The sequence below is a fragment of the Pezoporus flaviventris genome, unplaced genomic scaffold (assembly GCF_033815535.1).
Source record: "Pezoporus flaviventris isolate CSIRO_AGI_PZ_B2104156 unplaced genomic scaffold, CSIRO_AGI_Pfla_v1 ptg000013l, whole genome shotgun sequence".
In the NCBI taxonomy this organism is placed as follows: Eukaryota; Metazoa; Chordata; class Aves; order Psittaciformes; family Psittacidae; genus Pezoporus; species Pezoporus flaviventris.
The window spans coordinates 40,622,790-40,911,147 of NW_026892561.1; the positions used below are offsets into that span (position 1 = coordinate 40,622,790).

Genomic DNA, 288,358 nt, shown 5'->3' on the forward strand with positions numbered 1-288,358 from the left:
AAATTTTGGATGCATGCATTTAACTGAATGGAATGAATGGTCCATTTGCAGAAATTTGTGATAAATATTTCAATATAGAATATAATTTGTGATAAATTTAAGTAGGACTGTTATAAAATGTGAATAATATTATTTTTGTTATCTATAAAATAACTTGAGCCAAACAGTAGTTTTTAATTCCATCAAAATCCCAAATTATGATATGGTAAACAGTTGTTCTTCAGTAGAGACAAAAGCATGTGAGCATAACAGAGGCCAAATAGTGTCAGCTTCTGAAGAATTTAAAAGATTTCATGATCTGTGCCAAAAGCCATGGAATATAATGGAAACTTGCCAACACTTTCAATTAGTCAGCCCTTAGCCACAGTCACTGTGGAGGGCACAGCTAGTGCCTATCTCCACTGTACTGTCTGCCTAGTGTGTGGTGTACCTACTTTTCTGGCTAGTCAAGAGCCATTATTATTGCAGTGATACAAAAAAAGACTGTATTCTTGTTTGACAGTCAGAGGAAGGGTGAGGTAAGTGGGGAGATACTTGTTTATTAAACAAGAAACCAAACCAAAACAACCCAAATGAATCATTATATTTTTAAAAGTGCACTGAAAGTGTTTCCTATTGAACCCTATCTTTCATAAGTGCCAATTTTAATCTTAAATTAGACCCACTCAAACACTGAACATATGTAAGTCAATATTAGAGCATTTAGTTTGTCCTGTGGTTTGAAAAGCACATGACACAAGGCAACATTAACATCTTTCATTAAAGATCTGGTGATGCCACAGTTTTATCATGAAGATGCAGCTCAGAAATGACAATAATTCAGCAGAAGCCCCTGCAGACTGCCATTACAAGCCTTCTCCATCAAAGTGCTTTGCATTTGCCAAAGACAAAAGTCCAAAAGTCAAACTGTTGCCCTACCTCAACACAGTGCTGCACTGGCAATTTATAATTTCTTTCCAGGTGCAGTTGGACTATAATAAATTATAGCTCTTCTGAGTTAGGCAAATCTTTGTAATAAAAACAGAGTTTCATGTTCAATCAAGAGTGGCCACTGTTTAGACTGGTCTCTTCATGCAGACCTGACATCGGCTGATAATATTTTCTAGTTCTCCTGCTTTCAAAGTCTGTGGCAGAGGTTTCCTAAATTAAAGAAAAGAAACATTTACTTAAAAAAAAAAAAACAACCCCAAGTGAACAATCAAAAAGCAACCGAACACCAAAACACCAACAAACAAAAAACCAAATAAGGAGAGATGATGAAACGTGGGATAGAGAATTCTTGACAACACTGAAATCCTTGCCTCACTTAACGCATCTTCGTGTTACAGAATGACTCAGAACCTGACAAAGAGGGATGTCTAAACTGAGGGAAATTAGTAGCGGAACCCCTACATGTTTTGCAGACAGTTATTATCTCCTTGGACACTTGCAGCATGGATGCGATGCATGTGGATGCAGCAAAATACAGTTTACCTGAACATTCTTCTTGGATTTAACGATGCCAACCAGAAACTGTAGGAATTTGTATAGTAGTTGCACGTCCCCCTGCCATGGCACTCTATGAATGGAATGGCTCTAAATTCTTCCAAACAAGATCCAGGAGATGCCAATGCTTGGCCAGAAGCTTCTGAGCCGGCACTTGTGTACTGTAACCACCAACACATTTTTTATGAGATCTGGTCTGTCAGATTTTAGTAAACTGCAGGTAAAAAAAAAAATCTCTTTCTAAAACATACCATATGTTCTGCGGTATATCTTGGACAAAACAAAATGAACACAGATTAATTTTATTAAACTTATAATGAAGCACAGAAGCTTTATGAAAATTCAAGCAGTTATGGCATTTCCTAAGTGCCTGCAAAGACCTTTCTCTGCTCCGTGAAAAGGCATGATACTAACCAGTACAAAGACTAGAATTTATCTGGCTTCTGTCCACTTGAGTACTAAAGTAAGCCAAATGCCCTGTTTTGAGTGTGTTCACCTTTTTGGTTGCATTGATTACTTCTCCAAACCCTAAAAGCAAAGACGGCATTTTCCTTCTTTGATCACAGAATCATAGAATAGTTAGGGTTGGAAAGGACCTTAAAATTGTCTAGTTCCAACCCCCTGTGCCATGGGCAGGGACACCTCCCACTAAATCATATCACCCAAGGCTCTGTCCAGCCTGGCCCTGAATACTGCCAGGGATGGAGCATTCACAACTTGCCTGGGCAACACAATTCCAGTGCCTCACCATGCTTACAGTAAAGAACTTCTTCCTTATATCCAGTCTAAACTTCCCCTGTGTAAATTTTGACCTGTTACCCCTTGTCCTGTCACTACAGTCCCTAATGAAGAGTCCCTCCCCAGCATCCCTATAGGCCCCCTTCAGATACTGGAAGGCTGCTATGAGGTCTCCACACAGCTTTCTCTTCTCCAGGCTGAACAGCCCCAACTTCCTCAGCCTGTCTTCATATGGGAGGTGCTCCAGTCCCCTGATCATCCTCGTGGCCCTCCTCTGGACTTGTTCCAACAGTTCCATGTCCTTTTTATGTTGAGGGTACCAGAACTGCACACAATACTCCAGGTGAGGTCTCACGAGAACAGAGTAGAGGGATCATGCTCTGCTAGTCATGCTCCTTTTGATGCAGCCCAGGATATGGTTGGCTTTCTGGGCTGCAAGCGCACACTGCTGGCTCATGTTAAGTTTCTCATTGACCAACACCCCCAAGGCCTTCTCCTCAGGGCTGCTCTTTGATGTTGGTCAATGCTTGTAGAAATAGCTCTAAAATAATTTACAACAGTAGAAAATTGGCTAGAAAATAACATTTAGGTTTGCTGATACTGGAAAGAAGCAAATTATTTTAACCAGATGCTGTAAAAATTCTCTCATTTTTTTCGAAGTTTACTATTATTACTACTTAGGGCCAAATCCCAGGAGAGACAACACTTTTCACACTAGACCTGAAAGGACTTTAAAGCAGAAAGCAGGAGGGTTTAATTCTCTCTTTTACTCTCATTTGCTGGCAGGCATGGATAACAAAGATGAAGTGCTACATTCCCTACTATAGATACACCCTTATTCCCATAATGAGTTCTCAGTTTGCAGTCACATTATGAACTTTCTTCACTTGTATCTTGTTGTGGCACCAAAATTGCTGAGGTGGTTTTTCAAAACAGCATTCTGTATTTGTTTTCATTTTAGCTTTCTGTGGAGTTCATCCCCAAGATATGATTTATAAAAGAATGGCCTGGCATGGAAATGTGTCAGTTATTTCTGTGTATTTGTGTTTAGGACGAGTTTGACCACTCCACTTCCTTAACCCCTTTCTTAGATTTCAGCATGACCATGCAGTTACTTTTGTTAGACTAAAATCCTGTGGTTCTCTTTTCATCTTTTTCCCTTTTTTCTCCTGCCACCTATTTTCGAGGTCAGATTAGAATAGATTTTCATATGTTTCTGGCACTGAATAAGAGCTAATAAAATGATTCTCTACTTGGCAAAGGAAAAAAAAATCCAACCAACCAATTATTAAGAAGCAAATGAGGTGTGAGAAGATGAAAATGGCAATGAAAGCAAGATGAGGTAAAATTAATAATTCAAGTTTTTCTATCCTTACCATAACAAAAGAAAAACCCTTCCAGAGAGATACCCAGCCTTCTGGACATGCAGGAACTACAGTTGTTTGGCTGTGAACTGCTATTACCATTGCAGCTCCTTCACAGACAACACACCTGCAAGAAGAAAGGCACATGCATTCAGTGCAGATATGAGGGAAGACATGAAAGCAGACAAAAATTGTATCTTCTAGGATAGTAGCTACCTAATGGCAGGGCTTAGTATAAATGTTGCAACTCACAGATTTTCCTGTTCAGTAAACAGATAAGTAAATTGAAGGCAATCCAAATACTGTGCTTTGCAATTGCTTTACAGTCTCTACTATTAACACCAGACAAAAACTTGTAGAAAATGGGAATTAGTCCCACAACATTTGAGCTTCCCGATTTTGCCTTTACTGAAGTAACAAGCTAAATTTACCTTCTTCTTGTGCTCACTACTATAGGTTACTACAGTTTAGATCAAAGTTCTGTACCTTTGTTTGCTAAGATCAGAAAAAATAATCTTTATTTCCTAGAAAAACTACTAGATTGCAACAACTGGGTAGGGCAGGCTAGAAGACAGAGTCCAAAGCTTGCCTTCCCATGTTTGATTTTGGTACACTTGGTCTTTCATGCTTTTAGAGCTTTTCCTCTTGAGATGCTCTTCATCCTTCTTAGCTGTTCTAAAGCAACTAAAAAGAGACACATTTGCACAAGGGTATTTCATTTCAGAGAACCTTCAGCCCCAATTTACAATGCTCTTCACCAATTACAGTAAACATGACACATAACTGAAGGCAGAACATGATTCATACTGCATTCTAAATAATGAAACTGTCTTTATTTCATTTTAGTCTTCCTCCAATTACAACAATAGATTTTGACAAAAATCATCACTATCAGTAGGCTTGTGTGCCATCTTCTCAAGTCAGCTATGCATATTAATCCCTGTGGCAGACCCTAGCTTTACTTTAATCTAACCTTTCTTAGAGTACCACTGAATGCGTGACATAATCAGGTGAGTAATCAAAAATCAAGTGGTTAAAAACAGCGCTTGTATTGGCTGAGATGGGCAGGCTTGCCTAAGATTTGCCATTCAGAACAGTTTATGATGTCTCTGTGGTTACAAGCCAGAACAGCTAAAATTCTTCCACTCTTACCTGCTTATATGGGGCTCTAGTGCCCTGCCAGAAATTGGTGCCATGTCTACTGGCATTACTGTTGCAGTTGAGAGCCAGTATGAGTAGTCATTGCGAGAAGCAAAACTGCAAACATCATTGGTGTTACAGAATAAGAATGGCATGGTGGTAAATCTCTGCAAGCAGCTACCAGCTGTTCCTGAAAGACAAAAGAGGAGTGTTTTGTGACAGGTAGGATATTACATTTAGTGCAGCGAACAGAAGACACATGTGATGGTATACAGTCTACAGTGAGAAATAAAACTGTTGGTAACTATAAAGAGAGAAGTGTCTGTATAGTGGAATTATCTGAAAGCAAAATGTTTATGGTATATATAAAAAATAAAGGCTAAGAACAAAATATGTTAAAACAATAATATATTCTTGAACAGTATTGGTCCTTGATGCAGTAACAGGGATTCGGCTGCTTAAACAAAAGCTTCTGGTGCTGTTTTTGACACCCTAAAGCATCCCATTTGGTCTCCAAAAAGGCAAGATTCTCTCTGAGACCTCGTGTGATTACTGTCAGACCCGTGCAGATGTTGTGAACATTTATACTAGACATCTGTCCATAAGTAACTGAATTCCTCCTCAGAAATATCTAGGGACAGCAAAAAGGGAATATAGGAGTGCAGGAAAGAATGTTGTATTTCAAGCCATGATCCCTGAATTGACTCAGAGCAGCGGACCACTCTGGAGACTGATGGTTGAAACCAGTGTGCAACTCGGACACTTAGTGTGAGTTTGGTTGCATGACAACTTAGCATGATGGGACTCTAAAGAACATGATCTGAAACTTTTTACCAATACAGTACCAAGATCTTGTCCGTGTGCTCGTTCATTTCCTTGTACAAAAAGCAGTGAATAACCAACATAGAGCTGCGATGTCCCATGTGGGCATGAAGGAATCCTTGTTGATTGACTATGCCGGGTAAAGATAAAACCTCTTCTTGTTGGACCAGCAATGATAGTACCTGGTGATCCAGGTAACCCCTGTAGACCTGGAAAGCCAACCAGTCCAGGCTGTCCTGTGAAGGGGAAAGAAATAAGACTACAAATATTATAATTTTATTTGAAATTTTAGTTCATTTGAATTATTGGAACTACTTGAAAACTAACAAAAAATTATCAGTAAGAAGACACAACTTGTAAATTGGTCATATTTATTGCTAGATGTATTAACTCTGTCAGACCTAGTTCGGGTAGCTTTACATTGCATAGCTTCATCAAATAGCAACATATTTTAAAGAACCATGGCCATTTTTAGAAAAAAAAATTGTATAAACATTTTATGGTGACTAAATATTTAATTGTATTTTGATGTCAATAAAAGGCACACTGACACCTAGGGATTTCAGATGGATAAATAAATATGATTAATTAGAGAGGAGCACAGTTAAAGCATATTTTTTTAAATTACTATTCCAGTTGTGGACATGCGTCTGTTAAAAGCTAAGAATGTGCTTGCATGTGCTTGTGGCCCTAAAGTGACTGTAAATGTTACAGAATCTCAATACATCAAAAAGAAAGGATTTACAGAAATCAGGAATACAGTTTATCTGTAAATTCAGGAGCAGCAGTCAAACACAGATGTCTGCCTTCCTGTACCTCTTTCTCCTGGAAATCCCCTGTCTCCTTTTGGACCAGGCAGTCCTGGTTGACCTGGATGACCAAATCTTCCTGGTAGACCTTTTACTCCTTTAGGTCCTAATTGTAATCAAGAAAAAAAACAGGATCATATAGCCTTAGATATTCTAGATTGTAATAACTGTTAATGAATAAAGTTAAAATCCTCATGTAAATGTAGCTGTGTTAGAATAAAAACAGCATGAATTTGCTAAGTTTTGAGACTGTAGCATTACTGTCACTATATTTTCTATCAGAAAGATTACAAGGAAATATTGACTGTATTTCAGAAAAATAGTATTCTCATAAGAAATGTTTTCAGAAACCAAAGCAAACAGCTTTTTCTTTTAGCATGTGTCATGCAATATAGGTATTTAAACGATACAGTAACAGGCCATAATTGTAGAATCATAGACTCATAGAATGGTTAAGAGTTGGAAGAGACCTTAAAGGTCACCCAGGTTCACTCCCCCTGCCATGGGCAATTCCACTAGACCAGGTTGTACAAAGCTGAGTCCAGCCTGGCCTTGAACATTGCCAGGGATTTGGCAGCCACGGCTTCTCTGGACAGCCTGTTACAGTGCCTCACCATCCTCACAGTAAAGAACTTCTATCTTAATTTACCCTCTTTCAATTTAAAACCATTACCTGTTGTCCTGTCCCTATACTGAACTTGTGCAAAGTCCCTTTCCAGCTTTCTTTAGGTACTGGAAGGATGCTATAAGGTCTCCCCAGAGCCTCCTCCTCTCCTGGCTGATCAAGCCCAACTCTCTCAGTCTTCCTTCATAGGAGAGGTTCTCCAGCCCTCTTATCTTTGTGGCCCTCCTCTCGACTCACTCCAATAGGTTCATATTATATGGACCATGGTTTGTGATTCTATAAACATTGCAGCTTCTCTGTAAAACAATTTTAAGGCAAGTATAAAAGAGCAATTCTTTAGTGCCTGCTTTGTTATGCTAGAGGCAACTGTCATTCTGGATTGGGGCATGCCTTCTGGTAAGCCTGCTTCCTGGAGGAGTTCCTTTCCTGTGGTGGAAAGCTGTGGTGGCCAGGCACCCACTGCATATTCCCCTCATCCTACCTTCACTTTGCTTTCCCATTCCTCACATCCATGGCAGGCTTCACTTCCAGTGCCAGTGAAGAAGTAGCCAGCTTCTGCTTTCCCTTTTCCCATCCCCAGAGTATGGTGGACACAATAACTTTGTAGCACATCTAGAGTACTTCTATTATGCATGGTAATTTCCCCGTGCATAATGGCATCCTGAGCATGTTTCTGGTTGTATTAAAATGGTGAAAGTTTTGATCCAAGTTTACTTTTTATTCCATTACTTTGCTTAGGCTCATGTTGAGGGAGAAACTTACTCGCTGACTGCGAGGTTGGAGGGCAGATGGAAAGGACAGATTATAAATACAAGGTTGTTAACAAGGTACAAAGCTGTTTTTAAATATGGAGAGGTATTTTTAAAGATGCATCCGTTTCCTATGCAGAAGCGTGTTTTCCCACCAACCCAAACTGTTCCACTAAGCAGCACAAATGTGTACAGAGATAAAAGTATAAACCACCTGGAAGTCCAGGAATCCCTTGAATTCCTTGGTCACCTAGTGTTCCTGGTATTCCTGGCAGTCCAGGAGGACCCTTGCTTCCTGGGATGGAGAATATTTTCCCAGGGACTCCAGGTGAACCTAGCAACAAAAACATAATGAAGAGCTTTGCTTTGTATTAAAAGAAAGCAAACAATCTACAAAACAAATCAACCTAAGTCAGCTGGTATTAGAATGAGAATGATTGGTTACCATGCTGGCCCTTTGGTCCCCTTGGCCCTTCTGCACCTTGTGGTCCAGGGGGTCCCCGATTACCCTTTTCTCCTAAAAAGGAAGATTGAAGATATGTCTGTTCATTTAAGATGTCGAAATCACTGCCGAAGTTTCAGACTCTTATTAAGGAGTCCTGCATGATCCATTCAAACTTCCCAAAGAGTAACACAGCCTGTAGACTCATTTGAAATGCGGAAGTGGACTTCTACATCTCTGTCATTACTGTAGAATTTATAGTCCAAGTGCACTCAGTTTATAAGATGTTTCCTAGTCTATATAATGGCTGGTTCCACAAACCTGACTTAAAATCTCAACTTTAGACTATGCCCCTTTTATCTTAGGTGTTTTTGTCACTGAGTTTGCAGGTCAAGTGTTGCCTTCAGTGATGCTGTGCAGTTCAACTTCTTTTAAGTCCTACTGTCAGTTATGCTGATGGCTGTTAGGAGGGTCATATAGTTTTGCAAGTGTTGGAAGCTTAATAAGCATTTCTTTTCGTTGTGCAAAACATGAGGTTACATTCAGATTTTTTCAGATCACTATTTCTGTCATCAAGCATTTTGACTGACTATGACATTAAATTAGAACTTTTTGCTTAAGAAAAGCATAATTACTGTCTGTACGGTGACTTCTCAGATTACAACAAATTTAAAATACACAATAATTAACATTGAGCACAAAGCAGTAGGCTAAGCAGGTAATGACAATTCTTTGTCTCTGTAAATCGTGCAATTGAAAAATGAGAATACTGGAGCGATGTAGACCTGTATTAGATTTAAATCACTGGAAAAAAACTAAATTAAAAGGAATTTTAGCCACCTACTGATCCAAATGTCAGGAATACGGAATTAATGAAGCCAATACATTTAACAGTTCATTTCCTGATAAACTGGTAAATTAAATTGTAATTGGGACTATTCTTATGGCAAACAGAGGACCCAGTGCTCTGTGTTCTAATTATGATTAAATGCTCTTGAGTTCTATAGCTAGGAGGTTGCCAAAAGCATCTAGCAGAGGTATGGCATTTCTAATTAGCAGAGTCAGTCCCAAAGTCCTTATACATTACTAGTCACTAAGGACAAACTTGTTTTGACTTTGCCTGGAATGGAGGCTATTGCAGTTTCAGCCCTTTCTCACTTAACATCAGTTTGGATATACCCATAGCATCTAACACAAAAAAAAATGCTCTCATAGTGAACGCTTTCTCTTATAGCTGACCTATACCCTGCTGTTGATGCAGCAAACTCTAGGATGAGGTACTGTAACACAAATACTATTATAACACAACATGTAAACAATTTTTTTTTAGGACTCAGAAGTGTATGTAGAGAGTATGCATATACCTTTTACACCTGGGAATCCAAGGAATCCTGGGGCCCCTCTAGCGCCAGGATAACCTGATCGACCTTCTATTCCCTGAAAATCAGATAACGCCAATAATAAACAAGAAGCAGACTCTGCAGGCTATGATATATGTTTTGTTCAGAATATTCAAAGTATTATGTTCACAGAATATGCTACAACTAGAATTATCTGCTTCATTTGTGAGCATGTTATAAATAATAATTTAATTGTTAATATTACTCTGTAATACAGAATGGCTAGGGAAATATCATGCCAGAAATTCATGATAATTTCCTTCTGGTCCGCTTAACTCCATATAAACTACTTTTCATAACCATTTTAATATCTTTCAGCTATCACAAAGGGTTTGGGGGAGGATGAGGGGTTTTTTTTTGTTTGTTTTGGTTTATTGTTTGTTTGGTGGTGTTTATTTTAGATTGCCCTGGGTGTTATTTTCATGGTAAGAACAAATTAACAATGGACTAAGAAATAAGCAATATTCCTTTCACTGACTTTTGGACCTGGAGGACCAATGTCACCAGCTGGGCCTGTTGGCCCTGGTATGCCATCTGCGCCTCTAACTCCTTTGCTTCCTTTCATGCTGAGAGTAGAAAGACCAGGAGGCCCTGGAAAACCAGGAGCACCTGTACAGAAACATCAGAGTAAGTAAAGACTACTGCCAACAGCAACAGCATTTCACATACATTACATACAATGCAGTACAACACTCAACAACTGTATAATGGCACTCATGTTTACCACCTCAGTGATTACCAAGGGAATATACCCATTAAGAAAAAAAAAACAAAAAAAGGCCACTCATTTTTCCCAGCCTGCTAATTTAATCTGAAATCAGAGCTGAGTTCTTGCAGTACTCTATAGCAGTACCGCTTTTGGAGTAACCTGCAGTTGTAGTTATGCCTGTAATCATTGAATCACAGAGTCATTTAGGTTGCAAGAGACCTTTAAGATTATCGTGTCCAGCCATAAACCTAACACTGCCAAGTCTACCACTAAGTGCCATATTCACTTTTTGGATCTCAGCTGCCCTACAGACTACATGGACAGAAAGCAAAATAATGAAAATCGAGTGGACTGCAAAGCTTGGTGTTATTTTCATTTACATCACACTGCATAGACCATCATGGTGTTTCCAATGATAACACTACGTTAATTGGTAAAGAAACTGCATATTTAATTATGAATTTCTCTCGAGGAAAGACCCCCTTCCACCTTAAGTTCTGGACAGGCTGAATTCTACTTGCAATTATCAGTATATCATCTCAGATAAATAAGGGGTTATAACAACACACCTGGTCTTCCATTTGCACCAGCAATACCTCTGTTCCCTTTCTGACCGGTAATTGCCATGCCTGTTGAGCCTTGAAATCCAGGTAACCCCACTAAGCCAGGTGGTCCAACAGGTCCTTGGTCACCCTGATGACCTTTCATACCTGGTGGCCCAGGAAAACCAGGCAGTCCCATGTCCCCTTTGATTCCTGCAAAGAGTAAGTATTACATTTGGTGAGAGGTGTCAAGATGATCTGACAACATACAATATTTACTGTACTGCAAAGGTGGGAATTCAGCCTTTGGTTTTAATATGGAGAAGTCCTCAAAGCCACCTTGCTACTGTAAGGCAAAATGGTTGTGAGAAGACAGGACTCACAGCAAGATAGTACACACCACTCTTTTTTCTCAAAAAAAACCCCTCCATTTCAGAAATTGCTCATACAAGAGAATAAACTTGGGAGGAAGGTAAAAAGACCACAGCAGGGAATATTTCTTGATGTATAAGTAGAAGAAATGCTTCTTTGAACATCAGAACTGGCAAATCCTTTTAAACTACACTTCAATTAAAAGCATCAATGTGAGTACCACAAAATAAGAGACTACCTTAAAAGGATATTTTTGTAAGGCTGATCTTCAAGTGCAAAATCTATATATGGAGGATATGAAGATTTATTCTTTTTTAAGTAAAGCAAATCACTGCAATTCAACTAGTACTAGAAATATATGCAAAACCTAAAAAATGGGAAGAGTCCCCTCAACTTTCATCAATATAAAAAGCAAGATGAACAAATTTAAATTGCAGTTGATGCAGCTTTCTTATAGTATGCTTAACATTCAGCAGCATCATCTGTTTTCATTAGGACATCCTCTGTTAATCAAATTATATTTCAAAATAAAATTTCAAAAGCTCTAGAATGTTTTACATTCACAAAACCATAGAAGTTTGCTTCTTCATTTCCCTTTTATAATAGTCTTAACTTTTATATATAACACCAAATATAACCAAATATAACACCCAATCATTGATCAGAAGCACAGAATTACTCTTTGTTTTCTCTGACACTCTTAGTGCCATTCCAAGCATCCAAAAGCAGGAGGTAGCTTAAAGATGATGATGATGATGATGATTCTGGTATGTAAAAATTAAGATTTTGCTTTCTGCAAAGATAACTTACCTCTCCGACCAGGAATACCTCGAAGGCCAGGGATTCCTCTCCCTGGTGCTCCTATAAAATATTAGGTCACATTATGCTCAAAGTCCTGAATAATTGTTAGAAAACATCATCGTTATCTAATATTTTACACATTTCTTCAGAATTCACTGCATCAAGATGTAGATTTTAGTTATAGATAAAATATAATTTAAATTATTATTTCCATTTCTTCTATACAGAAATAGAAATTAAATTTGTTTTTCTTCATAGTAGAAACTCTTCAGTCAATCACATTTGAAGTACATTCTGCAATAATAAGTTTTGTCTATTTTCAGAGGAAAAAAAAGAAGAAAAATCTGCATTTGAGTTAGTTACTAAGAAAAATAGAAGAAATGTAAATACTAAAAAAAAGAAAATACGTTAACAGTGATTACTTCACACATACTGTGTACTATGCCTGCCTCCTCAGTACCCTCTTTATACTAATATGGAATTATTATCACTGTAAAATATGAAAACACTTTCTGTCGGGATTCAGTGGAGGACTAAATCTATCTGTAGACATTGATGACATCAGGAGTGACATTTAAATGACGGAATGAAAGGGTTTACAATCCAAAGGCTAGGTCATGGAAACCTTCACCATTCATGCAAGTAAACACTGTGATGCCTTTTATGTTATTTCCATGTAAGAGAGGAGACTCCTTTAAAAGCATTTTGGTTCTTTTCTTTCAGATTAAACATGTAAGTACTATTAACAGCAATACTTTGGCTCTTGCAGACATTAACATTATTAGGTGACGTTATGACAAATCGCATAATAGAGCAGTGACATATGCATTTGGGTTGTTGACAGCATATAAAAGTTCCTAGGAAAAAACCTGTGAATTATGTGAAAGTGAAAACCCTTCTACTTATAAACTTATCTGTGGCTCCACAGAAGCTCCATATTAATCCTTCTCAATTAATTCATGTCAGTTTAACTAGGGAAAAAAACAACTGTAAACCAGAATGAAAGTATTTCACTGGTGTTACCTGGTTCTCCCTTTACTCCTGGGGGACCAGGCATACCATCCTGACCTTGATTACCTCTTTCACCTACAGGTCCATTTTTTCCAGGCTCTCCAATGGCACCTGTGAATTACAATGGACCACAATATCATTTTCACTACTATTATTTTGCATTTCAAAGGGAGAAGATATGAGTCCCCTTTATTAAGATTTAGTTAGTTCAGCTACTTCAGATAGATATAACTGTGTTGGTATTTAAACATTTGTAAAGAGTAGCACATAATTTTTATTGAACTCACTAGACTTAAATGGATTTAATACCCCCGCTATTTTCACAGGCAATGGCTTTGTCTTTCAAAGACATTTTAGGACTCTTCCTTTGACTTAACCCACCCTAACTGGAATCCGTAGAGGCAGTGTGGTTTCTCTCCCAGGCTTTATTACAAATTCAAGTTTTTCTAAACAGGGAGTAGATTCTGATCTTTGCTAACTCTGTTGGTAAGTCAGTGCAAGTTCACTGAAGGCTACAAAACCACAATATTGTAATTCTGATTCAGATCTCCAAATGTAAGAGCATCCAATGTTCTTTTTGAAGACAATGACTGGCGCTCACTTTATTAAAATCTGCAGTGCATAACTGTTGCATTTTACACACTCCCCTTTAGGTACATTTTGAATAGTTTAAACTTTTCTGTTGCTTTAACAAGCAACTATAACTCTGTCCCCTCCTTCCATTTCATTTTGTTCTCCTCATCTAGCTACATCTTATTTTAACGTTCCTTCCTTACAATTGTGTGGAGATCACATCTTGAGACCACCTGATTAAAAAAAATAAATAAGTAGAAAAGAAGGTGAAGTTTATAGTAGTGAAATAAAATTAAAACCTGTTGCCTCAGCTGAACTCGTAACATTGAAAACTGTCTGCTGAAGACCTTCACTGCAACCAGAGAAGGTAAACAAAGCCTTGAACTAACATAAACAGAGACTGCAACTGCATCAGTTACATTCTAAAAAGCTCAAAAGAACATCAACTGCCTCGTTCCAAAGAAAATAAAAAAAACAGGGGCAGTGATCTGGGAGAGATGCACTACACCATACCTGGAGGGCCTCTAATACCCTGTTGGCCTGGGCGGCCCTGCTGTCCTTTAACACCAGTATTTCCAGGAGGGCCAAGCTTTCCTGTAGGAAGAGTGTGGGAGAGGAGAAAAAGGCATTATCACTAGATCCAGATTCAGTCTGAGAATTTTGCTATCATTTATGCTTCAGACTGCTGCAAAAGATCTCTAGCTGATGTAAGGCAGTATGGCTGCACTGACTACAAAGGAGCTCTTAAAGTTTATAGCAGTTGAATATAAATATGCCAAAGCATAGGCACTTTGTGTAGCTTACTGACAAATTATCTTCTTTTAAAGGTATGTTAACATCTCACCAGCCCGCCAAAACAAAACATACCTGGGATTCCTGCACCTCCAGTTTCCCCTCTGGTCCCATGTGGTCCTGGTATTCCTTTATGTCCTGGATGACCTTGGGATCCTTTTTCCCCTTTGCTGCCCAAAACTCCTGGGGGCCCTGGATTTCCCTGGGAAATAGCAGTTGCACACAAACAGGTGAAGAATCATATTACATTAAATACATTAGATTCCATATTTGAACAATAGAAAAAATCACATGTAATTTTACAGGTTAACTATGTGTAATCATAGTTCACTATGATTTTCAGACAAAAATCAAAGTAGACTAACATGAAGTCTTGTCATAATACCACTGATCTTTTAAACATAGCTAGAAGATCTTTAACCTGTACAAACCAGCTTCAGTCTTGAGATGTTTTCGCTGGCACACAGACTTCCCTTCAATTTTATTTTAACAGCTCCTCTTTGATCCAAATATGCATTCCTTATATGATATGCAGCTATACAAAATACTGAATTGCATATTTTTCCTTAATTCCTACTGATTTTCATGACAGTAACATTGTCCTACCCAGTTAATACAGAAAATAAACAGCTAATTTAGACAGATTACAGGAGTTATAGTTTAGTTTACAACCTCAGCAATGTACTTTAGATAAATTCATATGTAAAATGACTCCTAGTTGTTAACCAGAATATGTGGAGTAAAACTGTAATCAGTTGACCTAAAAAATATTGTTTATTTCTTAGCAATATATATTGGTAAGAAGAAAAAAACCAATTCATCTTAGTAATGATATTACTAGTCTGTCAAAACCCAATAGTACAATTTTAGATTACAAAACTTTTGTATTTGCTAAGATTATGTTTTTTTATACTTTTTAATGTACAAGTATTCCTACTGCTGACCGTTTAAGTGCAAGTCCTTGTTCTTGCTGGATTAGCAGCTTTTACGTAAGCAAAGTTATTTGTAAACATGGACCGCCTTGCAAACATGAAATTCTTGCACCAAGAAAAAAATGAAATATAACAAACTCAAAAAATTTCTCACAAGTAATGACACAATAGAATTTTCATATTTCTTATCACTAACAAATCATCTACTTCTGCAAGTTCTGCAGCTCTTGCTTACATGTTCTTGTGTTGCTATAGTCAAAGACTCTGCTTATTGCCTAATATGACAGTATTTCCATTGCCTTTATACCTTTGGACCAGGTTCTCCTGGAGGCCCAGCAGATGGGTACCCAGGATCTCCTTTGTCACCTGTAAAGCCATCACAGCCTGGTGGACCAGGGTCTCCTGATGGTCCTGGAAAGCCTGGAGATCCTTTCTGTCCTTTTGCACCTGGAAAAATAGATACTGATACCATTCTTAAAAGGATCATAACTGCATACCTCATCTTGTGTTTAGTGAACTACTGCTTATATATTCAAATATTAATTCTTCATTAAAGTAATTTACATAGCCAGGGATTTTATTTCTAAACACATTTAAAAGAGGTTCTTACATGTAATAATATATACATTAAGGTAGTTATATTTCATTTACAGAGAGGGGCAGGTGCACTCTGCAAGTCAAGCAAATGCTGGGGTGGTAAGATTATAGGTACTGCAAAGAATAAACCCCAAGGTTGTGTAGTGCTTTTACAGTAACTGCTCAGATCTTTGCAAATGCTTCTATACAGCTCTATGAATTTGCAATAGGGCTTGACAGAAAATGACCTGGAAATCCCATGTCCCCTTTGTTTCCTGGTCCACCTGGGATTCCTGGTTCTCCAGTAACCCCTGGAAGACCCATAAATCCTTTGACACCTGCAAGATGAAGAAAAAAGTGTCATCTACACGTTTGCTTCAGACAGTGGCTGGCTGGCAGAGCTTTCATGAATACAGAATCCTGTACTGCACGCCTTGTGATATTATTTCATAAATCAACATGCAGCCTCTTGCCCCCTGACACAGATAAAATTATCATTATTGTTGTCAAAAAGTCAAGGAAATAACAAGCATCTTATGTATCGACACTAAAATTAAGGTTTGTGACCACAGCACTTAGGGGCAGCAACAAAAACATACTTTTGCAAATTTTAATCAAGATCATGAACTTGTATTTACAGAGTGGACCCTCCTTTCATTGAACCCCTGGGTTCAGTCTGGTTCCTGCGCATGTCAGAAGCACATTATTATATTATGAATCACATTACTCATTATGCACGTCTCATGACTAGTATATTCATGAGCTTTTTCTTATATGGCTTAGGCACCTTTCCCCCCACTCACTTATCTTTAGCTTAATTTAGCTAAATTAGCTTTCAGTTTAATGACTGCAAGATCTAGTTGCATTTGGAATGTCCAGATGTATAAATTCCAGCGTAATAGCCATGCTTGAACATTTAGGCAGGTAAGGTGTTATTCATTATTCCATTAAAAGTTAGGGACTAGTGGAGCATTTTTCCTGTGCTGGCTACATTGCAATCACTGCAAAGGATATTAATGACAGAGTATAGCAGTAATGTTATAAGGTTGTATAGCATGGATAATTGCAATTGTGAAAAGAGCCATTTAGATTACAAGTTTAAATTACTCCTGTTACTATTTTTATGTATTATAGTATAATATGATTTTCGAGGAATAGGTTATCTCAAAGAATCAAAAATACAGAATACAGAGAAATAAAAATGTTTTATTAGCATTAATTTGAGAGATGCACTGTCTCTCAAGGACCAACATGTATCATTATGTGTGCGGTTATGGGAATGGCAGAGAAAACCTTAGTCATAACTTAGGTAGTTTTATAATTTATGCAGGTACTTTTTAAACCTGCCTTTCACTGAACATCTGGTGATGTTCAAAATAAAGTTCTGGTAACTTTCAAAATATAAGCCCAACATCCAGGCTTTGAAAATGGAAATAAAATCCACTCAAAATTAAAAAAAAAAAAAAGCTTCTAAAATATTTTTGTAACTGTAATATTCCTATTTTAGAATTCTTACTTTTCTTTGCAATATTGGGCAGTTCAACTTCACTTTTATAAATACCAATTTTTATTCACTGGTCTTATCAGCTTTTAGAGTTTGAAGTCTTCATTATTCAGGATTTAATACTGTTTTCTATTTCTCATCCCCAAAAATGGTCTATATTTGGAACAAAACAAAGAATTATTTGGTGGTAGCTGCTATGACTTTCGAATAGCAGCTTTTGAAATTGCTGGTTTAGAATTCTCAGAAAAGTTTCAAAGTTAATACAGAGAATGTAGTGCTGCTGCTGGAGCCGAGTTAAGTTCTAAGCACTGAGGTAATATTATCTTTACTGTCCATGTGATATTGTTAATTTTCAATATACATATTCCATACCTGGTAGACCAGGTATTCCTTCAGATCCATCAAGACCTGGGGGACCCTGCACACCAGCATCTCCTTTTTCTCCTTTTAGACCCATTCTTCCATGAACTCCTAAAACAAAGTTTCATTTTAAAAAATACTACATAACATCTTAGACTACAAAGTTTTATAAAATTTATAAAATTTATAAAATTTAAAGTATAACTCTTAGAGCTAATTAGGTGGAGCATAGGATTTTCACTCTGTGAATACACATAAGCAAGAAACAAGCTCACAGTTAATGCCTCTGTATTTTTCATATGGAGACAAAAGGAAGTTTTCTGAAAGGTTACATAAGAAAATGTGTACACAAAAGACCAGACAACATTAGTTTAGCATGTACAACTCATAGACAATATATATTAGTATTGCAGACAATATTTTGCAATATTGTAAAAAATATTCTTCTGGCAATTAAGTATTTCTGAGCATACTCAACTTCTTTGAAATCCAGCATCTAGTTGGTAAGCACACCCATTTCTGTGCTCATGGGCTACTAAATGTATAAACACTTGAATGCATAGTGTATGTATATAAGCCTTCTAGTACTACTGACATATTATTACTGGTTTAACATTACAATAGTAGGTTTTCAAGGAATATGGATTTGTTGAAGTGAAAATATATATTCAGTGTATTATTGAACTATCCCATAAATAAAAAGGCAGTTACAGTGTTCAGTAATACTAATTTCAAAGCCAGGCGAATACTCTCAGCAGTACAGTCAGTTTCTTCCATGTTATAGAGTTCATAGAATCATAGAATCAGAATGGTTAGGCTTGGAAAGGACCTTAAGGACCTGCCACAGGCAGGGATCACCTCCCACTAAACCTGTAGCTGTGCCTGGGATTGCTCCGACCCAGATATAGGACCTTGCACTTCTCATGGTTAAAATTCATGAGGTTGGCATCAGCCCACCTCACAAGCATGTCAAGGTCCCTCTGGATGGCATTCCTTCCCTACAGCGTATCAACCAAACCACACAGCTTGGTGTCATCAGCAAACTTGCTGAGGGCGCACTCAATCCCACTGTCCGTGTCAGTGACGAAGATGTTAAACAAGACCAGTCCCAACACTGATCCCTGAGGGACACCACTCGTTACTGTTCTCCAGCTGCACATTGAGCCATTGACCACAACTCTTTGTGTGTGGCCATCCAGCCAGTTCTTTATCCACCGAGTGGTCCATCCATCAAATTGATGTCTCTCCAATTTAGAGACAAGGTTGTCATGCAGGACAGTGTCGAATGCTTTGTGCAAGTCCAGGTAGATGACATCAACTGATCTACCCCTGTCCATCAGGTTTATGGCCCCATCATAGAAGGCCACCAAATTGGTCAGGCAGGATTTCCCCTTAGTGAAGCCATGCTGGCTGTCACCAAGCACCTTGTTGATTTTCATGTGCCTTAGCATGCCTTCCAGGAGAATCTGCTCCAAGATTTTGCCAGGCACAGAGGTGAGACTGACTGGTCTGTAATTCCCCGGGTCATCCATTTTCCCCTTCTTGAAAATGGGGGTTATATTTCCCTTTTTCCAGTCATCGGGAACTTCACTTGACTGCTATGATTTTTCAAATATGATGGCCAGCGGCTTCCCAACTTCATTCACCAGCTCCTTCAGGATGCGTGGATGGATTTCATCAGGACCCATGGACTTGTGCACGTTCAGGTTTTTAAGATGGTCTCGAACCAGATCCTCTCCTACAGTGGGCCCAAGGTCTTCATTCTCACAGTCCCTGCATCTGCCTTCCAAGACTTGGGTGGTGTGGTCAGAGCTTTTGCCAGTGAGGACCGAGGCAAAGAAGTCATTCAGAACCTAATGGAACTGTAACATAGGTGACAACCCTAATTAGTTTTGAATTACAGATCAATGAATGTGTACCTTTTAAACCTCGTTCTCCTTTATTCCCAATATTAACCAAGGTCTCAGATGGTCCAGGAAAACCTTTATCACCTTGTTCGCCTTTTGCTCCAAGAAATCCTTTTCTTCCCTTTAGTCCTGGGAAGCCAGAAGAACCTACAAGAAAATATAATTAAATTTTCTAAAGAAACCTAGCTGGATGCTAGCATAAGTGAAGCAATGAAACTCCTGTCTTCAAGGGCAGCTACATATGCAAATATACATCCCCACTGTACATTCTAATTACTCCAGTGATTGGTGTCATTGAGAAGCCTAAACAAGCTTATTAATTACTCCAATCATCAATAAAATAAATACGACCACAGATTATGGCAAGAAACAGTAATTATTTCTTATACTGAATATATGTATAATCTTATATCTGTTGAATATATAATACTGATATTAGATGAATGGGATGCAAAAAAAATAAAGCAAAAAAGCTCTCTGCTCTTTATTTATCAGATTACCAGCCACTTTTACACATACCAAAGAAATAGAAAAGGTGGCAATTCAAAACTGCTGAAAAAATTAAATAATGTAGTAATTCAGCCTGCAGACTGCATATATACAGAAGCCAAAGACTTACCAAGACTCAAAGAAATTCTAGGATGACACGTGTACTCAAGCACGAAACCATACATCAAGAAGAATCACAAGACTAACTTTAGCATGGAAGTTTCTATAATCTAAATAATAATGAAGGCAAATGCTAAGGCCACTTGCCTCTAATACCCGGGTTGCCTGGTCTTCCAATAATGCCAGGGGGTCCAGGAATTCCTAATAGGCCCATTATACCTGGCTCTCCCCTTGAGCCTGTGGAATTGAAGCAACAGCAACATATTTGCTAGTATTTGATCAGTAAAACAGAACATTACTTCAGAAAACTACACATCTGCCTATCATTTAAATATTTAATTGCTTATATTTTCTTATATATATTGATCTCTGAAGCATGCTGTCCAAGCCAGCTTTCCAGTCGTTAACCACATGAACAGCATTTATACACACAGTAAACTCCAGACTACCTTAGATTAGTAGCTGCAACAGCTTCTATCAATGAATGGAATAACTGTTAGGGAGGACAATATATCTGAGATACCCACACAGGGATGGGAGATCTGTTATGGGTTGTATGGGAAAGACATTCCTTTCTGGCTCAGGAGTTGAAGACCAGCTAGGACGTGACAACTCCCCTCAAATGACATCAGGAGTGTCTGCTTGCATGACTGAGTCAAGTGGTGCATGTTTATCATTTAGTTTATAGCTTTATAAAAAATTATGTACCATCTCCTTCCTACAGAATAATGAAGGATTTGATACTAATGAAGAATCTGTGAGAGATAGGGAGCATTACATAATAGATTTTATTCTACAAATCAAATCTGAACACATATCTGAAAAACAGACAAACAAACCAACCAACCAATCCCTACAGGAATTAACTGCATTATTTAAAGTTAGCTCTAATTAAGGTGACAGAGTTTGATCTGACTTAACTCTGTCAGCCTCAAGATCTGAACTTTCTTTTTAAGAAAAAAAAGACAGCATTAACAAGCTATTTGTTTGAAAATGGATGCTGAGAAAGAACTAAATACCCTTCCATTATGCTGGGGAGTTGCTTTGAATGTCAATCATTTAATTTCCTACTGCAAGGACATTATTGTACAACAACCAGTGTAAGGTACCCATCTATTCTCAGAAGACCTACAGAAAAATCAGTACTGTGTCATAACAGCTTCAAGATATGCTCGTCATTTAAGGAATGATGATTTGTTTTATAGATAGATCTTAATATATACGAAAGCTGTTGATGGAAAAATATGTTGGCATATTCATTTTGGAAAAGCATGACAGACATTTTTGCAGAGACTGAATTTCTATGTCAAAACGTACTTGGGAAATCCTTACCTGGCACACCAGAGATTCCTGGCCTTCCAGACTGTCCCTTGGGGCCAGGTAATCCTGTATTTCCATGAAGACCTATTAATCCAGGTTCCCCAGGCAGTCCGTAGATTCCTGGGATACTCAAGCCAGGAGGACCTGGTTTTCCTTTGGAGCCTTGCGAACCTCTTCCTCCTAGGAAAAACGAGTGATGGTGTAGTATGGTACAACTGTCTGAAAACTAAGCCTTCACCTCTATCTTGCCATCATAAGCATGAAACTCTTGTTGAACTCCGTATGTTTGAAGGCTAAACATTAGATCTGTAAGACAACATACATGTTCAGGAAATATAGGAGAGTTGTGGGTTGTTTGGGCTTTCTTAAAGGGCTGTTTTCTTCCCATCTGAGGGAAGCACATCTCTTATGGGCTCACGTTTTTTCACATACTATCCTATAACCAATATCTAGGAACAGCTTCAGCTCCCTCAGGCTATTGGAAAGCAGAAACAAACCCCAGACCCACCCAGGTGAATTGCACAGTTGATTCAGAAGGTCCTACCTTGTGGGCCTGTAGCTCCCCGGCCACCTGGCAAACCTGGCAGGCCAATAAGACATTCAGCAGGTTTCCCTGGAAAACCTGGATCTCCAGGAACTCCAGGTGAGCCACGCTCTCCTAAAAGAGAGGAAATTGGATTCACAATCATTTAACTAGAAGTTTCAGACTTTGAGTGAGCATTGTTTTACTTGGTTTCCCTTTCCTTAAACAACTTGCTGTGCTCCTTGAGCTTGTTTGACAACAGTACCTCTTAGGCCATCATCACCATCATGTCCGGCACGCCCTGGTAGGCCTGGAAGTCCTGGAAATCCAGCATCACCTTTTAAGCCAGGAATGCCATGACTTCCTGGTGAACCCAGTCTACCTGGCTCTCCAGGAATAACCATGCCTGGGTCACCCTGCAACACAGAGAGAAATCCACTATGTTTTGCATGTCTGCCAAAATATTTCTCCACTGTGTGATCAGTTAACTTCTTTTATTAGGGTAATTTTCACCATTCCCTGGGGATCTTCCACATTATAACTTTTAATAGCTCCAGTTCAGGAGACTGCTGGATGTTCCTTATAGACCAGCTGCAGGTTCCATACCAGAGTAATTCCTCTAGACAGCTATTGAACTCTGACTCCAAACTCTAAGAAATTGCTACTAAGCAATGCAAGATACTTTTCTCCATTTGGCCTTTACTGCATTGTTGATGCTTGCTGTAGCTGTGAAAAGCTTTGGATCTATATCTGAAAATTTGGCTTAAGTTTGTGGAAACATAACTTTTCCTTTATTTTTATATGATAGTCATATTTTTATCAAAGCATTTATTTAAATAATCAAGGTCAACACCCAGATCTGTCTCAGAATACTCAAAGTCAGTTACTGGTATTTTTTTAATCATTCTTCTGACCATTGTTTTCAATGAAGACTGTTTTTATTGCAAATGTCCCATGTCTATTCCCTGAATCAAAAGTTTGAATTAGTTTATTTGGCTGACTAATCTGCTGGTTGCTTTGAGTACCAGCAAATCAGTATGTCCATAAAGCAGGTCACTAGAGCTGAGCTTATGCCTGTCAGTGATGATACACTTGGACCACAAAGGCCACTCCATATCCAGCTGTTCTGTGACATCAAATACAGATTAAATAATAATTAAAAAAACATAAAATCCACAACCTCAAACCACACACTTCGCCATGTCAAATGACATTTGAGGATGCACACAAAAAAGAAATGCCATATCTTCAAAACACTTAGGTGCTACCATTTTTTTTTCAAATTTGAATCCTGATTACACAGTAGTCAATAATCCTATGTTTACATATGCCATCAGTAGAGTAGCTTCGGTTAATCAGCGAGAGTGGCTGCAGTATTACTTCCAACCTACTTCCTTTATGTTTCAATTCAGTGGAGCACTTAAATTAAATGCATGCATAATTGTCACCTCCATCAATTATGTGCTTAATTGCAATTTCTGAATAGCCATCTTTTCAGAAGCTATGGCGTTGCTTTTTTCTGTGAGGAATGTAATATTCTCCTAAAAACTGAGTACCGAAGCATCCCCAACACTTGGACCTCTGAAGTCCAGTATCTGAATTTAAAATTTTGGCTTGAGCCCCGTTTTATATAAAGAATTTAATTTCATAGCTTGTGCGTCACTGGTCAAGAAACATAAAAGCTCCTGTATTCCTTACACTTAATTTATTTGCTCAGTGTCACATTTAATGAATGGGACCTATGGAAAAGTCTGTACTATGTTTCTAACCAAACCTTTTCTCCTTGTTGTCCTAGGTTTCCAGCTCGGCCTGTATCTCCAATCTTTCCTTCACAACCCGGTGACCCTTTGCCTCCTGCAAGTCCTTTATCTCCTGCAAAAGGAATTAAATGGCAGTACAGATGCTGTAGTTATCACCTTATTTTACAAATGGATATTCGTATGGATGCAGTTACAAGCCTCTTACACTAAAGTAGCTGACATGAGCTGAGGACAGCATCCTGATTTCAGAGTTGATATGACACACTGCATCTTGTTCTTTACGTACTCACTCAACATTGACTATAACACTTGGTTACTTGTTTCAAATCAGTTATGTAGGATTTTTTTAAGTGAAGCTGTTCTGATGTCAGTTCCCTACTGTTTTCTTTAACAAGCAGCTTGTAGTAGTGTCAGCATCAGAGCTTTTTTTTTTTTTCCCCGTTCTTTTCTTCCCCCATCCTGACAGGATTCTGAGAATTTTTTAATACTACTGATGTCCAAAGAGGGGTATGACTTTGCATGAGAAATGGCCAAACTCTCAGCATTATAAATGCTTTCTGCTACCTGCACATTAGAGCAGGTATTGCATTGTACAGAACCAAAATTAAAGAACAGAAACAGCTCTTTGTAACACATATCCAGGTAAAGAGAATCCACGTGAAGTAAGTTGGCCCTCAGATGAGCTGCACCTGTTTGGGCTGTATTCCAGGAAACATCGATGTCTTAAAATATTTTCCTCCTGCCAGCTTTGATACTTGATTCTCTGAAATACTTTGAAATATTTCAAACTTCCAATTTATAAGCTTCAAAGCAGTAAATCGCAAGAGGGCTAAAAACACTTGTCTGTCTGACTAATAATTATTGAATTTTAGTTTATTTAAATGTTGATTGCTTTTAATGTGGACTAAAACCAAAAGTAAATGTTTCCCATTTTTGCCTTTTGTTTTTTGTTTTTTTTTTTTACCTTTTGGACCTGGGTTTCCTGGAAACCCAAGTCCTGGGAAGCCTGTGTCACCTGTTGGCCCTGGATGTCCTGGATCACCTGGCTGACCTCTTGCTCCAGCCTTACCTGTACAAAAAAAGTAAGTGAACTGTAATGTACCTTACCACAGAACATCAGCTTGTAAGATTAGGTGGTTTATAGTTTATCGTTATCAATTAGGATACCACTCTAGATTGTATTAGAACTTAGACACTAGTTCTCCTCCACAGCAAGTTTTTACAGTTAAAATGCTAATTGTGTTCACAGTATCAAAGCAGGGATGAGTGGGTGAGTTAAGTTTTTATGCAATCTGACCAAATTCCAGACTTCTAAGAACAACTACTTGCAAATACAAATTTTCCACTTGTTGAGAAGATACAAACACATATTACAGGGGTAAGGCTTGGAAAAGAAACCACTGTAAGAACAGAAGCTACCATAAAGCTGCCAAGAATTTTTCTTGTGCTATCCATGGCAGCTTTAAGGACTATTGTTCTACAAAATCAAAACAAAGATGCTTTATGGTTAGCCTGAATGTCAGTTAGTGTCCTTCAGTGCATTAAAAAACTTCTGCAAAATCTAAAATCATCAGCAAACAATAAAATCTCACCTAGAAGCCAAGCCCAAAACCCACCCCAAAAAGGAAACTCACATTCTTAACATCATAGAGCAATGGTTAGCAACAGTCACGTCAAAAAGGAAGCAGGAAACTTCATACAGCTACTTTTTTGATTGTGCCCATGCAAAGCATGAGAAGGAGCAAGGGGTTCAGGACAATTAAAAGTACTTTAACCTAATTTTGTTCATTCTGTTTTGAAGGTTGCAGCAGTCCCAGCATATTTTAGGATATACTTTTGTCAAAATTATGCCAAAGGTGTCCTTCTGGATACACAAGCTGCAGCATATGCTCCAGATGTTTCTGGTTCCTGGAGGAACCAAGTCATAGCATAGGACTTCTTGGAATCTCTACCATACTGCACACCAGGGACATAGCCCTGTGTGCCCTTCCTATTCACATCCATCTCCCTTAGTTTTCTTGAAAGGGAATGTTACAACTAATTTCATAGTTTCTGTAACCCATAACTCCTTTTAATAGTTATTTCAAAGTAACACTAACAGTTTTATCTGGCCAGAGCAGGGAAACAAATCCCCATCAGATTATCTCTGAGTTTTAGTGTATTAGGTGCATATGTACTTACCAGGCACTCCTGGGGGTCCAGGTAAACCACCTGGTCCCTGAGGTCCTGGCAGCCCAGGTAATGGTGCTATCCTAGTAGCCTCTCCTTTCAGACCTTCAGCAAATATATAATCAAGATTACAAGATTTATAGTTTGGCAGTATGAAATCTTTAACATTCAAAATTATTAGCGATCAATCTACTTGGTTAAAATGCAGACATCTTAAGTTTTCGTATTTCTGAAACTCCAACAGATTTCTAAAAGCCTCCAGATCCTGGCTTCATAAAGCAAAAGAATTCTATTGACACCAAGCCCATCTGCTTCCTTATCAGCCCTCCTGCAGTCTAGTGGAGACCCAGAAGAGGCAGCACAAAGTCAGCAGGAAAAAGATGCAATTGAGAAATGCTTAATCTGCACATCCATTTCTTAAAGATTTAACGGGTATTCTCTTGGAGAAAACTTGATTATACCTGCCATCCAACTTTGAGTTCTTTCAGATTATGCTTGCCTATAAATACATACACTGGTATGTTTTCAGCGGTCAATGTTTTCAGCGGTCAAAAATGATCAAGTCCTTCATATTTCCCCTGATGACTCAGCTCACACAAGTGATGACTGGATGCATATTTAAAGACTTTTTTATTTTTTCATGATGAGGACAGTCAAGCACCAGAAGAGGTTACACAGAGATGATGTACTGTATTTGTCCTTGGAGGCTTTCAAGGCTCAACCGGATAATGCCTTGAGTAACTTGGTCTCACAGCTGACACTGCTCCTAGCAGAAATTTGGACTGAAGACCTCATAAGGGTCCCTTCCAACCTCAATTGTGTTATGACCCTCGGACTTTCACTATTATCTTGAGTATGACCAAACTTGGAACAACACTATGGAAATCTCATAGCAAGGAAAAGCTTCCCATGTTTCACTGTTTTTGACTTCATCACTGTCTGAAATTTCAATCAAGTACCCTGTAACATAGGTAAAACATGGTAATATAGGAAGTTACAAACCAGCTTCTCCAGGTAATCCAGGTGGACCAGGTATTCCTTTAGAGCCTTTGAAACCTCTTATTCCTTGTGGTCCATATCCTGGCAGTCCAGGAAACCCCATCTCTCCAGGAAGCCCAGGGCTGCCAGGCAATCCAGGTAGTCCTCTGTCTCCTTTTGAACCAGCCAGTCCCTATTAATGATTACACATGTGTGTATACCAAGCGCTACATGGTTTCTACACCAGCTTTCATAACAAAATGCCGATTCTCTGACTATAATCTTGTATTACTTTAGTAACAGAGTGGATCTGCTAACTAAAGAGGAATTTTTCCTCTGATTTACTTGTGATTAAAAGGATATAAATTTTAATATCAAAGGTTAAAAATAGATGGTTAGTAAGAGGGAAATAGTACAAATAAATAAAGCAGCTTGATTTTGCAGTCACTGTGGCATTATAGCATTATACACTTCTTAAAACAAGTCTGGTAAAAAACCCAAACAAAACAAAAACCAACAAAACAAACAGCACCTCAGCTCTGATCCTCTTTGAATACTGTGGAGTCAGGTTTAGAGACAGTTATATCTGAATCACTTTAACAGTTTTTCAGCCAACACACACAACAATAATTGCTAGGTTTTGTTTCTGCTGAACAAAAAGCTCTGCCCTAACTCTTTTTATGGTCAGCCCTCCTAGCTTTTGTGGTTTCTTCCAGCCCTGACTCAAGATTAACTCCTACAGACTGAACAGGAGCTATTTGAAATATCATCTCCTTTTAAGCATTATAAGCAGTCAGGAAAACTGGTTTGGTTTTTTATTTTGGGGGTTTTTTGGTTGGTGTTTTTTTTTTGCCCCCCCCCTCCTTTTTTTTTTTTTTTTTTGCTTATTCTTTTGTTTATCTTATTCATCACAGGAATCCAAGATAATGCTCCAATGTAAATATCCAGGCTGACACCACAAAAGACTGCTGAGGTTTGTCAGCAACATGTACCTATAATAGCCTCATCTTTCTCTGATAATGTAAGACTATTTACTCTCATTCTTTCATACATGTTGGTTCTGCATATTGGTTGCTATAGTTGAGCATAGTACTCCTAAGTCAGGTAAAGGATTTTCACTTAAAGTATCTGAACAGATAAAACAGGCTGTTGTACAAGATATAAATACTGATTTAGGCTTTCATGAATTCTGTATTAATTGTAAACAGTGCATACCCACCTCTTCACCTTTGGAACCTTTTGATCCTTTAGAGCCAGGTCTTCCCACAAATCCACTTGAACCTTTTCTTCCTTTGTCTCCCCTGGGCCCTGGATCTCCTCGCTCACCTTTTGGCCCTTCTGGATACACGTATCCAGGCTCACCTTTTGATCCTTTATATCCTTGATGTCCCTTAAAACCTGGAGGTCCCTGCAACAGTAATCAAAAGATTTTCAGTGCTAGACATGTCAGCTGTTTTCAAGCTCTTTCTTTTTTTTCTTTATTAAATACTTAAGAGTAATTTTCTTAATCTTCATCTTATTCACTGTAATGGCACACTTCAATATACAAGTTTTTTAGTGTTTTTTCTTTCCCTCCTGCCTTAACTCATGATTATCATTCCATTTATGCTATTATAAGCAGAAATAATGCAGGATCATTTAATGGATCAGACTGTTATCTACCTTGTAGTGTTTTGGTGGCAGTACAAGAAAATACCTTAAAATCACAGAATCACACAATATTTTGGGTTCGAAGGGACCTCTGGAGATCATCTAGTCTAACTCTCCTGCAGGTTTACTTACAGCAGGTTGAACAGGATGGTGTCCAGGTGGGTTTTGAGTATCTCCAGGGAAGGAGACACCACAAACTCTTTGGGAAGCCTGTCCCAGTGCTCTGCCACACTCAAAAGAAAGAAGTGCTTCCTCATATTCAGATGGATCTTCCTGTGTTTTAGTTTGTGCCCACTGCCCCTTATTCTGTTGCTGGGTACCACTGAAAAGAGTCTGGCCTCATCCTTTTGACACGCACCTGTAAGATACTTGTATGCATTGAGAAGATTCCCTCTCAGTCTGTCTCTTCTCCAGGCTAAACAGGCCCAGCTCTCTCAGCCTCCAGAGATTTCTGCTACACAGTATCTCCCCAGGCAATTAGGTGACTATAATTGCCATAGTTGGCTCTATTCATAGTTAACTTCTCCTCTCCCTGCTTTCTCCCTTAGAGGGTTACCCTCATGGGTACTCTGTTCCAGCCAAAACCAGTCCAAGCTGAAAGCACACTAGGCTTTAGGGATCTTGGGCTCATGAACTCCTGGAAGCCTTCTGGAAAAGCCTGTTAACAGACTCATTCTGCACCTGTACAGCAACCACCACAATGAATACACAATTGTGCATGACATTTTTTTATTAGACAGCACCAACTATAATTTCCCATAAATAATTGCTACTACAGGCACAAGTCAGAACAACCAAATGGTATGTCTGTGACAGCAGCTGTCAGCCTTCCCTCTTCATAATGTTTCCCCAGAGGGAATGTCCTTTGCAGCCCTGAAGAAGGTATTATGAGAAGCAAGTTTCTCTGTACCGCTGGAACTTTAGCAAATCCTGAGTATGCTGGGAACAAGGTAAGTAAGAAGTCTGATGAAGATCACAGCATACAAAACTCTATATGTTTTACAGCCACTGCCATGATCACAGAATTACGTAGATGAACTGAAGCAAACTGCCCATACCAGGCAGAAGCACAGATTAATCACAAAGGTATTTACCTCCCTCACTGCCTGGGCTGTACTTCTTGCTGCACTGAGCAAAACAGGTTCATATAAAGCTAGGTCAGCCATACTTCATAGTAGAGATCTCCCTAGGTCTCCTATGCAGACACATCCATTGCTAAAGAACTCAAACTATTGAGATCACTCAGTATGACAATGCAAGTAAAACCAGCCATGAGGTTTCTCTGAAATAATTCTTATGGGATCTGACAAATAACCCAAAAAACCAAAGCCTTACTTGAGCTCCTGGAAACCCTGGTGCTCCTGGAGAACCTGGAGAACCTTTTGGACCTGTTGTTCCTTCTCTACCTGCAAAAGAGACAGCATATTTTATGAAGAAAAATGAAAAAAAAGGACATGGATCTTGACAAGCTCTGATAATCACACACAGCATTGAATGATTTTACTTGTTACATCTACTGCTCCATCATAGACTGACCTGGCTCTACGCTCTAGGCTCTAAGCCCATTAGCATTTTGACTTCACCTCTTTTAGGGCTTGTGCTCCCATTGGTGGATGGAGCTGCATCAGGCTCCCACACTCATCACAACGTCAGGGCTAGTTTAAGTACTGAAAGCTGTGAACATGCCCATACTGGTTCTTATTCTAAAAGCAAAATCACTGGCCTTTTCTACTATCCTGCTAGGAAAAGCAAGATAATTACCAGGAATGCCATCTTGGCCACGTGGCCCAGGAGAACCGCGAAGACCAGGAATTCCCGGAATATAGCTGCAATCAGTACACACGTGAGCTTCATCACCTAAAACAAAATTAATTCATTAGTTGTTCCACACCAGTCATGCCCAAGCTTAATTAATGTGTTACATAGTTTGTTACAGAGGATGGCTGACACTTTTTGGCCAGAGAGCAATAGAATCATAGCCTTAATTTTGTTGGAAGATCAATTCCAACACATTACAAAATTACCTGTGGTCAGACAGTGAATCAGAACTTATTACAGTAAATTGAAAATGAAGGAACATCCCTTGATTTTTTAGTGAACCATTTGGATACAGTCACTCCACTGATAAGACAGATTCTATCAAAAGATGACAGGGGACAAAGGCTTCAGATTAACATGGCTCCATAACAGCCTGGGTGACTTCAATGACTAGCAAGTGGAAAAGAGATTCGGCAGCTTCTGTAGTGAAATGTGCAGAAGGAACCTGCTCTCAGAGAACAACTGCTAGTGTTGAACTTACCAACAGGAGAATAAAATAACCCTACCAATCTGTAATAACTGTTTCTACAGTTATTACAGATCTACATCCTGCTGCAGTGCTGTACAGTTGGTGTGCAGCACTGGCACATGCACTGCTCTTTCACCCGCTGTTTACTGTAAGGGAAGGAAGACATTTGCTATCCCTAATGAATTTTGTTAAATCTCTAAACTCACCAAATGGCTTAAGAGGCAAATGAAATTCAAAATTTCATGAGGATCCACAAAGATTGCACCATCTACTTGTGAGCAGCAGCATCCTGGAACTGACCTTTCATGCCAATATCTCCTGGAGGTCCCGGAGGTCCTGTACACCCTGGTTCTCCAGGAAGTCCTGGTAGGCCTGTTCTAAATGTTACCCTACCTGTTAATGAAATGAGCACAGCAACATTGTATCAGCAGATTATTCACACAATTCTCTTGTTGCAAAGAGAGAAAAAAGTTGCAGGGATGAGCTGGAGGCTGTACTCTGATCCTTATGGGTCCCTTCCAACTTGAGACATTCTGATTCATTTAAAAGAGAGAACTACCTGAACAGATCCAAACCACTTGTAACTAGACGTACTTGAGGATAAATATGGTAATATTGAAATAAGTCTCAGCAGACTGTTGGATCAATTTGCCTAGCCTTTAAAAAGCATAGGCCCTTCTGGGAAAGTATTCGCAGTTTACCTGAATCAACAGAAATATAATTCTGTCTTTTATCATGAATAGGGCTAATTTATTATTGCTGTTGATGTATCTTTGACAGAATTATTCTGCTGTATTTACTATTACTGTGGAAAAACAGAGCATGCATCAAGCTCTTCCTAAGGTAATACATTTGTGAGACATACTTTTCAGAGTGAGAAGCGCTACATTGGTACTGGTTCAGAAAAACTTGTTTTGGCGATCCCCCATTTAAAAGAAACATGATGCTATTGTTAGCCCTAGATAAAGACACATTCCTAGTTAATACAGTTTCTAGAAGTTTTACAAATGGCTACTGCTTTATTTTCATGCTGCCAGAACTTCAAACCTGCCCTAAGGGCCACTAAGACCTATGGATCGTGCAAGTGATCTCTCTAGCTTTCAAATTAGCCCCTTCTGAATTTAGTCTTATATATTTAGTACAACTTTTGGAAGAATTAAATAACGGATTTTCTCTCATTAGTCTTTCCTGGTTTAAAGTAGCACATTTTAGAGTCGCAGTTACACAAAAAAGGTGAGAAACTTTTATTTTGAGAAGACCTTGTATCTTCCCCACAGACTCTCATTAGCAATGGAGCACAGATATTCACTACATATGTGTGTTCATGAATATCCTAAAACAAAACTTCCAAAAAGAAATTATGTTCAACCGTATTACTCAAATATACTCTGTAAGTAATGTATTTATATAATCTCATACATTAGTTATTGAGTTGACTCTGGATTTGTTCTTATTATATATAACGTCACCTGGTTCTCCTGGAGGACCTGGTAATCCAACAGAACCAGGTCTACCAGTCATACCAGGTAGTCCTGGAGGGCCTACAATACACAAGCCAGTTTGTCCTTTCTCTCCTTTTGCTCCTTTTGGCCCAGGAAAACCTGGGGGACCTCTCAGACCAGGTCTTGACACACCTAGCAAAAGAGGAAAAAATACAGAAGAAATGGAATTTCAAAACAAAGTAAGTACTCGATAGGATGAGCAAGAGACAAACATACTGACTTCATCCCACAAAACTTTTTTATCTTGTAATGTATTAATCATAATGAGAATGTAAAAAAAAATTAAAAATCTTTAACCCCTCTTTAAATACCTGTCCCATCAAAGCTTTTGTGTGACAACTTTTTACCACTTAAAAGATATGTTTAAAGTCCTCTGAAATTAAGATTTCACTAAGCTGATTCAGTATAACAGGCAGAATAATGTATTTTATTGTTGGCACTGGATCATGACACATACCTGGTCTACCAGCATCTCCAGGAGGACCCTGTGGCCCTGCAAAAGCAATGTATTTAAAACTTGAGTTAAACCACTCTATACTCTGCAAAGTCACTACTCAGTAATATTGACTGCAAACTTTGGGCTTCTGCATTTTGAGCTTATTTTATCTTTTAAGAATTCAGTTTTACCCATGTAGGCATCTACTACTTACCTAACTGTTGCAATACTGACAATTCTTGCTGAAATCTGGCAAGATATGGATGTTTAAAACAGGTACGAATAGGATCCAACATATTTGTCTTCGGTGAAGATACACTCAAATTACTTCAGAACAACTTAGAAGCCTACAAACTTGCTTCTTTTTGCCACTATTATTTGCTCTACTAAATATATTACCTCTTAGCAATGTATGAATACCTTTTCCAAGCTTAACTTCCCTGTTGCCATCCCTTGGAAGTATGAAAATATATTTATAACAGCAAAGTGTATTCACTGAATGCAACACAGTCACTTGGATACCTAAATATTAATGAAGTTAGAACATCAAAACATGAAAGGCAAGGACTTGCTGGATGGGTATAAGATACAGCCTACAAGATGCTGCCTCAGAGTTCAGCCTGCAAATCCTTGTTATACTGTGGTACAGCTCAAATAACAAATCAGTACATTTTCATTTTACATCATGGCCAAAATACAAACTTGCAGATCACTATTTTGGAAAAGGCAATAAAAATGGCATAAGATAAACTATGGAAGAAGAGAAAAAAATAGTGCATTACATTTAACAGGAAACATACAGCCCTGATGGTCATTAGAGAGGATGTCAGTGAGCTTAGTGATCAACTCAATTATTTGTGCAAAGAAATGTGCTAACTTCATTATTTTTAAGAGGAAATACAGCCATAAATCAAAGCCTCAGGACACTTCTCAATTCTGCAATTTGATGGGAGTAATTTGGAAATACTCTTGTAAAGGCAGAAGCAGGTTGTTAGGTGCTCAAAAACCTAACCTGCAACAAGCACTTTGAATGGAGAGCTCTTGCTAAAAGATTCTGGGTTTGATGTCCCACTCACCAGGCATGCCACGTTGACCTTTTGGTCCTGGAGGTCCAGGGAGTCCTTCATCTCCTTTTTCACCAACCACACTATCATAATATTCAGTCTTAAGAGAAAAATGTTAAGAAAAGAAATAGTAAGAATGAAGAGAGAAGCACAGTACCTCATTGTGACCATTCCATCTAGTTAGAACAATGTTATGATCTCATCATTCAGGTGTTATGACACCACAAAACCTTCCTAATCGCATGTTAATTACAAGCAGCCAGAAATGAAATCATAATTGTTACACACAGATAAATGCCAAGAGACCTGTACAAATAGGGATTTCAGCTGAATTCCTCAACTCCCAAAGAACTGCTTATAAATGCAATTATACAGGCAAGGTTTAAGTTGGAAACTCAGTCATGAATATTACAGTAGCATGAAACAGAAAATACTCTTGAAGGAAACCTCTAAGAATCACTTAGTCTATTCCATTGGCTCAAAGCATCGTCAGTTATATCCATAACACCCTTTTAAATAATCATACATGAAAACTGATAAAAATCAGCTACTTAAATCACATGTGCATTAAACATTAATTCCTATAAAAAGTAACGCTTAGTTTATTGAAGTTTAATTTTACGATGTTTCAAAGTCTGTACAAATGACAGGCAAAATCTAAAAGCAATTGGCTGTAACTATTTTTCTTGTAACTACAAATTTTTGTTCTTTTCTAGATTATTTTGCATGGGCACCATTACTGGCAAATCAGCATTATAATAATTCTTGTGCCTTGATATGTAAACATCACACAGAAATTTAAAATGACTACTAATGCACAAATTTTAAAATTAATAAAAAACTACTTAAAAATAAAAATTTTTACTTTGTTCCTATAGAGTACTAAAAAATCATTGCTTTTCAAAAAATCAATACCACAAATGATACAGCTGTTTACTGTATCATTTATTTTGAACAATTTGGGCAGAAGGTTTCCTTTTGGTGTGCCTGGGGCCTTTAAGAAAGCCACTAGTGAGATAGTATGACTGGACAGAGAAATTTTACTCATAGTATGTCTTGCTTTCTTTAAAAAGTCTCCTTAGGATTTTAAAATTAACACCTCCTATTTTGGAGCTGATCAGAGATTGGTTTAAAAATTAACTCCTGTGAATTTCTGCAAATGTTCTGTGACTGTTCAATCTCCTGGCAAAACTGCTGGAACTGACTGAGGTCTAAATGAGGCCCAGTCATACATCCAGCTCCACACGAAGGAAGATGCCATCTCTGTGAGACTCCTTGTGACATCAGTATTTTAAGAAAGCCATGGCTCAGTTGGAGCATCATGGAACATCTGTTATTGCCTCTTACAGTCAGTTTGGCTTATTCTTTTTCTAATAGTTTAGAAAAAGTATATTATTAAGATAATTTACACTTACTCGACCACAAGCTCCAGGTGGACCAGTGTTTCCTTTCCTCCCCTTCATGAGAGAACAGAGAGGTTTTTTTTTAATAAAAAAACAACACATGGCATTTGGTACCCACTGCTACTTCAGTACATTGCTCATAACATTAAAGAAGAACGGCTCCTGACAGTCCTTCACTACCCCCCGTCTGTTCCTTGCACAACTATTCAGCCACATACACCAAAAACTCAGCAGGCATAGATGGACACTAGTTCAAACACATGATCTATTTCAGCTGATCTATACCCCATTCCATGAAAACATTACTTGTCATCTGTTAGGTAAAGAATAACATATTGTATACACAGTGATAAGAAAACCTGATATAATAATCTCAAAACACACGTTATTTTCATTCTCAAAAACAACAATAAAACCATTAGATGATACCTTAGCTCCTTGCCTGCCAGCCAGTCCTTGTTTGCCCTGTTCACCATTTTGTCCCTGCAGGTGACAGTACACAATTTCATGAGGATTACTCTTTTAGCACTGTCATCAGTAAGATATAAAATGGAAAGCTTTAATCTTTCATGGTGATAGCAAGGTGAATGTGGCTTGCTCAGGGAAAGAAATCTCAGGGGAAGACTCAGTTTGGGGTACAGTTCCATTGTCTGTAGGAAATACTGCAGGTCCCTTCTCTAAACCTGCCTTTGTAACAGCACACTCCACCAATCCCAGGGTAGAGCTGCTGCAGACAGCACATGTATAGGAGGCTTTGGTTTGTTCTCCTTCTGCAAACTATTTCTAAAAGGGGAGAAATGGAACACAATGAGAGACTTGCATTCAGCAACTCCCTCTCCCAGAACGTGGTCAGTCTGCATGATGGTGGTGATCTCAAGAGGTGTCAGCAAGACTAGGTGGGAAAATAGTGCACACTGCTGCTAAGGCTTTCTGTAAACATATACATGCAAGGTCTTATGCAGTTGAATGCACTAATAGTATAGTTGAAATAGGAACAGAGCATGACTTTTGTCATGTCTTTGTCATGACAGAAAGTTTTTTGTTAGCTGATGCAGTAGACCTTTGTGGTCTCTCATTCCACGTTCTTTTTCAGACTGGAATGTGTTTAGACTGCCTGTGAAGGTCATGAAGAAGATGATGCCTCAGTACGATATACGTAAAATGTGCTATTCTGATAATAAAAATTTTGATAAGATATTTGTAAGGTCACTGTGACCCTAATGATGTTGTTAAAGTGGAAGTGAATATTAAAGACTGGACATTTAACCAATTGAATACAGTATTCCAAATACATTTGAACAACTTTTGCTTTTAAATTAGTACACAAATGAGATAATTTTGGTTATAAATTGCACATTTATGATGACAAGATGGTAGTTTTAATTTCTATCAGTCATCTAATTTCAGGCCAAGGCAGCTGTGACTCTGACAGAATATCTTTGTTTCTAGTGATTAAAAACTATTCATTTTGCTGCTAGATTTATGCTGAAGTGAAAGTATAAGCCTTTTGCAAAAATTTCAATTTGACTAAACAGAATGAAAGTCAGTAAAATTAATTTGTCATAACTTGGACTGTGTCTCATACTCATTAGGTAGCAGCAAGCAATAGGTCTTTTTATTTAACACAGAAGAGACACCTATGAACTGAGCCTCTCTCTCTTGCATACATCTCTGACAACATGGTATGTCCAAACACCAGCTGTGTAAAAGGAAATGTTTCACAGTGTATGCAAATCAACATTTTCAAACGGGAAAAAGCTATGACAGGAAGATATGACCATGATAAATAGATGACTATTAGAAAACTTTTAAAAGCTTTTCTTCTTTACCGGTAAGCCAGGTGGACCTGGAGCACCATCTTTTCCTGGTATACCCTACAACGGAAAAACATAACAAAAAGTAAAAATAAACTAAGATCCTAAGAGGGGTTATTGTATTCAAAGAGTATAACAACTAAATGTTGTGCAGGTAGCTGTATTTTAGGTCTTTACAGATTTTGAAATGCTATTAAGATTATTCTAAAAATATTATTTCTAATCATAATTGATGCTCTTAAAACTCATATTATCATATAATATCCCCCTGGATATTTCTTTTCCTGTGGAGGGTTAGTTGAGGCAGACACTTCACTAGCACAAAGTGCCAGGCAAGTGCAGAAAGCTTGGTGCAAAATCAGGTCCTTGCAGAAGCAAGACAAATGATAATACAGGAGCTAGCAGCCCTTCTAATAGTAAGCAAAGAAAGACACTAAAAGGAAATTGTTCTCTTGCAGGAAATGGGTTTAAGAGGTGACTTGAAGAGAAATTATTTATTGAAAAAGAATAGGGAGCACACTTCAAAGGGATTGGAAGGAGGGCAGTAGATGGAAAAGTGAAAACAGGAGGCAGCATGCCAGAGGTAACTCCAGTTTCCTATGGCACTCAGCACATCAGACAGCCTTCCACTGAGGTCCTGGTATCTAGTGTGGCAACAATACATGTCAAGCAATACACAACAATAACAAAAAAAAAAAAAAAAAAAAAGAAGACAAACGGAAGGGAGAGAAGGGGGAAAAATGGGGAGAGAAACAGAATGAAATGTAAACCTAATTATGAATATGGATACCCTGCTTGCCACCTTGAAGGCAGAAGTGAGGAAAAGCCGATCCATTAAAATCCACAGGAGGAAGGCAGTGATAACATAAAAGGGGGGTGGAAGATTACAATCTCAGAACAGCAGGGGAAAGTAAGTCTTTAGAAATTTTTTTTGCACAGAATAAATCAATGAAACTTTATTTTTGAAATAATGACCTGACCATGAATTATAATGTAAACCTCACGAAAAAACAGCAATACTCAAAAGATGGCAGACCTTATAAAACATGATACTCTTTTATAAGAGAAGAAGGGGAGCTGGAATGATGTGACCAGTTTCCAAACTTCCTTGCAAAAATAATGTTTTCTCCTAGAATATAAAATCTGCATCGTTTGATATATTGTTCTCACTGATGTAATTTCAATAGCAAAGGAAACATTTTGTTTTCATTTTAGAGTAACCAGTCAGTCAATATCTTAACACAATTTGTGTTTTCTTAGCATTCTTCAAGATCAGTAGGCAGAAGAGTGCTCTACTATTTCCTCCACAAAGGAGGAAGGGAGAGGTCAACTAAGAGTTCTAAAAAACACTGCATGACAGGACTGGGCTTATGCAAGAAGAAGACATAAGAAACACAGAAGATGGAGGAAGAATACCATACATTGGTTAGCAATAACTTTTATTACTGTACACCAGTAACTCAAATCAAAATTAAAATTTTCATAATGTATAGGAATAATAAAAATAACAATCAAGTTAGCATAATCATTGCTATAGTACCATGCAATTGAAAAAAGAGCAATCTAAAGGTAGCACTGGTCTGTCTTGCTACCTTTCCTTGCAAAATAAATTTATTGCAACCACAAGAAGTACGGGAAAAGTTTCAAAATATGCATGTTTGGACTGAATGAAATATTTCATTTGAAAATTAATTTTCTTACTATTGCTATCAAAATGCATCTGGTATTAAAGTGCTTTGTTCTGAAAATGTTACAAGAAAAATGTAATTTATTTGGGTATTTTAGGGTTCTTCCCTAATTAAATATTATTGAACTGTTATAAATTCATTTAATTTTAGTTACTAAGAACTTGCATCTTTCATTGGTTAGTCTTTATCTGAAACTTTGAAAGCCATTTGAATGTGAAATGGTAATTTTCTATTTAATTCCCTTCAAAATGTAGATATACTCCAATAAATTATCTCTTAATGTATATGCTTTTTAAGATAAACATATGATTTTTTTCTCATATTATACCCTTAAGAGAATAATTCCCTTATAACAACTTTCTTCACATCCCCACATACTTGCTGGTTGAGCATGCTAATTTAACTCTACTGCTTTAAGTAAACCCAGTGGTTTTAATTCTCTTCTATGAATACTCTGGCACTATAAAGCCAGTCCATGTTCAAAGACCACTTTTTTTTTTTTTTTTTTAAATTAAGTTTCAACAGTAGAAACTTTACAGCAAAACAAATAGAAGTGCATCCACCATCACCTGACCTTTACTTCATGTACTCATGGTATGTGAACCTGTAAGAAGAGTGATTTGACTTTCAGCTCTCTGGTCAGGTTTACTGGATGAAAGAGCTTTTGAGTGCAAAACTGCTCTTCAGAAAAGACTAACATATGTATTCAATTGTTTATACATACCTGTATTCCGGGTTCTCCTCGGTCACCCTTTTCACTTTGAGAGTCACCAACTGGCCCCTGTAATAAAACCATACTCAAGATACATACATATTGAGACTCACCTTTTCTAAATTAAATGTATCTTTTATAATTTTGTTATCTTTAAAAAATAGTCTAAAAATTAAGTACAGTTAGAATGTTATTAATTTATATTCTATTCTAGAATAGAACATCTGAACATCTGGATTTACTTCTGGTCACTTACTGTAAACCCCATTGGCCCTGGAAGTCCTCTTGATCCTTTATCTCCTTTCTCTCCTTTCAAGTCCTATTACACAGAAAGTAAAATTTTAATATGGTCTCTTGGATCTTTTAACACTCAAGTTTTAAAAATAGGAAATCCTTATGTTACCATCAAACTTCTTTAAGCAGAGATGGTTCTACTTAAATTACTAAGAAACAGAATCTTCATATCAGCACTTCTGCCGAAATCTACAATGCTTGAAAAAGAAACTGGCTCTACAGATATGTCTGAACATGGCAAGTTCAAAATAATCTACTTCTGGTTGCATGCAGAGGGACTGGAGTAAGTATTCCCACAGATGGAAACAAATTCCAAGTGAAAAATATACACCTCAGTTGCTTCACTGAAGCTAGTTACCTACAATATGTAAATGCAGTTGTTACCCACGCAATCCTTGCCACTGTGGGCTCAGGATTAAATTACCCTACTGTGTAGTACTATTATGTATTGGGCCACATCCTAAGGTCACTGTAAAGTCAAAGTTCATAGACTGCCTAGTTATTACCTGGTTAGACTCATGGCCCAAACTATATATGTAAGAGGTTTTTGAACCTTAACACTGAGTGACTCTGAAGAAACCACCATTCCCCCATGATAAACTTCTACAACTGTGATGGGGAAGTACTCCAAGTGGTTTTGATTTTATTTAAACAGAGAACAGTTGCTCTGTCTAAAAGTTGAACCTTGCTTCTGCAATCATTCTCTGCCCTCCTCAATACAGTCTTGATGCAAAATTAACTTTTTATTTTAGCACATAATGGAGAGAGAATTTTGATAACTCCATGGATTAGATGCAAATTAAATAAGGAAAACAGTAAATAAGATGTTGTAGACTTGTTCTGTTAATATGTGAAGACTTAAAACTGTATGAACTACTGCTGTTTAAGTTCTATATAAGGACAAAATGCAAGAATTTTAATTCACAAAACAATAACTAAAATGCAAGCTTAATCAGAGTATTTCCTTTCTCCAGTTCTCACTGTTTTTCCAACTCTTTCCGTGATTATTCATGTTGCAGTAAAACCAATGAGAAAAACTATGAAATGTACATGAACTTACACGCTTTTGTGAAACTCTGGTAGCTCAATGTCCTGATATTTTCAGTGGCAAGGCCCAGAGGTCAAAGCATCTGTGGCTCTGATAGCCATTCCAAAAATGTGTGTTGATTTGGTAAGGCTGAGAGTGGTTTACCTTTTGTGTATCCAGAGATCCACAGCAAGTGTGTTACTAATAAGCTGAGTTGGCTGTACAGACATACTCTAATAAGAGCACGGTATCTAACTGAACAAGTCTGAGAAATGTCAGGATGGGTAAAAGAAAATGCTATTGGAACAATGAAGATGAAAAAGTGCTCTCAAAGTACAACCTAGTAAGATGGCTTATCTGAATGTAATGTTTAATAATTTTACTACCGTCATGTTGTCTGGTCCACTTAATGTCACAATAACAGTTCCTGGGGGTCCAGGGGGTCCAGTTAAACCAATGTCACCCTTGAAAGAAAAATAGAGCAATTAAAACAGTGGTTTTTTATTGTTTCAAATTACTATCACTATACTTTTGAATTTATGATAATTTTTCTGTCATTACACTTTGCTGTTAACACAGGTAACATTTCTATTTCCTTGCTATTTATCTTCCAATAAAAAAAGACATATGGGAGATTTAAGACTACTACAAAAACATTGTCCTAGCTGGGAAATATAAAAATGCATATGTTGATTTCTGTTAAAGTATCTAGAATTAGCTTGAATTTTTAATACTCTGTTTAAATGTCACACAATCATTTTAACTCTATATAAAATAAAATTATCTCCTTAATTAAAGCTTTTGTCTCAAACTGACTAAGTCAAACAATAAAATACGTTAACTGCCTTAGATGACATGCTCAAAACTAAAGTCTGTGAACTACAGGGAGATGACTAACAGTCCTGACTGATACAATTACATTCCATATGTGCTTAACTGAAAACATTAATATTGAAGTACACTTTTTCATTAAGGATCTTTTAGAACAGGGAAAGTCCTAAATGTGGTCTTTCCTGTGGAGCTCAACAAAACCACATCTATAATTCCCAGTGATTTTAAGCCAGTTGCATGTCTTTGCATGCAACTGCAGAGTAACACTAAAGAATGCATCACTCTTTCATAAGAAAGCCACATGCTCCATGTTCACCTGAGCTAATCCTGATGAATAATCAATTCTATTTACAGAAATTTTCCCAGGAAACTTCTAGCACATGCCCAGTAGTAATTACAAAGTTATAAACAATCCCACTGTCAGATAGTGTTGTTTCTGTTCACAGCTGAATCTGTGCAGACCAGCTAGCGTGCGAGATGCATCAAGGTCTTGAAAGGACCTTTAGACAGATTACACTGGTTCTCCAGCTGCAGCCGAAGTCCAGAGAGTCAATATATGTATTCGCAGTCATTTCTAGCTTAACATCAATTATATGGGATACAAGTAAGAATATGGATGACAAGTCATCCAATTTCTATTCAGAATGTGGGTTTTCTAGCAGCATAAAGGGTGGCACCAAAAAGATGTTGGACATAAGAAGCTGTGAGTCTAAGATGCTATGTATTTACCAATGTTTACATGCTTAGATAAGCATTTAGGAACACTGTGCAAATAATATCTAAATGGATTTAATGCTATTTGTTAGTAAATATTAACTACTGGCTCCTCTTGGGTTTCTACTGTTCTATCAGGAAGTTTATATCATTGGCTCTTGCATGAAAACAGTTTGTCCTTAGGTATGAATGGCCATGTTTCCATGTTCCAATAAAAGACTTCACATATACACTGAAAATTTTTATCTCACAGTACTTACTCTCCCCAAACACTTCACCATAGTATATCAGAAAAAGCAGAAAACAGAAACAAAACTTAAAAAAGATGTAGGCATTTTATACAATTACCTTTCTTCCTTTGGCTCCTATTACTTTCAGTCCCATAAGACCCTGTAAAAAAAAAAACAAATGTTATGATTTTTTTAGATTTTAAAAACACCTATAAAATGAGTTAATTGGTGTTACACATAATAGAAAGTTTTCATTTTTATTACCAATCTCAGACTACCTTAGGTCCAGGAGGTCCTGCTTTCCCTGGCATACCCTATAAAAAAGGAAAAAAAGAATTACAATCTTCAGCACCAATGTAGGTGGTTTTTAAGTATCCAATTTTTGTGTGAGTTACATCACTAGTTTTATTTTTTGATCTTTATAGCCACAATTTGTTGTGACAGAATGTCTGGACAGCCTATTTGCAAATATATACATCTCTCTCACAGTTACACACATTAGTACTTAAACTGACCTTATGGGTAATTTTTTATAAATTAAAATTTATGTCTACATGGACATGGATTCTTCTGAAAATGCAGAAATTATCATGGATAAAATGAATCAAAAGAAACTGGGGAAAAAAGAACCGTAACAAACCCCGGATATGTTCAGAGGGATATGGATTTTGCATGCATGTCTCTAGATCTCAAACATGTCTGTGAGAGTCCAGTACTTTTATCTGTGTAATTCCACAGATTCCTGGGAAGATCAAAGGTTAAAGTAACAGGTAAGACAAATTCATACTCACTGGAGCTCCTGGAGGGCCCTGTGGTCCGATTTCTCCTGGATATCCTTGAGCACCCTGGGCACCCTGCATGTTAAAAGAAGAGACTAAATCTCCTGGCAAGATGATGAGCAAAACACAGTGATAAATTCAATGAACTGAGTAACAAACAGAGGAACAGCACTCTCTCTGGATTTCCTTTCCATGTCTCAGGATAACACAGAAATATAATTTCTTTTCACTGCTTCATTGGTTTGCATATGTTTTGAAACATGAGAAAACTGCTCTAAAAACTACTCAAGTGAGCACATACGTCCTATTTAATTGTGGATATTCTCATGGTCCATGTAGTCCTATTGCTAGCTCTAACAAGCTTTTAATTTTTCAAATATTCTATGCAATAAGATCTATACCTCAAAGCTTCATTTTCAAAGAAATTGTTAATTTTTTATTTTCCTTCATTTTTCTATATTTTCCTTTATTTTTCTACTGTCCTCTAATTATTTTACAACAGTCAAGAGAAATGTCTGCTCTTCCTTCTCCCATTGATCTCAGTTTTTTAATATGGATCATACAGTCCTTTCTAGTACTCTGTAAGCTGAGCTGCTCTAAATCTTACTTCATGGGGAATTTTACAGTTGAACTAGATGGTTGTTGTAGATCCCTTTCAACTGACCTATTCTATATGTAGGAGTAAACCCCTAAATTTATGACCATTTTGTCTTCATTTCTGAAGTATGGTTGTTTGTTTGAAACCTGACTTTCCCATCTTGCTTCACTGACACATAATGGACACTATTGCTTCTGATGGCAAAATTGAGTACTATTGTCTTGGTGTACTCTGGTTTGTAAAGTCAGCAGGAAGAATTTGAATACATAGTATTAATTGGATTATATAAAGTTAAAATTTATCTTTAAGACACAGAATTATTTTCTGGTTTATCAATTAGTGAAATAATTGTAAAAAAAAATACTGTATCTGTATAAAATATGCAATACATTTAAATTACATGTAATATCCAAAACCTAACATACACACATTATGTATAATGTGTTTTAAATATTTATATATATACATGCATACATATATTTTCACATGCAGATATATATCTCTCACAGTCTGAATTAAACCTGAATTACCTGAAGTCCAGGCATTCCTGGCAATCCAGGATCACCTTTTGCATCATACACTTGGTTATATCCATCTGCAGGGCATCCCTGGACAATTAGATAATAAGGAAGATTCAAAGTTATGCGGTAGAACTTTGTAATGGAATAGATCTTCTAATGCAACTAGTATGGATAAAGCACCCAAACTTTTTGCTTGTTTATTCTTGATGGTAAACCTTCTGTTTCCCATGAATGGAGATATTAAGAACTCTTCCATCAGTGAACATAGACACAAATTGTTAATCACCAATAAATATTTCACATTATATGGTGTAAATAACTGACCTTCTCTCCTTTGATGCCAGCAACACCCTAGAGAGAAGAACAATTATATTAGTAAAACAGAGAAGTAAAAGAGACAGTGGTGAAAAGACACATGAATATTCTCTAAGCTCACTGATCCTAAACTGATTTATTTTCATGGATGTTGTATACAGCCAGATACATGTTTAATGTACCAGACTTCAATTTAAGAAGAAAGGGCATATTGTTGAAAAATAGTCTTGTCTCACAGTAACAACTCTACAAGTGAAGGCGGAGCAGTTTTGAAGCCTGACCTTAATAAAAAAATAAATAAAAATCAGGAGAGCTGGTAAAGATAACGTTTAGAAGTCATTAGATTTGAAGTCTCTGGAACTTGAGAGACAGCATTCCTTTTCTATTTGTTTAGAAGCTTTAAAAACTTCTTTTAAAGACACATTTCTACAGAGAAAAACCAAATCTAGCGTTAAAGCGAAGTACCCAGAAAGAGAGGTTCTGCGTTTAATTCCTGGTTCTTAATTGACTGAATTGGGCCATATCCTCAGATATTTAGGCATGAACTGAAACTGCAATCTATTAAATGCATATTGGACAGCCTTAGAGATCTGAGTAATCCGGTAAATTTTCATGAGCGTCCCTTGAGACACTAAAGAGCGAATCTGCATGCACTTATTAACTAAGAAGTTGAGGCCCAACATGCAGTCAATAAAACATTACTTTTAACTTCAGCTTCTTTACCACAGTTTTCATATCAGTAGAATGGGGATACCTATACATTTCAACTGTTGTGAATACCAGCTAATGTGAGGCTTTACACTCCCTCAGTGAATATCTTTATGTGGTGAAAATGTACACAAACAATTTCACAAACACCTACTGGAACACCTGGAGCACCTCTTCTACCTGGAAGACCTGGAAAACCTTGATCGCCCTGAAAGTAGTAACAGTGACTGTTAATGCATATTAGTGTTTATTATGTGGTCTGGTTTTAGCAAATGTGATTACAAAAGAAGTTTCTTATGTTACCATACTAAAATTGTGAGTTGCATTACCACCATATTTGCTAGAATTGGCACAGCTTCACTGTATGGGTCCTGATACCTATCCTAGACAGTAGGATTTATTACCTAGGTCAGATCAGTTTACTGTTTCACTAGAAAGATATGATTTTCTGTTGTAGGCATTCTTCTGACTCCCTCTTTCAGAATGCTGGAAGCATTTGTCATAGAGCAAAGAAAAACCAGTAAATCTGTAACTTAACATTAAGCCTTTTCTTTTAATTGCTTTCAGGATTTATAAATTATCAACTGCAAGCTAGATACTGATGAAATAAAATTAATGAACGATTTATCTCTTCTCTAACACATTTCAACAGAAGGACAGGTGGGACAAAGCTGATTAGGTCTTCTGGATTTAATGAAAAAGCTTTTATCTGTCAAAATATCAAACATTATTCTTAACTTTTTAGAAAAAAACATTAACATGCATTATTTAATTTAATATAATTTGTCTTACACAAAAAGGCTACATTTTTCTTCCTTTGGCCTCGTGAGTCAAATTTTTCCCAGCGATAAAGTCACAAACCATAACAAATCAAACCTTTTGTATATCAGGGTTAAAAATCAGAATGCTTTTCGGCTGTTCCCAAGCATAGTCAAACACAATCTCCATGACATTTAGCTTGGTTTGTACCTTTGTGCCATTGCATCCTGGAACACCTGAATGCCCAGGAGGTCCAACACTACCCGGTTTACCCTAAAAAGAAGTGCAAAATTGATACAAGTTCTGGTTTTGTACATCCACATTACCTTACAACAACACTGAAGGAGTTTATTGCGGAGCAGTGTTTCACAAAACCTGAGAGACTACAATGTGTTCTTAAATTATTACAAGGAGTAAGAATTAATGATGCTAAGATTTTTATCTCTAGGCTAATTGACAGAGAAAATGCTGATGTTAAGACTAGAGTGAGCATGCTGGGCTTAGGAAAACTGTACTAAAGACTGTAATAAGAGAGAAATAGTTAAATCAGTTTAATTTTTACTTACTGGAAGGCCTGGGGGACCTGAAAATCCAGGTATTCCTGGGACTCCCTAATGACATAAAAACAGAATAATAATATTACAAATATTAAGCAAAAGCTCATGATGCAATTTTTCTTTTGATTGCATTCATAAGAACAATGAATGCAAGTATGATTCTATCAAAAGATCATTATTTCCTTACCCCTCTGATGGTGACCCAAGTAGAATGGTAGCTTATGCACTGTTAACATAGATTGGTTTTGCCGACAGCAAAAAAAAACCAAAACAAATCTTCAGGGAATTCTGGTCTGTCTTTTTCATAACACACCCCACTACTAAATACATACAATTTGAACCTTGTCCATAAGATGCAGCAAAAAAAAGCAAAAGTTCTAAAAAATAGATAATGCATGTGCATACTGTATGTCGTAAATGTTAAAAATACTTTAAAATTATATGTAATGTTTTGGTTTTATTTTTTGCAAATTATTGAACCAAGATGGCATTTAGCATGATGTTTAATACAAACTAGTTTGTTTAAAATATACTTACTCGTATACCTTTGGGTCCAACTAAGCCTGTGAGCCCTGGAGAACCCTAGATCACAAATGGAAAACAATGTGTTTTAATACAATTGAGAAAAAAGCACGTACATGTCAACTGGTCGTGTGACATTTTTAATACCAACACATGCACGCAAAACTATATAAATAAGTGATTTGCCTATTACAGACAAGCATTTAATACAACTTGCATAAATCATGGCATCTTCCCCTCCCATTCAGTGTGTACAGGGAATATATCATAGAATCATAGAATGGTTTGAGTTGGAAGGGACCTTAAAGATTATACAGTTCCAACCCTCCTGCCGTGCACCTGGACACCTTCCACTCAGTCACGCTGCTCAAAGCCTCATCCAACCTGGCCTTGAACACTGCCAGGGATGGGCAACCTGTTCCAGTGCCTCACCACCCTCGTAATAAAAGAAAGATATATGATATATCTCACCATAGGCAAAAAAAAAACGAACAGGGTATGTTGAGAAAGCATATACGTATGTTATGTATCTATCCAAACTGTGAGACCTGGAAGTGCTCCCCTGTGAGGAAATAGATGGAAGGCTCCCACATATGAGTGATATCCATGTAATGATCAGGTATATGCATGTAACAGCCACTCTCACCAGTACTGTTTTGGATGGAAAGAAAAGCCAAGAGCAGGCTGAAAAGGGGCTAAGCAGGATGAGAGAGCAAGGCTGAAAGAAGGCATCAAGCATGACACAGCACAGTCTAGACAGAACCTGCTAGAATTGTTTCAAGCTTTACTGATAATGAGAATTTTTTCTCAGAATGAAAATGGGGAATGTACAGAACTGCATGGACTCTGAAAGAGGTTTTGGTTTAGTTTTGTTTCTTAAAACAGAATTCTCTAGCCAGTCATGGCTCACTATGCAGCACAGTAGTTTATCTGTCTCTCTCTCATACACTTACCTTTGGTCCCTGTGGCCCTGGAGGCCCTTCTGGACCAGGAAAGCCTCTATGACCAGGTGGACCTGGAATACCAGGATAGCCTTTCTCACCCTGTAAATATTAAGAGAATGAAATTCTTAAAATATCAATGAATTCTCCTTTTGATACCTTATTTCTAAGGCATTCATTACTTTCAGTAACTCTTAACTTTGACATACCTGTCTGCTACTGTGGCAGATACATTAGCCTTGCCCATACTGACCTGTTTTTGTGGCCCTGCCTCTGTGGTATAAGTATGGTTGAAGATATCAGAACACAACAGTACTCAAGATTTTGCAGAGTACAGAAGTTAATTGCCAACATGAAAAGTTTAAGAAAGCATCTGATACATACTCCTTGTTAGTATTTTGTGTTTAGTCACTACAAGCAACACAAATCGAAATCCACCACAGCAGCCTACTTTGTAGCTGGCAAACTTAATGTCTGCTTCTGTACAGGAAGGTCAGTTCCAAATCATCGTGTAAAGAAAACACAGAAGATTAAAGCTACGCAATATAATACAGCAGGCTAAGTTACAGTGGAAAGGGTGTTTCAAGTTTTTTGGTTAAATATAACAAAAATGCAAGTCATATTTTGGTTAAAATAAAGTGCTTCAAGCCTGGAAACTCACAGAAAAGGTGTTTCAGCCCTTTAGATAGCAGCAATTTAGTATGCTCAATTTTACACCAGTGAAAAGCGGCCTATCCATAACCTTTTACATCACAACATGACAAGGAAGAGAAAGCATGGGGTTATCAATTCTCAGAGTCAATTTTCTTATTGCTTTATCAGAGGAGAGTTATACAAAAAAAAATTTGCTGTGCAGAAGTTCTGGTATCTTATTATTCAATATACAAGGTAGGATCCTAAAGAAGTCCCAGGAAGCCAAATACCTCGGCTTGTCCTATCACCAATTCTTGCCCTTCAAAATCCCACAAACTGACCAGACCTTATATAGCTTCCGAATTATTGAAAAAAAAAAATTATAATCACAGACTATTTTAACAGAAATCAAAATAAGAATTGCATCGTAAAGTGTCTGTGAGATCTGTATCCTAAACCGGCATAGGTTTTTTTTTGTAACAAATCGTTTATTTCGTTCACCAGCATCCCGGGAAAGGCAAATAAGGATGATGTTATACCAAGACGTGCCACTGGAGGGGGTGTGGTACTAACTCACAGAAAAAAGAAAGTCTATGATGCTCCTCCACTGAACTTGCTACCCCCTCACTGACCAAGCCATGGGCTGCTCTCAAGATACAGAGCAGCACTGCGCTCTCCTGACAGTTTCATTCCCCTTCATACAGTACAGGCAATTTTATCCACAGATTCTTCTTGAGAGATCAACAAGATCAGAGGATTCTTGGGTTGGAAAGTTTCTTAACATCAAACAGTTATCAAAGCACACTGATTAATGAAGTTGTCCTGACTTTCCAATGCTGCCTGAAAAACATCAGTGTAAACAATGATTAACTCTTACCTACTAATTTCTCAGTTGCTTTAACATGGAACTGATTAAGCTGGCAAGCTGTTCTATCCGATGCCTGCACATGTAACTTTCCTTCAGGAGCTGGAAAAGGGTGTGCAGGGGGTGGGGAGAGATGGACAAGGCCCAAAGATGGAAAGAGGGAAGCACTGAACATGACACTCTTGATGGTATTATAAAGTTTCTAACAGCAGAGCTGCTGCCAGGGTAATGGTATCTGTGGGCATTTGTTAGGAGCTTGTGAAAGGGACCTAGTGCTTCAGGCAGCTGTTCTTGTATTGGTGTTCAAATGTCATGCAATGCTGTAAACAGAGTAATGCATTTAAAAAAAATAATCTAAGAGTCTTCTTAGATAAACAGAAAATAATAATCTAAAAAAATTAAAAAAAAAATCTAAAAAAAATAATCTAAAAGTCTTCTTAGATAAACAGTGTCCACAGAGTTATTTTAACAGAATTTTGTGAGGTAGTGTATTCCTTTTACGATTTTCTCTATACTCTCAACAGAGTATCATCACACATTATCTTACTATGTCAAAACAACTATGTGTTAGCAATTCCCAGAATTAAGCTAATGTTAAAAGAGGAAAAATGTTTTTGTTCTTACCTTATTACCTTTCATGCTATCACAAAAGCAGGGACTTTTACCTTTGCATACACAGCTCTGAAAAACAAAAAAGGCAAGCTTTATAATAAAATTGGTTTTCTCATTGTATTGTTTGGTGTGGGGCAACTGAGATCTCAGTGGCTTTAGTAAGGTAATTATTTCACAGATAATAAAACTTGAGACAAAAATGTTCTCAACAGTGGAAAAGAGCTCATTATTCCTCTGTGCTATCTTTTGAGACAGGTAAGAGCACTAATTTAATTTTGTAGTTGGGGTGAAGGCCAAGAAGCCATGCTTAACACCACCAAGGTTATAGTATCAGTATGAAGTGAAGAATTCAAGAGTTTCGGCTCACAGCACTAAAAGCTGGTGATTCTTAAAAAAAAATAGTAACAAACAAATATACTGATATTGGTTTCTATTACAATTATATTCTTTATATTTTAATCTATTAACCAATAATTTTCTGACTTTTTGCAGCCATGTTCACTTCCTGACCCTGGCTCATGATACCTAATACTATTACAAAGGACCCTCAATATTGTTGGTTCTTAATTCTGGAGGTTTCCTGAGCCAAGCTGTGTGACAGTTGGTGCCCTCATACACGATGTCTCCATTTGGGCAGCAAGTCCTGGGATGTAACTGCTACCAGCATGTCTGTGTCTTCAGGTGAGGCTGGAGTTCAAAGCCTTCCTTGGAGGGCTGAGTGTTGAACTGTAGCATTCAAACCTCTCTGAGCCTCTACTGATGGAATATGGCATGGCTATATAGGAGCAACTACAATTTGGAAAATTCAAAAATTAATCAAGTATGAAGAGATTCAGTTTTTTATTGTTCACACCTAAGTGAAAAAAACAAACTAACCACCCAGACAAGGATAGTCAGTATGTAACTGGATTGACATGATGACTAAATTAGCTGTCTCATGCACTAGGTAGTGGTGGTAGCAGGTTGCTCAGCAGAGCTGCAAAGCGTATGTGAGATCCTGGGTGAACACGGAAACACTTAACCCTTCTGTGCCCTGTCCCAGCTACGGCTATCATGCACTCAATACCTGTGCTAGCCCAGTCTGTCTGGGATAACTCTGCGAAGGACTTCTCTATCCAATGTCAGTGGCATATTCTATTTCAGTGGAGTGGAAGAGAAGAAAAATAATCCATTGTTAACATAAGTATTATACATACTAAAATATAATTGGTTATCTAAGCCATGCATTTCATAGAAATGTGGAGTCAACTGCATTTATTGTCCTTCCTTGTACACTTAAGTTCTTTGGTTTTTAAGTTCCTGCTGAATGACTTTTTCAATTGTACTGCTGTAGAAAGACAGTTTTTTTTCAGTTTATCCTCCATCTTAGTACATATGTTTAACACAATGCCCATATACTGTGTTATAGTTAAAGACAATAAGAAAAGGACAACTAACATGTATTGATTATGAAGGTATTTTTCTAAATTGCATAAAATTCACAAAAGAAGAACTGTATTTTTTCTTACAAGAGTAAAGCTTTTAAGATGGTATGATATGAAATTTATACATAGATCTTGAAGACAGAATTAATTAACCCCTACAGCTGGTCATAATACAACAGCAGCACTGTTCCAAATTTATAACTTTTCTAGTGGTGTTCTCAAAAAACAGAAAACAAAAGACAGAAGAAAAAAAAAAGTTTTCCATTACATTTTAAAATTATAAAGTCGTATTGTCATTCAAGTTAAATTTGCCTGTAGCAATATGTTCAGGTAAACAATTTAAAGAATTTTCTTCCCACAAGCTAGGATCAATTTCTTCTATTATTATCTTCCAAAACTGAGGTATGTGGTATCAGCTAGCTGCCTTCATTTCTCAAACAATTCATGGTGTTCATCTCTTTCCTTTAACTACACAAGGAAACTTGACATCCTAGTTTGGAACAAGTCATCCAGTCTCCTTAGGTGCCTCTTTAGGATGGATGAAAGATACTGCAAGTATTTGCTGTTCTATATGGACTAGACAACTACTGACAGTAACTGTCTGTCCGTTAGGTGGCTGAAGTTAGGTGAGATGATGCCACCTATTCATTTAAAAATAGATGCGGGGGCATTCCTCAAGTGAACAGCTGTTTAAACATTAATTTACAAAATAAAACAGAAATTAGAATCAGTTGCCCTTGAAAAATAAATCCTGCAACAAATGATTGTGTCTGCCTTTGTTCTGTGGACAGATCAATAGTTGATTACTTGATGTTTCAAGCTAGACTTTTAAAGAGTTGCAAACATTAAATACTTAATTCTTTAGCATATTTAAAGAAGACACTTTCTTCCCCTGATCTGACATCTAGAATTCAAGTGGAAAACAAAGGTGTCATGTAAAACAGAACCACATGACCATGCTACCTTTACTATTATTTTAATCAATATGATTATACCACCAGAGACACAAGAATAAGCACTAGGGCAGAACTAACAACAAACAGTATTCCGATTTCTTCTTGGTAAGGTCAATCAGTTTGGCACTGGATAATCTAAATTTGCCAAGTTACATGGCAGAGACCTTAAGCCTTTAAGCATAAATACCAGAAGATAAAATTACATATATCTCAAAATATATTTGGAATAGTCTAAAAGATAATAAATTTTCTTCTTCCCTATTGAATAAGGGTACCTTCAATCCCAAATAGGTGACACAGATATTGGTACATGTCTGCTAGGCAGTATAAAAATGGTAACTGTTCAGTGTTCAGTATTCCAAGGAAGGCTGTAGACACAGTATGCAACAAAAGTAGTCTTAAATTGCAGGTACCATGTTTTCCTGCTGTACAGGGGTGGTGTTTCAAGCTACTGCATTCTCAATGCTACTGCATTTCAGTTTGCATCTGAAAACTGCAAAGTAACTACAAGACCCATGAAACCCTTTTACATGTCAACTCCCAAAGCAAAGACTTAGCTTGCAGATTAAGCAGGCACGTATCTGAGTCCAGGGAAGGTATTGTTTACTGAGGCAAAAAATGCTTACAGTATTCCAGATTCTCTGAATTTCTCCAGTATAACTGAGAGCATATCCTGGCTGACCATCGAGAGCTTTCCTGAGAAACAGCCATAGCTGTCTTGTCATCTTCCTAGTACCAATTATTTACCATTATAATTCTACAGACCTTTGTTGAGTTGCACCTTATTCCTACCTGTAAAAGCAAAGCTAGATGCTGATTCTTTACAGTATTTGTACATGAAGCACAGTTTTCAGGACATGTAGAAGAAATCACCAAATGAAGTGACTCTTCTGTAACAGGTATAATCTGCAGAAGACTTGATATGTGCAGATACAGAAGAAATTTTCTTTTGCAATAAAAGATAATCCAGGTGAAGTTAAATGCATGAACATGAAGAAACTTCTGATGCTACACAACTAATCAAGGTTATTTAGCTACTTAAAGAAAAAGAGCCTTTGCTCTGCAAGAAGTCAGAATGCTTTGAATGTGTTTAATTGGCCATTGGTAAGCTTTCAGAACAATTTAGGTCTTTTTGTGTACGCCTATGACTTTAAACTAAAGTGAAAAGACTAAATATGATTTTACATTACACAGTCAGCTGGATAATACTAAACGTTTTGGCATATGACTTCTACATATGATTAGATTATGCCTTTAATAAAGAAGCTTTGCACCTAAATAAATAAATAAATAAATCATTGCTCACACTACTGGATGTTTCCACATCACTGCAAGATGCCTGTGGCTCCTTTATCAAAGGATTATAACAAAACAATAGTACACTGCCAGGTTATAAGATAAGGAAATTGAATATTAGTTATTATGGCTTATTCGAGATCCTCATAATAACATATACATAAGTAAATGCATTAATTTACTGCATACTTTTCAGTGTTGCGATTTTTATAATAATCACCTACATTCATTTCAAATATTTAGATATGATAGATGGCACTAGATTCTTGATCTAAAAATCAAAGCCAAAGCATAAAGCAATATCATTCATTACATGATTAACAAATTAAGTCACCAATGAAACAAATTTTAAAAAAAAACACCAAACAACAGTTTCATGGAGTAACTTCAAGGAGCTCTTTTCAGAAGTGTTTTAAGAGACAGTAATAGTATCATACGTTCTTTAAATAATTACAGCTGTACATGCTGAACCACATTTACTGCTGTGGTTAATGTTTTGTTCAGTAGGTGCGACCTTATCTATAACACTGAATTGCCCTTCTTACACTATGGGATTGCGTTAAAAGAGCTCTGTCCTCTTCCTGCCCCAACTGACTTATGCATCTGCTTAACAAGTGTTACAGTCCCCTCCTTCACTGAATCCATCAAAGAAATGACAAAGAAAGAAGGAAGAAATAACATACTAGAGACTATACTGTCATCTATTCAAAGCTTAATGTAGATTCAGCATGGCACTGCTACTCATACCATTGCAGTCATGGCAATTTCATGTGGAGTATCAGAAAGAATCTTACACAGCTCACAGCATTTTGCCAATACAGCTGGTTATATGGAGGATATCAGAGAATGTATTTAGGGATGTTAGCAAAGGTGAATATGTCAAAGAATTAATGTAAAGAAAAAAAGAAAAACAATGGTAGTCATTTCTATCAATAGCACAGGCTTTGAGTCACATCACTCATATTTTGGGGCAACACAGTCATATTGGTAATGGTTTAAAGGCAGGTTGATGGGGAACAAACTAAATGAGCCAGTGAGGGTGATGAGACAATATTTTTCCATGGATCTCTTTTTGGAATGACATATATGATGATGGAACAGTCAAAAGTATTTGTTTGCTTTTCCAGATACAGCCAATATCAGAGTAGGTCAGCTATGATTTCAAAATACAGATTTGTATTAAAAATACTGCACACAGGACAGAGAAGCAGAAGTGTTGCTGCAGGCAACAGATACTGTATTCTTTAAGTGTGTTTCAGATGAAGACCACACAGCATGAGTAATAAAGACATTCAGATGAAAGCTGAGATGAAATTAAATGTATTCTGTAGGACTACAGTAATCTGGCTGCAGTGGGGCTTAATTTTACACTTTTGGCCTAATTGGTCTTTAATTTCATGGGTGAGCTCCACTGATTCTGGAGGTATATCCAGGTTAACATAAATGAAAGATGACTGTGCAATGTAAGGAATTTTAAGATGAATTAAAAACAGTGCAAGTGATATCCATTAATTACTCTGGATGGTAAAAATAGCCCAGGTGTCTTCTCTCAAGTGGGTGGGGAGGCTGTCACTTTCATTCACTGGTGATTCTAACAGATGATCAGGCTCATTTTTTCAAATGCAAGCCTGATTTTTCATTTAAACTTGTTTTTCATTAGCATCTCACCTATCCTGCCAGCTAGGTCTTTATCTTCTAACTTCGAGGACCACTAAATTAGAACTCCATCAAAACATGGAATAAGACTTATTGGGTAAGATTTATTTTTGTATTTCTGTATGATGCCACTTTAGGGGGGTTTTTCCTATCTTTCTGCTCATTGAAGGTGTCCTGAGCAGCCTACAAATATGCAAGTCATTACAGTGCTCCTTTCTAAGTGGAAGTAAATTATCAGCTAATTGCAAATTTCCTCTAATTTCTCTTAAATTCCAATACTTATGAAAAATTATGTATCAGTGAGCCAGCTCCTTTAAGAGTCTTGATTATGGATCTTCAAGGGCTGCTGACACACTAAGATTTCTGAATTCTTCCTGAGCTGTGTCAGTGGAGGATAATCACTTTACACATTCCAGCTGCGTCTATAAACCACAACTGAGCACATAGAATAATACTGCTCACATAGTTGATGTTAATATAATGACTAAAATGACAAAGGGCTCATTTCTCTAATGTTCTCTACTACATGATTTGCATTATGTCTAATAAAAGTGCGGGTAAAGTATCATGAATACAGCATGTGGAAAGTTTTGCTTTAATGTTTATCTACACTATAGACTTGCATTGACATAGGCATGCTGCATAGAAGTGTGAAATGCTGCACTTTTCCGGACACTGTGGTGTTAGCTAAAGCACCTTCTAGCTTGGACAAAGTTATGTTTTTGAAAACTTACCCTAAACTGCTCATCTCAGAGGGTATGAGAGCAGAGCTGTATAGAAAAAAGTTCCTACTGTGGAAAAGGCATATAAGGAAAATCTTTTTCGGAGTGTGATGCACCTGTATTAGGATACTTAGCTAGACTAGGACAGTCAGTAATTCTATCTAGACACGGTCAGTAGATACGTGACCCTGGCAGCATATTCCTCATGTTGTACAACTGTAAATCACCATGTAGCATACAAGACACTGGAGAATGAAGTCCCCTCACTCCAAAACACTGCTATCAAAACAAAATACCAGTCTCACAATTGCAATCTGTATACTACAAGCTTTTCATGCATTCTAAGCATCAAACATGAATTCATTAAAATTATCAAAGACCACGAAGAACTTTGTGTTTTTTCAGTGACTGCTGGACCAGTAAAACAAAACCAAATTATTAAGCCTTCAATAAGTATAGACAACATAGAACAGAAATAGGAGATGATGTGATGAAGGAAAATATGTCAGTTCCCAAACCCCGAAATATTGTGTAGTCACTTGTGAACTGGAAGGCAGCCAGACATTCCTACCTCAGAAGACTCCCGTTAACAGCCACGTGTGCTATTGGAATTCACAGCATTTTGCCTACCAGCTGAATACCTAGCTCTTGACAAAAATTATTTCATTTTGACTTTCTATTATAAACAAATACCTCTTTAAGTAATGAACAACTTGGTCAATAATGTCTAATGTAGGGTGACTAGATCTCAAAGGACACAGTGGAAGGCAACTGTTACGCTACAGACAGTGGTGTTGTTGAAAAAGCTCCATTAAACACTTGTAATGGGAACCTTGCTTAGGGAATAGCTACTGAATCAATATTCCTCCTTGGTGACATAGGCCTTACATTACTGGCTATGTGCTGCTTTCAGTGTGAGGTGCAGAAGAGAAGTCCTAAGTACTTCTGATCATAGGGAAAAAAATTCGTAACACTTCACAAAAGCAGTATTTTGTATCTAACTTACAGCTACACAATTTGTGATCACACAATGTGCACACACAACATGCGTCTATGTGAACTTCATGAGAATTTCCTTACTTTATATCCCTAATTTTAAACTGTCAGAACATCTTTTGGAAGTATTTGCAAACCAACTATGGTAAATGACTGGTATGGAGAAACAGAAGCAGCTGCTGCAGATTAACATTTAATCAACTTTCTATTATTCCAAGGGAATATGTGAATGAAAACCCCATTTCTCTTCAGAGACTGAAACTGGTTTGAAAATATCTGAAGTTTTAAAGAAAAAACATGCTCAGTAAGTTGGTATAATAACAATTTTGTAGTGTTAGAAAAATCTCTCCATTATAACTATTTATATTTATCACAATAAAAAACCTAACATAAACCTTTAGTAAAACACTCTAACTCAGAGGAAAAAAAAAATAAGAGAATTTCTGCTATCTCTTGCCTATGTTCAAACGGAATAAATTATGTCCTAAACCCAACCCCAAACCCCCATAAACAACAAAAATAACCCAACCAAACTACCCCCCAATACAAAATCAAAACACACCACCCTACAGTTCCTTTTGTTATGTTGTATATAACAATACAATACAACACAACAATATTTGTATATTTACTTTACAGTATATCTTTCTTGCTGTGAATGAGCCTGTTTATATGCAAGTTCCAAGAAACTACCATAACAGCTGTTCATACTGTTCTCACGAATGCTCACCGTTCTGTCATCATGCTCACAGTTCCACAACTTCCATAGTGCCAACCATATTCTTCCCCAAGCAGGTAGAGTATAATTAATTACATGGACCTTCTCCCTTCTCTCCAACTCACTGACAAAGATTTAGGAAGTGAGAGAATTGCAGGCCTTAACAATCTTCACTTTGCCTGCATGTTATCATCACTGTGTTAATATAAAACAGGTAAAATGTTGTAATTCAGGAAAAAATCTAACACCTTTATTTTTCCCAAACTCAAATTGTTTGTGAGCTCTGTAGTGCTGACCACTAAGGCCTGTGTTGTAGAAGCTCCCTAAAATTACTTAATGTCTATGTAAGAAGTACTGGCATGTTGTAAGCAGATCTGGAAAACTCTAAATTGAGGCTCTCAATTAAATCTCTGTTTTCAGGGGATTTTAAATTGCATTTGATCTATAAAGGGAAAATACAGAATTACCCCCTCTTTTAAAGACAGAGAATGATGTTTTTCTAAACCACAGAAAATTTTGACACATATTTAAAATGACCGATATCTTGCTCTACAAACAATCTCACTAGGGTGGAAGTCACTGTGCTGAGGACTATCAGAAACTGGACCAAACTGTTCATGATATAATAAGATGGGTAATATCTCAAAAGGCAGACCCATAAACCCCATCCTTGTGGGTTTCTTCTCCTGACCGTGAACAGGACATGGTGCCAATAGAAAAAAAATGTTTCCCTTTTTCACAAGGAAAAACAATAAATAATAGATTAGGTAATTCAGGCCACAGAATTTTGTGTAGCTAACTCGAAAGGGTGTTTAATCAGCTTATTCATCCGTGTTCTTCCTTCCTAACAGGCAGTCATCTTAAAAGAGCAATCTAATAACAAAGAATACACATCATTTAGGTAGTGAATATTTGCTAACCTACTATAATATAATTAGCATTACATCACACAGATGTATTTGGTCCCAACTGTTGAGTGTGGGAATGGTATTCACTATAATTGTTGTCTCCTCAGGCCTGTGTATTTGTATGTTCATAAAATTCCTGGTGTGCATCTTCTGTTAAGTGGTGCAAACAGCACTGAAAGCAATAGGAGCTTGTTCAGAGAAAGCTTATTGCATATGCTTTGATTTCTCTTTTTTGAAAGGTGATTTCACAGATTAAAAAAAAAAAAAAGGAAAAAAGAAAGGTTACTTTTCCTTGCAGCTTCCTCCAAAATGATTTGTGGAAAAATGTAGCATAAAGTTGTAGTTAAAAAGCCTTCACTGAACTAGGCCAAATGGAAAGCCTGTAAATTTGAGACTTGTATGCTATCACAAAACTACTAAGTTAAAAAAAAAAACACAAACTATAAACAATGAAAATATAATTAAAAACATACCAGGTATGGCAAAAGGGAACTTTTTAAGTGTGTGTATGACAGACTGGGGCTCTAAACAGTTAAGAAGAAAAAAGCCTTTTTGTATTTGACCTTCCTCCTAGGCTCCTGTAACCCATGCCAACGTACTGAGCCTTCTAGTATTACTTTGTTAGGCAGTAGGGTGAGAATGTGACAGTAAAACAGATGACCGGATATCCCATGCTAGTTGCACTTAATAGCAAAGTATTTTGTTTCAAATGCATGTTATGGTAAATCAGCTCTAGGTATTGCAGAACAGATCTAGCACAGATCTAGAAATAAAATGCTGTTATATAGATATGAAATGCAAGGCAATGAAGAAAGAACCAATGTCTGCCTGTCTGCTTTGATTATTTTAATATTATTCAGCCAGCAAAATAACTTGTATTAGAGAGCTTTGCTTAGATGTGTACTTACCTTTTAGATATGTTAGAAAAAGGATATACATAAATTGCTAGCTGTTCTACAGGTGTTTCCTAAAATAAGCTAAGGAGGCTCATCTCCTTTCAGCTGTATGATGCACCATACACATAAGCATACTTAACATTTTTTGGCCATCAGAGAAAGCCTCCACGTGGTATGAAAGAGCAGAACTCCATAAATTTTGATGCACAAATATTAGGGCAACTCTGCTTCTTTATGTTAACCCTCTTGGCCCAGTAGGAAAAGCATTGCTCTGCAGCACTCTGACATTGGCCTGTTTCTCTGTGGAGATGATGGAGGAATTACGACTAATTATAGAGGCAATCAAGATCAGAAAAGCCCAGTATAAATTGGGCCCAATTATCAGAGTAACACCCCCACTAACTTCAGAGCTGGGATCATATTAACCAAATCAAAGAGAGTACTTCACAAAGGACTTGTTTTTCTAACACACTCAGTGAACTCTCTTTTGTACATTCAGGTGCACATCTTCTCTTAGCTGCCTCATGTGGCAAAGAACCTGGACGCTTCCAAAGGCCAGCAGAGAAGGAACATTCTCACTGTGACTCACCTGTGTTCCTCCAATATTTTGATTCCTAGCTAAACAAAGTGATTCAGCCTAGATTCCGTTCTTACCAGCCTTGGAGATGGTCATGGCTAAGCTACAGCACTGCCATTTTTCCTTACAGAGCTAGGTATTAAGATCTGTTTGTGACAAAGTATAGTTTGCTTTTAGTTAGGAAAACAATCCTGCATGAAGAAGAAAAGACTAGTTTGTAAATATTTGCATGCAAATTCTAACATTTGTAAAATATGAAATTAATTGGAAAACATGAACATTTGCCTCTAGTCACCATGAGAAGGAGGATTTCCAAAAAAGATATTTCCAAGTTTTATAGCCACAAAGTTTGCTACCTCTACTCCTCTGCCAGCAGAACAAGATGAAAATATGAAAAAGTAATGATGGAAGCAACTAGAGGATAGAGAGCACTTAATTTTATCCTGTGTATACAATATTGCAATTGTACTACAATGCAAATTGAAATATGGTAGTTACAGGAGGTTCAGCTTACTTGCAATCAAGTAATCCTGCTCAAGTAGAAACTCTCTTTTATCCTGTTCTGAACACCTGCTAACACAACGCCATCATAAAAATGATCAATGCCACTAAGAAGTAGTATTGATTCAGCAAACATGAACTTGAAGAAGGTATTTTTCTTATTAGTGTCCTTTGAAACAGCAGATTTCAGGGAATATTTTTAGATTAGTGTTTAATTTCAAGACATACAAGAAGTACATGGATGGTATCACAAGACAGCACACACTCAGGAGAATTAATTGGATTGTATGTGTGCATCAAGACAGTACCAGTTCTAGGTACTGTTAAACAAAATGAAACAATGAGAAAGCAAACCATTTCATTCTTTTTCTGAAAGAATAATAAAAAAATATGATGAATGAAAAGGATCTTATTCCCTGCAGAAACATCTTGATATTTTTTAAATTATGATTCTTCTTCTAAAGTATTTAAATGAACAGTGGAAAAATCCAAAGAATTATAACATCAGTATCTGGAGTGAAGGAATACATCAAGCAAGCTGTAAAGCCTTTGACATGGGAAGATGCTACTTCTGCTGAGTTTTCAGAAGATGTGATTAGAGCATGCCAGTGGCCAAGAATGCAGATAATAATACTCCCTAGCAGGTGCCAGAAAGTTCAGCCTCCTAAGGGCAGAGAAGTTTGGTTCTCTGTGAATGGCTGTGAGGACCAAAATTTCTTGCATAAACAGCAGAAGGCACAAATTCATAATTTTCTTTCTTCAAAAATAAACTACTTTTTAAAAGACATATACTTAAAACTTTTCTATGAGAAAACATTTGTTAATTTAGGCAAACAGCAAAACATTACTTGCTGGTCAGATATAAACTCATTTTCATATGAAAGTCCATTCTTTGCAATGCACAGTCCAGCCAAGATGCAATGATTTATTCATCAATCATTTCACATAAATTATCATTACCCACTAATATTTAATTAGTTTAGATAAACTGAGAAAAATCTGCTAGACTCTTTTGAAAATAACAGCATTTTTATAGGAGAATAGAATTACGCCATTTAAATTTTAAACTGGATAATCTGTTGCAAATCTAGTTTAAACTAATCTCAGACAACATCTGAGATCTGCTGAATTTTCAGAGCACCACTGAATTGATTCATTATGTTCAAACTCTGCCTAAACAGCAAGATTTCTGTAGAAGACACCTGCTACCATCACAAATCCTGTCTTTAAGACCCAAGTGTAAAGGAGGATCTAGTAGTGACAATGCTCTAGAAAACTGGTATCTTGGAGCTTTGTGATTTTTCCTAAGCAGAAAGCCTGCTAATAAAATACAGTACATGAGTCTGCTCTAGAAATCCTATTGAAGTTGCTAAAAAGGTGGTGGGTGGCATGGTCTAGTGTGAAGCATCCCTGCCCATGGCAGGGGTGTTGGAACTAAATTATGTTAAGGTCCTTTCCAACCCTAACTGTTCTATGATTCTATGATTCTAAATGCTTTATTGGGCCATACATGGGGTCTTACTTGTCAATATTCCTCCTTTTCCCTTCCTTTGCAAATGAAAACATGAAACAGGATGACAAGATCAAGAGAGACAGACTAGAGGCTTAGAAAAAGTGTGTGTGTGTTGTGGGAGGGTAGGCATTCCTGGTGCACAGCCTGTGCTTGAGAAGCATATATGATGATGTGCAACATCAGGGGCAATGGATGGGGAGGTAACAGCAGAGGAGGAGTGAAATAAAGAACAGCAGAATGGGTAGAAGAGAGGCAGATCTTGAGTTCATTTATCTTCCACATCTTGCTTTAGAGTAAGGATCAGATTTAGTCAGGCTGAAACAACTCTGCAGAAAATACGTACTTTGCAAATAGATCTGTTTCCTCTGTTCTACATAAGAACCATGAGGTATTTTAATTCCATTACAAATAAAACAAGTAGATCTTTGTTAAATGACCAAACTTGACTGCAAGTTAGAGTGCCATGAAAGAAAACATGTTTGGTGAGGCGCTTATACTGCTTCTAGATGCTTAACCCGAAATGGGTGTGTGAAGGAGCTGTAATACTCGAGAAGAAACATTATTATTAATTAGTCTGCTTCAGAGTATTACAGCAGAATGTGTCTCTATTTTAGGGATAACAAAGTAGGCGGTCAGATTTTGTCCTTATAAAGGTCAACTGCGAAATGTTTTGATACACAGTAAAGGATTTTCATGTACTGGGTTAGAGCTTTACACACACATGCAAGGAGAAAGTAACACTGTTGACCATTACTGGAGAAACAGAACTTGAAATTGACTGAAACTGAAAGTTTCCCGTGTTTGATGTCTGTCCAAAATTTACTGAAAGTGGCAGTTTTCTGCGTGGTTACTGTCAGAAATGTTGAGAGCTACACTGACCCATTCACCCGCACAACTGACTGCTCTTTTCCCAGTTCGGAATGTACAATCTAAACGTTATAACCAGACAGAGGAGACAGGAACGGCAGAGACTACAGTACGATCTAGAAGTATTTATCTACCAAACGGTGATGCACGCTCATCATTAAACCTGAAAGACAAACTTTTTTTTGCAATAAGGTCCAGACGGTTAAGTGATGCTCTGGCGGTCTGTTTATCTCAGACACCACCCACACACAGCACCGCTATGTCCTTGCCGTCCGCGCACACCGCCTCCCGCGGAGAGACGCGCTGCCCTCGGGTCAGGCATCCGCGGCGGCTTTTCCCGCCGGCGGCGGGGCTGAGCCCTGCTCCCCTCACTGGAGCCCTTCGCTGGCAGCACGCGGTGCTTCTCCCTCGCACCTGAGACCTGCGGCGGCGAAGCGCCCGGTCCGGGGGCCACCCCTTCTCATCCCCGCCTGGCAGCGGAGCAGGGGTAACGGGACCTCACCGCTGGGCGAGCGCACCGCGCAGCGCCCGATTGCCATGTACCTGAGGAGGGTGAGGCACATAATTTTAAACAGAAGGAATTCACCTTTTCTTTCTCGTAAGCTGCCAACGCCGGAATGCAGTGCACTGGCAGAAGAGGGAGACTCGCTAGGCCCCGCTCTGTCCCAGCTGACTGCAGTAGCCGCGGGGCACCCCTCCACTCCGGGACACCCCGCCAGCGCCTCAGCCCCGCCGCCCCGCGTTCACTCACCTCAGCTGCCGCGGCGCGGCCCAGCCAGAGCAGGGCAAGTAGCAGCAGAAGCGGCGGCGCCAGGTGGCCGGGGCAGTCCCCGCCGGCCATCCCGCGCCCAGCGCTGCCTGCGCGGCGTTCCGCGGAGCACGGCCAGGGGCGCTGGGACTCTGCCCCCCGCCCGCCCGCGGCTTTTGGCCTGGGGGCTGCTGCTTCGCACCCTCCTCGGTGCTCCCAGCGACCTGGGGTGGGGACAGAGGCTGGGGATGGCCGGGGCGGGGCCGGCTGGGCCACCCCTCTCCTCCCCTCTCGTCTTCTCTCCTGTCCTGAACTCTTGGCTCTGTGCGTCTTTTTCCTTGGGCAACACCGGCAAGCCGCTGTCCGTCCGTCCGTCCGTCCTCAGTGGGTGTGAAGTGAGAGAGGAGCCGGGGGCTTTCCCGCCTGGGAGCTGAGGTGAGCGCTGCGGAGGGGCAGCCCCGGGCGGCGGTACCTGGCGCTCATGACAGGCCGTCCTCGCCTGGCCTCGGCGCCTGCCGGGGCCGGGCAGCTCGCTGAGGGGCCAGCCCCGTCCCAGGACAGCTGGAGGTGTCCCAGGTTACTAGGCTGTCTCCGTCTTGCACTTGCTTCTGCTGCGTCGCCGTGACCGTGAAGGCGCAGGTAGTGGGCGCCATCCGAGAGACCGCGGGGCTGCGCGGTGGGAGCTGGGACCCGTCCGGGCCAGCCACGGACACCGGCCAAGACAGGGCACGGCCTGTGCCCGCCCGAACCGGGGTCATCTGCAGCTCCCCGGCGGGAGAAGTGGTCGGTTAAACCGGGGAGGGACCGAGGCGGCACCAGGGAAAGGCGGCGGCATCCAGGGCCCTCAGCGCCATCCCGCCTCTGCCCGGGGCGAGCCCGGGCACTGACAAGAGTGTTTTCTTTTAAGCAGCGCTCTCCATCAAGTTTTTCTTGATGAGACTGCAGAGACCAAGAAGTCCCAGAAGGGACAAAGTGCTGTCCACTACATAAATGTAAATCAGTGAGAAATGTTTCTGCCCGGGCTTTTCGCATAGTTTAGCATGATATAAAAGTTTTGTGAATGAAAGTGTGATTTGCAAATTGTTGGCAGTATGTAAAGTTTAGGACATTTATGTTACTGACAAAAGCACTGCATGGTCAAGGTAACACCGCACCAAATAAAGAGCTGTTCTGAGATGGTGCAAACTTAAAAAGTATGTTGGCCAGTCTGGCCACAGTGATCTTACCTTATCTGCAGCGTTTGTGAGTGCTGGACAGGAAATCCTACGTTACAGGTTTATATTAAGCACTAGAAGCAATACAGAAAAAACAACAATATACAATAATATATGTATAGAAATCTATCCAGGACTACTCATGTGGTACAGACCTAAAGCCTTTAGTGGGTATAACGCTAACCACAGAACTTTGTAAAACAGCTTGTCTTACAGACATGAGAGTAGTGCTGGATCTCTACTAGTTTAGTACTAGCAACAGGAACACATCTCTGGAAGAGCAGAGCAATATGTTCAGTATCAAAGATCCTGTACATCATCACAGATGTTATCACCTTGTCTCTAAAATCTCAAGTATAAGTGAGAGAAAGCTGGGGTAGACAGCAATGTACAAAAGGTGGAAAATATCCCGTTTTCAAGCCAGATTGATGGTGAGCATATAGAATAGTGTCTTAGGGTTACTGCTCAACAGATGGATTTTATTTGTCAGGTTCCTAAACCTGTTGACTATAACAGTGCTACATTTTTTTACACAGGAATACTGTAATGAGGACAAAAATGAGGTCTGCAGTTGTTGTATAAGCCGTAACACCTATAAATTACAAGTACCTAAATCCACCTCTGAAATTTAACATTAGAAGAACTGGAGATAGACAGAAGGTAGCAGACACTCATTTATACAAAAGTGAAAACAAAAGGTGCAGGCTTCTATGAGAAAAGGTCAGAGGAAGCAAGACTACAGTGGAAGAAAGTGGTCAGTCCTCAGAAATAATTCAAATTTAGATGCTGAATTAACAATGAGTCTCAATAAAGAAGACAGAACTTAAAAGGAGAGCTCTTGAATACTAGGCAAAAAAAAAATATTGGAAGAAAGCAGGCAGACCACTGTTAGGAGACAGAATGAATTAGTGAATGAACAGTTAGTGAATGGACTACTGCTGTAATAGAAATATATTGAGTCAGTTTCAAATGGTGAAAACTCTGTACAGAAATTTCAAAATAAAAAGAAGCCATCAAGCTCGAAACAAATACCAGAAAATGCTAACAAGGGGGATGACACAGAAAGACACATCTTCTAAAGGAAGACCTCTTTGAGCCCAGTTTTATCCTAGTGCCACCTGTTTCATTGACCTTGAGCAGCTGGCTGCTATGTAGTACAGCCCAACCTGATAGTAGTTACGTGTTTTACAGTTAAGAAACAGCAAGTAATGTTGCATTATGAGACAATCACTTAAAAGCATATATGCCTTTAATGTGAGTTTCTAGGACAGATACATGACTTCACAGCATAGAGGTAGAATAAAAGTATGATCAGCCACTGATATTCTCTCTCCTGCTCGTTATTACCATAACTGATGGCATCCATCCAAAAAAAGTCTATGAAACCTTGATGCAGACTGTGTTGCTGATACTGTTGCAGTCTGTAGTGCCTTCAGAGAGCTACAAACTTTAGAGAGATGGTCTTACTTGACACACCAGCTGGCAAGGCAGGCTTCTGTCAAAAAGTGTACCTGCAGCTGCCTGTAGAGGTACTTTAAAAAAAGAAGAAAATTCCAAACAATCCCCCCAGAAACAAACAAAACCAAAACCAAATAAAACCAAACAAAAATTCCCACCCAAACCTAACCAACCACCTATAACAAAACAAAACAAAACAAAAAAAAAAAAACACAGAAAAGCCCCCAACACACCCCAAACAAACAAACAAAACCCAACCAAAAAACCACAAAAGAACAAAAAAACCCAAAACCAAAAGAAACCATTAGTGCATGAACAACAGAGAGTTCAACCTTAATACTAGAAAACAGTTGAAAGCTGCAACAAATTGAAGTCCAGGGTTTGTTTTTTTTTTCACTATTTGCTATTTAATGATTTTAGCTTTAATTTTGTTTCCTCAGTACTGTATGGGAAAACAAGGATAACTGTTTTCTGTTTTTATAAATAGGTAATACTTTTATGGGAAACATTAGAGTTCTATGAATTTAATAAAAAGTGCAAAATTTCATAGGACACTGTAAAAGAAAAAAATATGGCTTAAGGAAAAGGATGAAAAGAGTATGGAATATGTCCATCATGTATGAGGCAGCAGTCCTGTGGAAAACAATATATATATTCTTGTAACGAAACTGACTATCCTAATCATATGCATAAAAGAACTACATTAAAATTGAGTACACAACCCTATTTTTTATTACTGAACTGAATTCTTGACTTTGCAACTTCAGTGGCCTTGTTAAACATGATGTTGGTTTCTTTAGATGAACTGAGAATATAGTTGGGTCTGCTCTATTCTTTTTTTTTTTCAACTTGATAACTGCAGCTGTGTCTCTGCCTCAGACTATGGCTCATGTCCTGTAGTCTTATCAGAATCCCTAAGAATGAAATTGTCTTCCTTCATGTCTAGAAACTAAACATCTAGGTTATGTTATATTGCCAGCTTTTACCCCTCTGGCTTTGGAAGATTTTATGAGCTGAGGTTTGGTGGTGTTTGTCTATTCCTTTTATTCCTTTGGTGGTATTGAGTGTGTTATTATTTTATTATTGGGAGTATTAGGGTTTTTTCCTTCTTTTCCCTTATTCTCTCTTTTTCTTTTTTTTTTTTTTTTTTACAGATGGGGAACTAGGGCACAGAAAGAGACTAAGAATTTGGCAGACTATGGAGTACTGTACAGTACATGCGGGGTGTGATCTTGCAGTATGAATTGGCTGCCCTGAGGGTATTTATTTGTTAGTACACAGTAGCTTACAAAGTCTCTCCTTCAGACTGCAGGGTAAGAATATCCTCTGCATACATATAGAAGTCACTACTATTTCTAGATTAGTTCTGGTTAGAAATATGCTACACTGTCTAAATAACAGAAAACAAGACAGTAATGTTTCAGGAACTGTTCACTCGTTTGCTTTACAAAGAAAAGATAGCTGGTTTTTGAACAGCTATCAGAGAGCAGGGAGGTCACGTCTTTGCTCCCTTCTCAGTAACTGATAGTCTTTGCTTACTCAGGAAAGTAAAGAAAGTTCTTCTTCAAAGAAGAACTTCTCCAAAGAAAACGAACCCCTGTCAGTTCACTCTAGTTAGTGTTCAGTCTCCTCAAAATTAACCTCCCCACATCTGGGGAAAAAAATAAAATCCTGTGATAATCTGTGCTAGCCTGGGAAAAGCCTCTTAAGCCCTCAGTTTGAAATAACCATTGTGAATCATTTGCCAGATATGCCTTATTCCAAAGGATTACACCTTTTTTCTATTTGGGAGATGTAAAAGTTTGCACAGGAGCAGGCCATTCCTCTGGATTTGTGAAGCTTTGAGCTTACACAAGGTTTTGTGCACCACGTTTCCTCACAAAACTCCATATATGCTATTAGACCTAAGTCAGAGGTCACAGATGCACTGTGTAGTTAATTTATGTATGCGAAATTCGATTGGCTGGGATTGTAGAGGCCTCTGGTCAGTCTTACACTTAGGGCTTCCAGCTTTCTAAATCCTGGCAAAAGCTGTTGAAAAATGTTCTAAAAATAAAGCTAATAATTTCTAGGTAACATTTCCAAGGATTGTCATCTATCCGTGCATATGGATAGAAATCTTGAGCTGAAAATACAAATGGCTTCATTCTGCATTCAGAGTAGTCCTCCTTTCCTCAGATGTACACATAGACACTTGTCCAGCCCAGTTTGCAGAAGATACTTCTAAGTATCTAATAATGCAAGACACAATTTGTTGATTATTTCAAACACCGAATGAAGACTATCTTTTTTCTAGGCTGAAATCTTGTACCCTTTTATGTTTCTCTGTACTTTCATATATAGTTCCCTTGAAATAATTGGATTGCTGATAAAATGTGGCCTGAATAGGAGTTATATAATGTGTGCCAATGTAGAGCTGTGCTGTGTGACATATTTAAATGGTTAAGACATATTTTAGTTATATTAAGTATTCATGTTTGTACATCAGATGTTTATTTTAATATAAACAGGTTCAGAGGAGAAAACAACAGTATGGAACAGTGTTTATAGACCATACACAAACAGAAGGAAAGAGAAGACCTGTTAAAAAAAAAAATCAAAGAAAGAAAAGTGCTGCACATACAGATCCTCAATCAGCGTGAATGGCATTAACAAAGGATTCATTTGAATGGATTAAGTGGCTTTTCACAGCTGCCTGGTGAGTTTTACAGGTCACTAAATTTTTTAACTAGTCACTGAGATATATTCTTAGCTATCAATTTAGCAGTAGCAAGAAATAAACGGTTAAATAGTTTGTAGCCTGTCATAAATTTGATAAACCTATATGATAATTTATTGTATTTGCTTATGATTGTTGTTCTGTAAGTTTACACCGTTTAAATTTCAAGTCTTACACTATTTAATTAGGAACAAAGAGGAACTAAGATTGAGGCTGTTTTAAGAGGAAAGATATTCCTATGTTCTAGTGCTGAATGTATTTAGAGAAGAAAAACAATGACCAACTCAAACCTGAATGCCTGTCCCACAATAATTTTGAGGAAGAGGGACAATTATTAAAAGGCATGAAGAAAACTTTTAGAGACTGTGATGGAAATGACTGGTAGCAGCTGTGGCAGGAGCTCTTTGTAGAGGAAAATGATCCTTAGGTATAGATTACGGTCACTGCTGCCCAGAATTTTGAGTGTGGTGTGTGGGATCTTCTCGATAATGTCTTCCAGGAAATACCAATTATTTTCCTTCTTCAAGCACTGGGGTCTTGAGGAATGTGAAATTATGCTTTTCTAGCTGGGAACCTGGCCCAGAAAATTTACTTTGTTGAACCTGACACCCTCACTGCTCGGCAGTCTTCTATTGTGCTAATATGCCTGAGCTCTCTCCAGTATCTTTTTCATGTTCATTTGGTTTGTGCAAGGCCAGGCTGCTTGTTAGTCAGGTGTTCCCTGAAGTAGCAGCCTTCAATCCCAGCCCTCTCTCCAAGGTTGCTGCTTTTGTTTTCTTCTTCATTATTTGTTAATGTCTTACCTCTGAGAGTATTGTGTTGGTTTGAGTATTTGGGCAATGTCTATATAGCTTCAGGAGGCAGGGGTTTTGAAGTGACAGAGAACAACCTGGCAAACTTATGCCTGCCGTCTGTGACTGGAAAAAAGGGAGATTGCGGTGCCGCGCATCAAGAACAGCATCATCAAATTTCCATTTCAGTTGTGCAAGGGCTTCATGAGAACTTTGCATTTTCTTAAATGAAAAATAACTCACACCTGGCCAACGTTGACATGAGAAAATATATTTACAGAGACTGCCTGAAAAAATGGCCTTAAATGGGTAACAATAAAAGAACAAACCTATGCTATTTCCTGCTACCTGATTTAAGTGTTCCTGTGAAGTTAAATCCTCTCTACACAAACTTGTTTGATGATTAAAGGCTGAATCACTGGGATGCACAAGATTCCCCCACCATTTAGTATTGTAACTGATCATCTGGCAATCTTCCATTGTTTAATCAGTCTTTTGTTTCTCATTTAGCGAGAGACAGTATGAGCTTCTGTCGTCAGTTCTGCAATTATTTTGATAAATATTTTTTTCTGTAAAATTTGTGTATTCGAAAAAAGTAGCTGACAACATAGGTTTAAGAAGTGTATAGAGTAAATGTACATAAATTGATAAGTTAAATTTGTCAGTATTGAATTTATCAACATATATAGGTTATATAATTTGTAGTTTGAATCTATGAACAATTAATAATCAGGGAGAGTAATCGTGGGTTTGCTGGCACAGTTCTCCATGCTCCAAAGACTTGATCATGTGAATAACAAATCAAAACCAGAGGTTGATCTCAATAGGACTTTGGAAAAGTTACTAAATGCTTCAGTATTTGCAGGGTTGGAGTAATTTTGATACAGGCTTCACTATAGCTTGGAGAATAACACACAGTAGTCTATACGTTATTGCCGTATATAATATATCGTTTCATATAATGAGTGACACCTTAGTTCTCATTAATAATAATGTTTGTATGAATATTAATTAATAATAATGCTTATTTCCTGTATTGCTGCAGAGACCTGGGGCTACCTTTTTGTTTTAACTTAGCTTATTTATTTTTATTTTTGCATGTAGAAATAATAAAAGACATGATTTCAACTTTATAACCCATCACTTGCAATGGTTGGCATGGAGCTTGGCTTCCCCAGCAGCTGCTCTGGAATCATGGGACTATTTTGAGTACTGCTTTGCTCTCTGCCTTTTCTCACTCTATCTCTGAGAAAAAAAAAACAGCACCAGCTAATTCATTTTGGGGCAGATGCAGGTCATCTCTGTCACTGCTCAATCTTCGCCCCATGGTGTCCATGGAGAAATTTTTCTGTAATGGTTCCTCTAGCCATTCTTAATTGTGGGATTAGAAGTAGGTTATCAGGGGGAAGTTACAAGAGCTTTTACATAGTCTTATTCATGCCTATCTGTTTGTATTTAGTCTTTGTTCACAAATACAAAAAGACAAATACACAGCATGTTCTGACCGTTCCCTCATGGTGCATACCCCTTATAAATATATTCTTTTAACTATATAATCCCAACCCCAAATAGGATTTAATTATGTGTACACAGTTCTCACTTTTTAGAGGCAACATTCTTGTGAACTTTGGAGGTTGCAAAATTAGTTTTAATTTAGCTTATTCCTTCTTTTAAATCAGGTGGCTGCTAGTTGTTTTTTCAGTACAAGAGATTGATGGGGTAAGTGACATTCATATTTACTTTAAACAGGTGATCAATAGGATCATATGGTTCAGATAAGTAGTACTATATACATCAAGATGATGTATAGTTCTGTGGCAAAACTGTGACATTTCTTTCAGTGTTTCTGCAGTTCTAACTTTCTGTTTCACTTGCTAAGATTAACTATTTTATAATTTTCTCCTTTGGTTCTTCCAGATTCTAACTTTAGCATCTTTAAATACTTTGGGAAGCTGCACTTAAAAAACCCCTCTCTTGTACACTGAATCTGTCTCCTTTCTCACAAAGTTCCCTTCAGTGGCTCTGCATTATAGCATATATCAAACTGTAGCTTTCAAGCCCTTTTCTGTACATTAGCCTCGATCTTAAACTGGCTTCCTGATGTAAATTCCCATCTCTCTAAAGCCAAAACTTCAGATAATATAGCCTCAATATCTACTTTATTTTTCTCTCTGTACTGTTCTCCATACTAACCTTATATTTGCAATACCCTCAGTGGAACTTCTTTCAAGTCCATCCTCTTCGTTTCTTTCAAGTATTTAAAAGCTATTTTTTGTCATTTCCCCCCAAAGTAATTCCTTTTTAGTTAACTGTTGAAAATGGAATGAATGTGTTCAATTAGAACAAAGGGTAACAGCTTACATGTTATTATAAACTTGCATTCCACTGACATTCCAGTGGAGGCAAGTTTTCAGTAACTACGTGAGAGACTAGCGTGGAGTAGATAAGTAATTTCATCAGAAATCCAGTCTGTGAGAAAGGCTATCACACCCTCTGGTTCAGAGCTTTGGGAATACCAGGTATTCTTAAAATATTATAGATAGAAAGAACAGAATTTTTGCTCCTTATCTTATATTTGTCAGTGTTTTCTCCTTGAAAAACTGAAGCATTAACCTATAGTGTTCCGCTGGCTATTAAAACCAGTAACAAAACAATGTTGACCTTGATAAAAATTTGATCCACCCTGAGCAAATAATTTCAGGTTGTCACTGTTGACCTCTTTACCTAAATTATTCTTAAATCTTTTAAGTCATCCTTTTTTGAAATTACTTTAATAGTTTAGAAAATTTTGCTGAAAATAATGTCACTTTGTGGACATTCCAACCGTCCACTCACCATGAATTTATAAATGCATATGGTGTATATAATTGGTATATGTTTAATACTACACTTTGGGAAATAGAAAATAATAATAAAATCATATTCACTTACCACACAATAAAACTAATTAATTCACATCTTGGTGTGGTTTTGTGTCTCCTTGAATATGCTTTTCCCCCCCCATAGCAATTTGATGAAACAAAGTAGTTGTTTCTTTGCTATTAAGAGGACAAGGACAGAAAGTTTTAATATAAGAAATAAGTAAGTTAGTGGTAGGCAATGCATAATTACAGCATGCACATGCTTCTCTTTTCATTTAACAGACAAGAATTAGATACAGGGCTTTATTGCTAAGTGGGCTTGTGGCTCTTCAACCTGTTTTGCCTTTTATCATCTAATTGTTGCTAAACAGTCTCCTACCCTAATGTGGTGTGTTACATGTTTCATGTTATTACAAATTAAATTCTGATTCTGTTAAATTTTTTTCCAGATGTAGCCTGTTTCTTTAGTTGTCTTTAGATGTAATATTTGCATTACTTAACATAACTTGCAGGTAATATGTTTCACTTTGTACAGCAACAGTAGTAAGCTTTTGCTTATGGCCTCTACTTTGCCAGCATGTTTCTGCTGATGAGAGATCCAAGAAGTTTGGGATTTTACTACATTTTAAATGTAGTATTGATGTGTGTATTTTATGAAGCAAACATTGGGAAAGGTTCAGATGTGTCAAGCTGAAGATCCACACAATACTCTGATGTTTGCTGCTATGCAAAGTTTCTTTATCAGAAGGAAGTCGCCCTGTGGGTATGCAAGGGTAGCCAAGTATTTTGGCTTCAAAATCATCTAATTGAATATTATGACCAGTTGACAATATTTGATGAAGTGATTGTTGTCTGTTGCTTATTGGTAAATCCATACACTTTTAATTTTTAGGGAGGATATGCATATATTGACCCATGTGGGGGACAGGATTGTTCAGTTTGTCGGTGCTTTCCAGAAAAAGGATCAAGAGTAAGTGATGCTTAGAACTAATGCTAATTACTGTTGTAAATACTTTGTACATTGCTGCTCTTTAAAATCAATATGGTTGACACAAATCAATAAATTAATATTCAGGCATAAATAAGTCTTAATATAGCAAACTATTATAATTCACTTACTGGTATGATGTACTGCTATAGTCAAAAGAATTTAAGATGTTAAACAAGTTTGTAAATGAGGTTTGTAATATTCATGTTGCCTTTCTTGTGTTAGGTGTCCTTTGAGATCAATCTAGTACTTAGACAAAGGTTATTCTGAATATATTTTAAGTTTAGAAATCTATGCTAATCTACTAAGAGGTTGGCTAAAAGAGAATGTCTATGCCATTTACTAGTGTTATGACAATTTAGGTGTTTCATATTCTGGAAAAGCTTGCAGACCTTTTATTTTACTAGCTTAATACACCAAGTATAAAAAAAAAATCTGTATTATCTTTGCCTTTTAAAGAATCATAAAATATTGAGTGAAGCCAAGGCATTTCCATATTATGCACTAAAATTAGTAACTCTGTATGTTGCTATTTGTTAAATGAAATTATGGTCCAGTGCTAACTATTTTATCCTGGCTGTTGTTTCTCAAAATGCATATATATATATATATATATATAATCATAGAATCCTAGAATCATATATATAGTGGTAGCAAACAATTTAACTATTATCTGAGTAGATGCATGCCCTGAACACCTGAAAAACTGTAGGTTAGTGTTGGAATTTGTTTTCTTTCAAAGTACTACTGTTAAAGATTACGGTTAGAAATCTTGACCATGGTGGATAAAGTTTTGAAAGAGCTGAATGCCCCATTTGTTTGTGTACAACCTGAGTCACCACAAAAACAAGACACACCTTTTCTTTCCTGTGCTTCTGCAGTTGGCTGCATGCTTTGCTGTGTCATGATCACTGCCCTGGTGTCCTCGGATCCTATCCTAATCCTCTGGGATTATGGGTATATTAAAGACCCCCATTGCTGTAGGATTTTCATAATAGGGGCCTAGGATGTGTCTATCTCTGTAACACTGTGTTAACAAAAGGGCATCCCAGGAAAAGTATTTTGACTAGCAGCACTGCAGTGTCTCGCAGCAGTACTGAACAGACTGTTTTGGATACAAAAACCTGATCTAAAATGCCATTTAAAAACAACTGACATTGAAACTAGAAGAAATTTCCCGGATTCTGGTTCTCTCTCAGTAGCTTGGAAATTTTGAATTACATGCCCCTGATCAGTCAATAATAAATACTCACTGCTCTTTCCTAAGGTGTCCTCCTCACCACAGATAAACTGAACTATGATGTTTGCATTTGCAGATAGTTTTCTAAATTCCAAGGATATGGACCTAAGTAAGTGCCAAATAGAAGCGTAATAAATATTTCAAAATAAATTCAATGTCATTAAGAAAATGTAAGTCTGAGAATTTCTTGAAATAGCTCTGAAATAAGTATGCACACTGATGGATAAAGTCTCTCCAACCTAATATGAATTTATGTTTCATGCAATCATTTCTGTTAAACAGTATGCAAGAAATAGAAGTACTTATCAGACCCTACATGAAATATGGCTTACCTAAACACCACTTTAGATTGTTGCAAATATTTTCTATACTAATATATGGTGATGAATTAGTTCTATAGGATCACTTTATCTTTTTTTCTGTTGTTCTGCAACCCTGTTGATTTCTAAACTTTGCTGTGTTCTGCCTTTACATTCTGACACAGTGACTTTTCTTTCCTTGCTTTTGTGGAGACTACCCATTACAAAATAAAAGATTTGTTTATCTTATTGTTAGCTTCCTAGAATGCAAACCAGCTGCTTTATCGCCTTTGCTGTCTGAATCCTGCTCTTGGGCTGGTTCCTCAGAGTTTTGCATCTTCCTCAATTCTGTCTTTGAAGTGCAAGAAATAAATTATCATTGAAAGCCTCTGGCATTGTACAGTATGCAGGCCTAAAATTTCAGAAGTGTACAGTTTATGAAATAATCCTTCTTTGTAAAGAAGTTGTGATAAGACCAATATTATATGTTCGGTTGCAGAGCACTGTAATTTTTCCCTTTTCACTATTTAGAACAACTCTGTCAAAATTAAGGATGAGCTGCTCCCCTCAGCAAACATTTGCTGAAAGCACAAAACATTCTAGAAACTTCATGTACTTGCTGGCAAAAGGTGATGGAACATTAATCACACCCAGACAGGCTGGAGGGCCAACGTTATAGCAGCCCTGAAGGTTAACAAGTCTTTATTCAGCTCTGTTAAGCCAACTGCAGTACCAGGGGCTTTTGCAGAGGCTGAATGAGAAATGGAGTGTCTGAGTGAGCTACATCAGAATCTGAATTAAGTTGTTTTGATATACACAGACCAGTCCACCTTAATTTTTTTGTTTGTTTATCTTTTAATCTTTTATACCACAGAGAATTAGATGTAAGGTATTCCCTTCATGATCTTCCACTGAACATAGCCGTCTAAAACTTACAGGGGAACAAGGGCAAATTGTCTCATTATTGTACTTCTGAGGTATTATCTGTGTTAGAAATATGCAAGGTCAGACCTATTATGAATTGATTAAACATGTTCTTCAGACTCTTTCAAGAACTGAAACTAAATCCTTCATTAGACTAGCTGGAACATGACCATTCGCCTGTTAGCCAAATACTTCCAAATAGAGTTCCAGTTTCAATGGAAAGTTTCTGTTAACTTTTGTCTTCCCTAAAAAGTGCACTGAGGGAAAAGCTATTTAGCAAAGTACGTTATTTGTAATACACCTGTTGGAATGCATAGGAAGTACATTATGTGTAATACACCTGTTGGAATGCATAGGAATTACAATCCATAGGAAAGATGATTGTTGTCTCATGATGTAGACCTTGTGCTACACAGATGTCATAGGTCCAACTTAAAAGTAATAGCTTAACATTTGAATAAAAACCTGAGCAGTTTGTTTCACACATTGCTAATTTTCACTTCCCTGTATCCTTCTCCACACACTAATGAAAAGGAGATTTTTAGGGAAGTCAGAATATCTATCTGCTGATAAAACAGCAGTTGTACAGTATCAAAGTTAAGGTGTGACCATCTGATAAGGGTTTCACTTTGTCAGCAGACTGGGAGGAAAATATTGTTGCCAGTTTCATTTGAGAGGTTTTTATGTACGTATAAAACACTATGACAGGTATTTGATGACATTGCCATTTTACAGATTTTAGAATGTTACCTTCCTTTTTAGACTTTCAGTGGAAGCACTGCCCACTGGAAATTTAGCTAGTAAAGTGAACAAACAGGTTATTTCTGTCCGGAGAAGGGTTATAGTCAATCCATAACAAATATTTCTACTAAAATTAAGGTAGAACAAAAGTCTTAGAACCAACATAAATCAGCTTTGTTTATTTGTAATTACCAGTGACAAATGAATTATGTTCACATTTTGTAAAATTAAAAACATTGTAAGCTGCATATGACGTAAGTGTAGCCCTTAGCATCTCTCCGCTAGAACAGTAAAAACCTAGGATAATAAGAGAATAGACACCTAAAATTAAACTCTTATTTAGGTTTATGAGTCAAGTAGAATGACTGTCAGGAGTGTAGTATACTCTGAAGTTTTCATAGGAAAGACAGACCTCAAATCTTTCCTACGGTCTTTGGCATAATGACTTTTCTATTTTTTATATTTTTTTTAATGCAGTTTAAGCATGACTAGTTAAAGCTGTGGTTACCAGGACAGTGTACAATATCTGTGCAACTGACTGTGAGTGCACAGTAATTCAGACTTTGCCTTCCAGTTGCGTTTTTGAAAATCTGTTAAATGCACACACAGAAAGCCTTCTTCATTGTAAGTGGACGAGATAATTGAGGCTGTAGCTAGAGGAAATATGACCATGGGAGTATGAAAAGGAAACTGCCGTGGCCATACTTGAATGTATTGAAATTGGGCAGGTTGGAAGAAAAGTAGAAGCAAATACCTGAACTTTTATTTAAGATTTTTATAAACCCAGTATAGAAGTTTGCTATATTGGGTCTTAGAAGAGCTTGTGTACATGTCATTTTTTATTTCTCTCAAGCTTAGATAACTGTGCTATAGACAGATTTGCACTACTGTTCATTAGCAAGAAATCATCCACTGTCTGAAAAACAGTCTAGTCACTATTGCTAGCAGTATATCCCATTCGGATATCATTACAGTTGTCCACATCACAATGGAAGTCCAGCTTCCGTTTAATTGGGATTACAGCCCTGTTAGAATTAGGTTTACATTATGCTGTTTGTCTTTTGATCTATGTCACAGCTCAAAAAGACTCTTTCTTCCATAGGACATGCAAGACTTCCATGGACTCTTTCTTCCATAGGACGTATCAAAATGTGTTAAATCTCTGCATGTAGTGTGTGATACTGTACATATTCATTCAAGAAAAATTGAACAGATAATGAGGGGAGAAAGTCATCAGTGAAAGTTTATATGCCAATAAGTATTCTACATACTTTTTAGTGCCAGTCTGGACCAATTGATAATTTCTTCTGCCTTCTTTTTCACAGTCAAGATGTACTGTTTTCCAGTAGGCGGTAGCAGTCAATGTTTTTAATTAGAGGCAAAGAGCAACTTCGTAATTTTAGACTTTTTTCATCTCTTCCTCTTAGGTCTCCCATAAAGTCCATGATTGTAATTTTCTCCTGATACGTCCAACAGACAGTGAAAACTTTCCTCCACTTTCTCTACTTGGGAAGTCATTTCCTTGGTAACTCCTGTAGTGTTGTGTCAGAGACCTCACAAAATGCTGGCTGCTCTAACAGAATTTAGATAGTTTAAAAAATATTTGCTGTTAGCACTGATGGATTGTAAACCTGTCCTGTGCCGACCCCAGAGTCTGCTCCCATTCAGTTCCTTTGGCTTTGTTTATAGAGTTAAGTAGATTTAAAAAGCAAGCATCTATTCATGACCCAACCTGATCTAGCTTCTATGAGATCATGTGAAATGCCTGGAGGCTAGTGAATAATAAATATAAGTCAGCAAGACCGTTCTTTTGCAGATGAAGCGAATGGCCTATTTTCATACTAGTGTAGAGAGAACCTAGCAAGCAGAAATCTAAGAGGAAGGTCTCCCATTTTCTGGCATATGAGGTGTAAGGAGTAAGAATTCACAAGAGATGCTAAGTCGGTTGTCACAGGTAAGTTAGAAAATCAGCTGATGTATACTTCAGGGCAGTGGGGTAAGAACGGTGAAATTTAACAGTATAGTAGATATACCATCTGGCATCACATCTCTCTAGTAGATCCTGTGGGTTAACTGAGTGATTTACAGCACAGAGGAAATATATTTAATATTCACTAGCTGAGAAACTGTGCAAATTCTCTCTGTTTTGGGGAGTAAGAGGCATTTATTAAATCACACTTTTCTGAATGTCAGTATGCAATGGCAGTCTGTCATGCACATGGAATATCCAGCACTTGTATTTGAATTTTCAAGCTGCACACTCAGGAAGTGAATATCTAAAATCTGTCTAATGATCTCAAATGCATATGCTTAGTTGACTCACTATAGGAGATGTAAACACACTAGCATCAGAGGAAAGCCAGATCTCTCCCACTATTTGACAGTATCACAGTATGCTAGAGATTGGAAGGGACCTCAAAAGATCATCTAGTCCAATCCCCCTGCCGGAGCAGGAACACCTAGATAATGTTACACAGGAATGTGTCCAGACGAGTTTTGAATGTCTCCAGGGAAGGAGACTCCACAACCTCCCTGGGCAGCCTGTTCCAGTGTTCCGTCACCCTCACTGAGAAGAAGTTTCTTCTCAAGTTTAAGTGGAACCTCTTGTGTTCCAGTTTGTACCCATTACCCCTTGTCCTATCATTGTTTGCCACTGAGTAGAGCCTGGCTCCATCCTCGTGACACTCCCCCTTTATATATTTATATACACTAATAAGGTCACCCCTCAGTCTCCTCTTCTCTAAACTATAGAGACCCAGCTCCCTCAGTCTTTCCTCATAAGGGAGATGCTCCACTCCCTTAATCATCTTAGTTGCCCTGCGCTGGACTCTCTCCAGCAGCTCCCTGTCCTTCTTGAACTGAGGGGCCCAGAACTGGACACAATATTCCAGATGCGGTCTCACCAGGGTAGAGTAGAGGGGAAGGAGGACCTCTCTCGACCTACTAACCACCCCCCTTCTAATACACCCCAGGATGACATTGGCCTTCTTGGCCACAAGGGCACAGTGTTGGCTCATGGTCATCCTGTCGTCCACTAGGACCCCCCGGTCCCTCTCCCCTACACTGCTCTCTAACAGGTCGTTCCTCAACCTATACTGGAACCTGGGGTTGTTCCTGCCCAGATGCAGGACTCTACACTTTCCCTTGTTATATTTCATCAAGTTATTCCCTGCCCAACTCTCTAGCCTGTCCAGGTCTTGCTGGATGGCAGCACAGCCTTCTGGCATGTCAGCCACTCCTCCCAGCTTAGTGTCATCAGCAAACTTGCTGGTAGTACACTCAATTCCCTCGTCTAAATCGTTGATGAATATATTAAATAATACTGGTCCCAGTACTGACCCTTGAGGCACTCCACTAGTTACAGGCCTCCAACTAGACTCCGCCCCATAGACTACAACTCTCTGGCTTCTCTCCTTCAGCCAGTTCACAGTCCACCTCACTACCTGATCATCCAGACCACACTTCCTCAATTTAGCTGTGAGGATGCTGTGGGAGCATCATACCTGTTGATAATTTTTTGATAATTTTGATAATTTTTCCCAGTACATTAGCTATGATACAATTTTGAAATAGAAGATTCCTGAAACCAGTTATACATTGCATTCAACTCACATTCGCTGAGAACCATAATAAAACAGACCTAGAGAAATTAGACCCCATATCTATATCTGAAGCAGACCACAAGTTCTTATAGCTGATCAGAACAGTAGGCAGTTCTATGGCCCCAAGAGTTAGGATTTGAACTTGTAGGGAATGAAGCCTGCTTACCAGAATGTGGAGTAGGAACAGGATCACTCCAATGTCCTCACTGAAAGGTCTTTCTGAAACTGTTCTTCACGTACAATGTCCAGCTACAGCATCTGTAAATTAGTATTTTTCATATTAGACATATTTCTAAAGTTTTGATCTTGTTAAATTATCCCTCCTTTTGTTGTTGAGCATCTTTCTTTCTGTAATACTTTTGGTACCCTGTCCCACTATACTAAAACAGTGTTTTTCTTAGTTGCTTCAGATTGGCAAGCTTTTGCACATCAGGCAAAACAAAACTACAAAATCATTCTTTTTTTGTAGATTTAAATCAACCAAATGTTACCACACAGTGACTTGTTTCAATAAACATTTATTTTATTTTATTTGCTAATCTGATGTTTATTATTTGTGGTCTAAAATGGTCTATTTGCAACTGTCTGTTTTCAGCCATTAACGGTGTTTCTTACAGTGTCAGTGCCAAATTAGCTGCTGTTCAGTGTTTGTTTAACACAATAGTGACACCCACTGGCTTATCGAATACTTTTTCTTTTCATGATTTCACAGAGTTAAAACAAAAATACACTGTAGAAAATGTTTTCAGCACTTCACTGTGAATACATCTGCATCATCAGGTACTATGTTCCTGATGGATCATTGAATAGGATAAAAGAACACAGAATTTCCCAGTAGTTTGCAGCATAATACAGATGCCAAGAAGAGTCAAGCACTGAGAGTTACTATTACATTTAATCAGCTCAAAATCTGATTATAAAAAGGAAGTTATCAATACTGAAAAGTCATTATATTATCTGCTGTTTCTGAACAAACTGAAAATAAAGTACATGCCATATACTAGTCTGACCCTCACTCAATGTTTAACCCGCTACCATAGAAAAATTTGTTCCGTTAAGGACAAGAAGTGGATTTAATACCAAGCTGTGTGCTTTTTCAGATTTATTTCATGTTGATAAAGTTAATACTGATAAGGTTTATTTTGGAGCCTTGATTTACAGTGAAAATGGTTTTGGTCCCAGTCCCACACAGTTACAGTGGAGGAGTGGAACTTTCCAGAATGGACACTCCTACAAGCCCTGGAAGCTGTGGCTTTGCTGTATAATAGACCTGCTCTTCCAAAAGGGGAGAGGACATGGGTGGAGCTTAGAGTTGCAGCAGATGCTCCCACCTCACTAAGCAAATTACTAAAGAAAACATCTGTCTGCAAATGCCTTTGTGTGCCCTCCTCTCTTGCTCTCAGACTGCTCTACTTTCCTCCCTATCGCTGCCCTGCTCCTGCTAAAATGGGAAAGACTGGTTACAAGCTGGAGCCTAGTACAGAATGACAAAGGGTGTTACATTACTTGCCTACAATCTGATTATGTGGAGTTGCTGGGCATTTTCAGTTTTATTCATGTGAACAGAAGGTAAGTACATTTCACATATCACTTGTAAATCCACATAGCCTGTAACATAGGGTGCTGTCCTAACTGAAGGCTGGTAACTGGACTTCTTTCAACTTTATCAATAACAAAAACCAAGAATTTACTTTAGTATAATTAACTTTTTTTCCACCCCCCCCAGTTAAGAGCCCTTTATAATATTATTCGCTCAGACAGTGCTCAGGGCACTCAAGAAATCAGGTGCTCTTCAGTTTTAGAACAATCAAAAAAAAGTAATTCCAAATTACCTTGGCCATTGCCTTTTCCAAAGAGTATTAAATACTTTGCTGCACGATCTTAAAGTATTTGCAGTCTTAGTCTTAGGAAGCATACTTAATTAAAAAAAATATAGTCTTGTTTTGTCAAAAGTCAGTTTCTTACTGCAGGTCAAGCCCAGGATGTGCTAAAATAACAGACCATAATCTTGGCATGGGTAGTTCCTGACCTAGACAATTAACAAGGCATTGAAATCCTAAAGGAATTTATTGGCATCAGATGGCAGAGCAGGCATAATATTCTGTTCATTTTAACTGAGTTAATTTGTCATTTCCACATGAGCATGACTACCTTCATCCTCTTTATTTGTACAGCTGTCCTGAGACTGTAATGCTGTCGTAGACACATTGGATGGGCACAAATAATAGATGTGATAATAGATGTTATGACATGGTATCAGTTTGGTCTTAACAAAGCTCTCAGTCATTATCAGTCTTTGAGCTGAAAGAGAGAGAGACAATCCACCAGCTTCATATGGCATGCTAAAGTTGTACCAGCTGTCAAACCTATTGTGAATTCTGGATTCAGTGACTCTGTTTTATGACTTCACTACCTCCTACTGAAGACATAAACTGTGGAGTCAATTAAATTCACAGGGTCAATTAACAAAGCCATTTTATCAGTCTAAAGGACTATATGTCCTGGAAGTGTTTACTGGTTAATTATGACAGATAATTACCATAGAATTCATACAGTGTCTCAGCTTTTTTTGATTACTATCAAAATCATGTTCCTCCAACTGTCCAATAGATATAACATATGAAAACTTTTTCTTTCAACTCTTGAATGCAGAGCATATACACTGTGAATTAAAGATATCAAAGTTGCTGCAGAAACTTGTCAACAAGACACACTGTTAAGACAAAGGCATTAGAGCATTAATAAGAGACATCTTCCAGAATTTTTTTCCTGCTGCTGAATGTTGCATTTTGCATGATAACCACTAGTTCAGTGTACTAAAAAAGGTACTGCTTCCAGTAGAGTGAATGGCCCAAACTGTTGTATTTTGCAGTGCTATTAGTCTCATTCATTTCACTTTTCTTATACTCAACATTATGCTTTAATTAAAAAAATGGTTGTCCAGACATCTTTTTATCAAGTATTTAAAGGGTGTAATAGCTGCTTTAAGACTACTTCAATGAATAAATTCAGGTTTACAACAGAGGATGTGCAAGGCACTGCCAATAGACAGGCTGCAATTGTTCATGCAAGCAAATACTGAAACACCCAGAATCCTGATTCATTGTTAGCAAGCATGCAGAATTAGCAGATTTCAATAGTAATACCCCTTAATTTGCATAATATTTTACACTGCTGAAATTATGGTATTAAGAAAATGGTAACTTGCTGAAGGCAGCAGGCTGATTCTGCTCTGGAATTTTTGCGAGTGACTTCACTGGAAGCAGGATTAAGGTTTAAGTGAGAGGCGACAGTAAAGAAAAATGGAACATGAGTTGTACGAGGATACTTTTTCAGGGACTCCTTATTTGTAAGTGTAGGATTTCTTTTCCTGGCCTCTGGACTAAATTCCTGTTCATAGCTTCAGAGCCAGTGGTGATCCAGTCCTGCTTCCAGTACAGCATAAGCCTATAGTATGTTTTTGTTCCAAGCATGTAGCCAGTTACCTTCTTATTACTCTGCTTCTTTGCTGATTTTCCTGAATGATGCATACCATACATTTCTTCATGTCCAGCTGTAAAATCATACTGATTACATTGATATAGTTGAAAAGACAAATAGAAAATAAATAAAAAGGAAAAGAGATTTAGGTCCCTGCTTATAATTCAAAAGGTAAGTCTTTATTTAGATTCAGTCTGTTGGGAGTGTTTACACTGAGAAGCAAGCAGTTAAATTATGTTGAAGCAACAGAACTGAATTCCTGAAGCTAACATATCTGCTTACAATCACCTTTGGTGTCTGTCATAACTGTTTTCCTTCAATCCATTCATAGAAACAAACGCTATGGTCTCATTTCTATGAATGGTGGTTGTACTGAAGTATCTTTTACTGCCCTCAAGTGGTCTTAGAGCCATGTGCGTTTCTCGGGACTGCATGGGGCTCCATCTCGCTCTCTTTCTTAATACCATAGTATAATTGATTGATGAATTCTGAAAAGAAAGCAAAACACTCTAGAGCTGGTAAATAAAAGAAGCTGTAGCTAAACAGAGATAATGGCACAAAATAAAAAAGATGAGTAAGAGAAACAAAGACTTGTAAATACATAGATTTTTGTAGGGTGAAAATGCAGACAGCTTACATGTGAAGTCTGTTTAGAAAACTTGTTTTATTCAGCACTTTGAATTTATGATTTAATAACTGTTTACCAGCACAGAACAAAAGCTGCAACAAATTCAAAACAACTCCAAAGCAATGCTATAGTCTGAAAAATCTTGGAAGAGTGCATAGAAATCCATGGGGATGGTCAATAGGGTACTGTAGGTACAGCTACACAATTTAGAGTTATTTATAGATAAATTACATTCTGCATCCTCTCAAATAATTCTATTAGAATTAATACTTTCTGTAAATATGTTGGTTAATAGCTATTATTTTTTTTTGTGCAGGAAATTTCACAACTTCTAAGTGAGGCATTCAGATCTGAGAGCAATGATGGAAGATAAGTAAGCTAAAACCCCAAGATAATTAGCATATAGTATGACTTAAGAGGGAACTCTCTCAATTTGTTCTAATTTTGTACAAACTCCCTTTGTCTAAAATGAGCCATCACTTCTCTGGTGGCAAATATAGGATGTTCAGTGGAATCTTATGCTTGCAGAAGGGATACTTACGTTGATAGAGCCAGGAAGACTTGCAGTTTAACCCAGGCATCTCAGATAGGTGGTGCTGGAGACCTGCTGAAGATGAAATTATCACCTGGAGGAAGTTGTTAAGTTTGAAGGTGGTGTTCCTAGAGCATCTAATGAAGGGAACAGATCTGCAGACTATACAACCAAGCTGTTTTGAATCATGTACATTATAAGCCTTGTTTTATCCATACAGTCATCCCCGAAATGCTGCCTGCTGCAATGTTTACAGCAGTAGTCATTCACTTTTGACTCTTTTCAGGGTCAACCTGGTGAGCTGGGAGCTCAAGGTCCGATTGGGTCCTTGGGATCTACAGGACCAGCTGGTCTGCCAGGGGAAAAAGGACAGAGAGGTGAGACTGGGCAACCTGGGCCATCTGGAGAAAGAGGTGATAAGGTAGGAAACACCATAGACAGCTCTTTTAGGTGTATACAGTATGTAATGTTAAATATTGGCAAGTGAAATAGAACCTGAATGATCAAAAAGCATTTACCAAACCATACTCTTGCTCAACAAAACTCTCACGGAAATTAATTTACAAAATTAAATTAATTTAAAAAACTTGAAAAATTGTTTCTGGGGATTTTTGCCATTGATTTCAGTTAGAATTGTTAGAAGACAAAAATAAAATGAAACAGACACAGTCTCTTTATTGTTATATGTCATGTCATCCTCCTTAGCATCCAAGAGGGCTGTGGGAGGAATGTGGAGCTGGAGGGAGAAGTATGATGCTTTTAAATGTGCTGTATACTAAACAGAATTTTATTACCACTTAGGGAGTATAAACTGCAGTTCAGGTCCATATCTTTCATAGCTGTACAGTCCCTGTCCTTGGCTCTTGGTACTTTGTATTATTTTTAATGTTTTAATTTCACTAATCTCAGTGGATGACTGAAATCACTAGTGAGTGTATCTAGCACACCTGAAATCTGAGTACTGTAAATTGTGCTCTGATATTATCAGAGCAGGAATAGGGTTTTGAAATTACATAAAGAATTACTTTATAAGTTAAAGACTACTTCCGCTTCTCTGTCATTTTATAATCTTTGGAGAATGAATGAGTACGAGATCGACATTTGTCCTGCACGGTACCATCTGTTACATGGGTAGCTATTGCCACTAGTCTCCTATATGCCCATAAAACTTTTTTCAGATATTTGTTACTGACAATTACCACTTTTGATTCATATTTCAAACCAGACTGTTTCTTGGGTTTTGCTATCTAGTATCACATATTCTCATTTTTCATTCTTTTTAAGAGTTAATGACTTCAGCACCTTTGTTTTTTCATGTCATCTGTTTTTAGGGCCCAACTGGAGTCCCAGGATTTCCTGGTTTAGATGGCATTCCTGTACGTATTGAATGAATATTGTTTTATAAAAATTAGAATTTTTATAAGGTCATAGCAAGCCCTCTAACAGAATAATACACTCAAAATGTTTGGCTTTATACCTATCAATATAGTGTCACCTACAGAATTACATGTAAAATGTAAAATAGCCAGGTTAATTCCAACTGGCTACTACTGATAACAAACTCCACAAAATAGCAATGAGGTAAGTACATAATACTCATGCAGGAACAGGGCAGTGCAGATAGAGACTAGCCCAAGTGTGTGCAGAGTGGGGCAGTGCTAGGATTAAAAACAATTTTCCCAGGCTTTATAGCAGGCTGTAGTCTGCTTAACTGCATTCTTAATATCTCTGAAAGTATCTCAAATGATGTACTGTTTTCTGTTCAAATATTCTGATTTTTGCTTGTAGTCTTTCTGCATTGAAAAAAAAAACAAAAACTGAGTCCAGTATTTTTTCCTGAATAGGCACTGAGGAAGGAAAGTGGGTCCTAAACATATCTTTATAAGCATGTGATTATATATGTTTCTGAATGTCTTCTTCAGTGAGGAAATGGGTATAATAAAAGAAAAATATTATCTCTTAGCTACAGTATTTTTGAAAATACTGTTTATTAGAACTGAATTCCTAAGCTATCATTAGTTTCATGTGGATCACTGTTAAAATGTTGAATTTTCAAAGTGAAAAAACAGAACCAAAAACTGAGTGGGTGTCTCAGCAGCTGCTTGTCAGCTGTCCACACTTGGCAATGGGTCTGCCGCCAGAATGTCTGTAAAATGGTCACAAGCCAAAATTTAGCACAAAAAAGGAGCACTCCCAAGAAATGTATATTCTTTTTATGAAAAGTGTTAATTAAAAAAACAGTATCCACAAATTGGGATGAAGGACCTTAAAGGTAGAAAGAAGGTAAAACTGACAAAAACATTTCAGGCAACTAGCCAGAATACTTTCTTACTATTTTTCAGACATCTCCCCAGAAAAACAACCAAACAACCAAAATCAAACAAAAAAAAAAAAAACCAAAACAAAACCATCCAAACAAAAAGAACCCTATTTGGGGTTAAAATTACTATTTATTCCTTACAGAAATGTTTAATTCTGTGAAAAATATTTTACCTCCAATGGAAAGATCCTTCCATGGGAAATCTCAGTGTTTCTACTGCCTAGTGTCTGATTTGCACTAGAACCAACCCCTACCTAGACAATGGTTAATTCTTGCTAGATTAGAAAATCACTTCCTTAATTCTTGAATGTATAGTCATAATCTCTGCAATTACTGTGTGCTTGAGTCAAGCTGTGTCCTGTTTTACCTTGTTTTATCCTGTCAACTAAAAAATATGAGCTGTTTAAAATGACTTTTTGTATGTCTTCAGCTTCTCTTTGCAACCACAAGAAGGATTTTAGTTAGAGAGCTAGTGTCTGCTTTCCCTGAGAAGATAGCACATTACTTTTTGACTCAAGTGAGAGCTCTGTCTGGCCCTCTTAACCACTGCTGTCCCTGTTATATTTGCTATGCATCAAATAAAAATATATATCATATCATTTGTTAGACAGGAAAAAAAATATTTCCATTGATCACAATAGAAAGCATTTCTAATCCAAAGAGTATAAAGCTGGGATCACTATGACATGTTCTCTGTTTCAGATCTAAAATATTTGTTTCTGAACTGTTCTGTTAATTTAAAAGAAATTCCCTATGTATCACAGTGTAACTCTAAAAAATATTAAACTATCTTTCAGGGATTACCAGGAAGTGGAGGACCCAGGGGCAAGCCTGGTTTAGATGGCTGCAATGGCTCAAGAGGAGATCCAGGATTTCCAGGCGAAAATGGTTATATTGGACCACATGGTCCTTATGTAAGTGAAGGGCATTCCTTCTGTCTTTGAATACTGAACATGTACATTTCATCTCCAAACTAATAGTTCTTAAAATGAAAGAAGTTTAAGACTATGGCACTAGCTTTACACTGCACAATGTATTTCCAAGCATTTTTACTAAGGTTAATGAGAGTGAAGAACACTCGATGCCATAACAGATTAAGATTGAATGTGAAATAAGTTCCTATATCCTTGAAGTATATATGTCTACTTTGAGGGTTAAATTCTGCTTTGTTTCCCCAGTACGTAGTCACACCAAATCTAATACCATTTCATGGAAGTACAACTGAGGAGTAGCTTGAAATCATTACATCATTTATCAATACTTGAAATTTCTCAAAAGCCTTAATTGTAAGGACATACCTGAGATGAATTAGCAATGAGTGAAAGCTTCAAAAAACTGTAACACTCTAAGATTTTTGGTGGTTGATCACACAAGTGTATTAGTAGATCTCTTCCCAAATCATGCTTTTACAGTTTCATGTGCTATTTTGTATACATACCTATTCATGACTGCTCTGTGCACACTTAATCTTGCCTGGGTCTTTATCTGTATACATAAAGGTCATTTCAGTTAAAACGTTTAAAATTAGCACTTTAATATTATTTACTTTTGCTGTTAAAATGGAAAGCATTTTAAAATTGTTTAAGTAGTGTGTTGGCAGTGCTCTTCTAATGAAGATAAACCACTGATTAATGTCAGTACAGGATATAAATCACTGTAGCTCCAAAGAAATTTTGCTGAACAGACCTAGTCCCTGGTCTTTGACTTCTTGTGAAAACAAGTTCTAGTTCTGAGTGATTAAGAGCTCATTAGTTGGTCTAAGAGCTTCTCTGAAATTTTCTAAGTGAAACAGTAAAAACAACTGCATTTTGCATGAAAAATCAAAAGTGTTTAGTCGAAGCCAAATAAGATGCTGCTTCAGCCATAGGGAATCAAAAAATGTGCACTGGGTGCCAAAGTGAAAAGATGTCATAAAAAATGTAGCAAATAGAAAAAAATAATGCATGAAATACACAACCTGATAAAATACCCTGAAACTCTTATTTGTTGCACCTCTGAAAGTAACCCATTAACCCTCCAAACAGAAAAATTACTTCTGTTCAAACTGTAATTTTACCTGTATTTTCTTACTTATTATGGCTTTCAAAATAAGAGTTTTCCTTTTTATAATGCCAAATGACATAAAAGAAAAATAAGATGTGGGACAAATTATAGCATAAATCCTCTTAACTCCAGGAGCATGCTTTCTGGCAGGCCTAGAAAAGTATTTGCAGCCTACAAAAAATGGGAGACACAATAGGCATGTAGCCTTGGATATGCAGACTAAAATTCCAGTGCAAATTAATTTAGCTACCCAGAAAAACACAGACATAGTAAGCATATTTGTTTGTGTATGAGAATGCTATTCCAACCACTCTATGCAGATTGCCTGTTTTAAATCAATTTGTTGCACCAAGTACCAACTTTACTATATATTACAGCTAACATTTTTATGTTATTTATAATGTTGTCCTGTATAATTCTTTTTAACACTACATATTCTGCAGCTTCACTTGTAGAGTCTGCACATTTATCTCACCAATAAATTGGAAAAGGAAATAGTTTTATTTGTAAGCACTCACCTAAGTCATGTAGAAGGTAAACTGAATCTAATAAAGATGTTTTATTACACAACAGGTCACATGTAGAATAACCAAATACAACTTTTGGTGTGTTTAATTTGTTCCCTAGCAGTTGTTGTTTGACCTGTTATCTGCATTAGTCTACTGTAGTTATATCCAGCTGCAGACAGCTGTAACTTTTCTTTTTATTGAGTCATTCCAGGGATAAGTACCTTTTCTGTTCCATTCTGACTTCAGGATTTGAGCAGCCAGTATCAGGAAACTAGCACACTTTTAAAGTGATTAAATTCTATGAAAAATAGTATTCCGTTTTATTAAAATTAATAAATAAATAATAATTATTGAAATAGTTAAGTGGTTACCTTAGGTAAATTATATCCCATACATTGGATTTCAAATGAGAAAACTTCAGAAGTAATATCTTAATATATCTGTTCCTCAGGTATGTACATATATCATGCTCTCAACAGTCATTTGAGCATTACAGTTGAATACTGCAAAAGCAATCATTCTGCTAAGTCAGATTGAGGTTGTGAAGGTTAGCGAAGTTTTATAAAGGATTCCATAGCAAGCACCATGGGAACGTAGTTTTTAAATAAACAGGGCCTTTAGGCATCAGATTTTTATCTGTTTAATAGACTGTGAAACATAGTTCCTAATAGGTGGAAATGTTGAAGATTATGCATGTAACACAGTCCATACTTTCATCGGCAGTCCATGTATTCATCTTTTTAACTATATGTAGAATCACACTAGATTCTTCTAAATCACAGCATGATCTTTTGGAGAAGGTAGAGCAGAGTGTTAATACTTAAAATACTTACTGAAAGAAAAGGTAGGCATATTAGGATGCTGGAGAAGGACACTTCATCAGGCAGTCTAGCGATAGGACAAGGAGTAATGGATTTAAACTTAGGGAAGTTCAGGTTAGATATAATGAAGAAGTTCTTTACTGTGTAAGGAAGAAGTCCTTTATTGTGAGGGTGGTGAGGCACTGGAACTGGTTGCCCAAAGAAGCTGTAAATGCTCCATCCCTGGCAGTGTCCAAGGCCAGGCTGGACAGAGCCTTGGGTGACATGGTCTAATGCGAGATGTCCCGGTCCATGGCAGCCATCATGGAACTAGCTGACTTAAGGTCCTTTCCAACCCAAACCATTCTATAATTCTATATACTTGATACTAAAAGCAAGATTTGTGAAGATGGTAGATTATTGAAGTACCTAAGAGCTAATCTAACAGAGCAGGAGTCCAGAAGCTGTGAGAAGCTGTTTTGGTCAGCTGTAAAGAAGGCAGTTTTACTTTAAGGGTCTTGTGAGGTAAAAGAACTTCAAAATGGTCATGCATGACTAGTGGATTACCTAGTGATGTAGGGACACCAGAAAACATAACTTGAGAAATTATCGTTCAGTCTCCATAGAAATGTAGCATATCAGTAAGTGTGGATCATGTTTTAAAAGACTTTTTTTCTTTAAAGGGAAATCCAGGGCAAAAAGGAGAAAAAGGAAATTCAGTGTATATTTCACATTTTGGAAAAGGACCTCCAGTAAGTATATGATTGTGAAAAAAATCATATCTTGTAGGAAAGCTTTCGCGGCAAATGTAATTTTTCCATTACTCCTCATGCTTTAATAAAGCTTTGTGCAAAAAAGAAAGATTAAAAGCAAATGTACAACTGGAACAGATAGCTTGTTACCTTAATAGCTATCAAAAGTTAGAAAATACCCACAAAAAGCTTGTAACGATTAATTTGCAAAATGATTGCTGTTACAGGGAGATAGAGGTGATCCTGGACCCCCTGGCACGCCCGTAAGTACAGTCAGTGGGTTCTATAATGCTTCTTGTATTAAAGATCTTTAAAATTTTCCTTCTTAGTACAATAACAAGATATTGGGGCTTCTCCCTGCCTGCCTTATATAGCAAAATTCCTGAATAAAGTCTAACAAACATGGAGTCCCTATAGTCTGCCCCCATGACCAGTTCACACTGGCTTAAGCAGCAGAAACAGACAACAACCATCTGCATCGAGCAGTTGTTGCTCTGGTGCTCACAGTTTGCAAAATCTTTTCTCCATTACATTCAGAATGTGTAGATAGGTGACACCTTCTTCAACAGTATCTGGAGGATCACCCAAGAACATGTAGCATACACTACCATATTTTGGCCATAAAAACATGTAAGAATAGAGAGTTTAATTTTGTTGCTGGCTAACACTCTTAATGACTTTGGGTTCCTCTTCTTATGCTCTCTAAAAAATTATTCACTAATGAACTGTATCGAGTCCCCATACTGTAGCACAGTTACTCTAAAAGTATTCTTTCAATCAATTGATAACATATAACTGTGCATTGTCCAGTATCATCTGTACAGTACAATCCAGAAACTGGTGCTGAGCTCTAGTGACAGTGAGGTATAAGAAGACAGTGACAGACATGGTATAAGCTTCAGACCGTGGGTGGAATGCAATGACTAGTAGACTGAGTCTAGGTGACACAGACATTTTGGAGGGACTACTTTTGTGGAGAAAAGGGTAAGCTCTTGGTATTTTCACAAACAGACTTTTTGCCATCTTTTGCAGGGACCTATAGGGTCGAGAGGTACACCGGGCCCGTCTGGATACCCAGGCCAACTAGGCTTGCCTGTAAGATCACCACAGTTATATAGCCTTGCATTTTTAGGACATGCAGAAATTCTGATTACCAATTCTAGAACTTGCCTTAATGTGAATCAAAGCCTAGAAATAATTTCTGAGGCAGATGATAAAAAAATAGATTTTTGTCTTACCTTATGAGTTTGGAAGTTCAGGAATTGGAGCATATATTTTTCCTTCCCATGCCTGGGTGGACACATTTCATCTGGCAGTCTGTGGTCATGGAGGAATGCTGCTACTGCTTTCTCCTTATTCGCTTTCCCCAAGGGCACCTTGTGGGAGTCAGGAAGTGAAAAGTGGGAAGCCAGAGTTCAACCCTGCTGAAAGCAGTGAGCAGGTGAAGTAAATTGCGATTTCCTCATCCCAAGAGGAAATTCTGCCTCTAGGTGCTGCTGGCAAGAGTATGTGATTTTCAGACAAAGATGTCTAAATCAGACATACTAACTTGTTTGTTTTCATTCTCTTTTAAAGGGTATTCCGGGTTACCCTGGTTTGCCAGGTGAACAGGTAGGCCATGATTTTCCTGACGTTGTTATTAAAATAATAGATTAATTTATACAAATATTCGAAATGTCTCTTATGGTTGTTTGTTACTAAGTTTTTCAAATGAGTTATTTGATTAAATTCTAATATCAGCATTTTCTGGTTATCTTCAACCTGTGTACTTTTTCTGTCAATTAGGGAAATCCTGGTATTGGAGTGGACGGACAAAAGGGGGAGCCGGTAAGAAAACAAATATTATTAAATGTATTATTGCTGTAGAATTAGAAGTATAATAGAGCCTTGCTGGGTTTCCTGGAACCGATTCATGTGCAGCGGTGTGCTCCCACTAATCATGTTAGGATGGAAGGAGAAGTAAAGTAAGTTATTGGATCAATTAATTCCATGCAGAAGTGGTTCCTTCAGTGAGCTGCATCAATCAAGGGTCTTCTTGGAGGTTTTGAAAAGCAACAATCAATATGTTAGTTAGCATTTATATAGCAATTACCTTCTGTACAGACACTGCCTAAATAATCAGAACACAACAGTACCCTCCAGTAACAGTGGCTGTACCAGACCAGTCACTGAATCTCATCTCTTGCTATGTCCAGCACCAGATGCTAAGGAAAGGGTTAAGAAAAAGAGAAGCACATAGTAATGCACACAGTAATAGTTCCTCTCCCAATTTCCGCCTATTAGCGTACTCAGGACTTACAGAACTAATGAGGAATATTTGATTTTTCTTCTATGAATTTGTCCAGTGACAACTTGGAATTTATGCAAGTTTCTAACATGCACAACTTCCCATAGCAAATCAATAATTTCATCTTTGCATTCACAAAGCCTTGTGCTGAATGGCTTCAGGTGGGAACATGAAGACTGTGTGGACACAAGAGATTTGCCAATCCTGTAACTATCTCCACAGCAGATTCAGGCCATAAGTACAGAGTTCTTATTTTTGCGACTAAAGAATTAATCTAATTTATGTATCTCTTTAGCCATAATGTTATTTTTAATAGTTGAAGAGAATAGGAGGGGATTAGGATTGCCAGACTTGCTCATCTGGGAAGACAGTAAAAAGCCTTACAAATGGCAATACAAACCTTTTATCTACAATTATTAGTACAAGAACTTGTTCAATAAGTACAGACATGTGTAATACTGTAGTACATTAGGAAGACATGCTGAGTCTCACTGAAACATATGGAACAAAATGTCTCTCTGCTGTTCCTTTGACTTCCACAGGGTGACATCGGACTTCCTGGGCCACCTGGGTCACCACTGTTAGTTGGACCTCCTGGAACTCAGCTCTTCAAAGGAGAAAAGGTGTTGTCTTCATATTTAACTGTGCTCAACTTGGCAAGTACAATACTGTGATGTCATTTTTGCAAGGACTGTATAATACAAATCTTTCTGTAAGAAGCCATCAGCTTCAGCAGAAATCAGTCCTGTTGTTCAGCACCCTTCCTACAGGCTTTCAGGAAGGAGAGCCCATGTGTACTTTAGCTCATGTCCTTGAGGAAAGACTGTCTTGATGCAGAAAGGAGCTACTGCCCTTGCATTGGTTTCCTTCACTTTTTGTCAATAGCAAATCATATTTCAGGCATCTCAGGTAAAGTTAGTTACTCTACTATTGAATCTCTTCTGTGGCCCTTCGCTAACACATATTTTGCAGTTCTTTGGCAATTATTCTCTTTGAGATTTCTCCACTGTAATGTTTTGAACTATCAACTCTAACTCTTCTAGGCTGCTTTCTTAATATGAAAATTAATTGTGATTTTTTTGTCTAATGCATGTTTCTGTTATTTACTGTAATACTTCAATATCACTCCTACGGTAGCCACAACTGTGTACCTTAAAACATTATAATGTTCCCTTAAAAAGAAGAAGAGTTACAAAAACTGCATTATGGAGCCCTATATTGAAGTCTCTTTGTCCTCAAATCTGACTTGCTCGAATACACAAATTTTAAGGTGAATTTGGCATTTCCAGCCCCTACAGCTTCAACTCAGGGAACTGAAAAATTTAAGATACTGGATTTTAGGCTTAGATTATGCAAATTATTGCTATGTACAGGTGTATGAGGAAGAGGAAAAGGACCAAAAGAATTTATGTAAACTCTTCATATTACTGCCAAGTGTGATATATGCTGCTGTGCAACACATGACGTGATCATGACTATGTAGCCACCTATGTATCCCATTCAGATTCGGGCAGTGCACAAAAATGTAGTTTTATGAATGTGAATACCTGCATCACACTAAATAGAGCAGCAAACAAAACAGAACTACTGTCATATATGCTTGCAGGAGTAAAGCCCCCCCAAAGGTCCTTCCAAATGAAAAGATACATCTATCTCTCTCCGCAATTATTCTGGTTTGACAGAGTTAACAGAAATGAAGATCAGTACATAATTACTCTTTATGTTCTTATGTCTAGTACACCTAGAGGAAGATGCCCGGTGCTTAAGAAAATACTTTTTTAACATTTATAATTCAGAATAGGACTTAAAAAAAGTTAGACAGCACATAGGAATGTCCTGCAAATTAATATACACAAAAACTTTCCTTGTATACATAGGGCCAAAAAGGACTACCTGGGGTAACAGGACACAGAGGACCACGTGGACCAAAGGTAAGTAATGTGATTTTTTTTATTTTTCTCATGATGCTGGCAAAGTCCTTTTAAAGCTCAAGGTGATAGAAGAAATAACAGCATTTGCACTGTGAAATTTAATCACCACCTAAATCAGTGTGAAAGCAAAAAAATTTCAAAACCCTTTCAAGAACCTTTGAGTCTGTTTTAAAGGTACCTACTGAATGTTGCCTGGTAGCAAAAGGTCAGTGGTGTTTCCAGTTGGGCTGTTGAGACACAACAGACTGGGACTGTGAAGAAGATAGAAGTGCAGATTGTTTTTTGTCAGGAAAAATAGAGAAGATCTGTGTGTTCTTAATGGAGCATGATGTATGTTTCCCTAAGTATGTTAGGGAAGGACTTTCACTTCAGATTATGGAAGTGCACAGGCATAAAACTACCAGGTCTCAGAAAAACAGAAGATAATTTGTGACTAAAGAATTAATCTAATTTATGTTAAAAAAATATTTAGCTTTGTAGGCAGAAGAAATTGGAAGCCTGAACGTCACATTCTGAGCTCTAAGTCTAGAACATTTTCAGAAATTTATCTTCCATCGTAAAACGACCACTGCTACTTAGCACTGGAAAAACAGACAAAACCAATCTTTTTATATCAGATTTACTTTGAAAAAGATGGACCTTATACGCATGGTCCATTGCTAGCTGTCCATGCAGATAATAGCATACTTTTTAGTTATAAGCAGGAGCTTAGAAATTGCTGCATCCCAAAAGATGCCCAGAGCTTTGCTACATAGGCCTGATAGAGGTGCTTTATGAAGTAAGACCCAGTGACTGTGCCAGCAAGTGCAACAAGATCCATTAACCTAGTACATATATGATTTAGCATACACAAAGACTAAAATTTCTGCAAACTTCACCAAACATCTTATTGAAAAAGTATTTTGAATGCTTCAGGGTATACTTGGGAGAGGAGAAAAGGGTGAAAAAGGCATTCCTGGATTCCCTGGATTGCGGGTAAGGAAGTTGTGGAATAAATTACTTCAAAAATTCACTATAATTAGGTTCATAATATATTTGGAAATTTAAGTTTACATTTCTAAGAAAGATTTTAAGTACCTTGTAAACTAATTTGTCATACTTTCTTTATAGAATATTTAGGAGTCTTGCCCTGGGACTCACCCTGTCCCATACTTAAACATAAGGTCATACAGACTTTCTGTTCTTGGAAAGAAAGTAAATCACTGAGGTTATCCTCTAAATATTTAGAACTGCACTAAGCTTCTCTGCTTATTGTACTAACACAGTAATTTTATGTATTCCATGAGTGTTGATGTCAGTTTTTTATAGCAGCTTGTGCTTGATTTGTATAACACTGCTCATATGGAACAACATGTCCAGTACTGCAATGGGTGCAATATGATAACAAATTAGGTGAAGACCTGTCTGTTTTATTTTGGTCTATAGTTCAAATTCGTACTCACCTCTCATATAAAGTATTTGCAAAAAACTTGGCAAAATTTTTGGAAAAATATCCTAAGTAATGATTTTCTAAGGAACACTGACTGCTCAGCAATTCTGAATAGATGTAATTCTGAATAAGCTTTTACTGTTTTAGCTTGCTTTCTGCTTGCTTTTATCAGGGTGATCCTGGTTCTTATGGACCTGCAGGTTTTCCTGGAATGAAGGTAAGAGGCCATGAAGTATAAGCATCTCCCTAAGCAGTAGGATCAGTGAGATTTGGGTTTTTTGTAGATTTGTGCAGATTTGGAATTTCTGCATACCTGACAGCTCACACTGCATTCCTTCCTTTCTCTCCTGCTACCTATGATCACTGAATTTGTATGAAGTCTTTGTCTTTGAATTACTGCTACTCTCTGAAATTTGGCTGAAATTGGCTAATGGGATCTGAAGTTGGAAGCAGGAGGAAAAGCCATTGGGACATGCATACAGCATGATATAATATGCAGCATGTTAACTTTGTTTGCCATGGTGACATTGTGTAATTTTGTGTTATATGCATGTTTTTATTTTTATGACTCAAAAAATTCCAGGTTTGCTATTAAGTCTGCTAAATTTTAAGTTAGCAGCTTAAAACATCTTACTGGAATAAAGAAAAACATGTGTAGGTACATAGATCTTCATCTTGCCCTTTTTCCTAGCTCCTCTCCTCAGCTCCTTTTCAAATCTAGTTAAGGTAGTGATCGTGCTATTCATAAATCAAATTAATGTACAGATATTTGCATCTAGACTTGTGTTCCAGGTGACTTTTATCTGCAAAATTATTTTTACTTTGGTTTTGTTTGGGTTTTTTTTTCTTCTTTTTTTAACAACTGTCTACTTAGCTTGAATACTCGGTGGATGAGCATATTAGTAGATTGTAAAAGGAGAGGAGCTGATGTGCAGCTGCTTTTCATGCAATAATAGTGTAAGAGGGTCGTTCAGCAGATAGCAAAACTATTTCAGCTGTATTAAGCAGTCTATAAGAATCTGCTGGTATGTATTCCAGCTAGTTCTGTGCCCCAGCTACATTGAATCCACTGACCGTTGTCTAAATAACCAATACATGTTGTGGGGTTTTGTTGGTTGTTTTTTGGTTGGTTTTTTTGGGTTTTTTGGTATTTTGCAGGGAGGGGAAGAGGGTGTTGGTTGTTTTTTGGGTTTGTTTTTTTACCCGAAGAGAATCTGTAAAACATACCATCTCTGGTACAAATCCATTTTCTGAAACAAAGTGTGGATGCTATTATAAGATGCCAGTATTATATGATTGCCTTACAGGGTTTTGTTCAATTAATTATATATCTTAACAGATTACTCAAATGATATTTCTGTGGTCCTTTCCAGGGGGAAATAGGATTTGCTGGGTTTCCTGGACAACCTGGCTACCCAGGCATACAGGTGAAAAAAAACCAAAAACCCAACACATGCACACATGCACATGTGGACACACACACCGCTATATAAATGCTAACGACTTCTCCCAAATGAGCCTGCTTATCAGACCATTTCCTTCCATGCAGCAATAATTAAATTTAAGATTTACTGTTTTCATGATAGTCATAATTACTCAACACTGAGGTAGTAAATAATGTAAGTAAACATTCCTGCTTGGTGCATATGAGAGTGGGAATTCGATTTTGTGTACCATAGGGGTTGGTTAATCCCAATTGCTAATAGCTTCCTTTAACTATACCAGTATAGCTATCAAATCCATAAATTGTAACACTCTGCAAGTTATTCATGGTTGAGCTGTGTTCCCCAGAGATATGGTAGTCAAAGGAACCTCCTATTTAGATAACAGTACAATCCTATGAACTTTGGTATATCAACTAGTATGACTAGTTAGCACCTAATGAGGTGGCAAAATTTGATTCACATTTGTTTGCTTGCAAGACTTAATCTATTTGCATATGTTCAACCTGTTCACATAAATAGTTTCTCCAAGATGCTTACCAGAATGAAAATTGGACTCCTTCAACACCTGCTTTGTTTAAACATTTCCTACTTTTGCTCAATTAGATGACACCAGTCACTTTTTATTTTATAATTCATGATGCTTTCCATTAGAGATTAAGAGAGTGTCGTAACTGGGGATCTAAGCAGTGAAAGAGGGAAGTATTTATCTGAAAAGTGCAGAAGAGATGTTTAATAAAATTTCAGAAGACCCAGGTGCCAGTCTAGTGACATTTCAGGATATAAGTTTATGGAATCCTCTTCTGCAGGCTGCAGAACTGATGATCATACTGTTATTCTGACTACTGGAGCATATTGTAATTCTGACTAACAACTAAAACTTGAATGATGGGAACTATTATATTTACTATGGGATCTACAATGCTAAAGCACATTCAGACTGAAAATAACCAGTTTTGGATCCTACTCTCATTCCTTTGGAATGAGCAAAGGAGCAGTGAGTCTAGCCAGGGGGAAGGCCTAGGGAATCCCTGGGATAGGGTCCAAGTGGTCAGCAGTATATAAGCAAGAGGAGAAGTGAAATGCTGCAGCGACGAAGGTGAGTGGCAGGATCATCAGTAGAGACAGCAAAGTTGAAAAAGCTCATCGTGAAAGTTACTACCACAGTAGAGAGGACAAAACCACCACTGCAGAAATTGTGACACTAATGAACTTGGCTCTAAATATTCTGAAATACAAAAGTCAAGAAGTGTTTATTTCCCTCTGAAATAGTCTTTATGGAAAGCTGCGTATGAAATAGTAACTTTTCTTAAAGCACAATTACTTACACCTGTGAAATGAAAGAAATGACACTTGAGATTTGAGCAAGCTAGTCGATGAGAAAATGAACATGAGCCGGCAGTGTGTGCTTGCAGCCCAGAAAGCCAACTGTATCCTGGGCTGCATCAAAAGGAGCGTGACCAGCAGGTCAAAGGAGGTGATCCTGCCCCTCTACTCTGCTCTCGTGAGACCTCACCTGGAGTATTGTGTACAGTTCTGGTGTCCTCAACATAAAAAGGACATGGAACTGTTGGAACGAGTCCAGAGGAGGGCCACGAGGATGATCAGGGGACTGAAGCACCTCCTGTAGGAAGATAGGCTGAGAAAGTTGGGGCTGTTCAGTCTGGAGAAGAGAAGGCTGCATGGAGACCTCATGGCAGCCTTCCAGTGCCTGAAGGGGACCTATAGGGATGCTGGGAGAGACTCTTCATTAGGGACTGTCGTGATAGGACAAGGGGTAACGGGTTCAAACTTAAACAGGGGAAGTTTAGATTGGATATAAGGAGGAAATTCTTTCCTGTTAGGGTGATGAGACACTGGAATGTGTTGCCCAGGGAGGCTGTGAATGCTCCATCCCTGGCAATGTTCAAGACCAGGTTGGACGAGGCCTTGGGTGAGATGTATAGTGTGAGATGTCCCTGCCCATGGCAGGGGGGTTGGAACTTGATGATCTTACGATCCTTTCCAGCCCTAACTATTGTATGATTCTAAGCTCTGTTATAAATTGAAGGTTAAAATTGAAACACACTTCATAGTCTGTGATGACAAAAGGAGGTAACCTGTGGCTAGTGCAGACTTGCCCTAAGCAGTATATTATTAAAGACGCAGCTGAAAGCAGACAAATAAAAAGCAATAAACAAGTTTTAAGGAAGCAGGTTTACAAATGAGAAATGACAAGCACATGGAGTAAATAAGTAATGACAAGCACATGGAGTAAATAAGTAAAAGTACAATAAAAACATTTGTTTTAGTCACAAGTGTACTTGTTTCAAAGTCAACTGGGGAGGATGGGGAGCAGAAATTGCCCATGGATGTTCATTTTTCTCCCATTATCAGTTTCACAACAATGTGGGATCATTCAGATACTAATTGGAAACATTTCATGTCTTGTTCAAACACAAAAATCATTACAGTCCATTACTCCCCAAAAGTACAATAAAACCTTGTGTTTTGTTGTTAAAAAATACTCACCCTGATGTGCATATTGTTTTAGTTGGAGGGATCTATAGCAAACTTGAGCAAGACATTTCATAGAACAATGCATTCTTCAATCTCTGTTGATTAGTCCCCACACTGAGTACCCATCTAGTAGCACTAAAAACAGTAAACAAAAAAATAATTAATATATATATTATACAAGGTAAAAGTTTAAATGCCTGCAGTAATGATTCAGAAAGATGAAATTACAATTTCTAACACATGGAGCAAAAGAAAATGAATCAAGTATAGACACGACTTTAAAAGAATCAGGTTAAGTCGTATAGATACATCAGATCTGATTGCACAGATGCTGTAGTTTTGCTTTGGAAACAATGGGATAAATCTGATTGTTCCTGAAAAGTGCATATCTACCTAGACTGCATCAACTGTTCATCTGGCCTAACCAGGTGTTGCTTATGATCTGCTAAAAATCACATAAACTGGAGGAACAAGAATATAATTAAAAACCCTCCTGAGAACAGCCCATCCTCACATAGATTTTCTGAAACAAATGTGTTCAAAGAGAATCTAAGGTGCATTAATATTTAAGAGAAAAAGAATCAGGGCAAAACCAGTTGCATTCAAAGTAGACTCACCTTTAAAAAAAATTAACTGCTGCTTAAAGCAAAGAATGGACTTCAAGGAATTGCTGGCATACCTTTTGATCCATAAGTCTGGAGGATGTTGGCCATACTGAGTTGACCTTGAACATGAGCAGCGACATGTCCTCGCTGCAAAGGCAGCTAATGATATCCTGGGCTGTATTAGCAAAAGTATTGCCAGCAGGCAAGGGGAGGTGATACTTGTCCTCTATTCAGCACTGGTCTCCATCCTTATATATATTCTAAAGCTGTCTGGACTTAGTCCTGGGCAACCAGCTCTAGGTGGTCTTGCTTGAGGAGGGGAGGTTGGACAAGATGACCTCCAGAGGTGCTTTCTGACCTCAACCATTCTGTGATAAATAATAAAAAACAAAAAGCTTTCTTCAGACAAAATACAAGGGGGGGTAAGAATCCTGCTGAAATCACCCTGAGACCATTTGTGTCTGTTCCTAATGGAATGAGTCTCATTAAAATAATGAATGGTCTTTACAGGCAGTGCAAAATGTTCTTCACCATTTACATTACATAAAGCTATAGAAATTTACAGAGCAAATACAATGTTTAATAATTAATATCAGTAAAACTGATAAGTTTTGCAGCCCCAATTCTCCTTGTCTGTGTTTGTCTGTGTCCTAAAAGGCCCTGAACACCAGTCCCAGGAATGCAACCCCACTACGCAGTTCCCACATTCACATTCTTGTTTTTTCGGTTCCCATTTGCTGCAGAGAGCAGGGTGGATTCCTAATCTACAAAGCAAAAAGTCTAATATAATTTGCCACATAAAAGAATTCCTTAAAGTCCACTTCACTTGCAATTCTAAATATCAAAATCCAAGCTAATTTAGAAATCCTCCAAGCAGAAGTGATTTTCCCTGCCATTAGTATGCACTTTTATGTTTCCTGATGCAGACGTATTAAACTTCTAAGAGCTTTAAGTGTCTCTTACCATCAGTAATATCTGTCAGACTGTAAAACCTCTTATCTTAATGCTTATCTGTCATCATAGAAATAATTTCCAAATCCTTGATTAGAATTTTAAGGTAAATAATTACAGCCTGATTGTTAAATCATAATGTCTCAATAATAGGGGTACTGATTTATTGTAATAGATTCATCTTTACAATAAACGAATAAAATCAAATACAGCAGTCAAGTTCTGAAGAGTCAGATATATGCAATATTACTGGTTAGCCATTGGTATCTTGAAAGATAACTATTTAAAATCATTTTGCCTGGTTTTAAATGCTATAAAATGTCAAAATTGAGCTCCCAGGTGATATATATCACATGCTCCACCATTACTGAAATTTTCAGCTACATGTTAGCATATTACATATTTATATCTATCAGTAAAACTCCTTGTTGGACTTTTACAGGGGGATCCAGGAGAAAAAGGCCCCCCAGGTCCTCCTGGAACTGTTGAAACTCCACTGCTTCCTATAAAAGGTTGTAGTTAGTTTTAATTAGTCTTTCTACAGTATAAAATGGCTAGGACCTATTTTGCTAAAGTGTTTGAAAGTGATCACTGGGGATTCAGGGAGCAAGATCCTAAAATGTTATCTTCCTAGTAGTCATATTCTATGTCTGTTTCTCACTGATCTTACTGGAACTATGTTAAGCATACAAGTTTCAGATTAAATGTTTGCTGAAAGATCTTTATGCATGCAGTCACAGCTAGGTCTTCAGGACTATCCCCAGTTATCAGATCTAAGCATATTTAAGAAGAAGCTATGAAAAGTATGAAAAACTGGCATTCCCCTTGTAGTTTAGAATTCCAATTTTCGAATTGCCAAGGCACACAGATTTTAGATTGCAGTTCAACTTTCTGTTGCTTAGGAGGGGTAAAATCCTGAAACTAGTACTCTCAACCGAATCACCTGTCAGTCTTATCACCTTCCAACCTAAATCTCACGTTGCGTTTTTATGTCCCAGGTCCCTTTATTCCCACCTTTATAACCTAATTGGTGAAAAGATGTTTGGAAGTTCTGATTTCATAGCAGTAGGCAGTGGGAAACAGTCAAGCCTGCTGCCTAAAAGGGAGCACTTTGAGAACCTGTACTGTAAAAGCATTTTAACAGAGACCTTATCATAAATTATATTTCTAGTGAAGCAAACACTGATTGTGAACACAACCTCAGTTCAGCAGAACTTCCCCATTATATAAAGGCCTCATCCAAAAATCAATCTGTTTTCCATCGGTTTCTGTGGATTTCCAGCCCATGAAACAAACCCCATGCTTAATATTTCAAGTAACATTTAACTATGTGTGTTGTGTGTGAGTGGACACATTGTTCAGAAAAAGAGGCCTTTAGTACAATTGTTTGAGAACAGAACTGCTACCAATATTTTGTTTTTCCAAGTTAATGGAGTTCTTTATATCTGATTAGGGTTTTCTTTGTCAAGATGTAATTAAAATTTTTAAATGTATTCCTTATATCAATTTTGAAAATACACTTTTTAAAATCTGGATGATTTCAACTGGGATGATCCTGAAATGACCTCTCTGTGTGCACTGCAGAACATGAGATGCACTTTAAATGCTGTATGTAGTTGTTTTGTGAAAATACTTCTCTTGGCATTCTGAAATATGTAGCACAAAGATGCTACTGCAGAGTGATGAAGAGTTAAAACCATGCCAACAAAATGGACAGGAATCCGCAGAAAAATAACCAAATCCTCCCATCTTAAAATTTAATTGTTACACATTTTTTAAATATTCCATAAAGACAAAAGTTACTGTACTTTACTTTTGTGTGGTTCCCAAGTTATAATTTTGTTTGTGGCTTTATTTAGATTTTAGCTGACAATTGCATAAGATGTTCAGTTCACATGTTTTTATAATTCCATGTAGGTCCACAAGGAGATCCTGGATTTCCGGGTCCTGCTGGTGAGACAGGGTCAGCTGGACCAATTGGGCCTGCAGGCCTGCTGGGAAGACCAGGAGATGATGGAACAAGTAAGAGAAGTAGAGGATAAAATGAGAACTATATACCAGTAGTAGAGAAAGCAACTAAAAGCAGCCAAGAAGAAACTGTTCTTTGTTCTTGCTTGATGTAAATCACCAACAGTAAGGATTTGAGCTCTACAGAGTTCAAGAAAAATTTTAGCTCACCATTTAGCTGCCAAAAAAGAAATAAAATATTCCAAACAGAACATGAGGAATTACTAGAAAAGGAAAAGAAGATAAAGCAAGATGCTGCCATGAACTGTAAATCCATGGCATGCCTATATCTGGACTGCTGTGCTAAGAAATTCTATTCTTCATCTCAAAAAGTTACAAAGGAAGGTGATGACAATGACTTTGCTCTGTATAAGGAGCTAGTCCGGAAAAGAGATAATGGAGAGAAGAAAAAGCATTTGAAAGTCTAAAGCAGGAGCCTTTTTTCCTGGGAAAAAAAACTAAAGATTTACATTTGTCTTTTTTTTTTTTTTTTAATATATAGAAACTATTCTTCATGACAGTTCTGAACAGCCTATCATGTCTTCCTTAATATCTTGTGGTAATAGTTTACATGAAACTGTATGGGCCATATAACAGAATTGTTTTATAGGTCTGCCTGGCCTGCCAGGAGTAAGTGGAGCAGCAGGACCTCAAGGTTTTCAAGGTGACCCTGGTTCTCCTGGAACAGGTGAATCAATCCCAGGAAGATCTGGATTTCCTGGACCACCAGGCCTACCAGGACAGCCAGGAAGACAAGGCTTACCTGGACCACCCAGTATGTTCAACAGCAATTTATATGGGAAGAATATCATTCTGCATATCAATGGATTCATTGATTTTGTTGGTCTCACAAAAAACAAAAAAGTGAAATTTTGACAGACACATCAAACTTAACATGTGATATAAAAATGTTTTTCCTATTAGTTTTTGATCAGTGAGATTTCAAGATTTTCAAAGTTTTGTGCATGATTCAAACCCACAAAGTAACATACATATAATAAATCCCTAAAAATATATCACCTGAAGTTAAAATCACAGCAAACTGTGGAGGAACCCCAAATCAGCTTCCTTTAGTAAAGACAGGAGTCACAAAGTTCTGAAGTAGAAAGGGGAAGAGCTAGTGGCAATGAAAAAACAGGACATTAACATCAACTCTAGCCAGACTGACTCTTATAGTATGATCTATAAGCAGTGATTTGTAAAGCATTTCACAAGATACTCTACCTTTTCACATGAGGATAACAGGATAAGGAAGAGGAGAACACATGGCCTAAGCTGTGGAAACAGTCAACCTGAGTTATACTAGCTTTACAATTTATTTTTTCAAAGGTGTGATCTGTACTGACAGAGGGATCCCTGGAGAACCTGGAATAAAAGGTCAGATGGGCCTTCCAGGAAGAAAAGGGGAAAAAGGAGAAAAGGGTAAGTATGCCTGGAGAGCAACAATTTGAGAACTTTGCCAGGTGTATCAGACCTGAATTTGCAAGAAGTCTATGTTAACTTGGAGGATAAGGCCCATCAAAGTGTAGAATTAAACGGCCTGTTGGCACTGGGGCGTCTAAGTCAGTAGAGTCATGTCAGCACAGCAACTAATCAGCACTGTAAAAAAAAAGTGATGTGCTTCATTCCTTTGAAGACCATAATGAGAAAACAGTGGTCTGTGCACTACTCACACAAAATAAAAGGTTAGTATTATTTTTTGTGCATTAATTGTGCAACTGTTTCCATGTAATTTTGATATTTTTATGTAGGAAATCAAGGCCTCTGCGCTTGTAGTGCTGGTCCTCCTGGTCCACGTGGAATGCAAGGACTTCCAGGTACTCAAGGAAGGAAAGGACATATGGGATACCCTGGAAGAGATGGAGAAAAGGGTGACCCAGGCCTATCTGGTGCAATGGGGTCACCAGGACTCCCTGTGAGTAGTTTTTGTGAGCTTCAGTAAATGAGTAACATCAAGTTACCACTTACACAGAAGGCATTTAAGCAGAGTGGTGGAGAAACTGCCCTGGAAAACTATCTGAAAGTTTTATCTATTTTTGTTTATTATAGGCATGCTGAAAGATGCATTTTATTAGCTTCTATCTGATTTCCCTTGCAGGAGTAAGCAGAATCCCATGGGACAGAATCCCATGCTGCGTTTGTGGGGTGGTGAGGAGGCTTAGGAAAGCTGGTGAATGGGCATCTTGTTTTGTTTTGACTTGTTTCTCTTTTAGTTTTGAATACCCATTGTTTTTCATGAAAACACAGAAGATGCACAGATTGCTCCAATGAAGATGATTTTCAGTTATTTCAAAGGAAAGCATTTCCAGCAAAACCTAATCAAGGCAAAAAAATTGCATGCCAGCAGGTCAAGATGGATTTTATGTCAATATCCACTGGGGGGTGTACAGAGTCTGAAGAAAAAGGAACACTTTTTCAAGCATTTCAAGTCATTTTTTAGTTCCCTTTCTTAGAAAATTAATGGAAAAGCTTAGTTTATTTGGTATGTTTATTTTATGAGGCAGAGCATATACAATTATGATAGGTAAATAGCACTCTGCTTGGAGAACTCAGAGCACAAATTAGCATAAACATCTAGAAAAGAACTTCTTTTCCCCTCTAAACTTGTCAAGTCATAGATTCTGCTATGTAATTTTCTACTGGCAGCTCTGCAGGCTTTCTCTCAGCAAAAAAAGGACAGCCTCATCTGGCAGCCACCAGGTTCCAGAGACTACCTTCTGTGTAGCCTCGGAGGATTGTGCGATGAGGTCTGCAGTGGGAAGAGTTTATGAATCATTTGTAACTTTATATGCTTGCATTTAAAGCCACAGCTGTATATGGCCATGGACACAATTATTCTAGCATTACAGTTTCTTATAGTTGTGCATTTGCTAGAGTCAGGCTGAAAAGGCCAGAGACCATTACACACCTCTTTACAGATGTCAAAAGAGGTAAGCATTTCTTTTCGGCATCCTATATTTGGTATTGGTCTGGCTGTGGGCAAATAGTGCATGAACAAGAGATAGATCTCAAATTTTCCTCTCAATCCCCACATTGATTCCTTGCTGGAGATAACTGGCAATTTTACGTTTTTTGTCAATTGTAAGGGGCCACCTGGTTCTGCTGGACAACATGGTGAAAAAGGAGAGAAAGGTGATCCAGGAAGAGTTAGAATAAAAGGTAAACACATGTTTCATCATTAGCTTTTTGGTTTCCTATACACTGCCCGAGCAATAGTGTGGGAAAACCATATTCATCTACTCTAATAAAGTCATTAGTTTAGTAAGTTACTGAAGCCTAGAAGTCATGTATATCTAAACTGCTTTCTTGGTACCATCTTGTTCATTTTCTTCTTGCTAAGCACAAGATCAACAGAGTGTTATGTGCTTTTTACTGTATGTCTGAGCTGTAAAACAGTTTTAACAGCTTGTTATTAATGCTAACAAATGACTTTACATGTCACATGATTGATAACCAGGGTCTTTCAGAGGTTTGTATAGCAAAGACTAAGCAGAATACAGTTATTGTGAAAGCAAAAGAAATATTGTACAGCAGCCACCTCTTGAAGTGCCATATGCCAGTAAACCTAACTGTTATCTCAACTAAAACCACCAACATCCTCCTTGGGAAAAACTCAAAGTCTCAATGGCTATCCAGATTCCTGTTCCTAATTCTAAAAATTGTCCTTGATCAGGCATTGAAGAGAAACAATAGGCCACCAGTTCCACAACTGAAATTCTTACAATTAAAACAGATCAAAACCTCTCCACAGTTATGGTTATGATTTGCAAAAGCAAAAAAAAACAGAGAACAACAAAGTACAACAATCCGATGGCAAAGCTTAGTTAGAAATGCTAAGCTAATTATTCAGACAAAAGATTGTCCATCTTATTGTTTGTGAAAAATTAGCTTAGCTCTGGATGCCTGTGTTTGTTTACAGATGTTGGAGCAGGGCAAAACATTTGCTGTTTATTTACAAAGCATTTCTTGACACAGCAAAATGAATTTTTGGGTTAGAATATTTTTATTGTCCTTTATGCAAAAATTACATTTTCATAAATATCAGTGCAAGAGAAATCTGGGGGTAAATAAAACTAAAAACCAGAACAACCCTTGTGAGAATATTGATTCAAATATTCTGCATCATATGGCATCGCTATACCTTAATTTCAGTGAAATTAAGAACAAAACTGAGTGATTTGAATAACAAAATATTTTCACTCTGTATATAGCGTGAACAAAAGCCACATTCTTTTGATGTCTGTAAACAAGTCTTTACAGACAGACCTGTTGTTCCACAAAGTGTCTGACTATGTACTGCCTTCCTGAGAACTGGATATTATCATACTGATGTGATGATGGTTACTCATTTACCTGAGCAAAATTACCTCTCCCCCTCCACGCTAAACTTACTACAGTTATTACACCATTTTTTCTTGGGGTTTTTTAATTTTTTTAAGGAGCAAAGGGTGAAAGAGGTCCTGCTGGGGTTCCAGGATTTCCAGGTCAAAGAGGTAATGATGGCCGAGATGGGGAACTAGGATTGCCTGGGGAAAAAGGAGCTGAGGTACGTTTGCCTTTCTCAGATTTTTTTTTTTTTTTTCATTTCAGTTAACATATTATCTTATCAAAAGGCCAGCTACTTAATGAAAAGTACCATTTTAGTCCAAATTCTTAACACATTAATTACTTCTATCATTATATGTTAGCCTAGACCAAAACCCATAGTTTTTATCAGTTGAAAATTTCCTTGGAAGTATTACTGTTTATTTTGATATTCCTGAATGTAATTTTTGCATACTCTGTGCCTATATTATGGGATCAGGAAGACCTAAAAAACCACAAAACTCTACCTTTTGTTCCTATTGCCTCTGAATATTTAAAACTACTGCTATCATCCATGTCACTTAATTGTGGAAGAGTGGTTTCTCTAAATAATTGTCTAACACGGCTTTTGATAATCAAAGAGAGGAAAGAAATTAGGTCTTTTTATTTCTTATCAACAATTTCTTTCTTTAAGGGTGATTCTGGAGTACCACTGCCAGGTGATAAAGGATTCCCTGGGGTCCCAGGCCTTCCTGGGGTAAAAGGACAAATGGGATTGCCTGGTTTTGGGTTTCCTGGCCCTCCAGGAATCAGAGGCAGCCGTGGAGACTTTGGTGATACTGGTAATATTGGGCCACCTGGTCCAAAGGGCCAGAAAGGTAATTTGAATGTTTACATTAAGAACAAAATAACAAAACACGTTTGGTAGCATCCATTACAGTTTCATATGTATTCTATACAGTGTTACTCACTTATAGTGAAAATCAATTTTGGCAAGCTCAGTGGTCATGTGAATTATGGCCACTGAAAGGTACAATATTGTCAGCATTTAGCAACAGACACTAGCGAGACTATGAATTGCTAGAAGCCTTAAACCTGCAAAGTGCCACTCGGAGTGCACACTGTCAGAGGAATTATTTTCTGGAGTGAACAGTATTCCTGAGTGTAAGGATTTGCAAGGCAATGTTTTTTTGCTGAAGGAGCAGGAAAATACAGCTGACACTTCAGGCTTGGTCTGTTTGGTTTTGTTTTCTTTAAATCCCTACCAAAATTAGAAATAAAAAGAAATCTATACTGATAGCAATACAAATGAACCAGAAACATACATAGAATTGAGATGAAAATATTATTTCTTCCTTGCAACAGAGTCTATCATGAAGACAAATTTCTGCAACAAGTAAAAAAAAAAAAATCTTTATCTTAACAGAACACAGCTGTATTTGAATCATTACCAATATTCTATACAAAATAAGTGTAAAAAATATATTTTAAGATACTACATCAAACCTTAAGTAACGTGCAAATAGCAATGTGCATAAAAGTCCCTTCTCTTTGCCTTTGCACATCTAGTTGGTTACTTCCACAGAACTATTACAGTAAATGTTAAGACTCCATTTATTCTAAAACCAAGTATGTCACTTTCTTTCTCCCTCTTGCTTCAGGTGAGACTGCCTACATTACATTACCTTACCCTGGAAACCCAGGTCCCCCAGGTTTTAAAGGCGTTCAAGGTATGTTTACAGATAGAATTTTGGGGTTTAACTAAAATAGAGCTTTTAGTTGCTAATTTAAAAAGAAGCTATCCTAGAAAGATACACTGTTCTAGTTTTTCAACAGGTATATATCTCAAAATGTAAAACTGCAAATACACAGGAATATACTCATCTAATAGACACACGGGCCAGATGGCTGCAGCTTGCGTGATCAAAAGGTGTGCAGGCTGCCTCCACAGAAATGATTAAATGACGGTCACTTGAAACTCTGTCCTGCCTCAATTAAAATGCATGAGACAGTTGGTAAAATACGCAGATGGCTGAGTCAGATAAGACCTAGAATATGTACATCTGGACACCAGGGGAAGAAAAAGTGTGCAAGGCAAAGATATGCTGCAAGTCTGTAATTTCTAAAACTGCTGCTTAGGGCAAGTTGCAATTGAGCCCTGAAATCTGAATACTTACTACCAGTACTTCAACTTGTTCAGCTTAATTTAAATTCAAAGAACTCATCCAGGAACTGGCAAAATGTTGCTTGTGATCACCTCCAAAACATTTGAAATACTCCGGAAAATCCTCATCAGAATAAATGGAGTCTGATACTGGATTTTCAAGATGCTTAGCACGGTATTACACAGTTCTTTGACATCAGTATTGTGGGTGGTAGCCAAAATTTATACAGACATGAAAGAACAGGGATTAGCATACTGAGCTCATCTGCACCATTCCAAAAGCAGCATGTAGCACAGAAGAATGTAAGAATTTGAGTTGACATCTGCCATTCACTCGATGACACTGTCATTAATGTCAATAGGTTAATATTGTTTATGTCCTGTAACATTAAAATGTTATAGGAGACATGTTTTTTTCTAATTTACTCTGGTGACTTGCAGGCTGAGGTTTATAGATTAGGAAACAAGTCCATTTAGAAAAACAGCAAACATGCATTTGGTTGTGACTTGTGTGGCCGCTCTTGCCCAAAATATTAGAAGCAGATGAAATCCACTTGTCTTCAAAAGTACATGAATTTGCATGGGATAAAATGCAATATTTTTCCTTAGGTCACACATTTTAGAGCTCTGTCAGTTTTTACATATTTTCTTTCTGTTTCCAGGACCAAAGGGTTTAAAAGGACTCCCCGGTCATCCTGGACCAAACGGCTTTGATGGGCAAAAAGGCCATCGAGGCAGGCCAGGAGCAGGAATCCCTGGGCCAGAAGGTAAATTGTGTTTTCTCAATCCAGGAGACTGCTGGTCAAGCTGTAATGCGTAAATGCTGGATAAGGTCGCTAACATAGTAGAAAGGATCAGGGAAGAGCATTTCATGAAAGCTAATGGAAAAGAAATCCTTACCAGCTTCCCTTTCCTTCCTGCAGCATTGCAGGTGCTGCAACAAACTTAAATTTCAGTGTCCAGAGAGGAACTATTCTCAGAAAACTGAAAACAAGTAGTATCATTTTAACAAACAGATTGAACTAAACAAGAGTAAGAGCACACAAGATAGATGCTGCCCCCAGGGAAACCACTGCCACTTCCTATAAGAATAATTACCTCCTTCAACTCTCATGTGTCATTAGCTGTAAATGAGAAACCTGAAACTTAATGTATGTTATTTTTTGATGCAAAGTCATAATCCTGGTTAAATTATAATATTCCACAGGTTTTTTGGGAAACAAACAAACAAACAAACCACAAACAAAACTGAATTATGCGTTATTTGAATTTAAAAATTGTATCAACAGGCTTTCGAGGCAAAGTTGGTGATCCTGGTGATGAAGGTGAAAGAGGATCTACAGTTGATGGTAAAAATGGCCCTGCAGGTCCACGTGGCATAGATGGTCAGAAAGGTGTTGCAGGTGATGTCACATATGGTCCTCCAGGAATCCCAGGCAACAGGGGACTGCCAGGACCCCCTGGTGCACAAGGAGCAAGGGGTGATCCAGGCATTCCTGGGCCTCAAGGTATGAGCCAGTTTTTATAAAGCGTTTCCATGTGTCCAAAGAGGAAAATCTGTGCAAATTTGGTCCTGATTCAGATAAAACTTACTCTTTTACCTGGATCCATAATGGTGACTGTGAATGGTATGCCCTATTTTTCATTTACATTTTTACAGTTAAGGTTGACCAGCCACTAAGGAGATCTGCACTGCAGGAAAGGGAGGATGCTTTTACCCAGTCTGTGGAGTAACACTGCAGCTTCCTATTCTTGCTACTGTTACTTGCTGCCTGGCAGCCATCTGTGTTTAGGGCCTCCTGCTATACCATACAGACAATCCCTACATCAGACTGTTTACTTAAATCTGAAAAGACTGGCAAAAGGCAGTTGAACACTCAGGGAGAGAGAGGTTAATTTTTTTGCTCAGAGTTCTTCAATGTAAACCTCAATATCTTGTGCACTACACTGGTCTTGCTACAGATGTCTCCATGGTGCCACTTCCCTCTTCATAGTAGATACTATTGATTCCTTTTATAGGTCTTCCTCTTCCCCAGCCCTAAGCAGACACACACCCTCCTCTGTGCAGCAAATACCTATAGAACTGACCCCAGTGCTGTGCAGCTCATGCAGGCTAGTGAGCTCCTTCCATTACGCACTTACACATCAGAAACTTGCTTATTGATCCATAAAGTCATCCTCACCTAGGGACGAGGGTTGAATTTTTATTTAGCTTAAAGAAAGAAGCTCTCCACATTGGCCAATTCTAAATTGCAGAAGAGCATCAATTTTCACAAGCTGTGCAAAAATAGAGGATAAGTGAGATATTGCAATAACTGAACATGTAAGTTTAAAAATAACAATTAGGAATTCTGATGGATGGTAGTGGAAGTAAATATTTTACAATGTTTTTTGTTTCCAGGACAGCCTGGTGTCCCAGGATTTACAGGTGCCAAAGGTTTTAGAGGACCAGAAGGTGATATAGGAGCACCAGGCTGCCCAGGCTTCCCTGGTCCACCATGTGACACAGGCTTACCAGGGCCACCAGGACTTGTAGGTGTCATGGGCCTGCCAGGACCTCAAGGTACACAACATCCATAAAGTTGTCTCACTGCTCTAAGCTCTGCACATCTTTTCTAGGAGATTTAATAGCATGATTTTTGTGGCTGACATGACAAATATGTCCATGGGAGCTGCTCATTAGTAGGGGTGTACATTAATGTTTTACACATTTGTTTAAACTCAGGGAATGTACAGTGTGCATATCAGACATTTCCCAACTTCACTTCCCTTTTTTGCACTGTTCCTTAACTGGCCAAATCACAGTGTGTTCAGTTAAGTAACAAATGGAAGAGTTATCACTTTTCTGTTGCCCTGAGTAACTTAACTGAGCTCTTGTCATTACTGTAATACTTTTATCTTCCTTATTCTTAAATTAAAAAGATTTTTAGGGATAGCTAGGGGACATATACACCAAAAGTATTTACAAATTAGTAAGGATTTTTCACAGGGAGCTTCTACTCATGTCTCTCATTAAAGAAATACAAGAAAAAAATTTCAGGTTAAAAATCTGGGCAGACCCAGTACTCCAGTAGTAAAGTTTCCAAGTTATTTTGCTGTGTTTGTTGATATTCAAATTTATACCAAAAGCTATCACTTTACATTTTTTAGATACAATTGGTGAACCCTTGTCTTGCATTTATATACATTGGTTAAATCTCTTGTTCTTAGGCTTACCAGGCTTTAAAGGTCAAAGGGGAGACAGGGGCCTAGCTGGGCCACCTGGAATCAAAGGTCTCAAAGGCTCTCCTGGCTCACAAGGTCCCCCAGGTCCTCCAGGCTCTCGAGGACTTCCAGGACTTCCAGGCAATAAAGGACCACCTGGTTTCCCAGGAAAAGCAGGTATGTTAAACATCCTGCAAAGCACTTTGTCTATAACTTCTGTTGTAGAGGGAACTATTTCTACTGCTGTTAAAGCTAAGAAATATTTTGCACCCTCCTCTCTTTCCAGCTTCAAGAATAAGACCCTGCAGCAGGGTAGAGGCAGTAACAATAGCATCCTCTGTTCTTTCTCTTACAATAAAAACAAAGGAAATAGTTTGATGCATCTTGGTGCATCCTGGTGCTTTAGTTGTTTTACAGCCAGTCACAACTGGTGTTCCTCAGGGCCTGGTTCCGTTTAATGTCTTTATCAATGACAAGGGAATCAAATGCACCCTATGTTTGCAGATGACTTGGTGAAGAAGAGTGTTGATCTGCTTGAGAGTAGGAAGGCTCTACAGAGGGATCTGGACAATTCATGGGACAGGGCTAATTGTACGAGGTTCAAGAAGGCTCAGTGCTGGGTCTTGCACTTGGGTCACAAAACTCCATGCAACACCACTGGCTTGGACAAGAGTGGCTGGAAAGCTACCTGGTGAAAAAAGACCTGAGGGTGTTGGTTGAACATGAGCCAGCTTGTGCCTAGGTGGCCAAGAAGGCTAACGGCATCCTGGCTAGTATCAGAAATAGTGTGACCAGCAGGACTAGGGAAGTGATCATCCCCCTATACTCAGCCCTGGTGAGGCTACACCTCAAATACTGTGTTCAGTTCTGGGCCCCTCACTACAAGAAAGATAGTGAGTTGCTGGAGCATGTCTAAAGAAGGGCAATGAAGCTGGTGAAGGGTCTAGAGCAGAAGTCTTAAGAGGAGCAGCTGAGGGAACTGATGTTGCCTAGTTTGGAGGAAAGACCTTTTATTGCTGTCTACAACTACCTGAAAGGAGGCTGTAGCAAGGTGGGTGTTGGTCTTTTCTCCCAAGCACCAAGCTATAGGACAAGAGGAAACAGCCTCAAGTTGTGCCAGGGGAATTTAGATTGTATATTAGGAAAAATTTCTTCACTGAAAGGGTTGTCAAGCATTGAATCAGGCTGCTCAGGGAAGTGGTGTAGTCACCATCTCTGGAGGCATTTAAAATATGTGTAGATGAGGCACTGGTTTATTGGTGGAGTTGGCAGTGCTATGTTAATGGTTGGAATCAATGATCTTAAAGGTCTTTTCCAACCTAAATGACTGATTCTATGAGTAAGTGGAGAAATAGCTTCACATTATGTGTAATACTTAAAAAAAATGTGAGCTTAGTCCCAAATCATCACTGGCTAATGTGCAAGATTTCTGAATAACTATAGCAAAATCCTGGTTTTGTCTGTCATCTGGACATAGAAGTCATGATTACCTGTAGCCATATGCAAAATCTGGTGGTGTCTTAGACTACGCACTGTACTTAAGATGTTGGGAATAACTGCTTTAGTAGTAAATGTAGCCTAAACCTCCAAGGGGGAGGTAGCAGGGAGGGAGAAGATGCTTGGTTCAAGTCAACCTGGATTTCAAGACAACTTTGATCTTGGAATGAAGCCATGCTCCATTGGTTCTCTAGCTTTGCTGATTTCCTAAGGAGCCATTCTAAACTCCCTGCCTTTTGCTTTATACTCCTCCTTAGAATATGACAGGAACAGCATAGCATGCTGAATATGTAAATAAAGCATTTAATATTACCAGGAAGCAAAGGGATTCAAGGACCCCAAGGATTCCCAGGACTCCCAGGAACACAAGGCCCAATGGGGATCTCTGGTGTTAAAGGAGAAGAAGGAGAAATGGGTCCACCTGGGCCTAGTGGAGATTGTGGGGATATGGGAATAAAAGGTTTGTAAAAATCCACTTCATTCTCAAGTTACGTTACTGCTACGTTTGGTTTCATTCCTAGTGTGTTAGGAATGTGTTTACTTTTTTCTTCTTGCTGTAAAGATATATTCGCTTCTATTTTCAGAGATACTAAATATTAAATCCTGTTAATCTCACAAATGCATAATGAAATATAATGAAAGAAAAATAAATTTCACTGAGATCAATAGGTGCATTTAACACTAAATTAAACAGAGTTAATCACCTATTCAAATAAACCTTGAGATTTGTCCTGCACACATCTGAAACTTTAGATTTTTTTCTAGTTTTCTATCATATTGTTTGTGTTCTTTAAAATCTGTAAATATTAATGTAGGAAAGACAATAACCATCTCCAAGGTGCAATCACAGACAGTACACTGTGAAATGGACAATTGCCATCTTTCATATTCCAGACAAGAAGGGAATAATTCTGATTTAGCATCACATGGGTTACTACTGAATCAACTAAAAAGCAAGAGAAGGGTAATAAATTCTGTTAGTAGTGAGCCTGCTGAAACAACTGAGAACTGCATTAGTATTTGAAGGCTTTCTCTGTTAGGGAAGTTGTTACTAAAATTAATTTTCAGGACATGTCACTCATAAGGATTTACTTCCATTCCATATGTTTGGCTCAAAGGTGAAAGAGGGCCTCCAGGAGACAGTGGCTGTATTAACATCCATCTTGAGAAAGGACAAAAGGGGGAACCAGGGTTTCCTGGTGAGAACGGATTTAGAGGTGAAAGAGGTAAGTTCATAAAGTAAAGCCCAGCCTTATATTGTTTATAGATACTTAAACTAGCAGTCTAGTTTCTTTTGACATTTACTAAGGCAATACACATAGTGTAAAAGCATAGCTATACGTGTCAAATAATGGCTTGACTATATTGGTCATTATCTTGTTCTGCAATTAACTTCAGGTGAAAAAGGCAATACCGGTTTCAGAGGCACCCCAGGATTTCCAGGGAAGAATGGTGTCCCAGGACTGCCTGGTGACCATGGTGACACTGGATTGATGGGGTTTCCAGGATCACAGGGTTTCCCAGGACCAAAGGGCTTAAAAGGAATTACGGGTTTTCAAGGACAACCAGGTGACCAGGTAAACAAAGTAGTAGTGAAATGTCCTGGACTTTTCAGCTATATCCTGCCTCCAAAAAATATGATGAAGGATTCTATTGTATTTACCCATTAGATGTACTTACTTACCCATTAGATGTTCCTCCCCAGAAGAGACTGTCAGTATAATAGGAAAGGTAAAAACTCCCTAATGTAACAATTCAATGCCTTGATTACCTTTTAATCAGAGTCAACAAAGGGCCTCTCCCCTCTTCCCTTGCTGCATGCTGTGATTTTGTTATATTGCCACTTAGCGCAAGTCCAGGCTACACTGCACAAGTTTCAGGGAGAGGAGGGAGGAAAAAATGGATGCACAATCAAGTCATTAACATCTTTCCTACAAACAGATTAACAGATCACAATCATAACACAGCAGCAGCACAAGTATAAAATTAATATACAGCTGCTTCTTCACATCTTGCTACATGGAGCAGCCAAGCCAACAGACAAGAGAGAACAAGAGTCTTCTGTGCCCACGTTGAAAATTTGCACCAAATAGAATCCAGGCAAGCAGTATTGCTCAAGAATAAGTATGCGAAACCACACATGTATCACACATGGATGTAAAGCAAAATTCTTCACTGGCTTCTATGCTAGGTAGACAGGCAGTGAGATTACATGAAACATAAAATCACCGTTGCTTTTCTGGTAAATGGATATTGCTTGGCTTGGATTGTCTTTTATTTTTTTTTTAAGAGATAATCTTTGTTTTGCTGATTATAGGTCATTATTCAAAAGGAAAAACAGATAAATCTTTATATTTTTACTGTTACATCACAACATATTTCTGGTTAATGTTTATAGTAAATTTGGGATGCATACAACAGTATTTGGTACATTTTTATGGTACCTTTTAAATCAAATTACTCAAGCCATCTGTGGGGAATTTAAGCTGCTCAAGCCAAGACTTATCATAAACTGTAAAAGCACAAATTCCAAATGATTACCAAGTCTAATCTACAGTTTCTTGGAAGTCTTAATGGTCAGTGTTAGACATAAACAAAGACAGCATGATGATTTTCTGTTGAGCTGAAGATATAGTTTTGCTATTCATATTAATTGCTGATCTGTTTACCTGTGTAAGAGAACCAAATGTGCTTATAGATCATTCCTGCTACACATATGTCAAACGCTTTTATTTTGTGTTTAAAAAAAAACAACAGGGTGACCATGGCTTACCAGGAATCCCTGGCAATCCAGGACTGCCTGGCCCAAAAGGATCCAAAGGTAATTTATATTGACATGCTTTGGAAAAGAGCACTATTATTAGGATGCATATGCTCTGACAGATGATGGTGAGTACTTACTAGAAAAGAGAAAATAGGAAAGGAGGGAAAAAATTAAAACATGAAGCTCATTAGAAACAAGTCTGACCTGAGACAAAAAAAAAAAAAAAAAAAAGAAAAAGTAAAGAACAATATTCAATATAAGGAAAAGTTGTGTGAAATGCATTGAAAACAAATTTTCTGGAAAACTTATCCTTAATGCAAAAGCAGAAAATAGCCAATAAAGGTGGGGATTGCTATGGCAGGAGATTTCTAGCAACACTTGAACTTGGTATTTCCTCTTAACTGTTCACAACAAAATCAGACAATGAAGCTGAAGGCAGCATGAATAGGTAGGAGAGGTCAGACATTTGAAGAGACATTGCAAGGCAAAACCGCTCAGAATTATTGATTCTGTGATAAACAGGAATTTCAGCAAAGACAGAAAGAAGGAGGTGTGCTGCCTTTAAGTCCCTGGTTAGTTAGTCCCTGAAAGGTCTTTACTGGGTAAATAGACTCACAATGTATTGATTTTGCGCATCCTCACAAACCTATGTAAGGAGTTCTCTGTTTATTAAAGTGTTCTAGGGATTTTATGCAGTATCTTTCTTTTTCAGTATACGCTGTCAGTATTGCAAAAGTTCCCGTAATTTTTGTTTTTCTTTTTTTCATTATGGAAAATTTTCATTAATGCTGCCCTGAGCCATACTAAACAGAAACTGAGTTAGTACTTTAAGACAAGCTGAGCTGGCAGATAATTTGCATGTGCCAAAGCATTTTTCATTCGGTATTCTCTTAGTCCCTTGTACAGCTGTTAATATCTGTAAATTATCTGATCTTACAAAATTGTCCAGCTTTGATTTTGTGGATGAAAAGAGTATTTGTACTAAATAAAACTCATTGTACCTCTACAGGCAAGAGAGGTGACCCCACTCCTCTGATTGGTACACATGGTCCAAAAGGGCATACTGGAGATCCAGGATTACCAGGTACCTCTGTCTGATTGAAGAAAAAATTGGATTTAAGAACTTATCTTCTCTAAGTTTTGTTAGCAGAAAAGGAGCTCTGCTTCCTGTGCACACTGAGGGCTATTTTCTGTAGTTATAAACCCAAGGATTGGAGAGGCATCACAGTGTGCAATATGGCTAGCGTGAAAATGGGAGGTGTAGCCTACTGTTGTCTAGTACAGCACTGATGAACATACCAGTACTTACCAGAATAAAACCTGGCTTAACTATATCCTACCAGTCATTTCTGCTCTTTCAGATATCACCAGAGAGATCAGAAAAATTCATTGCTAATAAGTGGATGCAAGTATCTGAAGTATTTAAATAACATTATTTTTCTAGACAAGAAACTTACTGAACTTTTATATTTTTAAGCTTATAATAAGATGAACAATGGACAAATTTAAAGAAATAAATGCCAGGTATTTCTTTTGTTCTTTAAGGACTCCGTGGATTCCCAGGAGAGAAGGGTTCACCAGGTATCCAAGGGCAACCGGGAAGACCAGGATCCAAGGGTGACCCTGGACACCCAGGAATACCTGGACTTCCAGGTAATGCTGAAGTTTAAAAAACAGTGCCATGTAATAGCTCTAGAGATATGGAACAGGAAAATGCAGCTGAGGATGCACCTCTGAGGAGAAGGCTAAAGAAATCAGAGATCATACGAAAGTGTACTGGAACCTGTTTCAGTACCTATAGACAGCAGCAATAGTCTGCTCAGAGTCTCAGAGTGTAAGATCTGTCAGTTCTTCATACATTCCCACACACTTTCAGGTACCTCTGATTAACAGAGTGTGCTGCATAATACATCAAAAAATAAAAATCAACAGCTTAATAGATTTGCATATTCACAGGTTTGGTTGTTTTTTTTTCTGTGCTCTCAGGAGCTACAGGTCCTCAGGGATTGCCAGGAGAACCTGGAGAAAAAGGGAAACATGGAATTTTGGGACCTCCAGGACTGCAAGGATTAGCTGGATCCCAAGGCAGAAAAGGTAAACAGTATGCAGTGCAGTACTACTGGTAATATAACAGCACCCGGCATAAATATCCTTTTAGCAGTGAAAATAGAAAAGGCCTGTGAGCATCATTTTGATTCTCTGCTCTTTTAAACTATAAGAAGAATTAAGCCAGTTCTCATCACCTTTTAAAAGTAACATAAACGCTATCTAGAAACTTGGACTACATTCAAAAATAGGTATAGAAGAAGGTAGAAACAGATTGTGGCTCAGCTGATATGATAGCAGAAGTTTAGGACAGAAAAAGGAGTTTGCAGTAATTCAGATACGTCACTTCAATTATGCTGTGTTCTACCTTCTCACCATGGAGTGCCAGTGTTACTCTACCAGCAGACTGCTGTGGACAGTTCTTACAAATTTGTTTTAACAAATTACAACAACTTGGGTTGGTTTTTTGTTGTTTGTTTTGTTGTGGTGAGTTGTTTGGGTTTTTTTTGTTTTCTCCATCCCTGGCAAAACTAGGACATCTCCAAAACCTGATTTTTTGGTGGATTTAACAGAGAAATATTTCCTCCAAATCCTGATTTACACTTCTCACAGTGATTGTTATGATTAGATTGAATAGGTCATCTGTACAGTTGAGAACATTATTAACTTTTACTATACACAGAATGATACATAAAAATTATAAGTTACATTAATACTTCACAAAGAAGGTAATCAACTACATAATTTGTACCCTCTCTCTGTAATAGTGTGCTTTACAACATGTTCCTGGACAGGAAAGATAATTTATTGACCCATACATAGAAATCAAAGTAAAGTAAAACTTGGGGCTATGATAAATGGTTAGAGAACAATAGATAAACATTTTCAAATTCAGCCTACTGAAAAATTTAAATGGAAAGAATTTATGATTGCTTGCAGTCATTAAGTGGTGCTGATTTAAACTGTCATGACAGATTCCTTGCTAGTGCATAGTCTGCAAGAGAAAAGTCTTCCTTGTTGCAAACAATATTTTCTGTAACAAAAGCAGAGTTCTGCAGTGACAAGGGATGTCTCAATCGAGAGGGGTGAAAAAAAAAAAACCACATTCTTCCTCTGAAAACCTAAAGCAGATGGACTCTTCTTGTTATAATGGTAAGGCACTTCTGCTCTATATTGTGCGGAAGTTCTCAAGGAAACATAACAAATTAATACATATGCTGCAGAGGGAAAAGGTCAGTTCCAAATGGCAGTTTACTAGAGACCAAGTTGCCTACTGAGTCTTAGTATCCTATATATTGCCATACTGCCAGCTTAATTGAAAAGAAGGTTAACACCTTTGAAATTATACCCAGTAATGAAAACTGAATGGAATTTGTATTCCAGTTCAATTGGTGAATATAGATCTTACTGCTATTTTCAACAAAACATTGTTGCTAGCATTAGAAGTGAAATGGTTAATTGGCTGTTCATTGCTAAGTACATGGCCTTGTTAGTCTAATTGCTTCTCACTTACATTAAATGTCTTGTGCCTTGAAGAACTAGATTTAAAAAAGAGATAAAATTAGTTAAACAGCATCTACCAAAGCATAATCACATTTTCTTTATTATATAGTTTTACTAGTTAAAGTCTTAGTCTGGCAAGCCTTACTGTGTGTGTAATTCTTGATGAAGCAAGTAATATTAAGAACACCAGAATTGCTTGTGTGAGTAGAAGCTGAATTGGGCTGTAAAATACAGTAACAGTGGTTCATGTATAGGTCAGCCAATTCAGCTGTACTTAGAAATATTGGACTATAGCAAACCAAAAACCTAGAATTACAAGTGCTGATATTACAATGGATTGTTGGCAAATGTGTCAGAAAGCAAGTAAACCAAACCATCAGTCTTGCCTGAATGAGCTAAAGATAAAAAAAGTTTAAAATGATCACCTGGGTGCCAAAATAGTTAGGAGTTCATAATAATTTTAAAATACCATTGTTAAATTCCCAAATTGGCATGCAACTCTTACATAAATTTGAAAACAGGAACATGCCCAAAGCACAAGCAGGCTACAGAAAGCAGCATTGAAACTCAGAACGTCCTGAAAAGTTAAAGAGCAGTTGCTTAAGGGCATAGAAGATATTACAGGCTGTATTACTAGTGGTTTTGGGAGTTCTGGGGTAACGGTTGGACTTGATGATCTGAAAGGTCTTTTCCAACCTAGTTGTTTCTATGATTATATATATATATATATATATATATATATATCCCCCATATTATAAAGGGGATTACACAAGAGTATATTATCAATGTCCTGCAAGTTTTCAAACAATCTTCTGGATTTAAATTTTATTCCAGACCAGTGTTTGCTATAGGCTGGATTTTCCTCCTCCCCTTCTTTCCTTTCATTCCTTTGTTAAAATTTACCTAAAAGAACACAACAGTTTCTGAGAACAAAGCTGTGGGGTTATTTTTGGTGTATCTGTTAGGAAAAATAAAAGGGCAGTAAAGTTTCCTTTCTCAGATGACGCATTTTTGAACTAGGGACCTTTAAATTTGGCAGGTGAAGCAGCTGAAGAAAGGCATTTGTGTTGCTGTTCCTACAACAATTTGTTGCTGTGAAATTTGATCAGCTTATAGACTTTGAGAAAATATATCCATTCATATGTGCTTAAGTAGAGCAGTAAATTCTCCCATGATTCATGCTTTGCACATATAGCAGCATGCTGCAGGACATGCTAGGATCAAGCACAGGAACTAAAGCGGAGAACCAACATCATCTATGCCAGGAAGCAGCTAGACAGGGAAAAGGAAACAGACAGAAAGATAATTCACACTTGTGGGAAAAAAATCACCACTGCATCTAGACTGGGAATCCTACATGGCAGGGAGAGGAATTGGTGGGGAATGAAATCTGGCAAAGATAAGCAGCAGAAGTGGAGAAGGAATAAGCACTAACAGTATTGTTCAACTTCTTGATGATCAGTAGCACTCTGATCTGTCCTCCTGAGGATCAAGAAGCACCTCAAGTCTATTCCTCTGTCTGAAACCTCTTTGAAACCTACTGCCAAATAATGCACCAGTTTTGCCAGACCTGTTCCTATCTCCAGGTGGTAGGCTGCCATCTGCATTTTATAACTGTACATCTTCACACTTAATACTTCATTTATGCAATTTAGGAAACTGTAAAGTGCTAATGACATGGAGATATTTTTCCCTTCACTGCAAACAACAACCTCAGGTTAGTTCAACATTGTAAAATCAAAAAATGCCATCTATGTTTTTACTTCTTGTGTTTTAGCAATTTTCAGAGAAGTGCAGATTACAAAGCAGGGAAAAGAAGCCAGGTGAAAATTTACCTTCTTTCTAGTGCGGCTAGATTAAATTGCACTTACATTTGGAAAAGAAGCTGTAAAGAAGTTCCAGCTTTAGAGTTGTTTTAGGTAGTGTCTGCATCCCAGTCACCAGCTAATTTCAGACTAGTTAATCACATGTAGCAGTAGTAGTCTAGCCATAGACACAGTGTTCACTATAGAGTAAAACAGCCCATGCTGAGCTGCCTACTGCTAGCTGCAGTATAGCAATACCTACGATTAAAACGTACATTTTCCAATTGCTTTGGTTTGACACTGTCTCATGATTTATATTTTCAGATTTTTTTCACATTTTCCTTTCCAAAAAGACTGCACTCAGGTGCAATGTGATCTCATCTTTAGTTACCAACAAGAATTACAAAATACCTTGTCTTGATCAATATTGGGTGCCAGGACAAAAAAAAAAAAAAAAAAAAAAGTCCTTAATTGTGACTTTAAAGGATTATTGTGGCACCCAGTCATACCTGTAATACCTCCCAGGTCTTCCTGGACTGCCCGGACTGGATGGCTTGGATGGACTAAAAGGTCAAAAAGGTTCTGCAGGAGCTCCAGGTAAAGAAGGGAAATAGCTACGTGGAACAGAAAACCTTCTCTTAAATGACTGAATGTGTAAGGAATGATGCATGTTATTTTGATACTTGCCTTGCCCAGAAGATATCATTAAGGCTTAGACTAAATTTTCAGTCAAAATCTGAAGTGTGCTTAAGGACACACCTGCAGTTATTTATGGGGAAAATTTTAAAACTTCCATTACTCATATAGTTCTGTTGGAAACTTTCAAGGTTGTTTATAAAATGAAAATGCTCAGTGCAGATAATTCCAATGAGAGCCAAGTCACCAGGACTTTTAATATGTAAAAGATAAAACTAACAAATTAAAAGGAGACTTATGAAATCTCAGTCCCATTGAAGTCCATGGGAGTTGTGTCACAAACTGAAGAGGAACCTGGATTTCACTCTTGTTGATCTGTTTGCAACTTTCAAAAGGTACTTTTGAAGCAGCATTAAAAAACAGTGTTCGCCACATAGCTAGAGATTACAAAATTGTATGGATAGGAAATCCAGTCAGTTTACATGTCAAGTTACAAACAATAATGACACCATGTAAAATAATCCCTGAAGAAAAGCATTAAAGTGAAGAGATTCCTTTCTTTGAAAGAGATGAATTGGGGCCAGATTCAATAAAACTATATCCAACTTTCAAGAGATAACCAGAAAAATAGCACTAGGCAACCCCTACAAGGAAGAACATCTGCAGCTAGTGTTTTTATTCCACACATCTGTATTTGTACTCACTGTAAGATTTATGTACATAATTGTTTTCCTATAAAGGTCAAAGTGAAACAGGGCCCCCAGGATACTCAGGAGAACTTGGACCAAAAGGACACAGAGGTGAACCTGGATGGCCTGGTATTTCTATTCCAGGCCCTCCTGGAGAAAGAGGATTCCCAGGATTCCCAGGTAAGAAAGGGTTTTCTTCTTCGTGGTGCCCTGCAGAGTTGAAATGAAGCTCATATAGGCTCTTCCCCTGGTTAGTATGAGCATTAATACATACATAGGAGATTCTCTCCCTGAAAACATTTCTGTTGTAATAACATGCTGATGTTTCCGGAGTAGATACAAAGACCCCAGTATTTGTTGTTTATTATGTAATAGAAAATGATGACTTGGACAGACTCAGGGAGCTGCTAGGTGGGGTTGCCTCTTGGGAAAACATTTCTGAAGAAAGAGAGCGCAAGAGATCTGGTAGACACAGAAATATAGTACATCTATCAACTATTCTGATGCAAATTCAAGATGGAACTGTATCACAAGATTGCTGTGGTTCTTTAAGAGCCTAGGTGATATAGAAATTGCATGGAAGTAGCAAAAATCAAGTGTTTGAAGAAAGGTCACTAGGAAAGTTAAGAGATTGGAGCATCTGTCATATGGAGAGAGGCTGAGGGAGTGGGAATTGCTTAGCCTCCACAAGGCACCTCAGGGGAGACTTTATCAAGGTTTTAAGTACCTGATGGGAAAGACATGGACACCGACTCTTCATAGTGCTTTCAAGCGACAGGACAAGAAACGATGAGCACAAACTAACATAGATGTAATGCTGTTTAAATATAGGGAAAAGTTTGGTTTTCCCTGTCAGGGTAATTGAATACAGACAAGTTATGAAGTGTCCGTCCTTGGAGATACTCAAAGTCCAGCTGGACAGACTCCTAGGCAACCTGCTGTAGATGACCCTGCTTTGAGGAGACTGACTAGAATGACTCCAGAGGCTCATTCGAGCCTCAGCAATACTGTGATTCGCTTCTATGACATTGGCTTTTGTTGTAGTTTAAACACAGTCAGCCATAAATCACGCAGTCGCTCTCTCACTCCCTGCCCCCCTTTTTGCCCTCCCCCTACTCCCGGAGGGATGAGGAGGAGAATTGAAAAGAATGCAACTCCCACGGGTTGAGATAAGAACAGTCCAGTAACTAAGGTATAACACAAATCACTACTGCTACCACCAATAATAATAATGATAAAGGAAATAACAAGGGAAGAGAATACAACACCTCATCATCTGCCGACCGATAACTCACGCCCCCCACCTGACCAAGCACCATCCAATACCTAGTCCAACCCCACAGTGTACTAGCCCTTCCAGGTAACTCCCAGTTACATCCTGGGCATGACGTGCTGCGGTATGGAATACTTCTTTGGTCAATTTGAGTCAGGTGTCCTGTCTCTGCTTCCTCCCGGCTTTCCCTCCTCCGTGGCAGAGTATGAAACACACAACGTCCTGGGCCAGATCAAACATTTTAGCGTTATCAGCTCTGTTCCCAGGCTGAAAGTCAAAACACAGCTCTGCACCAGCTACTAAGAAGGAGAAAAATATGACTGCTACTGCTGAACCCAGGACAGCTTTGCTCTACCAAACCTTGCCACAGTGTTACATAACATAGAAGAAAAACAGTGGTGAGGTGAATTATTGTAAGATGAAGACACTGTCTTATTTCTTAATTCAGTTACTAAATCATGAACTGGGAAAGTCAACAGAGTGGTGCTGTTGAAGAAAAGAAGAGATGTATTAACATCTCTAAGATGTATTAACACTGCTTGACATAGGATGGGCAAGGCCTCCTATGGTATATGGTTTTCAGCTTTGACAAATTAGGGAGAACTCACTAGAGAGTAAATGGAAGCATGAGATTTGTTTTTTTTCTTGTTTTTTTCTTTTTTTTTTTTTGTAGAAAAAGCATCTTCATTAGCCTAATCACTGGTATATTTGGTTTACAAGTGAAAGCATACATTACCTCTGTGACATATCAGCATTTTTCTAGTTACTAACTTATTTCCCTTAGGTAGAAGAGGACCTGTTGGACCCACTGGACCTATGGGAAGATCTCCTGATAGTGCTTCTCCTGGTCCTCCAGGTGATCAGGGACCACCTGGTTTAGATGGCATCAGAGGTATTAAAACTAAAAATACCAAATTCAATCACGTAAAAAGCCACTGAGGCTACTGGAAGTCACCGGGTTGCTGTCTGTGGAACAACATATAAAAGTGCATAGGGAACAAAGAAACCAATCAATACTTCCATGAATACACAGAGAAGTGAACACCAGAGAAAGGATAAACCACGGATCTCCAGATTCCATTTTTTGGCCTGTAAAGTAATTCTGTACAAGTCATGTTGCTACAGCATACCAGTTTCCACCAAAGCAAACAGGAATAAGATGGCTGGCTCCTCATCCTAGGCAAGAAGGATAAAACACATTATCCAGAGCATGCCTTTGTTGGTAAACTTGGAAAAAGCTTTCCAATTTAAATCCAGCCCTGGGAAAGTTAAGGCTGGACATTCTTTTGTAAGCATTTATGTAGACTGCACTTCTGTTACAAGTAGGGGTTGTCAATTCCTATCCATTCCTCAAATGGAGCCCTTTCAAGCTGTTCTGACCCCTTACATTAAGCATTATCTGAACCCTTCCTTACCCAGTACATGGACTTACTTCCTATTGGGAAACAGGGAAGGGAGATTAGAAGGGTAACCAACACTGTAATAAATATAGATAAACAATGTGTCAATGTATGTAACTAACTTGCTGCCTTTTGCTTGCACAGACTCTACATAATTTGGGGAGCTATTCTATTATTGTCTTCCTTACAATGCCTTAGACAAAGGCTAATGGTAGTATTGCCAAAAACACATGCAAGGGCTTTCCTAAATCCCAGAGGGAAGGAAAAAAAAAAAAAACAACAAACCACCAAACAATGGAATATGTCTCTTTTAGAAGTTAGTGCTTTGTTCATATATTAAAAATAGAGCTCTTTTCCCATAGGTCATCCTGGGAATCCTGGTCCTCCTGGAGAGACTATCTTTGTGCGGGGAGATCCAGGTGATACCGGTCATCGAGGGGCACCAGGTAATCCTGGGCAGCGAGGGCGACAGGGAGCCAGAGGTCTTCCAGGGAACGAAGGAAGAGAAGGCCTAAAAGGTATTATCTCAGACATTTTTAACTAACATCTGCATATATGCCCAGCCCTATGCAACTGAGCTTCACACACAGGGGACTGCCATTGTAGACTGAGCCAGACATTAGGGGTAGGCTGGACATTCATTGCTCTGCCCTGTTACCTACGAGTAAAACAAGGAAGATCAGTGTAAACTCAGATTCACATGTAGTGCTTCAACAACTTGTTGGAAGACTCCCCAACCAACCTAAGGATGAGGCAGTAAAACTTTTGAGTCTGCCAGATAAAGCAAACCTTGACCTCTCTGCAGAGGTATTGAGGTATGGAGAGGTATGGATGACGCAGATGTGTTTGAACTAACAGAGTCTCACATCTGCCCCACATTAGCTTTAGGCTTTCAACCGATTCTTTTAGTTTGAAAACAGGGATCTAGATACTCTGCTTCTTCCACACGCTGTAGAGAAGTCCTATCTATACCAAACCCTTCTCACCTCTAAAAAACTAAAAGTCACAGATTTTAATTCAGTTAAAGACTACAAAGTAAAGAGGGAAATGTGCACTTTCTGGGAGAGAACAGAGTTGAGCTGTCCCAACTGATTTTTGTTACTCAAGCAGCCAGACTTTCTCTTATTAATGTGTTCACCCTCTTGTGATGCAGCCACATGTAACTGCATAACTGTTTCCTTTCCAGGTCCTATGGGAAGCCATGGCCCACAAGGTCCACCTGGTGCTACAGGACAACCAGGAGATGAAGGTCTTCAAGGAAAACCTGGTCCCAGAGGTCCCACAGGTATTTATGAACTTCTTGTTCATTTTCACTCAGTTGTAACCATTCTCTTTCTATTGATGCATAATCTTACTAATGTACACTTGCATCAAATTAACACAATCTCAGAAAAAACTTCAACTTAATTGATTTCTCATGCGAGTTGTATAAAAATTTCTGAATTACGTTTCTAATGTCGCACCATGTAAGTGATTTCAGTTCTCATTCCATTCTTTAATTTACATGTCTGAAACTTGCTTCTGCCTGCACTACGATGGCCGCAATCTGCTTTCCATTTTTCCAATCCTTCAGGTTTCACAGGTAAGTTCATGACTATTGATTTTTTTTTTCATGTGGGCTTCCTTCTGTATAGATACATTCTACTCTTCTTAGAAGGTATTCTTGGCTTAGCTACTAGAAACAGAAGGTACTGCAAGAAAAACATAGTTCTAATAGATTTTTTCACATAAATAGCTAGCACTTAAAGGTAGATCAATGTCATGGTAGTGCTACATTGAGAACTCTCAGCTGTGATGTCAGTTAGACTAGTAAAACACACTTGTTTCTAGTTATCTTTTTGGTGCTTGGTTGTTACACAAGATGCTTTCTAACCAGAAATTTAGCAAACACTTAAACTGTAACACTGGATTACTACAAACACTGAACTCTTAATCTGACTAAATTGATCTGATTCTGCTTTTGTTCCAAAATGCAAATAGCCAATAGCTCCCAGTAACTTTCAATACATAAAATGTGGCCATTATTTTTATTATTATAATTATTTCAAATGGAGATTGTGGGTTAGCTGCTTTGGCCTGCTTATTATCGATGGTTTTGCAGTCACATAATAGGCAAAGTACCATAAAAAACTGTGCTAAGGTGTTTGTACAGAAGTTAGGTATAGACTTTAGGCTTTAACACAAATCAGTTTGTAGGACATTAAGGCAGAAACCGTACACCAAATATTTGAAACATATCAGCTAGCATGTACTTACTAACATGTACTTGCTAGCATATACTTTCCATGCTGTTAAATGCTGTGCTAAAAGAGGAAAATTAAAAGCAGTGAGACTTAATAATTTAAGATTTTTAAATACTTGAAGCATACACTCAAATAGCAAAATCAGCTAACAGTTATGTTGTTTTTTTTCATGTGGGAGCTATTAACCAGTCTTCTGTCTAATTCACTTTCCTGTCATACATTCAAGGTGACCCTGGTGAACCAGGAAAAACAGATGATTCGTGCCCTACAATCCCAGGGCCTCCTGGGGAAGCAGGGCAAAGAGGAGATGACGGCTCTGCGGGATTACCAGGGCCTATAGGACATCCTGGACCTCAAGGTAAGCTTTCATTTTGAAAGCTTGCATGTTTGTGTTAGCCATTTAGACAACAAATTGAAAAAGATCAGAAATGTCAGCGTTGCTTCTCTATGTTTTACCCTCTCTCTTCCCCTTAAACGCTTATAAGAATGTAGTGGGCTCATTAATGCTGAGGATGATGGATCAATATAGCTGAATCAGGCTGCCTGAGCCTGTCTGCACTGCATTCCCTTTTCCTAGGCCAGGAAGGGAAACAGAATCAGGCACTGTTAAGAAAGAGTTCAGTTTCAGTGAAATATCTGGGTTTACATATCTTAATTTATTTGCCAATTATAAGGTATTTCTGGGGTTGAATTGTTGTTTTTCTTTTATATATATGTATATAATTTATATAATTTAATTTTATATATATATATAATAAAACCAGTTTCTATAAAACCAGGTGATACAATGATAGATACTTGCACTGGATTTATGAAAAAAACACCTAGTAATATTTTTTGTTTCATTAAGATACCAGTATTCAAATTTTCTCCTGGCTTAGAAAGCAAACTGGAGGTTTTACTTGCAAAAGCAATGTGTATTACCAGAACTTCAGAGTACGTGAGCTTTAGTGAAATACCTACGTGACCAACATTGAGAAGCTGTTAAATTGTTTTGACTGGTTTAGATTTTCTTAATGAATCTAGTAAAATGTAATGTGGGGGAAGTTTGAATACTGTGAGACAACTCAGTCTGCAGGTTAAATTGCAAACTTTGCAGAGAGTGAAACACCCCGCTCATGAGAAACAACTGTGGTGAAAACTCTGTCTTACCAAAAGAGGAAAACCACTCCTGCATGCAGTAATACCTGACAAGTGTAACTGTTCAATTCAGCTTGTTTAAAGTAGCCCGTGAACAGGATCATCACTATCTGTACCCTGCATATGATGCTCATCTTCTACTATTGTGGCCACACCTTCTTATCTGCCAATGCATAAAAATGCATGTATATATAGGAAATATAAAAAAGTAAGGCCATCAGGAGCCTAAAAGTCTTTACCCTTCCCAACTGGATGTAATCCAACTCTGCAGTCCCTTTCTATTCTGTAAGTACTGTAATACATGCGTTACTTCACAGGAATTTCAGTACCTGTTTAAAGACACTGCTAAATTGTGTCCGAAAAGATGAAGGCCTGCCACAGGATGAGTTATGACTCATTACATGGTACAGATACCAATGCCATACTGTACTGTGTATCATCTGCAAAAGGTTTGTCATGATAATGTTTGTTAGTACTTTGATGTCAGCCGTAAATCACACAAGCTCTGTAGAGAGGGCATAAAACCTTATCAGCAATTACTGTTACTAAAGTCATGCCTCTGAGCTAATCCTCAGCTTTCATCACAAGGTGAAAATATTGTAAAGAGAATTCCCAGCAGAAAGCAGTTCTGCACCACTTTATCCTGAAGCATCGTTTCTTGGTGGTGTCAGTTCTGCTGGCTGGCCCTTTGCATGCTCTGTATGTTTGGACAATGTATAACCTTTAAATGCAGCCACATGAATGGAAATTGTGTATTTTGTATCTATGCAGGACAAAAAGGTGAAGAAGGGTCATGTGGCCTGCCAGGTCAAGATGGCTTACCTGGGGTACCTGGACCACCAGGTGACCAAGGACATATAGGACAGCAAGGATACACTGGGCCACGAGGTAAGAATGGAATATGACTTTTGGGGGAGAGATGCGTGAGATGATGTGGAGACTAAGTTTCCCCCAGTTCATACATGAATATATCCACCACTAGCCTGAGATATCATGACCCTTCTTTCCCGCTCTCAGTTCAAGCACTGATAGTGACATCTGTGAATGATTTCATAACACATATAAAGACTTATTGGAAGAGAATTTATCTCAACATCCATTATTAACCAGAAAGGCAATTAACACATGCTTACACACCATATATCGACACGTATGCATCTGAGTCATGGCTAATGGTGAAACTGTCTGTGAGTAACTAAAATTGTATTTTAACTATGACTGCTGTTTAATAAATGAATGGTTTAATACATATGTGAAGAAAGGGCACTGACTGCTACTGCAGGGATTTAAATTCAGTTCAAACAAATCATCCTAGTAAGTCGGGGAAATCATTACCCACCTCAGTTCATTTCTTAGCACAGGATAGAAGCACAATAGAAAAGGTTACTGTCAAGCCACCAGTGGCAATCTTGGTCATGTCTCTTCCATAAGGAGGATAACACCAGTCTACTGGTGTCTTTATTGCCCATGACAACCTATGAAGTTGTATTATCTTCTGTCATGAACCCCTTACTGAATAATTAAATACAGCAAAAATTCACACCAGCTGTGTTCATACAAGTAAATTTCTTCTACCCTTTCTCCTATGTGTAAGGTCCACCTGGCCAGACTGGTATCCCAGGACCACCAGGCCCCCATATTAGATCTGCAAGTGGATTCTTGCTTGTCCTTCACAGTCAATCAGACAAAGAACCACTCTGTCCGCACGGGATGCCAAAATTATGGACTGGCTATAGTCTGCTGTACCTGGAAGGACAAGAGAAAGCTCATAATCAAGATCTTGGTATGTATTGTAGCACATAATTTCTCTCTAGTTAAGATCGAATATGGAGTGATCTACACGGTGAAGGGCAAGTCAAATGATGTACACTATAGAATCATCAATTACTTATTTTCTACAGAGTTAAAGCTAATTTACACTGATTATAATGAACTTGGTTATGCTGCCCTCTTACGTGACCCATTTAAATGGGTTTCTGCTGTTAATGCAGTTGAATAAAAAAAATTATAATATTTCTACCTTTAAGTAATTTGGATTAAAATTACTGAGAGATGAGCAGTTTATTTCACTTGTCCTGCTAGTCATTTTGGCCTGTCTTTAAACGCAATGGAGAAATTTTCCTAGATCAGGAATCACATTTGGCCACTCTGAAATAACTCCCTGGAGGATCTGCTCCTTTTTACTTTAGAGACAGCCGGAGAAAAAGAGCTGGTTAAGTTAGGTGGTTACAACTGGATAGTATAAGTATGCTTTACAAATAAAATTATAAAGCATGTGTACAGCAGAACTGTGTGCTTTTAAAAGTCAAAAGCTAATGTTTTTTGTAAAAGAGCCAAATTTCTCCCAAAACACAGCTCCTTTTGGTGACTTAAGTCTTCTACAATTCTGACCAAAACTAGCTGTCTAAGCTGCTTGACTGGCAGCCTGAGAAATGAATTGGCATCAACTTGGACAAAAGAAACACCCTACATTCTTGTTGCCTTGCTATACAGGAGGCAGAGATGTCTCCTAGGAGGAAAGGCCAAGGACCTAATAAACTGGAAAAAAAAAAAGTGTTTAAAGGAGCAATAAAAAGAGATATTTTTAGCACAGCAGCGTTGTTTTGGAATGTTTTCACTGCTGTGTGTTTGGCATTCCCCAAGAGAGCCAGCTGGTAACGGAATGCTGTTATAAGCTGTTCTGTTACCAGCTGGCTCTCCTGCCAGTGAAAATAAAATTCAAAGAAAATAAGGTCCTTGTTTCCTGTGACCTGTATGTTCTTTTGTAGGCATTTTCCTTACCTAAGCTACTCCGGATCCTTTATTAGTACTGGAACAGAATATTATCAGTGATAAACAAAACTGGCTTCTGTATAGAAATGTCACAGGGCACTAAGGTTTAGGGGCATTACAGAAATTATATATCACACATAAAGTTCAAGGCAGAACATATACGCAATGCTTATTATTGTTAACTAAATAGGTCATTGTGAAGCTGTTCTAAATTCAGTTCTGGAAGAACTTCACCTCTGAAGTATGCACCAGTCACTTCTTAATTCCCACTGTTGTCTGCCTGATGAACATTTTGCAGGATTGGCTCTGCAAAATCCCTCAATCCTTTTCTTGCACTTTGAGAGCCTCTGAAACCTTTCTGGAAGGCAGTAGAACAGCTGCCAAGATTTCTGCTTACTGTACCGGTACCAACAGCTTGTCTTTCTGTACAAACTTTTTCTTTTTATCAGCACTGGCATTTGGTTTCTCACTGCTCCTGATAAGTCTGTAAACAGCCAATCTCCTCTTAAACAAGCCGCCACCTCTTGCCTCATTTAATTTTCAGCATTGGCACAGCTAAGAAATTTGCTATCATAACAGTTTCCCATGCTGACAAACTGCGTCATGTTTAAATACTGGATTGTGACAAATACGATTGGTCAAAGGAAGATACTTAATGGTAAAAAAAAGTTTGTTTTCACTGTAACTGGCCATTTTGGTAAAGGTCTGGGGAAGTTTAAGATCTGTGAATTACAGAACTCCAGTTAAGGTACAGAGTTTTGCAGCAACATTGGCCAGGATACTATTCTCAACTTACCTAGAAAGAAGGGGAGTAATTTTCATCATTTGTTATTTTTTTCAGGTCTGGCAGGATCTTGTCTTCCTATGTTTAATACCATGCCATTTGCTTACTGTAATATCAACCAAGTTTGTTACTATGCCAGTCGAAACGACAAGTCTTACTGGTTGTCAAGTGCTGCTCCTTTACCAATGACACCACTCTCTGAAGAAGAAATACAGCCATATATAAGCAGATGTGCTGTATGTGAGGCCCCAGCCCAAGCAGTAGCAGTTCACAGCCAAGATCAGTCAATTCCTCCCTGCCCGCTGAACTGGAGGAGTCTTTGGATAGGATATTCCTTTTTGATGGTAAGAGCTTGGGCACATGATCACATATATAAGTATCTTTCATACATCTTTTGTGCTCTAAAGATTCAAAGATTTTCAGGTCTGGAAAGTAAACTATCCAATGGCTAGCAAACATTAAAGAAGAAAATTCATAAAAAGAAACAAGATGAGGGTTAGCTCCAAATTGCAGAACCTGGCTATAGCTATATATACTAAAGTCACAGCCTTAAACTACACACTTCTTAACATCACAAAGATTTTGCTTGCTTGTCTTTAATAAGTAACGGGATTTTCATGTGCTAAGACACACTTTTCAGAATTAGAGGTCCAGGTCTTTTGAATGCCATCATCTAGTCACATTTCCAATAATTTAGGTAACAGCATTATTTAGAACCAACCGGGTTTTTCTTTAATTTGATAAGTACCAGAAAATATAAATAAGCTGGCTCTAGATTTATGAGATTAACTCATTACAGAACAAATTAAGACTTTTCTCCAGCAAAGGAAGCTTACTCCAAGTTAAGATCACCAAAACCAGTGCAGTTAAAAGCAAATAAAGTCAGGAAAAAAAAGACAGATTAACATAATTTACCTATTTTTCGTGCACAGTTATCAAGTTCTTCCATTGTTCTTCCCAGCACACTGGATCTGGTGATCAGGGTGGTGGACAGTCCCTTATGTCACCTGGAAGTTGCCTAGAAGACTTCAGATCAGCACCATTCATTGAATGCCAGGGTCAGCGGGGAACATGCCAATTTTTTGCTAACGAATACAGTTTCTGGTTAACAACTGTGGTACCCGAATTGCAGTTTGCATCAGCTCCCCTATCAGGAACTCTTAAAGAAGGACAAGAGCAGAGGAAAAAAATCAGTAGATGCCAAGTATGCCTGAAACATGGCTAACAAGCAATACAAACCCAATTAAAACTAATTGAAAAGAAATAGTAGCACAGTGATAAAACAGGTGAACTTACCTGTGTGATGAATAGAAGAAGTGTTAGGTCAATTGTCTGAACTTGAAGCTACTATGTTTTGTCCATTTTTTGATTCTTTTTTTTTTTTTTTTGGTAATACACCACCAAAAAAAGAACCATCACCTATAAGATACTTATGGAACCATAGCTCTGGAGATGCTTTTTATTTTATAAAGCTTTAATTATGAAAATGTTTATAAGCCAAAGCACTAATCACCATTTGAAAAAAAATTAAAAAACATTTATGCCTCCTTCATTCAGCTATAAACCCAGAACTGCTAAATGTGTATTTCAATCATGGTGAAACTACTGAAAACACAGATAAATGGAGAATTCATTATGTGCAGAAGGGCCACAAATGCTCCTTTTACTACTTAAATGAGCTGCATTTTAATAGAATGGAATAAAACGTTTCCCAGCACTTTCCAGTTTGTGTTCACTAAGAGAGGTGCCCCAGCAAAAGGATTTTCAAGAAAACTAAGATCCACATCCAAGGGCCCTAATTCAAAGCAAACTCCCTCTGAAGCCATCACAACTACAACAGGCTGATCAGCCAATTTAAAGTTGGATACACAAACTCAAAGAGCAGGAAAAACAGACATTCCAGTCTCAGGCACAGGAAAATAAAACAGTCAGAGGTAAATCCATTCAAGTGTAAATACATTCAGATGGTGCTACTTCCTTCTGACAGGTTGAAGACAAGATGGAATAAGGAGTAAGACAAGTAAAACAAATAAGATAGATTTTTGAATTGGATTTGTGTTCACTTAACTTGAACAAGTACACGTCTTAAAGACATCTGAGAGAGTCAACAACACAAAGACCCAATAACTTAAATAAGACATTTCATGCCATTTTACCACCTTATTCTTTTATTTAAAAATATCATGCAAACCAGTCATGTTTTCCTACTATTTTGATGCAGAATTTTTGCACCTGTGCCAGTTCCATTTTACTTGGTTCTGTAAGTACGTATTGCATAGGAGATATATTTTTAAGCCACCGGTGACAGGTTAAATATTGAATAGGTGTGTAAATTCCCATTTTATGCTTAGCTCACTCTGTAAGGCATTTGTCAGAAATACTGTACTAATTCAAATGAAATTATAGATAAATTGCCTAATACAACCAGACCAAAGTATAAAGCAGCATATGCTCTCATTCTGCAATTATTTTTCCACTGACTATAAGCAGAAAAACAATTGGTAAATTATTCATAGGGAACCTAATTATTAAATTAGGTGTGAAAAGGAATAGCTGAAACTATTCATGAATAAAAACACTCCTAAAGGCAATGGCCTTATGCTAGTGCTTATAGTCCAAATTACCCTTACTATTGTGTTCAAGAGCTTCAGCTCTTGCATAGGCCCAGTAAAGAAGTAAATTTTATCTTAACCAGCAGGCAGGATATTAATAGCAACACAGAAAATTATGGTGGTGCACTTGGAGGTCACTTGAATTAGAGCCATTTGAGGTGAACTGCTCTGGAGTTAAATTCAGAACCTGTGATTTGCAATGTGGAGACTTGCTCACCCCTCACCCTAGCGAACCGAGGCATTCACGTGGCTAGGAAGCAGGGAAGATGCTTGGCTGACTCATGGCAAATCCTCAGGGCAGGGGATCAGAATCTTCTCTCTCCTTCAAATCCCTCCACGTCAGGACTTCTGGAAGATAACGAGTGGAGGAAACATACTGCACAGCCTGGGTCCTGGCCTGCTGCTAAGAAATGTGGCAATTTTAGCTTCATTTTCTGTTCTTCCTAAGACAAAAGATGCACAGGCCCAATACTGAAAAGATCTTTTGAAAATTTAATCTTTTGGTGTATACAGAACATGTGATACTAAAAGCAAAACTGACAACAGGTATCACTCATTTTATCGCAATGGTGCTGCATTACAGAAATGGTGTTTTTAAAGCGTACTTTAAAATCATTTGTGTTTCCAGCGTTTCTGGATTTGAAGTCCATGATTCACATGCTAAAAACACCTGTCAGTATGAGCTAACAGAGAAGACGCGTAAACTCCAAACAGATAAAGCGTTTAGCTGGGCTTGTGAGCAAAACCAAACTTGCAACTTCCTACAACAGAAGCGCACCTGGCATGGGCCAGACCTGCTGCTCCCCCTGGTTGTCATGTGCCTTCGTATCGGCAACATCAGGTCACTGGTTGCTGCTGATTTGCTGTGAAGCACTGGCTCTGGTTGGCAGCCAAGCACCTACCCAGCTGCTTCTTCCACACCAAGCAGGACAGGAGAGGAAACAGGAGGAAAAGAAGCAAGAAAACTCATGGATCAAAAGACAGGGAAATCACCAAGTGCTGGTGTGGGCTAAAGAGACTCGACTCAGGGTATTTCATTTATTGCCAATTAGCATAAATATTTAATTACTGATTCAGGTTTTGGGAAACATGTTGCCAAACCTTATAAGACCTTTCCTCCCACTTTCTCAGGCTCAGCTTCACCCCAGGCTCCTCTCTGCCCCCTTGTTATTGGTACGGGTTCCTTCAGCTAGAGGTGGAGCAAAATGGCGGGGTGTGGGGTGGGAGGGGGTGTGGGGTGGGTGTGTGCCAGGCACAAAGGGGTTTCTCTGTGCTGCTCTTTCCTTCTCCTTTCCTGTGCTCTGACACTGGTCGTCCATGGGCTGCAGTCCTTTTGAGGGAGTACCTGCTCTGGCACAGGTCCTCCAAGGGCCCCAGTCCCCTCAGGGATGTGCCTGCTCTGCCATGGAGTACCTACCTCCTCCAGACCTTGGATTCCTCAGATCAGAAAGCTGCTTAAAGACTCATTCCCAGAATTGCATTATTATGTGCAACAAGTTTAAGCAAAACCGAGGAATTCTTCCAAGGTAAACTCTTAACCAAACAGTTCTTTCCTACTTTGGCTGGTTCATAAGCACCAGAGAAAAACAAAGAAAAGTACAAAAGCAGACAAAACCAACAGAATTCTTCTAGTCCATACATGTTTTTGTCAGTGTTTAAAGTAAATTAGACAAACCTTTTATCCATCAACCCAAGTTGTTTACTTGTTTGAAAAAGATACCCCTAATGTCTTAAAGCACACTATTGAGGAAAACCTAAATTTGATCTGCATCAGGCCTTCTGCTCCTGGTACACAGCTGGAGATTGCCAGTCTGCAGTGGCTGGGCAGCTCTCTGGGACAGCATGCAAGAGCACATCATCAGCCCTCAGCTATTCATTAAGTTTTGTCATAATGCAGACTCGGGAAATACAATTCACCCCATTCACCTGGGGACTTTATTTATTGTTGCGTCACAGTGACCACTGCAAATAACACCACTTTCCATTGCCACCCCAGCCTGGTGCCTGGCCTTCTGAGGTCTCGCAAGCAATCCTTCAATAGCTTTTAATTTAATTCCATATGCCATATGTGAAGATTGCAAAGATGAGGGCTTCTGTTCTAATGCTTTCCATGCTTTGGAAACCTCTGAGCAAGAAAGACAAAAACCATTCAAGACCACAGGGAAGATCTGTAATTGGGAACAGTCATTTGCAAGAAGAAGGACTGCTCCAAAGCTGGAGCAGCAGTCGGGCAAGGACACAGCCCCTCTGCCTTCACCCTGCAATGATAAAAAGTTTCTGAAAACTCTGACAACTTTCCAGCAGGTGAAGCAGTTGCTTCATCAAGATGGAGATCTCTTTCGTGACTGGCTCTTGTTCCAGAATCCGCATTTTCCACCTACCAAACAACAAAAACAACCCTTGAAATCCTGCCCACCTTGACCAGCTGGGAAATGAGCCTAAAGGGGAAAAAACCAAAATGACCATCAGCATTCAAACAGATACTGCCCCATATTCATGTTCAACCTGTTTTCTAGTCACTTCATCCAGATGTTCCACAAGGTACTGGAAGTTCACCTAGAGATGATATTCCTCATTCTGGATTTCAGTTCTGTAGATACATGTAGCAGGGAAAAAGGAATGAATAATGTGTATTTTAATACAGTCGGAAGCCTCAGCTTCTGATATATTGTGCAGATTTATAAGACATTCTTTAACTTGCTGTGCGGGCAAGGAAAATTCAGGTTGACAGAAGTGGTCCACCCACCAATAGCTCTTAAATGATCCCTGTAAGTAATAGTTTGGTGAAGGACCTAAGGTAATGCAACATTCTGCACTAAGGCAATAACATTTACTGTTTTACCTGCTCAACTGCCCCGAAGAGAGAGATAATGTTTAACCTGCTCCAACGACTAAAGAAGGAAATTCCAGATTATCCCTAGCCTATTTGAAAAGTCCACTATCTACATGTTTAGAATTCCTTTCCTTGCATTCATTTTGCTGCTAATGAGGCCAATTCCTTCTTCTCAGTGGACAAGAGAGATGAACTTATCACTGTTCTCATGCAGCAGAAGACTGCTACCACATGGGTACTCCCATCTTCTCCTTTACTAATCCAATTGCTTTACCATTCTGAGCACATCATATAAACAAAATACCCAAGCCATATTACATTTGCATGGCAAACTACCTCCTAATTTTCACAGCTCCTGAAAGAACAAATGCGTATCAGCATTCATTACAAGACTTGGAACCTTTAGAAAACATGATATTCCTTTAGAAACAGTTCTACAATTGAAAGCTGAGAATTGTTAATATTTTCTTGCCCTCTGAAATCTGGTAACAAAGAAGAAATTACCAATTTATTTTTTTATACATAGTAAGCAATTAGAGGGTTACAATAAACACACAAAATGATTCTGCCCTCACGTCTGCACGCTCCTTCAGGAAGCCACAGCACAAAACCAGAAATGTGTTAGCCAGCTGTTCTGTTGAAGTGTGATTCAGTCGTTCACTGCTAAACAACAATTGTTACAATTCAGCAGTCACAGAATCAGACAGGAAAATGAACTGCAGCACCGGTTCCCGTCACATCACAACGACAGAAAAGGCAGCTGCACCTCACCTGGTTCTCCAGCTGCCGATTCAAATTCCACTCAGACTCGTCATGCAGGCTTCAGACACTGCACACCCATTAACTTCCATGGTCAGCAGGTTTAAAGGTTCAACAGCTCTTTCTGTATTTTAAGAGTATCTCCACTTAGCATATATGGGTATCATAATGACAGACAGCAAGAGAAGTTACTTTTGTCCTGCAAGCATTTCCAATCATGCAATTACTACAGAGGAAAAAAGGCAAGTCATTTTGCCTTTATTTGATTAACTACCTTGGACCAACAATGCTCACAGCTGCTTTGTTCTTATCATCTGCAATTTAAGCTCCTTAATATATATCAGGTATACTCTCTTTCCTCTTTTGGAGCTATCAAAACTGGGACTTGCATCAGCTCAATCAAAATGGTCTCCTGGGAAGGTCTGTTTCAATAGAGAATTTCCTTCTCTACCCAGCCACATCATCATTCCACAGACCTTTATATACATCACTTATTTGATGAGCCAATACTTAAGCTCCGTTTTCCTTATCTGTATACTGTGGTATGGACAAGTTATATTTTAAAGGTCTTTTCCAACCTAGCCGATGCTGTGCATGTCAAGAGTTAAATTCTCCCTTTCACTTGCAACTAAAACAGAACTAAAAAAAAAACAAACAACAACAAAAAAAAGCCAAAAACCAAACAAAAAACCAACCAAAAACCACCACCCTCCAAAAAATACAACTTTTCTGAATTGGGGGTTCCCCTCACCCTTTATAACAATGGAGTTGAAGTGTTCTTAAGGCATATGTGAAAAACAATCTTAAAAAAATGGACCATGAAAATCCCAGGTTTCATTTGCACCAAGCAAGTAGAGAAACCTTGTTTGAGAGGCAGCCACCAAAAACAAAGCTTCAGACAGAAGTTCTCTAAGAGGAGGCTGGAATGACAGAATCCATGTGCTCTTTCCCTTTATCCCTCTCCCTAGCACCAAGATGCCAATTTGAGGATGCACAACAGATTTGGCTCTCATTTTCTGCCTACACTCACCTAGCACAGGCTCTCCCACTGTGGTGCGAAACACGTGCAAATGCTGTTCTCAGTATTTTAAATGGCAGTTTATCCCCCTTAAGAGAAATGGTACTGCCAAGAAAAAAGAAAAACATACATACACAAGAATACACAATTTCCCCATTCTTAGAGGGAAGAGGGAAGAGAATTTTAGGAGTTAAACACACTCTTCTTTCATCACATCTTAATCCTGGACTGCAAGAAACCCCTATTTATTAGCAGTGATATGATGGGTCATTCAACCATTACATTTCAAGAATGTGCCTGTTAACAAGTCTGCTGATTAGGATTAATTAAGGGGGTGGAATTCCTTACACAGTACCTGATCACAGAGTTTAGAGGAAGTACGGGAAAAATCACAAGAACCCACAGCTCCCGCAACAAAGGAATCAAACTTCAGATGCTGAAATATTTTATACAAAACTACTTTCCCTTAAATAACCCTTATTTTAAGGAGGGTTAGTCAGGCACTAAATGGCCTCAAAGAATACACAATGTGGAATACTCACCTTCATACACTGCCCTTAATTTTTGTCCCTGGGGATATGAAGTGCAGGAGAGCATATGTTAGGAGTTCATTTGCAACTTGCATCTACCATACATAGTGCTCTGAAACTAAACTGATGGGGTTTTTAATGGTAAAAATCCTACTAAGGAATCATAAAGTAGTCTGAGTAGGAAGGGACTTTCAAAGGTCTTCTAGTGCAACTCCCCTGCAACAAGCAGGAATCATTCTGTTCAGGAACTTCCCAAATACTCTAAGTACCAGAACTTACCCAATAATAATCCAATCCCAATACTTCCACAGTTCAAAAGAAGTAAAATTAGTCCCAACATAATCAATCTGCCCCCTCAGTATCACAAGTCTTCATTTCTAACAGTACTGAAGCAGCTCTGTCATTTAAAATATACACCTTATTAATTACTATAATGAAAACCAAAGAGTTTTAAATGTAAAAAAATATTTATTTCAATTTTACATAGAAAAAAGTCAAACCAGCTGAACAATTATTCATACCAACAATTTTTGTGAATATTTAATGACAAGTATTTCTAGCCTCACTTTACAAAAACAAGTGCTATTAAAACTGTAATCAGTTTTTTTATTTTACTTGAATATGTTTTTTCAACTGACTAAGGGCTCATCCAGAGGTTTTAAATCATTAAAAATAACAGTTTAACAGACACAGTAAGTTACACTGAAACTTCCGACCACAGCATTAAAAGGTTAGTCTGAGGAACCAATGCTGCTTCCTCCTCATTTGCGTCGAATTATTACCCACTGAGAAAAATATGCAAACTCTATGGAGTTTTTTATTTCTTATTTTTAGCAAAAGTTACCCTACTATAAAAGTATCTGCTGGTTTATTCTATGGCTATTGCATATATACAAAAACAACAACAAGCCCAAGAACAGAACAAAAATTAGCTGTCTTAGAATATGCCAGAAAGCACTTTGCATAGTATTAACAGTGTTCTTACACTACCTGAATGAGACACCCAAAGTCACACTACAGCCATGTCTTTTGGCTCTCAGAATCTCGACCCACAGAGTTTGTTTAACAATATTGTGCTGCTTCTTGGCATAAAAATCCACAATACATACATAAAAAGAATGGTAAAAAGGAGAATGACACAGGAGAGAGAACCGCTTGTGTATTTTTAAATAAACAAACGCTTCCTCTACAGACATTAGTTACAAACAAGAAGGTGTACTCTTTAAATAAAGAGCATAGTAAAAAAACTTGGTTTCAGGATTTTTTCTTTATGAAAAATACAGCACTTATTTACATTCAAACTGTAACTCCATAAAGCACAGGTTGGTGATGGCATGTACCTGAAAAGAAACCATTATATTGCTCATCCTAATGCTCTCAATCAGTGCTGATGAAGAAATTCCAACAGGTCTGCGCCAAAAGTCAGTAATCTAATTCTTGTGCAATCACACATCTTCAGGACTGAAAATAGTTATGGAGGAGCGTCCCTAATTCAGGAAGAATTTCCTTCTGAGAGTAAAATGACTGGGCAACAGCAATTTTTCACACTCATACTAGAACAGAAAGCCTTCCGGTTCATTAGTTAACATTACTGAGAAGGCAGGTATGCCACATGCAGGACAGCCACTGTGACAAGCAGCAGTTGGGAGGGTCTGTCCAAAGAGACAGCTGAGCTCTCTGGTTTCCTATCAGCTACTCAAGAGTTGAATAAAGAGAGCCTTTTACAAAATGACAAATTCAAGGTAGCCTATTTAGACAAGATTTCCAGAAGTCTTCAGACTCTTAGTGCTGCTATTGGACATAATGACATACATATAAAGAAATAAAATTTTTAAGGCTGCATGAACATAGACAAAATACAATCTCCAAGCCTTCTTAACTCAGGAAAATAGATGCTTTGAAAAAGTCTAAGCTACTAAATAAATATATTCTTTGCCTGGCATATACACTTCCCTTTCCATAAAACTCCTAAGAAATTATTTCAACTCTGTAAAGGGAAGCTTTTTTGGATTTAAAGCAAATATTTAGAAAGGCTTTATTTTACTTAAATATTAAAAATAATTAAGAAATTTAGGAAATCGTAAGTAGTTACAACCCTGTTTTATCAGGTACAGACCCCATATAAAATGGCACGTTTTGAGGAAGACTGCAACATTAAAGGTTGTATTAAATAATTCCTCAGGGTGAGGATAGTTGCAGCTAATTTTCACCCAGTCTGGAAAACTGATGAAAAGTTTAAGCATAAAAATCACATAATCCAGCTGTTGTCAAAGCAATCTTTTTCAAGTGACACATGCCAATCCCAAAACCAGTTGGTCATCATAAACACAGAAAAGTTCATAAGGAAAAATTGCATAGTTTTAAAGTTATATAGAAAACTTGATGGTTTTTTGTCTGCTATGCATGAAGAAAAGGTGTTGTCTGAGAATACCAGCAGTCAAAAAGCCAAGGTTGAAGTTACACAAAAGAAGACAGCATGGTAAAACCACAGTTTTCTTGCAGATTTAAGGTGCATTATGATGGAGACGGACAAAGATCACATTTTGTTTCCTACCTCACACTTTTTATGCAAGCTCCAACTTTGAGCCTGAACTCACAAAACCCTCTGCAGTTTTGCAAACAGTAGTAAAAAGAAAAGGAAGATTACAAATGAATCTGCAGATTACAAATTAATCCACAATTTGGTAACTCTGAAGAGCACTTTGCAATTACATCAACACTTTGCAATTACATCATGCCAACTTCATCGTCTCTCAAACCTACGAAGCCTTTGCCTTCTTATTTCCTCTTCTGAATGCTGGTTAGGTGGAAACCAAAACCCATAGGGTCGCTGCTCATTATTATATGTTGCGCCACCAAAATCTACAAGACATAACGAAAAACAAACATGATGTTGTTCTGTAATATGAAAAAAAGGCAAATTTATTTGGAAGCACAAAGCATTGCAACACAAAAGAAAACAGGGAGTTGAATGTTTCCAGTTCCGATGGTTTCAGGGCAATCACAACTTCCAGCAACTGCTCTGAAAGACAGTGGAAAAAAAATACCCCAAACAAACAAAAAAAATCCAAACAAAAAACCAAGCCACCATCAAAATCCCCACCCCCACCCTTCAAAACAAAAAAACCCCAAACCAACAAACCACATCTAACAAGTATTAATCTGTTAGTTCACATTTTTCACAACCCTACTTCATACTGTAAACATGAAATTGTTGAACTAGCTAAATGGCCTCTGTATTTAATTTTCACAAAATAAGCTTTTGGTTTGGCTTTTAGTATTGGAGTCCAACATGTGCTGACCCATACCAGATGCACATACAACTCCCATCCTTAGTTGGCAGCAAGCAATTTCAGAAATAAACTACATGCGGCCCCTCAGTTAGAGGGAACTGTAGGCAAATTAAACTGAGAAGAAATAGCACACCAAGACCAACGTTCTCTTCCCTGGCACCCCAAGAGAAGACAAGAACAGGCTAGTCCAGTAGCTCTCACAATTCACATTAAGTCACTGAGCAAAGAAACAATTAAGATTATGGTTACACATCTGCTCAACTAAAGGGCTCTGGGAAACACCATTGTGTCTGCCTTCTAAGCACAGATACACTGTTAAGGACAAGCAAATTAGCTTTAAAGGTAACACCTTCTCATTTAAATTAGCAAAGCAAATAGTAAGTCATGTACTATTATGTTTGTTTTGGAGATGAACTTCAAATACAGCTGTATCCTGTACCAGAAATCATGGCAAACACAGAAGGCCTGTTTACATAGCATTAAGTCAGGAAGTCGAAGTTAAGAAGTGACACTGTTAGTTTCCGATTCAATTACAAAGGCATTTTAGCTCGTAGAGTACTCACCAATAAATGTATGATTTGGTGAAAATATTTAGAATATGTTCATAGCAAGGTTTTTTTCTTTACCAAAAAGTCACTCTTGGAAAATGCTTCCAGAGAGAACTACAGATGCTGGAACTCTAACAGGCAGCACCGTTAACACGAACGTTTAGAAAATGGGATGCACTCATTTTTCAAATTCACATTAACATACAGGAAATGAACTTAATTTCTATCCCAGGATTTTATCTTCAGCTTCTCCCTGTGTCTCAGCTTGCTAGAGATAATTCTGAAAAACATTTAAGCTGCTACTTTGCCCTGAAAGCGCTATGTCATCATCTGACAAATGTTCGAAGTATTACAGAAAGCCAACATGGACTCGAAGTCCCAGAGCTCGTCATGGGTCACATTAATCACAATGCTTCTCAATTTTACGCTTTTTAAATGCAAGAGCAATCTCCTTGATTAAAAAATGAAAGTAATTGGTTAATATAGTCTGCAGCGTGAGCAGAATGGTTTCCTGAACAACAAAAAAATTAAGCTGAACTGAATATTCATTTACTACATTTGCCCTCATTTTACTTTCTTATCCATACAAGAAAGTTTGTTGGAAAAGAAAAAAAAAACAGTTTTTCTGTGTCCTACTGACGACAAGCTTAGAAAAAAACATAGGATTACAGTGCTGGGTTTTTTTTAAAACTCAAAGATCATTAAGTTAGAAATTTAAAATACCCAGCAACTTCACATTGGAAGACTCAATGCAAGGTAGACATCAGACCCTTTCATAATAGGGCAGAAATGTCTAATTAAAAGGCCTGAGAAAGCACAATAAATCTTTTGAAGTCAACATTTATGAACTGCAGGTACAACCTGGAACACAAATGAAGGTATCTGCATGTATTTCCCTTATCATCTAAGAGTAAGTAAAGAAATTGTTAAATAACACTGAATTCATTACAACATTCTCAGTGATGTTTATGTTGTCATGGCAAGAAAATTTATGACAAAAATCATTATGATTCTTAATTTTTTTTTTATTTGTATGTAATACCTGAGATGAATAAATGGAAAAGAGAATCAGCAAGCTAAGGGCTTTTCATAGTATTATTTATATATAATACCAATATTAATACAACATTAAAAAGTCTAATGTGTCTTTATATTGACTTTTACGGGTAGACTTTGAATACAATAATAGCAATAGCTGAAAGATAGAAATTTTGATACATGAAGTGTAATTTAATTATGACCCTGACTGCACAGAGGCTGCACCAAACAGGGTCAAAACTGTAGTGTAAAGCTGAAGTTATATTTATTGTTTTTTTTTAATCCTCATAATTAAGAAAATATTTGCATTTTTTTAAATTCTTTTCTGTAGTGACATTTTCAATCAAATATCAAGGTTTTCTCATGAAAACATTTCTTTTTCTATATAGCATAACTGGTTAGTTTTTATTTAAGAAATCAGATACCACTTCTACAGTTAAAACAAATACTTGCAGAGTCTCCATAAAATACGCTCAACGCTTCAAATATAAGATGTGCTTTAATAATCACTAGAAATAGAATCAGATGCTGTAAATAGACATAAAATGCTATTTTATGTTGAACCAAAAAAAAAGACTGACAATGTATTTTGAAAAGCTTTACGTTCAAAAGACATTTTACCTCAAACAATAGTGAAGAATGAAGTTGTCTGAATATGAAGGCTTAAATACATGTTTTTTTTAATACATATGTATTTTTTAATTATCCTGTTACCCAAAATAGCCCCTTGACACTTTAATTACAATAAAAAGATTTATGAATTAGCACCTTTATCTAACCAATACCTGGGCTTCTGTGCAAGAAACATCAGCAAAAAAATTTCAAGACTAATGGAATTTAAGATTGTATTTGAAGTATTTCAAAAACCTCTGTAACACCAGATGACAGATCAAACCAAATAATATAGTACAAAAAAGTTAGAACACCACACTAACCCTTACACGGCATATTTTAAAATTAATTTTATTGTGAACTAGAACTGTGCTCTGTGAATAAAGAAGACCAAGACCCTCCACACCTTTCCTGTCACTCTGGCGGGTTTTGCGGGCTTTTTGTTACTGCAGTTTACAATTATAGGACTTTGGACCAAAACAAGATGTCTGTAATTGCCACTGGTTTAACTAAACCTGCATTAGTGCAACACAGATACAACTTTAATAACCATAAACTTTTTCATCCAAATATTAAGTAAATATGCCCAAAATACTGCAGTTATACATTACAGCACATTACTCTGAACCTACAGTCCCCTACAGGCATAACGTATAATGCACTAAGCACTGGTTCAAAGTTTACTCAGTATATCAAAACCTTGAATTTCATTACTCACAGACACACAGTCTGAAATGGAGGTGACAACACTGATTGTCCTCACTTTTTAACATTTATTTTCCCCACTATCAAGAAGCAGCATCTCTCAGTTGAGAAAACTGAGAATGTTTTGCGCTTGGAAAAGCAGTCACACACAACTCATCAGCTTGGACTGCCAGTGCATCTGCCTACCCTCACTTCCCAGTCTTCCTTCAACACTTCATCTACATCAAGATTTACATGGGGAGCTGCTTGTACAGTAACCGTAACATCAATTTTGGACAGATGATTGCGAAACTGTTTATGCTGACCTCTGAGACCATTTTTACTAGGTAAAAAACACCAAAACAAACACAGATTTTCAGATTGTTATTCAAATTTGCACTCTTGGACTAAAACAACACAGAAAAAACAAAAATACTGAGCAGATGTCTTCTCAAGTCAAAGGATACTATTAACACGGGGAATCTCTCAATAAACTAGAGTTTGTCATATTCTTTCTGTTCCAGTCAAGTTCCAAGTTTTGGATTTAAGTTACTGGCATGTTTAACACAGCCATTTAAAAAAATGCAAGAAAGGCAGAAAGAAAAATGTATCATTATATAAGACTATCAGCCATACCTTATAGGAGACTGGAGACTTTGGACCGAAAATTCTGCACCCATTAATTATCCTTTTGGTTCTCAAGAGAAACTTCTGGTTTATAACTTAAGTTCTATTACCTGCTTTATTTATTTTTTTAATAAACAGAGTTTCACACTTGAAGCACTGTTTTGAAAGATCTAAGCATCTTGTAGAGAAAAACAAAAAAGCTAGAGAGCATTACACACTGAGCTGCTTTAAGCAGTTCAGGGATGCTTGAGGAACAATACAAATAATACAATTTAGAACCCATGCAGATCTATTCGTTTTAGTAAAGGATGCTCAAGATGACAGCTACAACTCTGCCACCTTTCTCTCCTCCTTCAAGAAATGAAACAAAAGGACACAATATTAAATTCACACATTTAATTATGTGCATAAGTCTCCATCAGCAAGCAAGAAAGTGATTAAATAATGACATCTTGGAGCCTTACACCATATCTTGGCAGGGAGGCAGCCAGCAGTGGGTGGGTGCTCCTGCCAGGTCTAGAGACATCGTTGGCTCACCCAGCAGCTGGCACTGGAGCTGCACAGGCCACCATGGAAATAAGGACAATCTCCAGCCTACAAAGTATTCTGCACTGTAAGCAGAAATAGGGTTATTTAGAAACAGATGGGCTCTAGAGAAAGTGCTGCACTGAAAATTATGGAGTTGTTTATTGTCTGGATAGTTTGAAACCTAGGGATTATTTGCCAGCATCTAGCAGTTTCTCTGTCACACTGGGTTCTATCAAGAAGAAAGCAAAGTGAAACCCACTGGAACACAGATACCTTTTTCCTTCACTAAACCAGTCCCGAATTCAGAACTTGCTATACTGTATACAGTGCTTTGCAGCAGAACGTCTGTCCCAACAAGAACAGCTGCATAACCAACATCTTAACCCTGAAGACAAACAACTAATACAGCTATCTTCTATGCAAGAATCCTCTAAGTTTTGCCTTTTTATCAAATAAAATTTGTCTACTATTTTTCTCATTTTAGGCACCTGCAGCACCACACTATAACACCTGGACACACACAGTACATTCTTTGAGGCTTTTCACTGTAACAGTGATAAGCTCATAGCCCCCTGCACCAGATCAGCACTTCAAATACTGAAATGCAGTCAACCTGATGCATGATCTAGAAAAGCAGACAGGAGGAGGTGAAAAAAACCCTAACATTGCTAGCAACAACATCACTTAGAATATTTTGGTTGAAATGGCAAGCCTCCAAATGTAAAGGGAAGTATTAGTTTTTCTTATCAGTAGATAATAGGAAAAGAAAACCCAAGCCCCAGAATTGAAGACAACTTCTGTGCCACGAAGACAGCACTCAGGTAAAGGGGCATATTTGACATCACTGGAATTAGAAGTTCTAGCTACACGAATCTAAAATATAATTCAGAACTTCTCTTGAACACAAAATGTGAACCTCCATCCAAACTCACTGCAAATGCAAACAGACCACTGCACAAAGCAGCACACAGATTTCACAGAAACACCAGAGAGACTGATCTGTCTGTGGCACAGCAAGCCTTGCTTGACAGCAAAGCAAAACTTATTGAGCCAGATGGTAGTGCAAATGAGCCATCCATTTAGTCTTCACCTATACACTGCCCTCTAATCATCAATATCAGACGTAAGGCCAATTTGAAACATGCCATCCTGTCAGTGTAACAATACCATAGAATGTCTGTGAAGTGTATGGTTTTTGCTCCCCTGCCTGAAATTCAACATAAGAAAGAAAAAAAATCATACCTTACAGGGTGAGACACGCAGACAAAGCCTCCACATGGGTTTTAAGTTCTGCTTGTAGTACAAGCCACAGAAGTGTAACATCAAACACACTCACTTGATTTTTCCTCCTCTCTGAAATAATGGCCTTAGTTTTACATTAGATAATAAGGTTTGCACAACAGTTTCTGTAAGCTTCAGGAATAATCTATCAAGCTATCAAACTGTGAAAGTCTGACCAGCAGAACGTGCAATTAGGTGCTTGATAAATACTGATGCTGCTAGATAAATGAATGTAAGTGTAGGAAATACGTAGAGATGGTATGACAAAGCAGGGTGCCTGTATTTCTTTTGCATGCTGACTTTAGTTGTGTTAAAGAACCTAGAATATTTCAGTTGACTAGCTTACAGTTTTCAGCATCATTATCCTCCTGATACTAGTCAACATGTTACCCATACAAACACCAAACTACACAAACACTTGAATACCCATGCAAAGGACAAACTTCTCATTTCCAAAACCCTTACTTTTGTTGAAAATAATCATATAAATAACAGTTGTGGAGGATAAGTACAGACAAATGGTAATCTCTTTTTAACCGAGTACCATATAGCCAACTAAAAAGCAGAGAGCTCTGATCTAACAGAAAAGACTTGTCTGTTCCAAGAAGAGAGCCCTTAACAGATGCCTCAGATATAATAATTTAATGTACAAGTGTACACACAGATAATAGTGGCTTGATTTTCCCGGCCTTTGAAAGGTGTGAATGACAGGAAGCCTAGCCTTAGCACAGCCAAGGTTCAGGAAAGATATGGACCTATTGGAGAGGGTCCAGAGGAGGGCCACAGAAATGGATCAGAGGGTGGGAGCACCCCTCCTATGAGGAAAGGCTGAGAGAGTTGGGTTTGTTCAACCTGGAGAAGACTCTGGGGACGCCTTATTGCAGCCTTTCAGTACTTAGAAGAGGCCTATAAGAAAGATGGGAAAAGACTTTTCAGCAGGGTCTGCTGTGATAGGATGAACAGTGATGATTTTAATATAAAAGAGGGAAGAGTCAGGCTGGACATGAAGATTTTTTCACAGTGAGGGTGCTAAACACTGGCACAGGTTGCCCAGGGAGGTGGTAGATGCATCATCCCTGGAGATATTCAAGGCCAGGCTGGATGTGATTTTGGGCAACTTGATCTAGTTGAAGATATCCCTGCTCATTACAGGAGGGTTGGACAAGACCTTTGAAGGTCCCTTACAACCCAAATCATTCTATGATTTATATCTAAGTATTATAATTCACAGCAAGCTCACTGTAGGATTTCCTTTTCTTTTTCTGCTAATTGTGTTTTCTGCAGGCAGCAAAATGCTCAAAGACTGTTAGTTTGGGTACTTGCAAATGGGACAGTTAGGATCATCTCATGTAGATGGTACCATTTTACCCAGCTCAATAGCTTCACTGCATCTTCTGTATTATCATGTCTGATTATATAACAGTGTCAGCATCTGTACCTATGTTGCTGTCAAAGAAGTAAGAAATACTATTCATTAGCCTAAGAGGTCACAGACCTGACAACCTTTTCCAATCTTTTTTCTAGGAACTGTTTCAAGTCTCAAGATAGATCACCAAAGCGAGGATGGCTGTTCAGCCCCTTCAAACCTTTCTTCTAGTAAATACAGACAGTATAAACCATCTGTGTCTCCACCCTTAGGTAACTTTCCTCTGGCTCACAAAGATAAGGCTACTTTTTTTTCCTCCTGAAATGAAGAGAATGGAAATATGAAAAAATGTGTGGGAAGATGAATACATATGGAACCCTTCAGTACAGACCTCTCAAGAAAAAAAAAACCTGTTTATGTCCTTTGGGGGTCCCAGAATGGCATTCCTCAGGAAACAGGTTAACATGGTTAAAATAGGTAAGATTTATATTATTTATCAATCCTATTTAGCACTGGTGGTTTGAAAATACTTAATCGCGTCATACCAACTTAGAACACTTGCTTGGCTTTCATTTATACCAGTTTTATGTAATGCATTTCTTCTATAAATAGTATGCCCTGCTAGCTCATATAATGGCAGGATATAATTAAAGTTCACAAACTACTCTTCAGCATGCTACAGATTACATACTATGTATCACATTTCCATATCTGTGGTATACACCTGATTTACCTTACTTTTTAATACAAAATACCAATATTTAGGGTTCTATTTAAGAACACTTAAGGCATTCTCTCAGTTTTTATAAGCATCTAAACATGTATTTTTAATGCATAATCAGATAGTTTTGATGCATATAGAATTGGAAGTAGTAAACTGGAGGGCACAGAGAACCTAGAGTCAAATGCACAGTGTGCTGTCTTAAGGTGAGATTAAGCAGCTACCTTCTGATTTATTGAGCTGTACAGAGATTCCTAAGGAAAGGAAGAACATATGCAACATCATCTTTCCTCCTCTCCTACTTCAGAAGGACTAGGAGGCTTCCAGAAAGAGTTGAAGCAAACAAAACACTGTTTTATGTTGTACTAGAAGCCAGACAGGAGCTACAACTGGAAAAAAAAAACCTATAAAATAGAAAATCTTTGAGTCTCTCATCTTTCTCTCTGCAAAATACAGACATGCTATACAGCCTGAAAGATTTTGTTTGCTTTTAGCACAGATACAAGTAGATTGTTAGATAAGCAAGTGAGATCAACCTTGAACAGAGAGTCTCTCTCCCTTGTTTTTAAAAGAGGATTATTTTAATCATACCTCAAAATCTCACCTTTGTGGTACCAATATCAACAAAATAAGACTCTTGTTAAAGTAACAGAAGTTGTTAAAACACATTGGTAACATTTTTAAACACTATCAGTAACTGCCTCAGAATAAGCCACAAGTTAACTGCACACTCAGATCATGCATTCGAAATAAATAATCACCACTACAAAGCAGAAATAAGAGGATATAGACCACTGCTGGACTTGATGCCCCCAGAAAAGGGCTAAGGAAATTAGTTTTATAGCTACCTCCAACTACCATTTAGCTGGATGCTAAAAATACTACAGGAGAGATGATGTAATATAATCTCACTGCATTTCCCAATTATCCAGCTCTTAGTTCCCCTACACAGGATAAACTCACTATTAAACTTAAAATGGTTGATACATAAAACCTAATATAGCTTTCATTCCCAAGTATTTAAAGGCATTTGCTAAGCAACTCAAAAAAAAAAAAACAACACAAAAAACCCTTGACCTACATAGACTACGTAACCTATCTTTAGGCTAAGAAATAGATATCTATTCCTCTTCATAGTAAGAAAGCTAAGAATAACTTCAGTTACAAGAAGAAATTCAGGTAGGCTGTGTATTTATCATAATCTAGAAGAAGTCTTTTGTTCAGCTGCAAATAGCAAGGTATCTTTTTCCTTGTTTCTTCAATTTACGTTCATCTATTTCAAACATCTGCAGTACATCCTTCACCGAAAAATCTGGAATTGGAGGCCTCATGTTATTCCATACTCTTTATGCAGTTTCTTTCCTTGGTTGATTTGTTAGTGCATATTCACTAGTGTTTAGAAGTGTTTTCCAATTCCAACCCACAAATGATATTTAGACACTTGCTACTTGATAAAATTACTTATTTTGCTATTCACATAACCTGTATTTTCTTCTCTGAAACAGTTTTTACAGTAAGCTGCATAGACAAAGTAAAGAATACTGGCAAAAATACAGTGAAGTAAAGCACTAAAATGAGGTCTAAAACAGGGAGTACAGCAAGAACAAAACAGGATAATCAGTTACACAAAATAGAACTGAAAAGGCTGAAAGCTTCTCTGGCAAAAAGAATGCAAATTAAATCTCATTACCCCTACAGAGCTGCTTAGAACTTTGAAGTTATGCACAACTTATGTCCTTACTAGTGTACTTATAATCTATTAAAAAAAACTGAACTAAAATAACAAGAATTGAACAGTATGTGCTAATGGGTCTCAGTAGCCCTAAAAATCCCAAATACCATCAGGATCAGAAATAATTCTGGCAAATTATTTAATTACAAACAGCAAGTTCTCTAGTAAATAAAGGCACATGGGCTCTGTTTTTCTGTTTAAAACTGTTATTAAATGTATCCTGAAACTTAACTGTATTTTTTCAACAAAATTCTTATCTTCATCCAAAAATTGCTTCACATGAAGTTTAAAAAAAGTACTAAATAAATGTGATATCCATTCTTTAAAGCATTATCAGCCACAGCAATGTGTCAAAAATTGACTAAATGAAAAGGGTCATATCTGACTGTTCTTAAGCTTGCTAAATCTAACCAACTGCATTAGTAAAACTTCTTGAGATAATGAAAGTAAGACTTCTTGATCAGAGCTGGCTCATGTCTAACCAGCTTTCAGGGCATGTTGAGCTTGCTCACAATGTCTACAACACTGCACAGGCATATCAGATTAAATATGAAGGAAAATTTTCCAGTGTATTTCTTTTGAGCATAATCCTAAATCCTACTGCTGCAATCTGACAGCAACAGGGAATCTATGTAATGCTTAAAATTACTGGATTTATTTTAAAATGCCAGCTAGAGACTCCGAATAGAAAACAAAGGATGGAAGGGAAGCAAACCAGAACACAGGTTTCAGAACACAAGGATGCAAGCATTATTTTGGACAACAAGATATAATATGAAAATGTTATTTTTATATATATATTGTTTTATTGAAGCTACTAGAAATTACTGATTTATTCAGTTTGACATTCAGAAAAAGGTTCAGAATGTAATTTTTAAGAGATTCCCAATAAATAAAGTGTCTGTAGACTAAATCCAATGATAAAACAAGAGTTAAAATAGTAAATAATGAGCAAATCTAAGGTTATAAATGTTCACTGACCTTAATTTACCTCTAAAAGCATCCCCAGACCAAGTTTGTTAAAAATATCACTTTTTTGGGAAAAAACACAAACAGACAAAAAAACAAACCAAAACAAAAAAGAACAAAAACAGACAAACCAAACAAACAAAAAAAACAAACAAAAACCACAAAACCACACAAAACCAAACCCTCCCCACCTTCCCCCGCCACACAAAAAACACAAAACCAAAACCACCACAGATTTTCCGTTACTGCATTTCTGCGTGCCTAACAAAGATGCACAAAGAAAACCTCAAACAATATCCATTTCCCAATGCCAAGACTAAAACCCAGATGGATGAACAGAAACACCAATGCAGACTGGAGTCACTCCACAGCAACTCCCACTTTCTCCAGGGTGGAAGACAGTGCTTTTATGCAGCACACACAGAGCTTCTTCTAATTATACCCACAGCTGTATAAGTAGAACTGCCTGTTCTCCAGGAAGGTGACCCTCCAAACCCTCTGTGAAAGGAACATTTGTTTCTTTAAGGAAAAAGTTCAAGTTACTGAGGGGTATTAAAAAAAAAAACAACAAAAAAAACCACACCAAAAACAACACAGAAAAGAAATAAAATAGTAAAAGTCCAGAGGCCACTGAAGCCAGTGGAGAGACTCCCATTAGTATCACTGAGTCCTGGGTAAAAACTACAAGAACTGCCTCTACCTCCACTTGCAAACCATGCTTTTATAATAGATGTAGTATGAATGTAAGAAGAACACCTCAAGCTACAGTCAAAGATTTAACTATTTATTTAAAAACATATTTTCTTCCTATTTTAATTGTCTTTAGCAGTTGAAACTTCGGCAAGAAGGAAACCATCCAAAAGACAGCTGCATTGGCAGTCCTTTCAGAAGCATTTACCTAGGAAGTCACAGGGAGAAAAAAGAGAAACCAGCATTCTGTACACATTTTAGCTGAATAATTTTCTTATGTCAGTACTATAAACCTTTTTATTGCAAATAAAATCATTAATTAATTCTCCTCTCAAAATCTTCTGTAGCAATAATCGGAACCCAAGAACAGTTATGACAATGTCAGCTTGTTGCCAAAGACCAAAGGAAGTTAACTCTTCAGGCAGTGATTCCAAAAATACCCAATACGCTACCAAGAATTTGATAGAAAGAATGAAAGATGTGCTGCACTGCAAAAGAAAGCCAGCATGTCCAGATTGCTAAATACTGAACACAGCAATCTTAGCATAGTGCTATAATCCAGGGCAAATCAGAAGCAAATATCAGGACAAAACACAAGCAAAACAGCCTTGAAAAGCCTGCTGGTTTAGGGTGTCAAACTGAATCTGAAATTATGTTCTAAGCTATTCTCCATGTACTAGTGTCACAATGCTTCAATATTTTCTAGTTTCGTAATTTTTCACTTTAATCGTAACTTCAAACACGTTATCACTCGCATGAAATGTTGCCCTACTTTTAAATATTGTCTTTTTATCCCTCTAACAAACAACTCGGGAATGCTGCAGCCATGGAAGCCCAAATCCTTAGGCATTATTCTATACTGCAACAGACAGGCCTTCTTCAGGAAAGGCACATTAGAGAAATGGGGAACACAGCCTCATTCATTTGCATAACTAACTTTTAAGTACATTGGACCATAACCCAGTTTCTGTTAATACTATTTTAAGAGAACATAGCTCTTTCAATTTACCAAAAAACTGCTGAACTTGTTCCCTTCTGTATGTAGTGGTGGTTCAAAGGCAGGAGGAAAACAACGCACAGGAAAGTAGAAAAGGCAAATAAAAAAAAAACAAACTACTGAGGTCCACATTAGCAGTTTGCACATTTTCTAGTGTTGATTCATCCATCAAAGGCATTCTTACATTCGTACATTCTCCCCCAGACATTGGAAGGAATGCTCTCCACACACTGCTCCTGAAAGGAAATCACGCCTCTCCTAGAAGGATGCCAAATGGTCTGTATGGATTCACATGTAACAATAATCCTAAAGACAGAAGAAATGAAGAAAAAAGTGTAGCATTCAGGACAAGAGGAAGACAGTGAAAATAAAAGGAGAAACTGATTTCCTCAGTTCTAATTCTTTAGAAGCCTGTACACAATACAAAACTTTTGAATACACTATGAACATTGAACAAAACTGTATCAAGTACCCCTGTGTCTCTTCCCAAACCAAGTACAATTGGTCCTAAACAGTATTATCTGCACTTTAGTATCTGAGCCAAACTAGTACTGCTTGAAAACTAAACACTCCCCAAGCTCCTCACTAAAATATACAAAATTTAAGACATAAGTGAATCCTACATCTACTATTTTTATGAAGAGACAGACAGAAGTATATTGCTATACATTCATTAACCATTTATAATAGAACTCACGCTATCCTTGTTGCCAGTGGTTTGGTACTTACACTTAAGCATTTGTTGAAAAATTTTCTGATTTAATATTCTGGAAGTTTGCCTGAAGAAAGTGCTCGTGATCAGGACCACAGAGCACAGCTGCGAATTTAGAAAGATATTTAGAGCAAGAGTTCTACTCAGGGGTGAAAGCATTTTTCCAAGAAGCCTTAAGAATCAGATGCAAGTTCTACCATATGACTTTATGAAATGTATTTTAATCTGACATCATGCACTGCATATTTGAGCATATAATCTATTTTAAGACACTTCTACAGAAAACCATTATAATCAAATGCAATGACTGGCATTCCTACAATTGCAGGAAGGAAAAACAATACAGATTGGAAAAAGAAATTAATTATACAGCATTTCTCTGTAGTCTTATCCCATAAGTTTCATTTTTATTACAACCTTCCATGGATTTGGCAGATTTCATAGACTACTAATTAAAAGTCCAGTCTCAGTAGAAGATAACATAAGTGGGAACCTTCAAAATTTCAAAGGATAAGCCAGATACCTAGGTATTTCCTAACTACAAATGTACCTATGACTAGTCCATCCTTGGCCATCTAAAAAACTATGAGTGGATGGGGTTTTATTTTGTTTTGTTTTAAATTACAAGTAGGGAAATGCATTTATAGACCGTCTCATAAAATGTAAGAGAAATAACTATATACGTATACTTACCGGTATTTCTCTTTAATCACAAACTATAAAGACTACCATCTACACATTAAGAAAAAAACTTAGTCTCAAGAAAAAGAGGAAAATTCCTTTGTGCAGACATGATCCTGCATGGAATTCTTAACATTATTGAGACTGAAAGACAGACACACGTTCCAATCTGAAGAAATTCCAACACTCACCATAAGAAAAATCCAAATCCACATCCTACACTAATGAAGATATTTTTTCTGAGTAGAATAGCAAGTAAACAACAGATAAGAGATACTGTATACTCTCTATACTGGGGTTACTTTAAGGATGGCTGCTAATACTAGCAAAAAAAAAGATATAAACTAACCCCCAAAAATATACTAAGCAAATATTACACCCATATATTTTAACTTCACAGGAAAATCTTATCTTAAATATCAAATCCAAAATTATTTTCCTGACTTAAAGGGGAGAATTATTGTAATTTGTAACCAACACAGAAATAAGAGACTAAGAATGCTAAGAATAAAAATGCCGTTTAAAAGATTCTTGTTTGAATATCTGAATATCTTTGAATGTCTAAAATTGGGAGTGGAAAGCATATAAACAAGTTAGTTTTCCTAAATGGACCTAAATCATTATGACAGTTTGAAAGTATTAAAACTAATGCCTACATAAATCTCAAACATACCTAGAAATTTTTTTGTTGCATTAGATGCTATTGTTTTCCAGATAGAGCACAAAAATAGAACTGCAGTTCAAGAATGCCTGAATGTAGAATAAACAGATATGCAGTGCCCTTATAGCAGGTTTAGATAACCCATATATGAGATTATACAAGAACAACTACTGATCTTTGATGCATGTCTTAATACATATTAGTTTTCAGTTGTGAACAACTGAAACCAGGGAATTCTGTACTATGCCAGGGATTGTTTTAACAGCTTAGCAGGACACTAACACAACTTGTAGGAATGGATCAACATTCTAAACCCATAATGGTGCATTTTTGTGGCCTATAAACTGTAATAAATGCATTTGTCCAACAAAGGAGTGGGTGGGGGAATTAAGTCAAAATTACAATGGTACTTTTTGTCCAAACTACAAGGCAACTGTGATGGTTTAAATGTCATGGTTGGGTAAAAAAGGAAAGTAGTATTAAAAACAAAACAGCGTCCTAAATTTTGATTGTGGTACCTGATTTTTACATCCATTTATTTTTCTATAATTTTATGTATTTTTTATTCATGTTAAATACCTGTTTCATCATCCATGTAATAGCAAGCAACTGTGAATGGCATGCTTTAGGGAAGAATGTTTCACTTTCAAAGGACAGTGCTCATACAAACTGATTACTTCTGAAACTAACCAACAGGGAAGAATATCCTAGTACAGTAAATTTCATCTCATCCTTTGTGCCACTAAACCAGGTATGATCAATTACATGCTCTGTACTGCTCTCTTTGTGAAATAAGCACCTGCCTATAGGCAAGATTAACCTTTAAGCAGCTTGCTTAAGGAAATATTTTAAGAGTACAGCTCTAAAGTCTTACCCAAACTAAAGTGCTCCAGCAGGTAGGAAAGGTGCAAAATCAAAGCACTCCTGTGCAATCACTGATAACATCTCTATATATTTGACCACAAACTATATTCGAAGAAATATACAATGATACATTTTCCTGCTTCACTTACCTGAGGCTTAAAAACTCTTACTACTGAAAACAGACACTACTATAATGTTATGAAAAGCTGGTGTCACAAACTGAAGGTAAAAATGGGACTTGGTATGTCACAGTTATTTATCAGTGAGATATACTTAGAGATGCTATTTAAATTCTATCTCATGTTTCATCAAAGGGCATTTGCCAAGTGAGTATGTACTGCCTCTTAGAGTCAAAAATTCATCTTTGTCCAAAAACAACAAGCAGACAAAAATTACTTACCTGTAGTAATGCTGATTATGTAAGGTTCCAAATGAAAGCTGCAGTAGTTCCACACTAATATGCAAAAGCCTTTAAAGTGTATGCTATGTAATTATTTGTCATTGCTATTTGTATTTTGTTTCCTTGATAGTTTCAAAAATACCACAAGCATGGCTTATTCTTGCAGATAACACTTCAAAACTCTTAATATTACAAGCTTTGAAAAACTTTTCTCTTTTTTAAAAATTATATAAAATGTTTTGTACAAAAGTACAGTAAAATAAAAAGCACCCCTTACAATAAAGCCCATTTTAGACACACTCCTTCCCAAAATCACACAGGATAACGTGTCAATACGACTTTACTTATTTTTAACTATTCCTAAGAGCATGGACAGTAACTCATTTTCTGTTGACAAACGGGATGGATTCAGTGCTGCCCGATTGGTTTATTTGAAAGCTAAGATTCTCACTAGCTTCTTAAGTAGACTTTGACTGAAACGCCAACTGCTCAGATTGCAACCTTTTCTAGAACAAATAAACTGCAGTAATAATCTTGCTGTAGGAATCTTTTTTTATGTTTCTAGCTTCACAGTGTTGATGGACAGGTAGAAAGAACTACGTTTAAAGAACAAAGGTGAACACAAAAAAAATAAGATAAAGGAAAAAAATCACTTCCTCTCTCTCCCCCCCCCCCCAAAAAAAGTCTGTACTTCTGCCTCCCAGGTTACTCTTACAATAGATGTGAACTTCATAAAGCAAAAAGCTATATTTACTTTAAAAAAATATAATTTCTCAAGCTGGAAAAGCCTTTTCCTATTCACAATCTTAGTGCTGACTTTTTAAAACCATCTTCCAGATAATAAGACATTATTTGTAATAAAAAATAAGATCACAGAAGGTGTGATAGTAAAAGCGATGATTTGTCGAGATACTCATTTCATATTTTCTCTGGTATTTTCTGACAGCCATAACAGTGGTGTACATTAAGTTTCTGAGTGGACATTTATGAATGGTGCTCCACATTTTAAGGGTTGTTGTTACAAGTAGAGGCTTCTGTATCTTTTTCCAAATCATCCAATACTTCCTTGCACCCAGAAAGATAGAATATCAAGATTATGAAAGAGGAGGATGACACTGATGAAATATTGTCAAGGTTATTACTATTATTAAGATGTTACAGCTTCACCAAGTTTAAAAATCTGGATTTCTTACGTTAAGGAGCACATAAAGCCTTTGGCTCAATTTCCAGAATCCATATTGACACACAACAGATTAAAGAGGATGCAATGTTTGATACGAAAAACTATCTCAATTCTACACAGCATATAGTATGTTCATTTCTGTCCTTTATCACTTCAACACAAAAAATTTGCATAACTGTGTGATGTACATTTTGCACAAGACAATTTTAATAATGCGCCACCAGTCCTATTAAACGAGATATTTTCCTCAAGTCTTGAAGTTTTCAGAAACTGAAAAACAAATTCTACAAAGCATTTGTTCCCTTTGCATTGTAAGTGCACTTGCATTATGAAAAGATAAAATATATCCTAATGAATGTATTTTACACCGATTTCATTAATACCTTTCAGTTAAAAACAAAGGCCATTTTTATTTTTAAACATTACTATGGGGTTTTTTTTATTATTTTAGGTCTTTCAGCTAGCTAGAATATAAGCTTCCCTTACAGTGGGAAAAAGAGCGTGAAGAGTAAGAAACAAGTACAGTGCTTGTCAATTAAATTTCTATATAAGCAAAAATGTACACACAAAGTTTAAATATTGGCAACATCAGTTTTTCTATTATACAACTTCACACTACTTTTTAGAGTATTGCAAGATTTTTTTGGCACAGCAACTTAGTTTAAGTTTTTGGTTGTTTTGTTTGGTTGGTTGGTTTTATAAAAGCATTTATTTTACTACAACAGTAGCAAGGTAAAGAAACAGTAAGCAGTTATGAACAAATGCAATTATACCAAGAGAATGATACTGCCTCCCCACATTGCATTCTTCAAAAATTCTACCAGGAAAATTTCATCTGTTTCCAAAGGCTTTTTCAAAATAACGAAAATAATGAGCAATCCATCTTCCCTTCCCCCCCAGTATGAATCATAAAATATAAAATTCAATAAAATTCCTACCTCTTTCATTAAGACTGTTTAGCACTGCCCTTTCAAGTTGCTCTTCTTCAGTAAGCCCACCTGTATAATCGTAATAGTTCCTTGGCGTTCCATACTGGTAACTTGAATAGCCATAATAGTCTGTAAAATGAATACAAAATAAAGCAAATAAACTGCTGCTACTCAGTAGGAGAGTGTGGAATCAGACATCACCTTTATGTTATCTTTCTTCTACAGATTATTTTAACTTGTAAAAGATAAAAATACTAGAATTCAATTACTTGTACAATATGTACCATGAAGCAATTTCTAATTTACAAAGCCAGACCTTGGTAATAGGAGAAAGAAAAACAACAGTAAAAAGATGCATGAAATCTTATTTTTTTCTAATTGTTGTGTCATAGAACTGTTATTAGTAACAAGTTTCATATTGAAATCAAAAGATACTTTTCATCAGCTCCTTTTAACATGCAATTGTCACTACTAGGACAACTTATTAATGTCACTAGAACAGCAACAACAGGTAGGTTTCAGGCTTTTTTTCACCTGCCTCCCCCTTTCCCCCAGTATCCTTAAACTATGTCATCATAAATTCAAATAATGTTTGGACCTAGAAAACAAGTGAGAAAATACTCCTGCAAGTTTTTGCAGTAATATATGCAGCTAACATGGTGCTACTGCATAGATACATTCCCCCCTAGAAAAAAACCACCACACCATAGATCTCATCTAATGTCACAATCACTCTAAGTTTCCCATCCTGCTGACACCCAGAATTTCTGGTCATTTACCAAGTTTGTCAAAACAAACATAACCCATAATACACACAAACACACAGGATTTAAAAGAAAAAAATATACTTGGCTAGAGAATTGAGCAAGGCTTTCTTCCTTTTAACACAAGTTGATCTTGCCTGGGCACAGAAAATCTAAACTGAGAAAAAACTAAAAAGTTCCATTTCTCTATTCCGTTTTTGCTTCTTCAAAATTAAAAGCTTTGGGTGACATTTTAACTTCTCTTTGAGACAGCTGGACAGGGAAATTGAAGAACCAAAATACAGAAATGTTGCCAGTTTCTGACAGAAAACGTACACAAGTTTTTTTTTAAATTACATAATTCAAAATGGTTTTGTATGAAACAAACTGAGCATTACTATTTCCCTTCATCTTCATATTATTAGCATCTATTAGAGTCTTGCGTTATCTCATCAGTTATATGGATTCCATATGTAACTTTCTGTGAAGTTTCTGTGATTAATAACAAACACAGACTATGAAGTGAGGAGATAAATAATTTCTTCTTAAAAATTATTGTGTTAAAGAAAAAAATCCCAAGCTCTAGAATCTTAAGACAAATAAAGGAAGTGATACCCTACCTTAAACTGGAAAAGCAGGAAAAACAGAACACTGCACACTATTCTTCATAGGAGTATACAGATACAGAATCACAGAATAGTTAGGGTTGGAAAGGACCTTAAGATCATCTAGTTCCAACCCCCCTGCCATGGGAAGGGACACCTCACACTAAACCATGCTACCCAAGGCTCTGTCCAACCTGGCCTTGAACACTGCCAGGGATGGAGCATTCACAGCCTCCCTGGGCAACCCATTCCAGTGCCTCACCACCCTAACAGGAAAGAACTTCTTCCTTATATCCAACCTAAACTTCCCCTGTTTTAGTTTCAACCCATTACCCCTTGTCCTATCACTGCAGTCCCTAATGAAGAGTCCCTCCTAAACATCCTTATAGTTCCCCTTCAGATACTGGAAGGCTGCTATGAGGTCTCCACGCAGCCTTCTCTTCTCCAGGCTGAACAGCCCAAACTTTCTCAGCCTGTCTTCATATGGGAGATGCTCCAGCCCCCAGTCATCCTCGTGGCCCTCCTCTGGACTTGTTCCAACAGTTCCATGTCCTTTTTATGTTGAGGACACCAGAACAGCACACAGTACTCCAAGAGAGGTCTCATGAGAGCTGATTAGAGGGGCAGGATCACCTCCTTCGTCCTGCTGGTCACATATATCTATTATGCACATACTCCTACAGGTATTTTATATACACCTGTGTGTACAAAGATGTATGTATACATTATACACAGAGCAAAAAGATTTAATTTTGTCTGTTTGCAAATTTTTTCCTTTTTGGAACATACAGTTGACATGGGGAGAATTTTCATACGTCTTGTAGTGAACATTTTGCATTACCCTCCATCAACTCCTCTGGTCAGAAAATACTTTTGTCTTTTCATCTGTATGAATTAAGGTCATTTTCAACAAACTTTAAGGGCCTTTAAGACCTACTGGCTACATTTAAGAGGCAATATTACAGAAAAGCAAAACTGGCTACAGAATACCATTTAACTGTTACACATACACATTTGGGATGCAATCTTCCTGTAGTCTCCTCATTCCCCTTTGCATTATGCTAATTTGAATAAACTTTTTCTCAGCTACAAATTTATTTTCTGAAGGCTTCAAAAAACTGCATAAATGAAGATTACGAAAATTCTGATACTAAAAGCATGAAATTATCTGATGAAACAAGAAGGGTGTGGTATTTTAAGTTTGTTCTATTACTGTAAATTTTATATGTTTGATATTTTACACTGTCATCAAGTTATAAGTGCTCAGTTTGCCCTAATCTTTTCTGCTACAGCTGGTATTCCAATTAATCAAAATAAACGTCCTAATACTGTTTTCACAAAGTGCACTTAGAGAAAACAACTTAGTTACTAAATACTAAACATGTTAAAACTACACTTTAAAACACTTTTTTTTCTTATAAAGCCCTTTGCTTGTAGCTTTATGAAATCCGTTCTGATTATAAATTTATCTTTTTCTATTTAAATTGGTATTTAAAAGCAAATAGTAATAAATCAGCAATATCAGAAAATGAAAAAAAAAAAATCAAACAAGAAATGCGGCATTAGCCCATGACACCAAAGATACTTTTCCTAATTCACAGATAGCCAAATTTTTTACATGTATTATACACCAGACAAAAAGTTAAATCTTCCATACACACATAAATAGGATGAAAGACAATTACAAACTATGTACACAAGGAATTATCATAAACATAGCTTTTTTTTAACTGCAGTTGTAAGTCATTTTAGAGAAATTAATTTAGTACAAAACCAGAACACCACCACAAAAAAAAAAAACTACCAAAAAAACCCAAACCAAACCAAAAAAAAAACATCAAAAATTTGGTTACATCTAAAGCCAAACTTGGAAGACAAGATAGTTCAGGTTAACCCTCTCCATTACACTCCTTTTGCCACAAAAACTCAGAACAGCATGGCTATTTTGGGGACTGCTCAAGACATGCAAAAAGCTACAGACTTCCTTGTTGTCAGCATATAGAAGGTTTTTTTTCTCAGATGCCAGACATATTGCAAATTAAAAGGCTATTCACAGTCTGCTCCTATATCACAGGGGTGGTCTTTTACACCCACCCAAGCTCCAAGCAGCTGGTGTTTGTACAGTAGATTATGGAGTTTAAATGTCAAATACAAATTCTTATCTTCATTAGCCATTAAAGTACCTTTACCAATATAAATCTTTTAGAGTTCCCATTCATCCTGCTGTACTGGGATACTGAAGGAAAATTGAGCATCTATGAACATGGAATAGAGAGCAATGCAAGCAGCACACCCAGGCTCTGACAGACTGAACAGTACGTGTACGTAGGCGAACATCTTCAGCTGGGCTGACACTGGCAGTCGTGGAAACACGGAGCTTGCGCTCACTACACAGGCTATGTTCACATCTCATTTCATTTCAAAATATTATTTCTTTACTAGCCTTTAGATCAAGTGTTTTTTACTTGAGAACTGGAATAATGGAAATCCTGGGTAAATTTAAGTTATTACAATCCTTGTTGCTGTTGGTCAGGAAAGTAGGTCAATATCTTTTGGTCAGGAAGTACAAAACAAGTGCTTCAAAAATATTCAAGGGCCTAATCTCGCTTGTGGGAATTATTTAATTATTTAATTAATTGCATTATAATGAAATTGGAGGTAGATAGCAGAAGACAAAAATCTACCATGAAAAATAAAACCAGTGCTCACCTTGGCTCAGTGTGGTTTGAGTAAGCACATATTGCTTATTAAAGACTATTAAAAAAATAAAAACTCCTGCATTACTAAGCATCAGAGAATAGTAAGAATGATCAACCATACAAAATAGCTTTTGTGTAAGTAACCATATAGACAACTTTTCAACCAGATAAAAACTACATGACTATGGTGAGTCAATCCTGGTGAGGACTGAATTCTATAAAACCATAAAGAATGAAGTACATGTAGAATGAAGGTTTAGGTTCTTTTAGTTTCCCTTCCTAGTGAAGGATTAATGTGCATCAAATGAAATTAGCGGCTAGCAGATGCAAAGCAAACAAAAATGACAGATTCTACACCAGAAAGTAAACTGTGAAGTAATTCTTCTGTGATGATGTAGGTGTTAAAAAAGTTCATGCAGATTCAAAGAGCTTTTGACAAATTCATAAAAGAAGAATCTACCACAGACTATTAAAGACAAAATTCCTCCATAGAACTTGCTGCTGAGAACATCTTAAGCCACAAGCCACTGCACAGTGGCAAGTATTTGAGGGAGGTATCACTACATATTTACCTTGTTCTTACAGCAGGTGGTTAGGAAAGAGTAAAAATCACTGCAGGAGATAACATACTCTAAGCTATACATCCCTCAGCTTTGATCCAACACACAGCCCCTCTCACAGCTGGCTCCTCTCCTGTCCTCCTAGACAAGGCCTCCACCTATTATTTCTATACACACCACATATAATTATTCCACCTACGTAAGAAGTGGATCAAATGCGCTATATTCAAAGTGTGCCAGTATTCTAACTATTCATCTATATACTGTGAAGAAAGCCTAAATTTATTCTGTCGAGGAGTGGGCTTTTTCCATGTAAATTACATGGTTTACAAAAAATGTTCAAAGGAAGAAATTCCCTCGTGAGTAGGGGAAGTCCTAGAATGGAACAGATAAAACTGCCAGAGCAGGGCAGATTTACCAAAGTTCAGCAGGCTGCTTTCACTAGACACAATTCCCCCTCCCCGCTACACCTTCTGCAAAAGAGGTGTTATTTCCCCAGGGTAGAATTTTATGACGTCATTAACTTAATTCCACGTTTAAAGCCTCTTGTACAAAATACATCCACTGTTCCCTAAAAAGGAAAGGCAAGACATGCCCAAAGTAGTATGTTTAGCATGTACACATATGCACAGAATATTTCGTATCTTATATATGTTTCCATTTAACTAGCTCCTCTATAGGTTTTCTATCATTAACAAAAATTATTCTTTTGAAGCTGGAGTAAATGTTTAGGTAAGCAGGTGAGAGTACTTACCTGAATAGTAATCCCTTGGCCTGGCAGGGTCAGACATTGAAAAAATGCCACCTAAATATAACACATGTACTATTAGAATAAAATAATAACACCTGTCTTCATAAAATACAAAAATCAAGTTTAAAATACTTTCTTTCAGAGTCTGTTTCATCAGACACAACATGAAACCATGAGTATCTATCAATTTTTTTAGCATTAGTGAGGGAATATAGTATTGGTAAGCCTGTATGTTGTTCCAGATTTTATAGTAATGTGCCATGTTTAAGCAACATACTCATGTAGACTGAAAGTACAGGAAGCAACCTACCAAATGCTCTCCAGAATATATAATGGATAATTTCTGCACTGAGACTGTTCATTGATAAAAATGGTGTCATGGGTTCAGCAGCAGCAGTCATTTTTTCTCCTTCTTAGTAGCTGGTGCAGCGCTGTGGTTTTGACTTTCGGCCTGAGAACAGCACTGATAACACCAATGTTTTTAGTTACTCCTCAAATATTTAGTCTGACCAAGGACTTTCTGAGCCTCATGCTCTGCCAGGGAGTGGGGGAAGCTGGGAGGAAGCAGAGACAGGACACCTGAACCAAACTGAGCAAAGAAGTATTTCATACCACAGCACATCATGCCCAGGATGTGATTGAGAGTTACCCGGAAGGGCTAGTTCACTGTGGGCTTGGACTAGGTATCAGTCAGAGCTCGGTCAGGCTGGGTATTATCAGTCAGCAGGTGGTACAGTTTTCTCTTCCCTTGTTATTTCCTTTATCATTTATTATTATCGGTGGTAGCAGCAGTGATTTGTGTTAGTACCTTAGTTACTGGACTGTTCTTATCTCAACCTGTGGGAGTTACATTCTTTGATTCTCCTTCCCATCCCTCTGGTGGAAGAAAACGGGGGGGGGGGGGGGGTAAGAGAGACTGCGTGGCTGATTTATGGCTGACTGGGTTTAAACCACAACAAATAGGTTAATGCACAGAAAACTGAGGACTGGAATAACATTGTACTATTTCTGCTCTCGTCCACAGGAGAAGATGACAACCTGTGTACTAGTACACTCCTTCCTCCAGGTCTTAAGGCACACAACAGGATCTCCATAGCATGTGTCACTAGCAGTACCATGAATTTTATCACAGAATCCTAGAATAGTTTGGAAGGGACCTTAGAAGGTTCCTAGCCCGACTCTACTGAGAGCAGGGTTAGCTATGAGATCAGGTTACTCAGTCAGGGCTTTATCTTGTTAAGTCTGAAAAACATCCAAGGATGGAGACTGATGAACATCCCTAGGCAGCATGATCGGATGCTTGACTGTCCTAACAGTCATCAGATAGCCATAGAAACATGCAATATTAACATTAAACTCATGCGACACTTTGACACCTGTGTGCTTCGGTGGAGTAGGAAATCTGATGTTTCGATCTCTATTTTTCCACTTAAAACTTCTAAATACACATGATTTACAGACTGTATCACCAAACTGTGATAAAACCTCCTGTGAAGAGCATACATATTTGAACAAATAATTTCCCACTGTACAAACACCATATCCATGGTCATCTTGATGGCACAGTCATGAATAAAGTACTCAACCTATCAAGTAATCACAAATAAAAACCAGATTGCCTAAAAACTTGCTGGAATGGCCTGGATTTCTGTATGCAAGGCTTTCTGAATTTTAAAAATAAAAGAGTCTCTTACGCAGATTTTATAAACTGAACAAAACTATATACCTGCACAGGCTTCCATAATCTTCTTCAGAGGTCCCCTAGTGTACATCAATCCAACAAGAATCCCTGCCAGATGCCCAGCAAAAGAAGTCCTGGAAAAAAGGAAAATCTTGTGAGTGATGGAAAGAAAAATTCCTTTTTTTTTTTTAAGGATCCAGAAAGGGGACTGCAGACCTTGTAACCAAGAAAGTACTTAAGTGAGCCCAAGCACAGAGAAATGACCTGCCTGAAAGGACATACTGCCCAGTTGCTTTTCTTCGTAGCTACCTTAAAATTGGTAGGTATATATACAGTTACAGAAAAGTATCTAATAAATATCCAGAAGAAGCTAGAAACTAATTGAACAGATTTTAAGTGCTTGTTTACAGAACAGAATACTGTTTCCCAAAAGCACTGAAAGACTTAAGGAGGTAGGAAATTAATTTTAATCTATAAAAAAGTAAAACCACATAATTATGCTGAAATGTCTTGGTAAGATCTACTAAAACCATTCACAGTTTCAAATTAAAGCATAAAATACAGTACTTTCTACTGCACTATCAGTACAGTCCTACAATTAGTCATGGATCAGCATTAATGCAAATCCACTGCAATCTTTTTAACAGTGTTTTCAAAATTAAAAGAATGAGTGAAATGCTGAGATGCAAATTCTTTTCTATACGTACAATTTCTTCAAAAAAAGATCACTGCCATTTGCACTTAGAATGAAAGGGCTCTAGAACCTTTTGAGAAGTCAACATGGAGGAGTATGTTCACAGTAACTAATTTGCTTCAAATACTTCCATGACTGTGGGGTATTCTATAAATTCATAAACTAATTTTCACAGCATTCAAATTAAGAGTTAAACTCTTATGTTTAATCAGGTTTAAACATTAAGAGTAAAATCTTTTGAGTTTAACCAGGTTTAAAGCTACTTATAAATTGTCTACCTCTTATGAAGTCAGAGAAGCCAATACACTAAACATTAAGATTTGCTTATACATGCAATTATAAATAACTCAGTTCACTAGATTTATAATGTTCGTCCAAAGATTCAATCCTCTGTTTGATGCAAAAATAGATTTAAACATTACGCGTTTTTACATTTTGGTCAGAAATCCACAAGAGTTACACAACTGATGGTATATGAACTCACTACATATACAACTTCCAGGCATCACTGGTGTACAAGAATGTGTCACTAGAGGGAGATGAAGATCAAATCTAAATTCACTCTTTTGTCACCTACTTAATAAGAAGCTTTTATTCTGCTATGTCGAGTTGCATTTCTGTCCTGTAAGTAAACAATGAATTTTTGTTTTAGAGTAACACATAAATGCTGATGTGAAAATCTATAGATAGGAGGTAGTTACCAAAATAAAGTATCTATAAGGAACTCATTTTCCTAACAGGTTTTTCTGAACAGATCTTCCAAATTTGTGAAAAATATATCCCTGACTTGGAAAATATCTGTACACAGAAAACATTAGGTATTTCAAGACGTCTTACTCTAAAAATCACCAACATGAGACTGGTTCACCTATATTCCTGGCAGTGTTTTAACAACTTCTATGCTTATCTTGATTTATCTGAGCACAACACTGTTTCACAAAATCCAAAATCAAGGTCTTTGCTCGCAATGCAGTGAAGCTATATATTTACACAATATGAATAAACAAAAAACCTTCAACTTGAAGTCTTTAGGGGGGTGATTTCCACTTCATGTCTACTGAATAGGCTAGTGTACTAGACACCTAAACACTACTTATGGTTTAATTATAAATTATATTAAGGAGTAAAAACTTGTAATGCAAATGTTTAAACAGGGTTTTCTAAATGAAAAATTAAAAAGCATTCTCCCAACTGTTTTGAGGATGGGTAAGGTTCCAAAATACTGTAAGAGTGTTTCTATACCCATTCTTAAGCAGGGGACAAAACAGGTAAACAGATGAGAACTCTCATCAGAGAACTACAGACTAATGACTACCTTCTGTTCGCAGGTAAAACTATTTGTTCAACAAATACTAGGACATATAATTTGTGGATACAATCAAGGTAAAAATGCCAGATACGGAAAACAGTTTTGTGAAGAACAAAGGATATCAAATCAACCAAAATTCATCCTTTTAGAGGATGACAAGCCCAATGGAAAGGAAGAATTAGCAGACATCACACATGCTGTATAAATGCAGAACTGTCTTACTGCATTTGTCATAAAGAAGGCTTAAAAACTTCTAAAACTACACTAAGCAGATACCTAAGTGGCTGATAAGCCTACCTTAATATTTAAAAGTGACTCATTATCAAACTTTGGATATGAATCCACTGGATTTCTTTAAAAATCTATTCCAGTTATTATTTACAAATGACAAGCTAAGAGAAGCCCTACGGGTCACTGGAGACGGTACTATAATTCACAGCAACCTGGACAAAATGAAATAGTGTTTTGGAAAGAACAGGGTGCAAAGATAAATACAGAGTTCTGAACATACCACAGAAATCATCAACTATACAAACAGGCTACAAGTGACTGATAGAAGACCTTCAGGACAGAACATGGAGCACACAGTAAAACACAGATCAACATGCCATACCACTATAGAAAAGACATGTATTTTACTGAAAAAATGTTAACGGGATATCTGAAAATAAGATGAAGTAGTTTTCTGCTCAGCAGTGGTCTCTACAATCACCTAAGTCTATTGAAGAATTATCTCGCAGATAAAATAATCTTAAAATATGGAAAAGATTGCCACAAATAGGAATGAATACACTCCGCATTCTCTATTCATAGGATAAGGATGAATGCACATAAGTCACAGCAAGAGATTAAAAAACACTTTGGTAGAGCAGACTGCCTCTGCTTCACAAAGGAAAATGAGAGGGCTACTAAGAGCCTGCAAAGCACAATCAGTTTATTAAAGTGAAGATCTTGAAAAGTGCATTAAACATCGATAACTATAAAGGATATTTACATTACATATACACATTTGTCCTTCTGAGGTTATAACTCAGAGCATGTATTCTGAGATTAGATTCACTCAGATCCTCTATATTCTCTTATTAAAAAAGTAGATTAGAATCGTTAAATTACATGACTGTTTTACACATGCAATTAATGTTCTTCCATCCACATGCCTTAGTCCAAAGTAGATACTCTTATTTCCAGTGAACTTAAATATATTTGAACAACTAATCCTGAATAATGTCACTCCTTTTGAAATTTTACTACATTTTACAGTGAATTTTTCAGTAGATTGTCCTTTTTGAAAATTTATGTAATGGATTCCTTGTCTACAAGGAGCTGCGATTTTTATCTTTATACATTAAGGTTAATGGCAAAACTACAATTTTTTTCCACAAGGCAGAATTATATGCAGAATTATATGCAGAATTATATGCAGAATTTAAAACTAAATGCCATGGATTTTGGCTGAAAATAAGTTAATAAACAATTTACAAGGAATCACAAAAGTAGTGCGAAAAGCCCTGTCCAAGCACATATTACCAAAGCTCTTTTCACTTGTACTAAAATTTCCAGTTTTCTTCCTTGTCTAAACCAGAAAACTGCAGTTACCCCTATTTTCTGCTTTCAGTAGCCAAACCTGGCTCTAATTAAAAACTCTTATAATATCAATGATAAAGGAACCTCCATTATCAGTTGATTCCAAAATAGACTTTTTACACTATTCTTAATATTTTTATGTCTTGACTGCAATGTGTCTTTTAGTAGGACTAATGAAGAACCATTCCCATGATTGCAACATGATAAACTACTGCCTTTTTTCCTGCTGGCTTAATAAAGAAAAACTGACATTTTTTTTACCACAGCACCATTTTCAGTTCCCATAACATAAGCTGAACTTTGAATGTGAATATAAACAAGGTTCTTGACTTCTTAAATAGCATGTTTTTTCTCAAAATGTCAATGAGCTTGATCAATATTAACTACTGTTCTCCCTGGTATCAAGAAATTCAAATGATGTCTCATTTAACTTTTTGTTTGAAAACTTAGATATCCCCAGAGATCTTATCTCAACCATTCACTTCATACTAAGGATAATTATACAATATAAATGCTGTTTCTTCAAGACATCTGCCATCAAGCTGATGTGTACATTACTTCAGAAAAATCTTCTAAACAAAATTACACTTTTTCATTCAACTGTATAATTTCCATTAAAACTGGTACCACTGGAGGGAAAACCATTTCTACCACTTTTCATGTATGAGATATCCTGACACAATGTTTACAAGACTCTAGTAATTTTTATATTAATATTGTCCAGTATCCTTACAATTAATTCAAATCATTTCCTCACTGTTTGTGAATTTATCCCAAGTTGTTTCAATTCTGTGGTCTCAGTCACCTGACTCAACAAATTAAAACAGAACAAGAAAGTCTATACCTATCACTTACTTTCATAACTTCTTCCTAACGGCAAACCCCAGTCTGGTAGGTATTATTATTATTTACTCATGCAATTCTACCACAAAACAAAGCCACTTATCTAGCAACAAAAGTATGTCTTTAGACTAGGCCATCACTACAGTCTTTTGTGAAAAGATCTTCCCATGCAATTCCTATTCTAAGGCTAGGAAGCACACATTCACTGAGCAAGCAAACTAAGGAATAATATCAAAGTGACTACTACCAACTTTATTTTTGAAAAACAATATTTTTTTTGAGACCATGGGAATCAAATCCATGTATATATACAGTTTATTTGCAAATTAACACAAGCAGACAATTGCATATGACAATTTAAGCACCTGACTAAAAAATTTAATCTTGCTTAGAAAGCAGGTCATGGAGTGCTAAGCAACCTACCTGAATGTAAATGAAACCAAATTACATGATTGCATAAGTAAAAGTCAGCTTATTTTACACAGCCTTATGCAAGAAAATGCCATTACCACTTAAAATGGAAATGGAAACCTTGTTAATAATTTTGTAACACACTGAGAAAATTACATAGAAAAGTAAAAGCTAAGCTTGACAGAAGAATGAAAGGGTATTAAACAGTTCTTACCACATAATGCCATTCCTTGTCAAACCTGGTGTGGTTTTGGGTTTTTTTGATCAGTTTTTCTTAGCCCTTTTGTTCATGATGAATAGGGCTCATTAATAAACCCAATAATTAACAGTTCAACAGTAAATCTGACTGATAACCAGTGACAATTCAGTGATATCCTTAAGCATTAAACAAGTGAGAAGTTAAAAGAGCAGATGAAATCAGAAGATAGATACATACAAAAGATCTCATAAGGTGAAGCTTATTAAAGCTATGCAACACATTTGTCAAAATATGTTCTTACATTTTCAAATATTATATAAATTAGTTTTTGTGGGGTTCTGGACTGTTGGTTTGGGGTTTGGAAGTTTCTGGGGGGATCTCTGCATTTGTATTACATTTACCTGCTTCGACTGCGATCTGCAGTCGAAACAGGTAAACAACTTCTTTATTTCCTGCAGATCCTTGAACCTAAGTGAAATGAAGCAACAATTAAGTCTACAGAACTCACTCAGAACACATTGATATGGTTTATTTAGAAACATTTAGAAACAAATTCAAGACTAAAACTAATTTAGAAAAAAATCTCATGTAAGAAGAATTACATATTTTATTGATTGCATCATTCACAGATATGCAAAACATTATCAGAGGCCTACCAAAACACAGGTCAAAAAGAAGCCTAGAGAAATGCCTAATTCAGTTTTCAGAGATGCAGTGAATGCATCTCTCTGCTGAAATGTTACACATCTCTGAGACCCTCTGAACTCCAGAACAGCAAATTTCTGACAAACTGCAAAAAGAACAATTCTGGATAGTCACAATATCAAATATCAACACTTCTGAACTCTGGGAAAAAAAAAAAAGAAAAAAAAAGAAAAACAAACCATCATCCTCTACTCTTTTCTACTCACCCAAAATTTTCATCCTTAGTTGCGCTTAACTGAGTTTTGAAAAAATCCATAATGTCCAGCTTCCAAAACCCAAAGTGTCATCTTTATCAATCCGATAAGTGTTTGAGTTAGTTCAGAAACAACCTCAAAGATAATCTTTTAACAGTGAGTATAGGTAGAGTACCTCCATGCAAAAGGAATAAATGACTTAAGATACCAAATGCCTAGTTCTGGAAGAAACGGAGATTAAATATAACTTTTCACATGCCTGTTCTTCCATCAAAGAAATAATGCCAAGGACTGCCATACAAAGCCTAGATCTCAATATCCTTACTTTATGGAAGGCAAAGATTAGAAGGATATTACACAGCTTTTAGATTTGCCCTAGAACCAAAACATTAATGAGAAAGAAAAGAATTAAGAGATGCCAGTAAAACCCTAATTCCTCTCACAGCACACAAATCAAAAGTTTTCAATAGCCTCAATATTACTCTTGAATCCTTCATTGGTTATGGATTCTCAGGTGACCCTGATGCATCATCCCACTAAGGCAAGTCCAAATACATTGCATGTCTTTCTGACAAGACAAATATCCTGCCTTAATTACTGACCTCTTATTTTTTCAAAACTAAATTATGCAACTTGATCTACAAAGCAACACCATTTAATCAGACACTTCAAGTATTACAACATGCCCTGAACGCACAGGAGTGTGTAGGAGAAATGTTCCAAGAGCTACAATTGTTATGGTTCATTTCAGGGCAGTTGGCAGGTAGTAATTAAACACGTTATGTTCTGGAACATGAATTTCTGGAGATAACTACTTGTCTTCTATGGCCCGCGTAACAACCAAGACTGTATGCAACAGTGTAGTGGTTCTTCACACCATGCAGCCATGTAAGTTTCCACAAAATTACAAAAGTTCTTTGACATTATTTCTGGACTTCTATACACTTTTACAAAGACATTTCTGCAATAATACAACTGAAAAACAACACCAGCCAGCTACTAAACTCGTGCTTTCCCTCTGCTAGATATAGTACAATATGCCCATGGTTGTACTTTAGACATAATGCTCTTTCATTATTCTTTAATAATAAAATAAACAGTAATATTGAACATATCACCAAGTAAAAACTACATTAAGCTAACATGCCAGTTTATATTTTCCTAGATTTTTTTTTTTAATACACTGAAAAATCTGGTTTATGTTTGTAGTAATGCCATGCAAGTGACTTCCCAGCTCACACTTAAAATTGCATGTGCAACAGAGCATTCTGCAGTTCTTCTGTGTTTTAGCATAGGATTACTTGCTGCAGTCAATCAGGCAGCAAGTCATAAAGGAATAAAACCAGTGCCTAACGTAAATAATATTTTAATTCTCATTCTGGTCTAGGAAACATTCTATCTGCTCTATCACACTATCCGACAAGACGAATATCATTATCGCTCCCCCTCACCCTTTTCATTTCTTTTTTTTTTAAACATCTTTCTGAAAAATGGAAAATTGTATATGAATTGCTATTTGGTAGCTTCCAAGTTCGGTGTTTGTACTTCACATATGGTCTCCAATGTGATGAACAGTTACTAAATATTATACAAGAAAATTACTGATTTGCAACTAGAACTCCATAAATCATCTGCCAATGAAGACAGACACTGTTCTCAAAGAGGTAGGCGCAGGTGAACTGTGCTAGCAGCAATAAGGACATGGGAAAATTGAGGGAGAGGATGAACAATGCTGCAAGGACAGTGAAACCACTACAAGTTGTAGAATACTGGATGATAACTTTACCAAAAATTAGAGGAGAGACTTCAAGAAATAGACTGAAGGGGTAAGGACAGAAATAGCAAGCAAACAGTGGAATGCTGTTTTGCCAATGAAGCCCTTGTCATCACAGTATATTAGTTTGGTTACTATACTGAAAACGCATGTCGCTTTTCCTTGTCCACCAATTTTTGTTATCTTCCTTCAAAGAGTAATACCTTTTTCTGGGCACAGTATTTAAGTGCCTTATTTTTAAATTAGCTCAAAATAGAGGATGTTTAGGAAAAAAATGCAGACTATAACCTTAACACTTGATTTAGCCCCAGTGCTCCATTTGGATATCAGCTAATACTACACATACTTCATAACACATTTCAAACTACTTCAGATAGCCCAAATCTCTTCTCCTAACTTTGAAACATTAAATGCACTTACCCTGGGGAGATTAAATGAATAGCCACCAGCTCCACCCAACAAGCATATTTACTGGATATCCGCAATCCAAGGACACTGCTGACTCTTCCAGGATTGTAATGGTTGTTAAGAACTTTCAAAGCAAACAAGACTCCTGCAAAATAGAAGAAATAATGTAAAAAGTACTTATGCCCAAGTATTTATGCAAACAAATACTGAAACTGAAGAGCATGTAGCTTCACAGACCACTAAGCACACTGTTGCACGCCTCAACTACAGTTCTAAACTGTTTCTCCAGTGTACTTTTCAGTAACTTAAACCCAAGGATAAAAATTATGTATAACACCCAATTCTAAGTTGCTTTTTAATATGCCTACTTACTGTACCTATTCAGGTATTCAAAACATGATTTTAAACATATAATACAAACATAATATTCAAGTAGAAGTTCTAGTTGAAAAAATTGACAAAATTATTTGAACTCAAAAAAATATTCTGTGAGCTGAGAAAAGCCATTACTGAGAACAAAACAAAGATACACATGAAGCCCAAATTCTGAATGGGAAATCATCTTTTATAATCTCCAGAATCATTTGTTTCTGGGAAAAAAAAAGCAGATAAAATGCTTCTAATCACAATAATGATTATTTACTTCTCATTGACTGCAAGTGTTTTATCTGTTTTATGCAAGCAATAGCTGGTATGGCAGAATGAATTCACATAATTTACTTGAACTTTCAGGATTCTTTTAGAAAGTTCCTCTCAAGAGAAAGCTCACACATTTGCTTGAAAAATCTACAAGGAAAAGATGACATGAAAAAGATAGCAGAGTTGAACATCAATATAGATAGACTGAATAAACACATTAAGAAGGTTTCTTTCTCTTCCCTTCTAACACCGGAGAAAACAAGGGTTAGCAAAATCCCTTAACTCATCCAGTGACAATAATGTTGTCATTCCAGGATCAAATATAAACGAGAAAGCACGTATGCACACACAGCCATGAGTCTCTCATAAGGCATGGGATGGGGACCCCATCTGGCAGACAACCAATATCTACCAGCCCCGCCTGCTAGTAGCACTGCTGTTCAGTATCTTAGTCCCTTTTGCCATAAGGCATGGGAAGCCATAAACCTGCATCACCCGGATAATTGTAACACTAAATGTAACTTGTTTGAGGAAAGGGACATGTAAATTACTATCTGGCTATGTAAGAAACTAGAGATTAATCTGGTGAAAAAAAAATAAAAAAATCTTAGAGTGAGATCTCAACACTACCCAATTACACAGTAGAGTACCTGCTTTTAATTAAAAACCAGGATAACTTTACTGGCATAACAACCAGATGCATGTAAACAAATGTACACCTATCCAGTTTCCACATTCTAATGTTGTTATATAGTACCTATATTTTACATATGTAAAATGGACCAACTATGTGCCTTACCTGAAAAACCTACAGCACAATTCATTTCATATGAAGGATCATCCAGAATTTTCACGAGCATGAATTCCAATGCCATATAGACAACTCCAATCAGCACTGAAAATACTACAATTATGTATGCAAACCACGTGCTCTTAAGTTTTTTTTCCAGCATTATTCCCTTCCAAAGCATGGAAATCATGTTATAATATAAATGCCAATCATCTACATGGTGGACAGGAGAAAGCAGTAAACGCTGCCAGTTCTTGTTGTAGAAGCCTTCATTTACACTGATACACACTTCAGGCAGTGGTCTCACAGGATTCAGAAAGAAAAAAATATTCAGTGCAAGTACCCCAAGGGTAACAGAAGGAATGTTCTGGAGTCCAACTTGAGAAATTTGATAAAGCAGCAAAAGCAGTCCAGCATTGACTCTTCCCTGCCTTCGTTGCATTATTACTTCTTATTCAAAGGAGTATGAAGATTACACCAATTTCTAGCCTTTTGTTTGAATCCAAAGCCATACAAGTTTCAGAAATCCTGAAAGAAAGAAAACCATATCCGCTTTATTATACATACACAGAGGTGTTTTCAAGCTCATCACTGCCTTTTTTTTTTTATTAAACGCAGTGCATTCTTCAAGGTAATCAGCTGAGATTTTTTTTTTATCAGAACAAAAATTCAAATTAAAAAAACCCACACAGTTTTTAACCTGGCATGAGACACAAATAAAAGGTATTTATAGAGATAATCCAGACAAGCACTGTGAGTTAAAAAGCCTGCAACTTCTCCTTCATGTCCTTCGACAGGCTTTGCATCATCTATAAAACCCCTGGGTGTTCCAAACATATTCTTATTAATACCCTGATTCAATCAGAATTTTTTAAATTTTTGTAAAGAAAATAAAAATTCTAAGGGTTTTGGTTTTCAGGCTATCTTTGCTATGTGTAGAAACTATTTCATGACCATTTCTAAAGCTTTCATAATGTTCCATATGAGCCAAGAATGAAAATTAGAAGTCACAATTTCAACAAGTAACAGAGACACAGCTGTGTACTTCTAAATGTAAGCTTTGAAAATTCTTATTGCTCTCCTAGTGACTGTAATTCAAAGTTTAGTTTAAAAGTATGCAATGGAGAAAAAACTGGGGAGGATATCACATACAAGAACAGCACATAAAACAGTCGTCCACTCAAACAGCGCATCCAGACAGTTACAGCAATATATTAATCTCCACCTTATTTATGCCAGCTAAAACAGGATTAAAATGGACTATAAAAGTTCTAGATATACCTAAAAATAGGGTTACTATGACAGAAAATGAGAAAGGCCATCAAGCTAAACTGTGCAAGTCTATAAAGAGACGATGGAGAAAGCGGCATTGAAGAATACAGAGGCTTGTCATGGAGTTTCTAGTGTGGAATCATCAGCAGAAGATAGAAGACACACAATTTCAAGAAGCTTCTGAGGGCTACCCTCAACTTGGCCAGTACTATTTTTAGTTCTCAAAACTTTCAAACATTGGGATACAGACTAAGCAAACTGGCTTGCTTAACTGCAGTGCATGTTTTGCATTCATGAATATCCTAGGCAACAGTGTTCACGGACAAGTCCACCCCTCCATCACAAGCCCATCTATTATGTTGCATCTTTTCCCTGATGGCTTGAGATGTCCTGGGCCCACTGTGCTAAAAATAATACACCCTTATGTTGCCAATCTAAGTCCATCTGAGCCACTTTCATCTTAGCAGCTTTATCCACCTGTTGGCTGTTCCGACATTCCTCAGTGGCCAGACTCTTCCGTGGGCATCTACATGGTGTACCTTCATCACCAGGTTCTGCACCTGGGCAGCAATATCCTGACAGTGGGACAGCCCAGAAGGGTTTACCTCTGGGTTGCCAGTTACTCTGTTTCCATCCAGAGGCTGAGGAATTCTCTCCCTTTTCCAATCACCTTGTCAGTGCCTCCTTCCCCAGAATGTGAACCCAGCTGCTTGGCTTCCCTACCCTCTAATTCCAGGCTATTGGCTTCATTATCCCACATTTAAGCAGGAGCAGCTGGGTGATAATGTGCTAAACTGCAACATGGGCGTGTTATCAACATTATTCTCAGACTGAAGCCAAAACACAGCACTGTACCAGCTACCAGGAAGAAAATTAACTCTATTTCAGCCAAAACCAGGACTACACTAAGTGAACACATGGAAAAGAAGGAAGTCACCTCTGAACAATGTTATCCTGTAACAACAAAAGGAACTATGAAACAAACACAAGGTTCAACACCAAAGATTCTAGAGGCTAGAGGTCATCTAGGCTAGAGGTCAGCCTACCTCCTCCACTTATATGCAAGTGAGAGGAGCATATATTTCCATGCTAGTTCACACACATAATTAATGGCACTTCTTAAAGCGTTATTCTAGTCTGGATTTCTCTCTCAATTGCATTTATGCTTACTACAGTATTTTACGAGAAGAAAAAAAAAAAAACAAAGAAAAAGGTATCATCCTCAAAACAACTATAGCTCAGAATAGAAGTAAATGTACTTGCTACATTAAACAGAAATTCACTGTTGTTTTTTTTTTCCACAGGGTCAATCTCAGACCTATGCCACATAACATCTAAGTCGTGCCCAAAACAGAGTGGAAACAGCAGAAACACACTTTATACCAGGCCTCTTGAACACCTAGACTAACTGGTCTAGAACTAACTAGACAGGTGCCTCTAAAACACAGTTTCTAGTCCTCACAATTCAAATACAGAGACCAAAGCTGTAGTCCCTACAAATTTCAAATGAGCTAAAACCTCTTAAAGCATAAATTGATTGTTGCAGATGATAATTAAAATATAATGATGATAATTCCCTGCCCATGGCAGGGCATTTGGAACTAAATGATCTTAAGGTCCATTCCAACCCTAACATTCTATGATTCTACGATTAACATTGTCAGCCTTTGACTTTTTAATATCAATGTTACAAAAAAAAAAAGTACTTATTACAAAAAAATTAATCAATGTCTTTCTCTTCTTCCATAATACATGCTGTCATACCAGGTATACCAATATCCCCGAAGTTGTCTTCTATGCATCTGCCCAAACCTCTGACTTTTCTCATACCACTGACACAACATTTTTTCCACCACAAAACTGTTGACATAAAAAACTGTTAGAATTTAAAAGTCTACATCATTTAAAGCTATGTGGAAACACCAAACTCTCACCATACCACATTGTTAACTTGCCAAATACTACAGACTTACTTCTTAACGCTTCCACCCCTGCTGTTGATACTCTTTAATTTCCAGCTACTTTTTACTTTATGGGAAAGAAACCCATATGCAGCATATATCCATAAAATAACCACATAACATGACTGGGAATGGCTTACACCAGGCTTACAGTAATGGTATGTATTATAAATCATTCCCATTATTGGGAGAAATCAAAAATGTCAGCCAAGACACATAAGTGATTATAAAGGAAAGATGTAAGAAAGAAAACAGTAGTTATTGTAGAGCCTTCTGGAGTGCAATTCAAAATGTATAGAGCTTTCAACTGTTTGAACATTCTTCCTCAGCCTCTACTCTGTTTATTAGAAGTCCAGTGAGGCTTAAGACAATGAAGCACTTATTCCTTTTTCTTTTTTGAAAACATGCCACCCACTTCAAGCTGTACAAATTTCCAGAACAGACTTGAAATGGCCATTTGTCTCGCATCTAGACTGCCACGTGTCTGCATTCTTGTCACCTACTCAAGATAAATGTCTGAACTAAACATCCTCAGAATTTGTTTGCTTTTGTACTAATCAAGTGCAAAACATTTAAATTTTATTTTTACTGCGATAAGCCCCCTTGCTCACTTGGCAACCATAAAATATTATGATTTCATATTACTGAAAATTCACGTAATAAATACTTCAGTAAATACCATTTGAAATTAAATGTTATACTGTCTTTTCTTATAGCTGTAATAAGTTAAAGAATCTCCCTGTATCCTTGCTCCGCCCAAAATGGACAGAGCTACCCTGAAATTTTGATTGAGGTTTCTGTGAATCAAGATCTAGCACACTGCCCTCCTCCTAAAACAAAAACAATAGTCACACTGTGACTTAAGCCTAGTTTTTCCTGAGATTTTTTATGACTAGACGGAAACATTTAACATCTCATGTCGACCAAGGGCATGAACACAGCTGTGATGTACAGATGCTGCTGTTATCTGCACGGCACATCCTCATCTTGACATCTGTCACCAACCTTCCTTCCCTCTAAAAAGGCTTGCTTCTCACTGCTTTACAAAAATGATTTGTAATGGAGGCCCTTTAGCATTGTATAACTCCTCACTGACAAAAATGAAAAAAAATGAAAAAATTAAATTCCAGGGTTACTCTTTCGGTTTGGATGAGGAATATGCCAATACGATTTTGAAGGGCATTTCTCCATTGCCCCCACTGACTTCACCGTGGCTGAAACTGGAGTGGCCTTAGTGTCCATAAACTAGTCTCTTCTCAGATTAAACTGATCAGGAGATGTATTCCAGGAAAGAATGCAGTGCACTCCAGGAAAAAAAAAAAAGGCATTCAGCCTCATGTTCAGATTAGAAGTAGACCAACATAATAAAAACATCTGAAACATCTCAATATCAGATCTTGAGCACAAACCGCTTCACACCCCACATAAACCTTAACACGTCCATACTGCTCATCTATAAAGATTCAGTCTCAAGGTATAAAGACTTATCCAAGTCAAGACTGAAACAGAAAAAGTGGTTTTAGGGCAAAAGCAGAAGCAAACTGTCACCCTTTTTACCATCAAATTAAATGTTATGCTGTGTTTTCCTATAGCTGTAACAGAAGCAAACTGTGACCCTTTTACCATTGCTCTCAAACTCTGGAAAAGTGAGGGGAAGGAAAGCATAACAAAAAAAATATTAGAAAAACGCAAGAAAAAAATTGAAACATAATGAATTATCCTGCTTATATTAATATGTATTCAAGGAGCAGGTCAACCTCAAGCTGTCAGTTACAATAAGCTTTGAAACATACAGACAATTACACAGTTCGTAACAAAAGATAAGGTTCTGACATAATTATAAAATCAATTACTTTATAATGAGTGACTTTGGGATTAATCAAACGTGCCTTTAAAGGGCATAATGCACTTTCATTCACAAAGGAATGTTGAACTTGAAACTGAAAAAAAAACATGTTTCAGACTTTTGTATGAGAAGTCATACATGCGTAATACAAACATTTCAAAAAATTAAGTCAGTAACTACCCTGCTGAAAGGAAACAAAACAAAGTTAAATACCAACATAAAATGACTGGAAAAAAGGCTAGGTCAAAGTATATTTTTTTTTTTTATTATGCCACATTTTAAGTGTTCTTCAAAGTTTTCTGTGAGAATAAGGAAGTTCTGTTTCTTCTGTATGCTTCATCATGAAAGCTGAAAAGAGGGTTAAAGAGCTATAAAACATTAAGTACTATGAAAAAGAAGCCCTTAACAAAACAAGCTTTTAAGCTAACAACAACTTAGAACTGAATTGTGTTCTGAAGGGTGTGGTAATTACTATTCAGAATAAAATACATATATGTTAATTTATGCTAAGAATACTTTTGGACACCTTATCTTAAAACAAACAGGATAGCTTTTGTAGGAAAGAACAGAAGGGACCAGGTCAAATCTCATACTCTGCAACACATCTTGAGTATGATAACCTGAGACAGTAACCATTTAAGGTTTTAACTGCCTTATTAGTTTGACTACTGATATTTGAACAAAAAATACTTAATGGCTGCAACCTGCCCATCCTTTAGTTAAAATACAGTTATTTAAATTATTTCATTATAATACTTGGCTTGCCATACCACTGGAAGCCCTGTCAATCTTGGACTTGTGTTTTCTTTCACAAAAGAGAAATCAGCTTCCTTTATATGTTTATCATATATTTAAATTTAATTAGGCTCAATATACAAATCTGAACATCAGAATGAGCACCCACTGGACCGTAAGGCTTATAATTGGAAAGAGTAGTTATATTCTCTGTCATAATTTGAGACTACTAACATGATCACTAAAATGTCCTTAATACAACTATACGTTATCCACCTGCTTCATTTCCTACATGGCATCCACTTCTAATTCAAAGTCTTTAAATTCTTCAGTTGACTACAATGACACTGAAGTCATAGCAGGCAACACCTCCTCACGCCATGTGAGGACATAGCACTTAGAACCAACAAGCTTCCTTAGGCCACCACTCCCAGAGAGATATAAATTTGAAAGCTTTAAACAGAGCAGTCATTCCGATTGCCCAAACAGTCCTTGAGTTCTAAGGAGCTATTACACTACCATGTACAACTAGAATCACCTGCACAATTTCTGTCAGAACTTCCCTTGAAGCCAACAAAGTTGACTAAGCATGGACTAGAAGACTTATAGCAGAAATTACATTACGCTATTGAAACACCAGCTTGACCCCCAGGCTGATACAACATGTTATGGGAAATTTACAGTAGCTAGAAACTGAACAAAACCAATGATCCCTAGTTGCAATAAGAAAAAGAAATGGGAGAACTTAAAGGTAAAAAAAGTACTGTATTAGCAATAGCAGAAAAATTATTTCATGTAACAGTCTTCGAAACCTCTTCAGTTTGTGAAAATTCAGATCAACAATTACAATCCAGAAAATTACTGAAAACATATTTATTATGTGCCTAATCTACCACTAAACTCATTCCTTCCTGATTTTTCAGTTTCCCCATTACCTTCAGTAGGCAAGCACTGTGGTTTATTCACATGCCTCAAAACAAAGGCCTAATCTATGGCAAAAAGGATTTACTTGTAATACATGCAGTAGCAATATGTGTTTCAATTTTGTCCTGGGTTCAGCTATAGCAGTCATTTTTCTCATTCTTAATAGCTGGTGCAGTGCTGTGCTTTTGACTTTCAGCCTGGGAATAACACTGATAACACTGATGCTTTTAGTTGTTGCTAAGTAATGTTTACTCTGACCAAGCACTTTCTCAGTCTCATGCTTTGCCAGTGAGGAAGGGAAGCAGAGAGGAAGCAGAGACAGGTCACCTGACCCAGACTAGCCAAAGGGTATTCCATATCACAGCACGTCATGCCCAGTATATAAGCTGAGGGTAGTTACCCAGAAGGCCCAGACTGCTACTCAGGTCGGACTGGGTATCGGTCAGAGGGTGGTGAGCAGTTGTATTCTCTGCCCTTGTTATTTCTCTTATCGTTATTATTATTGGTGGTAGCAGTAGCGGGGTTTTGTTACACCTTAGTTACTGGACTGTTCTTATCTCAACTCGTGGGGGTTACATTCTTTTGATTCTCCTCCCCATCCCTCTGTGAGCTGGGGGAGTGAGCGAGCAGCTGCATGGTTGAGTTACTGGCTGGGCTTAAACCACGACAAGTTTTCTCCTCTGGAGACAAAGATCATACCAGCCTCCTCATAATGCAATATCAAACAGCTCCTGAAGAGCAACAGCCTAATAAAAAAAAACTTTTTCACTATTATGGCTTATTCTAGTCAAGAAGCCGATTCTGAATATAGTGTCAAAAGAAGTAGGTTTTGCTTAAATAAGTTTCATATAAAAAAATTATGCTGCAAATGTCAAATCATTTAACTTAGTTTAGTCTAAGACAGGAGATAGTACAAGGTGGAATGGCTTTAAAAAGCATAAATTTGGATTGGATATAAGAAATAATTTATTTACAATAAGGGTGGTGAGGCACTGGCACAGGTTGCCCATAGAAGATGTGGCTGCTCCATCCCTGCAGGTGTTCAAGGCCTTGAGCAGCATGGTCTAGTGGAAGGTGTCCCTGCTTGTGGCAGGGGGTTGGAACTAGATGATCTTTAAAGTCCCTTCCAACCTTAACTATTCTATGAGTCTGATTTTTATAACTTACACCTATCAAAGTCTATATTTTAGTAACTCTCCTTAGAAATTACTAAGGTTTTCCTCCACCGAAAAACAACCACAAAAAAAAAGTCTGTGACTCCACACAGGAGCCACTATAGCAATGTCAGGGGCTTGGGTTTAGGTTTTTTTTTTATTAGAAAACCTAAAAGCAACCCAGAGATAGTTTACCTCTAAATTTATATGCCACATATAATCAGATAAAGGACTTTCGACCAAGACAGAAAAACGCATGTATCAAAAATTAATTTCTTTCTTTGAAGCTTCAGCTATTGCTGAAGCTCTCTAGTCAGTCATAATTACTTTATCATAATAGTTTGAGGAGAGATAATGGACTTCCCTTTCCAGTTCTGCGGAAGGAAAGACATGTAAAGGTTTAATAAATATTTTTACTATCCCCATCTCATTAGTAACTACCTCTCAAAAAAATAGGACACATTTACACATAATTCAAACCAGAGAATTAAAATAATAATTATTTATAGTTATATCACAGTTTAAGATAACAAAACTACATCAGAAAAACAGTGGACCAGACAAGGCCACAGTCAGAATTTTAACTGCACAGATGTTCAACTACTTTAATTAGGGTCAGAAGTGAGGGGATTTTTTTTTTAAGCTTGACTGCAATATTTGCACTTGCATAACCCTAAAACTGGGTATTTAAACCAGAAGAGCATCCTCAATTATACCAAGAATCTTGTGACATAATTTAAAAAAAAAAAAAAAAATGCTCCCCTAACTCCACATCAGAAGTGTTAAGCACAAGGGCTGTTAAAAGTTAAGCATTCCTTAGTTTGTTGCTTTGAGTGAAAATTTGACTGCAATTTGTAGGAGAATTGAAGGACAGGAAGCTTACTTTCTAATTAAATGCTTTTCAAATAATATTGGTTAAATACAGAAGCAATTCACAAATACATACTCTCAAGTGTTAGTTTTAGTTTTTGTCAAGACCTCAAATCTTTTGCAATTAACAAAACGCAACTCCAGGGAGATCACTGCACTATCTCAGGAAATTGAACCGACCCCACTATCATTTAAACACAGTTTACAAACACTTGCCTTACTTAAACGCAGTATTTACACAAGCACAAGAAAGCTTACCAAATAATAGGTTAAGTACATTTGACACTGCTTTTCCTTTGATATAGTTATTTACAGGTTTGGATTCGGCCTTTAAACCACCCTATCATGCTAACAAGGAAAGAAAGCCGTATCATTCTGGAAGATTTTTTTTTTCAATTTATTATTTACACAAACTGTAAAAAATACTCTGTAGGAAAAGGCAGTAAATAAAAGTTGAAGCCACCCAACTGTCACGAGCAGCAGTGCGTACTAAGGCGTCGCTGCATTTAAAATTAATTTGCTGCACCTGACTGATAAGACAATCGTATCTCGGTTTTGGAACCTGGGCATCAGCACTGCCACATCTGTGCCAGTTTTAACTGTCACCTTTTTCAGGCACTGCTTCCTTCTACCGTCTCAAAAGCATTGGCAAGAGCAGAGTTCTCAAGAAAAGGGGAAGAGAGGGGATGGCAGGGGGCAATCCTAAGAGCTGTCAAAAAAGTGAAATATTAGATATTCTGCGATTTCTGAAACTCACTGCTATTCCAAGCACCCATAAACTTCACTCCACCGCTCTGCTTTCAGCGGCGGGGAACGAGCTAAGCTCGGAGGAGAGAAACTTACTAAAAGCCAGCTCCGGTCAACCAAAGCCTTCAGGGAAAGCCCACCACAGCCCAGGCACCTCTGAAGTGCGTTTTGTCTGGGACCGGAGGCACTCTCCGGGCACAAGCGAGCGGCAGCTCGACGGACACGACACCCAAGCCCGGGCCTCGCCTCACTGCCGGCTCCCACCCTGCGGGGCGGAGCGGAGCCCACAGGCCAGCGACCTCGCAATGCCACGACAACCACCGCCGAAGCCCTTCCGAGCCGCCCCGGGCCGGGCTGAGGGCGCAGCGGGCCACGCCCTCCGGGAGGCAGCGGCGGGACACTTCGGAGCTGACTGCCGATGGCTGATGGCAGCCGCCAACCCAGCTCCGAGCGGCGGCAGCGGCAGCAGCAACCGCTACAGTGGCAGTGGCAACTGCGGCGGCGCGCACACCCCTCCGCGCCACAGCACTCACGTTCTCCGGTGGCGGCGCAGCAACAGCAGCAGCCCAGCGCCCCCGCGCCGCGCCGCACCACGTGACAGCGACAACCACTCAGCGGCGAGGGGGGTGGCTCCTTGAACGTGCCTCCTGTGCGTGTGCGCAGGGAGGCGGCTGAGCTGGCCTCGTTGGGCGGGCTGTGTGGAACCGTGCGGGTAACGCAGGGCAGGCGGGCCTAGTGTGGCCTAATGGTGCAAAGCCCGTTGCCTAGTCTTGCAGCGCTCTGCTCGGGCGCCGAGATACTCATCTGGGAGAGGGACAGCGCCTCCTGTTAGCTTTATGTACACTGCAGGCAAGGGGGGGCGGTGTTGCGGGTAATACAAACTGGGGAAGATAGGGGGTGTCTAAAGGTGGTGAGTGCGCTGCTTTTCTAAGTAAAACGTTCAGTGAATACGCTCTGGTAAAATACCGGCTCCATGTAAGAAAAGCATCTTTTACCTTCTCACTTGGAAGGCTTTGAATTGTGTTTATTGTAGAAACATCTGCGAAAATATCTGTTACTGGTGCTACTTCTCGTTAACATGCATAATTAGGTTCCTTTTGAAAACGTCTTAGGACCCATGCATAACAGTAACTAGTTCTGTAAGTTAAATCGTTCATTAAAGGTAATTAGAGGAACACATTAGTTTCACTTCTGTGGAATGCTAGTCACTGGTGTTAAGTATTATTCCCCCAAATTTATATAGGTATCTAGAGTGTGAACGTTGTTACTAATATTCAGTCGGGAACATAGAGAAAATCATAAATGCCTAAAATAATAGGTTATCATAGAAATACTGGCAAGCTGATGATGCAAATATGTGACTAAAAATGAATCATACAAAATCCATTGCAGAAGCTACATGTAAAAGGCCCTATTTTGCCATCATTTATGTGGCACTTAGGTTTCATAGAACACTTTGGCAATTCATTCAAGTATGTCATAGAATTTATTAGAAAATTGTATTCTGCTCTTCCAAAAACAGCACACAGCTCTGCAGACTGGCAGGCTTGAAAGGGGCTGAATTCCTAGAAACAGGGTGGAGATCAAGTTGAAGGAGCAGACTTTGCCAAAGAAAGCAACTTCAGCATAGTGCTCTCTTCCAAGAACTAGCAGAAGCCAAAAGAGGAGGGCAGGTTCAGTGTGTGCCACCATTTAGATACACTGTCTCAAGTTCTTTAGTTTTGGCACATTCTGATCTGTTACCTCAATGCTAATCCTTATAATTCATAGAAATCACAAGATGTGGGAGTTAAAAATGTGTAGGCTTACTGATTCTCTATCATACACCAGGTTTTCTACAATTGGCACCATTTTCTGTAGTAGTGTACTCAGTTTTCATGCAGTCATAATTCCAGTCCATAATTCCTAAAGATGCCATATTTATTATCTGAGTGCGGGTCTAGATCTTATTACTAGATGTACAAATCCTGAGACTGTGGTTCTCTTCTGGGACCTAGAAGATCTGGATTTTATTCCTAGTTCACAACCTGAGCAATCATTTGTTAATATTGCATATTTTCAGGTACTTACTGGTAATGGCAGGGGTAACAGAAGTCACAGGAAGAGTGGGAGTCTAAGTAAATGAGTATTCAGGTAAGACAATGTCCCTTTCCATTCAGGTAACTATTAACAATACAGGTTCTGCTTCCTAAGTATGGTATGCCTGATTAGTAAGAGAGTTCAATACTTGGAAAGAAAATAAGGAAGAAATAAACAAAAACATTTTCATAATCCATGTACACTTAGCACGGGAGTGACGCATATGGTTAGCACTGCTTACGCCTTACTGCTAACTATATAATCCATGTAAATATTTATAATACAGCTATTATCAGTGTAAACATACAGCTTAGTCATATGTTGACCCATAATGAAAAAGTGACATTGAGATCTTTCCTTCGCTTAATAGCACAAGGTTTAAGGGTGTTAGGAGCTGTTGAGCAGGTTTCAGAACACTCATTTTTCTGAGATTTATACTGAGGCTTTTTGACATGAAATAATTGGGAAGGAGCAGCCTGCTATGGAATGCATGGATGTAAATTGAATCCATATCTGAAGGATGTTGTTTTAATTAATGCTGGGAATCTGATACCAGCATATTTGAAACACTGTTTATGTTAATCTTGAAGGAACTAGTTATGACTAGCCTACAAATGTGAGAATGTCAAAGCATGGTTATAGTAAAGGAACCGAACTGAGAGAAGCAGTAACCCAGAATTTGATACATAGAATATTATGAGTCTGTCATAAAATTAACAAAGTACAGATGATTAAAGGAGCAGTTTAAACATGTTATGAGTTTATACGCAGCTATTGTACCCCTGCTACCATTCTGGTTCTGAAAACAACACAACTCTTTGGAAACTGTGGAGGCAAGCCCTTCTGAGAAATACATACAGAAACAAGATCTGATAACAAATGTTTTGTATGAATTCGGGGCTTACTCTTTTGGAGTCTTTGATGTGACATCAACTTTGTATTTGTTATGTAGCCCACCCATACTAATTTTCCCTTAGTGTTGCACTTTCTCCAGTTCAGCATCACCAATGCTGTAACTTCATAATACAACACGGAAAAATGGAGTGAAAAATGTAGATGCTTTCTCTCCAGCTTGTAGAGATAAAAAGGAATATATCCTGGAGGTTCTTAATCTGTTTGTGTAGTCTGCCAGAAGGAATAGAATAAATGTCTGGTGGAAAATAAAAGATGGCATTAGTTTGAACGTCGGCTGGAAGAAACAGACTAAAATCAACAAGGATTCATACCACAGCCAACGGATGTTTGATCATCTAGTCACCTCCTGTTTATCCAGATGCTTCCACATTGTGTTGAGAGACTTCAGTTAAACCAAAGTATTTTCATGCTCAAAAGCCTAAGCTGTTGTATGTGACCAGAAGCAAAGAGAGTAGACCAAAAGGCAAGGTTAAGGAAATGAATGTGTGAAGTATGCCAAGAAGATGGTACCAGGCAATCCCTCTACACAGCTAAAGAGCTTTCTAAATAAAGGTGTCAAAGAAAATACAATATGAGATCACAGGTGAAAACAAACTATAATGTAAAAAGTTATTGCTTGTGGAATAACAAGAGGGTAACCTGCTATCACCTAAAATTGATTTTAAAACATGTGTATGCAAACACTTGTCTTTATTTTGCTTGACCACAAAAATGTTAAATAATTATTACTGAAACAGTCTAAAAGTTGTTAGCCATAATAATACTATAGGTAGAAAACATTCTGTGGAATACAGTTCTTTTTTCAGTGGCAATATAATTCATATCTCATCATTCACAGTTTATATAAAACATGAAGTTAATGCTGGCACAGAATTTTTGTTAATACCATAGCTGTGAAAATGTTGTGATTATTTCCCATTTCCATAAAGCACTCACACAATGTTCTCCTTTATGGAAACATGGGGTTTGATCCAATTTTTAATGAAATTTTAACTGCTTTATCACAAGGTTGTATCAGTAGTCTGGTGACATCTTTATGTGCTCCACTGGCCTGCAGGGTGCCAGGAAAGTGGAAGCAGTGTTCTCCCCCAAGGAGATGAGCATTGATCTATAGCACTCCCAGGCTGCCAGCTCTCAAAGTAGTGCTAAACCAGAGGTAATACTGGATGGCTTTATCTGGCACTCCATGTAAAGAAGGATTTGTAAAAGATGGTAAAAGGATTTCTCTAGAAATTACATTAAGCCCCTTTTTGGAAGTCTTCCTCTCTATTTCCTCATGAATATAAGAGTAGAATCCAGGTTCTGCATGTTACTGCCTTTTTATGCTAACATTGGTTCTGAAACTTACATGCTCCCTAGCCCAACTCATGTCCCCTGCAGAGAGGTTGAGAGGCAGGTGTGGGGAAGCTGTTGGAAGAGGAAGATACCAGTGGAAGTGGTCCTAATATTTTACTTCATGATTCAGTCTTTTTATTTTCGTTTTTGTGCAATAAAAGAAGCCATATTTCCCTTGGAAATTTAAATCCCAGAAGCAGTGAGGAAGCATAGTATGTCATAATATTGAAACTGGAATTGATTCTTCAGTTTTGGGTTTTGTTGTTTTTAACTTAACTGACTTTCTGAAGCTGTCTTTAACATCCTACATTTTATTTAACAAAAATAAGCCTAACAACCACATCTCTCGTGGCTCAGTGTGTAAATTCCCCTGATCAGCCTCACCTGGGCTCCCTACCGACACCTCTGCCCATAGGCCCAGGAGCCCCATATAAGGTCAGCCCCAGAACTGGGTTTCTTTCTTACATAGGCTTGTAGCAGCATTGGTCTCTAACTCTATCATTGCCTTGTTCTGGCTATATGGCCTGCTGAACTGAGCTGATCCTGATCTCCCGGACTTCCCCCAGCCTGCCTCATTACTGTGGGCTGCCTGTGATTTGAGCTCTTTGTTGAACCTAGCTGCCACTCCTGGGCCTTCCATATCCCTTGCTTGGGTACCTTGGGGCTGGGCACCCTTCACATAGGTTGTCCCAGAGAAGGAAAGAAGCAATTATGATATTCAAGGCAGTAAATCTTGGAAGTGGCAATTCAAAGCTGTATCAAAGATGTATTATTAGTATTATTGGTTCTGTTTTTAAAGCATTTAGTAGCAATTACAAAGCTGCAGAAAGGAGACAAGTAAATTAAGTGCAGATTAAACTATCTTTTGAAGCATTTAAGCATTTTTAGCATAGAAAATAATGCATGAATTATAATGAAATTAAGTAAAAAGACTGAATATCACCAAATCTGGGAGCTTGTACTTTGTAGCTGGGTGTTGCTCATGTTCAGCTCGGCAGAAATTTCACTCTAACCTGGCAACACACAGCTTTCTGGCAAATATATTTTATTTGATCAGCTAGTATAGATGGGAAAAGGAGACAAGCTTTCAGGTGCACAATGATTTATTTATTCAGATCTGAAAACAGAAGCAGTGCACTTACAAGTTTAATAAAAATTGAGGGCCTTTTCTCTTGGTTACCTTTAGAGCATTCTGGAAGTAGCAGCTGACTGGAAATAACTGGTCAGTCTGCTGGAGATGATGCTTTCTTTTGTGTGTGTGTAGGAAATAAGCATCAGTTAGCTTAGTTTCAAATGCCAAGTCTCACCCCTGTTTTTGTGGTAGCATCCCTGTAGCTGTAATGGTTTCCTCAGGACAAAGGCAGAAGCGTGTAGACAGACATAGTGCTGCTTGTTGGTGGCACCAACAAATGCAGATGGAAGCCCTCCTTCAGACTTGGGATAGTAGTGGAGATGCCTCCTTATTATATTTCCATGACTGCCTCTTGCAACACACAGCTGAGGCCATGAAATGGTCTGTCATAGTGCAGACAGCTGCAACAGGTTGATGTCCTACCACTCTGGTTTATTTTTTTCCTCTGCTGAAGATGATTGCCTGTCAATCCTCTGCTGATAAAGCTTTCTAATCTTCTTTAAACAAAATCACCAGGTGCTTGGGATCAGATAGGGGCTGTCTCCAGGGGTTGGGTGTGGCTGGAGCAGACAAGATTCACATCATCCTCTGCATGTGCTGAGAGGAGGCAGTTTAGCTCCCAGCTAGGACAAGTAATAAAGCCCCTGGCTGTCTTGTCCCTACAAGCCATCTCCACAGCAGGGAGCCTCACACTTCAAAGGCTACCTCTGGAACAAAGCAGAGGTTGGGGCAGAAGGGTTTTGATTGCCATAGAATGCAGACCAACAAGGGTATAAAGGCAGTGCTTAGCCATTTGCATAGGTGCTTATGCAAACTTTCTAGGACTTGTTCAGGTTTCTGGGGATCTTCCAGCATTCTAGGTAGAAGGGCAAGTTTTTCAGCCATTAGTGAGAGTAGCCTGCTCACTTCCCAGAGTCAAAGAATTCCCATGGGGATTGCCCTGGGGACCTCTTACTCCTCTCCTAAAACCTTGTGAGTCTATTTGCAGCTTTCTCTTTCAGCAGCTGAATAATACATATTTCTGCTACCTGACACATTTATTTTTATTATTCATTCTGTGTTTTTAATTTTGATCTGTGTCCAGAAATATATTTCTTAATTACTGTCCTTAGTCTCTTTACTGGCTTTTCATCTGTAAAATAATGGTCTCTGGCAGCTTTTGGCATTGTAGATTACCTAGATCAGTTACAACGAGGTGACTCACCCTTCTGTGCAGCCACTCGTGAAGATTTTGGACAGGCCTTGCTTGATTAATGATCATTGGCCTATTCTTGAGATAAATACATGCTGGATTTTGCCCAAGGGCTACGGAGTGGACACTCTAGGGAATTTAGTGGGAGAAATCTGTACTTGAAATGACTTTTCTTTCAAATCTGTTTATTTAATGATTGCTTGCTTGGAGGTAATACCACTGATAAGGAGGAAAAGCCAGGCAAAACTGTGAAGAGAAGTACATTAATTAGAAGTTTTTTTTTTATCCTGTTTGAATATAAAAGCCAGTTCTCAGAGTAAAGATTATATAGCAGATCCTATAGTGGGCCAAGTTCCTGAGGTAGGTGGAAGCTCACAAGATGTTAGCTTGTATCTGCATGGGGCCTTGGCAGTGAGCAGTAGTCCCCGTCTTGCCCCTACTAGAGCTGCTTCCCTCAGTGATGACTGACATATCCATGTTGATATTTATCACCAGCCACATAGGAGCATGTTTCAGCTGATTTCCTGGAAAACTAGTGAGGCAGTTTTACCTGCATGTTGGTCTCCCCAGTAACTTCTGAATCAATTCCCCTGTTTCAGTCTCATCTTCCAAGTAGTGTGGGTTGCTCATGGTCTGCAGCTCCACCACTTCCTGAAGCTGCCACTCATAGTCAGTCTCTCTGCTGAGGTCAGCTTCTCTGTGCCATGTGATGGGAATGGCTAATGGTGCACATGCAAATCCTGGAGACATGGCAGAAGTTAACAGTTTGTCTAATAGGCTTGTCCATCACTTTTTTTACTCATGCCCTCTTGTCAGCTGGGGTCTGAACATTGGTAGATTTGTGAGTAAGCTCACACAGTTTTACTGCTCATTCCAAATGGTGGTTCTTTTCCAAAGAGCTGGTCAAACAGAGATGGGTAGGAGACTTTACAGAGACTTGAAGCCATTGGGTTGGAAATGGGAAGCAAAGAGGGAAAGGGGTGAACAAGCAGTGTGTAGGGAACATGCCAGGGAGCTGACAGTATTGTGATTGAACCTGATATTCAGAACACGCAAATCAGGGTTATTTTTTGGCTATTCATGACTTCTACATTTATTTAAGAAGTTGGGCATCTTTTTTGATGCATCATAGGGGGAGGAGTGTTGAAATAACTTAGCAAAAAGAATCTACCAAGTATATAATCTATGCAGTATTTGAGTGCTTCTGTTTGTGTATCAGTGTTTCTCTGAAGGAATCATGTGTGATTCTGCAAACCCCAGGTTCATTTGCAGAAGGAGAATAAGTGGATGTGTGCACAGAAAAGTCAATATGCTGAAATGAAGAAAGCAACAGAAGACAAAACACAAGATGTGTGTTTTTAGAGGATCTGTCAATCTCTAGTAATAACAAATAAGTAAACAGAACCCTTTTAATTTGTCCAAGTTAATCCTTTTCAGGGCTGAATTAACTAACGCATATCCCTATGAAATAACTTTCATTATATAAATCAGTGTGCTGATGGATTACTGAGTTTGCAGCCAAAAAACTACACCACCATAGGTGTGAAGTTTCCTGATCATCTAATAAATTGATAACTTTGAAGCCTAGTTGTGACAATTTAAATGTCATCACTATTAAACAAGTTGCCAAAATGCAAACAACCATCCTAAGTCATTAAAATCTAATTATAAAGGACAGCTGGGTCTACTATCAATCTGGGCTGTGGGGACTCATAATGGGGAAAAATATGAAACTTTCACACAAACAGAATGAGACTGCTCTATGTGCCAATAAAAGCCTGCATGGGAAGCAAGGGAAACATGTATTTTGTACATACAGTTACTGATGCTTATAGAAGGCTTGCATTATTGAGCTGGACGTAAGACATAGGAGTCGGTGACAGCATGACATCCAGCAGATGTCTTCATCTTTTTTCTGCCATATATGAAAAGTCCTTTTGCTTATTAACAGGGTAGGCTTTGCTAATGAGAGGTAGGTAGACTGGATGGCAGTTACAGTCTAGCAGAAATTACTGTGAAGTGGGACTACATTTGCTGTATTGTGGAATGGCAGCACAGGTGATGTAATCCCTGTTTTGAGAACCAGGTGGGCTTTAAATGATAATGAAGATTTGCTTTTTGGTTGAGAGTAATAAAAAGAGACTAAAAGGCTTTGCAGGCATGGATTTGATGTGTTTATGAAAGTTGTGTTTAGTCATGTTGATAATTAAGTTATTGAACTTTCTGTTTATTAGTTGATTGTTACTTATTTGGTGCTTTGAAATTGCCATGATATGGACAAATCCAGTACCTGCTCAGGTCTTGCAGCTTGAAGAGCTTGTATAGCTCCAAGTTCATATTGGTTTCAGCTGCATCCCAGTAGGTTCTGTCTGTTGTTCAGCAGTGCAGTAAGTAGTTGATTAGATTTACTGCTGATACATACGGTGAAATTGTGGAATAAACTAGAACTGTGATACTGCTTCATTAAAATAGTAACCCCGAAAGGTCCCACAGTGTTCTGGTGTATTATTTATATGTATTATAGAGCTACAACAGCTGCTAGCTTCCATAGTTAAGCTCCATTTTCCCTAAATGTGGCAGGAGGGATGAAATAAGTGGGAATTGCTGATAATTGGTAAAATTCTAAAATAAATATCTTTTTTCTTGTGTATCTTGAAGCTTTTAAAAATATGGATTTTAAAAATATGTATGAGTGCTAGCATATTATTTGAAAGGTTTTTTCCTTTTACATCAGCCTATAGCACATCATTCTCAAAAAAGTATGTTGCAAACAATTCCCAAATGTGTTCTAACTGATCAGTATTCCTGAAATATTTAGGTACCAAATTTTCCATGTATTGTTTTCTACTAAGAAGTAAATTCTTGTGGTGCCTTTAGGCATTCATTGTGCTGAAAACCTTGTTCATTTATTCTCACTAAAAGTGTGCTATTGCATGTGGGTGTTCACAAATCATTAATTTCCTTCCTTTTGTGTTCTTGGACATGATATAGCAACTGGGTGTACTGATGTAATTACCTACCTTTCACTTTCGTAAATTGTAGTTTTTGTTTGTTTTGTAATAAGAATCAGTTGGTAAGGAGCTTAGAGAAACATTTAAGATTACGAGCTGTTTCTAATGAACAGGCTGTTTTCTGATGCAAATGGAAAGCCAAGTTGAGAGTGAGCTTTATTTCTTTTATGAAGAAGGATGCAGCTTTTCAACAGACTTTGTCCTTATTTTTTTGGCAGATTTGGACTGCCTTACTCAAAAGCATAAACAAGCCTCAGCCTATCAACAATGGGAATGGGGCACTAACATGCCAGATACAGGGAAATGAATAAATGGAAGAACAATAAAAGTCAGTAAAGTAGGAAATCTCATGCAGTGTGAATGATTTCCTTTATAGCAAAAGCAAAATTTTCTGCTGTTTGTTTCACACAGCTACCCTAAGGATGAATATGTTTTTGTCAAGAATGCTCTCAGGAAAAGCACAGCAATTCCAGAGATCACACTGGCTAATGGGTGGAATGTTGTTTTGAAAGAAAACATAAGCTTTCTTATAATTTGCATTCATGTCCTCCCAATATGAGATGACAATTTACTGCAGGTTTAGGAAATTAAACTAAAATGTTAGTTTTCCAGGTGCACTGAAGAGGCTTTGAAATTAACTTAGCAAAGGTGAAGCTCTATTGTATTTCTCACTGCACAGTGAGAGTCAGCAAGCTGGCATTGTAAAATATCCTTAGTAATAGTCAGTTAGAAAGTCTGCAGGGGATAAGGTCAAAGAAAGGTTAGCAGCTGACATCAAATCAGAAGCCAGATGTGCTGACCCTTAATCACAGGCTTTTGCAGGCTTTTTTGGACTGCAATTCAGCATAACATTATTGAATTCACCTTTAGATTAAGCTGGTTTGCTTTGACACATACAAACCCGTATGCAAGTTAATGGCTGTGTCATCCACTTCATTATGCAAGCTTTGATAACAGATCAGTGAGGTGACCTCTGCAAGCACTATTTTTCAAGGTCCTTAACCATTTGCATTTTCAATGAATGGAAAGTGTCACTCCCCATTTAGGTCATGTTGGATCATTAGTTTTGCATATACAAATTAAAACTGGGAATATTAATCTGCGACGTGTTTCCTTTTTTTTTTCCTTGCAAGATAATTTAGAGCTATTTAATTCAGTAGTATGTTGTGATGACAGTCATCTGCTCATTTACTGGTGCAAAATCTTTGCTTTGCAGAGAAAACAGAGACAGTAGTCCCAGCAAAGGCATAGGTATTAGTGGACTGAAATTAAGCATGGTCAGAAATTTCTGAAGGATTAAAATAACTTAGAAAAAAAGAAAATGTGTTTTCATAAAGGTTTGAAGGTGATGAAGTTAAGATTGTGTATGCAAACCCTAACTGTTCCTTGTTGCTTGTATATGATTCTGCAGTCTCTGTTTGCTTAGATCATTATGCAGAGATTTTTTTTTGCAATAGAATTGAAGTGAAAGAAGACTTTATATAGTGCAATTTCTACTAGTTTAACAAATATTTTTTGGTTGTTAATGCAAGCTTATGTTGTGTGATCTTTATTCAGAAGATACACTTTCGACTTGCTCACTTACACAGTGCTTACTCAACAAACTGCATAGTAATTGGTAGTATTAAGGTCAATGGCAACAGATTTGTCTCTCACACTGTGCACTAAAGAAGGCATTTAGTGAATATTGCACCAGTGTAGAATCAAACTCATTGCTGATTCCAGTGAAATGACTTACCTTTCATGTAACTGTAGGGAAGGAGTTAGTCAGGATCAGACCAGTGGGCGTATCACCTTTGCAGTCTTCATTGTGCATGGTCCAATTCACATACTGAATAAGGCAGGTATGCAAAAGAGATTACTTGTTTCTTAGATTTAATAATATCTGACCCTCTTCCTGGTGAGGTGACTTCAGTGGGGATTGTGAGCTCCTACAGTGAAAGACCTTGATTCTGCCCATAATGACCTGGAAACCCACATAAGATGTTATAATCATGGCTGTTAGCATCGTATCTTGGTTGCCAGATATTGAATCCATAGAACTCAATGGTCTGGTCTCTCCTGTTCACAAGGCAATGGAAGCCATGTGTATGGGCCAGGCTTTTCCCATCTCTGATTTTAGAGTCTATTTCCTGTATTTCTTAACTCTTATTTCACTCACTTATGTGTTCTATCCTTTTTCCTATTAACTTGCTGTTGGAGAGCATACTTCAATTCTTTTAACACTTAAACCTGAATTTGTGGTCCTTCTAATCTCATCTAGATGAGGAGCTGTAAGCCAGCTCACAGAAGTTTTGTCTGGGAAGCTGGTCACTTAATTTCTGAGGAATGCAGTTACCAAGGAAGGACTGTCATCACAGATTTAAAAAATCTTGGCTGCTTCCACAAAGTCAGCTGCAGTTTTCCAGTTCCCCTGACAGGTCTCTACTTAGTGAAGGCTTTGGGCTTCTAAACAAATATATTTCACTTGCAAGTCCTAAGACTTTGAAGCATACATCTGATTCATATAGGCATGCTTGCTTTTTAAGTTTTGATGTGCGAAAGTCATAGATCTAAAATACCCACCCCATAGTTTTAAGTGCTGTAGCCATGTTGTAGTGCTAATCTGTTGGGGCTCTGTGTGAATCTCTGATTGGATGGTAGAGGTAGACATTACAATGCAATTAACCAGCTATAATCCTCATAAAGAAGACACCTACAATGTAACTGATGGGTTTATTTGCATTCTGAAGAGACTGATGCCAGTATCAGTCATAAGACTCAGCTGAGGAGGAGGGCATGACTGATACCTTTTCATACCTGGGTTTTTAGAATTCTCCCTGGTAATAAATAAAAGAGGTAGTGAGGGTAATTTGTACCAAAACCAGACCATCAAGACTGTGGTTGGTTGGTGATGATGTAGTGTGGTGTATCACATACAGAGACCTTGGTACGCATGTTTAGTGTTTAGGACACTAATGCTGTTTACCAAGCTGGACCTATGTTTTACATGAAGTTTGTTACAGCACTTAATGTGACAGAAGAAACTGGATATTCTACAGTAGCTTAATTAAGATGAAGGCATTTGAAGTTAGTTAAATATCAAAGTGTTTCGTTATGAGAATTAATTCCTCTGGGATGTTATTTTTGTATTACTTTTCCCACGACATGGGCAGCTTTGGACTGGAGGTTAAGAACAAAAGCTGGATGCTTTTGCTGAAATTCTCCATACAGAAATAATTACTTAGGGTGCTATTGTAACTTATCTTTCAGTTCCAGACATGGCAATCCTTTCAGATGATTAGGGGAAAGCAGACCTCACAATTTATCTTTTTTTTTTTAATTATTTTCAGGTGTTCTGCAGACCCAGGAAGATGTTATTTATAATCTGTTCATGTATTTAAGTTGATCTTTGTGTGGTGAGAAACGTCTGTTTTAAACAACAGAAGCTGAGATTATTAATCACTATTCTATAGGAAAGAATTAACTCAGTAATAAACTGCATAGCTATAGATTCATTCAATACCTGGAGCTTTATTGATAGCATGGATAAATTGAGGGTTTTCTTGAATTGAGATGTCAGTCTTGCATCTGTCATCACAGCTAAATAATTTTTAAAGGCTAAAAAACCCAAGAGGTACCCTGTCCCCATGTGAAATTCATAATTCATTTGTTCTTATCTCCTGGGTGCTATTTTTAGAAATTGCAGAAGAAACAGACAAATTAGTAACTATGTTCATGTTTATAGTTTAATCCTATGAAAGGGGGAAGAAGTAAGGCACTTGTAGTAATCTGCAGAAATTAAATTTAGTAGCACATTTAGATTTTCTTTTTGGTAAAATATTCAAATTGGAAAATTGTGTGATCCTTAAAGACTTCTGTCTGTGAAAGGAAACAGAGGAACTGCAAATGGACACAGAAGGGGTGTCTGGAAGCAGCCTCTGTGAGTACTGCCAGTCACAACAACGAAATGATAGGGTGCAAAATAGACTGAATAAGTCAAATATTTTACTTTGGTATTTTCACCAGATTTGTACTCGTAACATGTCAAAAAAAAGGGCAGAAGTGTGCAAACTTGAGAAGATCTTGAGTGAGAAAATAAGTTAAACTGCTCTATAATTACTCAAAATCTGGTCCTTGAACTAAGACCCTGCAAAGAAAAGGAGAGCAAAGATAGGATTGCTGGAGGGAGTAGTCTCATGTAAAACCTACCTAGAATGAGGACGCCTCAGCTTTGTGTTCTGCAACTTAATCCTTGAGTTTTAGACCTTTAACTCTGGCTTTCTTCACATTTAAGATGCAAAGTTAAGAGCACGGTCCTGACAGTCTGTGCACTGTGCTGAGCTGTGCATCTAATCACACTGTCATTGCTTGTAGGGAAGCCTTTAAAATCAAACAAAACCAAACTATTTTACTGCTTGCTCCCCTCCACATACTCCCCCCCCCATTTTATAATCATCCTGATTTTCCCAGATTTTCCAATTGCACTCTGCTGGCTGTTTTCAGTCTACCTAAATACATCAAATGATAAATGGGGTTTTTTGTCTTTATTGGAGGAAAAAAAATAAGCAGATGTTCTCCACTTTGAGACCCTCTTCTCCGCACCTGGTCTCATGTCTTGCATAAAAACAGTTACTAGCTGTACTTTCAATGTAAACACCAGCATGTAAATCTGCATGAAGAGACCATGGAAACAGGGTGCTCATAGACTCTCTGATTCTGTGGGCTGTATGGCAAGGATAGTGTTCTCTGAATCTTTTGGCTAATAATCCCCAGTAATGTTTTGTAAAGAATAATCTAATGCCTGTAATACCATAATAGGAGGAGAGAAGGTATTTATTTAAATCAACTAAAACATCCTCAAAAATTAATGCATTGAAGTGGTTAGAAAAGCCATCAGAGAATAACAGGCATGGAGACCTCCCATTCATCAGCAGAGACTGTTAAACAGTTGAAGCTGCTGTAGCACTGCCTGTGCCAAATAGATGCAACATAATTTTCAGCACTAGAAAATAACTCGATAGCAATAATTTGCAATATGTTGTATTCATGTATTTAACTTGTTGGATGTATAAATGCTATTATTTAATACTTGTGTGTGTGTGGTTGTATATGAATACATAGTAAAAGAAAAAAAGACATTTACCTATTTTACTTATTAGCATTACAAATTACATAGTAGCATTTTCATGGTCAATCTTTCTTGCAACAAACTTTCTCTGTCCTCTTTGAAAGGAATGAGGATTAGGCACCTGGATTTATTTAAGGATCTGGATTTCAGTGTCCAAAGTTAACAAAAAAAAAAAGTTATTTTGTTTTAAGAAATTGGATTTTTCAGCTCAATTTTTTAATGTAAATTTACTGGAGCAGTCTGAAAGAGGTGGAAATCCTGCTCTCTTTGCATTACCTATGTTGTGCTGAATACAGTGTTAGGGCAGCAAGTAGATTTTTCTAATTTTAGCATTCACACTGAGGAGACCAGATGCTATTTAGGTAACTGGGCTTAATTTTTGAGGAAAGCAACTGCTGTTGACAATAATAGTGGCTAGCCAGATTTTTTTATTTGTAATTGTAGCTGTAGGGTTTGTTAAGATGCTGGTCTTGGGGTGAGTACAGATTCTGGCTGAGAAACAAGGGAGAACGGAGGGAACCTGAAGACTCCCATATATAAATTCCCCTTTATCTGAACTGTGTAACTTCAGAGGCTCACAAATTGCATGTGACATGGTATATGTCTTCTAAAAGAGGTATCAGAATTAGAGAAAAATTAAACTCTGACGTGAATGTTTGATTTGTAATGTTTGCCTCACGGTTAATGGTCTCTTTGTCTCTTTCTACTCAGTGAGATTTTCCATAATTCAACTAATACAGCTTTTCTAGATAAAAGTATGTGCATAAATTAGTATTTCCTTTTCTTTCTATATATATTACACTTTCTGCTGGAATATTTTCACTGTAAACAGAAACAGTTTACCTTGGCTCTGGAATTAACAGTAACTTGGATCTCCTCAGTTTACTGATGAAACAGGGTTTGAACCAATATAAAAGAGAAATATTTTTTTAATATATAAGAAATCAGCTCAATCATTGTTTTATGGCTAGATCAGCACTGTACTTGGATGACAGGCTGTTTCCCATCTTATTTCTGATACTTGGAAAGAAGGATATATTTCTCTATTATTAAGCTCCCAAAAATCTCAAAGGACAATTTTTGGAAGGAAGCTCCAGTATCTGTTAAATAGTAATTCTCTACTTGTTAGGAGCAAATCATGTAACATCACTGCTTGATTTATCAGTGTACTGATAAATCACTTTTAGTTTTGTCAGTGTAACGGCACTGACAGATTTATTTAGGGGTAATTGTATATACTGGTTTGGTAAACAGCATTTAATTGCATACATTCAAGTTGCTTGTTTTGATCATAAAACCCCCAAAATTGACCTTTTTATAATGGTCCTAAGGTCATCTCTAATTCAAACCACCTTGGGGGATTGTAGATGAAAAAACAAATCCCATTATTTTATCTTTGTTGAGCCTGGTAGATCTTAGAGACGTAATAAACCATCTCTGAGTATTTCAGTAATTTAATCTATGTACAATTCGATAATAATTGGGAAAAAAAGTTAGGTAATTTTAGCCTACAGGGCAAAGCTGCTTTCTGGCATCTTTCTGGCATCTCATTTTCTTGCTCAATTCTAAAGCATTTGACATACTAAAATGTAACTAGAGAAACAACGTGTTAAGAAGGCAGATAAAATCAACAATTCTTCATGTTTGATTTTCTCGTTCATTTTTATTAAAAAAAAAAAAAAAGCTGCCATTACTGTTTCTAAATGCTCCATAATAGGGCAGTTTCCATTGATTGGAATCCCATTGATGTGTGTGTTTCTGGAAACATAATCCGTATTGTTTGGTATTCCTGAACTTCAAAGCCCCCAAACCCCATTACTTCATGCCCCATTAGGTATTCTATGCTCTTGACCAGGTCAGTATTTCTAATCTGAGAAGTTAGTATTTGTATCACATTTTTGGGTTGATCAAGATATTTAAATGCTTAGGGGCAGATGTCCAGTCCTGACTAGTGCCATTTCAGGCACACAGTTTATCTGAATTGTTTGCACAGGATGTCATCCATGACCCATGCAGGACCCTGGTCCTTCTGGAGGAGTACCTGCAGTGGTTCCTCGCTGCACCTTCAGCTGGGTCTGTAAAACACTTGTAGAAACCAGGATCAGCAGGTATTTTTGAGAATATTCTTTTTCATGACCTGTTAATTACATTTTACCTTATTTAAGCAATAGTAGTTACGATGTTCCAGGTAAGTAGCAGTTATTAACTTCCATTAGGCTGAAACCAGTTTCTTCAGTGATGTCTCCCAGAATGGCTGTTTCAATTTGGCACGTATCATTTAAGTGGTAATTACTGTGGTATTATTTTAAATGCATGTGGTACTTTTCGTTTTAGACAGCAAACCTGCTAAGTAGAGCTAGGAGTTGAGAAAAATTAATGGGTTTTGACTAGACTATTTAGACCAGGCTAGAAAAGGAAACACTTGAATAGTGGTAAAAAAGAAAAACCTAGCTTGGGTTATTTTTTCCTGTAGGCAGAACTCAAAACAATTGACAGTATTTTGTCTAAGACTTCCTAAATTTGCTTTTTGTCTGAGATCAGGCATGAAAATCGAGTCCTGAAAGTATGAAGAAAATTAAATAAAGTGAAAATGGGATTTACATTCCTCCAGTGCCTTCCTTTGCATGCTAAAATGTATGAACTTGCAGCATACTTACTCATCATTTGGCATATATTAAATAAGTATCTTTTTAGTGCTTAATACACCCCCCACCCCAGTACCCCAGACAAACCCCCTCCAAATGCAAATAAAGTTTTTTGGCCACTGGGGCAAACTAAAACACTAAAGCACAGTAGTTAACATGTAGAAGTGTGCTTATGCTGTATTTTTGTATTTAAAGTTTAAATATGGCTTTCTGGGGGGGAAAAAAAAAAAATATAGAGGTAATGACCTGCACTTGAATCAGCTACAGGTGCAGCTAGAAATCGAGTGAAAAACAGACTTTGGATGGCAACTTCTGCCTAAGTGTTACCATACAACTTCTTGATCCCTGATGTATGGCTTCCTTATGGGGGCAATGGTTAAAAAACCTTTGGCAGAAACCTGCAAATAAAAAGAGGTAACAGGCTGGTAACAACTACATCCAGTTAAGGTGATTCCAAGATAAGCCCAGTTCAGACCATCCTAGAAAGGCCATTTGTTATGGAAGGCATCACAAATGTCTTTTCTGGGGAATTGATCCTCATATGCAAAGGCTTTTTGTGTGAAAAATGTAATGAAAACCAGTGTGTAAACAGTGAGATTATGACATCAGTTCTGCTTGCATCACGCACTAGCACATGGACATATTCTGGGTCTCATCCCAGAAACTGTTGAGATAGTATGGTTTAGGAGAGGTATGGGATCCTAAGCAAGTAATTTAATTTGTACTTTGGATCATTCCCTGCTCAATAGGTCTTGATTTTTAAAGTCAGTGGATTCCTTACAGCAATTTGTTCCTGTTTAATGTAGAATTAATATCACTGTTTACAACTGTTTCTTAAATGTAGAAGACATTTATTTTACAAATGTAAATTTCTCTGAAGGAATTTTTTTTCCCTTGGTATATTAAAATGGTACAATGTAGAAATTGTTGAAAGATGGAAAGTCCTCCTCTGCACTGCTTCATCATTTGTTAACTGGAGAATACTCAGTCTGGACTTGATGCTACCTCTCTGATGCTATACTATGTTGTGTCCAGAGGATTACTGAAATACATCCTGTTGAGCTTTGAAATGTCAACATTTTAGTCTGATAAAACCTTCTAAAAGTTAGACTCCAATGACCATATCTTGTACAAAACCAAATATGCAGTATATACAAAAGGGAAATAGGGACTTAATACAGCATAAGTTCCAAAAGTTGCCTAATGAAAAGTCATGGTGCAGTATCACCAGTGTGATCTCAAAAGACACTATATGCAATCTAATACTGTAATTAAATATTTGCAAATCATATGTTTTGGGGATAGACTTATTTTGGTTCTTACTGGATATGAAGTGAAGGTTACTAGATTGTGCTTCCTGATTTAAAAAGCTGAAGCATTGGAATAATAAGAACTTTAAAATTGGAATATACCTAGATTACTAATCCCTGCTGTGTGCCATGAATATGAATTTTCATTAAACTGAGTCCAAAACCTAGTTCTGCAATCCCCTTCAACTGATGGTGTAATTTTGTTAATGCAAATTTTGAGTCAAATAATGGCTCATAAATAACAGTGTTTCTTACAGAACTTGCCATGCTATAGGAAGCTCTGTGCAGCCTAGGCTGTGCAAACATGGAAAGTGTGGAGAGTTTTCAAAGAACTCTTACAGGATAAAGTGAAATTAATCTTTAAAGTGTAAGTATGTGTGTGTGCTGCATGTGAGCTCCATTCACTCCTTTCCAGTAGAGCGAGCAGACAGGTAGCTCATTCTTGTCTCAGAAGGCTTTTTGACCCATGAGATCCTGTAGGGATCAACACTTTTTCTTCTGTAATTGCTAGCTAGCACTGTGGGCAGTAACACAACACATTACCTTCTTCATCTGTCACTCATGATGAAGCATTAAAAGATGAAATAAAGCTGACTGAGCATGACCAGGACTTGCTGCTATCACCAAGTAACCCTGGGCAAACCCTTCTATTTGGCTTTCATTTTCATACCTCTGTGGACTTTGCTGCAGTGGTAAAAACCAAAACCAAACCTCATGGACTTACAAAACTCCCTTCCTCAGTCAAAAACTGCTTGAGACCATTGCTTTAAGCCATGCAGAGACAAAAATTATAAATCAGATAAAAGATTCTGTAACTTCCCTTTTGAAATTCATGCTCCAGGCAATTTTGTCAGTGGTGAAGGAGATAGAACTAAAGCCAAAAAAAAAAAAAATGTCTGTGAAGCATTGAAACCTTTCCTGAACATATTACAAGATGTTAATCTAAAGATAATAGATGCAGAGCTGAAGGTTGATCAGTGTAGTCTGGGAATTATCCAAAAGTATTGCTTAGCTTCCTGTTAGTTTAGCGATACTTCAGTGGGATATCCATATTCCCCAAAGGAAAGTGGAGGAATGATTTTTTATCTTTCCTGGCTTCTTTAAACAGAGAGATACAAAGGTACATAGGGAGGTAGAAAAATACAAGAAAAATGTGATCTGTATGAATTAATAGTGTGTTGTTTGGTTTTTTTGTAAGATGAAAGTTGCTTAATAAATCACTAGGACATAACTTAATGTGCTCTAAATGCTGATATGAGTAAAACTTTCATACATGAACTGGAGAATGCACTACAGAAACAACTCCAGTAAGTGAGGTATGGAAATGATGACTGATTTTTGTAGTTCTCTTTACAGTGATACAGTGGAATACAGATGTTAACCATCAGATATGCTTACTGTTTGTAATGTAATACGTTTGAAGGCTCTAATTAGCATTCCATATGTGTTGTTGATTTGCCTCAAAGAGATGACAGTAGAAGTTGGGGATGTAAGATCTCTTGTTTCGCATTTCCACTGTAATCATGACATTGCTACCATTGTTTTAACAGAGAAATTAAAAAACTTGTTTACTTAAGTCATTATTTAACTAGCTTAGAATCAACCACACTGTTTTTGAAGGTGGAGTTATGCAAGCTTCATCCTTTCTGTTGAATTGTAGAAAAGTAAATACTACAAATGAGCTTAAACAAAATATACAATCAAATCAACCATGGAATAAAGCCAGACCATGAATGTGTCATTGTGATGGACAGAGAGCTGGACTCTTCCCCATAGTGCCCAGTGTCAGGACAAAAGGCAATGGGCACAAACTGAAATATAGAGAATTCTGTTTAAATATAAGAAAAACCTTTCTTGCTGTGAGGATGGTCAAACAGTGGAACAGGTTGCCCAGAGCCATTGTGGAATCTCCATTTGTGGAGCTATTAAAAACCCAACAGGATAAGGACCTGAGCAACTTGCTGTGCTTTACCCTGCTTAAAATGGGGGTTGGATTAGCCAAGCTCCAGAGGGCCCTCGTGGCCCATTGCCTTTTGTCCTGACACTGTTTTAGGAGCAACTGGGAACATTGGTTAGAGTAAGCAACTTGCTGGTCAGTTGGGGAGGAAGAATTAAGAATTGCATTGATGAAGCTGATGAACAAGTTATGCTGCTTTTCTTGCAGGCTTACAGTGTTATAACTTCACCCTTGGAGTATGTTTCTTTCAGTTTGTATCCTTGTGAGTTTTCAGTGCACCCTAAAAGTCTAGAAGAAAGTAATAAAAAGGCTAATGCCCCGTTAACAAAGCAGTCAGGTACATAGAAAAGTGAGCAAAGTGCATAGAGATGTGTCAGGAGAGGAAGGCTGGGAAAAAAAAGCAATAAAAGCAGTGACAGCAGAGGGGTGAAAAAAGACTAACAGCCTATGACAGTCATCTGAAAAGTTAAATGAAAGGGGGCTTTTGTTCCTACATTAAGGGTGCATGTTTAATCTTAACTCCTACTTTCAGTCTATTTTTCATTCAAATATATTAAGAAAACCATGAGGAGCTAAAAATATAATTTATCCAAACCCTCTTTTTTTTTTTTTGTAGGTAGCAAAGAGTCTATGTATGAAAGTGACTTCGTGAGAAACTAGTCTTCATTGTAATTTAGAGGAGCACTACATCTTTGAGTGTTCACAGTGGCTTTCCTGAGATGTGTTTCCACTAATGCAGCATTACCAAAACACAAGTTTTGATAATCTCCTGGCCCTTACCTATTTCCTCTGCCAGGTTCAGTAGCAACACAACAGGAACTAATTGTTTTAAGCACTTTGTGCCTCATGGGATTTTGCTAAATTAATCTTCAACCACTTTTTAAGGCAGATAAAAATAGGAACTTTGATCCTTATCTGTTCTTACCTGTTCTACTCCTTTCCCTTCTGACATTAAATAAACATATTGACTCCAAACGAATTATTACTTTCAATATATTCTGAGGTGTGTGATCTGAACTTGGAGATGAAAGGTACTGCAGAAAATTGGCTGTATGGAATATAGGCTTTGGACACAGATACTATAATAGCAACCTCCATTTTGTTCATCTTTCTTGAAGCTAAATTTTCATATGAAGGGATAGGGATGTACTGTGATAGCCATGGGTATTTATAGAGGGAATGTCTTGATTTTTCTGCCGGGATATTCTAGTGTGTTAACCCCTTTGCAATTAATTGCACAGCCTGAATGCTTAATAGCTTGCTTGCAAAGCCTGGGAGTATTTAAATAGATAAAGCAAGGGTATGTTCTTCTCTTCGGTGTGCATGCTTGCGTACCTTACAGAGAAGCTTCGGAGCTTTGGAACTCAAGCAGCAAGAAAACAATTCCAAGATGTAGTCTGGTATGATGCAAACTATCTCTAAAAAAATAGTTTTCAAAATATGCTGGAAGTATTAGTTATTGCCTGTTATTTCTGCTGGATGAAGGATGTAAATATGTGGTTTGAAAACAGTTCTGGGACATTTACTGAATCTCTTTAAAAAGAAGATATGAACAACCAAATTTCATTTTATCTGCAAAATCAGTTATTATTGATAGAGGGTGTTCCCAACATGATTGAAGCACATTTAAGTACACTGTCTGCACACATACTGTGGACAGGACATGGTATGAATGGAATGAAGCTGTGTGAGAGGAAGTTCAGGTTGGACATTAAGAAAAGGTTCTTCATTGAGAGAGTGATAGGTCACTGGAACAGGATCCCCAAGAAGTGCTCATGACACCAGGTCTGTCAGAATTCAAGGAACATCTGGACAATGCTCTTGGTCATATGGTTTAGTTTTAGGTGGTACTGTTACAGGAGCAGGGGGTTGGACTCTATGATCCTTCCGAGTCTCTTCCAACTTGAGATATTCTGTAATTCCATAGTGCAAAATCAGATGGTTGTTATCCTCCATCATGAAATCCAGTTACATTATGGATCAGTGTATCACTTGCAAAGGGAATGGATGGGACAGAGAAATATAAGTTATTATTTAATATTACTAACCTTACCTATGTGCAAAATATTTAATTAAAAATTAAAAACCCAGTGCTACATGTATTTTGTGCACAAACGTGCAATCCCATGCTTGTGGAGGAACAGAGGAGGTTGAGGAGCTATTCTCTTGCTATAGGACCCACTGCTTTTCTAGCATGTGCAGTGAAACGTGTGTATGGTGATGGTGCCCTCTGCCCGCAAAACATACCTTGTCATTAATGACAGCCATAATAGCTGATGTAACTGTGCCTTGAGGCTGCAGTTCTGTCCATGGCATGGGCTGGGGGGAGCAGCTTTCTGTCATTCTACTTGTTGAAGATGGCAGCATGTTTCATGTGTAGTAAGCATTATCTCAAAGTATGTGTAACAGATTTACTTTCAGTACAAATACTTGGTTTTGCCATAATGAACTATAGTGTGAAGTGGAGGAAAAAAGAGATGATATAGGTTATTGTTATAGCATGGATTAGTATTTTTTTTCTCATTCTTTGTCTCTTACCAGCTAGACTCTGTTCCTGTGTCACAAATTGTCATCCTGTGTTTGGTAAACACTTTAAACAATGCTGTGGTTTATGATGTTATTTGTAGGATAGCACAGGAGGATGGCTTGCCATGCTGCCTGTTGTCCTGTCTGGGTTCTCCAGGATTTTTTGCAACAGTTTCAGAGGACATTTTCATCTTTTGACAAGCTAACTTCTCAAAGAATTGTACAACCACGATCTCCCTGATAACAAGCTTTGTAACGCAGATGCATTAGAAAACCCTCTCACTTATTTGTTCCATGTTTGGACCTACATAAATCCAAACAATAGTATGATTTTCTATTGTGTCTACCCTGAATTAGGACTGAGCGTTGCTACCATGCTTTCACCTCCAACCAGCTGGGGAACAGCCTGTTCTGGTAGGACAGTGCCAGCATGTCGTGGTTTAAACCCAGTCAGGCAACTTGTTCACTCCACTGCGGGAGGGGTATCCAGGGTCAGGTAGCAGGAGAAACTGAGTTAGTTAAACAAGTGAACAGAAGATAAAAACCTGCGAGCAGAGATGAACTGGGACCAGTTTGAACTGTCCTGGAGATGGCAGCGTTGAGCAATTTATTTTTTAGACTTGGCTTGCAACACCGGTTTCCTACTTAAGCGGTAAGTTATGCGTACGGTACATTTCAGCCCTGTAAACAGCAGATCACGTTGAATATTCAGTTTAATTTAGCATATAATGGTTCTGGGAAATACGGTTAACTGCTTGACACTACACGGGAGAAACTCCTCTGGGGCACTTCCCTCGGCCTCCCCGCCGCACGCCATGGGGGCAGCACCCAGCCTCCCGCTCCCCGCCAGCGCTTTATTCGGGGAACGAGCGCGTTGGCAGAGCAGGGGCCGCGCTGCTTCGGGCCACGTACTAGCCGGAAGCGGCTCCCACGGAGCGGAACGGTCCCCAGCCGGGCAGAGAAAGAGGGCGGGTACACCCGGACTGCCACCGCCCGGCCGTAGGCCCCAGGCGGGGGGGCCGGGGGAGCGACCGCGGCGCCCTTCACGGCGGCCCGGGAGCGCGCGGCTGCCTCGCCCTCAGGTGGGGCGGTGACGGTGGTTCTGCAGTCAGGCCTGTCCCGCCGTGCGGGGTCGGCGATAAGGGCTGCGGGAAAGAAGGCAGGAGGAGGCTTTCCGCTTCGCCGGGCCCGCCGCGGCGAAAGCAGCCACACTGCAGAGGCCCCCGGCAGCGGTTATAAATAACATGCCGCTGAACGGCGTCTACGCCTCCTTACTACGCGCCGCGCCTCAGCCTGGCCGGCCGCCGCCGCCGCCGCTGTGACTGACAGGAGACAGCACCAATGGGGGCGCGGTCCCCGGCGGGCGATGCGGCGCGGGGCCGGGCCTGGCGGTGGCGGCCCTCGCGGCCGCGCTGAATGAGGGCAGGGAGGGAGGGAGGGTGGGGAGCGCCGGGGCGGGCCGCGGGGCCGCGGCGCTGGGCTGGCCCGGAGCCTGGCGGCGGCGGCGGCGGCGGCTCTGGGGATGGTCCACGCACTGGCGCCGTCACGTGTTGTTCTCCTTGGAGTGAGCCTGAGCCGCGGCGGCGGCGGGCGGAGGGGGCAGGACTGGCGAGCGCGGCCCCCGCCGCCTGTTTCAGTGCGGGGCGCCGGGAAACTCAGTAGTGAAGAAGCCGGCGGAGAGGGAGTAGCCGCGGCGGTGCCCGTTCCCCCGCCGGCCTGGGGCACGGGAGGGGGCCGCGCCGCCGGCCGCTGAGGCGCTGCAGGCTGGAATGAAGAGGAGGAGGAAGAGAGGATGTTCCTTCGGCACTCGAGCTGCCTCCCCTCCCGCCGCTGCCGGGCTGCGCCGTGCGTGGAAATGGCACTTTCTCTGCCTAACGAGATGGGACTGAATGGGGTCGCCAGCCTCCTCCGCACGCCCGAGCGGGAGAAGCCGCAGCAACCTCAGCGCTGATATTTGGGGAAGAGTGGGGTTGCGTTGTGGGCGGCCTTTATTTTTTTTTTTTTTTTTGGCCTTTTTTTTTTCTCTTGGTTTTCGCTTTTTTGGAGGAGAGGGGAGAGGGGTACGCAACGTGTATTTTTGGGTGCAAACCCCGGACTTTGCAAAACAGTCTCCGCCCCCAAGAGGATATTTAATCTGCAACAGAAATCGCTACTCGCGGAGGCAAACTTGAGCGGGGGAAGGGGCGCAGGGAGCGGAGGAAGGACCCCCGCCCGTTCCCGGCCCCAGCAGAGCACGACCCCGGCAGGGGAAGATGCGTTTCTCTTTCCCGGCGGCTGCTGTTAGGACGAGACTTTCGTCTGGACTGATCGGGACTGGACTTTTTAAGGACGCGCTTACCCATCTAAGGGCGATCTGGGCATAAACAGCAACGCAAACTCTGATTTGGTGCTGGAACCTGCCTCTGCCACTGAACAGCTGCTCTCACCCTGTCTCTGTCCCTCCCCTGTCCCGTTCTCAGAAGAGGATCCTGAGCTATTTTGCTGCCTTTTTTTTTTCTTTTTAAATTGTTGTTGCATGAATTGCATTTTATTTTAGGTGGTTGCCTTTTCTAGCTGGCTTGGTTGCTCTGGGGTCTTGCGGACTGCTAGCTGCAGTAGCAGCTCCACTGCATCTCGTCATGGCTAGCCCCACAGATAACAACGAGGGCTTCTTCTCAGATGTCAGAAAGGTGGGTTACTTGCGCAAACCCAAGAGCATGCATAAACGCTTTTTTGTGCTGAGGGCAGCCAGTGAGTCTGGACCCGCACGGCTGGAGTATTACGAGAACGAGAAGAAATGGAGACATAAGTCAGGGGCCCCCAAGCGCTCCATCCCACTAGAAAGCTGCTTCAATATCAACAAACGGGCTGACTCCAAGAACAAGCACCTGGTGGCCCTCTACACCAAGGACGAGCACTTTGCCATTGCAGCTGACAGTGAGCCTGAACAGGAAAGCTGGTACCAAGCACTGCTGCAGTTGCACAACAGGGCCAAGGGACACCACCACCTCCATCACCATCACCACCATCACCACAGCGATGTCACCTTTGGAGGCAGCAGTGCAGGACTGGGAGAAGCAGGTGAGGACAGCTATGGTGAGGTAGCCCCTGGCCCAGCTTTTAAGGAAGTTTGGCAAGTAATTCTGAAGCCTAAGGGCCTAGGCCAGACAAAGAACCTGATTGGCATCTACCGCCTGTGCCTGACTAACAAGACTATCAGCTTTGTGAAGCTGAATTCAGATGCGGCTGCTGTGGTGCTGCAGCTGCTCAATATCCGCCGCTGTGGTCACTCTGAGAACTTCTTCTTCATTGAGGTGGGGCGCTCAGCTGTCACTGGGCCCGGTGAGTTTTGGATGCAGGTGGATGACTCGGTGGTGGCACAGAACATGCATGAAACCATCCTGGAGGCCATGCGAGCCATGAGTGAGGAATTTAGGCCCCGCAGCAAGAGCCAGTCCTCCTCAAACTGTTCTAACCCCATCTCTGTGCCTCTCCGCAGTAGGCACCACGTCAACAACCCTCCGCCTAGCCAAGTGGGACTCAGTCGCCGGTCCAGAACTGAAAGCGTCACGGCCACCTCTCCCGCCGGTGGTGGAGGTACCGGTGGCAAACCCAGCTCTTTCCGGGTTAGAGCATCAAGTGATGGGGAAGGCACGATGTCAAGGCCTGCCTCTGTGGATGGTAGCCCAGTTAGTCCCAGTGCCAACCGTACCCATTCACACAGACACCGTGGCAACTCCAGGCTCCATCCTCCACTAAACCACAGCCGGTCCATCCCAATGCCTTCTTCACGCTGCTCTCCTTCAGCCACCAGTCCAGTCAGCCTGTCATCCAGCAGCACTAGTGGCCATGGCTCCACCTCAGACTGCCTGTTTCCACGAAGGTCTAGTGCTTCAGTTTCCGGCTCCCCTAGTGATGGTGGATTTATTTCTTCTGATGAGTATGGTTCCAGCCCGTGCGACTTCCGCAGCTCTTTTCGCAGTGTGACCCCAGATTCATTGGGACACACCCCACCAGCTCGGGGTGACGAAGAGCTCAACTACATCTGCATGGGGGGGAAGGCCACCTCCTCCTGCTGCAGCCTTGCAGCCCCCAATGGCCACTTCATCCCCCGCACATGCCACCCGCAGCAGCAGCCCCGCTACCCTAGCACGCCATGCTGTCCTCGAGGTGGTAGCGAGGAGGTTGCCGACTTGGAGAAGGCATTCAGGAAGCGGACTCATTCTGCAGGCACGTCGCCCACCATCTCCCATCAGAAGACACCCTCACAGTCTTCTGTTGCCTCCATTGAGGAGTACACGGAAATGCTGCCTTCTTACCCCTGTGGTAGCAGCCGGCTGCCCTCCTACCGTCACTCAGCCTTTGTACCCACTCATTCCTACCCAGAGGAGTGTCTGGAGATGCACCACCTGGATAGCAGCCATCATCGGACCAACTCTGCCCCGCACACGGATGATGGGTATATGCCCATGTCACCCGGTGTAGCCCCTGTGCCCAGTGGCGGGGGGCCCCCCAAGGGTGGAGACTACATGCCCATGAGTCCTAAGAGCGTATCGGCGCCACAGCAGATCATCAACCCTGGCAGGGGGGGGCGCCACCCTCCAGCCACGGTGGACTCCAATGGCTACATGATGATGTCCCCCAGTGGCAGCTACTCCCCTGAGAGCGGCTCTGCGGGCTATGGCAAGATCTGGGCGAATGGTGCCGGCCACCACCCAAAGCTCTCTGTGGAGAGCAACGAAGGGAAGCTCCCCTGTGGTGGCAGCGACTATATCAACATGTCCCCAGCCAGCGGCTCCACCACTAGCACCCCGCCTGACTGCTACTTCGGGGGCGTGGGGCAGCCGGGCGTTGAGGAGGTCGCCGCCACAGCCCACCACAAGCCCATCTACTCCTACTTCTCGCTGCCGCGCTCCTTCAAGCACGTGCACCGGCGGGGCGGCAGCGGGCCGGCGGTGGCGGGCGAGGAGGGCAGCCCTCAACCCCGCATCGCTCTCGGCTCCGGCCGCCTCCTCTACGCCGCCGAGGACTCGTCCTCCTCCACCAGCAGCGACAGCCTGGGTGGCGGTGGCACAGAGGGTGGCCCCCCGCTGCAAGCGCAGTCCCCGCGCAAGGTGGACACGGCCGTGCAGACCAAGGGCCGCTTGGCGCGACCCACGCGGCTGTCGCTGGGCGGCCCCAAGGCCAGCACCCTGCCGCGGGCCCGGGAGCAGCCGCCGCTCCTCCTGCCCCCGGAGCCCAAGAGCCCCGGCGAGTACGTCAACATCGAGTTCATCGCAGGCGACAAGCCGGCCTTCCCCTCAGCCGTCCTGGGGCTAGGCTTGCCGCCGCCGCCCGGCAGCGAGGAGTACATGAACATGGAGCTGGGGCCGCCGCGGGCCCCCTGCACGCCCGGCTTCGCCGCCGCACGGGCAGCACCCGCGGCCCGGCCCGGCCGAGGAGCGGCCCCCGGCGGCCGGGACTACGTAATAATGCAGCTGGGGGGCGCCGCCGCCCCCGGGGGCTCCTGCTCGGACTGCGCCGACAGCCCTTCCCCCTGCTCGCCAGCCCGCCTGCTCAGCTACGCCGACGTGCGGGCGGGTCGCTCCGCCGCCGAGAAGCCCCCGCCGGCGGCGGCGTCGACGGCATCCCCGGAGCTGCCGCGGCCACCGGCCGAGCTGTCGGCGGCACCGCCGCGTTCCTCCTCCCTGCTTGGGGGCCCTGGCGCGGGCAGCGCCTTCACCCGCGTCAGCCTCAGCCCTGGCCGCAACCAGAGCGCCAAGGTGATCCGCGCCGACCCGCAGGGCGGCCGGCGGCGGCACAGCTCTGAGACTTTCTCCTCCACGCCGAGTGCTGCCCGCGGAGCGGCGGGCGGCGGCGGGCTCGGGGCGCCCTTCCCCTGCGGCGGCGCGGGGGGCGCCGAGGAGGTGAAGAGGCACAGCTCGGCCTCCTTCGAGAACGTATGGCTGCGGCCCGCAGCGGGGGAGGCGGCTGGAGCCCCCGGGGGCCGCCGGGAGCCGGGGACCGCGCCCGCTCAAGAGAACGGGCTCAACTACATCGACCTGGACTTGGTGAAGGACTTCAGCCACCGCCGGCACCACCTCCACCACCCCGCCGAGGGCGCCGCTCTGCCGGGCGGTAAGCAGCCGCCGCCGCCGAAGCCCCCGGGCCAGCCTCGCGGGAGCGGCCACTCCAGCGACGACTTAAGCGCGTACGCCAGCATCAGCTTCCAGAAGCGAGAAGAGAAGTAGGAGCTGGGCGCCCGCCGGGGAAGGTGAGCCGGGGGGAGCCGCTGCTCTGCTCTGGCTGTTGAACAGCCCCGGGCGTCTCTGTGACGGGAGAGAGCCGAGGAGGGGCGGCCGCGCTTTGTGGTTTGTTCCCGTGGTGAATGCCGGCTGCCCCTGGGCGCTGTGCTGCCATGGGGAGGCCTGGGGAATGGCCCGAGTGGCAGGGCTGTGACGCGTCAGGTTGGTTTCGTGGTGTGTTTTGGCCTTTCTATCTGCGGTATGTGTTAGTAGCGAGAGCGTCCCGGAGCACAGCATCCCTGCGAATGGCCCTCACCTGTCCTGCATGGGCTGGGGTGGGTTGCTTCTTGGATGCATTTGTTCAGGCGGGGATAGGATACTGTGCTTACTGTGTTGTTGCGTTTCTTTACTTTTCAGAATTGGATGTGCTTCAGACGTGTGTGTAGGGGGAAGACCTGAGTTAGCTATAGCATAGGGCTTGGAACAGGAAACTCACATTGTAATCCTAGTTTGGTCAGTAATCACTACTGTGGCCAACTATGCCAGCTTTTGCTTTCCCATGTGCAAACCATGGCTGATGGCATCTACTTCGAAGGGCTGTGATGAGTGTTAATTTAGTTTTGTTTAGAAGGTGTTTTGAACTTGAAAATGGACTTCAAAGCCTAGAGAGCATTATATGTATCACTTGTGTTTCAGCTGATACTGAGTGTGCCTGTCCCCTGCTCACAACAGTGTTGCAAACTCCATAAGGAGCGGGTTGTATGAACTGTGTCTGTGGCACTTGCTTATGTGTTCTATTTTTCCTTGTAGCTTTTAATTTTAATTTGGGAAAACAAACTTCAGCCAGGCTGTTACAGATTGATTACAGGCGTGTAAGATGAGTAGGAGCATGTTACAAGTAATGTGATGTTTCTGCTATGTGGGAACTTCATGCAGTGCATAACAAATGCATCTTGTTTAGAGCGCACAAAGTACAGTGCACCTGTGTGAGTCCTTTCCTGGAAGGTGAAGACTATTTCGGTGCAGACAAGCACTGGTAGACAGCTACACAGTTAATCTTGCTGCAACACTTGACTTCAGTAGTTTTCTACATACTTGAGCAGCAGCAATCACAGTTGTGGAAGTAGTTGTTATGAATATATGCAATGACATTAGGGGATGAATCTCATTCCACTGTTTGCATCCTAAGTGTAATAAACTTACTGTGTTGCTTGTTAGCTCTGCTCAAGGGAACACTGAGGGCTGGTCATGGTACAATGCCTGGGATCATATGTTCACAATTTTTATATGTATTCCATCCTTATAACCTGAACAAAACCAAAACAGTCTCTGAGCATTGCTACTTGGCCCTTGCTGCTGTTGCCAGTTAGAACAATGCAATATTAGGTGTTAATCTTAATGTGACCTATGAATGCCAGGTTAATTTCAAAGTTCAAGGTAGGATTTAAGATCAGTGCAGATCTTGCTGCTCTGGTTCAAACGGTATATGGTCGGAAATGATTATTTCTGTGGATACTGACAGGGGCGTGCTGGCTGTCACAATACATTGTGACCAGACTTATGCTGCCACACCCTTCTCCTGCTCTGGGATGTGCTTGCAAGAGCTTGTCTAGACTGTCTTCAGATGCCTCTCGCTATCCTGGGAATCTGTATCTGCCTAGGACAGCGTTGGTGTTACGAACACTTCAGGAGGGAATTTTTGCCAGAGGATACAGCATGTTCTGCTGTAAGTCACACTGCTTGGAGTGTCACCTTTTCCCCCCTCTGTTGTGTGCTAAGATTGGGGGAGCAAGTGTGAGAAAAAAAATCTTCTGTCAGCATGTGGATAAATAATAAATGTGTGCAAGAGTATGAGAATGCAGGTCTGGGGGAGAGCAGTGTCATAACTGTTTACTTACACAGGCTTTGTCATCTTTAACATGAAAGCTGTGGCAGTGTTCTCCATCGTGGTGGTAGGTTGATACTGGCTGTGATTATCCTGTTCATTGGAGCATCAGGATGTGGAAGACCTGATGCAAGAACGTGCTGAAAAATATGCAGAAATTTTTTAGAGCAGTGTTGTGAAAAGTAGTGCCTAATAGAGTAATTGCTGTTTGAAGTTGGTTCTTATTTCCCCAAATTAGGATTGGACTGAGCAAGCACAGCTTCTGGGATGCTGGGCAAGAGTCAGGCTATAATTATATGGGAACTTTGTAGCCATGGTTGTTCCCTTTCCCTTCCCACTATAAAGCTGTGTTAGTTGCTTGTAGCTTTCTCAGACATTAACCCTCTAGGTGCTTATTTCCTATGCTAGGTTTCTTGCCATCAGATGAAACTTTCCTTGCAGAATTCAACCCAACTATCTCATCTGTTGTTGAGTGTGTGAAGGAGAAAAATAACCCTAACAATATTTTGTCTGTGTTAAACCATTATTACAGCTTTTTACATGCCCTCTTACCGTTTTTTTTTCCTTTGGAGGTGGAACTTAGGTTTGGACAGGGAATTAGCCCACGTAGGTTCTACCTTATGCTGTTCTTGAGAAAATCTGCCTGGAGGTGAGTGATTTACAGGCCTGCAAACAGTCTGTTTGCACATGCCTGAAAAAGTTGTTGAGCACCTTAAGCTAAACTGTGCTCCCGAAAAATCCATGTGCAGTTGTTCCTGGAGCACCTCCTTCTTGACTTCAGCTGACCTTGGTGTCTGCAGAGTTGTTTTGTCAATTCTCACTCCTCTCTTCAGCTGCAGTTGTGCAGTTTTTTTCCCCTTTTGTTAAATGTGTTATCCCAGAGGTGGTACCAATGTCACTGACGGCTTGGCCTTGGCCAGCAGCGGATCCATCCTGGAGCTGGCTAACATTGGCTCTATTGGACACAGGGGAAGCTTCTAGCAGCTTTTCACTGAATCTACCTCTGTAAGCCCTCCTACTCCCAAAACCTTGCCACACAAATCCAATACAGTATGAGCAGATGTTGTGGATATATTATGGATCCTGCTTTTGGGATTGCTGTGAGAAGACAGGGCTCCTAGAATGCACAGGGGGTTTGAAGACGAACCACTAATAGCTTGTGTTCTAAGTATATAGTCAAAAAATATTCCAAAAGGGAAACCATTAGATGTTGGCTCTGGAGGAACAGGAACATCTGTAGTAGAATAGTAGCATGAATCCAGGTATGTGGCTTTGATCTCCAAAGCTTCAAAGCAAAGCCATTATTCCCCTGCCTCATTTCCATTTTGTTCATGAGTCTGAGAACTCATGAAAGTGAGTGTTAATAACACCAAACAGAGTATGTTTAGCATGAGCAAGTGGTAACTTGGCTCTTTTGCAGCTTTAATGATTCTATTTTACCCAGTGCATGGGTGGTTTGGGTTTTTTTGGTGATGTAAGAAAACGGAATAAAATACAATGGGAATATAGTACAATGGGAATAAAGTGCAGTGGCGTCTATATGGTTGTTATGCCTTTTTTCTGCAGTTAAAGAAAAACACTACTGAGGGGAAGAGCTAAACATTTGTTTGGGTCTCATGAAAATATGCATAATGGTAAACAGGAAACTACTCATTTAATCCTTATATAATATATCTGGGTTTTTTGTTGTATTTCTTTAATACTTTTTAATAGTTGGTTTTGTTTCCTCAAGTTAAAAACTTAAGGTGAAACAACAGAAACACAGAAAATACCAGAACAAGACTTGTACAATTAAATTATGCTTTCTGGGGGAGGCTGTTTCCAAAACTGAAAGAACAGAAGTTTCTTCAGTTTTGTGTCAGCACCAAAGTAAATACCAGTAAGTTATGAACGTTTTCCACGTTTTATGGGTATTAGTGTAGACAAAAAAAGTGCATTTCTTATTGTATGCACACACCAGTTTTTCCCCATATTTGCCAAAATTGAGCCTGTCTCCACATGTATTTGCAACTCTTATGTTTAACAAGATGACCAGCTTATAGTTAATGTTTTTACGTTTTTTGAGGGTTTGTTGGATTTTTTTATAATTTAGACAGTAGATCAGTTCCTTTTAACTAGCTATACTACCTTGTAGTATTGATTATCCCCTCCTCCCCCCTTGATTTTAATAACAAGTTTCTTGGGACTTTTTTGTTTTCCTGGCTTAAAAATTGGAACTGTATGATTTATAAACCAAATCAATTGATTATGAAATACTATCTGGACTTCTTTAGCATACAGGTTTCATGTTTAGTCAGTGTTTAAACTGGTTTCTGAATGTGGTTTAAATTTGAAAATGCAGCAGGACATTGCAGGCCAAGGATGATGCTCATTTTTAACTATCAACTGTGGAGAGATCACATTTCCTTAGATAACACTCACAAATAGAGAATTACAACTCTTAAATAAAATGCAGCAAGCAGCTGTGCCGTGGAAATGTTATTTCACCAATATCTTCAGTCTGTTGCATTGTTTCAAGAGTGCTTTATAGTAGCTGAAATTTTGATGTTCCTTAGGACTATACAGTTTTCATGGCTATAAATACATGAGTGCAAGTACTGAAAGTAAAGTGTACTTGAATATTCTTTTGAACAAGTTGCAGCAACTGTATAATAGGTTGTTTGTGAAGAAAGTGGGTGTTTTCTTCCAGTTTATTGAAGCTCTGAAAGTGGCTTTGTTCAGTGCTAATTTTTGTATAAATAAAGTCGCAAGTGAACATAAGCTTAAAAAAAAAATACTTTGGTGTCCAGTGTTATGGAAGAGAAATAGATACTCTTTTCCAAAGCTATTTTGATACTAGATTTAACCTCTGTGCCAGGTTTCAATGAAAACTAATTGACAGAATTATGAAGTACAGTACTCTTAAGAGAGGGGGAAAAAAGAGGGGGAAATGCTGTTCACGGGACCCATGCTGTGTCTGGTAGAGAGACTATGGGATACTGACATAAGATAATGGGGAATTAGAGGTACAGGCTGGGGAATAGTTGTAGAAACTGGTATTGGAGAGAGATGGAAATGAGCAGTGGGAATTACTTAGGGGACACAGAGAAACTGTGGCATGATGATGTGGGTGGAGAGCACTGCAAGGTATTTGTAATCTGAAGGGAATTGGGAGGATGTTATATGAAAGTTTGAGCATCAGTATAGAGAAATGTCGAGAGCCTGGATATGTATAGAGAGCGTTCTAGAGGTGCTCATTTTTGCATGGACTTGCAGTTTCCTGAAGGTGTTTTTACTTCTGTATTTTCCTTTTGACTTTATTACTAGGATAGATGCTGTATTACAAAGTGTGTGTGTTCCTTACTTGTGATTAGACTATTTTTTTTTAATTTTTTACTATTATTTGGGTATGCTGCTGACCTTAACAGGATGATGTGCATAGTAAGGAAAACCGATTTTGCCTCTGGCTCTTCTTCCCTGAGTTCTTTGTCTTGTAGCATCGCTGTCACAACCACAGTAATAAACCACAGGTAGAAGTCTGAATTAAGTACAAGATAAATAAGAATGAGTGAATTTTAACATTAAAACCCATTGAATTCATCAAATACATACAATGAAAGGAGAACTGTAGTCACACTTGTGTTTTGGGTTTTTGTTTTTTTTTTTCAACTGCAGTATTTGTTCTTTATACTCTGTTACTTGGACAGTTATAGATTTGATTAAAACCGGGTTCATTACTTTCATTATTTGTCTTATGCGTTAGTAGATTCCCTGAAAATTGTTTAATTTAAGGAGTATCTTGTAAATGGAAATTTCAAATGGCAAAATTATTTTGGCTTCTTGCGGAAGATCTTATGCTTTTAATTTTGTGGTAGGAGCTGCAACACATATATTAATATTAACAAATACATCTGAATTCCCAATTTGTCAGAATGCTAAAAGCTGGCTTTTGGCCATCTGTACATAATCTGCTATATTAGAATACTTATTCATAAAAGTGAATAGCATTATTCTATTTTTACATCTTTTTTTTTTTTTGATAAATGGTGATCATGATGATTATTATTTGAGTACATGAGAGAGGTAGTAAAGGAAAGATTTTGGTAATTTAAAAGGTTCTCAAGTTTAACGACTTTATTCTTCACTTAGAGAAATGATGGAAAATACACCAAAACCCAAGGTGTGAACAGATAAAGGAGATCTAAATAATCCTGGCACTCTTAACTAACTAAAAGATGTCTCGATATATATCTCTCTGATCATGTTTGACATATCTAGGTCATATTCTCTGAAGACTATTATTAGGGATTTAACCTTGGGTAATTGCAAAGTGTGTTTTATTCTGAGTAGTTTTTGATCAGGTAGGTCAGACAGCGAAAGTTTGTGTGTGTTCAACCTCTTGTAATAGTTTGGGAGTCTAGTTAGAAAATGGGGTGTCAGCTTCCTGCACTGAAGGTGAAACATACCAGTCCCGTGGTGTATCACAAAAGACTTGCCTGCGTATATTTTGTCAACTGTTGTAAATTCAGGTTTTTTTGGAAGCTGGGGATGTGGAAGAAATAGCCTGTTAAATTTTCAAATAAGATACGCTTCAGGAAGAATGGAATTATGTTGTACACTTTACAGCTAGTAGAGCTGTTGAAGTGTTACTTGTACATTTGAACTGTCTGATGATACATGTTATAAAATACAGGAAGGTAGTAGTCTGGGAACATGTACAGCTTTAACTGACTGTGTTTTTTCTCCCCCCTCCTTGTGTAGGTTGATATTTGTAACCGACTATGGCACATAAGCATTCTACAAGCTTTCTTTGAAGTACAGAATGTGTGTGAATAGGAAAAAATGTGACTGATCTATCAGCCTTGGTTCTTGTCCAGTTTCAGCAGTCTGGCTTTCATTTCTGTGCACAAATATTTGTTAAGATGTAACCATGAGGCAGGAACTTCACAAACTTGGCTTTGCCAGTCAATAAAATACATGACTAGTCTGCGTGCAGGAGCTTTCCTTCAGTGGTGCAGTTCCATGAAGGAGTGAAAAACTCAAATGTGGAGTGGAGGAAGCTAAACCATTGGATTGTATGGGTTCCTTCTGCTCTTATTTCACTGAGTTGTAGACTTTAAAACCCCTCAAAACCCAATCCCAGTCTGCAAGCCCCCTTCATTTTCCTTGCAAGACGCCAGCTGTCTAGTAACTAGTAACATCCATGTTCAAACGCTGTGCCCAGAGTTGTGGAGAAGATATGTCTTGGTTGAGAGAGTAAAAGAACCTCAGGAAATGTAGATGGGAGGTAGAGGATTGAGTTTGTTGCTCCTTGTACAGTGTATGCCAGCTGGGGTCTCGCTGTTTATCTGTTTATCTGTTTGTAAGTGACAGGAGAGGGAGGTGAGTAGCTTGAAACCCCATAGCTGAAGCTGTGACTTGCTTGCTTCAGTTCTAGCTCGAGCTTCCTGAGCCCTGTGCTGTGTATGAAAGATGCAAAAAGACATGTAGAGTGACAGCTGATGCGTATCAGTGTGGGAATCTTTAGATTAAAACATTGGATGGTAATTCATTTTAAGCATAGCTGTCTGCTTTTTTGAAGAGAAGGTTGCTGTGTTAGAAAAGGAGATTTTAACCCCTAGGTAACAGGGAACAAGTGACAAGGGGAGACCTCTTGGCTTCAAACTTGGACCTCGGAACCCCCTTGTATGTGCTTTGCACCAGGGGAGTGCTGATGGGCAAGCCTAAGTAACTTTGCTGAAATACTTGAAAATTGCTAGAGCAAGGAGTCTTCAGTAACTTCCGAGTTTAGTCTGATGATTTCTATGCAAGTAATTGGTAAAGTGTTCGGGGTTCAGTGTCAGCAGTGATGCATATGGTGTGTAAGAGCCTTCGTACTGATACTAAACAACGGGAAAAAAAGAACTTTTCTTTTCTGGAGGAGATAGAGGTGCAACATAATGTGTTTTGCTGCACCTGTGCCTATCATGTCATAGGGCTGGTAGTCTGCTGCCTTTCCTGGCATGGTTCAGTGCGCTTTTTCATGGTACTCGCTCTTTAATGGTGATACCCAGAGAAATAAAGGTTGGGCACCTGTGATGAAATGGTGGCTGTTCCATTTCTGACTCTTGCAGGCACTGTAGGCAGATGATGGAGACATTGTCTGAATGGTCTCTGAAAGATGGGATTCATTTTCATTTCCTCAGAGAACTTTGTGCTGTCATAATTGCTGATTCTTCTCCCATAATGCCTGATCGCAAATAATTAATTACTTGTTACTTCAAAATAGCAAAATGTAGCATATATGGAGCAGAATGTTATGGAATAACAAGGAAATAAACTGACAAGTTGTTCATTCAGTTGTGGCTAAGAAAATGTTCTCTTACTTTTTTTCTGCTTTAGGATACAGCCAATGAGGATTTTCCTTTCATAGTACAGTTGTATCTCATGGAAGTGACCAATGGCAGGTAGCCCAGCTTCACAGTCCTTGAAAGAAGTAGTAGAACAGCTGGGCTTGCCGAGAGGATTTGAAACAGCATGTAGATGTCAGGTATTGCTTGTTTTGGTGGGAACGAAGATCTGTGTCATAGCTGCATGAATGAAAAAATGAGCAATGCATACATTTTTGCAGTGATGGTAAATTCACTGCAACCTTTTTCATCTGTTGAAAATGAAAGTTACTAATTGAAATCCTTAGGAGGACAAAAATACATTTTGGACATGTAGGAACTGCTTTAAGTGAAAAAAATTGCCACTGACCTGCTAAATTTACCCTATTTCTCTTTTTTACTTTGTTGCTTGCAGCGCACAGGCACAATATACCATCCCTTCATGCTTTGCTGAGTTATAGTATTTTTAGCACTTGGTCCACTTCTGGTTTTCTGTATTGCAGAACACAGTTAATTTTTTATTATTTTTTTTTTTTAACTAGTGGCAACTAAACTGCAAAATACTATAATGTGCCTTTTGAGAAACAAAGGGAAATGCACAAATACTAAATTGCTTTTTCACATACATAAAATGAAATACCAGTAAAGAAACCTGAAACTTAGGTGTACTGAAACATTACAAACAGAGAAAACTTGCTGTTTGTCTACGACTGTATGTCGTTCAGGTACCTCATAAAGCAGGCTCACAAGCACATCCAGGGTGTGTTCTTGCAAGATGTTTGGGCAGATTTAAGCAGCTTAGCTTTACTGAAAAGGGTGGTCTCAGCTGTCATCTGTGTGCTCCTGCTATTTCTCTGTGCTGGTTCCATACAAGTAAATGACAGCTATAGTTAGGCTGACGTATTATTTGGCAACTGTTTATATTTCCCCCTTTTGCGCATAATGACATTCGGTTTTCTGAAAAAGAGCAAAATAAAACGCATAAAGAGAAATTTAGTTTGTTTAGGAAGCTGTAGGATGAAAACTGTAAATATTTTTCTCACTGAAAGTTAATATTTGTTATAGTGTTAGTGTTTTGGAAATAACCTTGTATTTTGTTGACTTTATCATCATCTGGTGAACATGATGCAGAATGTTCTTGAATTCCTTGGATTTCCTGATATGGGTGGATAGCAATGTGTGATTTTTTACAACTGCTGTGCACACTCCTTCCTCCATGGCTGCTTCATGGGAACAGTTAAAGAAGTAGTATCTTCTGCCATCAGTGCACTGCATGTGAACATAGCAGTTCAAACAGGTAAATTGTGAAAATGTATTCTAAAATGGATTAACGTAGCTGATAATTTATATGCAAGACAGTTTGGAATACTTTAAACAATTTGAAGGTTCTGAAAAATGAAACAAAACTCTTAAGTACGCTTAATTCTTTTCTGTGTGAAACTTCTTTCCCTTGCAAGCTCTGATACAAGGGAAAAGCCCTTCTGAAGGTGTGCAGGCATGTAGCTAGGGCATGTTTTTTCAGGCCTTTGAACTAGGTTAGGAATGTGTCTCAGGATGGAGGAATGAATAGTTACTTGGTGCTTTTAGCCTCCAGGCTTGAAACTCGCAAGAGGAATGTTATTGTGTCTTCAAAGCCTGTTTCACACAAGCCTTTGTTGAGCAGGAACTTGGAGAGTCTTTGTATTATCATGCACACAACAAAAACAGCCAGCCACCCAATTTGATCTAACTGGGCGGTTGTGGTGAGATGTTTCTTCAGTAGGAAGGCTCTGGAAAATGGGGTGCATATTTTTAATTAGGAAATACCCTTTAAAGCAAAGGAATTGCCTACATGGACATTTACCAGCTTGATAAAACTCTCTAATTACACTGATGCAATTCCCCATATGCACATACCCTCTTTTTCCTGCCTTTCTGCGTAATGCTCTCCCAGGAAGACAGCAAATATTTACATTTCTTTTAAATTCTGTTTTGACCCTGAGGTGATGGCAGCACATCCCTAGAAAAGGCAAACTGAGATTGAGAAAATGGGGTGGTTCAGGTTGAAGTATTTGAGTAATGCTTTCTCAAAAATAAGTGTGTGTTGAGGACTAAAAATGCTGTAATATACTAATATTACCTAAATTAAGACAGACCTTTCAATCAATGTATCTGTCAAGTGCTTAGAGAAAATAAAACCATTGGTCTAGTGAATATGATTGGTGAAGTATCCAGAATCTGTTTGAAGTGCTAAAAACTCGCTTTTGAGAACAGCAGCTGCTTCAGTAGATATCCAGAGAAATTTATTTTCATTTTAGTGTATGACTAGTCTAATTACATGACGTTGGGTGAGAGAAACTGAAAAGATCAGAAAACTGATTTCCTTTCTAAAGTTTTCTAGTGAAAAAAAAAACCCATGGACATTATTAAATCTGAAATGCTGAAGCTTATAGTAGCCAAGCCCACACAATTTCACCTGTTAAATAGAGGAGAGGTTTTTTAAAAGAAAGGAAATGATCTTTAAATGCAAAGTTTATTTTGTTAAGCAACTTACGTGTTCAAGGTATTTTGTTAGTTTTTAGTTAACTGATAACTAAATACAGAGCATACAATTTCACAGTTTCATCCTGACTTTCATTCAAAGACAGCTTGAAAAGTCATAAATCTAAAATTTAACCAGCTAGCAAATAGCAACCTGTATTGGTCATTAATTTTATGTCAAGAATCTGCATAAATATACACTAATGGTATTGTCTAACTAGGGACTATACCAAATGCTAAACTGAAAGGTTATATTGCAGATCAGTGTGATGAGTGGTTATCGCTCTTTGAGAATGACCATTAAGAACATAAAAAGATAAGTTTCCTCATTTGCTAATCTAAATTTGATTATTTTAATCACTGTAATTTGAATTAATCCACCATGAAGACAAGGGGCAGTATGTAGATGATAATTAAATGTATTTGAACTGATATGATCATGCAGAAATAATGTATAGGCACAGTAAAGACCTGGTTGCAGGGCTTCATCTGATCCAGAGGAGGAGGAGCAGACAATACATGAAATGATAGGAGGCAGGGAGAGTGAGAGGAGAGGAGAAAACCACAAGTACAAAGAAATAGTGGTTAAATGTATTGAAGGATAGGAGTGACAGGCAGGCTGTGTAAATATGTGAGCTGGTTAGTAGGTCTCCTGCGAGAGAAGTTTCACAAGGTTATAGAAGGGAAAGGTGTGTAGGAAGGGGTACAGGGACTGAGTGAGCAGAAGGAGAAATTGGAATAGTGCTAGGAAGCTCAGATTTCAGTTGATGTAATTGGGCTTTAATGGCTTGAATGATTCATAATCTCTTAGCTTGATAGGCTGGTATAAAATTTTAAACAGAGGTATGAATGAAGTAACACTGATAACATTATGGGATTGCAGTAGTGGAAAGCATTGATGTGCCAAGAATTGTTAGAGGTGTAAGATGTTGCTAACATTTGTGTAGATGTATTTTGGAGGAAGGTTTGAAGGATGATCCTTCTACATGAGTGTGCTATGAAGTATTTCTCATCTTGGTGGGGAAGGGATCTTCAGTTCATGTAAATTGCTCTACCTACTTGAAGTTGATTGGACAAGGGCAGCATGGCTTAGTTTAGAGTGTGTCCCTTTTTTTTTCTGTCTGTAAGCTGTTACTACACTGTTCTGTGTGAATTAATATCAAGTCCCCATTAATTTTAATTAGCTGTGGTAATGAGTTAGTTCTAAAGTGCTACAAAATGATCTGTAATTTAATTTAATGTCTAATTTTTCTACCTTGGGTGTTTCATCTTTTCCAAATACACTGCTCCTGAAGATTGGTGAGATGTTTGATCTGTCTTCATTCAAGCTTGTTTACTTCTGTGGTTGTTAGAGTAGCTCATCAGCTTTTATTCCTTTATCAAACAACTCCTGTGATGTTAATTGTGGCTTATGGATTTGGGTCACATTTAAGCATTTGTATTTAGGTTGAAGGAACAGGTAAAAACAAAAGACTATTAAGCAGGGCTGCTATATGCTGAGAATAAACATGACTAGAGAGCACTTCATGAAAGCCCTTGCATTACAGGGCTCCTATTGTTTCTAGAGCTTTGTGACCTGTTTTTAACCAATACACTCTTATAGTGTCTTCTTGCTGATCTTCAGTGTAACTTTTTGAAGGTGGGTTTTTTTTTTGTGAAGTCAGGAGTGTTACAGATCATTATCTGGAATCTTGATTTTGTGGCTCTGGTTTTATCTCCTGTCCTGGGTTCAGCAGCAGCAGTCATTTTTCTCCTTGGTAGCTGGTGCAGTGCAGTGTTTTGACTTTCGGCCTGGTAACAGAGCTGATAACAATGATGTTTTGGTTTGGCCAAGGACTTTGTGAGCCTCATACATGCCAGGGAGGAGGGGAAGCCAGGAGGAAGCAGAGACAGGACACCTGACCCAAGCTAGCCAAAGAGGTATTCCATACCACAGCACGTCATGCCCAGGTTGTAACTGAGAGTTAGCTGGAAGGGCTGGGAGTCTGCAGGATTGGAGGAGGTATGGGTCAGTGCTTGGTCAGGCTGGGGGGGCGAGTTATCGGTCAGCTGGTGCTAAGGTGTTGTATTCTCTTCCCTTGTTATTTCCTTTATCATTATTATTATTGGTGGTAGCAGTAGTGATTTGTGTTATACCTTAGTTACTAAACTGTTCTTATCTCAACCCGTGGGAGTTGCATTCTTTTCGATTCTCCTCTCCATCCCTCTGGGAGTAGGGGGAGGGCAAGAAGGGGGGGAAGTGAGTGAACAAGTTGCCTGACTGGGTTTAAACCACGACATCTCCATATCCTGTAGTCAGAACTTTTACCATTCTTGTGACTTTTTTTGAGTCCTCAGGTTTGGTTCATGAAGACAAGTAGGACAGAATAATGGCCAGAAAGAGCTGTGATAAGTATGGGTAATTGTTCCACTTCAGAAACAAAATGCAGAGTACAGTTTTGACATCAGCTTAAAGTAATTGAAGGCCACCCTGTTGTTGCTGTCTTCTTGACCATATAGTCCTTTGGAAAGTTGTATTTGCCATCACCTGTGGTTGCTCACAGTTGATGGTGCAGGGAAGCACTTGGATATGTATTTAGGAGGGAATGCTGGACTATTTCTCTAGGCATCAGCTTGCTCCTAGTTTGGTTAAGGCCAGCTGTGAAACCTCACCTGCAGTATTCCTTCAGGCAGCATTTAAGCTTCTTTTTTTTCCCAGTCTGGACCTGGGTTATTTAAAACTTCAAGTAGAACACCTTATGTGATTGGTGCCTTATACTCTTCTTGAAACCACAGCTGTCTTGGTCTACACTACTGCTGCTTCTGGTCTGGGTTCTCCTTTTGCCAAATGCAAAACCTGTGTTTGAAATCACCTGCCTGCATAGTTGCTGTGAAACTGTGGTTTCAGTGAGGTGTGATCCCGATCAGCTGTGAGTTGGTCAGAACCAGCAGTACCACCTGTCCCTCAGCCTCAGAAGCCTTTGTAGTTGTGCTGGGTTAGAATCAGAGAGGTTGTATCAAAATGGATTCACTGCTTCACTTGCCCTGGAGGTACTAATGTTAAGTGTGAATGCAATATAAGTGTATTTATGCTGTTAAAAGACCCACACTTCTCCATTATGGCTTGTTTTGGTTCAGGTTGCAAATTGTAAGGTATATCTGAAAAAAGACATATTTTACTGGCAAACCTGCACCTGCTGCTTTGGTGTTCACACTGGTTTAGCTGTCTCTTAGTCATCATCTCAAACAAACCTTTACCACCAAAACCAAAATCCACATTGACAGATTAGCCTTTCCAGTTTAGATAAGGTCAAACGTGTGGAAAACATTTTCAGGTGAAAACGCAAAGTACGTGTAATGGCTTCAGACAGCTGTCTTTCAGACCTTCTGATATGGATACTCAAGATGTCATATGAGAAACAGGCAGGGTTCTCAACCTTCTGCCCCCAGTTCCTGTTCAAATTTGGTAGTTAAAGGAGGATTCAGTAAGTAATTGACTGACAGAAGGAAACATCAGTTTCCCTGAAACATTTCCTGCTGATCTCAGAGCAACTCAGCTTAAGTCTGTGGAAGAAAATTTGTATTCTTTTATTTAAAAATCTTTTTCACATCATCCTGTATGGTGTCATCCAAAACTGAGCACATGTTGGCTGGCAGATGCATGATTGTAAAAACAAAACTTAAGCTTTTAACTGTTTGTTGAACTTCTAACATGATCTACAGTAGGATCTACAGAAGTCATAGAATCATAGGATAGTTAGGGTTGGAAAGGATCTTAAGATCATCTAGTTCCAACTCCCCTGCCATGGGCAGGGAAACCTCACACTAAACCGTATCACCCAAGGCCTCGTCCAACCTGGTCTTGAACACTGCCAGGGATGGAGCATTCACAACCTCCCTGGGCAGCCCATTCCAGTGCCTCACCACCCTAACAGGAAAGAATTTCCTCCTTATATCTAATCTAAACTTCCCCTGTTTAAGTTTTAACCCGTTACCCCTTGTGCTATCACTATAGTCCCTAATGAAGAGTCTTTCCCCAGCATCCCTATAGGCCCCCTTTAGATACTGGAAGGCTGCTCTGAAGTCTCACGCAGCCTTCTCTTCTCCAGGCTGAACAGCCCCAACTTCCTCAGCCTGTCTTCATACGGGAGGTGCTCCAGTCCCCTGATCATCCTTGTGGCCCTCCTCTGGACTTGTTCCAACAGTTCCATGTCCTTTTTATGTTGAGGACACCAGAACTGCACACCTAGTTTTGCCTTTCTGCTGCTCCATGCAACATTTCCGGGTGTAACTGAGTACAGTTGGAGGATTAAAATGCTCTAAGAGCTACTACAGTCATCTGTAGCTTGGCCTTCTTTTTTTTTTTTTTTTTTTTTTTTTACTTTATTTTCTGTAGCTTTCTGTTTAAAGCTTTATTTATGAAGAAATGTCACCCTGCTCTGTTTGTGTTTTTCAGACAACTCTATCATGCATTTGGCAGGAGAAGAGGAAGGTTAAAGTTCCTCCTTACCTCCTCCCCCTCTCTCAAGTGAAATTTTTGATTGTTCTGTTTAATGAGTCATTTTCTCTACAGCTGAAGTTAATTTAGTGGCTCATCCAAACAATGAGGATTTTCTGAGCAGGAAGTGAGGGACCTTTAGCTCTTTTTTGAGTTACTGTGTTCAGGTTATGTTCCTCTTTTTTACAGACTCATGGAAATCCACCAATCCAGATGGATGAGTACCTTTCTTCCTCTTTAAGTATCTCTGGCAGTGCAAATATTTGGCATCTTTCAGTGGATGTGTTTGTCAATGCCAGGATTTCCCCAAGTTTGTTCTGCTTCAGCAGCTGAAGGTCGCACTTTTCAGTTGCTGTCCAGCAGTTTATTATTAGCAGTGGTATGGAAACCAGAAATAAGCTGGACCAAAACATTCAACATATTGTTTCAGATGTTCGGTGCAAGCTTAGTTCACCTACACTGTGTGGTAGCATTTCCTTTCCAAGGGCTGTCCAGCCCAGCCATTTGGCATTTCAAGCAGCTTCACCTTCTGCTTGTGACACATCTCCGAAGGCTTTCTTCCTTCTGTCCATAGTTGCCTTAGGATCTGTTTGCAGTTTGTTATGCCTTGGAAAAATAAGCTTAGTTTTGCTTTCTCTGAACCACAGTTGAATTTTTAAGCCAGGTAGTCCTTTGTGCCATTATCCTGAAGGCAGCAGGAAGATATGACTTTGCTAATTCCTTTGCACATTCTTGGAGGCATTTTGTCATTTAAAAATTGGTAACAGAATGTTCATTGACTTCACTGGAGTTTCCTCAGTAGTATTGACTACTGGGGAAGTAGGTAGGATTTGCAATGCTGTAATGCTGCTGTGTGTTCAGAAATGTTCTTTTCCAAGGGTTCTTTATGAGCATTTAAAAGCTGATAGTGAATGCCATTGAACTTTTGTTTTCTCTAGTTCTTTCTTTCCTGTGGAAGTGTATGTGAGCATTAGAGTTGTGTGCTTTGTACTGTTTAAACCAATCTGCTGAAGAGCATTGTTTTCCAGAGAAAAAGGGTAATCAAAGATTTGAAACAAAAATCACTTGTGAAATATTTCTGACGTGTATGTCATAGGTTTGTAAAATCTGTTTTATACTTCTGTTTATTGAACATAGGGTGTTCTGATTTGGCTGAATAATACCAAGTTATTTTGTGTCAGTGTCCTCACACACAAGGCTTTGATTAAGCAAGAAAAAATGGCTGGTCTGCATACAAACTTGCACAGTGAAACAAAAAGTGTGAATTAAGAAAGTTAGCACTTTCATACCAGGCATAGTAGTGACTGTTCTGGGTAAAAATAAAATGATGGTGTAAAGTGATTTGTTTAGAACTTGGGGGGAGACACAGAGACACTTCATAGCAGATCAGGGTTGTTTTTTGTTTTTTTGTTTGGTGTTGTGTTTGTGTGGGGCTTTTTTTTACAACAGGGTATCATTTTAACCATGGTAAGTTCAGTGACTTTGCTTACTTACATGGACTGCAGGTATGAATGGTTATTCAGGGTTCAGTCATTAGCTCAAGTTCCATCTGACTGAACCAGATTGCCCCCCCCCCCCCCCAGTAAGTACTTTACTGTTTTGATCACAGTTTATAGTATTATATTCCTGTGTTGAATCAGGTTGCTGAGCTGAACATGCTGTCTGACATGGACCTCCTCTTTCCCAGGAAGAAGAAAGGGTTACTGGAACAGGTGAGGTTCAGATGTGTTCCTGAACAGCCTACAGACAAGGAAGAGTTTGTCCCTGTCAGTTTAGAGCATGGATTGGGCTTGTACAGGAGTACCTGCATGAGGCTTCAGGCATGCTTGTACACCATCCTTTCACTGCTACTTTCCATGCTGTCATTTTGAAGAAGTATTCTTACTCCTGCTCCCATCCTGCCATCTCCTCTGTTCAAGTAGAAGCATTCCTGTAGCTGAGCAGGCAGCTACATCAGGGACCTAATCCAAGCTAAAAGTAACCTGGCTTGGGGAGGGGAGAAATCAATTTTTAATTCAGATCCAATTCATTGTGCTGCTATGCAGTCTCTTGTGCCTGGGCAGAGGAGGGGATGCTTTTTGTTGTAGGGCTGTGTAAAGCAAGCGGAAAAATTTAAGGCAACAGCAGGACTGGCTCGTATTGGTTTCAAGTAAGCATGAAACTATGATCATCTCCTTGCAACGTTTTCGTTCAGTTTTCAGAGTGCTTATTTCAGTGGTGCGGGATGAAAACTGCCTTGATTATACTGATAGTGTGAAGCAGAAGGGGTTTTGTCATTTCCTGCATTAGGATCACAGAAACTTTCTAATAGCTGGAAGTAAGCCTTATGCACAAAGGTTCTTTTGTTTTGTCTTTTTATAAACCCATTTGATGTTTAGCAACCAAATCTTGTTGTTTATGGTTACTCTAGTGCATGTTTTAGAAGCTTCTGAGCTTCCTGTTTGGCTTTCAGTTTCTGCTCTAGAAGGATATGCATCTCCCTTACATGGTCCTGACTCAGATGCTCTGGGTCAGGTATACTGAAATGGCACTGGGCACTTTTCGTTAGAAAGCTGAACTGCTTAGGAGTGGTAATTACTCCAGTGATTTCTGGGGTCTTTCAGCTGTGCAGAGACTTTCTTTTGTTGCAGTTTGTTGGTTTGTTTTTGTTGTTTTTTTTTTTTTAAAAAAAAAAAACAAAAAAACACCTGGAATTCTTCCAGTTTTTAATAGAAATGGGAGTGATTGTGCTGAATTATGTAGTGAGATAAGGGGTTTGTTGGTTTTGGTTTATTTTCTCTTGAATAGCTATCCTGAAAGGGTATCTGTCTCCTCTCTCTGTGCTTGCAGATCTGGTTCCTTGGGAAATGGGTCACACTAAACTCTCTTGTAACAGTTAGTTAGTAGAACAAATACAATGTTTGAGGCTTATTCTGGAAGCCTGCTATGATCAACAACAGATGAGCTGTTAGTTTATCTTGCCCAGCATTTGACTTTTGACATGAAGGGAATAGATCAAGTAATTTACTTTGCTGTTAAGCGCTAGAAGGGGGGATGGGAGTGGTGCATTTTTTTTTGTGCCATAGGGTAGATTATAGGTTTTGTTTCTCACATCTACAAGCAATTATTTTGCTTTGGGCTTTTTACCATTTTACATTTTATTTGAGAGTGAGGAACAGATGTGTGCTTAATTGTTTTCATAACAAGGATTAAGTGATTAAAACTCAAGGCCTTCTTTCAAAGAAGATGAAATATATATTTTTTCCTCATGTTTCAGGACTAGAAGGGAGGGGTAGAAAAAGGAAAAAATAATGAACTTCAAAGAAAAATCTTCTGGATCTTTGCAGGAAACACCAAATAAAGAGCAGGTCCTGCAGACCAAGCTTAATTAATTAAATTTTTACCTAAAAAGTAGAAGCCTAGAAATTCATATATGGGATACCTGATGGGTGACCTCTGCAGTGGGCTCACTGGGCTGAGTTTGGAAGCAGTAACAACATCATCAGAGGTCTCTGTAGCCCTTCTTAATGATTCTGAGGTTACTGCTGTCTATGTCACTGGCACCCACATGGACCACAAGAAGTGGCTAATAGTGGGATTTACTAGCCCAGGCAGCCTCTCCGCAACATGCCTGATCCGAGCCCCCCTTGAGACTGGATTAGGCCGACAGATGACTGCCTCTGTGCCCTTCAAAGTAGGGTCACCTACTATTGTCACCCACGGCTTCTTCCTGGAGGCACTCACCCTCTTCACTGGTGCATCAGCAGCATGTTCATTTGGTGCGGTGTGTGTTTCCTCGTTAGCCCCCTGCAGAGCTGTGAAGAGGTTCGCTGTGGGGACATCGGAATTTGGAGGTAGCCCCTTGCTTCTAATTGACCTCTTCCTCTTTTTTTTTTTTTTGTGTTTTTTTTTTGTTTGTTTGGTTTTGTTTGTTTTGTTACTAGCTCCCAGCTTCTTGCATTAACGCCCTCCTTTCGTGTATACGATATGGTGGACGCTTGTGGCCCCTGCACAGTGTGGGCCTGGAGCAAGCAGTCCAGCTCCCTCTCAGCTTCCCTGAAATCTTGCGGCCTATTGACAGCATCCCGCAGCTCAGCCCCTGCTGCAGGAGGACCTCCACCAGGGAGCACCGAGTGCAGCCCTGCCCATTGTGCACCCTCCCCTCACCAGACCAGTGCAGGCACTCTCCTCTCTACACCCCGAGCTCTGCACTGCACCCTCCCCTCTCATCTGCTCTGTCTGGGTGCCTACGCTGAGGCGAGCGCTGCCCATCCCACTTGCGCTGCTGGCGCCAACGGCCGCGGCACGCGCTTTTCCCGCTCTCCCCGAGGAGGGTTTTCCCGCTCAGGGCGGGGCCGTCCCTCCTGGCGCTGCCCCCTGTGAGTCCCTGCTCGCATGAGCTGAGCTGGCAGCTCCTGGGCAAGGTCTGGCCAGGGTTTGAGGATCCCTCGGCGGCTCTCGCCGCTCAGAACTGAGGCTCCTGGAGACGGGGCTTCCCCTCCCTCCGGGGTTGAAGGCTCCTCTCTGGAGCCGCTCACCTCAGCAAAATCCTTTCTAAGGCTTTAGATGACGGTCAGTTGAAAGAGAGGGAATGAATGAAAACGCACAAGCCCAACTCGAAGCACTCTCTTTTAATGTTGTGTGTCCTGCTAAGAGCAGTCCAATGTAAAAAGCCTCTCTGTTTGGAAGGAAGTTCTCTGATGAGGATGTAGGAGAGATGTTGAATAGTTACACAATTGCAGCCATATGTTAATAAGAAACAGCCCAGTTGTGGCCTTTGGTAACTTGTACATGTGGCTCATGACACGTTGAGAAATATTGTGCTGTTATTCCCTGTGCTCTGATGTATCTGCTTGTCTCTTTTTTTCCTTCCATATAGGTCTGCTGGGACAGGGACTGTCATTTTACTTTCTTTGTTCAGCAGCCAGTAAAGTGAGGCCTTCAACTGTGGCTGGGGCTCCTGTATGCTGTTGCAGTGCAAACACTAGGAATAATCGTTATCACTGGTTATCGCTACAGTTCCTATACAGCTCTGGCTGGGTGTTGTCCAAATATGTAACATCACGTGGCTGCCAAGATTAAAGTCTTCATGAACCCCAAATCAATAAGCCTCACCCTGTTCACAAAACTCGGGTCATCAGGCTTTCTCCCCCTCCTCTGTCCTGGTAGCTATTTCTGCTGAAACTTGTCCAGAAGTGCTGGCAGTGTTGTTTTTTTTCAAGCCTGCATTATAAAGTTGTAACCAGGAATTTGTTGCAGATACCAGCTTCCTTTCCTCTGTGTGCTTTCGTTGCCCTGTAATCTGTCTTGCTGTCTCTACTTGCTGATCGGTATTTAAGAATGACAGTGATCTTCTTGAAAGGCACGTCTTTCATTATTTAATAAGAATCGGGTCCTTTTCAATGTCAAGTGATATTTTGTTACAAAGCAGATGACAGATGATATGTCTTCCTCACTCTCTACAATCATTGTACATTGTGTGTAGTGTGCTTTGTTTAGCTTGCGTCAGCTACACATGCAGCAGCTTCTCAGTGCAGCAGAGCTGAGACAGATGTGGTAACTCCCCATAAAACAACCTAGAACTGTAGAAGGGGGAAGAGAGCTTCTAACTCCTTATTTTTATGACTGTAGTCATCTAAATTTAAATCTTCAGTGATTTCAGGGATGATGAAACCAGATAGCTTGGGAGGTTCCTGTTTTGGGGGCACCCAGGAGAGAGCACCAGCCAGACAGCTGGTACAGACAAGCAAGAAGCATCAAAATGCACAGCGTGATCGCTCTAGCCATGGAAGAGGGAGAGCTATATTTAACAGATACAAGTGTTAATAATGAGACTTCAAAGAGAGCACACCCTTTTCCTTCCACAACTGTGCTCTGCCACACAGAAGAGACAGAGTAGTTTTCCAGTGGAAGTTTGCTTTCTGTCTTTGCCTTCAGGAAGAATTTCAGAGAGTTCTGAAATTAACTTAGAATTTCAGAAAGGAACTGATCTACCAGCAAACCCCATTATCATTTACCTAAAAGATACTCTTAAAAGATTGACAGAATGGTGTAGTTTGATCTTGCTGAAAATTCTTTGATGAAACTGTTTTAAGTTTGCTCCTTTATACTGTGTCCATTACCTTGTAGTCAAGCATAACCGATTCATAACAGATGTAGGATAACAGATAATCATCTTAGATGCACTAACCTGTCATCATCACGTGCCTTATCTCTCTTGATAACTTAATGCCTTATTAGTTGAAAGTCCCAGTCCAAGCAACCTCAAATTAGTAATTGGCTCAAATGGAATGGAACAGATGTAAGTGAAAACGTGTGAACACTGCTAGCCAACTGAGGGTACATCTTCCATTCTGATGTTCAGTCAGTGATCTGAGACTAGACTGGCCACTTCAGCTCCAATGTTTCTGGGGCAGCCTTTCAGAGACTTTAAAATGGCTGTGAGCATTTCTTTTCCGCTGTGGATAGAGGTATAAACCAAGTATCAAAAGTTGTAAGTGCAGTTTTAAGGCAGTATCTTAATTTCATTTGTAAGCTCCTCAATTTTCTCTTACTAAGTGCTGTATGTTTTAAAGGAAATTTAAATAAATTTTTTTTTTATAACGGCAAATGCAGGTTCAGTTTCTCTAAAGATTTGCTCTAATGAACAGAGCAAAGAACTGGAAAGAGAAGGGACCTGGAATGTCTGACACATAGCTTTGGCCTGTCTTAAACAGATTAGAAATGATGTTATTTATTGCCTCTGACTTATGAGGGGTGGATTGCTTTTTAGGAGAGGACTAGGTATACATGCCAAGGTAAATGTGATAGTAGTAGTCTTTTTATGCTTTGCTAAGTTAAACAAACTCGGGACGGGAGGGTAAAGAACCAAATACCTGAGTTAGCCTGTGCTTCTGTCACGAATATGTGTACACTGGCAACTTACTTGCTTACAAGTTGTTGTTGCATATACAGGTTTCAAAATGTTTTGAAAATAGGTTCTCCATACAGAAGTTGTAAGGAAAATAAAACTTGAAGAACCAAAATCGAAATTGTGTTCAGGTTTCAAAGTAAGAGACTTGTCTCTTTAACTGTTTATAAGGGAAAACCAGCAGATATAATATGAAATTAGCAGTGGAATTTTAATGTTTTCTTCAATTTATGAAATTGTATCTAAGGTTTTCTGCTGTCTTGTGTGATTGAAGTGAACAGAACATGTAGTCTTGGACAAGGTTGGGAAGAATTTGTAGGATAAAAGGAATGGCTTCATTTCAAAGAACTAACTATTTGCACCTTTTATTTAAGAATGGAAAAATACTTATTCTGAGTGTAAAGCTTATTTAAGTTGCAAGGAAGGTGGAAGATAGAAATTTGTGTAGATAGGAATATTTTGATGGTTTTGGTTTTTTTTTGGGTTTTGTTTTTTTTTTTTTTTTTTTTGCTAAGATAACAGTTTCCTTTAATGATATTAGAATTGTTTTTACTTAGATGTTCAGATAAACACCATTCTCTGTTTAGAGTCAGAATATAAGCACATTATGTGAAGAAACAGTGATGTAGCTGAATTGCTCTTTCCTGATACTCGCCAGAGGAATTTGGAGCTGCTGATTCTATGGTCATGTTTGAGAGGCTGCATGCGTAGCGCTGCATAGCACCATGCAGCTTAATGCTTCAAGCTGCACTCCCTTAAGTAGGCACTGCAGCAGCATTAAAACCTACTTTGTAAATTTCCTCATTACACAAAATCCTTTTTTTTTTCCTTCTTCCCCAAACTTACTGATGCTTTCCATGTTTGATAGCCTTTAATTTATTCCTGAATCTCCCATTTCTTCCACAGCATGGTTTGCCTTTTTCATCTGCTTGGGAAACTGAAAGGCAGCTCTGACTCTTCCAGAAAAACCCTTTCTAATGTGGAGGAAGAGAAGAGAAGCTGAAATATAACTCCCACTTAAGCTTCCAGGCAGGAAAGCATCGTAAAGAGATTTCTTCCTTGTTGCGTGGAAGTAGGTTACTAATAGAAGAGTCACTTCATACATTTCTTTCCATTTAAGAGTGAAGTGGTTTTTGGTTTTGTTTCTGTCTCCTGGAGTGTTTTTTATCACCCAGCTATTTGCTGACAGATGTGTGGAGAATATGCCAGTAGTTTATTCAGCAGAGCAGCAGGTGCCTCATTGAGAAGAGCTGAGAAGAAGAGTGACATGGCTTTGCATAGCTTCTCTGCATGCTCACAGCTTCCATGCTCTGCACTGGACAGTCTTGGTACTAAAGGGAGGGCTTGCTGTGGTTATTGCTAATAGGTTCAAAAGCTTCTGTGTATTTAGTGTGATTTTGCCATACCCATTACTGGCTGACTGGTAGGAAAACAAAACTTCAAGAGGCAGTGCACAATGTTTACAAGGTTTTTCAATTCAGAACCAAAAGCAGGTTTTCTTCTTTCAGAGGTTTTCTCCTCTAATTATTCATTATGTCTCACTTTACATTCATATGGGGAAAGCAGAGTTAAGATGATGGAAACTACTCTAGAAGAAAAATGGCAGACTGGGCTTCAGCACCCTTGATGAAAGTGTAGTGCTTTCAGTTGCAGAAGATAACACCCCATTGGTACCAGTTACTTCAGAAGCTTGTTCTGGTCTGCTACAAGGTTTCTTAGCATTCAGAATTTCAGGAAAAGAAAGTCAGTACCTATCCATCAGCCAATTCCAAATGGAAGATTCTTAGAGAATAGAGGTTTCTGAGCAAAATAATCAGAAGTTCCCAATGCACGCATTAGGGGGAAGATGGAGAAAGTAGATTTCAAACCTAAATCTGTTGGAATCAGAAATTCATTTGCGTTCAGGAATCTGGAAGTTAGTGGGGTTCTTTTGGGAAGGGTTAAGAGCATTTTTTTTCAGCAAGTGTGGTACGTGCTAATTGTTACATGCAGTGTTTTAAGCATCTTCTTGATGCCTAGTCAATAGAATCTGATGAAACTAATATTTAAAATTTTTGTCTGAAATTATTTGATGCTCAAGAGAACAGCCATAAAGCTGTCTTTGATTCCTTTGGCCAAGAAAGGAGGGAATGCAGTTTTAATAATTACTTTAAACTAACTTTTGGGGTGACTAAAGGTGTTGTGTTGGTTTTATTTTGTGTTGGGTTTTTTTCCCTTCCTTTTCTTCCCTTTCACAGAGCAAACTGCAGTCATCAAGTGGGAATTACCAGTATTCTTTTTTTCAGCTTTAGATCCTGAAGTTTCTGTGATATGCTTTAGGGAACAGCCCTTGGCATGACAAATGATAATTCCTGTGGTGATATATCAGTGCTCAGGGTGCAGCTGAGCCAAAATACTTATTTTCTTAAGATCTAACATTAATCACAGTTCTTTAGGCTTTTGCTTACAGTTGCTGGTTATAAGCTGTTGTAGCCCTCTAATTTGAGTAAGTTTTTATTTAATTTCTGTTGGTATTGTGGTGATTCAGCTTTGCCCAAATACAGAAGTCTTTGGCAGAAGAATCCTGCTTCAATCTTTAGTATGATTTTTAATTAGGATATTTCTTCAATGTTACTTGGATTTTTACATTAACTTCTTGAAAGGCAGTTTTGAAGATCTCCTTGACAGTAATTTTTCATTGTAAGGTGAAAGTGAGGACTGACAGCTGACAGATACAACATGATATTAGTAACCCTGCTGTCTGGCTGCCGTGTTAGTGCATCTCCAGAGCTGGTGTTACAAGACATCTAATTTCCTCCATAATAGTGGTCAAGTAGCTACATCCATGAGCAGTCTACAGTTATACAAACAATCCATTGCAGGTTTTGTACTGTTCTCCAACATCAGTGATGTGTGTGTGGTGGTTTTGTTCTGTTTTTGGTTAAATGTTGCGCCTGATTTCTGCCTTGCTTAATAAATCTCCTGTCTCTGGTAATTTTCCCACAGTGATAAAACTAGCTCTAGTGGTCTTGATTGATCTCAGTTGCCTTCCCTGTGGCTTCTAGACACACTCAAAATAACAGCTTGATTTGTTAACTTGCACCAGCCTCAAAATAATTCTAGTTCTCATGAAAATCGGTATTATTGTTACTTTTGGGTAGCTAGAAGCTGTGTCAGTGCTGAGGAATTCCAGAAGGCCATCACATAACTAAGTGGGCAAAAATGCAGTAGGCAAATGTCAGCATAGGTAAACATAGGTTTTTAAACATAAGTTTTTCCAGTAAGGAAAAAATTACACTAAGCCATGCTTGTGTGATGCTGAACTCAGAACTGAGGGTTGCAACTTGGAAAAGAGGCCTTGTGGTTGTCATTGACAGTTCTCCAGGATTATTGTCTGTAATGTGGAGCAGCAGCAGCCAAAACCAAAAAGCCAGAAAACCGTGGGCAGTGCATTTTGGCATCATCAGAAAAGGGTACCAAGGAGAAGAAATAGGTGCCATTGTGTCATTATTTAATACAGTGGTGTGCCTAACACATTTTGAATACTGGGCACAGGTTTTGTGTCCACATCTTAAGAGGGTACAGTTTAGGGAGGGTACAAGAAGGGCAACCCTCAGTCCAAAGGAGTGGTATTGCTGCCTTGTATGGAGTTGTGTTGCTTAAAATGCTCGATTTAGAAGATGAGCGGCTGAGAGGGGTATTATGATCAAGGTTTACAAAACCATAAAGTTGGTGGGCAAGGTGAATGCGGAACTCTTGTTGACAGAAACCCCGCAGTACCAGAATTACAGGACACTTGGTGAAACTGGTTGGGAATTGGTTTAAGGCACATTAAAGAAAGTATTTGTTTACATAGCAGGTAGTGAATTAATGCAACTTGCAGCCAGGGGATGTTTTGAAAACAAGCTGTGTAGGCAGGTTCAAAAGAGGGTTAGGAGAGTTCATGGTCAGCAGGTAGAGTGTGAAGGGAGTGGAACACAGCACATGGTTTATGGATTCTCTCTAAATAATACCTTTCTTCCCCTGTTAAGAGATGCATTCTTGACTCGATGAACCATTGGCCTGACCCAGCTGGGCATTTCTTATATACGTGAACTCTCACAGTTAGTGAGATCTTTTTATCGTTCACTCAAATCATATTCTCATTCACAGCAGGGTTAGATGGGAGGCATGAAGCTTCTGTCTTTTTTTGTTTGTTTCTTTTTAATGTTTGGTAAGCTGTACCTCCAAGGGAGACTCTTGATATACTTGCTTAAATTCATTGGTATTGCAAACAGAGATGGTATTGCTTCACAGTAAGCTGGAAAAAATGTCATTCTTTCTAGCCAGGAAAAAAATACTGGGAAGTCCATCTGGGAATGTGATTCATCCGAGTCACACTCGTAATTTTCCTTTCAGATTACAAGGAGAGAGAGGTTCAGGGTGGTGCTCAGCTACTAGTGATAAGATGTTATTTAGACTTAGCTGCCTTCAGTTTGTGGTGGTAAGCAGGTACACTGCTGTTTATGCAACAAGACTCCAAACACACTTCTTATCACTTCATCAGTGTCACATATTCCTTGGTATTTGGTTATGTCCCAGTGTGCTTTGAGAAATTCAAGTTCTTTGTCCCCTGCCTCATCTCAAAGTTACCAGCACTGCATATTGATGCCAAGTGGGTGTACCTTGCTGGTGAGTGAGAGTAAAACCCACAGCTAGAAGACATTGAATTATAGTCTGAAGAATGTAAGTAGTTCTTTCGTTAGAGTCTAGCTGACATATTACGCTATTTTAAAGTAAATGTCGTTTTCTAAAATCCTCACAAAGTTAACTTCAGTGTAGCAGTGGCTTGTAGGGTGGAAACCACTGGGTAACTGGAAGACAGTGAGGGTAGTGCTATTAGTGGTTTTCTTTGTTATATTTTTAGAATTAATTTGGGTGGAAATCATCTAAAAGATTAATAAAGAGAAACTTGGAGGTTTTGCATAATGTTAAGACTGGAGAGGCTGCAAGGCTGAAAAATAGCAATTTGAATAGATGCTAAAAACAGCATAATAAGAAAAACAGAAAAAACAGCGAGGGCATTCCTTTCAAAAGTAGTGGGGTTTTGTTTTATTTTTAACTTCAGTTTCTTGTAACAGAGAAACAAATATCCCATTCTAAATGTAATGTTCTACAATGTATTTTATTCTGCAGAAAAAAATAATGAAAAGAACTAGGTTATATTTAAATGTGGACACAGTCAAGCTTCATTTTAGTCTAGTGTCAAGCTGCTCTGGAATCTGTCACTAAGAAAGCTGTGCTAGCAATAGTTACTATTCATGTGAGTATATCCATCTGAATTTTTCTTGCTGGGGCATAGCTGTCTTGGAAGAACATTGAGTATGAGCCCTCTGAGAGCTTTTCCTGCTTACTTCCTGCCTTCCCTGTCCTCTTCTCTTCGTGCAATTTTGCAGTACAATTTGATAGCTCAAAGACTAAATTAATTCTAAGCTGTATGAAAACCTTTCCTTGGAAGAGACTATAAATTTCAGCAGTATACTTCTACTTCTTAGAGTACAGAAAAAGAGCCTCTGTTTGGGGAAGAATGGCTGGGTTGATATATAGATTTTTTAATATTTTTTTTAAAATACTCAATGGAAGTGTATAAAGTAAACCTGCTCAGTAAGTTCAGAACCAACCACACAAAAAGAAAAAAAAAAACAACAAACCAGCTTTTCTTCTTTGGCCAAGAAAATACTTTCTTATTAAATTATGAAATATTTACATCAAAAATGTCTATATTTACTATTCTGTGAACAGTCTTTAATATTTACTGTTTGAACCAGGTCTGTACCTTTTTTTTTTTATTAGGATTTTGGTTGATTTGGTTCCAGTCATGGCATGCAACAGGGAAAATCAAATGTCTTGAGAGAGCTTCCTTTGCTTTTTGTCCCTTTTGAGAATGCGCCTGCCTGAGTGACCTTGGAAAAATTGACTTTCCCTACTCTCCTACCATTTTATTGCTCTAGTGGTGGGGAAAGAGTATGATGATGATGATGATGTAGATGGTTTTTGCCCCTTCTTTTTGCTCCCTAGAAGTTAGTTTCTGTAAAGAGTGAAGGAAGTGAGGGGGGAATTAAGTCTCCTCAAACATGCTTGTTTTTTTATGGAAGGCCACAGTATAAAACCCCTTAATTGCCTTGTTGGTCAGTTGGCAGCCCTACCACTCCTTGAAGCATTATATTGCTACAACTTGGTCAATGCGGCAGCAGCATCCTGGTGACATCAGGCCAGCCTCTGAGGGTAACATGGAGCCCATCTCTGTAGCACAGGGAATCGTGCAGAGGCCTGCCTAATCCCAGGTGTTGCATGCAAGTCCTTAAGGATAAGTGTCAGCACCTTTTGACCAAGGGGAGCTGAAAGTACGTGTCTGAGTATGCTGAGAGAGTTTTTAACAAATGCAGCATGAGAGGAGGTGCAAGATGCTGAGATTCAATTTGTGGCCAAGTAAAGCTCTAGACTGCATGCCAGGGGTGGTGAATTCAGGGCTCTCAATAGCCATTCAAGTGGCCTTGCTGTTTAAAGTGTAGGTATTATTACTCTCCTGTGCATAGGTGCTTACAGATAGTATTACAGCCTGATCATTGCTGAAGGAAGAGTTAGAGCTCTCAGCCTGCAAAACTGTAGCAACTTTATTCAGTTTCTCTGTTTCTGTGGAAGCTGTTTTTTTTTCCCCCAACTATACTTGTAGAGCAGAAACTGAAATCCAGTCCAACTTCCTAATATATATGTATTCCTATTGGCAGCTGGATTTAAAGCTTCACTTGATTATTTATCTTTGAGAGGTTGGCAAAAGCAGTACAAAATACTCTTCCCTAATAATGAGGTAACTGACTGTAACATAGCATGTTGGGAAAGCTTCTTGGGCAGCTGCATCCTACAAGCAGCTAGAGCAGCATAGGAGAGGTGATGAAAAATATGCAGCTCCAAACCAGTCAGAAAGAGGGGACAGATGGAACCACTGTCCCCAGCTGCTGCTGAAGGCTGCAGTGCATTACCATGAACAGAAAAGATGCAGCTTGGTGGTATTGAATGTTGAAGGAGCCTGTTTCAAAGGGAGAAAACCATCTGATAAGCTGTCAAATAAGCTGTATTCTGAGTTCTGGCTGGTGCAGGCATGGCAGCCTATCTGTTGCACTTGAGGTTAGAATGGAGGAATTATTTTAATACAAAGTTGAAGTGCTGTAGGCTACAAGCCTCTGTCTGCAGGCTGGATCCCTGTCCTCTCCCTGTTGCAGGTTACTTGTGCTGCAGAACGTCAAACATCATGGAATTCCCATAGCAGCTTCACTAATCCAGCTGCCAGGAGTGACTGTAGCCTAGTTGCATACGGAGATTACTGATGCTGTAAGCTAAAATCTTGCCATTGATATTTTGCATGGTCACATTGTCATCCCTGAAGTTCTGAGAGCAGGAAATTCCTCCTGTTGTTCTTGCAGAAATATGTGGAGTATCCATATAATCTCTTCAGCCTCTCTGTCCCTGCAAATAACGGGGTGCTTTAACTAGCATGGTTGTCCTTTCCTGGGTGTTCTGCAATAACATATTCATTATAAGAAGGCTGAAATCTTGTTGTATAACTTCAAACATAACTTTAACACCTCCTTGGAAGTTATCTCAAACTGTGAGATTTGTGGCTTTTTATATTTAGCTCAAATTGTCTGCTATAATTGGCATTTAGACAAGTTGCAGAAGGGTAGCTGGCTCCCCATGAAGTGCACTTGTATTTCATGTTACTTAAAAATGCACATCTGTCTTTTTGTCACCTCAAAATCTGCTTTGCAAGGTAAGATTCATTGGCAGAAGTCTTTCATTTACTTCCTTTATTTCCTTAGTTTAGTAAGAATGAGATCAGGCTCCCTCTGCATCTTCTTAGTTGGCTACACACTTGTCTTGACACTCCACCCCTCCCGATGGTGCTCAGCTTGGCTTCTAACTTTAGCTTCACATAAACAGCCAGGAGTTAAACCTAGAGGTATTGGTTTTCATTGAAGCCCTGTTGAAAGAGGCGCACACAGCTGTGCCACAGAGTACACCCTTAGGCTGTGCTGTGGTGGCATGTTGACTTGATGTAGTCTTTTCCCCAGCATATCGTATCTTCTAATTATAGAAAAAGCAATGTAATTACATAGCTGCTTGGCTTTGAATTTTTAAGAAAAATTAAAATATCTCTGTTGTTATGATGTTTAACATTGGTACTTGTTCTCAATGCCTTGTTAGGGCCTTTGGGTGATATGGAAAGAAGAATTAAGTTGAATTCCATCAAAACAGTTTGTGAATGGTGTGAAAAGAAAATACAATGAAAGTCAGAAGTTTCCATTTTTTGGTTGGTTTCTTTTTTCTTTTTTCCAATAGATGTTTTTTATTAACTTGCTGTTCAGTTACACTACCTCCAGGTTTGTTGCGGTCTTTCCAAGATTACAAAAATAGATACATCTAGAAGGATAGTTACCAACTGATGTTCAGGGACATGCAGAAGAGCCAGCAGGCTCTTTGATATGCTTTGAAATCTGAAGTAATTATAGCTGTCTCTCTGAAGTGTTGCATTCAGTTTATAAGCACACTTATGGAGGGATATTGGCAAGTGAGCATAGGAATATCATGGAACAGTTAATGGGTGCAAGAGAACACTGATAAAAAGCACTGCTCAAGAAAGTTAAGATACATGGGTGTCAGGTACTTACCTGTTGTGAATCTTACTTGATGTTGTGTTTCATAGTGACATGTACTCATGTTGTTTATTCTTAGTATAATTGAGAGCTCTTACTTCATGCAAATGTTTGCATGTTTGTGGTTAACTAGAAAAATTGCACTGTAATGATTATATTAGTGACATGTATGATGCTCTTGCTTGTTCTTTATTATATGTGGTTACTATAAATATCTTGATGTACATGAAACAGAACACCAACTTTTCACTTAAAAAAGTAAAATCTTCATTTCATGATTATGCACTGTATTAGAAAACCTTATACTATGGGTTTCTAGTATTGGTGTAATTCTTCCTTTGGAAGGGCAATCTGGCTTAGTTGCACTTTATTCGTATGTTCTTTGTTGAGTTGTAGTGTAGAAATAATTGTTAGTGAATACCAAAACATATAGGAGGTGCAGCAAGGTTTCTGAACGTGATTTGCTCCAGCTGCTGTGCAGGGGTTAGTGTGTCTGGATGTTTACCAGCTGCTGAAGTGTGCACACAAGCACATGCACACACTCACCCCTGTTTGACTCGCTAGCGTAGCCTAGGGCTTAGTGCTTGTCTTGTGGTTTGAAGCTGAGAATTTGCGTTTTCCAAAAGAAAGGTGTATCTGAAACGATGGTTAAAAAACGTGATGCAGAGGACTTGTTAGAGTTGTTGTCCTGCGCTCTGACTAGAACTTGTTTAGTAATGGCCTTTCAAGATTATGAATGTTTTTCAAAATAGGATAATATAATTAAAAACTCAGTAATCCATTCAAATATTTTTGACTTCCCACCACCCAACTGTTAAGTTTAAAACTAAAGGAGCTGCTGCACAAGGAGCTGCACAGTGTAGTGTACAGTTAGTTTCCTGAGCTGGAAAGGGTCCAAATCTACAGAAGGTGAAGAGGGGCTGACAGGGCCTCTATGCTGTAACTTAATCCGAAGAACAGATAAATTCTTTTCAAAGTCAAAGCAAGTAATGAGTTCCCTCCTGGTATACCAGTGTTATACTGATTAATAAATGGTTGCTGTCTTAGAGGATGTTGTCCTTATGGCCTGTAAAATGGGAGGGCTTGATTTTGATTTTTCCTTTTTTTTTCTTCCCTTTTTTTCTTTAAGTGTGTAGACACAAGATTAATTTTTTGTATGTTAGTTTATGAAAGAATCGCTACTAACCGCAGAAAATGCGTTAAAACTATAGGAAGGTCAAATCTTGCTTGTTGATATAGTTTGGTTTTAGTATTGTGTATACCAAGGCCTCTTTTAAGTTTTTCTTCTTTTCTGATAAAGGTTAACATCATAGAAAATAGAAGTTGTTATTTTCTCACATGAGACCAGAGACAAGATACAGAAGCTATCTTTTTATAAAGTTAAAACTTTTATTGAGTAATTAAAATCAACAAAACTATTAGAAACATTGTTTGTAAGTGAGTTGCCAACTCAGTCAGTTGCTAGCAGTAGATTAGGTGTAGTAAGGTGATAACCGAAATACCCTTTTGCAACTACAGGTAATTTTGGGATACATGGGAAAAAAAGTCATTGATTCCTGTTTTCAGGTAGGTTTGCAAACAGTGAATTGATACAGTTTCTTAAATGTTTGAAATCTGAGCTGCAAGTTGTGTGTGGTTTTGTTTATGAGAGTCTGCAAACATGCAGAGGATTGCATCTGTGTGTTTATAACCATGTCTGTTTTCCACCTAAGGGGAAACCCAGCTTCCTGCCTAACATAGCTTCTTTTGGATACTCTTGTAGTGCAGGTTACAGAATTATATTTAAACGCTGCTTTGTGGCAGATAAAGCCAAAAGGTAAACTAGTTCAAAGTACTTCTGAAGACTGTCCCTCACTGTTAAGTGATTTTGGTGCTTCTGTTTTCTCTCTCAAAAGGTTAGTCTGTAAGCTGCTGCAGGACAAGAGTGATAAGGGTTTTGAAAGCTTCTGGATGATCTGTTTTGAGTGTGTTATTTTCTAATGATTGATAAATCTGAGCACATAATTTTTACCTGTAGTTGTTACTGACATGGAAGATGGTACATAAGACATTTGAAGGAAATGCTAAAATAAACCTTGTTTTACGCTAACCTTTACCAGCAAAGTTAAAGAGTGCTTGGATATATTGAGTTGTGTGTGTGTTTGCATATACTTACATGGGTCAGTCTGTATGTGTGTACCTATGTATGTGTGGAGAGAGAGATAAAAACTGTTCTGTGGCAATGAAGACAAAAAGTGGGCTAGCTTAAATAAAACCGCACATGTCGAAATGATTGCAGTATCAAGGTTGCCTGGGAGGTGGTGTGGGTAATCTGTGCAGCAGTGAAGCATGCCTTTCTCCCTGCCACCTGACTTCACTAACCTTTCTAGTTGCAATACCTTTGAAATACCCTATCTACTCAGACTGAAGTTTAGTTTGCATAATATTGCAGGGAATGCAGTGTTTTAAAACTACTGTTGTTGTTGTGCCCTTCATTCAGGCAAAACATGTTTTGGCTTATATGGAGAATATTTTAAAGAGTGGATGCTTCAGAAAATACAAACATTTGGAAAAGGAAAATGCAGCTGTTTTCTATTACTATTTAATATATTTAATATTATGCTCATCTGGGCCTCTAAGTAATGGGTACTTGTTTACATATTACAGAATATGGATTATAATTTTATACACATTGTTTATAGTTGCATATTGGTTTCCTGAAGAAAGGAAAGCAATATTGGCTTATAGAAATACTTGCATTAAAGTGAAAATTAAGGTAATTAGAGTCAAAAGAAGCAGCTGGTATACAAAGATGGGAGCAGGAGGAGTCAATGCTCTATGGACTGCCCTTCCTATAGCCCAGGTACCAGCTCTCTTTATGCTCAGATCTGTTTGTTATTACTAATGGCTTTTGCTTACTAAGTATAGGGTGTGTTGTAAATGAAGATTGCAGAATTGTTTTCCTGTAGCTGAATCTGATTTGTAAACCCTTAAGTGAAGGGGTTTAAACCTTCCAAAGTAAAATGTCAGTAGACATATGTGTTCTACCCTGGTTTCATCACTACATCTAAATTGCAACTGTGGGATGTTTCCAAAACTCTGTTCTCCTTTTTTATATTTCTGTGCATTTTTTGATCTCACTTTCAGTGAAGCATGGTTTTGTTCAGTGAAGTGGCTTTGTATTTTCTGTATTTCATCTACATCATATAATTGAAAGGGCCTGTTCAACATTTAAGATATACAGCTTTTAAATCTTAGACATGTCTGAATGTTTTATTACTTTTTGTTGTCATAAGAATGCTCTGTCTGAAAGGACAGTGCAAAAGAATTTGCTTCTTTACTCCGCTCTTGAATGTTGAAGCTGAGAAATAATATAGCAGCAGCAGCAAGGAGGCATCTGAGCACAGAAAAGGAAATGAGAGTAATGGAGCATGTGTGGCTGTATTCTTAAGCCCATCTGGAAGACACTTGACAAACAAAAATAGTAGCAAAAGAGGGGGGTTTGTGGCTTTTTTTTTTTTTCTGAAGCTCTGTATTTACAGTTATGCAAAGACTGTGCTAACAAAAATCTGATTGTCTGAGATGAGCTAGCTTTAAAATAATCATACATTGTCCCTTACAAGGAAGTTTAGGGTATTTTAGCTATGTTTCTTATTCTTTTGCAAATGCATATTACAAGAAGATTGTCGCTTTAAAAATCACATGAATGTCTGTATTGTCTATAGTTTGCATGGTAAAATAGCAGAACATCTAATTTGTTCGTATTTTTGACAGCTTTTAGTGCTCAGGGCTGAAATTGCCCATGCTTGTTACCAGTCCCTTCCAGTCAAAATTCATGTGAAGGCTTTAGCTGAAAGAATTTAACCATCTCAATGAGATGAGAGAGAACGTTACTTCTTTTTCATCTCTTGCAAACAATACTTTGGATAGCTCTGATGTTCTGCAGATTTCGAACTGACCTTGAAGTTTGGAAGGAAGTAATACCTACATTTCAGGTATTGGATTGGTTTGAAAGCCATGCTCTCTTATGTCAATACTCCAAGTAACTGAGAAGCGCTAAGTTGCATTTGCAGTAGAACTTGCTACACTTTCAGTTAGCATTTCTAAAAGCTGTGGCTCCCACTGTATGTGCTTCCATAGACCCTTGTGTATCTTTTGCTAGCAACTAGGATTTTTAGCTAGAAGAGAATCACAGGCAATGGAAAATTTGAAAGGTTGTTTTACCTTGCTGAACTACCAGGGCTCTGGCTTACAGAAAGAAATGGTTCCTGTGCTTGTACTTCATCATATTGTCCCTGCAGAGCAAGATGCCTGCAGACGCTGCAGAAACTCTGGCTTCCAATTGTCATGATTCTTTAATTAAAATTAGACATTGCATTAAGTGTTATGCATAGTTGGTAACTAGAAATTATGTAAGTTTGAAAAGTTGAAAGGAATGTTTTTTAAGAGACATGAGTATGCAATTGAAACTGGAGAAAATGTAATAGAAAACAATCATTACCAATATAGGATGTATTTACATGCAGAAAATAAGCATTCTTTGTTTTTCCCTTCTCCTCCTTCTAAGATGATTCTTATTTCTAAGAGTCCTCAGAATCTGAACTGGGAATCATATATTGTGTCTGACAGTATGGAAGTTTGGGGGGTGGGTTTCTGTTTTTGTTTTTACACTGAGGCAGGGAGCTGTCCTGATTTTGGAGGTTTTTAGGTTTTTTTTCAATAATACAATTGAAATTTTGTTTTTCATCCTACTATAGCCTATAGCTCCATTTTGTATGCATGCATACTTACAGGCAGTGCTGTTACTCTTCCATTTTGTACAATGCATGTGGTAACTGGAAAACTCATTGCAGAAGAGTGTGATAAGCAGTATACCTTCTGATAAAATTCTAAACTGCAAGATATGTATATTTTCAGTAAAACAACGTATTTGCAAAATTGTTTTCTTTTGCTCCATATGTTATTTTAAATGATAAATATACCTGCAAAAAAAACCTTTTTAATAGTATGAATAATCTGTTGTTACTTGAAAACAGATGGAGCAAATAATACAGACTGAGATATCTTTGGTTGCTGTGCTGTGTATGTTTTGTTTTGATTTTTTCCCAAAAGCTATGAAAATGGAAGTTTTATAACAATACCAGCTTTAAAGCTTTATCTTAATTAAAGCCTTAATTTAATTCAACTGGACTGAAAATTAGAGTATTTTTGGCTCTGAGATGAAGATATAGACATAAAGTAGAAGTCAAGATACTTTTTGACATTCTTTATGTTTTCCGTACTGTAGTAAGGACATTCAGAGTCCTTACCACTGGAGCTGCAAGGATTTTCCAAACATATACAAGAACTTAAAAACCAAATGCAATATTCTGTTGCATAAGGGAAGAATACAGGGAGAGGTTCATACAAATGCAGCTTCTGAAAGCAGAAAAAGTTTTAAAAGGGACTGTGCTGTAAAACTTCCTTACTGTGGAGCATTGGCTTTGGAAGTAACTTGGTACTGATGATACTTTGGTATCATCAATGGGATAGCTGCTTGGTCACAGTCTACCTGTAGTTTGGGTTTCTTTTATAACAAAGATCAGAGTGATGAGAACATTATTGAAAATTGCGCTGTTAAACCCACTTTATTTTATTTTAATTTATTTTAATTTCCCTCTGCTTCTCATGCCTTTCCCTCATGCCTTTCCCCATCTCAGGCATATGTTCGATCTGCACTTGCTTCCTGAAGTATAATGCAGGCGTCTGTTTTTTAAGTTATATCTGTAAGGCTGAATGAAACATTACCCCTCCTTGTTTGACCTCCCACATGTGATACACAATCCATTAAATCTCATGTAATATTTAAGAACTTAATACATTCTTTGAATAACATAACAGTACTGGCAAAACTCTGCTCCAAGCAAAACTGCTTACTCAAACAGATGATCTGTGAACAGTGGAAATAATGAAGCCCTGTTTCCTATAGATTTGTTTTACATATATCAACTGGCCCTTTCGTGCCTGCAGTACACTCTGTGCCCCTTCCCTCTGCAGTATCTGCTAGACAGCAGTGGGGCTGTTGAGATGGGTACAGGGGGATGGTGGGTGGGTGCTGACCAGCCTGCTCTCTGCCCTTTGTGGAACACATGGGTTAAAACTGTGCTTCCAGAAAGAAATCCTTTTTTCATCCTTTGATTTTTACAAAATGTACAGCATTTTGATATATCTGAAACTTTGCCTTTGCCAAAGTTCAGCTGAATTTTATATCCTGTACAGAAGGTCTGCTCTGTTCTACCAATTACATAAGCTCCATTTCTTCAGGAGATCAGACCAAAGAAACCCAAACAAGAGAAGGTTTCTTAAGTATGGCACAAGTATTTTGTCTTCTTGGTGACTGTGTTACTTGTGCTGTCCATACCTTCCTTTCCTCTCCTGTCATTTCATTGTCTTTGAGTTTTGTGCTGACTGTATTTCTGCTTTGCAGCAGATGAACATCTTTGCCCCTTGACTGGCTTGTGTTTAGTTGCCAGTTGGGCAATCCACTGAATCACAGACTTGTTTAGGTTGGAAAAGACTCTAAAGATCAAGTCCAACTGTTAACCTAACACTGCCTACTCCACCACTAGATGTTATCCCAAAGCACCACATCTACATGTCTTTTGAATACCTCCAGGGATGGTAACTTAACCATTATCCTGGGCAGCCTGGTCCAATGCTTGACAACCTTTTCTGTGAAGAATTTTTACCTAATACCTGTTCTGAACCTTCCCTGATGCAATTTGAGGCTGTTTCCTCTTGTCTTATCACTTGTTACCTGAGAAAAGAGACTGACACCCTCCTCACTACAACATCCTTTCAGGTGGTTCGAAACAGCAGCAAGGTCTTCCCTGAGCCTCCTTCTCTCCAGGCTAAACAACCCCAGTTCCCTCAGCCGCTCCAGACCCTTCACCAGCTTTGTTACCCTTCTTTGGACACACTCTGGCAACTCACTATCTTTCTTGTAATGAGGGATGCAGAACTGAGCACAGTATTTGAGATGCAGCCTCACTAGTGCCAATTACAGGGGTGGCAATCAATTTCCTAGTCCTGCTGATTTCTGATACCAGACAGGATGCTACTGGCCACTTTGGACGCCTGGGCACGTGGCTGGCAGAACAGTCACTCTGAAAGAAAAGTATTTATGTGCCTAGAATAGTTATTTTTAGGGTATTGTAGTCAACGGTTTTTCTGTTGCATGCCTGAGCTGGAGCATAGACCAGTAGTGGGTTACATAGTTGTTAGACTTGACAGTGAAAGGAGGCACATGGTGATGTCCGTCACAGTATTTTGTCTTGAGGACCTTTACTTCTGTATGCCAAAGTTAATCCTTTTTCCTAGTCCTGCTTGCTTCTCCTTCTAGCACATTTTAGGTTTTGAACTGCAAAAGTATGCCTAGTTTTGGACATCAAGGAAACTGTGCTCCATCAGCAACACTAATTTGAGCAGTACTATAGTCAGTAAGACTAGCAGTTTCAATAAATACTTGTCAGATACTGTCTTGCTGAAGCAATTCTAAAACTGTTATTGGTGCTTAACTAGTGTAATATTAAGCTGTTTTGTGTTAGAGACCTTGTGTGTAATGTGTGTTTTGAGAAATATTTTGGATTAAATTGATACTGGAGTATTATTAATATAATTTATTTGGGGGAGAGGTTTAAATGTAGCATCAATTACTTTTGTAATCACTGAGACTATCAGCAGTCCAAGATAATTAAAAATTCCTCTCTTGGTTAAGACAACTGGGTGGCCAGTGGTACAAGTTTGTGTTGTAGGTTATGAGAACATGGAGAACCTTCTATTTTATGACATTATATAGTACAGTCATACGGTATAATAAGGCTGAATTGTTACATATTTTTTCACAGTTAATGTGTAGTGGATGTTTTCAGTCACTGATTAACCAAAACATCTTAATGAGATGTGATATCATGTACAGATCCTTTTGTGTGCATGCTAACCCTTTAATCTGTATTACGATATGCTTTTAGTTTTTAATTGACTTAACCTAATAGCTTCTAAAGGGTTATCCTTAATACTAGATTTGACAACTGATGGAAGATTTATGTGTCACAATAATACGGTATCTATCATCTAGTGAGATTCTTACTGATACTGTCATGAACAACTTCCATTATATGACAAAAATTTCCATATGGAATGTTTTTTAAAAGAATTTAAGTAAGAAATATTGAATTAAAAAGTCTGACTGCAAATTCTGAGATGAGAAAAACTTTTCTCTACTTTGACTTGTGCTTGTGTAATTACACAGTTTCATAATGCTAAATGGGTGTTAAAATTATATCAGATAATAAATGTGACTGTTGATTAGTTTCTAATTTGAAATCATGGCAGTTGAATAAGTGAAGATTACTCCATTTAAGCAGTTACTAACTCTAAAATATAATATTGGTAGTCATTCAGGCTATTAGGATTTCACTGAATGAAACTTCAAAAAAAACAGCAGTAGAAGGCTTGGTTTGTCTGATTGGTCTTTATAATTTGGACTTATCTCACAGGTGTATCCAAGCAGGGCTCCCTCTCCATGAGAGCTTGTCAGGTGCTGCTTCCTCTGTCCATATACTTTGAACTTGAGGTAGCTTTACTGACATTTCCTTTGTGCCCTTTCATCACCTTATATTTGCTATTTTCTTATTACTATGTTTTCTGGAAATAAATTGGATGACAATTGTTTTGAAAACCTAAGCTATATACAAACAAGTATTTCAGTGTTTAGATGGTACGATGAATAGTTTAGCCATGAGCTACCTCAGAGCTTGTTAAATTGCTCAGGTTTGTTTTTGAGGTTAATCCCATTGCAGTCTAGAGTATCTTGATTGCTAAATCAGTGGGAGTAGAAAGGTAGAGTAGAGCCCTTGCTCTACCAGTAAAGGCTTATTTTCTTATGTTGGAATTTTGTTTCTTTATTCAACTACTGTATTTGCATGTGGAGTTTAGTTATTTTTATAAAGCTCTTTTAATATGGAATAATGCTTGGCAGTATATACAGTCGTGAAATATTATTCTTCAGCTTGTAAGCAGTCTTCAGGGAATGAATAATTTTTTTTCTTTTTTCAATTCTTTTTAAAATTCTTTCTATTGTCATCAATATATAGCTGGCCCAATGTTTTATTTATAGCACCTTGTCCAGATGCTGCCAGGCATCTGTTGTCATGTGGGTACTATGAAGACACTCATCACCCTGTTGTCTGGCCCCTGGCACAGTCTGAACTCTTCTGTCAGGTAGCAGTTTTCATCTCACAGTCAAGACACTAAGATACAGGAAGATTAAGGCACAAACCCAATTCCCTGGATGTTACAGTGACTGTGTGTGTTTGAGACATCATGACTTCCCCCTCTTCACAAGAATATTTCATGTAGAAAATAGATGGGGTACATGTTTTATCTGTTTTACATGAGCCCAAGACAGAGTAACTTGAGTAAAACCATAGAGCAAATCAAACCAAGAAGCAGAATTAGATTTCAGGTCTTCCTGCATCCAGTTGTGTGCTTGTCCACGTGCCTGTAGGTTGTATACCCCAGTCACAGCACTTTATTGTTGCAAAAGCTTTTGAGCATGGCTGATGCTTTGGATTTCAGTTACCTGTTTTAAGTGTCAAAGGATTCTGAACATCAGATTTGAAGTGCTGGGAAGAGCAAAATGCCATATGGCTCCACCTAGAGAAGTTTTGCTGTTTAGGGCAGAGAGAGAGAAGGTAAAAAGGTCAGGTCAAATGAGTGTGTACTACTAGAAAGTAGAAATAAATTGTGAATCTATGTGGATGCACATGAAAGTACTTTCTTACTGAAACAAATTTATGTCAGATGTTGTAGACTTATAAAATTTGTTATCTTCTGGTCTACAGAGGAGAAAACAATGGGTCAAAGCAGTTAACGTAATCCGTTTCATGTCAGACTGATGGTGGTATCTTGGTGAAAAGCTAAATCTGTGGATAAATAGTTGTTTTCTACTCCAGCTTTGAGGTGTAACAAACTTCACTGTTGCTTTTAGCCTTTTGTCAAAGGCCTTCTCATTTTACTTTATTCAAGCACTACTTGTGTTTTCTAGTGTTATTTCTGGAGTATGGTACCGGTTTTGTATTAAAGCATAGCAAACAGTGTCAAAGTAATGGATGCTTTGTTTCTACCTTGGCTTTCAAAACTTAATGTTAAAATTTGTTAGCTTTATGGCATTTCATTTGTTCTTATCCCCTCCTGTTTTCTTGGCATGTTTTTCAGAATGTGTTTTCCAGCACCTCTTTATTATCCGTTTTTGATATTTAATGCACTGTTGTTGGGGATTGAGGAAGTGTTTCATCCAAAATCACTGCAGAACTTCCTTTCCATGCTGCTGCCAGAAGTGCTGCAGACTAGCTACTTAATTTGCACTGGCAAAAATTCAAAGGGAAGGTCAGCTGGCCAGGTTATTCCCCTGTGAGACTTCTGTATGTCTTCCTTTTAAATGTCATTTTTCTTCTTTCTGTTCTACTCTTTCCCCTTACTTGTCCATTGGGAGGAAAATGGCTTCAGCTAAGCCAAGTGGTGTGAATCATTGCTTTAAGGTGGAATTCTCACAGTTTAGCATGTATCATGAGAGTAGTTTCAAGGTAGTTGAGGCTATTTATGTAGAATTTTTAATGTGTTGTTGGGGAAAAGTAAATCTGGCAGAAAATGAGCATTACAAAGTCGGGTCAGAAAAACACAGATGAAAGTGGCAACATCTGGGTGCAGGAATGGGGAACCAGACCACAATGCCAGAAAGACATTTGAAATACAAATTCACAGAAGGATAATGAAAATGAAAATTCAGCAGCTGAGATCTGTTCTCATTATGTGGTAGCTAGACTGGGTGTTATGTGTTGTTGAGCTCCACTGCTGATGTAATTTAGTTGATATAATATGAGCACAGCTTCATTGCACTCAAGTTTGGTCAAATTTAATTGTGTATGTTTAAATTGCTAACAAGCTGAGGGTGTGCAATTGCATCTAAAGGCACAGAGGTTCTCTGCTTCTCCATAGGGAGAGCAGTTATAATGATTCCCAGTGCTGGTGATTTTTATTGAATTCCAAACTACAATAAAAGTAATTAAAAAAAAAGTGCAAAGAAGACTCATTTGAGAAACAAATTGCATAATGAAATGTGTTTCTGGATTCCCCTTATTAATATGGTCGATAGAGGGTTATGTTTGATAAAGTTAAACGCTGAGCAATGTTTTCCTCTTTTAAGGATACAGGCATACAAAGTGCACTTCACTATGGCTTTTTTGAACTGGGAATGGGTTATCGGGTCATCAAGGGAAGCTTCAATGACCCAAATTCTTCAGGGTTAGACTCTTAAAAGCCCAGTGAACTAAAGAGTATGAATTCCAAAATCATGAATGACCCTGGTCATTGAATTTGTAGGTTTCTTTAAATCTTAAAAAAAAAACAAAAAAAGGAAGAAATGTTGTCCTAAGAAGGCTGAAGCTATTACCTACATATTACACATCTAGGTTTAGGTATCCCTTCCCATTATTGCAGTAGGAGAAAACCCTAGGCCAGCAGTGGTTTTCTCTGAGGGTCATCAAACACAAACAGTGCTGTGAAGACTTTTGGAGAAACATTATGAGAAGAGTTGGGACGAACTTGGAATATTGATCCTGTGAGATGCTACATTCCCTGCCTTCATGGTAACATCATTATTTTCAGTCCTGAAACAAAGGGAATTTCTCTTAATGTAAGCTGGACTCAACCTTTAGTTCATATGCCAGGTGCTTGGGGCAGGCAATGCTTGGCTTCCTGTCTGCATCAGCAGCCTTTCTTGCTGACCTCAGTGATGGGTTTAGTTTTGTCTTGAGTGAGCTTAAATCAGGTTGACACGCTGTGAAGTTGACATCAAACATACGAATACTTTGCTGGGCAGAAGTTTATCGAAAGAATGTGTATGGTTTAGCTTGTGTTTTCCTATTGTACTTACACTGCAGGAAATGGGTTCTTAAATGCAAGAACCTGGTTCTGCTCATCATCTCGTTTTAAAAGTCTCTTAGTTGTTTGAGTTTTTTCCTCCCCGCCTTCTCTTTATGGGGAGAAATAAAGCGTCCTATGTGGTGAGGATGACTGTTTTTTTCAATTCTGTGCATGAAGAGAGTGATTTTGTCTGAATTCTCAGCAAAAAGACCATACCATCTATTACTGGTCCTTAGGTTCCTCTGTCAATGGATGATAACCTAAATGAAGAAAAAAGGGATGAAAACACCAAATCTAGTTACTTGGCCAGATAGGGAAGGACTTGATGAAACCAAATTGTCGGTAATTCCCCACTTAATGACATTCACCAGAAAGCTGAAATAGGCATTTTGGGGTACAATGAAGAAAACCTTATCTGGGCTTATTTAATGTAGATTATAGCCTGTCAAGTTAAATAGCAATGTTGTAATTACTTTGTTTAGTTCTATTTTGAATTCCTTTTGTTAGTGTTCAGGCTGCGATTAACATACTAGGGCAACCATTGTGTCTTTTTGCATTCCTTTACTCTTTCAACAGTCCATGTGAGATTGGAAAAACTGTACAATGTGCGTGCATCTCTCTGAAAAGAAGCTATTTGAGCTAGTTTAAATTTTGGTTGATGTTCTTTATTCATCTGGATGCGATACTTCCCGTATCTGTGCACACGTCAGTAATGCCAAGAAAATCGGAAACAGGCGCTATTTATGATCATCAGTATGAACACAAAAAAGTGGATTAATTCAGGTTTTAAGTAGGTGTGCACCACTTCATTATCATTAAGATGCAGATGTCACCAAGACAAGACCTGTAAATGAGCTTTTCAGGACTACTTAACATGTTTACTTTGTGTCAGATTTCTAAGTGGTACCTGCCCAGACAAAGGGTGCCTGGGCTGCCTGCAGACCTGAGTTTGTGAAATTCTGCACGTCTGCTGCTGTATTTTCATAATGGCTATCTTTTTATTTTGAGCTTTTGTTCCTGAGCTTTTTAGTTTTTACTGGGTGGGTGTGTTAATTATGGAGTCAATCACCGTTTAATCTACACAAATAGGATACTTCACATGATCCTAAGTAAACAACAAATGTGTTTACTTTTAAAACCTTTTATTTATAACTAGTAACTTTGACAGATGGTCTTCAACCAATCCTTGTTGTTCACTGTTTCAAATGAGATGCTGGTGGAGGTACAGTTTAGGAGCATATGTTTTGTTTAGCAAGGTTGATGGGAGAGTTGGGAAATGATCCTCTTTCAGTAGATCTGGAAAAATCAGTGTTTTCTTCAGCTGGGAGTCATCTTTCCATTGACCTGGCTCTGTTACCTGTGGATTTGTTTCCTAAACAGATGTCCAGCTCAACACTGGAGAGTATGGTAGTGTGATAAGTAGGTCTGACATTCGGGAGCCACATTTGGCATATTAATCAGTGACAAAATAGTTGCATTTATTTGCTAAAACGGTCATGGAGCTTCAGCAGTAACTCTGCCGTGTTTCACTTGTTTTGAAATGAAATGACCCTTGGAAGGGCATTTCTATTGGTGTTTTAGGGATGAGATGCATTACTGGCCTTTAATAGTAAATAGAAGTTTAAACTGGCTACTGGAAAGTCTTTTGCTGAAGATCATTTGAGTTTTCACTTTCATTTCTTTTGATGTATTTGTTCCTCCTTGGTTACTTTTCAAAGAAAATGGATTGTAAGGATTACACTTTAAATATACCTTAACAACACATCTATTTCATGTATGAAAATTCTGTTAACTTCAGGATACTCTGCTCTCAGTGAGTTCAAATTTTCACCAACTCCCTGATAATGGAAATAAAATGAAGTATCGACTTATTTTTAGTTACTGGATTTAAGAATGGGACTTCAGCTGTAATGGGATCAACAGCTAGCTTTGTTGTATCCAGCCCGAACTAATAGATTTGAGAAGAAAGCATTGACAGCTGGAACATTACGTGAGTGTTATCTGCATGTGTGTTGTAACAGATGTTGAGCAGAGACTACTTGTCAAAGGTATCTTGTAGTAACTTTTAAAGATGCTTGTTTGTTTCAGTACATTTTCCTTGCATCACTAATTTTTTTCCGTAAAGCCAACCACAAATTGCATTACTGGGGACTCCAGCTGAAACTTATGGTGAATGGGAAATAGATTAAACCCAGGTTTTCCCTTTTCTCTGGTTGCCAACAGTGATGTCAGTAGTTTTAATGATCCTTACCTCAGCTCGCTGTAGTCCTAGCACTGTCTATTAAACACTTGTCTTCTGCACTGTTTTTATATGTTGTTAAGGAAATGCTGATGGCTGTTGATAAGAAACAATGAGGTATCCAGCCCATGACTTCAATTCCAAATAAGGTGCTTCCGCCTTGGAACATACTGAAATAGTTCACTGGGGAGAGAGGAGATTCAGATTGTTGTGTCAGAAAACTTAGAAATATTCTTCTAAGTCCAGAAAACTTCATTTGTACAATGAAGTTGAGGGTGGGGCTTTTGGCTGCAAGTTATGCACAAACAAGAGTTCCCTGGATTGAAGGTCTTATAGGTTGACTGTATTTCCAGTGGCCTTGGAGGAGCAGCTTTGCTCTCAGAATAGCTGTTTTCTAGGCATCCTTGTGCATTCAGACAGAACAGGCACTGCTGTCCTGTAGTAGTAGCACAGTTTGTCGTTCTCAGACATTTTTTGTTTTGTGGAAAGAGATTTGTCAGGGGAATTGAGGATTTGAAAACAAGTAGTTGCAGTCAATAATTTCAGATGGTCTGTAGCAAAGTCAAAATTATTTTTCCATCACATAATTAGAAGAAAACAAAAGCTACTGGTACATTTTGATCAAGGAGTGATAGGTAGATTTCCATGTTGTACTGCTGAAGATCCTGGAGGTGCTGTTATGATCTTGAAACTGCTCCATGCCCTCGTCCTGTCATACATGCAACTGAAGTTTGTATGAAATGCAGCCTGTACCAGTTGGTGTCCTGGATGCTTCTGGCTCTTTATCCCAAGTCTCAAACTCTTGGATAGTTCAGCCTTGGATGTTTCACTCTTATTACACCTGTGCAGGTCTTCAATATCTGAGTGTCTGGATTTCAGTAACTGTGGGTTTCCTCAGTATTATTTTCTTAGTGAATTCTTCAAGAAGTGTTTTGTTTTTCAGATAGACTTGTTACTCTCTTTGTTTGCTCTTCTGACTTCTGAATCCAGGAATGAATGCCTGCTAGTAGCAGCTGTGATGACTTGGCCATATTGGTTGAACTGGTGAGAAATTGATTGGATGGGCCATTTCATTCAATACATAATATATTTAAGTTTAGATGACCTGAATACTAGTGAAGAGGTGTAAAACTTGGCTCTGATAAGGAAAATTATGATTTATGTACTTAAAATCTCATAGCAGAATAATATATAGTAATAGAAAAGCTGTTACTTGCTTTCCTTTAGCTTGCTCTGTACATGCAAGGCAGGTTGGGCTGTGGGGCCCTGCTGGTGGGCACTCAACTGTTCCTCTGGCCATGCTGGACAGGAGCTGGGTGCGAAACACCCGCCTCGGATGTGCATCATGCAAATCACACACACTATGCACCTCCATTTAAATGAAGCCATTTCTCCTTTGTTGCTCATCTTTATTAATAAAGTATGGCATTACTGGCTAATTTTAGGTCCAGAGTAGTTGAAAGATGCAAAGCTATGTGAAGCTGTATATAGATATTTGGGTAGGAACATTCCACTAGATCGCAATGTGAGCACAGAAGAAAGTTGAAAGTAAATAAGAGATCTGTGGGATAATTCTCCAGGGAGTTTTCACAGCATACCACACATCATTTGCAGGGATAGGCTTTCCTTTCGCTTGAAGGACCACACAAAGTAAATTCTGTTTCTTGGGCAATTAAAGAATATAGGACAGGAGGTCTTTTCAGTTTTTCTTACTCCAACATGTCTATGGGAGGCCTTATTTGTACTGAGGAAAATGCACTGTTTACCTATATTTTCAGGAGCGTAGTTAATATCAAATATAGAAATAGACACACTTTTATGTAAAATCTAAGTCTTACTTCATCAGATTTTAGACAAAACTCCTGAAATGTAAACAATGGCAGTCCTCTAACCTCAGTTAAAACAAAAATAGTATTCATTTTATTGGTGCATTTTTCAGTCTCCAGAGGGTATGGCTGCATGCGACTGTGGTGTGAAGAGAGGAGGACAGGGCTGTAATCTGCGGTGGCTTGGGGATTGCGTGCTGGCACTGCTGGTTGCTGGCTGGAGGTGTGTATTGTGAAGGTGGGCAGTGGTCAGCTATTGCACAGGGTCTTGGGTGCAGCGGGAGGCACCCAGTGGTGCTTCTGTGTGTGACCTCAACCCTGCATCCTCCAGCAGGGAAACCACTCTCTGCTGGGCCCAAAGCATCTGCTGTGGGATTGTCAGCAGGACACAAGGTAGACAGGCACTTAGAGTGTGCCACCGTGCACTGTGTCACTGGTGATCAGAACTGTTGTACTGGTGACCTGTGTGTATAAAATCAACTGAGAAGCAGAGTTGAGAGGACTTGCTGACATGGGTAGTTGGACTGTGTTCTGAATTAGGGAGGCTGGAGCTGACAGATGAGAACTGGTGAGAGAGGGTCCAAGGCAGCTTCTGCCATTTATTCCGCAGTAAACCTGTGCTGTACATTATTAGGGTTGCAGGACCTTGCTATTCACCCTGTCTGTTCTGAGAGAGAAGCAGAATGTAGTTAAATGTATGGACATTAACAGGGTACAATTCTGGATACGGGGTGTTTTTTTTATAAATTATATGTCAATAGGGAATGGGAATGCTCCATTCCTTGGTCATCCTTCTCATGCAAGCTGTGGCATTTGCAGGTGGCCAGGAAGCCCTACACAGTATCTAATGAATGTAGTGGATAGAAAAGCCAACAGCAGGCTATGGGTTTGAGCTTTTCTTTCTCTTGTCGTAGAAGCTTGTCAGAGTTAATCAGTACGGACACTTAAATTGTTTCTGCTTAGGTGAATCTCTTACAAGTTCTAAATGTATTTCTGACTGCTTTGAATTTTATTGCCAACATCTGTTTTAAATGCTTTTGGGATTCAGATGCTCGAGTACAGCTCGACTGTGTATGCCATAATTTTTCAAGGTGCTAAGATTTTCAGTTTGGATGATAACTCTAAAGGAAAAAAAAAAAGTAAAGGAGGAAAGGGAGGGAAATAATTACAGAAAAGCTTTTAAAGTGCCCACGATGCTAATTTTCTTTCTCTTTCAATTTCAGAAAGATGACCTATACAACCTCAGCAAATCGTTCTTTTAACTCATGGGTATCAAGACTATAAATGTTTCATGCTACCACAACTAGGACCTCACCTCCTCCTCCTCCTCTTCCTCTGTAAATGGGTACGATGCATCCAGTTCAGTTTGTTTACTTTACACAAACCTCAGGAGTTAGTTGACTGAGCTGCACATCCTGTGTTGTGCCAAGCAGAAGCACTGTGACACCTGGACAATGAATCTCTCTTACTTCATCCTCTACCATAAGGACTTAGCTGGCCACAATGAACTGATGTGCCCACCACTACATCATGGTGAGAATGGGTATTTTACTAGCACATTTACACAACTTCATTTGCTGCTGAAAACCTGTATGACAAATCATCATTGTAAATTATTACATACAAAACTTAATGTTGGTTGAAAAGTATTAAATATTTAACATAGGTTTTGATTTATACATGTACTTTTTTAATTAAAATGTAACTTTTCCTACAGCACATCATTTTTGATGTGGAACTGAGGTATACTATATTCTGTTGTAAACAGAGTGGGAAACCTGCTTAAAACAAGGCTTCTAAGAATAGAGTGCGGTACTATTCTTGTTTTAAGATTGTAATTCAGAAAATAATATAATATGAGTCATTGGTCCCCGGGCCTTGATTGTACAGTCATATTTACTGATACTGTCAGTTGTAAGATAACCCTGATGTTGAGCTGAGTTCTTTCCAAAAGAAAAATAATTTTGTACTCCTTGTAAAATAATAGTCTGTATTAACTACAATGAAGACAAACATTACTGTATATGGTATTTACAAGTGTCAACTTGAATTCATCAATTGCACAGGTCAAAAAAAAAAATCAGAAAAAAGAAATCAAAGTCTTCCACTGTATATATTGTAAAGAAAAAAAACACCAACCAATAGAAAACAAAATGAAAACAAAAAAGGGTGAACTTTTCAGATTGACTCTTTCCCTGGAATGAAAATGTGGGTGTTTGTAAATTCTGGAAATCTCTTTCTATATGTAATAAACTAGATACTGTTTTATCTGCTGTAGTGGTTTTGGTTTTTTTGTTTGTTTGTGTTTTTTTTTTTTGGTAAGCTGTCTCAAATATCTAAAATTGTCCCACCAGGTTTCTTTGATGTTTCCATTGTGTGTAATCAAGAATGGCTGTGGATCACCATAGCTTGAGAATAAAGTGTGATTAGGTGTAGGAGGGAGTATGCTTCCTTGCATTATTTCACTAAAGCTCTTGTTTCAGTTTTCTGGAAACTCTTCAGGATATAGCCCTCCTTCCACTGAAGTTGGTGGAAGAATTCAGAGCAAGTTATATCACTGGAAGCCGTAGCAAGACTTCAGCATAGAATTGAAAAAGATCATTCCAGTTGATTTTCTGGAAATCAGGTAATCTAACAGCAAGAAGAAGGATGAGGAAGGATTTTTCTGCAACTCTCCTCTGATCCGCTCTGGTTCTGTGCACATAGAAATGCGCATAGCATTTGCGGAGCTTTTGGGAACTGGAAAAATACCAAGATCATGGATTTCCAAGTGAAGTGTTGTTGAAGTGATAATTGAACTTGAAGCTGTGTCAGGTCCCAGTTGGTCCTTCCTGCTTCTGTGAAGCAGCTCCACGGACCAGTGCACATTTGACAGAATTCTTGTAATCAGAAAAAGTCAGGCACTCAAAGCACCAGCTCTTCATGCAGGAAGGCTCTCAAACCCTCAAGGAAAGGGTTTCTTCCCCTGAGATGTTTGTGATGTCTGGGGTTAGGCTGTGGTTAATGCAATGTCCTCTGCTGACTGCAATATAGATGAAAGACCATTGCACAGCGATTTTTCACCTCTCCTTTTGCTGGAGGCTTATCATTCCCTTAGATCTCCTGGTATTATTGCACATACATAACCGCTTTGACCCTGTCAAGTCAAAATATTCACTTAAGAAAGGATGTGCAGCTGTAAAATACTTAAATCATTCTAGATCACTGGGAACAATTGCTGGCAGACTGGCGGGTGTTATTGCATGGTGAAGCTGCAGCCTGAGAAGGACCTGCAACTGCCACAGGCCTTTGGAGATCTTGGCCTTTGCTGACAGAACAGTCTCCTCCCAAAGAGGCTGATACCAGTCAGTAAAGGACAAGAGGCTTTGCTTCTTTGCCATGTAGGAAGGGGCAAGTTGATCTACAGTAGCTTGCTTATTATTCCTGATGAATATTGGTGCGTATTTTTCTATTCATATCTAAGAAGGCAGCACTTGCTATAAAAAGAAAGCCACATGCATCAGGCCAGTATTTAAATTTGTAAGTTACACATTTTCATTTATCTTAAATGTTTATCTTTTTTTCTTTCATGCTTTTTTTTTTCAGTGGGGTTTTAGTTGCAATGAAAACTTGTGTATCTTCTGGAGTGAAAACATAAAAACAAGTCACCCCAACCCCTTTGCTTACAGCCTTTTCCAGCTTAATGAATTAACATAAATGTTCACTGTGTTGATTTGGTTGCTAAATATTAGCTTGTGTTGATGTTGAAGTGCCTTGGATAGAACAGTATTTTATGGCCATTGTGCTTTCCTTTGTTTCAGATAATTTGCATGCTCTGGCAATTACTGAAATAATAGGTTTGTAGGCACTGGAAGCTACTGTTAAGTGTTAAAAGGCATTAGTGAGTACATTTAATCTTGGTAGAAGTATTTCACAGTGATCCATCTATGAGCAAATTTTTTTCATAAAATATGAATTTAAAAAAAATTGTAGGAATCGGCACTGGTCATTACAGAAGGGAAGGGGGGGGGAGGATGGTGCTGTCTGGTGGGTTTACATTCATGTTAATAGTAATGTACAGCCAGAGGAACAGCTTGTTAATTATGTTAATGTGCATTGTTTTTATGTTAATCGTCTTTTTTTCCCTAGTAAAATTAAACATGCTTATTTAGCAAATGTTTTCAAAAGGTTTTGAAGCAAAACGCGTTCATAACCAAACCTGAGACTCTTGATTCTTTTCCTGCATAGATCTTTATGCTTATAAATTGCAAACTTTAATAAATAGACCATTATGAACCAAACCCTTTTAAATTAAAGCTTAAATGACTCAAAAATATAGTACTATACTATCTTATCCTTTTATGAATTCTTTTGTTCTGTCTGCTGCAGAACAGATTATCATTTCTTTACATTTGAAAATGAGCAAATGGGATCAGTCCTGTATCAGCTAGTAAAACTCTGATGCTCAGGAGTTTATTTTGCTTTGATTTTTTTTTTTCAAGTGGAAGTTTCTGGTTATTATTTGAGTTCCTTTCTGGCTCTATTACTGAGACAACTTCAGTTTTCAAAAACTCTGTACTGAATGCATTTATTAGTACTGTTGGTTGAAAATGAGTGGGGTTGGAAAAACCATTTCAAGCAGTCTCTAGGAGCACAAGCAACACTTACACACTTAGGTTTTTGCAAGGCTTGCTGTGTTCAAGCTCAGTTTGATGCTGAATTGGCATGTATGTTGTAGAACTCCTTAGATAAATTTTTTGTCCTTCTAGTTTTGATATTAACCTCTTTAATAAGTATGTAAAATGTCATATATGCCTCCTATAGTGTTTATTAGTTTTTTTTTTCCTCAGCAGAAGTACAAATTTAGAAAGCAAAAAGGAAACTCAGGCCACATTTACAAGCATATTCCAGTGCTGTAGCCTTACTTTCTGTATGTTTAAGAACTAAGCATCTGTGTCCATCTTGCTACCAGCTGACTTTTAGCTGAAGCTATTATTCATGCCCTCCATTATACTCAAGAGGTGTGTAATGGGTATTATGTGCTTAAAACGCTATCAAATTAGTGTGTGCCCTGTTTCAGTTACATAACTCTATTCTGCAGAAACAGATTAATGCAGCAATATGAACAGCCTTCACATTTGTTTTTGAAATGATTAGCTGAAGCTAGTACTTGGTAGCAGCTTAAGTACAGCATGTCAACTGTTAATTGAATCAATCTGGATAGATGTTAGAGTGCTTTGTTCTGCAATTTAATTCACCTAAGACAGCTTAGTTTAAAGAAGGAATACTGAAAATAAGGAGGTTAAGGTGAATCTTTTGTCCATCTCGTGTGATCTCCAACCCATCTTCTGATACAACTGATGGGGATTTTTTTGGGATTGGTTTGGGTTTTTTGCAGCCTTCAGGACTTTAGGCTGGTGTAAAGTGATGGTATTCACCCTTGTGCAGTTCACCTTGTATTTACTTGCTTATTAGTGATTTCACTGAGTTGTGACTTTGAAAATACCGTAAGTTGTGTGTGAACTTACCAGATGCCTGTATGAAGTTCTTCTCCATCCTGTATGATGGAGAAGGGGAAAAGAGTAGAAGTGGGTAAAAATTCAGGGCTTTCAGTTCATAGGGAAGCTCTTCCTTTTTTTTGTTTGTTTTTTTTTTTTGTCTTTGTACCTCAAAGGGGATAATTATTCTCAAAAATGATGAAACGAGGAATCTGAGATGGGGAAGACCATGTCATACTCTCTTCTTTCTAAATGTATGTTTTGGGAGAACGTTTATACGTAAGAGGAAAAGTTGGAGGCTAATCAATGACTACTTGAGAAAGCTGGCATTATTCTAACTTCTGTATTTATATTCTTTCAGGTTGGAAGTTATGTATTCTACATTCAGACTAGCAGTAATGGGATAATCAAATATTAGTGTATGCCTGCACTGGGCAGGCTCAGATGTTGCAGAAAACGGCCCAAGAACTCTGCATCTGTACTGCAAGGCAGAGTAAAGCTGGTGCAAGGCCTCCTGGGGGGAGAAGGGGGGGAACTTGAATACCTTATGCTTCACGAACCTCACTGGTAGCAAGTTTTCTGTAAAAGGTTCTGTGCCATTCTGGGCTCCTGATCTGAGTCATTAGATGGTTTGAAAATTGGTACTTTGCATTACCAAGAGTCAGAGAAAAGTAACTGCTGGGAAATGCGCCTGATTAATTTATGGCTGCTGTACAACCTGTAGAAAGGCTCTGTTTGGTTGGTATGCCTCTGGCTGTGGATCCCCAGAAATACCATTTCTGCTCTATTAGGATACTTGGCAGTTATATTTGGAGATGGGCAGTAAGAGAAGAAAATAAAACATATATGTCTTCTGTAGATTAAACCAATTGAATATATACCAGAGAAATCAAGTTATCTGTAGGCAGATAAACTGTTTTGGATCGGAACAACAGGAAGAGGTGTTATTATGTGTCACAGCTTGAAAAAACATGGTTATGACTTTTCAGCTACTCTTAGGCCCTGCTTCTATCTATAGAAATTGAAGGACTGATTAGAGGAAAGAGACCTGGCTGGAGAACTCACCTACTATGTTTATAGAAGGTAGAGTGTTGCAAGATAAGAAACATTAAAGCAACGATGCTTTTACAGAATTGATAAAAAGTTAAAAATACCAGATAAAGTCTTTGATATTTTTGCCAGTCATTTCTTTTAAAGAAAAATTCTGCCTTGCAGCTCTGTTCCTTCCTGCATATCCAAAGGCTTGTGGCATTACAGTATATTGTATGCAGCAGTCACAATCTCTGCCTTTCTTTTATACTTATATATTTTCATTTCAAAATCACTCTGGCACAATTTGGCTGTTTGATGTCATGATTGAACCCTACATGTATAGAATCAGGGCTCAAAGTCTACCCTGCTCTGCGTAGCTGTGCTGTACAGGGGCTGGAGAGAACTTCCTGAGGGGTCCTCTTGCTGCTCTAGAAAGTGGTAGCTCCTGTCTCCCATTCTCTATTTTTGTTTGTTTGATTTAATAACTAATTACTAATTAGGCTGAATAAAATGTCAGTTACACCATGAATTATTTATTGTCAGCAAAATGTACTAAAGCTGAAATGTCAGGGGTTTTCTCCTCAGTTTATTGTGGGCAGTGGTACTGCTCTTTAAGTTTTCCTCCCTGCAGTGGTAATGCTCTGATTTTCCACTTTTTTGGATGCTAACTGAAAGAAGAAATTGTAATAATTTATCAATTCTATGATTCACCTTCAGCTGGTGGATTTAGAGCAGCATTTTATTTTTCTTTAAAGTGTTGTTTGGATATTTGATTAAGAAAAAACCCAAAATTTCTCACACATCCTGAGTGTCTCTGCAGTCAGCTGAGGTGGGTAGGAGGCAAACATGTAATTGTGGCTTTTTTCCTCAGACCATACCTTCTGAAATCAACAAAAGGTTGTTGGCTTTTGTTTTTAGAAGGCCAATGGAAATAAGGTGAGCGTCCAGTTCCTGTGGCTGGTCTCAATCTAAAACACGGATTGAGCCCATGAAGGGCCAAAAAGTGGGTATTTGTCCTTTAAATACTGATATAACTAATGGCAGACTAAAAAGCGTGTCCTTTAGCAACCTGTATGTACTGCTGTGGTTTCAGTAACTAGAATTGGAGTATCTTCTCTTCAGAGCAGCCCGAAGGCCCTGTGCACTGAACCTGCATGTTTTGCCCCCTCCTCAGAGGAAGCCATTGCTGCCTTGCCCAGTCCGCCATTTTACCACAGCATCTGGCTTTCCTCAGCTACATGAGAGTAATCCAGTTCATACTGTCAGTGTGCCTTTATCAGTAGCATGTTTTGCATTAATTTCAGCTTCTGCACAGTGTGTCTGTGACTGCCGTAATGCAGCCTACTGGTGGAGTTCTTTCCAGCTTCCTTTAGTCATGCAGTCCGTCTCCTTCATGCCACCTCAGCGGGATCCCACAGGAAAAGGTAAACTGACTTTCTCTTTCCTCAGTCTGCTGCCAGGAAACAGTTTGCCTGGGCTTCTTCCTTGCCAGGGTTTCTCTGTGTGAAGTGGCCTGGTAATCTGTTGGCTCATCACCAGTGTCCCAGTCATGTGGCTGTCCTGAGGGTTGTCATCTGAGGTGAAAGAGATAAGGAGAAGGGTCTGAGCATGACACACGTATGTGGCAGAGCAAGAGACTCCTGCCTGTGACGTTATTTTTAAAATTGGAGCTAAAAGTGAGATGTGAGCTGTTTGTTCTTACCTCCTGCAAAACGTTGTATGAATGTGGATAAATAACTTAATACTACTGCCTTAGTTTTGTGTATGCAAAATGAAAATGATTTTTACCTTCTTCACCAAGTTGTTAGGATGATTAACTGAAGAATAATAAGTATTTGGCTCCTGCAGTGTTGGGCAACACAGAAGTGCTTGTAAAGAAACTACGTGAACTTTGTCACAGCAGAACAGTAGTACTGTGCAGCCCTTCTTAGCTCTCCAGATTTCAGCTTCCACTTCAATGTTTCCTCTGTGCTTTTTACTATCATCGTGCTCAGATGATAACTGAGAAAACTTGGTTGCTGGAAGGTTTTGTTCTGTGTTTAGTCCAGCAGTGCCTTCACTTACGAGTTTCATTAGAACTGCTGCACAGTTAAGAAGTTCTTACCAGAAGATAAGCATTTTAAGCCAGATCTGGAGTTCTCAAAATCCACCTTTGTACTCTGCTAATGGAAGTCACACTTGACAGTGACTCAGGAGACCACTGCTGTTCAGGAAGACTACTGCAGTGCCTCCTAAAGATTCATTCAAGTGATCTTTACTGAACAAAGCCTCTAAACTAAATACAGAAACTTAAAGCAAGTATATCCTCAATTTAAGAATGGCTCTATATACACACATCAGGTGTCTGTGTTTGGTTTTCTAGCACTTAAATTGTGAGATCTAGGAGCTCTGAAATTAAGATCTCCGAGCTTCCTTGAAGATATGCTGCTTTTCTTCACTAATGTCTTTGTGCACTTTCAAAACAGAACAGAAGCCTCTTTTAGTCAGTGAGCTGGTATTCTTCCTTCTCTTAATACCTTTTCTCATGGACATTTCAAGCAGGTTTCTTCTTGTTGAGCTGCTCATCTCTTCACCTTTCTGGCAAGCTCCTCATGCCTTTCTGAAACTACTTTTCTTTGCTGTCCTCTTTTCTGTGAGCGCTTTTAGGATCTCCATGTTATTTGGCTGCTGTATGCTGACTTTGGGGACAGTGCTAGCTTAGTGAAACTGTGCTAGCTAGTGTAAAACCTTGCTCTCTACACAGCTGCTGCTACTGCACTAACACAACATGCCAGCAAAACTTTCTGGAGGCATCCTGAGAGCAGTATCACTGACTTGACTTGGACTTAAATGAACCAAGAGTAGGGGAAAGTGTGAAATGCTTAATTTGAAATTGCCACTGAAGTCAGTAGATCCTGGAACTACATCCTCTCCATTTTACTCTGAGCAGATGGACTTGTAGCAAAAAATTCTGGGGGGAAATAAGAGTGGTTTTCCACATTATAGAATTATTTGGGTTTTAAGAGACTCTGGTCTCTTTGTGTGTTTGGCTGGAAATGATGGCCTGCTGGAATACTGGGTGGTTTTACCTAGCTGAGTAATTTTATTCTGGACTAGAGATGTGGAAAAATTTCACTCGAAATAAGACATCCAAAATAATAGATGAACTCACCTTTTTTTTTTTTAAAAAAAAAAAAGATCATTTAATAAATACAATTTTCATCATGATTACATAGGTAAGAACGCTGCTCAAAAGGTGAAGCTTCCAGGTGAGATGGAGCAGCCTATTAAACTTACTGTGGCTTTAGAAAAAGAGAAGCAAGAAACTATAAGACAGCTCAAAGAACGTGCTACTTTCTTCTTAATGGGAACCCAAATGAACTTGGTGTTCACATCAGTCTCTTTCACACTGTATGTTACATACTTTGCTAGCTGGCAGTACAGTGAAATTATTTCCTAATGAAACTTCCATCACTGTAAAATAATTGCATATCCTTGTGTAGTGGTTTAAACCCAGCTAGACAGCTCGTTCACTCACTCCCCCCCCCCTTCTTGTCCTCCCCCTACTCCCAGAGGGACGGTGAGGAGAATCGAAAGAATGCAACTCCCACAGGTTGAGATAAGAACAGTTTAGTAACTAAGGTATAACACAAATCACTACTGCTACCACCAATAATAATAATGATGATAAAGGAAACAACAAGGGAAGAGAATACAACACCTCACGACCTGCTGACCAATAACTCACCCGACCAGGCATTGAGCCATACCTCCTCCAACCCCACAGTCCTCTAGGCCTTCCAGGTAACTCTCCGTTACATCCTGGGCATGACGTGCTGTGGTATGGAATACCTCTTTGGCTAGCTTGGGTCAGGTGTCCTGTCTCTGCTTCCTCCTGGCTTCCCCTCCTCCCTGGCAGAGCATGAGGCTCACAAAGTCCTTGGTCAGACTAAAACATCAGTGTTATCAGCTCTGTTTCCAGGCAGAAAGTCAAAACACAGCGCTGCACCAGCTACTAAGGAGAAAAATGACTGCTCCCGCTGAACCCAGGACCGTATCCACCCCTTATTCCATACCATTCATGTCATGCTCATATCCCACACTTTCAATATACCATCACTCTTACCTAAGTGCACTCTTATCTTAGTGCATGGATCAGTCCCTATAAAGCTGCTGAGTCCATCTGGTCCATGACGTCAGGCTCCATCTCTTGTAACAAGTTTTCAGAGCAGGTGAGGCTGTGTGCAGTGTTCACACTCATGAATAACCTGGGCAATAGTGTCCATTGCTAAGTCCACCCCTCAATCATGAGTCCATCTCTGTGTTGCATCTCTGCTCTGTTGGCCTGAAGTGCCATGGGCCCACCAGGCTCAAAATAATTCACTGTCCCCTCCAGCAGTTTCTGCAGCTTGTTGCTAGGGACTCCATACAGCTGCCTTCCATCTCCGACACTTCCAAAGCACTGGAGGGGCCCAGTGGACTAGATACTTGCCCAGTGGACTAGATACTTGTCCCACACACCCTGCCACTCATGACTGTCCAACTTTGGGGAAAATCTCCTGGTCCTCCTATATTGTTGTCTAACCCTAGACAAGACCCAAACCTGACTCTGCTTAACTTTTGAGATTGGACAAAATGGCGGTGGGTAAAACACAGTCTGTATGTGTGCCAACATGCTGATCCCCATCACAATCAGCAGGCAGGTCCCAAGGATACCCAAAGGCCATTCAACACCTTCAGAACTCTCGATGCTGCTGTACTTGTCACTGGGGCTGGTGTAGCTGCTGTGCTTGCCGGCTCTCCCACCACCAGCTTCTCTTTTTCTGAGTCCAGATCTTCCTCCTGTGCCTTGCTGGGAAATGCTGCGTGGTCTCCTGCATCCTCCTGGGGCTCGGTGGGCAGCTGCCAGGGTATGCTCTTGGCCGTCGTGAGGCTAAGCAAATAATGCCATAACCATGACAAATAACATCATAACCATGATGTGGGTTTGTCAGTCCGTTTTCTTAACAGTGTTGTTATTTAAGCAGGATACTTGTCATATATAACAGTTATATAAATTGATGCTGAATAGATTAGATCTTGTAAGGAGGGCTGCAATCAACATCTCTAAGAATTTATTGGCTTTTGGGGGTGTTTGCTGGAGTTTTTTTTGCTGCTTATTACATTCGTGTACGTGCAGAGTAAAAACCACTTTCAGGAGCTTGTCAGTGAAGTATCACTGATTGATTGCATCACAATAGACATTCAGATAGGTGCACTCTAATAAATTCATGTTTGATCTTCATGTAGACACTTCAAGTGTTGCTTTCCAGCAATCAGCAGCTCTTCCAGCTCCAGTGATCGCCAGAAGTTATTTTGGGAAATTACAGGAAGTACATGCTTAGTCTGAAAATACTTAAGGCCAATTCTTAAAAAGAGGAGTTAAGCCATGAATAACTTAAATTCACACAGATAACTGTCATTATATAATAGGTGTAATGAGAAGGTAACAGGAAATGAAACTCAAAGGAAATCAATTACAAGTTCAATGTGCTCAAATTCTCCCTGTGTCATCCTTACATGTTTTGTTGCTTTCAGTATTTCTGCATACTCTTTTTAGAAGCAAACTTTACCCAGAAAACAAGAGTCAGATTTCTCACGACTATCATTTGCATTCTTTTTCTGTTGTTTTCTAAGGTTGACAAGGCTAAATTTAGATTTACTTTCTTTGATTTAACAGCCTTAGGGTTCTGGTCTAATTCCACCTCTAGTATACCTATTTGGTGCTATTGCAGTGCTGATAGCTAGTATACCTATCATGGTGCTATCGCTATTGCAGTGTCTAAGTGTAACGCTGCATGCATTTTCATTTATTATGAAGGAAAATAATTTTAAACCAAAATTATGCAAACACTTAAGGCCATGCCTTCAGGAACAGGTTTTACCTCCTGTGCTCCTTCACAGGAAATGAAAGGTCAGGAGAGTTAAAATGGGAGCGCTGATTTTGCTGCAGTAAGATACAATGCTTCTGTATGATCATAATTTTAAATTACTTCTCTAACTTTGTCACTGCCAAAATTAATCAGGGTAATGTATGGCAGAGTGAACTGAAATGCACAAACAAAATAAACTATCCTGACTTCCTAAGTCAGGGAAAAAGAATGTTTATTTCTGGGAGGGAGCTGAATGAACAGAAGATAATTCTCTACCATGCAAAGTAATCCATAAAACATAAATGCGCTGTTTTGTGTTGTGTTTTGGTTAAATAGTGAGGCTTAAAATGAGACTGCTTAAAAGAAGAGGGAGTTCAGTGTCATAAGGATTCTTTCTTTGGGGTTGAGGGGGAAAAATAATGATTCTCTGCCAATTGTTTATATGATAATGGGAACCATACACAGGTTGGTGTGGGAGTATGCTCTGTGCAGGCTTCCATAAGCCAATGTTGTGAGGCACCCAGCAAATAAAGATATTCCAGATTACAGTTACTTATTTAGTTGATTCCCTGGTTTAGAGCCAGTTTAAAGAGCAGAGAATAGAGGTGACTCTTCCTCACACCAGTGAAATCTGAAGGTACTGAGAGCCAGGCAGTAGGCTCAAGCTTGGACATGTGCTTATGCAGGGAAGCTGTGGGTTAAAAAAACATCGCCAACAAAGTCTGGAAAAAGCCTAACAAAATCAAATCCACAGTTATGATCTTTGCCCATGAAATGGCATGATCAAAGTGGAGCTTGGATGCTGAACTTAACCCTGCTCACACCAGATGGATGACCCTCTACTGACTGGTCATATCTGGTCTCCCTTCAGCAGAAGTGGCCTCAGGAGCAAGCTGTACCATGTTATCCTAGGGCTCAACCAGTGGTCACTGCTATCTGTGGCCATGCTATTGGCCCTCCTTGTGGAGCATGCATCTTGCAAGGGTGATATGATGGGTCTGCTGCCCAGGCCCAGGAAGCAGCTGCACTCAACCCTGCTCTAGCAGGAAACCATCCAAATGCTATTAATCACTCATCCCTGACACATGGAGTTAGGGGCCACCTTTCAGGTGTACAGTGGTAAAGTACCTCGCTAAAGCATATGGGAATTGGGTTGCAAGCTGCTGCCTTGGTCGCAGTAGCAGGCAGAACATGTCATGACTAAGTAAATTCCTGCAGCCCACACAGTCAAAAGTGGTCGGTCCTCTTTCTGTTTTATAATTTATGGATATGTTGCTGGGAATAAACACAGGGCTTGTGTGCTCCAGGCAATGTTTAAAGCTCTGTCTTGTTCTTGTTTCACTGCATAACAAAATCCCCATCACAGATGGTAGCCAGGCCAGAAACAAAGCTTATAATGAATTGATATTAATATTTATTTATTTTTTTTTAACTCATGCACTTAGATACTTTTAAGCATTTCTTTGTTTGTACCATCTTGCTTATAGCGTGTCGTTGTGTCCTCTGCACCTGCGTGGGAAGTCTGCCACTGCTCCTAGAGTGACGTGACCTAGATTTTAAAGCAAAACCCGAACCCATGAGGTTTTCAGCTGTAGTCTTACATTTTCACTGGAACTGAACTTTCCCAAAAGTATATTGGCCTTGATCAAGGTCTGGAACTGGTGAGCTGAGAAGGGAATTCTTGCAACTCAACCCTGACTTTCAGATCCAGCTAGCATAATTATAGTTTAGCTACTGGCCAGTGGTACTGCTCTGCATAGCATCAAAGCATTCTTGTAAAACATTTTGAACTACTCCCAGTGACCACTTCTATGATTGATATATAGTAACTTCTGAGCACATATTCAACTGTGCCTTGTCCAAAGACTTACGCCATTTCTATATAGAGACAGCAGCAGAGAGCCGTGTGAATTACTCGTGTACCAAAAAGCCCAGTTGTAAAGACCGGATAATTTGGCTGCCCGGGCATTGTGGCATTCATTGCATAACTGTACTTCAAATGCTGTCTGGAGTCCATGGCAACTTCCCAGGCAGGATCTATCATATTGACTAATGCCTCCGGAATGTGCTGTATCAAAAACTTTAGCAAATCAATGCCTATAGGAATGTAACTTGACTTTAATCAATTTTATTGTTAAAGAGGAAAGTGTAGATAAAAGCTTTAAGAGTACAGAAAGGAAAAAATTTAATTTGTAGGAAGCTAATTAATTTGTTTCTAAAATGCACTTTTCCAGTCCTTTAGTGGAGTGCAGCTTATTTAAAGGGACTGACATGATGCAAGAAGACGACAGTATCCATAGCAGTGTTTCTCTATGCAGAAGTTTGTGTAAATTAGTTGTATTTTTTTCCTTCTTTCTCCAAGGACCTAAAATATGCTAAGGTTATTCAAAAGAAACAACAAGAAGGAAAAAGGGGATTAGGTGGAACTGTCAAAAATAAGGCAAGAGGAAATAGGAAAAGCATCAGAGTGACTGTGTCTAACTGTGTGTGTGAATGAATGAATGAACGTATGAGTGTAAAACCAACAAATATTCCAACAGCACTGAGCTAACTAGAAGTCACAAACTGTCCTTGAAAACTCAGATCTATTTTTATCCCACAACAGCCTCAACATCTGTGTTTAGTAGGCATTTATTCATTACTGAATTACATGTAGTTATGTTTTTTGGATGGGGCTCCAGTTACGGTTTGCTTTATGTTGTAGTTGCGATGCACGTGTTCTGTGAGATGTATTTAAAGATTAATATCTGTTGGAGGAAGCGCTGACTTATTTGTGTTTCAGAATATGTTAACTGTTCACCTGGGACTGAGGAGCAGAGTTCCACACTTCCTGTTGAACCAAGGTAAGTTTGGAGTGATTTTCCTGCAGGTGATAGCCATTCTGGATCTCTGTCAGTGTAAAGGAGATCAGTAAAAGAGATTTGTAAAATGATTCTTGCTTCATCAGGCTGCTTAGTAAATTAGATAATCCTCTCCTTTTGCTGTTTGATTTGAGGGAAATCTTCTCTAGAAAAACAAATACAGATAAATCTGCCTACCTATTTAGATGAAATCTGAAGAATGTCTATGAAATTAAAAGACTAAATATGTACATTTAACTGTAGTCATTGCATATTAATTCCTGTTCCTACTTACAATATGATGTGCAGTGAAAGAAATGAAATAATGAAATTTCCTATAGATATGTAGATTATCATAGCTGTCAGTCAGCCTGTTCTGATAAAACTGTGAATCTGAGCATTAATTTTCAAATGTTCTCCTTTTCCTGGTTTCCTATCACCTTGCTGCCTGCTATTCTTAACTCCTGAGCAGTCAGGATTTAGGTTGGAGGCAGATGAAAAGTAGGTGTTTCATGTGTGTTTTTCTGACTGAGGACAGCTGGAGAGGTGCATTGAAACATTTGTGGGAAAAACTATGAATACGAATCAGAACTAGGCAGTATGTTTTTTCTATTTATTGTTTTTAAAACAGGTGAGATTTGTATAAAGTAATTAGGAGTTACTTAATGTGACAGACATAGAAAGTATCTTTGATTCCTAGCTTTTAGAATTGGCCTTATTTCCACAAGTGCAAGGCAATGACAGATGCTGTCTTTCACACTGGGCTCTGAGGTTATGGCACATTTCTGAGATCCAAGCCATTTGCTGCTACTTCTGCGCTTCTGAAACGAACTTCTTCTGGTATTGAGGACTATGAAAAGTGATATATATTATTCCCAGATATTGTAAGTTATTTATAAAAAACCTTGTATTTTCAGGGAAAATATTGAGATTCGTGTAGTGCAATTAAAGAGCAACAGACCTAAAAAAAAAAAAAAAAAAAAAGTTTGCATGAGCTTCCATGCATCATTTGGGAATTTAAATCTGTCTTCTTTTGTTATGATTTGCAGGGCTTTTTCTGGTTGGTTCTGTTGAAAGGAGGTAGTGCTGATAAAGAAACAGTTTTCTCCTCCTCCTGCTTGGTGTGAACTTGTGCCTTCAAGTTAATAATCCACATATTTAAAAGTATGCATGCACATAAATAACAATTTTTAGAAAGAGAGAGAGGCAAATGCTGTGAGAACCACTTCAGTAACATTATGAACTTAAGTGCTGACTGCTCTTAAGAGTTATGATCCTTCTGTTTTATGGTGAGCATTGCTGCAGGGTCATATTACTGGTCTTTGTGCTGTATATATTTCCTTGCCTTCATGCAATAAAAAGAACCCCTGCTTTTATTGTAAGCACTTCCAATTTGTAACAGATCAGCAACCCAGTGTTGTTTCTTTGGCTGGGTGAGGCCATCACGACCTACCCTTTATGGGACTTTCCCAGTGATTTACAAGCTATGACTTTCCCTTCATATCACACGTGAAGTTTCATCAAAATAATTTGGAATGTACTGGGACCAAATAAATGGCATAGGCTAAAGTACCTGTTTGCCAAGACAACCACACTAAAACTTGCCAAACCAAACATTATTGTTAGAAACATGGCTTGACCATAATGCCTGTCTCTGAACTGGAATGGGAATGCTTTCATGGGAAAGTTTGCTCAACAATATATGTTCTCATAGGCCGTACATTTGGAGAAGAGGCAGCATACTTAATTTAAAGAAGTTTAAACTGCAGCCAGTGCTGTGGTTTGTGGTTGATCTTTATTACCTGCTATCTTTTCAGATTCTACTTTTTTTATTTTTTAAATATTATCTCAAGATAGTTCTTGATAATTTTTTTATTTTATTTTTGGTTTGGTATTTCTTTTTAAACTAGTTTCCCCCATTGTTCTTTTTGAGGATACATTAGAGAAAGCAAATTGTGTTTCCATCAGACAGTCTTCTTCCATTTTGCCTTTGAAGACTGTAGGACACCTCACAGAACATGCAGCTGATTCTTGACCTTACAGTGTTCGGGTAGTTTAGGTTGAAGCATCATTACAGCATTTGAAGTTGGGAAAAAATAAAGGTTATGTCAAGAGATTATTGGGAATGAAAGGGGAAGAGGTGGACTGAATATTTGGCTTATCAGCTTTGCATTCAGTACTGAAGTCAGATTCCCTAATTTAGTAGAGTCATCTAAGAACAGCTCATACCTTTTAAGTGCCTTAAAGGCTGAGGCTCTGAGCGGCAGTTTCCACACTTTTTGTAGTCTACCTGAAGTTTGTTAATGGAGTTGTGTTGGTCATGGGTGGGAATGACTGAGCAGGGTAGATTTCTCAGCACCCAAACCTTAAGCAGCCCTATTGAGGGAAAACAGATGATAAAGCTAGCTGTTAATTTAGCTGAGAAGTTTTTTTCCCTTTATTATTTGTGAATGAAACACTCAGGTGTGACAAATGCTGCGAAGAGGATGGTGGCAGCAGGAAAGCCATGTGAGCAGTATGTCACCCAGGGACGGGACTGAAGTAGTACAGATGCAGAGCACCAGATCAACAGGATAAAAGGGGATTAAGTAATCTGGGTAAATTCCTGTTCCTGATAAACTCTGTGGAAAGTTTGCAGTTGTTCCCCCTAGTTCTTTAGCGGAGAGCTATGATTAAACAGCAATGCTGAGATCGTTTCTCCCCTGTATGGAATTTATTCCAGTGGCTTCTGAAGAAGGAGAGGTGATGATGAAGCATTAGACTACTGTGCGTTCAGCTGCCCTTTCCTTTCCTTTTCCCTTAAGCTTTTCTATCAAGGATCATCCATATATATGCCATCTCAGCTCATGAATGTGTCTAGTGTTTCATTTCGTCCTTGGTTCAAATTCTCAAGTGGTTTAGGGCTTTTTTTTGCTTTTTTTTTCCCCCAAGCACCAGTGCAGCTCATGTTTTGTTCTTCCCATAGTTTCCATCACACTTTGATGAATTTTGACTGTGCTTTCACCAGCATAATTGTCACTTGTCTCTGTATTACAGTTTCTCAGCTTGTCATTTAATAGCTGAAATACTAGGACATATAAGAACACGGGAAATGACATATATCACCCAGTTGTCATGTTTGGAATTGTAGCAGCTCTGCTGCACATGATACAGTTGTAAATTAAAATTTTCCATTGACCTGCAGTTTAGGAGGGTATTCTCAGTATAGTATTTGCTTAGTCAGTTTTGCTGGTCTTGATATATTTATATCTGGAGGTTTTATATTCCTATTTCTTATTTCACCTTGCTGTTCCCAGTAAAAATCCATTTCTCTGGCATGCCCTTGCCTTTGGAAGGTGATGTTTGCAACAGTTCTTGAGATTGGGTGAAAGGTTGTGGTTGTAAACTGATCTGCAAAAGTATCCAAAATCCTGTGTGTCTTTTTCTAAGCTGAAAGCTATGAAAGGTGACTTTTCTTAATATCAAACGAGAAAGGAGAAAATTACATCTTTTCAAAATAGCTGTATCTGAAATAATTTAGGATGGGAAGGTTTTATGAGACCTGTCTATAAATTCTGGGACTGTTGTATTTGTCTCTTTAAAATTTAACTACAGCCAAGAAAAATTAAAGATTGTGTAGTTTTGATAATGTAATATGGAGCTATTTTTAGTAACTAAAAAAGCTTGTGAAAAGCACCTGCTTTCCACCAGGACTAGCACGCTGAAGCCAATGTGGGTTCTGAATCGACCCCAGTTTTGAGTCGTGACAAGATCCCTTTAAAAATTTTGAGGTCTCAAATGCTTTCTGATTTGCTTCAGGCTTCACAGGTAAGTTCTGCCTTGGTACAAGTTCTTCAGACATGTTGGTGTTACCTCGCTGAAGTTGAGACTGTAGGTGTCAAAATCCCCTTTTGAAGGGAAGGACTGTTCCACCCTTCACTAGGGAGAGGCCATTGTCTCTTCAGAATAGAGTAACAGATATTCCAGGAGTGCTTTGAAGTCGTGCCAGCCTCCTCACAGAGCTGTGGAACATGATACATCTGCTTTTAAGCTGTTTACCAAAGTAAAAACTGTAGTACTTGTGGAATTCATTCACTGACTTCCAAACTTGAGTCTGGCCTGGGAATGGGAAGAAAGAGTTTAAGAAGGGAATAAAAAAGACTTCAGTAGTATGTGGCAGTTAACTGTCAACTTTGGCATCTTTTCAGATTCGCGGCTTCATGCTTTCTAGAGATAAACTGTGACTTTTCCCTGAGGACTGGAGGATTCTGTTTTCTTTTCCACTGAAGTTCTTAAGATTGTATGACCGTAGGAGCTAAGTGAAGTGCAGAATTAACAGCATAGATGCCTGCCGTGCTCTTAGATAGTTAATTTAAGGTTGCAGAACACTTCTTGCAGCTTTCTCCGATTTACGTTAGTTTCTCTGCATTTTCCATTTGTAAAACAGATAAATAGGACCCCCCTGTCTGTATTACAATGCTTTGTCGTGTTTCATCTGGGTTTGCCTGAAACCTTTTGACTCATGAACAGGTGAATTGGAGATGTTTTGTGGGCTCAGAGCATTTCTGTGCACCTCTGTGACAGAGGATCTTGTGTAACAGCAGAGAAGAAGCAGCCCTGGGAGCAACCAAATCTTCAGAGTCAAACTTGTTTATCCTTTTTGTTCTCATTAGAGCTCAAATGTGAGTGGGCAGCAGGCCCTCTGTGTCTGCTGTGCAGCCTGTTGCTTTTGGTTTATTTCAGCAGAGTTGAGGGAAAGTATCCACTTATGTCTTTTCATAGTGCTCTCTGGGCTTGTCTTGACCATAAAGTACATTTGAGTCATAACTTCAGTTTAGCCCCAGATCCGACCTTGTCCGAACGAAGAAACCTTTAAGATGATGATGGTGGTGTTTTTACTTGAACTGACTGGCTTGTCTCGTCGCATAGACCACAGCTCAAGTTAATGCAGTTTGGCAGCTGCTAACGCAGTTATTCTGAGCAGTAATCAAATCCTTCTATGTAATGCAAGGGTTATTTTGCAGTATGGCTGCTCTCTGCTAATGATCCCAAAGAGAGGGAAGGCACTGGGAGATGTGCATGGCTTCCTACCTTGGGGTGGGGGAAATAGAAAAAGTACATTTCTACTTGCTGAGGACTGATATGACAGATTTTGTGCATATGTAGGTAAAGTTCAAAAAGCTCAGGCTAAAACTGAATTGCAGCTGCCAAGGAAGGAAGAATATCAAGGAAATACTTGAGTAATCAGGAGGAGGAAAGTAAGTTTATTACTTAATGTAGAAATGAACAAATAATAGGTGATGTATTTGATGTCTTTCTCCTTTCAACCACGACAGAAAAGGTGATTTATGACCACATGCTTAAAACAGTCCATTTTAATAAAAATAGGACTGCAAAGGAACAGGTCAGGTGTACTTGATAAATAAGAGAGGTTATGCAAGTTAGCAGACTCGACATGATACTCTATAATGTGAAAAATTTGCAAATGCTAAGCTCTGCCATTCTCTTTAAGAAATGTGGAGTCTCCTGAAGATATCATGGCAAATGCATTACCTATGTTTGAAAATGTGAGCGCAGCTGAGAGGAAGGGAGCCATGGAGAATTTAGAGAAAGTTAATGCTTATACAGTACTGAAAACAATTAATGGAGTAAGTCATTAGATGGTACTTTAACAATCTTTCTCGTCCTTACAAATATGATAAAGAAGTATCATGGTGCCACTCTGTACTGGTGCTACTGGTCCTTCTTTCAAAGACAAGTTAGGACTCAGTTCCACATTTCAATCTTGTAAGCAAATTAGGGTGTTTTTATCTGTTGCGGTAGGGTGGGCACAGGTGTGATATGGGCTAGATCATTTCCTGCGACTTCTCTGTTCCTGTGACTCTGTGACATGAGGCTAACTGGGGAGAAATCAGCTCAAGTGCAAATAACTCAAGTTAACTGTGCACTGAAGACACAACGCTTATCTTAATAGCTGTCATTTTAAAACCTCTCTGGAAAAAAGTAGTTTCATATTGTAATAATGTCTCAGGAGGACGTCCCAAGATGAATGGTAGGTTCAAGAATGGTGTGGACTGATTGGAGAGGCTCCAAAGTGTGAATGATCTAATGACTAGGAAACAAACTTAGAAGGTGGACTGAAACAATTTGGATTATGTAGAGAATAAAAGACCAGAGGAAACATTACAACAGTCTTCAAATACAGAAATGACTACTCTAAGGAAGAACAATATGTTGCTTGCAGAGAGCAAAAAGCTCTGCAGTAGGTGGAACATGAATTAATGGAACTAAGGTGCAGCAGAAAAGATTAAAGGAGGCATTAAAAAAAGGGGGGGGGAGAAAAAAACCTATCCAAAGCAGGGACAGCAATGAACTGGAAAAGACTGCTTGGGTGGCTGAAATCTGTGGTGATTTTAAACAGCAGGCAAGAAAAATATCTCTCAAAAAGGAAATGGAGATAGTTCTTCCTATTTTGGGACCCAAGATGGCCTAGAGGTCCTTTCAGTGTCCATAACTGATTTCTTTTGCAAAGATCTTTCTTCTTCTGGAGTACTTCAAGTACTTGGGGATTAAATTTGTTCACTTAAATTTCAAGATAGAATTGTTACTCTCTGTTCCTACCAAAATTGTCTGCTTAGCAAGTAGCGAAAGTAGCCAAGACTGCATCTAAGGTCACCTTTCTGTTCCCTGTGTATCTGTGATGAAGAATATGTGGAAGATAAACTGTTCTCCAACCCACTGCAGCCAGCATTGCAACTTGTGTGTGCAAAGAAAGAGATGCTGTTTCTTCGCATAAAATACTAGAGCAGTGAACAGATAGGCCATATTGAATATCCAGACATTGCAAATGAAACCGTTGTATGCAGTAGTAGTGTATGTGGATTCCCAATTAGCATTTGCAATGGTTCTTCATATAACACACAGACTTGCATTGATTGCACATATTTAGAGTCTTTTGCCAGTAAAATTCTCCTGTAGCTAGAGTTTCTGTCTAAATTTTCTTTTGTCTTTTGGGTATTAAGCTGTTGGAGAAT

At 38.6% G+C, this 288,358-nt stretch overlaps 4 protein-coding genes and 3 long non-coding RNA genes across 10 annotated transcripts; 2 read left to right on the forward strand and 5 right to left on the reverse strand.

The window, feature by feature from the left end:
* Window positions 1-569: 569 nt before the first annotated feature.
* COL4A3 (collagen type IV alpha 3 chain) lies at window positions 570-64,563 on the reverse strand. The gene is made up of 52 exons (XM_061452994.1): window positions 64,256-64,563; window positions 50,487-50,543; window positions 48,377-48,466; window positions 47,439-47,483; window positions 46,911-46,955; window positions 46,555-46,617; window positions 45,740-45,793; window positions 44,887-44,913; window positions 44,572-44,649; window positions 43,456-43,518; window positions 42,943-42,978; window positions 42,783-42,824; window positions 41,276-41,353; window positions 39,825-39,887; window positions 39,581-39,637; window positions 37,184-37,228; window positions 35,784-35,837; window positions 35,367-35,408; window positions 33,964-34,051; window positions 32,909-32,944; window positions 32,419-32,583; window positions 31,250-31,342; window positions 30,424-30,519; window positions 29,998-30,068; window positions 28,232-28,420; window positions 27,037-27,205; window positions 26,047-26,139; window positions 24,830-24,934; window positions 23,880-23,977; window positions 22,371-22,521; window positions 22,127-22,240; window positions 21,595-21,762; window positions 20,410-20,499; window positions 19,666-19,800; window positions 17,759-17,857; window positions 16,131-16,220; window positions 15,614-15,753; window positions 14,450-14,576; window positions 14,096-14,176; window positions 13,022-13,120; window positions 12,008-12,058; window positions 10,853-11,038; window positions 10,053-10,183; window positions 9,539-9,611; window positions 8,178-8,249; window positions 7,947-8,066; window positions 6,366-6,464; window positions 5,573-5,785; window positions 4,740-4,917; window positions 3,600-3,714; window positions 1,474-1,646; window positions 570-1,140 (listed from the first exon to the last, which is right to left on the reverse strand). The coding sequence occupies exons 1-52, from the start codon at window positions 64,343-64,345 to the stop codon at window positions 1,056-1,058; spliced, it is 5,022 nt and encodes a 1,673-aa protein (XP_061308978.1). The 5' UTR covers window positions 64,346-64,563; the 3' UTR covers window positions 570-1,055.
* A 4,894-nt stretch (window positions 64,564-69,457) lies between these two features.
* Window positions 69,458-137,576, forward strand: COL4A4 (collagen type IV alpha 4 chain). Its single transcript, XM_061452995.1, has 46 exons — window positions 69,458-69,622; window positions 72,114-72,153; window positions 74,188-74,265; window positions 86,016-86,150; window positions 87,061-87,105; window positions 88,847-88,963; window positions 92,085-92,153; window positions 92,381-92,416; window positions 93,186-93,248; window positions 93,729-93,764; window positions 93,939-93,980; window positions 94,983-95,063; window positions 96,318-96,371; window positions 97,287-97,346; window positions 97,973-98,017; window positions 99,174-99,227; window positions 103,740-103,809; window positions 105,215-105,319; window positions 105,915-106,079; window positions 106,634-106,726; window positions 107,056-107,219; window positions 108,391-108,463; window positions 109,744-109,850; window positions 110,304-110,487; window positions 111,271-111,339; window positions 112,436-112,540; window positions 113,063-113,281; window positions 114,175-114,336; window positions 114,984-115,154; window positions 116,791-116,934; window positions 117,593-117,700; window positions 117,873-118,051; window positions 119,232-119,295; window positions 120,248-120,322; window positions 120,784-120,891; window positions 121,225-121,332; window positions 125,118-125,189; window positions 125,969-126,097; window positions 127,975-128,082; window positions 128,953-129,108; window positions 129,777-129,875; window positions 131,060-131,191; window positions 132,745-132,861; window positions 133,568-133,756; window positions 135,587-135,873; window positions 136,491-137,576. The coding sequence occupies exons 1-46, from the start codon at window positions 69,567-69,569 to the stop codon at window positions 136,752-136,754; spliced, it is 5,037 nt and encodes a 1,678-aa protein (XP_061308979.1). The 5' UTR covers window positions 69,458-69,566; the 3' UTR covers window positions 136,755-137,576.
* LOC133269017 (uncharacterized) lies at window positions 77,917-86,266 on the reverse strand. Its single transcript, XR_009743264.1, has 5 exons — window positions 86,000-86,266; window positions 85,739-85,804; window positions 83,241-83,390; window positions 81,256-81,347; window positions 77,917-79,060 (listed from the first exon to the last, which is right to left on the reverse strand). It is a non-coding gene; the product is annotated as an uncharacterized LOC133269017 (long non-coding RNA).
* Window positions 89,392-94,593, reverse strand: LOC133269019 (uncharacterized). The gene is made up of 4 exons (XR_009743266.1): window positions 93,392-94,593; window positions 91,435-91,489; window positions 90,823-90,899; window positions 89,392-89,534 (listed from the first exon to the last, which is right to left on the reverse strand). It is a non-coding gene; the product is annotated as an uncharacterized LOC133269019 (long non-coding RNA).
* Window positions 118,036-120,701, reverse strand: LOC133269018 (uncharacterized). The gene is made up of 3 exons (XR_009743265.1): window positions 120,240-120,701; window positions 119,248-119,374; window positions 118,036-118,339 (listed from the first exon to the last, which is right to left on the reverse strand). It is a non-coding gene; the product is annotated as an uncharacterized LOC133269018 (long non-coding RNA).
* Window positions 137,577-144,220: 6,644 nt separating the features above from the next.
* RHBDD1 (rhomboid domain containing 1) lies at window positions 144,221-190,446 on the reverse strand. 4 transcript variants are annotated; one of them, XM_061452999.1, is made up of 8 exons: window positions 190,429-190,446; window positions 189,755-189,810; window positions 180,396-180,914; window positions 178,970-179,102; window positions 170,882-170,970; window positions 169,159-169,209; window positions 163,807-163,926; window positions 144,221-146,143 (listed from the first exon to the last, which is right to left on the reverse strand). In XM_061452999.1, the coding sequence occupies exons 3-8, from the start codon at window positions 180,826-180,828 to the stop codon at window positions 146,025-146,027; spliced, it is 945 nt and encodes a 314-aa protein (XP_061308983.1). In that variant the 5' UTR covers window positions 180,829-180,914; window positions 189,755-189,810; window positions 190,429-190,446; the 3' UTR covers window positions 144,221-146,024. The 4 variants fall into 4 exon arrangements, with proteins under 4 accessions (XP_061308983.1, XP_061308982.1, XP_061308986.1 ...); XM_061452998.1 differs by lacking the exon at window positions 190,429-190,446 and having other exon boundaries at window positions 189,755-189,957; XM_061453000.1 differs by lacking the exons at window positions 144,221-146,143; window positions 190,429-190,446 and adding an exon at window positions 157,284-158,673 and having other exon boundaries at window positions 189,755-189,959.
* A 24,102-nt stretch (window positions 190,447-214,548) lies between these two features.
* Window positions 214,549-268,373, forward strand: IRS1 (insulin receptor substrate 1). The gene is made up of 2 exons (XM_061452997.1): window positions 214,549-219,339; window positions 267,329-268,373. Exon 1 carries the CDS (start codon window positions 215,726-215,728, stop codon window positions 219,314-219,316), a length of 3,591 nt encoding a protein of 1,196 aa, XP_061308981.1. The 5' UTR covers window positions 214,549-215,725; the 3' UTR covers window positions 219,317-219,339; window positions 267,329-268,373.
* Window positions 268,374-288,358: the final 19,985 nt, after the last annotated feature.

Bases quoted from the DNA above. Each gene is read 5' to 3' on its own strand.
- COL4A3 (XM_061452994.1), bottom strand. From the start codon at position 64,345: ATGGCCGGCGGGGACTGCCCCGGCCACCTGGCGCCGCCGCTTCTGCTG. The intron at 43,519-44,571 runs GTAATTCAGGTT...TTTAACATGCAG, and splicing joins CAGGAATGCCTGGACTTCAG to GGTGCCCAGGGTGCTCAAGG. The intron at 32,584-32,908 runs GTATGTGTCATG...CTCTTTTGCTAG, and splicing joins TGGAGATGCTGGTAGACCAG to GTGTGTCAAGACCTGGTCTG.
- RHBDD1 (XM_061452999.1), bottom strand. From the start codon at position 180,828: ATGCAACGAAGGCAGGGAAGAGTCAATGCTGGACTGCTTTTGCTGCTT. The intron at 163,927-169,158 runs GTAAGTACTCTC...TTCATTTTACAG, and splicing joins GCCAAGGGATTACTATTCAG to ACTATTATGGCTATTCAAGT. The intron at 146,144-163,806 runs GTAGGAATTTTA...TATGTCTTGTAG, and splicing joins AAACAGTCTTAATGAAAGAG to ATTTTGGTGGCGCAACATAT.
- IRS1 (XM_061452997.1), top strand. From the start codon at position 215,726: ATGGCTAGCCCCACAGATAACAACGAGGGCTTCTTCTCAGATGTCAGA.
- COL4A4 (XM_061452995.1), top strand. From the start codon at position 69,567: ATGGCATTAACAAAGGATTCATTTGAATGGATTAAGTGGCTTTTCACA. The intron at 112,541-113,062 runs GTAAATTGTGTT...TTGTATCAACAG, and splicing joins AGGAATCCCTGGGCCAGAAG to GCTTTCGAGGCAAAGTTGGT. The intron at 117,701-117,872 runs GTAAGTTCATAA...AATTAACTTCAG, and splicing joins CGGATTTAGAGGTGAAAGAG to GTGAAAAAGGCAATACCGGT.